This window comes from Hemicordylus capensis, chromosome 5 (genome assembly GCF_027244095.1).
Source record: "Hemicordylus capensis ecotype Gifberg chromosome 5, rHemCap1.1.pri, whole genome shotgun sequence".
Lineage (NCBI taxonomy): Eukaryota > Metazoa > Chordata > Lepidosauria > Squamata > Cordylidae > Hemicordylus > Hemicordylus capensis.
The window spans coordinates 214,540,544-214,777,714 of NC_069661.1; the positions used below are offsets into that span (position 1 = coordinate 214,540,544).

Consider the following 237,171-nt stretch of genomic DNA (forward strand, 5'->3'; position numbering starts at 1 on the left):
AAATACACCACAGACTAGCACTTGGTAGGGCTGCAATGAAGGCCTTGGAAAAGATATTTAAATGCCATGACGTGTCTACACCTACAGAGATTAGGATTGTTCGGACTATGGTTTTTCCCATGACACTCTAGTTGAAGACAGATCATCCTGGAGATAATCTATCTATGTGGTCGCTAAGAGTTGACACAGACTGGACAGCACTTAATCAATCAATCAATCACCGCCTGAAGATGGGATTTTATGGGGGGGGGAAGCTAAATTCCCTATAACCACTAGGCAATAATACCCAAGATCACTGCCCGGAGCCTTTGGCTGGGATGGTATATAAATGTAATAAATAAATAATAAATAGATAATTATGTGAGAATACATGTAAAAGCAGAACGACTTCTACTTACTCTGTACCTAGTACACTACATAACATTCATTTTCAGTACTGTGAATGCGAAATCTACCATTTTTCTCTTTACTTCTGCTTTTGGTCTTATAAGGTCTCCATCCAAATCTAAAATTTGACATTTCTGATAGGAACCCTTGTACTTCAATGAGTGTTGGAGACAGAAGTGCTACATACTATTTTTTCTACAAATTGGGAGAAAGCAAGCCGTTATTGTTTCTTTGTCCCAGAAGCTCAGGCTGAATCCTAAAATCAGTGTCAAATACCTTTTGAGGCTAACCTAATTAAATCTACATAAATTCTCCAGTGTTCCATCTTTAATTGGTTAACCTACAGACTTCTGGGCTCCTACTGTTATGAACCCCAATCCCCCTTGCATTTCTCCCAAGCTCTGCCATAATATCCTGTTCTATTCCTATCACTGTTCCTCTTGCTATAACTATCTGGGTGCTGCTTCTTAACCCATTTTGTTTCACCAATATAGTTTGTGCCAAAGAAGAGGAGATGGCTAAGAGAAACACGACTTAGAATTCATGGACAAAGCTACGAGTGACCTTATGGATGCTACCTGCAGTTTGGCAAAATAAATTAGAACAACACTCCCTCCTTTGGTAGCTACAGTTTGTATAAAGGCCTTAGATTAGCATCCAGAATCAATTATAACTTGCTGTATATGGTTGGTGTAATTTTCTGAGGCCTTGGCAGTTCTATAATGTATGTTAAAAGGTTTCACCATCACTCTTTCCCCTCCCCTCTTCTCCTTTCCCCTCACTCCCTTCCTGATACCAATGACAAATTGATTGAAGGGTGAGAGAAAATACTCACCAAAGACAGAAAGATAGGAGACTCCCTTTCTTATAGCCCCATTCTTTCCCTGAAGTAATTATAAAGACTGGAATGGCCAGGGGCAATTACATATACTCCAAGGATGAAGACCAGGATGGAGGAAGACGGCCATAATTATTTCAGGACCTCCAATACCAAATCCTAGAGAGCCAGAGATAAGAAGCGTTATACAGATGATCAGCAATTACCAAGCTGGAGAAGGAAAGGAAAACAATAACTTATGAGGAATGAAAACTTGAAGGGTGGTGCTGTGGATGGCATGGTGATGCCTCTGATGAGCATGAGAACTGCCCACCCCCAAGACCATCCAGAGCCAATGAGAGTATAAGGCCTGAGGCAAGGGATCAGAGACTCAGAGGGTTGGGTACAGAAGGCACCTTCTTCTCTCAGTGCTGCCGCCTCTCTTTGTGCCCCAGCTTCTTACACCCCCATCTATCAATGAACTCAAATATCTTAAGACAGGAGAAATCAGTGAATTGGCCACTCAATTATTCCCTAAAACAGGTCCCCCTTCCTTCTCCCCTCTTTTCCTCTTTCCCCCCTCTTGTGCTCTCTCTCATTCCCTTCTCCCTATCCCACCTCCACATTAGATGCTTTCAACTCCTGCTTGTCAAGCCTTTCTTCTTTGTGAACTTATACCTTAAGTTAAATTACACCATGTCCATACCCTATGTAATAGTTCTGATGATGTGAGAGTTATTACTGTGTTTTCCTAGAAAAGATGTAGTGAATTTTAACTACAGTTATGTAGGGCAAGAAACTCATTAACTGATGCAATGATATCATGTGGCAGACCATAATCCTTTTTTACAGGTAGCACCATCATTTTGATTTACCAGCTGTCTGACATTGATATTGCTCTTCTCAACACGTTGCCCTGTTAGGAAGAGAGGGGCATGCCTTCATGACGGCTCAGTATCTGCACAGACATAGGTCAATAACTCATCTGTTCCCAAAGCCCAATGATAGTCAAACAGAAAGGCTAAATGTTCCACAGGCATTCTAAAATAACAAAATGAATAATCAATTTATTCCAGTGGTGGCCCTTTCATAAGGCAGGGTGAGGCAGCTGCCTCAGGCAAGGGTGTGCGGAGGGTCACGGGGGGGCAGCAAGCACCAGCCCCCCATGGGTGACCCCCAAGGGCTTCTCTGCTGCCCCCTGCCAGCCACCTTCTTCACTCCACTGTGGCATGCGTCCAGGTTCCCCACTCCGCCTTTCTGAAACTTGTCTCTTCTTCTCCCCCAACCTGCCAGCGTGAGCTAGGAATGACCCTACTGCCACTGCCTGGCTTGGTGGCATGGTCTGAGGTGCACATGTGCTGCTGCCACCACGGCCTCAGCAGCATGGCCTGAGAATCCTGAGCTGAGCACCTGCCTACAGATGAGGAGGGGAGCACCACACTGTCCTTCATCTTAGGCAGCAAAATATCTTGGCCTGCCCCTGAGTTCCCCAGTACTGTACTTAATTAATCTTAATCAGCTGGTCATACTCTTTCTTGTGAGACTTCTATTGCTCAACCATTGTTACAACTGCTGGTGATCTTTTTGCAATTAATTTCTCCATCCCTGGGCAAGCAATTCTATGGGCCGGTTCTGATCAAAATAATGTCCATTAGATGGTGAGCTGTACATTACATTACTATGGCACATGAGCTCCTGTTTTCCAATCATGGGAACCTGGAAAATTGCAGCAATGTCAGGTTGGCAATGTGGAGTCAGGTTTGAACTCACAACTGGCGTTCAAATCCTAGATTTACAATGTCAGTCAAATGCCGGGTTTCACACATTGCCAACCCAACATTGCTGAAAATTTCTGGTTCTCACAACTGGAAATCAGGAGTGTACACACTGCAGTAATATATAAATTACCATCTAACTGACATTGTTTTGATTGTGAGAACTGGCCCTATACTGACTTGTGAACAATTCTGTAATTCTTGAAGCAATTCTGTAATTCTGAAATTATTTGGCAAGCAATTCTCTCATTGCTTAGAAGCCCGCAGTTGCAGGCAATTATGTTATTCAATTGCAACACTTTGAGAAGTAAGGGCAGACAATGAGGTCATCTGCACAATCAGAAACTGTGTTCTACCCAGGTTTGGAAGCTTTGTGTGCTCCCAATTTTCAGTTGTATGGAAGCAAATTAAGAAGAAAATCTGAGGATAAAAGATTGTGTGGAAGCAAGGCAGGAGGGAAAGCTACCCAGGTTTTCCTTCTACCTTGCTTCCACACAACCGAAAATTGGGAGCACACAGCTCCCAAACCTGGATAGAACACTGTTTATGATTGTGTGAATGACCTCTCTGAGCTCTTACTGATGAACAAATATTGCATCAGTATGTTAAAGAGAACAGGTCTGAACGGGGGGAAAGTGTATAGCTCTACATGAAAGTGGTACTACAGTGCTACATGAATGTGATAGTTTGACATGAAAGTGTAGCTAAAGTGGTGCTACAGAAAAGAGGTGCTACAAACAGTGGGCAGTGCTACACTATAATTAAGTTACAGTTTCCACAAAGAGAGAGCATAGACCCATCAAGCCTTCCAGGAGCTTACTTTTGTTCTGTGTGCATTATTTTACTGTTTAATAGAGGATAGTCTGTGAAAGCAGCAGGCATCTGAGCAATGCCAATTCAGCTACTAACATAATTTCCAACAGGACATATAGTTGTGGGAAAGCATGTGTGCTTGGCAGTTAAAAGTAGAGAAAGGAATTATTAATTGCACCTCATTTTGAACTCCCATCACAAGAAATTCATTCTAACAAGATCCTGTGGACTTTGCCTCCAAAAAATGACAGTTTAGGGAAATCTATACTAGGGATAGTGAAATATGTCACTTGATATACGGAGGTCATTTCTGTTAGGAGACAGCACTGCAAAGTATCATAAACATTTCATTTTAACTCTAGAAGCAATCTTTGTGGAGATATTAACAGGTCAGATGATCTCTCCCCTGTGTTCCAGACCTTCTATAGCCAGTCTACCAGATGTTTCAGTTTAAGTCCAAAATATATTATGATCTTTAACAAACTGCTGTGATCCAGATAAGCCTATGTGCATTCACAGAACACTTCTGTGCATGCTTTTGGAGTGGCCAATTTTTACCTGTAGTGGCAGCCCTTAATGCAACAAAAGGTGCTGCTTTGGCAGGCCGCTGACCATCAGGAGGCTTAAAAAAATATTTATTTGATTGTTGCGTTTTTATAACACCATTCATAATGCATCTCAAGGTGGTTTACAAAAGTTAAAATACAATAAAATTCCACAAAAGCCATATAACACCAAGAAACAATTAAAAAGAAACAGAAGCAAGAACGCTGAGAAACCTGGAAGCCTAATTTGTTTTATGTGGAGCAGGGGGTTGCTATTTAAAAGGGAAAGCTGGAAAGCCTCTGTGTGAAGGTAGAACATTACAGAATTTCACTGTTTCCTTATGAATGGTCATGGTTGGGACACGGCCGGGCTAGCAAGTTAATTTGGCAAGTCACCCAGCTTGATACAAAGAAACAACCCAGCCAACATGCCCCAGGAATGACTATATCTAAGGAAGTTGTGGAAACCTGAATAGTGGATTCTCACTAATAATAATTGATACGAAGACAAAGTTGTTGAGAAACACATAATGGCTATCCTGGAGGGCACACAATTTCCCAATATACTACAATAATTATGAGTACTACTTTACCAAATTGAAGAGAAAATCTTCAGGATAGTTTCTTACACTGACAAGGGAATAGTCAATATGTTCCAGCAATTGGATAAAAACATTCATTAAGGCAGTTCACACATTCCAAGGTGGATCTGACAGACTTTAAGGCAGTTCACATGATCAGAAACTGGGTGGGACAAGCATCCTGCACAGCTTCGGGAGCAGTGCATGCTCCCAGTTTTCATGTGTGCATGCGCAAATAATTAGGTAGGAGGAGGAGGAAGTGATCATGTGTTAAATAGTTGCTGGGCAGGATGGCTTTTCCTCCTACCTTGTTAAAATGCTGGGTACAAGAGCTGGGTAGGATGGCGCCATCTATGCAGCTCCTCTCTCACACATTCACTCTCCACTCCTCCTAACTAGTTGTTCTCACACAATCAGTCATTGGGAGTGCACACAGTTCCTGAAGCTGTGTAAGGTGCTTGCCCTACACCGTTATTGATTGTGTGAATTCTCTTCTTGTTATGCTGCTGCTAACCTAGAGTTACTGAGAGAAGCTGGATTGGAAGAAGATGAGCATGGTTTTAAAGTTGGAGGAAGAAGCATCAATAACCTGTGCTATGCTGATGACACCACTCCAATAGCTGAGAATGTGGATGATCTGCAAGCTCTAGTAATGAATGTCAAGGGGCACAGTGAAAAAATGGGACTACAACTAAATGTAAAGAAGACTAAACTAATGACAACAGGTACAGCAACCAGCCTCAGAATTAATAATGAAGACACTGCAGTGTTGGATAGCTTCTGCCTTTTAGGATTGATCATCAATAATAAAAGATCCAGCAGTCAAGAAATATGCCACAGACTAGCACTTGGTAGGCTTGCAATGAAGGCCTTGGAAAGGATATTTAAATGCTGTGATGTGTATATACCTACAAAGATTATAATCGTTCGGACAATTTTTCCCCCCATGACACTCTATGGATGCGAAAGCAGGACTCTGAAGAAGCAAGATGGAAAAAGTATTGACACTTTTGAACTTTGGTGCTGGAGAAGATTTTTGAGGATACCATGGATAGGCAGCAAAACAAACAAATTGATCATAGAACAGATCAATCCAGAATTTTCACCTGAGGCACAAATGACCAGGCTCAAACCATCATACTTTGTACACATTATGTGAAGACCCTGAGAAGTCAATCATGCTGGGGAAATTTGATGGAAAGAGAAGAAGAGGACGACCAGCAGCAAGGTGGGTGGACTCGATTACAACAGCAATGAATACACCACTGAGAGACCTTAAAGGCCAAATTGAAGACAGATCATACTGGAGAGAATCTATCTATGTGGTCACTAAGAGTCGACACCGACTTGATGGCACTTAATCAATCAATATAGAGTACTGTGCAGGGGGTAAAGCTCTACACTTTGGTATAAACTTTCAGGAATTAACATGTTTCCAAATCTGATTAATATCCTAACTGAAGTCCTACTTGAGAAGGTTGAGGAGGAAACAAGTATCTGTCAACAACTGTTTAAAAACTACCAAAAGGCTGATTCTTACTTGTCGGCAAAGTATCTTGCAAAAAAAAAAAACACACAACCATGTCTTTTTCTCAGTGTTCACCATTTGAATTAGTCCCTTCAGGTTTTGTGAGGCAGCAGTCACATCCTGGTGCTTTGCCAACAAGATGCAGCTCTATGGGTGTCACAACAAGTCCCACTAGGACCAGGGAGACCTCAGTTCAAATCCCCATTCAGCCATGAGACTTGCTGGGTGACTCTGGGCCAGTCACTTCTCTCTCAGCCTAACCTACTTCACAGGGTTGTTGTGAGGAGAAAACCTAAGTATGTAGTACACCGCTCTGGGCTCCTTGGAGGAAGAGTATGGATATATTTTATAAAATGTAATGAATGAATGAATGAATGAATGAATGAATGAATAAAGCTCCCCAGAATTTAGGGTAGCCCCCGGATTTTGTCTCTTCTACCTGGCTGCTAAATTCCACCCTGATTTACATGGATTTCAAATGCGCTGCCCGGATTGCCTGGATTTTGCTCTGGATCCCATCATATAGGAGGGCAGAGAAGGAGGAGAAAGTATACAAATCTGTTAAATAAATAAGTAAATAAATGAAAGCAAGTTATTTGCTGCGATATGCATAATATGCAAATTAGGCCACCCAGATTTGGGAAGCTTGAATGATTTGGAAAGTTACAACCCTAAATGCAACTGCAAACAAGAAAAGCAGAAATGCTGCCTTGCTGCCAAATGAAAGATAGCTCTAACACTTCCAACTGGTCAGGGGAGCATCTATCCTGTACTTACAAAGAACAAGCTTTTCGAGCCAGTGTGGCTGTCTACACAACCCTAATCAGAGTTGCGGCAGAAAGTAACACACAGCCTGGGGAGGAGAGCAGCTATGCGCGCTCCCAACTGGCACTTACACCCTTGCACAGATCAAGGTAGGCGGAGGGGAGAGTGATCATGTGGGAGCCAGGCGCTGAGCAGGATGGGCGTGGCCAACCCAGATCCTGCCCCCAGCATTTTATCGAAGGTGGATGGAAAGTCATCCTGCCCAGCTCCGGGCTCTCACATGACACTCTCTTCTGTTCCTATCTTGATGTTTGAAAACACACACAGCCGATGGGGAGCGCTGCTCTCCTCTCCTGGCTGGACACTCGTTCAACCCTGATTAGGGTCATAAGAACAGTCCTACTACTGGCTTGAAAAACCTGTACTTTGTAAATGCAGGATAGATACATGACCCTCTTTAGGGTCATGAGAAAAAAACTAGTATTTGCTCAGGATTAAAAAAAAAACCAGTTATAATGAAGGTGTTAATTATATATATACTGAATTTTTACATTAAAAAATTGAAATCATACAAAATATGTCAAGCAAAAATAAGAAACTAATCCTCAGTATCAGGTCATATAACTAATGCTTACACCCTGGCTAACACTTCTAACCTGACATTTTCCTGTTGTTTTATCCTGTACCAAGTAAAAGACTGTATTGTGCCCAAAGTGTGTCATTTAGATTTCCTTCCCACTGTCAGTTTGTAATAAACAAAGAGTAGGAGCCAGACTAAATTGGTCATTACTAAGTCTCATTGATATTAATGAGGCTTAAGTTAGTTTTGACTAATTATATCATTCACTTAAGCTGTGTTTAGTAGTGACTAATTTAGTCTGGGTCCTGCCCAAAGTATGCCAACGGATAAATGTCCACTAATCTACTGGGATGATTTTTTGTGAAATTCCCTTCCCTTTGCCCCTGATGCCTCTTAAAAAATATCTCCCTGAGGATAGGGGAACCCTCAGGGACATATTTCTGGGGGGCATCAGGGGCAGCAGAAAGGTAGGAGGATCACCAAAAATTGCCCTGCCGCCATCATCATTATCATCATCATCAATTGAATTTACACACCGCCTAGTATAAAAATCTCTCGGTGGTTTACAGAATTAAAACATACAGTACAACACTTTTAAAATTCATAAAAAGATAAAAATTATAGATAACAACACATTAAAAACACATTAAAAAATTTAAAAATGCAATCTCAGTTGAAAGCCTGGGAAAACAGGTGCATCTTCAGGGTCCTCCTAAAAGCAAACAGAGAAGGAGATGCTCTTATTTCAGCAGGGAGCACGTTCATATTATATTTAATATTAATAATAATATTAATATTATGATGCAGGTGAAATATTATTTCCCTTATGCAGTGTTAATGTCTAGGGGTCCCACAACTGAGATCCTAAAGAATCTTTGGAGAAGGAGTCCATGACCCCTAGAACCCCCAACCTGGAGCTGGGAGTCCCACCTAGAACCCCCAACCTGGGCCAGGCTGGGAGTCCCACCACTACTCAGTTCCACCCCACACACCTCTGTGGAACACATGAGTGAGATCACATCATCCAAAGAAGCCCACATTCGAGAGACCCTAGGCCAGGGCTACACAACTTTGACCTTCCAGCTATTTTTGGACTATAACTCCCGACATCCCCAGCCACAGTGGCCAATATTAATGTATAATGGGTATATAATACCCATCCCCTGTGTCTGACGTCCTGTATCCATCCCCTGTGTCTGACGTCAAGCACGCTGTTTGCAAGTTAACTTCAGTGTGGCCTCATTTTTGAAAAGCTTTAACCAGCGCTGGGCTCCCAGCCTGGCCAGGAACGTGTCTCTCTTCTTTTTGTAGGGGAAGTGTTACTGGCCGTGCTGCATATGCGATGCCGGCCAAAGTTTACTTGCAAATGGGGTGCCTGTCAGATGCAGGGGGTTGGCTTGGGCAGCAGGGGCCAGCAGCAGTGGGCCTGGACAAGAGCCGCTGGCATCCTCACTCCGCCACCAGACCAACACCTGCAGGAGGACTGAAGCTGTTCAGGTCTGACCTAGGCCCAGCCCCCACTAGGCAGCCCCCAGTATCTGCCCCAGGCCCCCATGAACAAAGTTGCTCTTGAACCGCAGATGAAGCAATGACTGCAGAGTGCTCGTCATGGGCTGCTTCAGGAGGGATCACCTGTTGCTGAGAGCGATCGCCTTGGAAAGAGGAAACCAGAGAATACGCAGCCGCAGGGAATGAGACTAAGTATGGCCAAGAAGAGAGTGGAAGCCTTCCAGGATTCTCACACACCTAAGCTGTAGGCTTTCGGTGCTGGTGCAACAGCTCTTCCAGCTCTGATTCCCAGGACCGACTCCAGGCTTCTTTGAGCCTCTTTTGCTCCCTACCTTTTCCTCCCTCCAGTGCTTGTGTGGATTCTACCAGCCCACACTTACCATGACCTGTACCTTGTGGGCTGAACGCTGCCAGTCTGGATCCTGCTCAAGATAAAAACCACGACAGTAAGACAGAACAAAGCAGCAGCAAGAGCAAGTAAAATGGTTAAAGCTAAAGCATAAAGCCAGCATCTTCAGCAATAAAGCAGTGACAATAAAAGTAAAACAGCCAAATAATAATATCAGATTCCAGTGTGGTAAAAGCCTTCAGAAACAAACAAATCTTGGCCATTTTTTAAAATTTAATTTTTATTAGTCAGTTTTCCATATCTTTCTAGACAAAAGAAAATAAAAACACTAACAAACCAGTTTCACAAACAAAAAACAGCAATAATGCGGCAAGATGTTAAAATTACAGAGGAAAACTATCAGAAAATCATAAAAATAAAAATAGAATAAAATAGTCTATTATTTTTATTTCAGAGAGAAAGAACATACTTCCAAACTAAAAAATGTTTCAATTTTTCCTAGAACCTGGAAAGACAGCCAGATATTACAGCAGGATACCAACTGTTAATAAAACAATCTCAAGATATTAAAAGTTATTGTGTTAATTTGTCCATCAGTGCAACATTCCACACGTGGCCATACATCTAAAAATGATAAGAGAAGGAGACAGCAGCCTGACTTCTCTGGGAAGGGAGTTCTGCAATTGTGGTGCCACCACTGAGAAGGATCTATCTCTGGTACCCACCAAAAGAATGTATTGTAATTCATTGGTTGAAAATAAATAAAATACTAAATTAAAAATAGAGGTACTAAATAAAATAGAGGTCAATGGAGACATAATAGGTATGTTTCCCCCTGCATAATAGCTGTTCCAATACTTTTATGCCTGGATTCCACAGTCCACTTTCTAATGTGATCCTATCAGATTTTTGTAGTCAAAGCCGATGATTATTAATAGACATCATTTTGTTCCGTGATCTATGGCAAAATATTTCTTTAGGCTTCTACACACTCACACATTGGGCAGCTTCACATGATACACAAAAGGTTGAGCCGCTACTTCCCAAAGTTTGGTGGCGAGCCCAAGTTTCAGTGTGTGTGTGTGTGTGTGTGCGTGCAATATGCTGACACTGGTCAAATCATCCGAACAAAACGGTTCCAGACCCAAGATCTGTAACTGGCTTCAAATCTTCATTGCAGATGTTGTTTTCAGAACCGTACATTGGACTGAATATGACAATTTTGGTGGCTTTGGATGACATAACCAATGTCGGCATATTGCAACACCCACCCACCCCCACCCCCGCTCACTGACTTCAAATTATTGCCACATGACAATAATTTGTAATGACAGATACTGCCAATCCCTCAAAACTTTTTGTTTTGTTTACATTTTATATCCCGCTCTTCCTGCAAGGAGCCCAGAGCATATTAATACAAGATGGTATACAATTTAACATTTTTTGCAGAATAAAAAGCAAACAAAATATGGACAGTACCTTTATTTTCATAGTATCAATTATTCCTATCTGTTATAGCTTACCATTAGCCCATCTCCTTAAATTTTTTTATACTGTGTATATTTAATGAGTGGGTTATGCTTATCAGCTGTAAAGTTAGAAATATCACTAAAGAGTAAAATAGCAAAATGCACATCTCTGTTCTTCCATTTAGATGCAGTTATTACTCTGATACCAATATTAATCAATTACTCCGCTACACTCATATATGGTGTAATTGAGTTTATACCTTGATAGCATACAGAATTCAAATAACAAATAAATTTGGTGTCTGTAAAATATTTTGGGGTTTATTGAGATAAACACCATATAATCTCCATACTTAATCTTAATCTACTGCATCTTAATACTATGAATATTTTCTTCTGTCCTAACCATAAGCAGGAAAATTGTCTTTCAAAGCACTGTTTGATTCCCTCCATTTAGAATTATGCCCTTCAGGTTTCATGGAGCAGCGGTTTCATACATTTCAGCATTCTGCCAACAAGATGCAGCAGTTTCTGTGTCACAACAAGATTCTGAAATCACACATCATTCATGTAACTGCACATACAGGAAAGACTTAATCGGGCACAAAATGCTGTTTTACTGCCAGAAAAATTACACATCTAAAACATCTGATCAAGGAAGGCCAAACAAGACATGAGACAGGAGTTCCAAGACTGGAAGTCTTCCTGACATCTTTTTATTTTTGAAAGAGGAACTGCAAGGGCCCCAGTTTGGATCAGGGCTGTGATGTGGAGCTTCTGAAGGCTCTGTCCCTTTCCCCTGAACCATCGCCCCAAACCACCCCCGCCCCGCTGAAACAGCTCAGGGACACATACATTGGAGAGGGGACAGAAAAGTGAAAGAGATGAAAGAGGGTTTGGCTAAAATCACCCTTCTACCCCTTGCATGAGTGGAAGGGTTCCACTCAGAGGCGCTCTTACCTGTGGACTTCCGGGCCCAAGTCCAGGGCCTCCCCAGCCCCTGGGACCACCCAAATCCTTTTTAGTCTGTCCCAGATGGTGTGGTCGCCCAGCTGAGCATGATGATGCTTAATTTGCAGTGGGGGGAGGGTTGTTTCCAAAGGTCTTTAGGTCCAGGCTTTAGGCCTAGGCACCAATTACCTAGGTGCACCTCTGGTTGCGCTCACGCAAGAACTAATCTGAACACTGCCCAAAGTTGGCCAAGCCTGAGGCTATGCAATAGTTGATGGGGATCGGTGTTCCCTCTGGTTCCCCCCCCATCTGTGTGTGGATTGTGCGTTTTGTTCTGGGTAGCAGTATTAAAGCAGTGTGTACACATGTGCATTTAGAATGGGGCCTTCTTGATACAATCTGAGCGGGATCTAAAACTCGCTGAGCGCACACACATGCACACACCTTAGAGAGAACATTGGTGGGGATGTCATAAGAAGCTGCCTTATACTGAGTCAGACCTTTGGTCCATCTAGCTCAATATTGTCTACACTGACTGCCAGCAATTCTTCCTGGTTTCAGGCAGAAGTCTTTCCCAGTGGTGGGGAGGGTGCGGGGGGCAGGGGAGATGCTACCAGGAGATGCTACCAGGGTGAACTTGGGGCCATCTACATGCAAAGCAGATGCTCTGCCCCTGAGCTACAGCCCCATCCTGTAATATGTGGTGCTTGTGGAAACAGTGCTATTTTTGCTATGCAAGGATATTTTGGAAATATATGTCTGATGCATATCCCACATTTGATGGGGCTTTTACCACGAAGAAGTGATGCACATTTACTCTAGAGTAGTCCCATTGACCTCTGTGAGTTTTACCTGCTTCACCTAGGTTGTGTGGGAAAACATCTCTCAGGTGATTTGCAAGTTTCCCTAAGCATATAATTTCCACTTGGTAGCTAGAAATAGGAACACAGGAAGCTGCCATATATTGAGTGAGACCATTGGTCTCTCTAGCTCAGTATTGTCTTCACAGACTGGCAGTGGCTTCTCCAAGGTTGCAGGCAGGAATCACTCTCAGCCCTATCTCGGAGAAGCCAAGGAAGGAATCTGGAACCTTCTGCTCTTCCCGGAGCGACCCCATTCCCTAAGGGGAAGATCTTAACAGTGCTCACACTTCTATTCTCCCATTCAGATGCAACCAGGGTGATTAACAGCTGGTTTATCAAATAAACTTTTGGTTGCTAGAAATGAAATATGTCAGCTGTACTTAGAGGAAATTTCCTACATGGTGGTGGGCCAGCTCAATTTTCTAACCACCATATATGCACATTTTTCATCACTTTATCATATACTGAATATCTCTAGCTGTGAGACAGTCATCAGAGGATTGCTCCATATCACAGGGCTGGCTGTAGTGATCTTTTAATTTGCTAGTATACTCCATCAGCCAATGATGTAAACTGGCCTTAAGAGCCAAACTCCATGTAGTTTTCTTTCAACTAAAAGTAGCCATTGGGGGTTGTTGTTGCTGGGGGAGGGTGGTTAATCACGTCTTTAGACTCCCCTGAACCAAATCACTCCCCACCAAAGCTGTGAAGAGCTACAAACAGGGAGGGGGGGGAGAGACAGGTGCCTGTGTTGGTTGGTTGGTTGGTTGGTTGGTTCTTTCTTTCTTTCTTTCTTTCCTCTCTGCCTCTAGCTTTAGGGGGCAATCACAGTTGGGGAAAGCGCATGGGGGAAGGCTTAACCTCCCCCTCTAATGCAATGACTCCAGTCCAAAACTTCCCCCGCAGTGGCTGCTTCTAATGGTATAGAGATATATGATCATTCATGATCTCTTGCACCATCCCATGTTGCTTGGCCAGGCCGTGAGGTCATTATACCCTGTGTGCTGTCGATGAAGCTTAGCAAGCCAGCAGCACAAGGGGACTGTGAGCTTAGTGGGACAGGGAAGCTATGGAGGCTGTAGGTAATTCAGGTGGTGGTGAGTGGGTAGGCTTAGGCAGCCGGTGGAGGCGGGGGGGGGGGGGCGGGCAAAGATAGTCGCCAGTGTTGCTACTGTTTCCAGTGCATCACATTTTGCACCAACTATCCTAATGACCACTAGGGGCATTGGGAGTAGAGATAGTGAGTAAGGCTCTCCCTAGCTGTTCTACCTGTCTCTACTCTATGACCCCTGATATGCGTCTACAGGCATTTCCGGTGCTGGGTCAGAATCCCCTCCTTTCCTCTTAGAGAGAGAAATATTATGCCTTTCCCCACGTCATTCTATTTATTTATTTATTTGTATTAGTTAGTTAGTTATTTAACACATTTGTATACTGCCCAAAACGCAGGTCTCTGGGCGGTTTACAACAAAACAATAAAAACAACAGAAAAAAGATTAAAACATTACAACAGTTACAATTAAAATTTAAAATGTCAAAACTATTAAAAACACAATTAAAACAATATCTAATTAAAAGCCTGGGTGAACAAATGCGTTTTGACTGCCTTTTAAAAAGTTGTAAGAGATGGAGAGGCTCTTATTTCAGCAGGAAGTGTGTTCCAAAGTCTCAGAGCAGCAATGGAGAAGGCTGGTCCCTGAGTAGCCACCAGACGAGCCGATGGTAATAGCAGACGAACATCTCCAGATGATCTCAATGGGCGGTGTGGTTCATATTGAAGAAGGCATTCTCTTCAATACCCAGGGCCCAAGCTGTTTAGGGCTTTATAGGTTATAACCAAAACCTTGTATTTTGCCCAGAAACTTATTGGCAGCCAGTGTAGATCTTTTAAGATAGGAGTGATATGGTCTCTCCGAGATGACCCAGAGACCAACCTGGCTGCTGCATTCTGGACCAACTGCAGTTTCCAGACTATGTACAAAGGCAGCCCCACATAGAGCGCATTGCAGTAATCAAGTCTGGATCATTACAGCATCATCCAGATTAACTATTCTGTAAATGGAGTGGGTAGCTTCTTTAGTGCTCTGCTAATTAACTAGGGGATAAAAATTACAACCCCCAACAGCTGCACCCCTGGCTCTGTCTCATAACATTAAGTGTGTGGTGTGTGTACACATATATACAAACAAGCACAAATTCAAGTATTACAGTTAGGAAGAAAGGCGTCTACAGTCACTGGCTCACTTCCACACTAAGATACTCATAAGCAGTCTTATTGAAATTAATAGGACAAGTTTACCTCTCCCATTAATTTGTCATTGTCCCATACATTGGGAGGACTTTTAATTATCTTGGGTCCATAAATACAAACTACAGAATTAGGTCTGGCATAGAACACAACTTTATCTGCAGCAAGTCTGAACAGCAACAACATATACTAGGCCAAAACCTTCCACCTAGTTGGCAGACTCATTTAACCATATGGCCTTTCTATAAATTACCATTTTATAAGGAAGTTTTGATCTTATAAGGGAATATCTTCAAACATAGCTTATAGCGATCACTACAGTACTTAGTGCTAATTTTCTGAAGTCTGTCAGTCAGGCTGAGGGGAGGAGTACACTGAGCTTCAGTACATAGCCAGCCAATAAGAAACAGAGGAGGAGGGTCTTCTCCCTCTTCCCTCCCCTTCTGCAGCAGACACATTGCTGAAGACACGTTGGCTTCAAGCTGGCAATGCTCAGATGGGGAATAAATAGTGTGACTGCAGTGTGGGGCAGCAGGAAAGCTCTGAGAACCCCTTTGAGTATCCCTTGGGAACCCTTCAAGTACTCCCAGGGGTACTAATACCCGCTGCTGAGAACCCCCAGTTAGAAAATTGCCTGTGTGCAACAATTTTTCCTTGTCCCCCTTTCCTCTGCTGCCCTGATGTATGTTCCTGAAGGTCCCTCAGCCTTCAGAGACATATTGTGGGGGGGCATAGGGGCAGCAGAAGGAAGGTAGGATTGGGGGAAAATGTTGCACTAGGGCAACAATCTAAAATTAGGGCAGCATTAACCTGGATGATGCTGTAATGAAGGGGGAGAAGGCATAATATTTCTCTGTCACAAGAGAGGCTCAGATAAACCCCTCATTTGGTGGAGACTTTATGAACAAGCAACAAAGTTCACACACAGCACTTAACGGAAGTTTAATTTTTTGTAAGGCACCACTATTTTTAACTTTATTAAATATTTAAAATGGCAATATCCTCAGGGGAAAATTTCTGAGAACAATTTTCCAGAATATTTAAAGCCTTTTTTGTTGTTAAGGAAGACATTTAGAATTCAGATTTGTATGTAATGTATATAATTAGACTGTAGACCCCCCCAGGCTACAAGAGGTAGTTAAAGCTAAGCATTCAACAACATTTAAGAAGGAATTCAGTTTCTCTATGGATGTCAAGCATGCTAAAAGCAGTGCCTGGTAGCAGATTTGAGAGGCTGTACATAAAATTGCCTATTTTGGATTCTAAAACTACAATTGAAATCAATCTTTAAAACACAAGAAAACAAGCGAACAGAGTTACATTCAAATAGGTCCAAAAACATCTGCAAAAATAAAGAATCACAGTGGGTTTTTTAAACCACAAACCAAACTTTTACCATAAAACCCAGTATAGAATCTCCCACTCAGCATGTTAATAATTGCATGAATTCTCATTGGAAATGGATTGTTTCAAATGCTCCAAAATTGTCCAAGCTGGAATTCTTGGACAGCATCCAGATGAAAGCTGCCCTCCCATTAGAACATTTTGCTGGCACAATAGAGGAGGGATAATTCTTATCAATACTCAACTTCCCTCTGCTGTCTCCAGTGCCCTCTGAAAATATGTATCTGAAGGTCCCTTTAGGGACATATTTTCAGAGGGACTGAGAGGAACAGGTGGTTAGTGGGATTGGTGAAAATCACCCCTCCCTCATGTGCTGAAACAAAATATTAGGGCAGTACCTAATGGCTCAGCGGGGAAGTAGCCTGCCTAGAGAGCAGGAGGCTGTTGGTTCAAATCCCCATTGGTGTGTTTCCCAGAATATGGGAAACTCCTTTATTAGGCATCAGCTATATAAGAAGGTGCTGAAAGGCATCGTTTCATACTGCACGGGCGAAAGCAATGGTAAACCCCTCCTGTATTTTACCAAAGACAACCACAGGGCTCTTTGGTTGCCAGGAGTCAACACCGACGTGATGGCACAACCTTTCCTTTCCTATTTGTCTGGATGTTTCCTGTTGTGATCTTGCAATTTGAGCCCTACTTGATACAATCAAACTATGGGAGAGAGCTTTTTAGGATTTATAAGTCTGGTTCTCAAAATCCTAATGAGGGTAGGAGAACTGGCCAGCTGGGGTAGGAGAGCTGGGCGCACTCCCAAGCAGTGGTCATGAAAACCCAAATATCAGTGTAGGAAATGGGGAAAGTGATTGGGTGGGAGGTGGGAGCTGGATAGGATGGGTGTAGCTAACCCACATTCTGTCCCCAGCATTTTACCTAAGGTGGATGAAAAGCCGTCCTACCCAGCTCCTGTCTCCCACACAATCACCCTCCCCACCTCCTACCTTGTTTGGATTTACACAACCGTGGATCATGAATGCACCCAGTTCTCCTACCCTGACTGGCCATTTCTCCTATTCTGATTAGGATCATGAGAATTAGTCTATTATGGAGTAAATAATTGTCTTCTCAATTCTGTAATGTCCTTTATTACACTTTTATCCTGCTATTCTCTTAAGGAATTCATGACAATATTCACAGGGTATGTATTTGTCTCTCATTTCATCATCACAACAACACTGTGAGGTAGGATAGGCCAAGATAAAAGATCAAGGTCGCCTGCTGAGCATCCTCTGCTAACTGAGCAAAGAGGCAGCTTTTAAAGTGGTGATTCTCTTTATTTATCAAGGGGAGAGCAACTGACCCTGTCCAGCTCTAGCATAGCATCCCTCCAGAGGCTGTTGTTGGTATCTATCGTATGTTTATTTTTCAGATTGTGAACCCTTTGGGGATATGGAGCCATTTTATTTGTTTATTCATATCTATGTACACCACTTGGGGAACTTTTGTTGAAAAGTGGTATATAAATATTTGTTGTGTTCATATTCAGTCATGGCTGAGTGGGATTTTAAATCAGATATCCCCAATGTAAGTCAAACATACTCTCCACTATATCACATTGGTGATATGAGATGGAGGCTGCTCTTAGGAAGGTGTAGCAGACTACGGCATTTGTCTCAGAGCAAGCCCACATGAGGCAAAGAAATGCTGAATCATCCCTGCTGAGCTGCCTGGCTAAGCTTATCCTAAAACTATTCTGTATTAGCAGTAAGTTAAAAATGCTGCTGCCGCCACTCCTTTTGTCTACAGAAACTCTCTAGGCTTGGGGTGGGATAACCCAGAAGAAAAACTCTCTTAATTTGGCTCTTGGACAAGTACAAAAGTCTTCCACATGCAAGCTTAGATGTGATGAGAAAACTGATAGCTGCTGAACGTTTGATGTGTTTACACCAGAGAAATCCCCCTTTGGCCTCACATTTCTTGAGTTACAAACCAACTCAGAGAGGCTTGTAAAAGAACAGAACTGGGGGGTGGGGAGTGGAATCAGTTTTATTCAATTACTACAGACTGCTTCCATCTGAGGCTTTCTTAGCTTTTAGATACAGTTAAGAATACTTAGTAGGATTACAAAAATAGGTTGTCTTAATGCATGCTTAATGTTTACAGAGGTTTTTGCAATGCCCTAGGTGTATTGAGAGTAGGCTAGTGTTTCTTATTTCAATTACACTGCAGGTAAAATATAATAGAACAGTATCCAGAATATGCAAAGCACACACAACAAAGACATATAATATCCCTTACGTGCAAAGTATGACTAAACAAACTTTTCCCTAGACTAAACTTCACCAAACTCCTGATGAGACTTCAAGCCTCTTGTAATCTTGTCTTCCCATGCTTTACAGTTATCCTCCTGCAGCAAACCTCCATGGCCACATGTCCTCCTGTGCACCTCCAGCCAAGCTTCTCTTCACAAAGAACTCCCTCCCTCCTGGCAACAGCTCTCTAGGTCCCACCCACCTGATGTACTGATTGGCTGAGCCCTGGAGATCATCAGCCTGTCAGTCAAGACAAGGGTTCACTTCTGGTTACCTTTTTAGAAGGAGGGGAGGCTGATCACTACAGAAGGAATGAACAAAATGGCAAGACAGTCAACAACACAAAAAGAAAGTGAAGCAAAGTTCATCAAGTCAGCAGGGTGATGTTGAACAAAAAGTAAATGAAAGGTCAAGGAACTTAATGAATGGTCTGCAAACACCAAACACTATAGCAAATCAATGCCTGGATGGGACTGTGTGCTCAAGTAAACTGCTCTGAGCTTTGTGAAGGAAGAGCAAATATAAGTAAACCACATTTTTTTTAAAAAAGGAGTTTAAGATAACAATCAAGAGCAGGGTTATTAGTTGGTCTTTACACCTATGAATTCAATGGGCACCCCCTCTCATTTGGGCTGGCCTTGAGCAAATGGCTTTGCTGCCACCATGTAAAGGCTATGTACTCAAGAAACAGCAGGGGGCCATTCTGAGGCTCCTAGGCACCAGCCAAGTGATGGCTACCTCGATACCGGATCTGGCCATGTCTGAAAAAGAGATCCCCATTAGGGCAACATGGATGACAATGGTGGGGCATATTTGATTACAACTCCGGACAGTGCTGGGGACCAATGGATTCTGTATTAACCGTGTTCTTCTCTTGTCTTGCCCACAGAGTTGTCTGAACATACTGTTTGGCTGAATAACTTATTACCAGACAAGCTGTGTTTCAAGGTATCCCAGAAAGCACCCCTCTATGTGCATGGGACTATGGGACTACAGTCTCCATTTTGGATGTTTCAGTTCATGGGCTCATGAACTTTTTGCCTACCTGGGTTTAGCAAGACCCACAGCTGTTCACTCAGCATGAGTAAAGCGTGGGGCAACATGCCCCCAGGTCAGAATAACAAAGACCAAATGGGCCACCCCAACCCCTCTCTTTTGCAAAAGAGAAGGCACTAACTGGGCGAGCAGACTAGACTTTAAGAGGTGAGCCAATTTAGGAAGGAAGCCTCCTTTCCACCAGAGATAATGGTAAAGAACTCCTTTAGAGTCGCACAAGATAAGCAGTGCATTTCCCAACCCCTCTTTGAACTAACAAATTAGCTTGTCAAGGACTCAGGGAAATTAGTGCATTAAAAATGGAGATGTGTAATCTTATACCCATAAAGGCATCCTGCTCTTCAGCTATGCAATCCAGCAGAGCCCTATTCAACCCAAGTAACACATTTTGTATAACTTCACCTTGCTATTGTTGGGCAAGATCCACTCAATCAGATTATGCTCAAGTACCAATGAGCTTCTTTGTCTTTCATGGAATGTGCTACCCTTCCAAGCATGGCTTGGAAACTGCCTCCAGACATATTTCTGGGTATATGTACACCCCCCGCTCCCAGTCAAAGCACATGGCCTTGGAATCTACTGGGATTACTATCCATGGACTCTCAGAAGTGAGTGGTATCCTTTTCTCTCCTCTGCCTTCCTGCGAGGAGACCTGCAAGTGCAACCAACGCACCACCAGACCAAGGTCAGGTAAACTAACCTCTTGTCCCTCTGCTCTGAGAAACCTCCTCGTCCTCTTATTTTGCCCTCCTTCCCCGCCTCCAAGCACTTTCCATGGCAAGCCTTAAGCCAGGCTTTGGTCGAAGCCCCTTAGCCAAGCCAATCTACCTTCAGACTGGACTTTAAGCTAAATTACTTTCAGCAAGATTCTTGCTTAGAACATTAGCTAAGGTTTTATTGCCTTGCCTAAATAACTTTTGCTTTCCTGTACACCCCCTTTATACTTAATAACACTTTTAAATAGCATCTTTGCCTCCTCACCCTTTTCCAAAATGCATAACTTGCCCAAATTGATACTGAAATCAAACTGCTCCCTCTAGCCAAGCTACTTTAATTCCCCACGCTAAGCCAAAAGCATGGCTGGAGTGTCTAGTCAAGCACTCTGGGGCAATTCTGGTAACAAGCTCTCTCCTTTCCTAATGCCTGCAACAAGATACATAACAGAATAATAGTATTTTAGAAATTGGTTGGGACCTTGAACTACTTCTAAACCCAGCACCTACCCAGAGCAGGAACCTGCAACAGGGTCCCTGACAGATGGCCATCCACCCTCTGTTTGAAAACCTCCAGTGAAGGAGAGCCCACAACTGCCGTGGCAGACTGTTCCACTGTGAAATGGCTTTTACTGTTAGGAAATTCCCCCAGTGCCTGCATTGAATCTACTGCCTAGCAGTTAAACCATTGGTTGTGGTCAGGTCCTGAGGAGCAGCAGAGAACAAGTCCAATCCTCTTCCAATGTCACAGACCTTCAGATCTTTGAAGACAGCTATCAAATCTCCCCTTGGTCTTCTCTTCTCCACTTAGACAGGTCAGTTGAGGCTGGAACTGAAGCAGAGAGGGTGGGGCAGTCAGGCACAGAACCAGCAGCAGCTGTGTGTCATCCCCCCCCCCCGCTGCTTCCACCCTCTTCCCATCCCACCTTGGCTGCCTCTTCCTCTCTCTCTTCTCACCCCGGCTTTAACTTCAGCCTGGGAAAGACTCCTGCTTGAACTCGGCGAATTTCTGCCAGTCAGTCAGTGTGTAGACATTTCTCATCTAGACGGACCAGGATAAGGCAGCTTCCTATGTTCCTACAGTCACTTACTGTAAAATGACATTTCCACACTTTGATAATTAGAGAGTGTGACCCAATTCTCTTATTTATTAGGAGAATAAATAAGAGGGTGGGGCTCTTACAATGTCTAATTCACATTTTGTTCAGCTTTTAACAAAGATAACATAACTGACTGCTCCAACAAGACTCACAGTTTAATTTGCTGATCTGTCAATCATCTCCATTTCAGCACTGGGAGTGGCTAGGTATTTAGTTTCCTACTAGGGCCATTCAGGGCCCTGCCAGTTGTACAGCCAGGGAATGCAGTTTTGTTCCCTGCAGCCAAGCGACTCCCTCCTATGTTGAATTGCTTTGCCTCTGACTTTTGTCATGTACACTTAGCTCTACTCTTTGATGGCATTTCTTCATTGCATCACTTTGGAAGTCTGGTTGCTATGGCAACTGAGCACAGCTTTAACAATCTGTTTGTGGTCCATCTATTTCAAGTAGACATTATTCCGGATTCTTCATATTTCAGTTGTTGCTATCCAGTTTGGTATGTTGCATAAAAGAGAGATAAAATACTTATTATTTGGTGACCATCTAGAGGTTAAGGGAACAAGTCTTGTGGCATTATATCATTGCTCTCAAATACTGAACTGTCAGAGGCTTGGACTATATTTTTTTTAATGGAAGCTCTGAGCTAGGTAAATATTTGTTTTAGATTTTTAAGAACTTCAGGGGGGTGGTTTTGGAATTTTCAGAGTTGCCAAAGCCTTCTCATGTTAAGTGTTGCTGAAGCCAACAAAATGCTAACAGCACTTGCCATGTAGGTTCTAGGGCAAAAAATGACAAGATGACAAAAATGTATATACTGCTCTTCAACAAAAGTTTCCAAAGGTGTTCGCATAAATATAAATAAATATAATGGCTCCCTGTCCCCAAAGGGCTCACAATCTTAAAAAAGAAATATAATGATATAAGAAATATAAGATAGTCACTAGCAACAGCCACTGGGAGGGATGCTGTGCAGGGGCTGGACAGGGCCAGTTGCTCTCCCCTTGATAAAGAGAATAACCACTTTTAAAAAGTGCATCTTTGGTCAGTTAGCAGGGAAAGGGCAGAGGTTCCCAATCTTGCCACCACCACCCCAGATGTTGTAGACCACAACTCCCATTATTTCCAGCCACAAGCTGGGCCACAAGCCACAACTGAACATAATTGTGGCTGGGGATGGGAGTTGTAGTCCAACAACATCTGGGGACCCAAGGTTGGGAACACCTGCTCTAGGGAAAGGCAGGAACATAAAAAGCTGCCCTATACTGAGTCAGACCTTTGGTCCATCTAGCTCAGTATTGCCTACAATGACTGGCAGTGGTTCACCAAGGTTTCAGGCAGGAGTCGCTCCCTGGAGGTGCCAGGAATAGAATCTGAGACCTTCTACATGTAAAGCAGATATTCTGCCTCTGAGCTACAGCTCAATTTCCTGACCAAATCCAAAATGGCTGGAGTATATGTCTTATTGATGCAACTTATCAAAACAGTTGCATCAATAAAAAGCATACTCAAGCCCACTATTGTCTGAAAATGTCTATGCAAATGTCTAATTGAGCAGCTGTATCTTAAATCACATAGATATTTTCACACAGTAATAAGAATTGTGAAGCAACAAGTTTTTCTTCCTTGAAGAAGCGTTTGGTGGAACTCCAACAACTGTTACCAAACACAGTTCTGATACAAAAGGCAATTTTGGAGTCAAACCCCTGTCAAGAAAACTACACAGTTGTACTCTGCATTAACCCAGGAAATCTACAACTCTCTGGTTTCATATTCACAATCACTAACATGGATTGGAATGGCCACCACCTAAAAGTCTGCACTGAAAGAACAACGGGGGATTTAAAACTTTTACCTGTCTTTAATCATCCTGGAGTAAAGGATACGAATGGGAAACTGTTGAGCCCTTTGCTGTGAAAGGGCTCCTCTGGAGATTGCCATGAAGTTTTATTTTGTTTGTTTTATTGAGTACTCTACTTAAATACATTATTTTGCATATTATTTTGCAAGTACAAGACAATTTTGTAATGACAGTTTCACAATACAAATAGGCATATCTTCATACCTCAGGCTTGTCTATGTCTCTACATCAGATAGACAAATTAAAGTTTTCACACATGACAATAAAAAGGCCAAGAGTGGCTCCAGGGTGGGGGCATGAGTGGGTAAGCCCCCCTCCCTGCCAGACAAGTAGCTTGCTCTCCCACTGACCCCATTTCTGTTTCAGAAATCTAATATGTGAGACACAGCTCAGCTCAGTTCCCTCTAACAGGGATCCCCAGATTTTGTTGACTACAACTCCCAGAATCCCCAGCTGCAATGGCTCTTGATTGGGGATTATGGGCATTTTTCTGGTGCCACCACAGAAAAGTGCACTGGTCCGCACTTGCACTATTAGCATGTTTGTATCAGTGTTGTTAGTATGGGATTCAGGGTGGGAGAGAGACATTTATACGCTTCGACTGGTTTGCCAAATACACCCTATCCTGGAAGTGAGTGACCTTAAGACAATGGTGCATACACTAATAATCTCTAGGCTTGACTACTGCAATGCACTCTCCGTGGGGTTGCCTTTGTACGTAGTTCAGAAGCTGCAATTGGTACTGCTACCAGATTGGTCTCCAGGATGTCCCATAGAGACGATAACTCCAATTCTAACATAACTACACTGGGTACCAATAGGTTTCTGGGCAAAATACAAAGTGCTGGTTATCCTCTATAATAAAAGCCTTGGTGTCCTTTCGTGGACACCCAGGCGTGTGTCCGTGCCTCCCTCGGCCATTCTGGGCATGCGCGGAGTGCATGCCCAGAACACGCCGAGGGAGACACGACCGCGGCGACCAGGCGGCCATGTTGGACGGCCAGAAGCGGCCGCCGCGAAGAAGCCGGGGAAGCCCCGCAAAGCCAGGAAAGAGGCGGCGGGGGGAACTGGCCGAGGCGGCGGCGGAGCCATGGCCGAGGCCTGGAGGCGCCGCCAAAGCCGGGCGGGGGGAAGAGGCGAAGGGGGAAGCCGGCTGAGGTGGTGGCGGAGCTACCGCCGAGGCCTGGCGGCGCTGCCGAAGCCGGGCAGGGGGGAAACTTTGGGGCCCTTGCCCGGCCGGGGAGACCGGCCGCGGCATGGAGGCGGGCGACAGTGCCGGGAGGGGGAATGGTGGCGGGGGCCCGGAGCTCACAACTGCACTAGCGCCCGTTATTTAACGGGCCGAAAATCACTAGTTATCTATAAAGCCCTTAATGGCTTGGACCCATGGTACTGAAGAGAATGCCTTCTTTGGTATGAACCCTGTAGTCTATTAAGAGCTTCAGGGTAGGTTCATCTGAGGGTGCAGCCCACTTGTCTGGTGGCGACTCAAAGGCGCGACTTCTCTGTAGTTGTCTACTTTCTAAACTACCAGAGCCTCCCCTCAGAGGAGAGCTGGTTTTGCGGTAGCAAGCATTATTTGTCCCCTTTGCTAAGCAGGATCTGTCCTGATTTGCATTTGCATGACTGACGACATGTGAGCCCTGTCTACTGTAAGATATTCCCCTTAGGGGAGAAGGCCATAACTCAGCAGTAGAGCATCTCCCTGCATGCAGAAGGTCCCAGGCTCACTCCCTGGCATCTCCAGGTAACACTGGGAGAGACTCCTGCCTGAAACCTTGGAAAGCCACTGCCAGTCAGTGCAGACAATATTGAGTGAGATGGACCACTGGTCTGACTCACTAGAAAGCAGCTTCCTACGTTCTTACATTCCACTGCAGTGATCTCACCAGGCGCGGAGCCAGCCAAGTGGTGGTCTGGGTCCAACCCTGCTCGGTGGCCCCTCCAGGTATGCCTGTGCACGTGACGTCACATGCACGGGGGCATGGCTCAGGGTCTGGAGAGGCGAACTCTTCCCTCCCATGCCCAGGCCACCGAGAGCCCAAGCGAACTGTCCACTAGTTAATTCAGGCAGCACAGACTGCCCGATAGAATGCTTTTCCCTTTCTCTCCCTCTCTGGAGAAAGGGGAAAACGTCCTATCGGGCAGCCAACTCTCGAGCCCTCAGCGGCCTCGACCACGCCCCTTTGCATGTGACATCACACACAAAGGGGGCATGGCCTGGGCTTCCGAGAACCCAAGCAAGCTCTCCCCTCATCATTTCAGGCAGTGTTGGCTGCCTGATAGGATGTTTTCCCCTTTCTCTTCCTCCAGAGAGGGAGAGAAAGGGGAAAACATTCTATCAGGCAGTCTGCACTGCCTGGAATAACTAGCGGACAGTTCGCCCGGGCTCTCGGCGGCCCAGGCATGGGAGGGGGGAGTTCGCTCTGGGCTCCTATGGAGCCCGAGGCATGGGGCTCAGCAGCCTTTTTCCACTGGTGGCCTTTGAACCTGTTCTTTGAACCTGTTCACACGATGGTGGCTATGCCCCTGGATCTCGCATCTTATCTTAGAGCTGGTTCTAGCTTGGGGTTCTCTCAGTCATTATCATTCATATGGTGCCCTTGTATCCTCCTACTACCAGCCCTAATTTAAGGAACTGTCCCTTTGATTAAAGGGGTATCTTTGTGCCACACTTCTCCCTTTCCATGAAGGAGAAACCACATGGGCTTTCTGTAGTATATCTCTTACATGTATGCCATTCATTCTTCAGTTTGGTTAAATACATTGGCATCCCCTTTCTGTCTAGTAGTGAGATACCATTTCTCTTACAGAATAGGTCCCACTCCTTCAGAATATTCAGAATCTTCCTTTCTACTGACTGGTGAGAAAGGGAGACATTTTGACAAACACAACGTCTCCATCATACTGGCAATAGTGGGGGAAACTGCTTTGCTAGAATTCTCCCTCTATATAATTATTAGGTATATTTATTGCATTCAACTTTATATACTGCTTTTACACCTAAAAGGTACTCGAAGCAGTTCAAAATAAAAATATTAAAATGATATATGGCCACAACTACTATTTATACATCACTTTTCAATATATGCGTTTTTAACATGGTTCACACAGAAAACAGCTAAGAAGATGGTTCCCTGTCCCCAAAGAATTCACAATCTAAAAAAGAAAAACAAGGCAGAAATCAGCAACAGCCACTGAAGGGATGTTGTAAAGTAAAGTAAAGTATGCCGACGAGTCGGTGTCAACTCCTGGCAACCACAGAGCCCCGTGGTTGTCTTTGGTAGAATACCGGAGGAATAGAATACCAATAGAATATAATTGCCTCCTCCTGCACAGCATGAGATGATGCCTTTCAGCATCTTCCTATATAGCTGCTGCCCAATATAGGTGTTCCCCATTCGAACTGGCAACCTCTGGCTTGCTATTCAAGTCATTTCCCCACTGTGCCATTAGGTGGCTGAAGGGATGCAGTGCTGGGGCTGAATAGGGACATATACTTTCCCTCTGTTAAACAGAAAGAGAATCACCACTTTTAAAGGTGATTCTTTGCCCAGTTAGCAGGGGTTATTAGCCCTGGTTGTGTCAGGTGTGAACCTTTCATAAGGTGAGGTGAGGGCTGACCCACCTGCTAGGCAGACCTAGGCAGTCTCTTAGAAAACCAGTTTTTTGGGGGTACAAATACAGTATCAGAATATAACACTGCCAATTTTCTCTCTCCCTCTTGAATTGCACCCTGCAGTCCTGCACAGAGGTGTAAGAATGTAATATGCAATACGGCACCCTGCTCCCCAAAAGGCCTGCATATTCTGCACCCCAAAGGCAAAGTCTCCTTTGCTCATTGCACCTCAGCAAACAAGAAACAGCTAGTCTCATGTGCTGTACTCCCTCTCTTGAATATGAATTGCCTGCCTCAGCATGCATTTCCAAAAAGAAATTGTTTCAGACTGGATTTCTAAATTCACAGCAGCATCTTTGTTAAGAGTTTTGCTCCCATAATAGACTGGGAACTCTCTCCCACTGTGTCCTCAAACCAGCATGGACTGGTCATTCGACCCAGTGAATGAGTAGCCTGCACAACTCAAGTTAAAACTCAGGCTCTGCACTTCTCAGCTGGGGGAGTGCCAAAGTCCAGTTTCACCTAGGGTGCCATAAAACCTAAGGCCAGCCGTGGGTGAGGTAGTCACCTCAGGTAGTGAATTACTGGGATGCCAGCAGGGTTCAAGATGCCCTCTACTGCTGCCATTGGAGCAGTTCTTCAACACTGATTTGACCCTTGCAAGTTTTGCAAGGAGCGTGAGGAGATGGCTGCCCTTCTCTCCTCACACTTCTTGAGATGCTTGCAAGAAGCATAAGAATAAACTTCTGGCCACTTTCCCTTCTCCTTGCTCTCCAGACTACTTTCAAAGCTTGCAAGGGTTGGTTTTGAAAGGGGCGTCTCTCACCAGATGCATTGGGCAAGGCAGCGTTTGGCACCTTGCCTCAGATGCTGCAATCTTTTAGGCCACCCCTGGGTTGTATCCTAACTGCTCATAACACAAGCAGAATGTCCACTTGTGCAAAGGGGAGGAGTGGAGCTATCCACCCCCCCACCCATTTCTCAATTTTCCTTTTCTGCTGCAGCCTGCTGTGCTACCTGCCATTCTGCATCAGAGGGCCTATCATTCTTCAAGAGCAGATTTTCAGGGTTTAACAGAGGACTGCAGAAGGATGGGGAAATAAATGAAAATTGCCCCTGCCCCTTCTGCTTGTGTTTCAAATACTTAGGATACAACCCCCGGAATATTTAAACAAGTTGTTCTAGTAAGAACTAATCAGCCTACTTTCCTTTCACTGTGTCTACATCTGGACTAAATTTGGTGCAAATTGAGGTCTACAAGTAAGATATCTTGCACCTCAAATGTTCATGTATCCACCATCTTGGATCAGGCTGGGTGACATAATTACAAACTACACCATTGAGGTGTCTCTGTGTGTCACTCACTACAGCTATTCCAAATTTGGTTCAAATCAGTTAGACTGTCCACAGGTTAGCCCACTTGCACCTCAAATGTTCATGTGTCCGCCATCTTGGACTGAGGTAGGTGACATAATCACATACTGTGCCACTGCAGTGTCCCTACAGCTGCAGCAAACTTGGTTCAAATTGGTTAAGTGGTTCATAAGTTAGCCCGCTTGTGCCTCAAAAGTTTACGTGCCTGCCATCTTGAATTGGAGTGGATGACATTGTCACAATCCTCACCCTTGAAGTATCCCTTTGTGTACCTACAGCTGTAGCAAATTTGGTTCAAATCAGTTAAATGATGCACAAGTAAGCCCACTTGTGCCTCAAAAGCGTACACGTCTGCAATCTTGAATCAGGGTGGATGACATAATCACAAACTACACCACTGAGGTGTCCCTGTGTATCACTCACTAAAACTGTACCTAATTTGGTTAAAATCAGTTAGACAGTCCACAAGTTAGCCAACTTGCGTCTCAAACATTCACACGTCCGCCATCTTGGATTGGGGTCGATGACATCATCACAAACTGTGCCATTGCAGTGTCCCTATGTGTCCCTACAGCTGCAGCAAACTTGGTTCAAATCCGTTAAGCAGTTCACAAGTTAGCCCACTTGTGCCTCAAAAGATTATGCGTCCGCCACCTCGAACTGGTGTGGATGACATAATAACAAACTACGCCAATGAGGTGTCCCTGTGTGTCACTCACTGCAACTGTACCCAATTTGGTTCAAATGGGTTAGACAGTCCACAAATTAGCCCGCTTGCGCCTCAGATGTTCATGTGGCCACCATCTTGAACTGGGGTAGACAACATCATCACAAACTATGCTATTGAGGAGAGCTGGTCTTGTAGCAAGCATGACTTGTCCCCTTAGCTAAGCAGGGTCTGCCCTGGTTGCATATGAATGGGAGACTAGAAGTGTGAGCACCGTAAGATATTCCCTCTGGGGATGGAGCTGCTCTGGGAAGAGCATCTAGGTTCCAAGTTCTCTCCCTGGCTTCTCCAAGATAGGGCTGAGAGAGATTCCTACCTGCAACCTTGGAGAAGCCGCTGCCAGTCTGTGAAGACAATACTGAGCTAGATAGACCAGTAGTCTGACTCGGTATATGGCAGCTTTCTGTGTCCCTACAGCTGTAGCAAATTTGGTTCAAATCAGTTAAGTCGTTAACTTAAGGAGCACTTAAGTTAGCCCACTTGTGCCTCGAAAAAGTTAGCCCACTTGCACCTCAAAAGTTTACACATCCACCATCTTGAATTGGGGTGGATGATACCATCACAAACTATGCCATTGAGGTGTCCCTGTGTGTCAATCACTGCAACAGTACTCAATTTGGTTCAAATGGGTTAGGCAGTCCACAACTTAGCCCACTTGCTCCTCAGATATTCATGTGGCCACCATTTTTAATTGGAGTGGAAGACATCATCACACCCCCTCGCCATTTGGGCATCCCTATTTGTCCCTACAGCTTTAGCTAATTTGGTTCAAATCGGGTAGGTGGCTCACAAGTTAGCCCACTTGCACCTCAGAAGTGTGCACGTCTGCCTTCTTGGATGGGGGTGGTTGACATCATCACAAACTACGCCATTGAGGTATCCCTATGTGTCCCTACAACTGTACCCGATTTAATTCATAGTGGTCCAGGTGTTGCAAAGTTGATAAGGGGACACACCCACAGAATGCTGGGTGATCTCATATGCCTACTGGAAAGTAGACTAAAAACAAAAACAAACCAATTTGTAATCTTAATTTTAAAACCAGTAGTTGAAGACACTGATTAAAAATAGTAGCATCAAAATTAGAGTTCATTTTAAAAAGCCAAGCAAAACAAGTACATATTGATTAGACATTGGAAGGCCTCAGTAGAAAGCAACCTTGTTCACACAATCTGAAACATGGTCGGAGGAGATGCCAGCCAGGGTAGGATAGTCTTGTACACTCCCCGATTTGTGGCCATGTGGACCCTAAAAGCAAGGTAGGAGGAAGGGCGAGTGATTGTGCGGGAGCTGTGTGGGATTGTGTGGGAGTTGAGAAGGACAGCTTTTCGTTTACCCTTGGTAAAATGCTGGGTATGGAATTTATGTGACTGTGGCCAGATCCTTAATTTCTAGGAAAAGGTGCAGCTAGCATATCAACTGAAGTTGATAAAATACAGTTCCCTGTTATGAAAGGCACGAGAGCGCCAGAGAATCTGAATGTGCACTCCTCAGTAACAAAAGGTAAGTGGTGCTGACGCAGCCTTTTCTACAATTTCATTCTTCAGCTGGCCTTTCCAATTTTACATGCACTAAAAGGCATGTTTAAATAAGGAAGCCATTTTATACAACTATACAAGCCACAGGAGCCCTGTTCCACATGGAATCTGGCAAGTCCAAATGGGGAGGATAGTTGTTGGACTCTGAAGCCATTCTTAAGGTCTTGCTCATGAACTTTCAGAAGCATTTCTCTGGCCGCAGTCAGAAACAGAATGCTGGACTTTGGTCTGATTGAGCAAAGTAAGTCTAATGTGCAGCTGGGTGTAGCTATATGCTAGTTAGTTATTCACGGTCTGTAGAAGACATTTTTGCATCTGAGGCAAAATAATAAATAAAATAATAATAGTCCAAAGCCCCTCACCACTGCAGAAAATATTTATTTAGAAATATGGTTAATAAATACTAGGAACATAGGAAACTGCCTTATATGAAGTCCATCTAGCCCAGTATTGTCTTCACAGGCCGGCAGTGGCTTCTCCAAGGTTACAGGCAGGAGTCTCTCTCAGCCTTATCTGGAGATGCCAGGGAGGGAACTTGGAACCTTCTGCATGCAAACATGCAGATTTTCTTCTCAGAGTGGCCCCATCCCCTAAAGATAATATTTTGCAGTGCTAACACAGGTGGTAGTCTCTCATTCAAATGCAAACCAGGGTGGACCCTCCTTAGCAAAGGGGACAATTCATGCTTGCTACCACAAGATCAGCACTCCTCTTACTGTTTAGTAAGTCAACACTGAAATTTGCTAGCTTGTTAATGGTGCTCTACATCTATTGACTGTGGGAGCTGACTGGCACTGTACCTTATGGTAGAGCCAGCCATGTACAAACAGGTTTAGATGAAATTCATCTAACTGAAGCCACCCCTGGAACTTGTTTTAACCACCAGGGTTCAGCCATGGACAGGGGCGCTCTTACCCCTGGACTTTGGGGCCAAAGTCCAGGACCTCCACACCGTCTGGGGCCCCCCAAATCATCTTTAGTCTGTCCTGGGTGGTGTGGTTTGTGCCCTCATGAACCTATGTGTTAAAAATGATGCTTAACTTGCAGGTGTGTGTGTGTGTATGTGTGTGTGCACGCGCCTGGAACAAGTCTTTAAAGAAAACAACATATATAGAGATGGAGGGGAGAAAAATGATACACCCTGCAGTATCGGCATCCTAAAGTCATTGCTTCATATCGCCTTGTGGTAAAACTAGCCATATCCGAGTCACTGTTTCTCTGCCTACCCACCCTGTTTCTTGCAGTGGTGCTGCATCCAGTACCAACAAATGCAGAGAACTCTAGGTTATAAAACGGAGGCCAAGATTCACATGTGCTTAGTCTTAGAACTTGATTCACTGCGAGGGTTCAGCCATATTACTAAACGTGACAATGCAATCAGACAATGCAATCTCAGTCCTCTAATGAAGGATAAAGGCTTTCAGGACAGAAGAGGTAATTTGAAGGTAGGCCTGAGTCACAGAACCTCTCACTGTAAAAGGAGCTGCATCCTAGTAATCTGGTTTTATCTTTTCATTTTGTTTGAGGAAGAGCTCTGTGTAACTCCACAACAAGCAGAATCTCACTCATGTTAATTTCCCAAGTATTTTCACGTTGTAGTCGGTTACTGTATACCTTGTTTTAGCACAACGTAATGGAATGTTAAAGCGGTGCTTATTGACCTTTATCAGAAAGGTTCCAAAGTACTTATTAGAGATCAAGCGCTGTGCAAAACCATTAACTTAAATGAGGAAGGAGGGACGCTACCGCCAAATAATTTCCATCCAAACACAAAACACTAAAGGGTTTTTTAGTGTCTGCAGTTGGAACGAAATTATTTGGTAGTGTCCCTTTAAGACGTCGACTATCTTTTATTTTTATGTAAGCATCGAGGGCTGGGCGAGGCTTCGGCAGCCAGTGAATCAGAAAGCTCCCTCCAGACAGCGATATCCCGGTTTTCCTACATAATGTCTTTTACGCCCACCTACTCACAAAGCTCTGCATACTACATATACAGCGAACAGCAGCTCTTGCTTTCATGGACTACTAGTTAGGTTGGGGGAGCAGATGTGATTGTTATCCAATCAGTGCCTCCCCCCACCTCCCGAAAGGCATGAAGGAAAAAGGATAATACAGTTTACCATTTACAACGAAGGCCAATCAAGTCACAGGCAATTTCACAGCCAGCCAGTCGGACAACTGGTGATATCTGACTCAGCCAATCAAATTTTATCCCTGAAGCTCCGCTTCAAGTCCCATGGGGAGCTGGTTAATTGCAGGTTAGTAGCTGCCAAGATCTGTTCCTTTACGCCTGATGTTTCCTCGTTCTACCATTCGAGAAACATCACCTCCTGAAGTGAGTTCCGTCCATGATCTCTCATTTGTCCAAAATAAATTCACCTGGAAATAAACACAAGCAAAATCGGCATCAATTTAATTCTGACCCTCTGGGCATTTCTTCCGAACGATTATTGGAGATTTTGCAGTTCAACAGCAACACAAAAAATTCTCAAGCATTTTGAAAGGCTGAAAGACCTTTAATGCTATAGGGCCTATTTTACGCAGAGCAGCTTAACGGGCGTTAAATATATATATACACGCAAAAAAGACGGCATTAAAATCGGTTCATAGACACTGCTACAGATTTAAACGTTTTAATTCATGATTACCTGCCAAGTTAATTTGCTCACATCCCAAATGGCCAGTCTGCACAATAATTTGTATGCACACTTTACGAATTATAATTTATGCTCATGATCATATCCTGGTGTTGTATGGAATCAAGTTTTCCAGACAGTGGATTGACTAGCTGAAGTTCCTGATTAAAAAACAAAACAGTTTTGCTTCATCTGCCCTTTTACTCAACACAGTTAAATTATGAAAAAACAAACCCAAACAATGCAGGTTGATCAGGACCATTTGGTATTTATGCAGGTAAATAACATGGTGATTTTCCCTATTGCTTTCTGGTTTGAGTCTTGACCTAGACACAATTTCCTGATTCTTAATATGACATCGAGTTAGTACAGACCTCGAAGCCCTGTTTAGGCATTACATACCTGAGTATAGGACTAGCGGGAGTGTGCCAGCTAGCCCTTCACCAGCTCACCCCAAGTTCAGTGTTTGCACCAGCAAACACTGTACTTGGGGAGAGCTTTTCTGAGGCTCAGGGAGCTTCAATAGGGAGGAAGGAGTTAGGCAGGTGCCTTGTGCTGGTGTACATTGCGCCACTGGCATTCTGGATAATACCGATGCAGTTTTTGTGAGACATTTGTTTTTTAAAAATCATTTATATTTTGGTTTGTTTGAGTTTTTATTCTTTACCAAGAAACCATACTGTGATAGCAGACACGCAGACAGACAGACATAGTCACACACTTTTTATTTTATGTGTAAAATTAGCTTTGTCATAGGTATAGCTCCTACCAGAGCCGGAGGGAATTGTTCACTGGGGTTAATCCCTGACTGTAAGGGATTCAAAATAGGCTGCCATCATCCACTTTATTTTAATGTAGGACAAACCACTCTCTCCATGTAAGATTCCTGGGGAGTTAAAAACAACAACAACTTGTGACTTTGGGTAAAAGCAACCTGGAGGCATAAATTTATTTACTTATTCATAAGTATATGAAGATATTAAAAAAATAAATTAAACAATGTGACAAACCCCTCTCTAGAAGGGCTGAGCATCCTAGCCCTCCAGAGGTGTGTGACTAAGGTTGACCCAAAATGAAGAGTAACACACTTCACCAACAATTTTTTTTTAAAGAAAAACAAAAGAATGCAATAAGGACCATTGTCTCTTCATAAAGCAGATTGTAAGAATGTTTTCATTAACCAGGCAACTTACGATTCAAGTAGTACAATAAAAGAAGATAACTTCTCTCACTAAACTGGTCCCTATATTTTTGCTCACAGGCAAGGATCTTCCTGCTGCCTCCAGCCTCCCAGCTGTGGCTTTTCCATTTCTCCAGCTGCTTCCTCAGGGCACTCTTGGGACAGAACAAAGCTTTCTCCTCTTCTGCTGGTGGCTGTGAGTGGAGTTCCCACCCATTCCTCTGAACTGGTCCTTCTGTTTTGATTTTCCTGGGCTTTCCTGCTTATTAGGAAAAGCTCACCTTCCCCGCAGTTACTCTAAGTGAGGCCTAGTCCTCCCTCAAATCCTTTCCATCACTACAAGCTTGGATCGTCATTTTTTTCCATTTCATGGGGATTGTGCACATGTGCAGAATGGTTTATCCATTTAAAATGATTTGAAAACCAATGCAAAGGTCATTATTAGTATTAATTAATGTTTAAGATTGTGAGAACAGAATAAATCATCTACTACCATTAAAAAAAATCAGTAGTTAAAAAAATGCTACAGCAATGTTTGGAGGAAGGGGGAGCACTGATGTCTTCACTCCATAGCAACAGAACAAGTCAGTAACCGGAGTTGGGATCAAAAAAGAGATTATGAGAACTGTGACTTTGAATTTCTATCATTTTAATAAATAGCTATGGCAGCGTTCCTAATTGTAAGGCCTGGGGGGCAGAGGTCACCCCCAAGTACAGTCCCCGACTAATTGTTTATTGGGCCTGTCTGAAGCTTCAGCCAAAGCTGAATACTCTGCACAGTCCCCCCAGCACTGTATGATGACAATTCCCACTGTGCAGTGCTGCACATTGTCCAGTGCTGGGGGGGCTCCTTTAAGGGAAATAAAACTCTTTTGAGCCCCTGAACCATCTTGGAGGGTGTGCACAGAATGCTGGGAAGTGTACCCTTCTCAGTGTTTTCCTCCTAGAGCTCTTAAGAGAGGGATTCAGTCTCTCTTAAAGGGTCTTTCCAGCACAGAGAAAAGCTAGTAATGTGTGGAGGTTAGCACAATGAGAAATGGTTCTCACACTGAAGGTGGGGCATTGTTGTTTATGCCAAAGTGGCCCCCACTTGAAAATTAGTGAAGGTTACTGAGCTATGGGTAGGGTATGGCACAAAGGGGAGACTGGTTTCACTATTTCCTTACTGCTGTTTTCCTGGAGGGGTGGGAATCCCCATTCCCTGAAACTGCTATTTACACCCATAGCAGATTTGGGAGGGCAATTTCCATTAGGGAAGCGCATATGGGGTTGAACCCCCTTGTCATGCCCAATGCATTGCATGGGATTAAATTCCCTGTGCCATGGGGGTCAGGCCCCCAAGGCTTATATAGACACACACACACACACTTCACGACCCATTTAATGTTACTTACTGTTTGAGCCTTACAGGAACAGCAACCACAGAATACTACAAAACAAACCACAGTATTCTGTATTGCTATAGTTCAGCTCTTTTTTAAGGAATGAGAAAAGTTTCTCACATTTCCCATGTGGCAAACTGGTAATCTCTGTATTCATGCAAATGCATAAACACTGCTAGATTTTGTGTTCCCATGTTTCAATCTGTGTTTTTATCTCGTTTTAAACTCACTTTTTAAACTAGTCCAAAGTCACTTCAATGCCATTTTATTGAACTGCTTTATAAAAGAATGAAATACTTCCTCAATAAAGATTCATATCAAAACATGTTTGGAACACCAATCCTATCAGCTGTCCCATTCAGGCATTTGGCATGAGCTGACATCTGTTGCTGATCCTCTTCCTTTTTCTATCATCTGTGTTCACCCTATGATTTCCTTGTTTGATTTTGGCTTTTGACTAGATGGCTACTAGGCTAGTACCAGCTTCTAGTCTTTATTATGTTGTAGTGAGCCTTGTATAGGAGTGGCCAACTACAAGTTAACCCTTGGTGAAAGGCAGGCGGCTCACTAGTTTTGGTTGCCATGGGAACTAGAGAACTCAGAGAGGGAAAGGTCAATCGAGAGAGAAGTGACAGTAGAATACTGGTAGCTGGAGAGAGATCTGTCTGGACCCTGCCTGAAAATCAAGACAGGAGACTTTGCCTGAGTGGAAGATCTGAGAATGAAGGAGAGAAAAACCAGATTGGAAGTTCAACAGCTGCAGAGAGACAGTCATAGTAAAGGGCCTGCCATCTGAGGAGAAAGACTGCAAGCTGAGCCTAGCAGCTGCAACAGCAACAATCAAGGCTGTGAACCCCACTGTGCATGTGTATACAGGAGATAAATATTGTCAGTTAACTGGAAAACAGTGGAATGAGTCTATTGTCCAAGATATACACTGTAATCACAGCTAGTTAAGTTAATTCTCTAATATTTTTATTATTTTGAGTTTGTAAGCCACCCCAAGAATAATATTTCATTCAAGAAATAGCAATCACTTAGAGGTACTAATATCCATAACTTATGTCATTTGTTCTTCACTAAGTACATCACCCAAGTTCTTACTCCTCAAACAAGTCTAGCCCTTATTTGTGAAAGTAGCTGGAACAAGCTTTTTTCTGACTGAAATTCACATCATGAAGATCTGAACAGTCACTTGGGGAATATTGCAAGAGTAGTACAAATTGGGGAGAATAGATGAATCAAAAGGGATAAGTAACCCTTTAAAGATATCTTTATTTAGAGATTTGGGTATAGTTAATCTACTTTATGGTTAAGTATTTAAGCATAATGAGTAGCCTAATCCTCTACCCTTCCCCTGGTAACAGTCAACAGCAAGCTTCTGTGGATTGGTATGAATGCTTTAAGATGGCAGGACTGAGGCTATTGGAACAAAATGTCTGTCTACTTTTACAAGGCATCTAAAATAAAGTGAAGCCAGACGAACTTTACTGGAGAGATTATTCCATAAACAGGGTGCAACCACCAAGGCGACCCTCTCCCTAGTAGCACCTGCTTCACTTCATTTGGCAGGGGCACTCAGAGGGGGCCTCCAAAGATCTTCAGGTCCGGGTTAGGACATATGGGGCAAGGCACTCTCTCAGATAACCCAGTCCAAAGCCATTTATGGTTTTACATTTAGCAACTCATGTTGGAGTCTTTCTTTGAAGTTGGAAATGGAAACTCTCAGGGCAGCAGCAGTGTCGTCACAACAGATTGACTTTTATTAGAGAATGTTTAGCATATGGTTTACAAAAGCAACAGTGAATAGAATTTCCCAATAAAACACGGCTGCGTACTAAAGAATGTGTGGTTGCAACGGTAGAGAGAATATAGCACTGTATGCAAGTTCCTATGGGTTTGGGTAGAGTCCAGTTAAAAGGGTTCAGTGAGAGGAATGTCCAAAAGGTCCAAGGGAGGGTCCAATCCTGGCCTCACCTTGTATGTGGCTGGTAGGGCCGTGCCAGCCTTCTGCCAATTGCAGCCTCTGGGCGTGGGTCCTTGACAGCGGAGGGTCTTCTCCAGGTCCAGGGGGTCCTCCAGGGGTGTTGTCAGCACGAGTTCCTGGCGTGGTCAGCCGCTGTGCTGGCATGGTTCATTTAGCATGCAAATATGTTACAGACCATGTTCCCGAAGCGGGAGGTTACATACATACATGCAGGTCAAAACAGCCATAAGAAAACAAGTGTCCATCTGAGCTAGTCACGATCTGCAAGGCATCGCCAATGTATGTAAGTCCTTTGATTCCACATGTATGTGAATCTGGACAGAGTCCAGGGTAGAGTCCGAGCCAGGAGAGCGGGGGAACCCAGTCTCAGCTTGTGGGTTGGAATCTGAGGTGTCCTCTGGGGTATTCTTCAAGAACTTTAAAAGAGCAGGCATACCAGATACAATCTAGCATTGTCAAGGGGTTGTGTAAGCCGGGGTGGGCAAACATAGCCCTCCAACTGTTGAACTACAATTCCCATAATCTCCAGCTACACTTTATTAAACAGCCTAGTCTCTGAAGATTTTTTCCATTCACTGGATCTCACAATTTTCCTGAAGGGCTTCTCTAATCCCAGCAATATAGAGCTATAATACTTTTCAGGAAACATGTTCACCTTGTAGTACAATTTCTTGGTGGGGGAGAAGGCAGAAAGTGACAGATAAAATGCCAGCAGCTATGACATCTCTTACCACAGCTACATGAGAATCAAATTTTTCTCAAGTAAAGGGGAGATTACAGCAAGCAGCAATCTGTGCAACAGTTTAATATTACATAGATTTTGGTATACCTTTATGCAAATTCCAGGAATATTCATTTGAACATCCAGACCTTTCCACCATTCCTGTTAACATCACTTTTTAATACTGTATCAGAATACTGATTTTTCAGAGTGTAATCAAAGTTACAAGGAAGACTAAAACCATTTAAATCTTTCACCAGGTGACTCAGTTTACTGCAACTTACAGGAACAACCGGTAAGATTACATGCAACCAGTTTGACATCGGGCCTGCCAGAAGTTTTGTAAGGGCTTGGAATTGGGCCAGTGGGAAGAGGAAGGTCCTGCATGGGACAGACACCTGAAGAACAGGAAGTATAGGAAAGATGAGCTTTCAACCCTTCCTAACTCATCACAAATTATTCTTCGGCTAGTTAGTGTGACCTTAAGCCATTTCTTCAAGGAGTTGAGAATCAGATGAACAAAGCCCCAATCACACCAAATAATGCTGAGAAATAAATGCATCACAACATTTTGATACCCTTAACCAGTTTAATGACCTCTACCTAAAACCCTTATGTGGACTACCAAACTGTCTTACCTGAAAGCATACATACAACTCTGGCACATTAACAGAAAGTTAGTGCAAGTGCACTAGTGCAGCCCCCCAAGTCTTCTAAAATGATGCTGCTGAGGGTCAAGTGCCCCTCTAATGATGCATCGCGAGTGGCTACAGTGGAGAAGTGGGGGGAAGGAATCTGCTACCAGAAGTGCCTTCTGTCCAGTTTCCAGGATCTCCTCCTCCCCCTGTAGCCACAGTCCATTGTTGCTGAAGTCTATTGTTGCAACAATGCCTTTTCAGCAGGCTCAGGAAGCTGTAGTAGAGCAGAGACCTGTGTCTGCAAGTCATTATGTGCAACGATGCCCTCCTGCATGATTACTCTAGACTGGCCACCTATGGCATAGCGTTTTATAAAGGTGATGAATAATTTAGGAGTGCATCTCTGTTAATTTTCACTGAGTGGCTAGCAAGTCAATTCAGTCATTTACTTGCTCTGATGCATGGGAGAGTATACAGGAGACGTCACTGGTGAATGATTAGACCTTCCTCTTCGGAATATGTACAGTAAGTAGAATGTGCACACCCAGTGGAAGGGGAGGAAGGCTCCTTGTTCTAGCTAGAGCTTTTATCCTCTGTATTGGCCAGGTAACATGGGACATCAAAGCCCACTGAAATTACAAGTTTTTAATTTCAGAATCTGTGTGGGAATTTACTATGTAAATCAGAACTATTACCTAGTCAGTTTTGCTTCGCTAGAACCTAATGGACTACCACCACCTCACTTACTTAAAAGTGAAAAGTTTAAAAGAAAAACAATTTTTTTCTTTTGCTCTAAGGCAGGGGTTCCCAAACCGTGGTACTCCAGATGTTGCTGAACTACAACTCCCATCAGCCTCAGCCTCAAGTTATTGTGTGAGTTCTAATTTGCTGATGGTACTTGTAGTTCAGCAACATCTGGGGTACCACAGGTTGGGAACACCTTCTCTAAGGGATATGGAAAAATGTGTCTGCCTAAGAGGAAGGCAGAAGCAGCACACAGGCCAGAGAGCTCTTGCATCTACTACAGAGACCAGCACTGGCCTGTGAGGATTGTTCGGGCAGTCCTTCCTCCCTGCTTCCCAGGAATACTGAAATATTATGTGCCCTGAGAGGAGGGCAACAAAGGAAGTGCCAAGAACAGGGAGCTCTTGTCCTTGGTTCCTGAAAAGACCATCAATGGCCTGAGACAACAGTGCTTTTAAAAAATCTTGTGTTCCATGTTTATTTTTAATATAGTTAACAGGTGCCCTGCTCAAGGAAGAGAGGCAATAAATAAATATAATATAAATGTCATAAATGAACTTGTAACTCTGTCATTGCTAGGCAGCCAATGTACAGATAAGAAAAACCACAGTTAAGGTCCTTTTACAAGCCACTCCATCCATTTCTTACATTTCTATACCACCCCACACAAAAGAGTCCCTGGGCAATTCAAATCCAAAAACCATTAAAACATTGACACAAAACAATTTAAGGAATACAAATAAATGCTAAAACCCAAAGTTTAAAACGATAAACTAAAAGCCTGGCTAAACAGGTGTTTTTAGATCCTTCTTAAAAACATTTCGAGAAGGGGAAACTCAATTTCATTTTAAAGCGTGTTCCAGAGTCCCCGGGGCAACTCTAGAGAAGGCCCCATTTTGAGTTATCACAAACTGAACCAGTGGCAACCCCACTAACTCTGACCTTAATAGGCAGTGGGGTTGATGAAGAAGGCCTTCTCTTAAATACCTTGGACCCAAGCCTGTTAGGGCTTTATAGGTAATGAGCAGCACTTTGTATTTCGCTCAGAAACGTATTGGTAGCCAGTGTAATTCTTTTTAAATGGGTTTAATAGGATCTTTTTGGGCAACCCTAGAGACCAACCTGGCTGCTGCATTCTGTACTAACTGCAGTTTCCGAACTATGTACAAAAGCAGCCCAACATAAAGCACATTGCAGTAGTGAAGTCCGGAAGTTACCATCATATGCACCAGTTTTAAGGTCATTTATCTCCAGAAATAGACATAGCTTGCAAATTGACTGGTGAAGCTGATAGAACACACTCTTGGCCACTGCCTCAACCTGAGAAATCAGGGAGAGGTTTGTGTCCAGAAATACTCCTAGACTACATAACTGATCTTTCCAGGGGAGTGCAACCCCATCCAGAACAGGCAGATCTAAACCACTTCCTAAGTCTCTACCTCCCACAATGAGTACCTCTGTCTTGCTTGGATTCAGCCTCAGTTTGTTCTCCCTCATCCAGCCCATTACTGCCTCCAGGCAGTCATTTAGGGAAGTTAGGCCATTTCCTGATGAAGTTACATGGAGAAAGAGCTGGGTGCATTGGAGACAGTATGGAGCCTTGTGGGACTCCATACTGGAGCTCTTGTCTTGAAAAGCAACCGTCTCTAAGCAACACCATCTGGAACCTTCCTGAGAGGTAGGAGTGGAACCACCGCAAAGCCATGCCCCCCACTCCCAACTCCTTCAGGTACCCCAAAAGGATACCATAGTCAATGGTATTGAAAGCTGCCAAAATATCCAAAAGGATCAGAGTCACACTCCTCCTATTGATTCCTAATTGGAGATCATCCAACAGGCTCATCAAAGCTGTCTCAACCCCATAGCCTGCCTTGAAATGGGTCCAGATAATCTGTTGCCTCCAAGACAGCTTTAAGATTGCTTCCTAGGATCACGAGTTGAGACTATGTTCTTAGAACTGTACACCTCTAGAAGAATACAATAGCCAGCCATTTTTGACTGACAGCCATATGTTTGAAGACATTTTTCAAAACATTAGGTCTAGCTACATAACCTGCACCCAGTTTAAGATAATCAAGCTACGAAAACAATTCAGACAGTAGAACGAGTAGATTTATTTATTATTATACACAGCAACGTTAAGATACACATGGTTATAACCATCTGGAGAATTCCTAAGATCTACCCACTTACAAGATGCAAGGCTTAACTGATGACAAAATAAACTTGGCGATCATCTCTCTCCTGCTAGTGTCCATACCTGGAAAATAAAAGTTCTTTTAAGATTCTAAGACAGTTATATCAGATAGGTTTTCATTCCTACAGCAAAATTTAATCCAGCAACTATATATGCAATCTACTACACTATCAAATTATGAAGTATAACTTTTCAAGTTAGCTAGTTCTAGAATTTATGTGACAACATCTGCAAATCTGGAAACCCACCAGCTCTAAAGTTTTAGGGATACATCCACACCAAACTTTCAATAATGCATGTGCTTGTTAAGTTGCACTGGTTGGTTCCTCTGCCATTTTGAGGATAGTAAATTAAATGACCTTTGTTCAAACAGGAAGGAAGCACCCCTGTATGTTGTGCACTTATGTATATTACATTTGTGGTTTCATGTACTAGACATCAGCTTAGTGGAGTGTCAGCAAAGTGTTGACACATAAGTGCATGATATGCATGGTGTTGATTCTACAATCTGTACCAGACTTATGCAAATCCTCTAGAGCAAGCAGATTTTACTCCTAAAGTTCACTTACCTATCAGCTTTCTTCAGGATAAAGGGAGCCGGCAGTCTAATACAATAAATAGCAGTAAACTACTTTCTGAGGCAATGCTTAACAGGGAAAACGACAGGTTGCTTACCTGTAACTTGGGTTCATCTAGTGGTCATCTGTGCTCTTACACAAATGGGCTTTGCGCCTGCACAGAGACCACATCGGAGCTTCCAAGCTAGAGTTCTTAACTTTTGGCGGTAACCCCACCCCCTCGGTATATAGGCAGCTCGCGGGCTTCCCTCTTCAGTCTTCTGAGTCCGCATTCTGAAGGAGACTGGCAGAAAAGACATGAGAAGAGGGGAGGATGGGTGGGCGTGTTAAGAGCACAGATGACCACTAGAAGAACTCAAGTTACAGGTAAGCAACCTGTTGTTCTTTGACATGGTCTCTGTGCTTTACACGAATGAGCACATAGTAAGCTGCACCTGTGCCATGCTCACCTGGAGGAAGAATCAGGCGAAGATGGATTGTAGCACCGCCCTGGCAAACGCCGTGTCTTTTCTGGCTTGGACATCCAGGGCCTAGTGTTGTATGAATGAGTGCTTTGATGCCCACGTAGCCGCCTGGCAGATCACGTCCAATGGAATAGACGTGTCAAAGGCAGTAGAAGCCGCAACCGCTCTTGTTAAATGTGCTCTGATGGAGGACGGGAGAGATTCTTGGAAATCTGGTATGCTAGGGAGATGGTGCAGACCACCCATCTGGAAATAGTTTGCGTAGAAGCCTGCTTGCCTCTGTTAGGTCCAGAATGGAGTACGAAGAGACAGTTGGAGGTTTGAAGGGCGGAGGTGCAGTCGACGTAGAAGGTGAGCGTCCTACCAACATCCAGAGTATGGAGACGTTGTTCGGCCTCAGTTGACGGCTCGGCGAAGAATGCAGGTAAGGAGATCGGTTGGGAGTGGTGAAATGAGGTGACTACCTTCAGTAGGAAGGTAATGTCTGGCCTAAGGACTGCTTTTTCTCTGTGGAAAATTAAGTGTGGTGGGTCAACTCTAAGTGCCCTGAGTTAACTGACCTGCCTGGCCGAGGTGATGGCCGTGAGGAAGGCTACTTTAGAGGAAAGGAGGTAGAGAGAAATCATAGCCATGGGTTCAAAGGGGAGGGTACATGAGGGAGGAGAGTACCAAGGTAAGGTCCCAAGCCGGGGCCATGACTGGTGGGTCTGGATAGAGGTGAGTGAGTCCTTTAAGGAAATGCTTGACAGTAGGGTGCTGGAACCACGAGGGTGTGGAGGGCAGAGAGTTAGCCACTATGGCTGCGAGATGAACCCGCATAGAAGGCATCTTAAGTCCGGCCTCCTTGAGGGACAGCAAATATAAACAAACATGTTCTGCAGAGACGGAGTGTACAGGAGTCTCCCTGTCTTTTAGAAAGTTCCGAAAGCGTGTCCACTTGTGGGAGTAGGAGACAGTAGAGGGTTTATGCGAGGCCTGGACTATTCGTTGCAGGTCTGCAGGCAGGTTGGGACTATGTGCCAAGCTGTGAGGTAGAGGCGCTGTAGATCTGGATGGAGAAGGTGACCGCCCTGCAGGGAGAGGTGAGGGATGTGCGGGAAGTGGTGGTACCGATGGTTGGATAGGCTAAGGAGTTGGGGAAACCAGGGCATCCGGGGCCACCACAGGGCAATGACTATGCAATGTGGGTGGTCCTGGGAGATCTTCTGAAGGACTAGAGGAATTGGAGGGAAGGCATAGACTAGGAGTCCCGTCCAAGTTATGGCAAACACTCCCCCCACTCCCCAGGGAATTGAGTCCGATCCCAGACCTGGAGCAATATTGGTGGCATTGCGCATTCACCTCTGATGTGAAGAGGTCTATTTCTGGGAGGAACCAGCAGCAGAAGAGGGAGCGGAGCGTTGGGGGATGTAGTTGCCGTTCGTGTGATGTTGTTTGAGTCCTGCTTAGCCTGTCCGCTGTGATGTTGTCTTGGCCCTGTATATGGACCGCCAGGGGTGTGACGCTGTGGCGAATGCATCAGAGCCACATTTCCATGGCTAGGAATGGGCGGGAGCTGGAGGAGGTGCCGCCTTGCCTATTCAGGTAAGCTTTGGCGATAGTATTGTCCATTTGGACGAGGACGTGGGAGCCCCGTATCAGGGGGAGGAAGGCTCTTAGGGCCTTGAAGATGGCCAACAGCTTAAGATAATTGATGTGGTGGGCAGCTTTGGTTGGGGACCAGATGCCGTGAATGTTGTGATTGTTCGTGTGGGCACCCCAACCATCCATGGATGCATCCGTGGCGAGTAGAAGGGCGTGATGTGGGGGCTGGAAGGGGGAGCCGACGCTGAGGTTGGCATGGTCCGTCCACCACAGCAGGGAGTACAGGACCCGAGGTGGGATCATTAGGGTGCTGGCGAGGGAGTCCTCGTGTGGAGAGAACACTGAAAGGGACCGGTATTGAAGAGTCCTGGCCTGTATGTAGGCAGGCGTGAGGGAGGACATAGGTGGTGGAAGCCATGTGCCCTAATAGGCATTGAATTGTTCGCGCTGACTGACGTGAGTAGTAGAGGAGGTGGGATGGTGATGGCCCTCATGATGGTCAGCGCCCAGGAGTCCATGGTGTTATTTTCCCAAGTGGTGCCCCAGTGGGGAGGAGGGTGCAAGTCATTGTCTTTTGGCTGGGGGCTGAGATCCTTTGGATTGCTGCTGTAGTTTGGACCCGGCGAAGCATGCATGCTTTCTGTAAGGCTGGTACCTGGCGTAACGAAAGGACTTGTCTTGAGGTTGATAGTATTGGTGTTTGGAGGAGTATGGTTGTTGCTGCCATTTTTGCGGTTTATAATGACGGATTGTGGACTGTTGAAAACGCATGGAACGGGTCGTGTTACGAAGTTTCTGCACCTTTTGAAGAGTATCATCTGTTTTCTCTCTGAATAGGGAGGAGCCATCAAAAAGGAGATCTTCCTAATCTTATCTTTTTATGTTAATCTTTTTTAAGATAATAATTTTAAGATTCCCTCTTTTTCTTTTTCTCTCCCCCTGCTTCTTTTTTAGAATGTACTCACTAAAGAAAAGCTGTAATTATATAATGTCTTTTGGTTGAAACTCGGTTTGATATCTGCAAGAATACATAAACCAGTCCTAAATTTGATTGCTATTACATGATCAATTCTTACGGGATAGACAGTAAATCTGTATTTTTTCAATTGTATTTACCACAGTATATAGAAGCTTAAAGATGTCTTCTATCTTTCTGATTCATTTTTTCCCCTTTGCCTTTTGTATTCTCTGTGTAGAAATTAATAAAATTTTGATTTGTTTTTAAAAGGAGATCTTCCACCCTGGATTTAGCGTCGGGCGTGAGGCCAGAGGATCAGAGCCAGGTGTGGCGATGGAGGGCGACAGAGGTTGCCATCATCTTAGCAGCCCCTTCCGTGGAGTGGCGAATTGCATGGAGTTCTTGTTTGGAGACCTGCGTGGCCTCACGGAGAAAAACTTTGGTGGGGCTGTTCTTCAGGGAGATGATCTAGAAAGGGGGCAATATGGTCCCAAAGAAAAGACTGGTATCTGGCGTAGTAGGCCTGGTAATTTGTAATTCTTGTTAATAAAGAGGCAATAGAATACAAACGCCTTCCAAATGCATCCAATTTCTTTCCTTGTCGGTTGGGGTGGAGGAGGATCAGGACTTTTGAGAAGGAAGACTCCACAACAAAAGAATCAGTAGATGGGTGTTTCAGGAAGGAGTCATCCTGATCAGTCAAGGCATGAACCTTGTAGAAGGAGTCAAGCTGCTTAGATGTTTGGGGAAGAGAGGAAGGCTTGGTCCAAGAGGCCTTGGCCACCTTGAGAATGGACGGGTTCAATGGGAGCAATACTGATGGACGGGCATCATCTTTGATCAACTGGAATAGAAGGTCAGGTTCGGATTTATCCCTGAGAGAGTTGGACTCCCAAGGAAGCCGCCACACGCGAGATGTCTGTGTAAATTTGGAAATCTTCCGATGGAGAATTAGGCCTAGGATCCAACAGCAGAGAAGGAGGCAAGGAGCCCAATGATATTCTGTCAGATAAGGATGACTCTGGGCCCTCCTCATCCGAGGACGAATCCGATGAGTCGATCGAAACTGGAGGTGGAAGCGGCCGGATTCGGAGCTGAGGAGCTGGTCTGGAGTCCGGGGCAATGGTGGCCGTAGCTGCCTGTACAGGCAAATTTCTAGGTGGAACCCGTGGTGGTAAGAGAGATATAGTTTGGGGTGGAGGCAGAGGAGGAAGAGTTGTTGGTCCTGAAAGCAGATTCAAGATCGAAGCTGAAGTCGAGTAAGCTGGTACTGAAAGGTGAGCAGATGCAGAACACTGAATGGGCGGCTCCGCGGCAGTCGAGGCCTGATGGTGTTGGCGAACCTCCAGATGAGTATAGAAATAGTCCGCCTCTTCCTCTACTTGCTTGGCGTAGCACTCATCCAGAGCAGCTTCGAGGTCTTGATTGGCCCAGCCGCACAGTTGCTCCGGAGGGAGTTCTTCGGGTTCAGAGTCATGCTCAGACTCGTATACAGGATCGTAAGGACTAGAACCATAGACCACTTTGGTATCTAAAATAGTCTCCATTTGTAAAGTACGGGATCGGCGTTCAGTATCGTGCGTTGACTTCTGCTTTGTTGGCGGTTCGGAGGGAGCGCGACGGTCCTTCTTTCTCTTTTTGGCTGGCTGGACAGAGCGTGGCTCAATCAATGCTGCTGTCGAAATCGACACTGCCACCAAACTCCTCGGTACTGACGTCGAAGCCCAAGCCACGGGATCGACCGGTATATTCACCTTGGGAGTGGTTGCTGAGACTCCTGGAGGGAACGAAACGGGCTTTAAGCCCCAGGCTGCAGGAGAGGCACTGGACGAGGCCTGCATAGTGAACAGTTTGTCCAAGCCTGTACCCTTGAACACTTGTTCCCAAAGCCAAGAACGAAGCAGAGAGGCCCGATTTTTGCGCGCCTGCTTGGTAAAGGCCACACAATGCAGACAAGAGCCAACTTTATGGGTTTCACCCACGTAGAAAAGGCAGAGTTTGTGGCCGTTGGTCGAAGGGATTTTAGATTTGCAGTGACCACACTGCTTAAAGTTTGTAGTCTTTGCCATAGGCCGAAGAAAAACTGAGGCAAAGAAGCCGTAGTACGCCGGGCCTGAAGGCCACGACGGGATGGAAAACAAAACTTTGAGGGAAGGAGGGGGGGGGGTACTGGGGAAGAAATAAAAACGCTAACGAAGGAGAGTACTGAACAAAAATATAGCGAAAAATGTGATAAAGCAGTACTTAGCAAAGATCTAGCAAGGAGTTGCTCAGTGATGTGTCTTCGATCGCGGACGAAGAAAGACTGGAGAAGGAAGCCTGTGCAGCCGCCTACATACCGAGGGGGCGGGGTTACCTCCAAAAGTTAAGAACTCTAGCTTGGAAGCTCCGATGTGGTCTCTGCACAGGCGCAAAGCCCATTCGTGTAAAGCACAGAGAACATGTCCAAGAACCTACCTTACATACCCCAGATCTGTAGAGAATTGTGTAATGCATAAATGCTATTAACTGCCACAGACGCATAAGCCATTACACAAATCTCCAAATCATCCTTAATACAAATAGGCTCTCATACATCAAATTTAACTCCCGTTTGGTCATAAACAGCAGCACTACTAGTTCATGTAACCACAAGCTTCAAGACACACACTACTATTCCAGTAAGCCACACTCTAGCTCTTCATAGCCAACAATCCACTGAGCAATGCTTACTGGCCAGAAATACTAGGAAACCTTGGTGGGGTGACATCCCAATTAATCAGTCACTACCATCCCACTGAAATTAATAGGGTTTCAGTTAGTCATGACTAACTTGTCTCATTTATTTCAATGGTGCTTAGTCATGATTCACTAGTCTGGATGCTGCCCATTATTTGAAGCAAGTGACACTAAATATATCTACTGATTTTTGCCAACTAAAATCAAGGGGTACACCATGGATGGTTAACTCTGCTCCTTTGTTAACAAAAGCATAAGATACTTACTTTTGGAACTCCCATTCTCGGTTGTCTAATGGGCACACCTGTCGAGTTTTAAGCCAACGAGAGATGCAATGAAAGTGGAAAGCATGCTGAAAAGAGAAGGGCCAGGTTACTCAAATACCATGGTGTGAACTGCTTCAGTCTAATCAAGTTATATTAGGAAGTGATGGGTTGAATAGTATCAGAGAGAATGGGAGGTCACCATCCAGCATAGCAAAGGCTGATGTGGAGTAGTTTCAATGAACAAAACTCTCTAGAGAACCACAAGACAAAGGTGAATACAGCATAGTAGCTGCTCTGTACTGAGTATGCTGCACACAATAGCATTTGAAGACTTGGCCATTTGATAAAGAGAGCTTCTATAGCTCAATATTTATTGAGAAGAGAACAAAAGGAATTTGTTTTAGATATTTGGAAAGAGACTAGGGAAAGTCTCGCAGTGTAAAGGGATAAAGTTTATGCCCTACACAGATTCCCATCTTTCCACATAGTCATACATTCCTACTCTGTCATGAGTCTTCATTTGCTTTCCATATTCTTTTTTTTAAAACCTAACACATTGCCATGACTCAACATGGGTATTTAAGCATGTGTATGGGGGCAACATGCAAATATATGCACAATTTTAAGAACTCTGGAACCTACAGTCAAACTAGTCAACCTTCTTTGTTGACTGAGCATCCAATTACCCCCTTATAACAGCAGTGAACTAATGAAGGAAGTTCTGTCAAATACCCAAATCCCTCATGTATTCTTCAAGAGTTATTTTTTATTGTGGTCCTTGCCAGTTTCCATGTTATTAAAGAAGTCCAAACTTTGCACTACATGCAGAGTTTGGGTTTCTTCCACATGAAATGGATATTGAACAACAATCAGGTAGGCAGACATCACCCTGATTTTTCATGATGGCAGGTCAACTTCCAAGATATAATTGTTTGAGAATAAATGTCAAATTGCTTCACTGCTGTCTAATGTCAAATTAGTTGCCCATAAGAATAATTAACCAGAACACGACGCCCCTGCCCTGAACATTTTTGTTTTCTTTCCACCTGTGTGTGTGTCATTTCACATCTCAATCTTCTCTCAATTGCCCCTTGACTTCTTAAAATCTCCATGACTGGTTCCAAAAATGTTGCTCCTTAGAGACTTCAACAGCTTACTTTACTTGTCTAATGATGAAAGTGGAACAGAGTCAATTTTCACAATTGTTGAAAGATAGATTCCTTACATTACAAACACCCCACGCAACAGTGCATTCTTCAGAGGTAGCCGATGCTTGGTTAGCTTGACATTCTATGCCTGTGGGAATGAGGGGAAGATGAACACAGACTTGGAGCAATCAACTCTTATAACCAGAAAATAACTGTTGTGAAGAAAAATCCAGTCTTTCCCAAGAACTTATTTTAAGAAACCAGAAAGGAGAACGCTAAACTGTATTATAAGGGAAAAGGCAACATTGTACAGCATGGAATCAAATGCCAGTTCATCAGCATCCATCTCTTCGGCACAGCACTAAGTGGCTGCAGCTAGACCAGTTAGAGTAATCATGAGACTGCGGATACAGCTGCACTGGCCTTCTATTTACTTTTCTTCACCATAGTAGGGAGAAGAATTACCCTTCTTTCTTTGACGGTACTGGGCCTGCAACAGGCCATTAAGCCCAGCCCAGGAGAATAAACCTGGTGCAGTACAGGTGAAACTCGAAAAATTAGAATATCGTGCAAAAGTTCATTAATTTCAGTAATGCAAATTAAAAGGTGAAACTGATAAATGAGATAGACGCATTACATGCAAAGCGAGATAAGTCAAGCCTTAATTTGTTATAATTGTGATGATCATGGCGTACAGCTCATGAGAACCCCAAATCCACAATCCCAGAAAATTAGAATATTACATGAAACCAATAAAACAAGGATTGTAAATAGAACAATATCGGACCTCTGAAAAGTATAAGCATGCATATGTATTCAGTACTTGGTTTGGGCCCCTTTTGCAGCAATTACTGCCTCAATGCGGCGTGGCATGGATGCTTTCAGCCTGTGGCACTGCTGAGGTGTTATGGAAGACCAGGATGCTTCAATAGCGGCCTTCAGCTCTTCTGCATTGTTTGGTCTCATGTCTCTCATCCTTCTCTTGGCAATGCCCCATAGATTCTCTATGGGGTTCAGGTCAGGCGAGTTTGCTGGCCAATCAAGCACAGTAATCCCATGGTCATTGAACCAGGTTTTGGTACTTTTGGCAGTGTGGGCAGGTGCCAAGTCCTGCTGGAAAATGAAGTCAGCATCCCCATACAGCTCGTCTGCGGAAGGAAGCATGAAGTGCTCCAAAAGCTCCTGATAGACGGCCGCGTTGACCCTGGACTTAATGAAGCACAGTGGACCAACACTAGCAGATGACATGGCTCCCCAAATCAACACAGACTGTGGAAACTTCACACTGGACTTCAAGCATCTTGCATTGTGTGCCTCTCCATTCTTCCTCCAGACTCTGGGTCCTTGGTTTCCAAATGAGATGCAAAAGTTGCTCTCATCAGAAAAGAGGACTTTGGACCACTGAGCAACAGACCAGTTCTTTTTTTCTTGAGCCCAGGTAAGACGCTTCTGACGTCGTTTGTTGTTCAGGAGCGGCTTGACAAGAGGAATACGACATTTGAAGCCCATGTCCAGGATCCGTCTGTGTGTGGTGGCTCTTGATGCACTAACTCCAGCCTCAGTCCACTCCTTGTGAAAGTCCCCAACACTTTTGAATGGCCTTTTCCTGACAATCCTCTCCAGGCTGCGGTCATCCCTGCTGCTTGTGCACCTTTTTCTTCCACACAACTTTCTATTAATGTGCTTTGATACAGCACTTTGGGAACATCCAACTTCTTTTGCAATTACCTTTTGAGGCTTTCCCTCCTTATGGAGGGTGTCAATGATGGTTTTCTGCACAACTGTCAAGTCAGCAGTCTTTCCCATGATTGTGATTCCTAATGAACCAGACTGAGAGACCATTTAAAGGCTCAGGAACCCTTTGCAGGTGTTATGGATTGATTAGCTGATTGGAGTGGGACATCTGGAGCCTAGACTGTTGAACCTTTTCACAATATTCTAATTTTCTGGGATTGTGGATTTGGGGTTCTCATGAGCTGTACGCCATGATCATCACAATTATAACAAATTAAGGCTTGACTTATCTCGCTTTGCATGTAATGAGTCTATCTCATTTATCAGTTTCACCTTTTAATTTGCATTACTGAAATTAATGAACTTTTGCACGATATTCTAATTTTTCGAGTTTCACCTGTATAATCTTCCATCCTCACTGGTTCTTCTGGGCCTACTAAAGCAATATTCCTTTTTCAGTGGGGAAAGAAGCAGCAGCAATTGGAGTGGGGCCAGACACTAGCCCCAGATGGCAACTTTGGTGGGGATGAGGACAATATTTGGGAGATTGAGTATGGGCTGGGCATATACATGCATTATATAAGAGCAGTGATACAGCAGTACAATCTCAAGTTAGCATAGTTTGCATTCATCAAGCAAAGAAATTCTCTCAACCCAATACTACCACCAGAAGTGCCACGCTGGATCAGACCAATTTGCAGGTCGTCCAGCCAGATACTTCTAGAAGCTCACAATAGAGTATGATGGCAATAACCATTCCTATTTGTCCTCAACATCTAGAACATGAGAAGTTCAGTTTAGCTATCATGGATAATAGCTGTTGATACACCTACACTCCATGAAGTTGGCCAATTCCCTTTCAAAGCTATTAAGCTAGTACCCATCGCTACACTTTGTGGCAGTGAATTTTGTAAGTTAATTATGGTTTATGTAAATAAGTGCTCCCTTTTGTCCGTTCTGTGAAAATACCACTAATCTATTTTCCTGGGATTTCCTAAGCTCTAATATTATGAGGAGGAAAAGTCCATTATCTCCACATCATCCAGTTCCACAAACCTCTCATCCCATCTCTCCCTCTCCCTATGTTCCCCTAAAAGATATAAGCCTCAAATTCCTTCACTATTCCTTGAATTGCAAATGTTAAATTCCATTGATCTTTTTATTTTCCCCCATCAAGCTATATTTAATTTAAAAGAGTAATACACCATATTTCCACAAATCTCCCAAGCTGACAATACAAAATACACACTAAAATTGATTAAACAGTTTCAGTAACAGTAAGACAACATGCATATAGCAGTTTCAAGAATGTGTGCTTTACATGTTGTACTCCTTACAACACTGTAAGGGGAGTATTATCCCATATTGCAGCTGGGAAGTGAGAGGCAATGGCTGCCTGACACCAATTAATTAAAAACCATTAGCGGTGTAGCAATCATAATCTACCAAGAGCTTAGGAGAATACAACAGCTTTTATCTGGCAAACAGCAGCAAAGTGGGCACAAGGAGAACCAATTTGGGGAGGGACTTCTATAATTGAGATGATGTGGCAGATGTAGCCAGTGTTCACTCTAACAGGGATTCCTGGATGTTGTTGACTACAACTCCCAGAATTCCCAGCTGCAATGGCTTTTGCTTGGGGATTATGGGAGTTGTAGTCAACAACATCCAGGAATCCCTGAGAGGGAAAAACTGGATGTAGTCCTGCCTCTGGTAGCTTCTCACTCAAATGCCCAAGGAAAAGAATAACCTGGAGTACTGACTCAGCTGCCAGTATCTGCCGCGTACATATGGCAGTAGGTGATCCCTGGATTTCCCAATTCCAGGCCATTTAGGGCTTTATATGTGAAAACAATTAATTAGTTCTCATCCAGTTAATTTCTGACCCATGAGCTTGTTACGTATGCTCACACTTCCCAGAGTTATCAATGACATAGGGCTGAGAGGGATCCCCTAACACCATCTGGAATTAATCCACTCAATAGTACCAGAACTACCGGTCATTATGCCCGACTCCCATCCTAGACAGGTCATCCATAAGGATACCGTGTTTAATAATCTTGTAACAATAGTTTTCTGCAACACACTATACACAAAGCTACCTAAGAAATCATTCAAAAACTTCAGCTAGTTCAGAATACAGCAGACAGGTTGTTTATTAATATTTTTGAGATGGAGTGACCAGAGCTGTACACAGTCTAAGTGTGATCTCGCCACAGATTTAGATAATGATATCATGGAACTGGCCATGGTATTTATGCAACTTTGATGAGCTTTCCAGCATGACTCCAAGATTTCTTCTCTCTGAAGTACCAGAATACATCCTAGTGCTCCTCCACATAAGCTACAATTGAAGGGTGAGGTGCAGAGGTACTGTCCTGGGGGGATGCTTAAAACTGAGGCCACAGGCCAGATTGTGGCAAATTTTACACAAGAACAGGAGACAATGTATATTTACACACTAGAAAATTTCACCTAGAAATCCAGAAGTTGCTGGCCTTGATATCCAAGCCCAAGTGTGTGGCCGCCAGGAGCATCCTGCCGCTCCTTTCAGCACAACTGTATACATGTATGCAGCAGTAAGTCTAATGGGGCTTATTCCCAGGTAAATGTGGACAGAACTGCTACCTCACATTGCACTTCTACATAAGGTCAGGGACAATCTTTTGCTTCTCTCCCTTCTTCTACAACATGTGCCTTCTGAAGCTCAGTGCAACTGCAAGGATAATCCTTCCCCCTCTTTAACCCCAAGCTAAAGAGGAAGGCTGGGTCCCTCCTTGCCACTAGGCAGTGGTACACTTGTCATGGCAAGCCAAATTGTGGAACCACGATTCAGCCATAGAAGAGTAGATACTGGAAACGCATTTCAATTTCCTAGGCGTCAGCAGTATCAACATTCAAAGCTCCTGGAACACCATGCACCTGGGATTCTTCTAGTCCCAAAGTAGGAGTTTTGGAGTTTCACCAGTCACTATTTTAGTTTTCAGTATGCTTCAGTCTGAAGAGAACTATATGCAGAAGACACATCAACAGCCATTAAAAAAACTATTTCTGAAGTAACAGCTATTAGTACTAACATGTTTTGCCGTCAAAACTTCTATAACTTACTCCAGTGGCTTCTAGGTATGCCAAATATTCTTCTCCATTGATATTTAGCATAGACAGTTCATACTATCACCACTTCTAGCAATAGCTTATAGTAATATGCTAAATTTTTTCTTCACCATTCAAATATTTGCATGCAGTTCTGTTCGGCCTGGTCACCTACTCATATATAATTCTTATAGTTACAGGCCTTTAATCATTTTGCTTTTTTTAAAAGCCCCAGTGCCTGCCCCCCACCCCCCAATCTCTCTCACAAATGAACCAGTTATCTTATTCCACATGGAGAGCTAACAGCTGCTTAGGCCTAGTACAGATGTTAACATTTTGCCTCTTAGAGAACCACCTGGGCTCATATACTCCTTTCCCCACCTTCCTTTCTCAGCATTAACCATGTTCAGCATTGTCTATATTCACTTTGTCAATAACTAAGTTAACTTTAAACCAACGTTTGAAATAAAGATTTGAAGAGGATTACATCCTCAAATTATTCTACCTGAGACATGAACAGTATGGAACTTGTTTAATACATATAGCAAGTCCTTAATAGAACCAAGTGATATCCTAGTTTATACACTTAAGTGATGCACACATGCCTGTTCCATCTCCCCGAATCTATTTTCACAAATAACAGTGACTTCTGGTTGGACAAATTTCCAGAAGACCAACAGTGGATGTGAAGATGCCCTATCATTCTATAATGAAAACTTCTCCTCCTTCAGCACATAATTAACTTGTAGGGCTCATTACCCAAAGAGCACCATGCTGGTACAGGAATAGATGACTAAAAATAGCACCAGTCAACTTTGCAGAGGATAGGTCTATCAATGGCTATATGTCATGATAGTAAATAACTAAACCTCCACATTTACATTCATATTTCCCATCACCAGAGGCTGAGAAAAAACCAAGAGAGGATACTTTTCTCCTGCTTGCAAGCTTTCTAAGAGCTTTTAATTAACTTTCTGATCTGATCCCACATGATGATTTGTATGCTAGTTCTCCAAGGATATGCATCTTGGTAACATTACTGTATTCACTTTTTCAAGGTAAAGCCAGCCAATACATTGTCATAAAAGTTTTGCCCAGTACACTACCCTATAAATAATGCAGACAACAGAAATGGACCCAAGTGTTGTAAAAATAATTAGGCTAGTAACTTTGTTGTCTTATGTCTGTATTTCCTTGTAAAAATGCTTCTTGTTCAAGAGATTTTTGTACTTATTCAAGTAATGTTTTATACCTAAGTTCAACGTGAAACTGAATGGATCCCATTTGCTTCAAGCAAGTATTAACTACCAACAGAAGATTATCTGTGTCATGACTAAGCTGGGTACATTTATCTTATATATTACAATTCTTGAACCAATATTAGGGCACTTTATTCAGAATAAACCCCTCTAGATGCACTAAATCCTATCATGTGTCTAGTTTATTGGGAGTACAGGGCAGACCCGATTTATGACTTTAACAATTGCTAGTATGTATTAAATAGTCACATTTTATGGTAGTATAAAGGAGCTTGATAAACAGACACCAAACTTTACAGTTTTTGCCCCAGAAACTTGACACACATATATTTCTTGGTTACCTGTCCCAGAAGTTAATTAATCTCCTTGGCAGCTCATCAAGGATAAAAGCTCTAAGTTCTTTGTGCACTGTAGGGGAGATCTCTGTGCTGGGTATGAGAAATCTAATCTGTTATCCACTGCATTCTCAGGTGTATGCCCCTCTCCCAATTTCTTTGCAATCTCTCACTTTGTGTGCGAAAAGTGTAGAAGGCTGAGGTGGTGGGGAGACATGCCTTTTTTCTAGTCAGAGTGCCTCAGACATGCTGGGAGGAATAGAAGGAGCAGCCACAGTCCAAATCCAAAAGCATGAGGGAGGAGCCAGAGAACTGGACACCTGGTTGCTGCTGCTATTCTTCCTGTTCCAGCATACTGAGTAAACTAGTTCCTTCCATCTTTTCCCAAGCAGGTCCCAGAGTCCACTTCTGCATCTTTCTGCTGTTGGGGTACTGCAGCAGATGAGATTGAGACTGTAAGCCAAGCCAACATTCTTGGACTACTGACCTGTATATATCAGAAGCAATCAAACCAAAAGAAGGGATGCCTCTCAAGTTTGTCAGAAGGGTTTAGTTCATACAGAGGCTTTTTTTAGAGAAATAATTTGTTATGGCATCAAACCCTGATAATTCAACCAATTAAGAGCTTGGTTTAAAATTGTGTAATCTATGTATAATTCCAGAAGCTAAGTTTGCTTTACAAACTTAATGTAATTCAGCTGTTATAGTTTCTTCTCTTACCTAAGGGACCACAGTTCTGTGAGGTATCTGGGAATCTGAAACAAAGTTCTAGGATCTACACAATTCCCAAGGTTCTTTAGTGAATCCAGTAAAACTGGTTTACACTATAGAAGTAGCCTTAACTACTCTCCTAATTCTATCATTGTAATCTAATTCTATCATCGTAGTCTAGTACCACCACCTTAAGTGGCGCAGCAGGAAAATGCCTAACAAGCAGAAGGCTGCCGGTTTGAATCCCCACTGGTATTATATCAGGCAGCAGCAATATAGGAAGATGCTGAAAGGTATCACCTCATTCTGCGTGGGAGGAGGCAATAGTAAACCCCTCCTGTATTCTACCAGAAGAAAACAACAAGGCTCTGTGGGCGCCAGGAGTTGAAATCGACTTGACAGGAAACTTTACTTTAGTCTAGTACCATAACTGATCAAGAGATGCTGAGACAACTGCCAAATCATTTCCTTCACCACCACTTTGTTCTCAGGATCTGCATATACACTGTTGCAAACAACTCTCTACATAGGTACTTACACAGATCCATAATGTGATTTCTACAAATGGCACAGTTGTCAACCACGATGTCCCAAGCCCAGAGAGCAACTGCATTCCACTACAAGAAGAAAAACATATTTCAAGTTCATGGAAGTGCTTTATGACAGAATTCACTTTTAGCATTACTCCCAGTCATGCCTGACCTCCCAATGCAGCTATTAACTTTTCAACTGTAGAAATGGCAACAGGATTACAACATAACTGTGTGTGTTAAGTTGCACACACTGGAAAGCTCACTTAAATAGCTTGTTTCCATATCTCATTCAATACTATAGTGTAAATACAGACCATTTTAAAAAGGTAGTTTTACACAACTGAATTTTAAAGGGGGGGAAATTTAATGGTTGCGTTCAGACAGTAAACAGCACTTTTTGCCTCCTGATGTTATTTTCACACAAAAGTGTCATGACCCAGATTACAACTATCATGCCTGTTGGGCACAAAGTGAAACACATTAAGTAGTCCAGCAGATTTACATATTATTTTCAGAGCACTAGTGGCTGCAGAGCGAAGTGGGGTATCAGTGAAACACACTGCTCCTCATCACGTGTACAAAACATTATTCTGTGCATATGTCTGGATATTGGCCACTATTTCCCAGAGATAGGGCTATATACACCCTGGATTCGTCCTTCATGTCCTTCTTAAGTTCATCATAACACACCCATATCAGTTCAGCCTCAAAAGCATTTTAGAGTTCTTGACACCTAAAACAAGGAGACCTCTTCCTATCAAGGAAGGTGACCACAGTGAAGTTTTCAGGTACCCCTAAAGGCACAGGTTTTTAAAAATATAGCATTGTGCTTTTCACAATCAAGTAAAGCCACTAAGGACATATTCCATTTAAAAAAGAACTTGTTCAAGCCACTTTTATGAATCAGTATTATAAAAAGGCACTTAAAAGTGATGACTTTATTATATTTAGCAGAAGGAAAGCAACTGTGCTTTTCTAGGGATGTGCATGGAACCAGTGGGGAGCAGCTCAAAGGCAGAGGGGATACTTTTAAGGGAGGGGAGGGCTCTTTTAGCCCTCCCACCGCATTATCCCCAACAGCACTGCACTTTAGAAGGGGCTGGCAGAACGGCAGTGTACCTCCCACACTTTGGGTACTTCTGGTCTGATGAAGCAATGGGGTGACAAGGAGATACACTGCTGCCCCACCAGACCCTTTTAAAGTGCAGCAGTGGTGAGGAAAAGATGGCAGGAGGAATAAGAGCACCCTCCTCCACCCTTAAAAAGTATCCCCCCTGGCTTCAAACCAGCCAAACCGCTGGTTGTTCAAACCTGTTCTGAGCTTTGTAAAAAGGGCCTCTGAACAGGTCCATGCACATCCCTACCCTTTTCCAACCCAGCACATGTCTATCTTGAGTGGCTGTGGCAGGTATCACCTGTTTTTTTAGGTTGTGCACCTTTTCAGCACAGGCAACCATTACCTCATACCTTTGCTACATAAACCATTTCACATACTTTTTTAAGAACTGAAAAACAGTGTATAGCAATAAATAAGTATTTGCTTGTTCCCCGATGTTAATTGGTATAGATGAAAGGGAAGGGCGCAAGGAAACCATTCACTAGCTTAAACCAGAAGAAAAAGCCAAAGATTGAGTGTTTCAGCTTCCTGATAGCTACATCAGTTCTTTCTGGAGATCAGAAGAATCACACAAGAAGTATAACACAATAGATTTCCCCAAGTCTCCCCCAGTTCAATACTCGGCGACAAAGTAACTCAAAACACGGGAAGGCAGCGGAGATTGGAGGAAGAGCAGCGCCTGCTCCTCCTGCCTATAAAAACGAGGCTCCCACTAAACCGGCTTGTCACGCTCGCGCTCTTCCGTCACCAAGCAACTGCTCAGCCACTTACGGGGCCTGCTTACCCTCACGTGAGACAGCGCCTTTTCAAGGGATGGCCCAGGAGGGCGCTCACCCGCCACCAAGTCCCACCCAGCCACCTAGTCTCCTGTACACCCGAGAACAGGAACCCGGCTCCTGGGAAGAAATAAAGTCTTTCAGGCCTAGCCATTTTCCCTAACCATCCCCGCTCCGAGTTTCACAGCCCCTGCTACCCATCACACCTTCTTCACTTCAAAGCGCTTCTTGCCAGCGCCACTATTGGTGCCGCTCGGAGCGTCAACGTCCATCGCAGCAGCCATTTTGGACTACTGAATCCCGGCAGACTACACTCGTCGCGCATGCGCGCGAGGGGAAACGGAATTCTCGCGAGAACGTCCTCTCGGGTTCTTTTTACACCGCCCTCCGAGGTTCCCTCCCTCCGCCTCCCTTTACAAACAGGTGTGTGCGAATGGGAGGGGGAAAGAGGCGGGATATGGTTACATGCCATCTATCTCTTAAAGGCGCTGGTCAGGGCGGAGCCCCTTCTGCAGGCCTTGCGTCCTCTTCAGTCTTCGCTCATCGCGGAGTTGCCCAACCCAGGTGGCGGGGGGGGGAGAGCGAGCAATGAGGGGGATGGGCCGAGCAAAGCGCCTTAAAGGGACATCCACGAATTAATTAATGCCAGTCCCTGAGGAACGAAAAAGGGCCGAATTCGCCACTCTGGACGCTGAAACCTGTGAAGCGCCGAGCTTGGGCCCAAGCGCTGTTAGTGGTGCCTGGGCCGCTGCAAATTTGGGCGCTGTTGTAAAAGCTGGGACGGAACAAAATGGGCCCTTAATAAATGAAACGCGTGCAAAAAACAAAACAGGGATAATTTGAAAACACTTGAGAACATCATTTCAGAACCAAAACACTTCCAGTATTATGCTTTTTATTAACCCAATCAGGACACATCCCGAACGGAAGGGGCATTTTAGAAATAATTACTGTGGGGGGAAACAGCGGGTTACAGTTAGAGGCATATGAAAAGAACAATATTTTGGGGAAAGATATATGCATTGTTAAATTGCATTAACTCCTTCCCAGCTACTACCTTTTTCTTCTTTTTTAAACCAAGAACAAAATAGAATGGAAGGACTGGTTCTAAGACATCAAACAAAGCCAGACTGACACACCAGCAAGGAGGACTACTAGGTGGTCGAAATAGGCAGTAAGCCCCAAGTCTTCACAAAACCTGTGCTCTTGGCAATAAACTATTCTAGAAAAATGGCCGGGAACACTAACTTAACAGGTACGCAGACAGGGGGTGTGGCTGTCATTGAGCAGATGGGTTCAAAGCATTTGGGGCCCCCAGCTCATGAAGACCCCCAGCTCCATCCCTCCCGATTTTCATCATTATCTCCCCCACTTCGAGGGGCTGCCGGGAGAGGGACCCCAAATGTTCTTATCAAGTTGGAGGGCTACAGGCCACCACCAGCCTCAGAGGCAGGATGCCTCCGAATACCAGTTGCAGGAGAGTAACAGCAGGAGAGAGGACATGCCCTCAACTCCTGCCTGTAGGCTCCCAGTGGCATTTAGTGGGCCACTGTGTGAAGCAGGATGCTGGACTAGATGCTCCATGGGCCTGATCCAGCAGGGCTGTTCTTATGTTCTTAGGGGCAAACATGGGCCCCCCTTCCCCTAGCTACATGCAGACTATTCAAAAATCAAAAGTGCTATTGGGACTAGATGAAAGTGATGGAGCAAGTCACAAAACTTCCACAACATTCATGTTTTGGTTATGGTAATCCAGTACCTGTTCTAGGCAATAAACTATTCTCCCACCACCCTCCAAAAAAGAGAGGGGCCAAAATGCTGACTTCTGAGCTATACAGGCCAATAAAAATCACAAGTCCCATTGGACTAAATGGAAATGATGCAGTAATCCATTAATCCATCACAAAATCCATGTTCTGTTATTTGTTCAAGTTGTTAACTGGTATTCTAGGGAAAGGGCCCCAGAACACCAACTTTCAAATCAACCAAATTCACAATTTCCACTGGATTGGATGAATGTGATGCAGTAAGCCATAAAGGTCCCACAAATTCCATATATCTTGACATGAGATAAACCTTGTTCTTAGCCTTAATCAGCATGGGTGGAAGTTGGCATTCAGGGCCCCCCTTTTTGGAACATGTTTTTTTTTTTGCTCACAACAGGTACGAGAATGGGGATTTTGAGGGATCTGTGGGGCTCACTGTGTCAATCCCACCTAGTTTTGTATGACGTGTGAATCTGGCTGTGTTTGATGCCTTAGAAATAGTTGTTCCAATCAGGGGCGTAGCAAGATTGGAGTGGGCCCCGAGACAAGATTTTAAAATTCACCCCCCCTCACTGAAGCTCAGCTCATGAAGTAAAGAAATCTTAAATGAGGCTGAATAGTGGTAACAAAAAGCATAGTAAAATTTATATACATATATAAAACCTATGTGCCACAATAGAACATCATCCTAAATTATTTTTTTAAGGTTTTGTAAATTGTGGATGATGCAAGTCATTTAATGGTACTAGAGAAAGACATGCTGTTCTGGTAGCACCAGGTCTTAACACCCACATCCATTTTGGAGGATGAATACAACTGAAGGAAGCCAAGGTGGGTGCACAGCTGGGGGACTTGTGACTTGCCTCTGGGCAGTGGGCCCCCAGACAACTGTCTCCCCTTGCCCTATTATAGTTACGCCTCTGGTTCCAATCTCTTCTTCATAATTGGTCAGGGCTTTGGCTAGGGGGAAGCATGGGCATCTGCAGGGCTTTTTTAGGCAGGGGGCAAAGTCAGCAATCCAATACTCTCCCTGGGAGTATGCCACATTGAATTCAATGGGAACTGGCTCAAGGACGAGGGTGCTCCTCTTGCTCCCCCCCCCGCAACACCCATGGAGGAAGACCTGCCAGGAACTCTCCTCAATTGTGCCCCCCTTTCCCAGTACTACCCTTTCTCCATCCACTCACTGCACCAGAGCACAAAGCCCTAATTAGAATTACTAACCCTTGCTCAGTAGCATACAAGGGGGCGATTCTCACGATCAACAAAAATCGGGCTAGGAGAGCCTAGCCAGATTTTTGTTGATCGTAAGAACCACTAGGCTTGCAGCCGAGCCCGGTGGTTCTTGAGCGGGTTACCCGCTCGAGAACCCCTGCTAAAAAGCAGGTTTGCGGAGCGAGCACTCCAGCAAACCTGCTTTTTAGGATCATGAGAAGCCGCAGTGCGGCTTCGCGGCATGGCTACTCATGAGTAGACCCCTGACCGGGAGGCGAAAATCCGCCTCCCGGCTCTGGGGGTCTCCCCAGTATGCCCTGCGCGCTTGCCTCACCCCCCACCGGCTCCTGAGAATGCATTATGAGCCATAGGCATTGCATTCATTTTCCCTTTCTGCTCTACACACACTTTGACTTTAGCAAAGGTGCTGTAAACCTCTGTACAAACTTGTAGCATTGGGTTATGACAGATCCTGTGATGACTGCCTTTGTGGCCCAAGCAGCACTATATTTATACAAAAGTAAAACCTACTTACTTCAATAGTACTTGCTTCCAAGCGGCTAAAGCCTTACAACTGAAACTGTGTTCTGTCCCCATCCTATGCATCTTTACACATAAGTCCCCATTCAGTTCAATGCAGCTTTCTCCCTAGCATAGGATTGCAACCCAACAATCATTCTACACAAGCCCTGCATAAAGTGTTATTTGAATTCAATTCTTAAGTGGTTTAGGAGCTGAGATAGGAAATGAATGGGTTCTCTGGTGTACACATGAGATCTCAGTGAACTTTGAAAACGTTGAAGCACTGCACTTTAAATCACTAATTCTCCTTTATTTATTTAATGAATCTATATACTGCCTAATATAGAAATCTCTAGGCGGTTTCATCTAGATAAACGTGAGGCTACCTGGGACACAGCCTTTTGAGAAGCAGCACCAAGACTATGGAACTCCTCTCAGAGAAAGTTCACTCTGCCCTTCTTTGTTGACTTTCCAATGCCAACATAGAAGTAGCTTTAATTCACAGAACTTTTGGGACTCTGTGAGCCTGAATGGTCTCCTGGGTATTCTGTGGAAGTATTTTGCTGCTAAGTTGTGTGTGTGTTATTGTTTAAGTACCTTATTATTTATGTATGCATTTTAAAAACATTGCTTATGTTAGCCATGGTGCGGGATGTAGGCCTCTAAGGTGGCATACAAATATTTTAAATAAATTAAAAGCAAAAAGCACAAAACAAAGCCTACAATCATGTAAATAAGTTCATAACTGGAGCCTTAGTAGTTTCTGGTTTTGCTTCACATCTCAGAACAAAGAAAAACCAGAGTCATGTATGATATTACAACAATTCGTTTATTGGCATCTAAGATTTGTTCTGAATGTTGTGACTTAAACAGGAGATAGGATAGCCTAAGGAAAAGTAACAGTGTTTTAGTCAGATAAAAGAGGTGTACATTTCACAAACCTTGCATACAAAAGAGAGTACCAGTTCCCTCTAACGACAGGTTGCTTCCCTGTAACTTGGGTTCTTCTAGTGGACATCTGTGCTCTTACACGAACGGGCGCAAAGCCCATTTGTGTAAAGCACAGAGACCACGTTGAAGAACGACAGGTTGCTTCCCTGTAACTTGGGTTCTTCTAGTGGTCATCTGTGCTCTTACATGAATGGGCGCAAAGTCCATTTGTGTAAAGCACAGAGACCACGTTGAAGAACGACAGGTTGCTTACCTGTAACTTGGTTCTTCTAGTGGTCATCTGTGCTCTTACACGAATGGGCTTTGCGCCCATTCGTATAAAGCACAGAGACTACGTCGAAGAACATGGATTTCCAGATGACTCCCAGAATCCCCAGGTATAATAGCTTTGCTTGGGGATTCTGGGAGTTGCAGTCAACAACATCTGGGAATCCCTGTTAGAGGGAACATGGACCATTAGCAATAATTTTAAAGTCCGAAGCAGGTCCTTTTCTGCTTTTAAGACAACAAAAATGACACGCATAGACATTAGCACTAAAAATATCCAATAGAAAGGGGCTAAGCTTCTTTAAAGAATCTCATACAACAGAGATTGTATTATGTCTTTAGCCCTCTTCAGACATTATGCACGCCCCAGATTGCTCACAGTAACAGTAGGCAAAAGCCATCCACTGTCAATCACCCCTGCACACTGACAATCATGGTTACGGCACCATTAATCTGAAGTAGGTAGCACCGTAAGCATGATTGCGGCAAATCCGTGAGTAGCCACTCACAGATTTGCTACTATCACACTTACTACAACAACACCTTCTTCAAATGGCACGGTAACCATGATAATTGGCACAAAGGGGTGATTGACAGCAGGGCAGCAGGACTTCCTCTCCACTTTTGCCCGTTGTATCCGTGGGTGCTTGGGGTGCTCATAACATCTGAAGAGAGCTATTATCTCTCTCTTGTAAAAAATACATACTTCAACATTTGTTTATAGAAAATAATTTTCAAGCTCTTGAACAAAGCTTTGTAGAAACTGCAGTTAATGAAGTAGGACCTTTGTTAACTAAGCCTCCAAGGGAGAATGCAGATCCAACTCAGAGTTTAAACATGTATCGTCAGCTAGATTAAACTGTTTGCTAATGTACATGTGTGCAGTAACTCCAGCAAAAACAAAACCCTCCTGAAACTTACAGGATTCCTACTATTGCTCTCAATGGGTTCATTCATGATCAATGAATTCATTTCAATGGTTTCATCTATTCTGGTGTTAAAAGTGTTAACACTCCCCCCACCCCTGTTTTTTGGCCTTCTCTGTGATACGAATACTGTGGGTTTGAAATGATTAAAATGGAGACAAAATGTACATTTATTTGTCACTGTTTTAAAAAACCATGTTTGATATATTATAGTCTACTAACACACAAAGCACCCAGTGCTCTCCCATTCTTAGGGCTGAACCGATCCACATCTGCTTAGCTTCAGCAGCGCCGCAACTTCAGATGCTCCCAGACCATTCACGGTGCCTCTTGCTCTCATGATGGATGTGGCACTAATTTACATATAATATGATCCAAGTAATAAAACTAAGCCATCCTGTTAAGTCTTCTAGTTTGGGGTAGGCAGGTGCTTGATCAGGATCTACTGGTAGATCTCTGGGTGATTCGCAGAAGAACAGCAACATTTTTAGCCCTCAGTAGTTTAATAATAGCAATTAACACTGAAAGTAATCAAAAGCTCTTTGCCATAGTTGTCCTCGTGTTAGTCACTTATCTCTCAGGCTCAGTATTCATCGACCAGAAAATATAAGTACTAATTGGTTACTTTTGACCAAGTGATCTGTAGTAGCTCAGATTTAGATTTTTAGATGCAGGACATCTCAGCATATGGCTCATAGGATGCAGTAGGTAATTAGTTCTTCCCCTGCACCATCATTTTGCATCTGGCTGCTCCCACTCCCACTCTGCACCTGACTCTAGTTGGTGGACCTTTTGTTTCTAAACCAAATAGAATCCAGAAGCCTGACATCTGCCCACCCCTGTATAGTATACTGGCTGACATCCAGAGCAAGAAAGTACTGATGTAGTGAGAGGAACAGAATAACAGCACTTCCAAACTAACTATGCAGCCCTCTGACATATTTTTGGGTGGCACAGAGGGATTCCTGGGGAAGGGGAGGCTGTCCAAAATGACCACAGATACACCAGTGCAGTTTGTTTGAAAGTGCTGTTTGCTTCTTTCGCTGCACTGGTGCTTCTTTGCTCTGGATGTCAGCCACTGGAAAAAAAAATTAGGCTTTGCAACAAAAACAGGAATAATGCAATATTTGGGGCAAATGGAACAAAAACCTAGCTCTCAAAACACCCCTCCCTTCCCTATGAAAATGATTTTATTCCTACCAGCGGTGGCCATACTACTGGGCAGGTACAGAACCGGCCACAGCTGCATACCTCTCTCCTCCCTCTTTTCCTGTCTCACCATGGCTGCCTCTCTGTCTGCTTGCCCTGCCCCAGGTTTAACTGGAGCCACAAAGGCTGGCCAATCACTGGGTTGAGTTGCATTGGGTGGTCATTTTCTGGGCATTCCAACCTACCACATAATCAGCCTGCTTGGCTCAATTAAAAACTGGGGGAAGGTAAAGGTGGGACAGCCATTTCCTCCATCCCCACCCCCCTCCATAGTCTTGGCCACCACTGATTCTAACTAATTAAAACCCTGACATTTTGCTCAGTCTATTTATGCTGGAGGGCTATGCTTTTCTATAAAGAGTTTCTAATGGACTAGTACCAAGATTTTTCCCAAAGTGCAAAAGTTTTAGGGACAGAATTCTACCACATCCTCCTCCTCCAGTTGGTGTATGCCAAAAGGACCAAAAGGATACACAGCCTGAGCCAAGCAGTATCTTTACCATTTACCATTTATTTTATATGCTGCCAATAGAGTTAGTTCTCAAATGGGGGCGGGGGAATGAAACTCTCCATGCCTTTTCTGTTCTCTACCCACTCATCTCACAGTAGCCGGTAATAAATAAAATTATCATATGTCAGCAGGTGAGCATGTTAGCATGACAGAAGAAACATGAGCTGCCTATAACTTAGCCTCAGACTGGTACAGAGATGTACTATAACTCAAAGAGATTACTGTGTGTTATGTGCTACTAACTTACAAAGGGGTACCTTGAAACTGTACCTCTTGACTCTTAAGATCCTTCTTTTTAAAATAAAACCTAATGCTAAAATCTAGTTGCGCTGATCTTTTAAAATAATAGATATCTGTACATACTCATCATAGATCAGAATATTTAAAAATGTTTATACCTTCAGTAGCTGCTACTGGTGGAAAGGCAGAAACTCCCCATGTGAACAGTGTTATCACAAGAAGAAGGTTGCAGATGGGCAAAAGCTTCTTGATGGGCAATCCTACAATCTGAGTTGTAAAGCTGTTTTGTTTTATTTTAAAGATGATACCTTTATTGATACAGAATTATTTTTGGTATTAAGCAGAATAAAATATACTGTATATTATATAGAAATATATATATACAATATTACTCTGTACAAATATAATAGTTCTCATTCAGAGATCACAAAAGTGCTTCACAAAGTCTTACTGCTGGATTGTTCCGTAACATTTCCTCCATTACAAAAAAATTCCATGACAAAAGAATTATCATCTTCTAACAAAAGCAATACCAAGCTTCTATTTCATTCAGGTTGGTGTCTGTTTTCATCCTTGTGTTCCTACTGGCAGAGAGAGTAGCCCATTCTCCTATTCATTGTGTTATTAGAAAATGAAGCAAAAACATTTGTTGTAAGGTGAGGAAGAAGAAATTTCTAAACCCCAATAAGGGGGTGGAGACACATTTGTCTAAGGACCACACTGCACTTTACATTTTGGAATTAGGTATGAATACTCAAGGACAAAATAACTTGTCTTGCACCAGTTCAGAATGATAAATTCATGTTTGAATTGCTGCATTTCCCAGAAAAATATACGGAAATGCAGGCTTGATCTTTTCCTGGTTTCTGCTTCCATGTATTTTGTCAAGGAGAGTTGCAATAAAAACAGGCATGGACAAGAACTATATATTTTGTACTTGGATATCTGCACCCTAATGCAAAATGCAAAGTTAAAAACAGTCCTAAATTGTCCATGCCAAAGCAATATGGAAAAGGCTGAAGAGAAAGAAAATTGGAAAGCTGAAAATGTGAAGCCATAGAATAAAAAGTAATCCAAACCCAGTGGCAAATATTCTGAATCTAATCAGACTCAACCACATTAGTTTATAAATCTAAAACTGGGTCTATTACTGACCTAATATTTCAATCCTTTGCAAAGTTAGGTGCTCCTAAGACCATTACAGTCAATGGATTACATTCAAAGTACCCCATGTACAAACAGAAGGCACTTCTGTGTGTGTGTGTGTGTGTGTGTAAGATTATCACTGATTTTCCCACATCACTCTGCACCCCATACAATCCTGTTTTGGAGGGTCCCTGATCCTCAGGAGTGGATTTTTTGGGGGTGTATAGGGGCTGATATTCTGAGGACAGGCAAGGGAAGTTTGTCTACATTAGCTTCCTTCCACTCACATCACTAGAATATGATTCAAAGGATTGAGGGGTGCCTAATTCTGCATATGAGAGAGATACTTTGTGCTTTTTGCAGACATAGCACAAATCCCTTCTGACATCAATGTATTCCCTAATGTTAAAAAGCATTCCCTTGACCTTAAAAAGAGAAGCAACTTCCAACATGTAGGTTTTGTCCCTTGGTCCTGTGACCTCCATTAAGCAGCTAGAACATCTGCACTGGTTTCTTGAACATATCACCTTTTGTAAAGGGAGGTGGGGGAGAGAGAAAATTCTTTTATGCCTCTGAAATTGAAGGTAATCTTCATGACAGCTGAAATGCAGACCTGCTCCCGCTGATCTGAAAAACTGTAAGGAGCAACCAGGCCATTGTTCAATGTATCGCTACTAGTAATAAGCCAGGTTATTTTACAATACACGTGAGGACAAAAATAGCCCAGACAGTATGGTGTTCTGTGTGGAATCCAGCTACTGCATCCAATTCTTTAGCATTAAATTAGAAAACTTGTCAAATATGTAACCACATTACCCTCATCTTTAATATAACGTTCTTCTTGTCCAAGGTATTTACACTCTTAATGCCCTGCAGGTAATGTTTTTCCAACTCCACTCATCGCACCAGACATCCTCTAATGACATTATAAAGTCTATAAAGGACTGCATTGTGTCCAAAAGAGTGTATTTCCTGATTTGTACCTGAGCAATGTGTAGAAGGCCATGATGAGAGGTCAAGGGCTGCAGCCACAGACTTGTTCAATGTCATAGAGCTCCTTTGGGCAGTCTGCCGAAAGAATCAAGGGCGCGTTCTCTGTCACTACAACATCGTCCTCTATACGTATACCAATGCCACGGAATCTTTCAGGGGCATTTATGTCATCCTCAGGGATGTAGATACCTGGATAATTATAAATAAGAAAAAGGGTGATTCAAAGCTAAGTACCTGGATTGCAAGTTATGCAAATCTATAGCATGCCACTCCAAAGCAAAACAGGTAAGGAAAAGTTGAAGAATCAGGTTTATTTACTTATTGCAAGGGTTTTCCAGATTTGTCAGAATACTAATTTTGAGTATTCTAAAGATACTGATTTAGGAGATTAGTATCTTTCAGATCAAGAAATTAACCATCTAAACCTCTCTTACTTAGCTATAGTCAGAGATGACTGGACTATGGTGTGTGTGTGTGTGTGTGTGTGTGTAGAGAGAGGCAGCTGTTGCCACAGGGTCCATCCCAGGCCAGGTCAATCTAGTCCCAAGGAGTCCTTGGCCAAGAAAGCAGTGGTTGCTGTGGCAACTGCCAATGAGCTTTCTTCCACAAGGGAGACCTGGCCATTGTGGCCATGGTGCCAGTGCTAGTATATTTAAGGCCAGTAAAGTTGCATGCCAGAGAATAACAGCCTGGGAGACAAACTAGTCTCTGGGGATGCAGAGGAACAGGCTTGTTTCTGGGAAGGCAGAGGAAAAACTTGAGTGGCTTGCTAAGCCCTTTCCCTGTCTATGTCAATGCTATGCAAGGGAATAGATGGTGGAGGACAGTTGTGGCACTAGCAAAAAAAAAAAGGGGGGGGTGCGCGGACAGTCCTGCCCTTAGACCACCTCAAGGCTCACAGTCTGAAAGGAGGGAAGAAGACTGGGCGGGCACCGGAGAAGTGATTTTAGGGAAGCAAGAAGCTTTGTGAAAAACAGGTTGCTTACCTGTAACTGATGATCTGGGAGAGATCCGTCGACATCCATAAGAATGGGTTCTGCGCCTGCGCAGAGACAACGCGGTAGCCACGCCTCAGCTTGTCGAGGGATCCAAGCCCCGCCCCCACGCTGCCCGCGTGCTATTTAAGGGCTGGCTGGATGCCATCTTCCTCAGTTCTTTGGACGACCGCCGCGGAGGACGACCATCCAGGAGTGAAGGTGAGTTCATCGAGGAAAAAAGAGAACATAAGGTAGGACGGCCTACACACCCATACGCATTCCAGATAAGCCCTACTGCAGGGGGGAGGTTCGGGAGGGTCTTATGGATGTCGACAGATCTCTCCCAGATCATCAGTTACAGGTAAGCAACCTGTTTATCTGGGTCGAGATCCGTCAAGAGCCATAAGAATGGGTGTCTAGCTAGCTCCCTCAAGCAGGAGGGTGCAGTAGAGGCTATTGTAACACCCTTTTAAGTACACTTCTCCCGAAATTAGCCTCCGCAGCAGAGCGTATATCTAGTGCGTAATGTTTCACAAAGGGTATCTCCGAAGACCAAGTTGCTGCTTTGCAAATATCCTTGAAAGATATCCCCGAAAGGTGTGTGGCCGAAGAAGCGTAGGCGCAGGTTGAGTGGGCCTTAATAGCTTCAGGCGGTGTTTTGCCTTGTAAGTGATATGTAAACTTGATAAGCTCGACCAGCCATGAGGATAGTCTCTGTCTGGAGATGTTCGTGCCTTTCTTTGAGCCTTTGTAGGCTACGAAGAGGCGTGAAGATGAGCGGAAGTCTTTGGTCCTATCCATGTAGTATAGTATACTATCCATGTAGTATAGCAATGCTCTCCATACGTCCAGAGCGTGCATGGATCGTTCTAAAGTGGTCGAAGGGTTCCGGAAAAACGTGGGGAGGACTATATCCTGGTTGAGATGGAAGTCCGAAACAACCTTGGGTAAAAACGAAGGGTCCAGGCGCATCAGGACCTTATCCGGAAAGAATCTAGTGTATGGTGGATCTACTCTCAACGCAGTTAGCTCACTTACTCTCCAAGCTGTCGTTATGGCCACCAAGAACGCAGCTTTCAAGGAAACGAGCTTCAGGGGAGCAGAAGCCATAGGCTCGAAGGGGGCCTGTGTCAGTGATGAGAGAACTAAGGAAATGCTCCAAGGTTGGACTGGAGCTCTGTTGGGTGGATATACATTAGAAAGGCCCTTCAGGAAGGCTTTACTCTGAGGGTGTGAGAACAAGGTTTTCACTTCGTAGCCTGGATGTCTAGATGAAAGTGCTGCCAGGTGGACCTTCAAGGAGACATTAGCCAGGCCGTGAGACTTCAAGGTAGTCAAATATAGCAGAACATCTCGTATCGTAGCACGCATGGGGAGGAACCCCTGTGTCTTTGCAGAAAGTTTAAATCTGCACCATTTACTAGCGTAGTTACGTCTGGTGGAAGATTTGTGCTGGTTGAGAAGGATACGATCTAACATCCGATTAGCCAGGCGGTGAGATGGAGAATTTGTACGTCTGGGTTGAAGACCATGCCGTTGTCCAAGCGTTTCCCCTGCCCGTCCCGAAGGGGATGGAAGACGGACAGGAACCAGAGCTGGAGTTTTCGCATTTTTAAGCAAGTATACGGGACCACTGTTGCACATGATGCCATCAGACCCAGGAGACGTTGTATGAGACGGGCCGGTTGCCTGGGTTGACGTTGGAAGAGAAGAACTAGAGTCTGGATAGAGTCGAAGTGGTCCTTCGGCAAGTATGCTCTTTGTGCTAATGTGTCCAAGACTGCACCAATGAAGGTGATCTTTTGGGACGGCTCTAGGTGGGACTTCTTCCAATTGACTTGGGAGGCCAAGATCCTGGAGGAGCGACAACATGTATTGAATCTGCAAAAGTAACTCTCTTTTGTTGCCGGATGACAGCAGCCAGTCGTCCAAATACGGGTAAATGGCCACCCCCGGGTCCTGAGATGGGCAATCACGACGGCCATACACTTGGTGAAGACCTGGGGGGCAGTGCACAGTCCGAATGGTAACACTGTGTATTGGTATGCTTGATCTCCCACAGAGAAGCGGAGAAACTTCCTGTGATGTTCCCTGATGTTGATGTGAAAGTAGGCGTCTTTCAAATCCAGAGTTGCAAGCCATCGTTCACCCTGGAGCAGCGGGAGTATCTCTTGCAACGCCATCATATGAAATTTCCGTACTTTAGGTGGTGGAGATCCATTATGGGGCGGAGTCCCCCATCCTTTTTCGGAATTTCGAAATTGCGGGAGTAGAAACCTTCCCGCCTGCACGCCCACGGTACCTGGGTGATCGCACCCTTCTCCAATAACTCTCGCAACTCTGCCTGAAGGGCTTCCGAGGGTGGAGTAATCCTCATCCCTGAATAATGTGGAAGGGTCTTGAACTCTATTGCATAACCTGATGAGATGATTTTCAAGACCCACCGGTCCGATGTTATATGGTGCCATGCAGGGGCATGGCTTGCCAGTTTGGTGTTGATGCTTGGCGCCGGTGGTAAGGCCCCTGCTGGCGGGAATGGGGTGTGGAGTGGTGTCCGTGGGCGGTCCTGACACTCAAAGACGCTTTTGGGAGTCAGGCTGCTTAGATTTCTGAGATTGGGAGAACTTGTTCTTGCCTTGATAGGTACGCTTGTTATAGGAGGAGTATGTCCTTCTGAAGTCTCGTCGGTTTTGTTGACGGTATGAAGGACGTTGTCGTCCCGAATAAGATCTATACTTGGGGTTGTAGGATGCGGTGGAGGCTTGAGCTGTAAAAGTTTTGGCCGTGAATTTCGATTTTTTTAGCTGTTTCATTGTTGAGTCTGTTGCTTCGCTGAAGAGTCCGGTGCCATCAAATGCTAGTCCCTCTATTTTTTCTTTCATATCTGTCTGGAGGCTGGTCGAACGCAACCAGGCATGTCTGCGGAGCGTCACCGCTGCTGTCAAGGAGCGAGATTCAGACTCAGCTAAGTGCTTAGCGATGCTCAGCTGCTGTCGTGTTAAATCAGCTGATTTTTCAAGAGTCTGTTGATATTTCCTCTTAAAATCCTCAGGCGGTAAAGAGACAAGGTCACCCTGGAGGGATTCCCAAATGCTGTGGCAGTATTTGGCGGTACAAGCAGCATAGTTCGCTACCTTGATGGAGAGATACAAGGTAGAGTAAATCTTTCTGCCTAACAAGTCCAGTTTGCGGCCCTCCTTCTCAGGCGGTGTCGAGTAACGCCGTTCTGTTTTGGAGGAGGCCGCACAATCCACCACCAGGGAATTGGGCGCAGGGTGTTTCAAAAGATAAGTGTTGTCTTTCTCTTGTATGCGGTACAAGCTTTCCAGTCTCTTGCTTGTTGGTGTTGAGGTGTGAAGCACTTCCCATGCACATTTGGCTGCTCTCGTTATGACTGGGAGCATGGGTAAAGCCACCGGTTGGGTGGACTGTGACTGTACCATAAAGTTGTATACTGGATCGTCAATCGTGGAGAGTTGTGAGCAAATATCCAGGCCCAGAGCCTCCGCCATGGAACGGATGTGCTTGTGGTACGACTTCATTTCTTCATTAGGAGATATGTATGTAGCGGGAGGCACATCGACAGGTGGGTCTACAAGCGAATCTCTGTCATCGGCATCTGATTAGAAATCAGAAGATCCATAATGATCAGATTCTGAGCGTACCGGTGAAGCGGGCGGAACTGTTTGTGTTTCCGTAGTAATATTGTGTGGAGGAGGGACGGGGTACGTTTGCGTACTCACGGAACATACATGGGGGACCTTAGTCTGGGTGCTTTGCTGCGCAGACTGTACTCGTGGCGTCTGAGAAGCCTTAGCCACATAGGATGGGAAGCGCGGGGGCAGAGAAACAACTGCCAGAGCCGACGTTAGGGGGGTGAATGGTCTCCACGGTCTAGCCTGTTCATCAGCATACGGGGCGCCCGGGGAACCGGCATCCATCCCGCTGGCAACGGCTGGGGGCTGGTGTACGAAGCCACCAGGGGGCTGGGGGCTGGTGTACGAAGCCACAAGTGTGCCAAGTCGAGCAGTCATGCAGATGGAGGGCTGACAGCGTGGTTTCCGGGGGCAGCGCGGTGGTGTTTGGATCAACCATAAACGCTGGGAAACCAGTAAAGGTCGATGTCGTTGGGGTGGCCGAGGTGGAATCCAACATCAACAGTAAAGTTTGTTCAGCTGAAGGGTCCAATGCCGTAGTGGCATTGGTACGAGTCGTATCGTCATCGATGTCGATGGTAGGTAACTGGGTCGGACAGCTAGGAGACACTCCTGTCGACATCGAAACTCTAGGGGTGTGGAGAGCCGATGCCAGCGGCATAGTATGTTGAGGTCATGGAGATGCTGGAGCCGAAGAGGCTATCGGCGTCCTTGCAGGAGACAGTGATCTAGCCCGCGATATCGAAGAGAACAGTATCGGAGGGTGTGTTGCCGTCGCTGTCGAAGTGCTCGGTATCAGGTCCGATGCCGGGGAGCGGGACAACGTTCCAAGTGCATGCAAAGTTGGAGGATGCAACGGGGTGTGTGCCCGGTCGACAGTTCTCTGGTGTTTCGAAGGAGGGGATCTAGGGGACGGGGTGCGGTGTTTAGATTTCAGATGCTTCGATGCTGAGAGAGAGTGCTTGGAAAGGGGCTTCGACGGTATCAGTGTCGGTCTCGATGTCGAAGGAGGCGTCAACGCCGAGCGGGCCGGTGTTCCCGGGATCGATTTTGTAGATTTTGACCAATGAGAGGTCGATGTCGAGGGAGACGCCATAGCAGATTTTGCTGGCGACTTTGATGTCAAAGCAGACGAATGCGTCTTGCCCGGTGTCGAAGGGCTCAAGACAGCGTCGTAAATGGCAGCCCTCAGGCGAAGCGCTCTATTCTTGCGTGTTTGTTTAGACAAAGATAGGCATATTCGGCAGGTGGAGACATTGTGTTCTCCTCCCAAGCATAGTAAACACAAATCATGCAAGTCCTTAGAAGGGAGTTTGGCTTTACAGCCATCACACCTTTTGAAGGACTTCTTTTCCTCAGCCATAACGGGGCGCGCAAGCGGGTAGTCAGGGCTGTTCCGGGTCAAAAGTAAGCCAGAGAAGTACATCAGCCAGAAGAGAAGGTCGAATTATCACCGTAGATCGTCAGACAGTCCAAAGTCATACACAGTTTAACGTTGTGTGTGGTTTTTTTTTTAGAGAAACAGAACAGATGAACTCACGGAGGAGGAGAACCAACAAGAAGCGGCAGACAGAAGTCTACATGCTGTGGCGGTCGGAAAAGAACCGAGGAAGATGGCGTCCAGCCAGCCCTTAAATAGCACGCGGGCAGCGTGGGGGCAGGGCTTGGACACCTTGACAAGCTGAGGCATGGCTACCGCGTGGTCTCTGTGCAGGCGTAGAACCCATTCTTATGGCTCTCGACGGATCTCGACCAGACAATTAGGTTCATTTCACGGATTCCAGCACTGGTGCAATACAATGGCGCACAGCCTTTGGTTGCACTGGTTGGGACAGGACGGAGGTGCATGAAAAAGGCACCCTAGGGTGGATTACGGGGCTCACAGGTGACCTCACAACTATCCATGCCTCTACAGAGGCCTTCCGCACTTTTGAGAACCACTAGCCTAGAAGAACAAAAATTAAGAAAAGACATGTTGATAATATTAATACATTTAAAAGGAAGCCAGAAAGATGCGGGAGAGCAATTACTCACCACAGCCTCAAAAACATGTGGACAACATATTTAAACCACAGGGGTGTAATTTTAGAGATTATACAACAGGAAGGATTTCCAAATGCTTAGTTCTCTTTCATACATTTGCCTCTTTACAAGGCATTGTATGGAAAGTAGCCTTCCATTGTCTTTAGCGGCTGTGTGACCCTGAAACAGCTATACAGTTGTCCCTCAAGGTTCTGTGTCAATGGTTGCGGACATGGTGTCTGCCTTATCCTTCCTCTTCCCTCCTTGAGGCCTCAGTAGTGGGGTGGGGTGAGGCAGGGCAGGGGAGAGTTTCTCTGCCACCCGGTTCCTCCTGACCACCCCTCTGGGTCAGGTGAGGTGCCAGCCATCTCCTGCCTGTCCTCTCTTCTCCTCGGGCTCTTCCACCCACTACCTAAATACTCCTTCCTTATATGCTACACTCTTGTGAGAACTGGACACATCCCCACCCTTGTGAGGCTTCCCCTGCTCAGCCACAAATGTGTCCTGGTGTGCTGCCCTGACAACCCTGTGCACTCCGCTAAGCAGGCACTGAGGCTTCAGCGTCACTTCCAGGTTCTCCTGATGGATGCTGTCTTGAGTCTCTGTGTTGGGGTGGGCCTCCGGGAGCCGGGCAAGGGGCAAGTCTCCTCCAGGCTGAGGGGAGCAGAGCTGTCAGGACTGAGGAATCCTGACATTCTGCTTCCAGTGCTTTCCTTCACCCACATTTTGGACAGGTCCACCACTGCTCACTCACCTTCACAGCAGTGCAGCATGTAATGGTTTTGTTTTTGCAGAGAAAATGAGGATATTGAGCCAGGAAAGCGCTTGTTCTCTCAAACAGGAATTGGAAAGGTGTTTTATTGCAGTGAGGGCAAATACTAAGTGCCAGTGGCAGATTTCTCTTTCCACCTACTACCTAAACACTCCCTCCTTACACGTGGTACTCTTGTGAGAACGGGACACATTTTCACCCTTGTGAAAGCCCTACCGACTGCCTGGAGGTCACTGTGCCTTGAAGTCTCTCTTCCAGCCCAAGAAAAGGGCTGGAAGAGGGATCTCAAGGCATGGCAACCAGGAACTGTTTGGGGGACTATCGGGTACAGCAGCTAGGAGGCTTCTTTCCATGAGATGCAGGGTTAAAGGGCAAACACATGAACTGGGCTAACATCCCAAATGCACAGCCCCTGAAACACAGCCCCACCGATACAGAGGCTTCCTTTTCTGGGGCTTTCTCACTGAGCACATCAAGACTGTCCTTATTAAAGAAGAAAATGTATTGGGAGCCAGGGGATCATCGTCCACAGCACCTCCTTCCTTGAAGTTGTTCATGACTTCGCCAGGCCTACCTTACAGGGTTGGGTTTACCGAGTATGTGAAAAGCTCTGAGCATTTAGGAAAAGCATAGACTATTATGAAGCCCCTGCCCCTAACCACTTACATCTTGCCCAGCTCTCATTCTATTAACTAAGGTTTATGAGATAGTGAAGCTGAGGAAGCCCAGCTCCGTTTTCGGTGCACATGTGTACCGCTGGGAGCTGTGGCAAGCCCGCTTAGGGAGCCTGCCACTTAGCCCAGGTTTGGGGTGTGAGGGCGCCCTAAAAGAAGGCTAAATTGAGCCATTTGGAAGGGCGGCATAGAAATAAATGAATGAATGAATGCATGCGTGCATGGCACCAACACACGTAGCCTCCTGACCTGTGTTGGGAGGCTCCCCATAATGCACTATGCACTTGCGCAGTGCATTATGGAACCTCCAGGGGCCTCACGGGCCCAAACCTCCCTGCTCCTGGCAGAAGCCAGCAATTGTCTGGGCGGCCGATCTGGCCACCCAGCAACATGAATGGGATAGTCTGTCGGAGGAGGTAAGCTTTTCGCAGCTTCCTGCCCTCACCCAAGCCCATTCTCCAATCGTGAGAATGGGCTCACTGCCTATATGTTTTCTAGCTTTTCATTGCCAGATATAATAAATAAATAATACAATCTAAAAACGTGCTTTAAAAAAAGATAAAAAGCTGAGATTCCCCAAGATGCCAAGTAATGGCAACCATATGAACATATGACAGGCACATAACCCTGATAATACAAAAACACACACACTTCCAGCATTGCAGATAATGGATCCTTTTACCTGGCTCGATGGTGATCACCATGCCTGGCTGCAGGGGAATTGATCGTGATACATCAGGTGTGTCATGAACATCCATTCCCAGATAATGTCCTACGTGATGTGGGCAGTATTTCCGGACAGCCTAGGAGGTAGTAACCAACATGTCAGTAGAGCAAGCATAATGTGGAGGGATGCAGGGTGGACAATTTAAGTTCTTCAGCACTTAAACTGATATTGGAAACAAACATTGAAAAGGAAGAATAGAACTAATTGCTTGTATACAATGAGCTAGTTTGGACGGACATGTCTGATTATGCCTTGTAAAGAGCTTGGTTTTCAATAAAAAGTTCCTGGCATTTAGTGAAACGTGGTGAGATTCTTTTCAATATCTAAGGCTCTAATTCTAAACACACTTACTACAGAGTAGGCCTTATTGAACACAGGAGGACTTCTGAGTAAACATGCATAGAACTGTTCAGTAAGTTTTCTAGTCAGCTGGAGCAACCAAACCTCTGGTATGGCTTATTAATCAACACATCACGGAAGGAGGGCAGGAAGTGTCTTATTGTTTCTGAGCCTCACTGTACACTACTATAATACATAGTTGACTTTTCCCTGCAACCATAAACACTGTGGGAAGAATGGTGGAGGAGAGAATTATTCTCACTCTCTCTCACAATAGAAAAAACTTGTGGCCTTCCTCTTATATTCACAGGTAGCAAGTTTAAGGCAAGCAAAAGGAATATTTAGATGCCCTGATGTGTCTATACCTATAAAGATTAGAATCGTTCGGACAATGGTTTTTCCCATGATACTCTATGGATGCGAAAGCTGGACTTTGAAGAAGCAAGATAGAAGCAGTATTGACGCTTTTGAACTTTGGTGCTGGAGAAGACTTTTGAGGATACCATGGACAGCCAGTAAAACAAATAAATGGATCCAAGAACAAATCCATCCAGAATTTTCACTTGAGGAACAAATGACCAGGCTCAAACTATCATCCTTTGACACATTATGCAAAGATCCAGCTCCCTTGAGAAGTCCATAATGCTGGGGAAAATTGAAGGAAAGAGAAGAGGACGACCAGCAGCAAGGTGGGTGGACTCGATTACACCAACAATTAATGCACCACTGAGAGACCTTAAAGGCCAAGTTGAAGACAGATCATCCTGGAGAGAATCTATCTATGTGGTCGCTAAGAATTGACACCGACTGGATGGCTCTTAACCAACCAACCAACCAACCAACCAAATGAACCCGCCCAAGCTCAGGTTCTCTTTTCCCTTCCCTTGTTCCTTTGCAAGTGAGACGAGGAGATTGAAAGCTTCTGTTCCTGAATTAACCACAATTCCCCATTACATCCAGACTTAGGATTTGTTTTGTTCAAGCTATGGTTAGTTAACACAAACCAGGCCAAACTGTGGCTTATATCTTGGTTTATTATCCAACCATAGTTCAAATAAACCACATTTCCCAAATACGAACTTAATAGGAAACGGTTGTTAGTTCAAATGTGAAGCAAAATCTTTCTGTCACTTCTCATGCATGAAGGAGGGAGGACTAAATGTGGGGTCCATGCATGTATGTCTGAGGCTCATTCTTCAAACAACACACTATGGCAGTGTTCCCAAACGGGGAGCCTCCAGATGTTGCTGAACTACAACACCCATCAGCCCCAGCTACAATTTACTGTGGCTGGGGCTGATGGGAGTTGTGGTTCAACAACATCTGGAGGCTCTCAGTTTGGGAACCACTGCATGATGTTTGAACCACACCATGATCAACCAATGGGATTTACTGCCAATTGCCAAAGATGACTGTGATAACAACTAGCTCAAGGGTTTAAGATAATTTGATAAATACATGGAGTATAGAGTCTATTCTATCAGTGGGTACTAGTTGTGAAAGCCAAAAGTGTGGTTTCCTTTTTAAGATACAGTGCGCTTCTGACCTGCTAGCTGCATGCTTACGGTGCTTGTGAAACTCCCAGAAACATGTCTATGGCCACTACTGGCAGACAAGAGTTTTGAGCTAGAAACACCACTTCCCTGACTCAGCACAATTCTGATTTTCTTTTTTTCAGATTCTAAGAGGTGATTCATAGGCCTAAGGGGAGATTGTGTGGAATCAAGTTCACCACCTTTTCCCCCAACCAGCCCAGGCAATGGCAGAGGAGATTACCCTCAGCACTCACCTTCTCTCATGGGAAAGTAGGGAAGCAAGAGCACTGCTCCTGTTCTCTTGGAGGAAGCAACTGCTCTCCCATCCCACCCATCCTGACAGATCCTCCTCATGGTAAGATCTGTATTCTCTTTAAAAAGAACAAAGGACAACCAGCACGGGCAGGAAGCACAATTAATGTCCAGAGAATATAAACTGAGTACAGAAGCAGTAGAATGTATCTGATACTTGCTCCCCCCATGAGAGTGAGTGAGTGAGTGAGTGTTGGGAGCAATCCCCAGTTATTGCTACCTTCTGTTTTAATTAGTCACTTCCAGCCTTCTGGACACCATTACAGATAGCAGTGGGTTGGGTTCCATACATTCTCTCATCTAGGGAAAAACATGTCAACTGGCAATGTCTGTAGTGTAGCCCTTGAATCATACATACATTGGACTCAATAATGATTCAATTGGACAAGGTCTCTGCTCTATACCTTACTTAGTATAAAAGTTAATTCTTTCTTGTATTTACCAGCTAAAACAAAATGTGATGTTATCCTCATAGGATATTATCTCCAATGGCCAATCTCCACCTATAAAGTCAAACCTAAATCTCAGGATCACCTTATTAATCCCTAATTTCCAAAAGCTTTCAGCCAATGGTGGAATGTAAGTTTACTACCACTTTCTGGTTTTTTTTAATACTAATATATTAAATAATAATATAATATAATATAATATAATATAATATAATATAATATAATATAATATAATATGATATAATATAATATGATATAATATAATATAATAGTGTGTGTGTTTGATTTCCCTCACCATTCAGGGGGCTGGTGATAATAAGATGGAAATACTATATTTACCTGAATCCTGGAGATCCCCCCCCCCATTTTTTCCTGTTAAATACAGGGAGAAAGTCATCTTAAATTCAGAGTCCTCTTTCTTGTGGATAAATACAGGTATAACTGTATTTATTTAGCCTCTATGTTTTAAGACATTGTCTTAAATTCAGAGTCGCCTTCTATTTGGGTAAATGCAGTAATCAGGGCTAAAATATTATTATTTGCACTTGCATAGCTGCCTCTCAAAGAACAAACTAAGGAAAACATCCTTGCCACATGCAGCATTACACAGCTAGGCACAGTGAGCTTCTGGAACAGTAAGTTTCCCACTTTTTTTGAGAACAAAATTCTTGTGAAAATAACTGCTGCATCTCTTATCACTACCTCAAAATGAGGCATATTTCCTCCGCTACTCTGGCAGTTGAGTTTAATGATCTGACTGACAAGTTAGAACAATCCCACCTCCTATCCCCACCCTGCTAAACTGACAGTTGTCAGGAATTAAACAACTGCTTGTGTGAGCGATCTGAATGCCCTGCCATCTGCTGGGTGAAGACGGTACTGTCAACAGCCCTTAGTCAATCTGATGTATCCCTCTTGGACCTGTCACAATAGATACTAGAAAGCCTACTGACAGCCATAGACACAGGAAGCAGGTATTTCAAGGCTTCAGTGGCCTATGCTTTCAAGTTGACTGTTTTTCTGCAATGGAGAAAATAAACTGACTGAGTAGATAGCAACGCAGAGAAGCCAAGTACCTTAAAAAGATGGTTTTCGGAAGTGCTTTTCTGTAGGATTCCCAAATCTTTCAGCTTCTGTCCAATCAAGGTCAGCATGAGACTGTAGATGTTCTCTAGGCTCACACCTGGAGAGCAGAGCCTCAGGCAGGCCTTTTGTACTTCCAGAACAGCTTGGTACAGCTCTGCTTGGGGACCAGTGAACCTGAGAATGAGAATCAAGTGCAAATTGCCTCACATGGGATTTAAACAGCAAGGAAAGCCTTAAATGGTGAATTAAGGGTCAAGCTACAGTTCCAGAAAAATTATGTGATACAGCCCTCCTGGGACTGTTCCACATAAGCATGCAGTGGGAGGATTGTATGATTGAATGCTCTCCACCATCAAAACCTTCCTGCACCTAGGAAACTAAGGCCTTTTCCTTGAAAGGCTAGGTTTCCAACATAGGAGATTTCTGACAGGAGGGAAGGTTCAATCGAGTGATTCCCCTATCTGCATTCTGAAGGAGCATGAGATACTGCTGAAAGTGCAAAGTGGCTTGGCATCACCTTCAATTTTAAGTAATTCCACACACACTGTAGTATGTTGAGGGATGAAGCTATACATATAAGCAAGGGAGAAGAGCCTCTGAAGCACAATGAAATGTAGAAATGACAATGCTGAAACAGAGCACTCTGGGGAAAATAATGACAGCAAATATATGTATCACAGATTTATGTATTTATTACAATTGTGTCTGGCTTCCCTCCTCCTCTCCAGATAAGCACAAAATGTCAATGCAGTCAGCTGCAGTTCTCTCAATCTCTTTTTAAAAGCACATGTTATTTCCTTCCTGGGAACAGAGCCTACCTGCCATTGATGGGCCAGGTGCGGGTGATGTCACTTACATAACAGGAGAACTCGCATCCCCCATCCAGTAGAACCATTTCTCCATCCTGGAGCACAAGAAAAAGCAGTTCCTTGTTGTTATTCAAGAGTATCACTGAAACAGAGACAGAAAAGAAAAGGTCCCCCCACCTGAGCTCAAACACATGCCTAATTAAATAATATTAGCGACTCGTGCTTTCTCATCGGGCAGCAGCCTAGAGAGTGTGAAGTGCATTTTCCAACTGTAGCCCTACCCTTTCTCACTAAAACCCCACCACCATCCTATGCTAAAGCAATTTCACATTTGTTGCCAAGTTGGCTCTAGATAGTAAAAGATACAAAATAGGTAAGATAATATCTTTTAATTATACCAAATTCTGTTGGTGCAGGTTTAAGCGTGTTTTTGAATTGCACAGAATTTTTCTATAATCTAGTGGACTGGCGAGACAGCCAACTCTCAGCTATACACGGAGCAAAGTTGTTTACGAGCAATTATACTTTGGCTGTGTTCACACAACCACAAGGATCGTGGTTAAAATGCTAATCAGGATTAGTGAGCCCTGTGGAGTTGATTGTGGGAACCCAGAATTTCAGGGCAATTCTGGGTCAAACTACTCTGGTTAACCAGGATTGAGTCCTGGTTATCTGTCCTGGTTAAATGCTAGCTAACTGGAGTGATTTGACTAGAGATATGAAGGCCTGGGAGAAAAGTGCAGGAAAACAGGGAGAACCCCACACCCCACCCAGAAAAAAACCAGGGCACATACTCCTGGGGGAAAAAATGCCCCCCCCTTCACATCTCTAGATTTGACCAGGAATGCCTTGAAATTCTGGGTTCTCACAATCAGCTCCATAGGGTTCACTAATTCTGATTAACCAGGATACTTGTGATTGTGTGAATGCAGCCCTTGTTGCCATGGCCTATGAAGCCAACAGCAGTCAATTACCCCCAACTGGCAAATTTATTCTGAGTCTGAAGTAAAAAATGTTTTGTGTTTAGGCCACCATCTCGCTGAAGGGACTAAAATCTTTGCCCTAGATGCCAACTTGTACATTCTGTGGCCAACTGCTTAATTTTTTGTTCTGCCAGATGGGGTTCTTTGATATCAGAAAGCTTTCATACTCTTGCACCAACTGAAGCTGGGTCCAGTAGAAGCTATCACCTGTTTTTTCTGTATCTCTTCATATATTGTAAATAAAAACTCTACATACTTTAAAAATGGCACTCATTCAGAAGTCCAGAAAGGTTCTCGGTAGAATGTTAATGGGGACTGGGGTGGGATTTTGAATATCACTTCCACATTCAAATCCCCATTCAGCCATGGTACTTGCCGAGTGATTCTGGGCCAGGCACTTCTCTCTCAGCCTAATCTACTTCACAGGGTTGTTGTGAGGAGAAACTTACACCGCTCTGGGCTCCTTGGAGGAAGAGCGGAATACAAATGTAAAAAAATAAACATAAATGAAATCTGCCCCCCCCACTCCCTGCTCCACCCTGTGGAACACAAACATATGATGCTGTCGAGGTCGCGGAGTGGGGGGGATGTGCTAAATTTGTTGGAAACTGGTGAAAGGCTCGGAATTTGATGTCCAGTAAGAGCTGGCATAGAATTCAGATAAGAGCTGCAGAGACCTTGAGTTAAACTTCGTTTCTGGATTTAGGAATCCCCTCTGTTTCCATCCTCTTGGGGATACTTGAAGAATTAGACCATTTAACCTGTTTTATTACTTGCTACTCAATTATTTCCTCTGTATTTTATGTGTACTGACTTACTACTTTAAATTGAACGGTTACTGTTCTGGTACCATCTCCATGAGTTTTGTGATGGATTTTAATTGCAAGCGCTTTTGGGGAGGCATTCAGCTGAAAGGTGGAACATCAATATTAAAACAAATGAACAAAGTAAAGATAACCCTGCTTCCACTCACTAAGATGAGAAATAAATTAGATTCATGATTATGAATCTTTTGTATAAGATATTCCACTTCTTATGCAATATCATTCCTTCCTATTCACGCTAACATCAGTGGTCAAAGAACCATATTTGGTGGGATTCTATAAAAACTAGAGATCACTTGTAATATTTTAAATATTAAGTACTGTATAGTTTTTCTTTTGTAATTTAGCAAGGATAATCGGCTGGAACTCCCACCTGCAGCCTGGGTCTTTTGGCATCAATAAATGGTTTCAATAATACCATTTATTAATCTGGCTGTGATTTCTGGGACAGTTTAGCTCAACCGAATGGAGCACTTACAAAAGACTTTGTTGTTCTGGTGAACCTCAACGTCCATTTCAGAACAGCTGTGAACAGAGTTCTTAAGTTCCAGAAGGGAAGAGTGAAGATAAAAGAGCTTGTTTTTAAGTTTTTAAGAGCTTGTTTTGCTGAGTCCCACCAATAATGTGCTATGCAAGAAAGAGTATGCCTGCTGTCTTTGCAAAGAGGTGCCTTGGGCTTCAGCTGTTCATTATCATTCCTATATTTCCCCATCCCACAAGTAAAAAGAGGAGAGACCCCTCCCCCAGTCACTGAAGCCTCCTTTTTTTCCTAGTGACTATGAGTCACCTGTTCAGAAGCATTATGATTTTGGAGACTGACAGGCATCAACTGGCCACAGTCGCCAGCCTCACTGTAAGGAAAAGTGGAAGGGGAGAGAACGTTTACTTCTGAGGAAACCAACTTCTCAATAAACAACAGCACAATAAGATATTGGACTCTGACCCTGCATATACATCAACAAGGGCAAACAGTAGCTTGATTCGCATGTTATATTCAGTGCCTGTGCAGCTGTGTAGAGTGTCTGCACACATAGATCTGTAGACATGTGCAGTTATTCACACATGATGTTCAACACACATAGTACACTTCCTACCTGTACTCTTCACTTGAGTGCAGGTTCGCTTTTAAAATGAATGCATATACAATCATTCATACAAAAACATCCATATGCAAGAAGCTAGTATTGGAGTAATTCTGTAGGGGTCCCTTAAGCAGGAACATGCATGACTTCTGTTTTGTGCAAATATCTTTATTTACAGAAATAAATTCCACTTTTTTTCTTTCGACCAAGAGGATCATGTTCAGGACAGTTGTGTGAGAATATCCCTGAAGCTCTCTGTTCTTCTTTCTAGAGAGGAAGTGGACCTCCTCCACAGGCACAGGAAGGACAAAGTGCCCTGAAGTGGGATGGGGCAGGCTTTATTCTAGTAATGCTCAATCAATAAACCACTCAGGAGCAGAAAAGAGTTCAAAGTCTTGCTTTTTCACTTTAACTCCTCTCAAAGGCCCAATTCATGCACTACCTTAGTGAGATAGTAACCATTACAAAACTGCCTTTGTGTGATCAGAGCTTCTCATCACAAAAGTTAATACATGTAACTATCAATCAAGGAATTCAGCCAGACAAATGTGGTTAATTTTCACACTAGCACCACCAAGGCTTGATGTTTGGTGGTATCACTGTTATAGGAACTAGCCATGTAATTTGGCTGAACCACATGATTAGCAGAACATCTCTGAACAGCAATAGCTTACAGAGATCATAACATTAAAGATTTCAGAATCGGATGAGGCAGCCGAAGTATCTGACTGGAACTTTTAACCTGTCAAGCTGATGACATTTCAATGGTTATCTAACCCATTACAGGAGCAAACGAGAGTTTGATACAGAAGCAGGCTCTTTTGAAATTTTCTCCGAAACGTTTTTCTAGATTTTCTGAAGTTGGCTTTGTCAGAAAGATCCCTCTTCTACTTTCAAATAAATTTGTTACCTGCAACATCTTCTTACTCTCTTTTTGTCAATCAACCAAGACTGATTACAGGTAGGTAAGAAGAAATATAATATATGAAGTTGCTGGGGCCTCGACTGAGGCATTCACTTACCAATACTTATACAAGACCTAGAGAGCTAAAATTTGATATACATATTCAAGATACCACAATTACTAGCAAAATATGAAAATTGGATATTTGTAAAGCTTTCTTTCAAAACTGGGGATCAAATTATACCTTAAAATTGCTAAAGTACTTCCACACTGTCAAGTAAGGTTAATTTAGTACACAAGTGACCCAAATAATCCTTATTTCTAGGAAAGTCTTATAGGGAGACATTTCTACATAGTCCAGTTGGGGCAGTTCCCTCACCAGGCAAACTAAGATGCTCATCTCAAGTGGTACATTTTGGGGGCACCACAGGGCAGGCAACATGCCCCCCCTCCCGGTGCCCCCTGCTTCCCTCTTCCACCCACCACCACTAGAATGGCCTTTTACTTCTTTGCAAAGAGTCACAGTGAGAGGATCCTCTGCTGCCGCTGCCGCTGCCTCCTTGTAGCCCAACACACACCTTCCTATCTCCCTTGTCAGGCTAGCAAAGCAAAGGAGGAATCAGAAGAGGAGATAATGAAAGAGCAGCAGTGTATAGAAGGTGCTCTGTGGGGTGTCTACTATACTCAACTGCCCTTGGTGGTGTGTACCAAAGCAGGCAGCAGTAGTAGCAGTAGCAAGTATTTCAAAAAAGCTGTGGAGGGGCTGCACGTTCGCATCTGTGCACGCATTTGCACTAGAGAAGCAGCTGCCGCTGCAGCCACCACACACATGCAAAAGGTAAGCACATGTATGCAGAGGGGAGGCAGCATTTGGCACCTTGCCTCGGGTGCTCTGAGTTCTTGGGCTACTACGGCTTCCAGACCAGCCAGAGAACTGAAATTTGGTACACGTGTGATCCATGGTAGTAACAGCTAAGGCTTGGGGAGTGGACATCTTACAACACCCTCCCGTCAAGACGCATCATCCAACACCATTGTTGCCAGGAAGAGTCAGGAGCCATGAACGAGACAGCAGTCCACGTCAGGAGCTGCTCCATCCTCAGAGACAAAAACATCTGGAATGACCTGGCCTGTTTACTAGGTAACACACCCCAGGCATGGGGCGTGGAGAGGTATGTTTCCCATGCCCATCATAGAACCTTTAAAGAGCTGCAGTTGGAGCAGGAGCAGCAGTAACACCTGAGGCCTCTGGGGGGCAGCAGGAGGAACAGCTATTACTGGTTTATTTGCTCTTTTATTAGATTGGTTTATTTTTGATGTTCTTATTGAGTTGTATTTTTTATTCTGATTGTAAGTTGCCTTGGATATTGTCAGAGTAGAAAGGAAGACTCAATCCCCCTAAGCAAGCAAACAAACAACACAGCTAACACTAGAAAAACCTGGACTTTTAAATATCTAATGGTCAAAACAGGACAAGAAGTTTACATTTTAACAGCAGCTAGTTTTCCAGCTCAGAGGAAACCAAGCCATTTTATTGTTATTTCATTTATTTATTATTAGATTTATACACCAACTTTCCTAAAATTATCCCAAGCCATAGATGGGACTTAATGTTGGGCAGTGGAAGCTTCACTGATTCTCAATACAAGTATTTGTAGCACATGATTAAGGGCCATTTGGATTAACAGCCCCCACACACAATCAAGAGACCTGCCAGGAAGGGATCAGTACCTCCATAAAGGATGTCCCAATGGGCCTACTCTTGGTGTGCCCCCTCTTTTTTTATGTGTGCTCGAGTTAGTATCATTTGAATTGGCCCATAGAGAATTAGTAAAGGAAGCTTGTGTTTGGCAAGCTTAGATTATTGTTTCTGAAAGGGTATGCCTATTCTTTCAAAGCCAAGTCTGATGGAAGTACTGAGAATCAATGAAGCTTCCACTGCCCAACATTAAGTCCCATCTATGGCTTGGGATAATTTTATGAAAGCTGGTGTATAAATCTAATAATAAATAAATAAAATAACCAGTAAGACTACCCTCTCTTTGTATAGGGGACAACTGCTAAGGAAAACATGAAAACTCTCCTCTTCTGGGAATCGAGTGACACAAGTAGGTAAAACAAGCAAGGGAGACTGCAGAGCCATTCAACAGCTCAGTCTCTGCTAAGGCACATTCTTAACCATAACTCCATTCCATGTTCCACTCACCATGCCAGGACATAGTGTGGATACACACTCAGGAAGCACAAGTCAGAACTTTGCAGTTTGAACAGCACACTAGGGATGTGCACGAACCAGTTCAGCGGTCCTTTTATGGACCCCAAAACTGGTTCAGAGGTCCAGCAGTTTGGATGGTCTGGTGGTGGGGGTTACCTTTAAGGAGCAGGAAGGGTGCTCTTATCCCCTGCCGCCACGTTTCCCCTACTGACACCGTGCCCAAAATCACTGCACGGGGCAGCAGCGTACCTTCTTGCTGCCTCGGTCAGTGTCAGACCAGGAGTGGCCAGTGCGCATGTGCATGCCATGTCATGTACATGCACCGGCCACTTCCAGTCTGATGCTGACTGGGGCAGCAAGAAAGTATGCTGCTCCCCTACGCAGCTATTTTGGGCACAGCGACGGGGGTGGTGGTTAGTAAGACTACCCTCTCTGCTCTTTAAAAGGTAACTCCCCGCCACACCACCAAACCATCTGCCCGCCAGACCTTGCACATCCTTACAGCACACAGCAAGCATCAATTAGGTGCTTTCCAAAACAGATGCATTTCCAAATAGTTTCGCTGATTTTCACAGAGATATAGTATCAATACATTGCAGAAAGAAGCATTAGAATCTATTTGGTTACCTTGATGAGCTGATTGTTTTTCACATAATGCAAGGTGTTGGACCTGTTGCCACCAGCAACAACAGGGGGATAAGCCAAAATGTCTGCACCACGAGCCCGGCACTCAAATTCAAACTAGAATAATTAAGTTGGAAATGAGGACATCCATTAATTCTGACAAACCAATACAAGTTCCTGCCCCTTTGCCTTTTTAAAAATCTGGGTACACGTTAGAAGTCCATACAACTAGTGTGAAGTATATAGGACTGAATGCTGGATTTGTATGAGAGGGATCTCGGTTCAAATTGCTCCACAGCCATGGATGTACCTCACAGTCTGTTGTGAGGAAAAAATGGGACAAATCCTTATAAACTGCCTTAATCTCCCTGGTGGAAAAATAAAACAAGATATACATATATGAGCAAATCAGTCTACAGCCAATGAATACAAAGAGCCTGCTGTCCCCTGAGGCAGCAAAATGATGTTTCTGGGTTTTGATGGGCTCCCCCCTCCAAAAAAAGAAAGAAAAGAAAGAAAGAAAAAGAAAAGTGTCTGGAACTTAGTAGCTGATTGAATTCACCTGGCCTCTGACAGTTCTAACACTGGATGTGTTTATTGGGCTCCACAATAATTTTAATTTCAGCGTTATTACCATAGGCAGAAACCAATTTTTTAAGGACAACAAGAAAGTCAAAGGATTTCCTGCAGGAGATCAAAGAAGCATAGAAAAAACCTAGGAGGTGCTCCTCTCTCTTTATCACAAGTCACAGTTTCTTCATGGCAAGCTCTATTCAGACCTTAGACAATTTGTTCCTTATGAAGGGAACAGAGACTTCTAGGTTTGTGTGGATGCCATTTTCTTTATGGCACACAAGTTTTTCATGGCACACAGGGAGACAACATTTGAGGGTATGTTGGTATAAATACCTGTGTATATGAATGTAAATAGAACAAATGCTTTGATTTTTTAATTGTATTAAAACACACACCATTTTAAGCAACACTTCCGATTTATCAGGACGTTTGCTAAAACCTCACCTCCATCACTGGAATCCCTTTAGAGAACAGGCTCTTCAGCAGATGGAATATTTAGGGAAAGATGCATCAACCATGCCAACAGAGTGAAGGTCTTTCTTACTGTCCCCTGGGGGTTCACAGAAACCTCTAAGAGTTCAATGCAAGAATCAGCTGAAGGAAGAACAATGGGCCAGGACCCAGCCAGGCACATACCTTTGCATAAAGAAAGGCTTCATCCACTGGAGCTTTGCTTGCAAACATTGTCTCTATAAATGCCTGTCAAAAAGCAGCAACAAGAACTTTTGGTGAACAAGCCTTGTCAGACTGGAGAACGAGTCCTTTTCAAGTTCACTACCTTAGGTCAAATAACTCAAAAACAAAGGCTTTTTCAAAGGTATATCCCCTTCATTACATTATTCTGCAAACGAAGAATTGAAATCAACTTGCAATGGACAATGGTCCCCCCCCCGCCCCGCCAAGGACTAATTCAGATTTTTCACATTTTATGATGTCTGAATAAAACAACAGAAGAGTCCGTTGCAGCTTGCAAAGATAAATACCTGCATACCTGCTTCACATTGAACAGGACTAGTGATCGAAGTACTCTGTCTAGCAGTATTTCCATGATCTGAGGTTACAAAAGAACGCACCAGATGTATTGTATTAGTTAGCCCTAGGCCATTACAATGAGGGTCTCATGGTATGAAACTGCAAAACTTTGCTCTACTCTTGCAAAGCTTTGCTCTACATACAAAGCTTTGCTCTACTCCTGAGCTACAGCCCTTCGCCATCCAAATTCTCACATGCTCATCAACTGTGTTTGGCATCTACCATGTTCATTAAAATGATATGCTAATTATAATGGTTGCAAAATAGTTAAACTGGTTTTAAAGAGTTAATAGGCTAAAAAGGCTTTCCTGATTAATTGGGCAGCACATTAAAACCAAAAAACACCATTCAATTATTTTTAACTAGTAGGCAAGGTCTGTTTTGACCGGGCAAAGTTATTTTGCGTAGATTACACATACAAGAAAGTTCAAGCAATTAAATATAGGTAACAGAATGTTTGAAACATAATGTTTGAAAATGTGCTTGCAAAAAGGAAGTAAAAGAACCGTTTGAAATTTATAGGATTTCAACTTCAAAAATTATTCCTTTTATTGAATAATTACCATGTATGGTAAATTTGAACCTGACTCTAAGATCTTCTGCTTCTCTTGGGCATGATGCCATTTTGGAATTATTGATCTGATTATTGATGCTAAAAATCTGTTGAGAACAATAAGTTAAAATATGATGATTATATTCAGAATTTCTTCTAAAAAATACATTTTAAAAAACCAAACCTTTTCTCCAGCATATTCCAGTGTACAAAGAGGAGCACTGATCACTTACCAGGAAGGCTTCTTCTGGCTCTTGGTGTCGAGGACATCTCAAGTGAGTTATCTTCCCCGCATGCTCCAGAGGGCAGGACAAACAATCTAGGCAGAGCCTTTAAAAGGCGGGAGAGAATAGCCCCTTCCAGTTCTGTTTTGACAAGCCAAACTTCTAGAAAAGGAAGTAAAAGAACTAGTAGGCACGGAAAATAACAGACAAGCACAGTTGCAGAGACTGAGGGAAGAGGCAAATGAAGAAAAAACTGCTGACCAGTAGCTGTGGACGCCCCAGGGTGGGTCGAGATGTCCTCGACACCAGAAGTCAGAAGAGGCCTTCATCGTGAGTGACCAATGTTCCTTTTTCGGGTGCTGGGTGAGGACATCTCACGTGGGTCATGCCACACCTAAGAGACCCCAGGTGGGAGCATCCCTGGCTACTGGGTCGGAAGGACCTGCTATAGGACTCATCTGCCGAAGGCGGCCTGGGCAGAATTGAAGAGATCCAACTTGTAGTGTCTCATGAAAGTGGAAGGAGAAGACCACGTGGCGGCCCCGCAGATTTCATCCAAGGGGGCAATGGTGGAAAAGGCTGCAGAAGTGGCTGCCAAATGAGTGGAATGGGCCGTGACTCGCATAGGACGTGGAAGATGCTGGACTTCATAAGTCAAGGCAATGCATGCCTTGATTCAATGGGCCAAGGTAGCAGAGAGCATGGATTGGCCCATGGTGGCTGGGAGAAACGAAACAAAAAGAGACTCTGTTATAGCAGTCCTGGAGATATAGGTTTTTAGGCAACGATGTACGTCAAGTTTATGCCACTGTTTCTCATTGGGTGCAGTAGGCCTGGGGCAGAAGGAAGGGAGAACTACATCTTGCCACCTGTGGAAGACTGACGAGACTTTCAGGTGAACAGACAGGTCGGGAATCAGCCGAATGGAGTCATGGGAGAAGACACAGAGTTGAGGAATCGCGAAGAGGGCCCTGAGTTTTGAGATCCTCCGGGCAGAAGTGATGGCAACAAGAAAGATGAGCTTGAAGGAAAGTATCCGCAGTGGAATAGACTTTATAGGTTCGAAGGAAGGAGTATGAAGGATCCAAAGAACCTTGTGGAGCTCCCAGGAGAGAAATCTGTGGACCACTGGAAGGGAAGACAGCATGGCACCCCAAAGCGATGTAAGCGAGGGTGAGATTGGATATTTCTACTCGTGGATGGGGCAAGGAGAGGGACTAGGGCGGCTGAATGCTGCTTGATAGTATTCGCCCTAAGCACTTTGTCCAGGCTGTCCAGTAGGAAGTGAAGAAGTTGAGGAATTTCGCAGCTTTCCGGAGTTGTACTGTGTTGGTGGCACCAGTGAAGGAAAACCTTTCAGGTAATCTGGTAAATGCAGTTAGCTGAGACCCATCTGGAGGCAAGGATTGTGTCTAAGACCCTGGGAGTGTAACCATGTCACCCTAGGAGATTGCATTTGGTCACCAGGCAGCAAGCCTGAACCATGCTGGATTGTGGTACTGGGCCCTGGCTGAGTAGATCTGGCACTGAGGGCAGGAACCAGGATCCTGCCATGGCGAGATGAAGGACTTTTGGAAACTAGGGACACCTTGGCCAGAAGGGAGCCACGAGGATAACTTCTGCGTGGAGCAGGTGAATGCAGCGGAGCAGGCGGCTCAGGAGTGGCACTGGAGGAAATGCATGTAGGAGTTCCTGTGGCCACCCTGCTGACAGGGAGTCCACTGCTTCTGCTCTGTTGCAGGAGAAGTGGGAGAAGAATCTTGGAAGCTGAGAGTTGGACTGGGAGGAGAATAGGTTCACCATCGGCCAGCCCTGGCAGAGAGTGAGTTCTTGGGACACCTGGAGATTGAACTTCCATTCTGCTGGATGGAGATCTTGCCATCTGAGCCAATTCCCTTGGGTGTTCAAGGAGCCAATTATGTGATGGGCTAGAAGGGAGGCGACATGCATCTCCGCGCAGAACAGAAAGACTGCTTCAGCATGTAATGACTTGGAGCAAGTCCCGCCTTGGCGAATGACATGGGCCTTGGCCATTGTGTTGTCCATTCAGATAAGGATGTGATGGTGAAGTATCCTGTCCTGGAAAGCCAGAAGGGCCAGTCAGATGGCCCAACCAGTGTATGCTGTGCCTTGCTTCTTGAGGGAACCATATGCCTTGGGTCAAGAGATTGAGGCACGGGGCTCTCCAACTGGAGAGACTGGTGTCTGTTGTGATGATGGTGTGTGGCAGATCCAGGAAGTGACGGCCTGTGTTCAGGTGGGAATCCAGACGCCACCAGTTCAAGGAACCTCTGACTGATGGGGAGAGCTCTATTCTAATGTGTTTGCTTTGTGAAATGGCCAACTGGTGAGGGAGGAGAAACCACTGCAAGGGCCAGAGGTGGAGCATGCCCAAGGGACCATGTCCAGAGAGGAAACCATCAGTCCCAGGAGTTGGACTGGGGAGAGCAATGGGACTGAACTTGCAAGTAGCACCTGTCGAATGAGGGACTGAAGCTTGTCTATCCAGTCCTGAGGCAGGAAGAGGCGATCAGTCAGGGTGTCTATGATAATTCCCAGGTGCAAGATCTTGTTGAAGGGAATCAAGTTGCTCTTGGCCACGTTCACATGGAAACCATGGGAGATGAGAATCGAGGTCTCTCTGGGCTGAGACGAGATAGGGTGACTGGACCAGGAGATCGTCCAGGCAAGCGAAGACCCGGCTCTTTTGGAGGCGCATGTAGGTCACCGGGGGGCCAGGGTCTTCGTGAAGATCCAAGGCACTGAGGAGAGGCCAAATGGAAGGGCAGTGTATTGGTAATGGAGATTCTTGTAGGTGAAACGGACAAAGAGCCAAAGGTTCCGCATGAAGATCACCCGCTCCATCTCGGAAGCCTTGCACCATGGGGACTTCCTGGCATCGATGGACCTCTTGGAGGCATATCTCCATGTTCTGATCCACCAAGACCACCGTCTTCATCCAAGGTGGCATCAGTGATGAAAGCCTGCGCCTTCTAGATATTTAAGATAACTTCTCTGTCTCGCAATGGATCTGGAGTTGGAGACTGAAGCACCTCTGGACTCATCGGACCAGAGCAGATACGATGGAGGCAGCAGTGGAAGCTTTGATGCATACTGAGATGGTGTCTGTGTTTTTCTGAAGCTGGGATTCTAACTTCTTTTTGGTGGGATCCTTCAGTGAAGACTTCCTGTCTTTGGTCAGGATTGCCCCCAAGGTCAGAGTAGCCACTGGGGCGTCGACTTGGGGGGGTGGGTTGGAACAGAGCTGCTGCCAAAGAAACAAACGCATACTGTTTAGAAACAATGGCGACAGTCATTTTTGAAGAGGCAGGCACCTGTCACTTCTGTTTCACTACTTTGGAAAAGGTTTTGGGAAGAGGAAAAAGGGGGTCATTAGAGGAAGAGGTAGATAGCACCAGTGACTCCCTGGAAGGGGCGGAGGTGTCTTTACACATGTTTGAATGCAGGCCCAGGGTGTAAAGTGTCTTGAGGAGCAATTGAGAGAAATCCTCAGGTGGAAGGAGCCTGCAAGATGAGTGGGAAGACTAGGCTCTGGGTATTTAAGAGAACGTCTTCTTTGTTATGAACCCCACTGCCCACTGAGATAATCAGGAGAGGTCCATCTGCAGTTGCCACCGGCTCGTCTGGTGGCTACTCGGGGATGGGCCTTCTCCACTGCTGCTCCAGAGCTTTGGAACGTGCTCCCTGCTGAAATAACAGCTTCCTCGTCTCTGACAACTTCTTAAAAGTCTTTAAAGATGCACCTATTCACCCAGGATTTTAATTAAGTATTGTTTTAACATCAATTTAAAATGTTATTTTAAAATTTAAATCGTTGTGATGTTTTAACTTTTACTATATCATTTATTTTGTTTTAACTACTGTTTTAAGTTTTCTGTTGTCATTTATTTTAACTAATGTTTTAACTTTTTGTTTGTTTGCTTGTTGTGAACCACCCAGAGACGTGAGTTTTGGGCAGTATAAAAATATGTTTAAATTAAAAAAATATATATATAAAAAAATAAAACATTTTTAAAAAAAACTTGTTGGCCATCTGACCATTCACCCTCTTCCCTCGAGTCCGGGCCATTAGTGGGGGTGGGTGGAGCGCCATCTGGTAGGTCTCGGGGCAAAAGGGGTGCTGGGGGCGCCACAGGGGCTGTTGGCCCCCCGGGGTGGGGCTCTGGAGAGCTGTAATCAGAGATATCCGAGGAATGAGGACTGGCCCTTTTGCAATTATGTTTGGACTGGTGTTTGGACTTTTTTTTTACCCTCTTCTGTTTGCTGCACCTTTTACACTTATGTGACTTTTTTTGACCTTTCAGGGCTCTCAGAAGACTCTTAAGAAGAAGATGAGGGGGAAGCGTACTCAAAAGAGATAGATTCTTTCATATGCCTGCACTTTTTCTTTTCGGGTTGTTTTGGCTGGAATTGCTCGAGGAAGGAGTGTATAGCCTCCATGAACCAAGCCTGTCAGGCATTGGGCATATCTTCGAGTAAGGTGGGGGCTGCTGGGTTGGAAGGAGACAGGATGGGCCCTCTGGGCAGAGCAGGAGGACAGCGGGGTGAAGGGCCAGCCGGCTGTGGACTCACCGATCCTCTGGGTGCTGGGGCTACCGGGCCTGGAGTAGTGCCTGTGTTGTTGTCCTCGAAGGGAGCTGGGGGTCGAGTGAGGTGGAGTTTTGGGGGCTCTGCTGCCCCAGGAGTCAGTGAGGGCAGAGGCAGAAGCAGCAGAACAGGTGGCTGTGTATCGTCTTCCTGCCCTGCAAGCTGTGCTTGTGGCAGGAGCACTTCAGAGGAGGAAGGAGCGGAAGCGTCTGGCTGCGGATGACCTCAGACCCACGGGATGGCTGGCGGGGAGGCTCCGTTTTCTGGGGAGGGTGTTCGGGCCCGTGGGGGCGACTGGAACAACCTCTTCCAGGATGACGATGTTGGGCTCTTCCTGAGGCTCAGAGGGGGGCAAGGGATGGAAGCACTTGTTAGCGCAGGTCACTGAGGCCGCAAGGTCATCTGTGGACCTTTTCAGAGCTCCAGAAGAGCCTTGCCCCCTCTTGGACTCCGGCACGGACCATGTGGATCGCAGTGGTCCTGAAGCTTCCATTGCACTTGCATGGCATGGAGAAGCTGCTTTTCATGCTGAGGTGACGGATTCTTTCCTTTGGGCATAAGAACATGGAGAATACCCGTTCTCTTTGGCTCCATGAGGTAAAAGCGGGAGAAGGAGAGAATAGAGGAAATAAGCACACAATGGAGAGGGAAGGAACAAATGAAGGGCTCTCTCTCTTTTTTGATGAGGCAAAGATAAGGGTTGAAGAATTGTTAAGGCAGAAAGGTGGCAAGCACAGAAGAATGGGAAAGAAAAGGGGAAAAGGCCTAGAAGGGAGAGCTAGAAGCAGGCAGCTGGAAACAAACGGCCTTCTCTGGAGCGAAGCAGGACAAACTAAACTGGGAGGGTTTATCCTCTCCTGTCTTTTAAAGGCTCTGCCTAGATTGTTTGTCCTGTCCTCTGGAGCATGTGGAGAGGATAACCCACATGAGATGTCCTCAAAACTAGCAGCTGAGAATAGTACATTCAGCTAATTTAGGTGGCAGGATTGTGTATGCAACATTTGGTATCTGTAGGTAATTGGGAAGTCTGACTTTATTTCGCACATACAAATTCATAGACAGATAGATAGATAAAAATTGCAGAAACTATCTTAGGTAAGGTACCTGCCCTAATTCCTCACACAGGAGGGAATGGGAGGAGAACCCTCCCAGGCTGGAGCCTTGATGAGGCCTCCTTGGGAGAGAAGCAAATACCAGGGGGCCCTCCACCAAGAAGAGTTTCCCAGGAATCATAAATCCAAAACAGATGGAATTCACCCATTCCACCAAGCCCCACTGGAAGAACACAGGAATGCAGGTGATCCAGCACTCCTCAATTGACCCTCTGATCCACCCCTCCAAACCCCCATCATTGTGTCCAGAACCCCAGGAGAGTTGCTGATAGTGAGGCAGGGGTGAGCTCCAGCATCAGCAGTGAAATGTTTATCTAGAGGTCGAAGGCCTCCCTCATTGGGCCTACTTGGGAGCAAGGGAGATCAGCTTAGGTGCCTGCCATGGATCTGGGCCCATCTCAGCTCCAAAGAAAAGGCAGTACTCCAGTTCCCTATATAGTAAGCCTGTATGAGAGCCTTTATCACCCGGGAAAAAAATAAGAGTAGCCATCCTGTTTCTTGTCCACATGGGTAACCCCTGCTAACTGGGCAAAGAGGCACCTTTTAACATGGTGATTCTCTCTTATGTAGCAGGGGGAGAGTAAACTGGCCCTATCCACCCCCAGCACAGTATCTCCAGTGACTGTTGCTGGTGTCTATCTTATGTTTCTTTTTAGATTGTGAGCCCTTTGGGGACAGGGATCCATCTTATTTATTTATTATTTCTCTGGGTAAACCGCCTGAGAAGTTTTTGGAAGGGCGGTATAGAAATCGAATAAATAAATAAATAAATAAAGGTGTTAGGGCAGTGGAGAGGAGTGAGGAAGGGGCAGAGCTCCAGCCCCAGATTACAGCAACTGCTTCAATTTGCATCAAAGAAAACTGAGAACACCTTGAAGCCCTGAATCAAATAGGGGTGGGGATTAATCCCCAAACCAGTCTGGAAGCAGCTCTTGAGAAGACAAGGCAGAGCAAATGTTTGATTTCTTTCCTAAAGAACCAAGCAAGCAAGCAAATACATCAACAAGAAAACAAGGGGGAATGGACAAGGCAAGTTTATTAGGGCTAGTCTTTTCTAGGGTTTGAATTTTGGCTGGCTAGGGGTTTGTTTTTGACAGGGCAGTTTCAGTTGTCCCTAGAGCAGGCCTGCTCATCTTCGGCCCTCCTGCAGATGTTGGCCTACAATTCCCATAATCCCTAGCTATTGGCCACTGTGTCTGGGGATTATGGGAGTTGTAGTCCAAAATCAGCTGGGGGCCAAAGTTGAGCAGACCTGGCCTAAAGAGACAGTGGGTGGGGGTTAGCTGCAGGTAAATCACACAGCTTGTGGGATGGGCCACATTCCTGAAGTGGCTCAGTTTGGAAGCAGCTCTTGAGAAGACAAAGTTCGGACCAGGGGTGCTTTGCTACCCTGAGCTTTATGAACAGGAGTTTACTAACAGACATCAAAGCAGTTTAGCAGGAAAGTGTGCGGGGAGGCACACAAATGGTCCCCCTTTATCACGCCAGAGACACCCAGCACAAGAAGAAAGATACTTCTGTAATCTTCTTGGAGAACAGAGCTTAACACTTTTAATTAGCTGACAACTGTAGCTAAGACATAGCTTTAAAGGAAACAAATTCTATATATTCTAAATAGCCAATAAAACCACTTATGAAGGTAGAATGCCAGTAGGGGAGGGGGTGGTTCCCAGTATATTGCACAGAGTAGTATATGTATGAAGAGCTGCTGGCTCTCAGGGAACAAGTTTGTTCCCTCGAAGCCAAGGTGGTTGACCTGGAGAAACTCAGGGAAGCAGAGAGGTAACATTATCTGAAGTGCTACAGTGAGGGAAATAAGTATTTGATCCCCTGCTGATTTTGTCCATTTGCCCTCTGACACAGAAATGACCAGGCTATAATTGGAATGGTAGGTTTATTGTAGCTGTGAGAGACAGAACAACAACAAACAAACCCTCAAAAGCCCAGTGCCCAAAAGTCAGCGATGGATTTGCATTGTAGAGAGGGAAATAAGTATTCGATCCCCTATCAACCAGCAAATTTCAGGCTCCCCGGTGTCTTTTCACTATATGCAGGTAATGAGCTGAGATGAGGAACACCCTCAGTAAGGGAGTGCTCCTAATCCCAGCTTGTTACAGTACCTGTATAAAAGACACCTGTCCATAGAAGCAAGCAATCACTCAGCTTCCAAACTCACCACCATGCCCAAGACCAAAGAGCTGTTGAAAGATGTCAGGGACAAGGTTGTAGACCTGCACAAGGCTGGACTGGGCTACAAAACTATCGCCAAGCAGCTTGGTGAGAAGGTGACTACAGTTGGCACGATAACTCGCAAATGGAAGAAACACAAAATAACTGTCAATCTCCCTCGGTCTGGGGCTCCATGCAAGATCTCACCTCGTGGAGTTGCAATGATCATGAGAACGGTGACAAAGCAGCCCTGAACTACATGGGGGGGGGGACGACTTGTCAATGATCTCAGGGCAGCTGGAACCATAGTCACCAAGAAAACAATTGGTAACACACTACGCCGTGAAGGACTGAAATCCTGCAGTGCCCGCAAGGTCCCCCTGCTCAAGGCAGCACATGTACAGGCCCATCTGCAGTTTGCCAATGCACATCTGAATGATCCAGAGGAGAACTGGGTGAAAGTGTTGTGGTCAGATGAGACCAAAATCAAGCTCTTTGGCATCAATTCAACTCGCCGTGTGTAGAGGAGGAGGAACGCTGCCTATAAACCCAAGAACACCATCCCCACCGTCAAACATGGAGGTGGACACATTATGCTTTGGGGGTCTTTTTCTGCTAAGGGGACAGGACACCTTCACCGCATTGAAGGGATGATGGATGGGACCATGTACCGTCAGATCTTGGGTGAGCACCTCCTTCCCTCAGCCAGGGCATTGAGAGTGGGTCGTGGATGGGTATTCCAGCATGACAATGACCCAAAACACACAGCCAAGGCAACAAAGGAGTGGCTCAAGAAGAAGCACATGAAGGTCCTGGAGTGGCCCAGCCAGTCTCCAGACCTTAATCCCATAGAAAATCTGTGGAGGGAGCTGAAGGTTCGGGGTGCCAAACATCAGCCTCGAAACCTTTCTGACTTGGAGAGGATCTGCAAAGAGGAGTGGGACAACATCCCTCCTGGGTTGTGTGCAAACCTGGTGGCCAACTACAAGAAACGTCTGACCTCTGTGATTGCCAACAAGGGTTTTGCCACCAAGTACTAAGACATCTTTTGTGAAGGGATCGAATACTTATTTCCCTCACTACAATGCAAATCCATCGCTGACTTTTGGGCACTGGGCTTTTGAGGGTTTGTCTGTTGTTATTCTGTCTCTCACAGCTACAATAAACCTACCATTCCAATTATAGCCTGGTCATTTCTGTGTCAGAGGGCAAACAGACAAAATCAGCAGGGGATCAAATACTTATTTCCCTCACTGTACCTCTTCTATTTGCAGGGCCAGCGAGACAAGCAGTGCTGAGGGATCTAAATGTGTGGATGAGATTATGGTGCCGGGAGGAGGGATTTGGATTTGTTAGGCACTGGGATACATTTTGGAGCAAGCGAAGCCTGTACAAAAGGGACAGGCTCTGCTAGAACCAAGCTGGAACCAGACTGCTGATGCTTAAAATAAAAAAGGTCACAGAACAGCTTTTAAAATGATGCCTGGGGGACTGCCAACAGGAACTAGGTGGTATCTAATTCAGCAAGCAAAATCCCCTGAAGTGTGAGGGTGCAAGCTTTTCAGATAAAACAGAAGGGGACAGAGTAGAATCAGGAGTAGAGCAGATGGAAACACACGACCGCTGGTCAAAAAAGGTCAAATGACCTTTTAGATAGCACACGCCAACGCAAGAGACTTGGCGTATAGGTGTTTATATGCCAATGCCAGAAGCCTCTGAGCCAAGATGGGTGAACTGGAGTGCTTGATTGCTAATAAAAACATAGATATAGTGGGCATAATGGAAACCTAGTGGAATGGTGAGAACAAGTGGGATACGGTTATTCCGGGATACAAACTCTACAGAAATGACGGGGTAGGTGGGGTGCACTGTATATTAAAGGAGGAATAGATTCCAACAAGCTAGAATATCTAGTAGGAGCAGGGTCATCCACAGAATCATTATGGGTGACAATACAAGGACTACTAGGGACATGCTATCGCCATTCGGATCAAAACGCTGAGAGTGACCTGGAGTTGGAGAAGCAAATCAGAGAGGTGTCAAAGAGAGACAGAGCTGTAATAATGGATGACTTCAATTACCCCCACATTCATGTGCAGGTATTGACAGAGAGTTCAAATTTCTAGACATGCAAAATGGCTGTGTCTTAGAACACAGGTCATGGAATCAACAACAGAGAAGGCAACCTTGGACTTAATCCTGAATGCTGTCCAGGATCTGGTGCAAAGCGTAGAAGCACTGGTGAACACTGACCATACTGTAATCTCCTGCTAACTTGGCAAAGAGGCACCTTTTCACGTGGTGATTCTCTTTATTTAGCAGGGGGAGAGTAACTGGCCCTATCCACCCCCAGCACAGTACCTCCAGTGACTGCTGCTGGTGTCTATCTTATGTTTCTTTTAGATTGTGAGCCCTTTGGGGACAGGGATCCATCTTATTTATTTGTTATTTTTTTCTCTGTGTAAACATCCCTGGGCCATTTTTGGAAAGGTGGTGTAGAAACTGAATTATTAATAATAATAATAATAATAATAATAAAATATAACTGTAGTCGAGAAGAAAGAAACACAAGTTAAAATAATCGACATAGCAATACCACGGGATAGCAGAATAGAAGAAAAAGAAATAGAAAAAAACCACAAAATACAAATCTACAAATTGAAAGGCTGTGGCAGAAAAAGACCAAAATAATCCCAGTGGTAATTGGCGCCCTGGGTGCAGTTCCAAAAGACCTTGAGGAGCACCTCAACACCATAGGGGCCACAGAAATCACCATCAGCCAATTACAAAAAGCAACTTTACTGGGAACAGCCTATATTCTGCGACAATATCTATAACAACAGCAACAACACTGACAATAAAACTCAGCCATCCCAGGTCCTTGGGAAGGACTCGATGTCTAGATAAAACAAACCAGTCAATAACACCTGTCTGACTGTGTAAATAAATAATAAATAATAATAATATAATCCAATTCATCTTATATCCATAAAAACAGCCTACTGGATTAGGCCCAAGACCCATCTAGTCCAGCATCTGGTTTCCTCCAGTGGCCCACAAGATGCCACTGGCTAGCTCACAGGCTGGAGCTGAAGGCATGCCCTCTCTCTTACTGTTGCTCCCCTGCAACTGGTAGTTAGAGGCATCCTGCCTTTGAGGCTGGAGGTGACCCATAGCCATCAGACTAGTAGCCATTGATAGACCTGTCCTCCATGTTTTTGTCTAAACCACTTTTAAAGCCATCCAAGCTAGTGGCCATCACCACATCACGTGGCAGAGAATTCCATCGATTAACTATGCACTGTGTGAAAAAATATTTCCTTTTGTTGGTCCTACATTTCCTGGCCTTCAGTTTCATGGGATGACCCTGGGTTCCAGTGCTGGGAGGGAGGGAGGGAAAAAATTATCTCTGTTCTTTCTCTCTACTCCATGCATAATTTTATACAGCTATCATATCTTCCTGTAGCCGCCTCTTTTCCAAACTAAAAAGCCCCAGATGTTGTAGCCTTCCTCATAAGGAAGGTGCTCCAGGTCCCTGATCATCTTAGTTGCCCTCTTCTGCACCTTTCCTAATCCTACAATGTCCTTCTTAAGATAGGGTGAGCAGAACAGTAAACATTACTCCAAATGTGGCCACACCATAGATTTGTATAAGGACATTATAATATCAGCATTTGTACTTTCAATCCCCTTCCAATGATCTCTAGCCTGGAATTTGCCCTTTTCACAGCTGCTGCACACTGAGTCGACACTTTAACAAGCTGTCTACCATGACCCCAAGATCTCTCTCCTGGTCAGTCACTGAAAGCCCAGATCCCATCAGTGTATATATAAAGTTGGGGTTTCCTTGCCCCAATATGCATTACTTTATACTTGCTTACACTGAACCGCATTTGCCATTTTGTTTCCCACTCCCCCAGTTTTGAGAAATCCTTTTGGAGCTCCTCACAATCTGTTGTGGATTTAACTACCCTAAATAGTTTAGTGTCATCTGCAAATCTGGCCACTCTGCCACTTACCCCAACTTCTAGATCATTTATGAACAAGTTAAAGAGCACTGGTCCCAGTACAGTTCCCTGGGGGACCCCATTTCTTATTTCCCTTCATTGTGAAAACTGTCCATTTTCCCCTATCCTCTGTTTCTGGTTCTTCAACTAGTTACCAATCCACACATGAACCTGTCTCTTATTCCATGAGTACTAAGTTTACTCAAGAGCCTTTAGTAGGGAACTTTGTCAAAAGCTTTTTGGAAGTCCAAATATACTATGTCAACTGGATCACCTTTGTTCACATACCTGGTGACACTCTCAAAGAACTCCAAAATGTTAGTGAGGGAAGACTTTCTCTTGCAGAAGCCATGCTGGTTCTCCTTCAGTAAGGCCTGTTCTTCTATATGTTTAGCAATTTTGTCCTTAAGTAGGCTTCCCACTAACTTGGCCGGCACAGAGGTTAAGCAAACTGGCCTGTAGTTTTCTGGAACCCCCCTGGATGCCTTTTTGGAAATGGGAGTTACATTAACTGCTTTCCAGTCCTCTGGTAGAGCCTGATTGTAGGGACAAATTACATATTTTCACATTTGAGTTCCTTCAGAACTCTTGGGTGGTTTACATCTAGCTCTGGCGATTTGTTAATTTTTAGTTTTTCAAGGCAGTTTAAAACATCCCCTCTAAGGATGACCCAGTTCTTCAGCCTCCAAGCTTGAGAAGCTCAGTTCTGGAGTGGGCAACACTGTCTTGTATCTGTCATGGCTCAGACTTCTGACTCAGAAGAGTCAGAGCAGGAGGATTTGCCTGCTAGTGAGGGATTAGAGGCACAGCAACAGGATTTGGCAGGGAGACCAGACTCTGGAGCTGAGGATTTGCAACAGCTACCAGACATGATTTCTGATGGGGAGGAGCCTGGGATTTCATCTCTCTTGAGAAGGCATCTCAAGAGGCAAGCTCAGTGGCAGTCATGCAGGCGCAGGAGATCACAAGAGAGGAAGCCGAAGTGCTGACTCGGGGAAGCCTGATTGGCTGCTGGTTCTCTTGAGCCATATATATATATAGCCATCTCTCAATTGCTCAGATGCTGTTTGCAACTTTCACTGGCGGCAGACAGTGTGCTATTTAAATTCCAAACTTTTCCGAGTTCCAGTTTGCCTTGTTTATGCTTTCCTGCTTTGTTCCGTTAATTACTTGTTCTGGTGTTCTTCGCTCGTTTCATTCCTTGCTTTGTGTTTTCTTTTCACTTATGACTCAGTTATTGTTAGGGGGGTGGTTACTTAGTTCAGTTCAGGGGACTTTATTCGTTTACTATTTTCTTTGTGAGCCGTTTCTTTTCTTTACCTTCTTGCAGTTTCACTGCTGCTTTCTGTTATCTCACAGGGGGAGTGCTGAAGGGGGTTGTAAATCCTTTTGGGTTACCGAGCTAACAGATTTACAACAGTATCTTCCGCCATGAAAACTCATTCAGCTTCTCTGCAATCTCCTCCTCCTTAATAATCCCTTTCATGCTCTCTTCATCTAAGGGTCCAATCGCCTCCCTGGTAAGATTTATCCTTCTGATATTGGCAGAGTTCATATTTCTTTCTGTTCTCTTCATTTGGGCAGGACTGCCATTTTCTGAAGCAAGTGTTCCCTTTTATAGCTTTCCTGACTCCACTTGTTAGCCACACTGGCGTCTTCCTGAACTTGGTGGTACATCCCCTCCTTCTTGGTATACATTTCAACTGAGCTACTATTATTGTGGTTCTGAATAGATTCCATGCTTTCTGGGATGAGTTGACTCTCCTGACTTGCCCTTTCAGCTCCCTTTTTACCAGTCCACTCACTTTTGAGAAGTTTCCTCTTCTGAAGTGCTATACATCTGTGTTGGACTTCCTTGTCAATGCATCACTTGCATATAAGCTGAACTGGATCACACTAAGGTCACTGTTTCCCAATGGTTCTTCAACTCTGACATCTCACACCAGTTCCACTCAGGATTAAGTCCAAGGTCACCTTCTTTCTGGTTGGTTCTGCAACCAAATGTTCCAAGGCACACTCATTTGGCATGTCTAGAAATTTGGCCTCTCTGTCAATACCCACACGCGAATACGCCCAGTCTATATGAGAGTCATTGACATTACCCATTATTACAGCTCTGTTTCTCCACATGCGAGTGGGACATTGCCAAGAAAGTCCAACACAGATGTATTAGACTTCAGAAGAGCAAACATTTTGAAAATGAAGGCACTGATTTTGAGGGCACCGAGTGCTTTCCCCATAGAGTCTCAAGGTAGAACTCGGTGTCTCTTAAAGAGCTCTCCCAACACTGAGAAAAGCACAGTACTGTGCCGAGATCAGCACAGTGAAGATCACTGCATTATCCCATACCTGAGATGTCATCTTGCCAGCAATCTTCATTCTCTCAATCTCTGCAGAAGATTTAATCAGCCGAAGATTTTCCACTAGGTGTCTGACAGCTCGGATACGGTTTTTACTTCTAGCCTTGACCTCTGCCAGGTGCAACAGGTAATCAGAATGAAGCTGTGAATGCACTGGTTTAGCAACATCATACCAAACCATACTAGATTCATCTGTGAAACCAAATATAAACACACAGTTTTATTAATGAAACATAAACTTCAGGAAGTCAGAATTTGCAAGATCCTCAAAAACAATAGAGACCTGATCGTTTGAAGGAGCAACTGAAAAAGGTCATTTCCACAACTTCTGACAGCATTGCAAATTTGTGGATATTATTTTTAAAAGATGATAAAATAACTATCAGCCAATATAAGGATATATTATTTGATAGATCTGCCAGAAAGGAAGCAGTAATAACTGTAGCTAAAACTCCCCCTCGCCTGTTCTACACCTCCTTAGACAGTACGTTGCATGTATATTTAAAATATAAATTGAGGAAAGATATAGCACAACATAAATATATTTATGCAAGGTAGATAATCTGATTCCGTAATGTAAATATCCCATGGATAACTAGGTCTTTGGACCAAGATACCTTTAAAGCTCTAAATGTCTTATTAGCAAGATTCTCCAAGGACTTCCATCTTCCAAACAAGTTTGCCCCAACCTTTAAGATCTGGAGAGGCTCTCTTGTGCATTCCACTGTCTTCTGAAGATCAGGTGACAATGATGCCTAAGAGGGATTTCCACCATGTGGGATTCCTTGCCATGTGAGGTGCAGCTGGCTCCCTCCCTGCCTGTGTTCTGGTTTTCAGCAGATGTTTCCTGATCTCCTGTGAATGATGGTTTTAAGTTGTATCTCTGTTTAATTTTTAATGTGCTTTTTGTACTTCCACTGCTTCTATTTTGTTGTTTTTACTAATTGTTTTGTTGTTAGCTACTTTGTTACTTATTACTATCAGTTATATACTGCTTTTCAACAACAGAAAAGTTTCCAGAGCAGTTTACATAGAAAAAGAATAATGAGAAGATAGGTCCCTGTCCTCAAAGGGTTCATGGTCTAAAAAGAGAACACAAGGTAGACCCTTGCAACAGCAGCTGGAGGGATGCTGTGCTGGGGCCAAGCGGCCAGTTTGCTTTTGCCCTGCTTAAAAAAAGAGAATCAACACTTTGAAAGATGCTTCTTTGCCCAGTTAGCAGAGGAGACACTTGGGGTTGTATAGGTAAAATGCTTTTGAGACAGGAAACCAACTTCTCATGCCTTTTGCTATGTAAACCATGCCAAGAACATTTTATGGTGAAAAACTATATATAAATAGTCTTAATGATATTCAAAATTAAACAATAAATAAATAAATGTATGAATGAATAAATGAATAAATAAATATGCTAGCATGAAGATTTTAATGGGCCAAAAAATTCCCTAAAAAATTATCTTGAGTAGCTGCTTTGCAAAAATGTCATATGTGTACATTCCTCCTCCCTAATGGTCACTGCTCAAAGAAAGGGATTGTGAGAAGAAAACAGATAACAACTTAAAAGCTTGTCTTGAAACAAAAGAGAAGTTACATTAATTGCATGTCTGTAGTAATCAATCTGGTTATTTTTCCTACTATCTGAGTAAAGATCCCTAAGCAATGGGTCATCACATGGCAACAGGAGCATCTGCCATGTTGACCAAATCTTTCCTTTGCTAAGGAATGGAGAAGTTGAATCTAAAGAGCTAGAACTGCAAGGTCGGTCTCTGTTAAGAACTGGCTTCGAAGCTGAATTATTTGCAACTTCCCCCAGTCCAAGCAGAAAAAGCTGCTCCCCACACTCACCTCTGCACGGAGTAGTCTGAGCATCACATCAGGGAGGGCTCTTAAAGGAAAGCAAAGCTGAGAGAAGCCCCAGTGATGTCAGAAGAGCCAGACAGGAAGACATGCAAACAGGAGTCTTGCATTAGGCTTATGCAAAGATTTGGCTTCAAAGTGCTGAAGATGAATAATTTGCACCTTTGCATGGAGACAGCTTACAGAGTGGTCTGTGCACAGCACTGAGAAGGGCCCTTAAAGAGAAGCAACACTGCATAAAACCCCAGTGATGTCATGGAAGCTGACGGGAAGGTGTGTGAGGAATGCTGAGAAATAGAGTTCAGTGGGGAAAGTGCTGGGAAGGACTATATTTCCCAGCATCCCTTGGACAACTTCCCATGTAGCTTCCACAATGTTACTAGGGCTTCCTACAGCATCACTTCTCTTTAAAGGCCCTCCCAAGTGCAGAAGAGGAAGTGTTTGCTTCCCTGCAGAGCCAGGTGCAAATGATATGGGTGACACTTGAAGACAAATCTTTGCAAAGATCTAGTGAAGGACTCCTGTTCCTCAAGTGCCCTCCATCTGGAAGCAAACTGCTGTAAAATTGAATGCACACTGCCAATTGTCATACCATTCCAAATCTCTTGTATGCTTTTTCTTACCTTTCAGTTTAGACACCAAGTGTCTAAACTCCTCTATGGGATATGCTTCATTCACACCCGTGAGAGCTACTGCCCCATCAGTACCAGACCGTGGCCCATCCCAGAGCTCTCTGCTTGGGTCCCGTCGTGGGACAAACAGCAGGGCTTTGTGAGATGGCAAGGGTTTGCCAGGCACACTCTGCAGCACTAGGATGCTGTCAGGCTCCTGGAATCCGCACAGGTATAGGAAGTTGGTGTCCTGGTGGAAGGTGTATGGAATATCGTTGCTCATGTAGTAGGTGGGATTGGATAGTAGAATCACTGTGTGGTCCATCTCTTCCACTTCTTTGTGTATCTGAGCCATCAGCTTGTGCCTACGGAGAGCATATTCCACCTGCGACAACCCTGGTGTTACTTCCCCTGTTAACAAAAATCAAAAGTACAATTCCTGTTTCATAATCATCTTCTTCACATGCTGTTGAACTTCACAATGCTATGCCACCTCTCTAACCTCAACTTTCCCTTCTCCAGCAAGTTACTGCTCCTCTCAACTAACCCTACTTTTGTTTCACATCCCCTTTTTGGCTTCTCACCATTCTTTCTCTTACTCCCATGTCTTCACATTTTCAGTTCATCTCTCTTTCATATATAACTGAAAAAATCTATCTCAAACCAACTAACTCATCGATAATTAACATTTATGCAAAACTGTTATGGAGCAAACTTGAATTTTCAAGGAATTCTGGAAGCAGAGTGAACTGAAATAGGAACATTCATTTTCAGACTGTGAAACCTGGTGACTATGAGAGAGAAGAAAAGGGGTAAACGTTAATACTACACTTTTAGCTTCTGGATATCTAACAGAGAGGTCTTTTATGATGATGTCAGAAGGGATATTTGATCGCCCAAGGAAAATTTCTCCAAGAAACACCAAGTTCCTAATTGAGAATAGGGAGGAGGATTCCTTTTAGTATTATTAGCTGTGTACTTATTAGCTCCAAGGAAAAGCTTTTTCTCTTGGAACTTCAGATTTTATCTTTTAACCATGTTTTATCTGCAAAAAGAACAGAAAACAAGAGGCTTAACAAAACTGGACCAAAGGCATAAGAGCTGCTGATTGCAAACAAGGCACACTTTTAGAATAACGTAAGACCACAATCCTGTGCTCAGTTACTGACTCACAAATCTTATTTAAGTTAATGGGACTTCACACTCTTGTGGCGGATTTGAGAACTGCATTCTTAAACTACTGCATAATCCTGAACATTCTTATCTGATAACAAGTCCTATTGGGATGATCTTAACAGAAATTACAACTATCTAAGCAATACTTAAGCCCTATTCAGACGTTACATACATGGATCCTGTACTCAGGTAAGTGTGTCTCCAAGTGTTGTTCCCCTGTACTACACTTACATTTGTCTGAAAAGACAAGTGCTGACCCCCTGATGACCAGGAGAGTGGTTTAAAATAGCATCAATTCAGAGGTGAGGCTTTGATATTTGTTTTCTTGGACACTAAACTGGGGTACAGCACTCGCAGATATTTAACTCTTGAATAGAGCTTCTGTGAATCAGGATTATCAACCATTTCCAATAACTGAGGTAACCCTATTACCCTATTATTGGTGGAGGGCTTTTTAAAGTGCACACTGACTGTTCTGGCAGTATAGCTGAATGTGGGAGAGCCACATCTTATCCCAGTTTACAAATTACTAGGAGAGTGTAAGGCACACACACACGCATGCACGCAAGGGACGATCACCTGGAAAAAAGTTACTTACAACTTCAAAATTACCTAATATTATCTTGTTATCCATTTATTATGTTGTATTGTTGCATAAAATTCACTAGTATTTTTAGAAATGGAAAATTATCTGTATGTAGAAAAATAAAGCAATGGAAAACATTCCATTTTGGAAAAATGTATGTGGAAGTTTCCACCCCACATCACTGGCTGACTAAATGATCTAGGCCTAATTTCCTGATATAATGCATGAACCAAGGAAACACAAAAACGGTTGCCAGCAAATGTGGCATTTTTTTCAGCTGCTGAAATCATGGAAATTGCTGCCAGCTGTGCCTGAGACCATCTGGTTCACATATTACATTTATCCATAGAGATGTATATACAGAGACTATGGGTCTTTGGGAAATGCTTCCTGACTCAAGTTGTCATGACTATGAATTCTACTAAGGATGTTCAATTCACTTTCTTTTCAAGTGGCTTCCTTAGGATGATGTAGAAAGCATCTAACAGTACCAGGGTCTAATGAGCCTTACCTGATTTGAGAAGGTGTGGGTGTGTGAAAGGACTCGGTTGGCCTAGGTACCGGTTTGGAATCTTCCTCTGTTGGACAGGTTGGATGGACAGTTTCCGAAGGAAACAGAACTTGCAGCCTAAAAGAAAACAGCTGCATTGTGTCAAGCTGAAAGACCTTTACCTTTCTGGCTATGATGCAGCAAAGTCACAAACCTACAATACTTAAGCACCTCACCTTGCTTCTAAAAATAAATGCCTAAAAGTTGTGTTTCTACAGTGTAATTTAATACTAGGAATTGGTACTACTGTCTTAACAAAACAATATTGAAATGCTTGATAAATCAAAGTTATGCGTGAAATGCAAAAAGTCTGGAATTTAGTTACAAGATAATATTTACTTGTAAGAAGTTTTTTCAACAGTCTGACAGCTCAAAACAGTTTTAAGGTGTTTTCTGTCACACGCATTACTTCAATTACCAAGAGCAGCAAATGCCTTGGTGGTGGCATTTATTGTGTTATCAACATGTATTGTGTTATCAACATGTATCGATTTTCTTAGAACATAAGAAAAAAATATTTAGTACCAGCTTGTGAGAAAATTAAACCAGTTATTTCAGAACACTGAAAGTCTGAATATTTTAGTGCAATTTGGTGAAAGGACGCAACTCTGAGGGCTTACACCCCTTCCAACCACTTGGGCATACTGTACTACCCAATTTGGTTTCTAATGGCTCTTCACTTGGTGCACCATCTAAAATTAATATTCAGCTTTACTAATAGAAATACTACCATGTTTCTCTTTATTTGTGCTCTCTGTCTTGCAAGGGGACCATGTGTTCCTCTTAGTGTCAAATGTAGATCTGATTAACTGCTAGATTTTACATTTTTTTTAAACCCTGGAGAAACTTTTGTTTGCTTGTCCTGCTGATCCTGTGTGCATACTGAGATCAGTCTTGTACCTAGCATTGTCTATCGAATTAAGCCTATATTGAATCTCCAGCGCAAAATCGCTACAAACTGCAGATTTCATCACATCCAGCTCCACCACACTTCTTTATTTGCTTAACATCCAGTTTGAAGAGCTGAAAAGTTTGTTCACTACTTTATAATATTCCAGTTAGTCATTGTAGAGCTATCATCCTATTTTTGGATTTTAGTCTAACAGACCAACACAGCTGTCTACGATTTTTATTGTAACTTACTGGATTGGGGAAAAATAGTTTATACTAGTAAGATTAAGTTTTAATTAACTACAAGCTAAAAAAATTATATCAACTCACATATGCATTAGAGGATTTTTCTTAACAATACATTTTATTTGAAGTGAACTTAACTGAGGGTGGTGTGTTACACCAAAACATTTTTTGTTTGTTTACCAACTGTTAGTTTTTGTGCAATAAAAGGTATTTTTGTTGAGTTGGCGTTAATATGTGCATTGCATGGCTGACATATCAACTTAACAATAAAATTAAAGATTAAAATGTGTAAATATCTTAATTATCTTTAAGATTACATTCAAGTGCTTACATATTTTTCATAATTTATTGTGTCACCTTACAAGATGATTGAGAAGTTTTACAACAAGAAATCCCCTCTACCAACAAAAGTGTATCTTTTGATTTAAAAGTTTTAAAGTAGATTGACAGGAGAAGGAAATACGTTTTTAAAAACTTTTTAAAGTGTGCTTTAATTGCTCTGTGGTATAGAATAGAAAGCTCAAAATCTCCAGGAACCAATCCAGTAAAAGCTGCTACTTGATCTTGTATAGGATAAAGTACATCTAAACCCTCTGAAATCAATTTAAGTGTGCTTAATTGTGTAGAATCAGGTGGCAATCCCATGCAAACCTATCTGGGACTTAAGTTCTATTGAATTCAGTGGAACTTATTCTCAAGTTAAAATCCACAGTATCTGACTTTAAGACTGCAGACCTAAGCACTCTTTCTAGGAAGTAAGTTCTATTGAACTCAGTGAGATTTGTACATAAACAAACATATTTAGGACACATCTGATGAAGTGGACTGTAGCCCACAAAAGCTTATGCAACAATACATGTGTTAGTCTTTAAGGTCCCACAAGACTCTTTGGTGGTTAGGATCTGGCTGCAAAATACATAGATAAAAGAACAGTAATTTTCATTTCTCTGTCTACAGACTTTGAGACCATCTTACCCAGCTTTGCCAATTTCCACCTCTCCCTGATTTGATTGATATCCACCCAGAAGTTTCTGGAGAGCTTAAAAGCTTGATCACTTTTTTGTGATTATTCACAGTAAGTAACATGAACAACAGTCCTTGGAGAACTAGACATTTTTATTTGCTTTTATATGTCTGCACAAATATATGAGAAATGTACAAATGGAAGAGCCAACATTTTCAAATGCAACTGCAACATTGTACCATTTATCTGAAAGCATGAGGGACATTCAAATCCTTGAGATAAGGATTTGAATCAACTATTCATTTTATATAACCAGTAGTTCTACAGACAAGGACATATGAAAGATACATAAACTACAGATGTGGTGACAGAAACCAATCTGGATGGCTTTAAGAGTGGTTTAGATAAATTCATGGAGATCAGGTCTATTATTGGCTACTAGTCTAAGGGCTATAGGCCACCTCCAACCTTAAAGGCAGGATGTCTCTAAATACCAGTTGAGGAGGAGTAATGGCAGGAGAGAGGGCATGCCCTCAGCTCTTGTCTGTGGGCTTTCCTGGGGCATCTGGTGGGCCACTATATAAAACAGGATGCTGAACAGGGGGGTAGCTAGGGGAGAGGGGGCCGTGTTCATCCCCCTCTCTGGTGCCCCCCCCCAGTGAGAGAGATATTGAAGAAAATAGGAAGGGAGGGAGGGATCTGGAGGGCCCTCAGGAGCTGGAGGCCCATGTTCTTTGAACCATTTCGCTCAATTATAGCTACGCCCCTGATGCTGAACTAAGATGGGCCTTGGGCCTGATCCAGCAGGGCTGTTCTTCGGTTCTTAAAATACAGCCAAAGTGAAGCACTTTTAAGTCCCACAAATTTCCACAGGAGTGTCTTTAAGCACACAGTTAAATTTTCACATTGAGATCAATGGGACTTGGATGAGTTTGGCCATTTCAGGGCCATATCAAAAGAATTTTTTTTTAAAGCAATGCATTTTGGAATTCATGAGATTCTGACTTTGAGAGCACTACCAAAATATTTTGGTGTCCACCTTAAGGCTTACATTGATCCTCTTTGACAAAACGAACACTTCTGAAAGCCATGCCCTTTCATTACCTCAAAGTCATCAACTTAGGAATTGTACTTTTGGCGACACTGAACATTTTAAAGCTTTACCCTCCGACTTTATAGGCGACTGTCAAACAAAACGAACAAGGTGTATTATTATTTTTAACTCGCCATAGAAATGAAGTGTATTTTAACTGGACTGGTGGAAATAGAAAGGGAAACAATAGGTACTTAAAAAACACACGCGGTGGAAGAGTGGGGACGGACGGACACAAACAGCTGCCATGCTTCCCCTGACGAAGGAAACTCATCTTTAAAAGGAAAGAAAATCTCTGACCTGAAAAGCTGCACATGCCCCTTACAGCTGGGATAAGCCTCTGTACTGGGAACCACACCATGGCTGAGCCACCCTCCTGTAAGGACAAGACCGACCACTACAGGGCGATCTCTGAAGATAAACCAATTCCCTTCCTTCTCCTCCTTCTCGTCTCTGCTCTACTCTATTTCCCAAGCCCCCACTATCCAGCATGGCCAACCTCCCAGCCGACACTAGGCGCGAATAGACCACTTGCAAGTTTTTTCGGGACTTGTCGCTCCTAAGACGTAGTTTGATGATGTCATTACACTCCTTTCAACCACTTATCTTCCTGGAGCTCGTTGTGCTGTGTTGCTGTTTGTTTAGGTGTCTAAATCGAACGCCTGATGAATAAGCAGCGCCCGACACGGACAGAGAGTGTTTTTTAAGATCAGCTCATTCCCCTGACGCAAGCTTTGGTAGTGCACATATGAATGGTGGGGATAGCGCAAGGGTAGTAAAAAGGATAGTGGGAAGAGGCACTGTCTTGGACGACTTAAAACGTCGTTTCTAGAAGATTTTGGTCCCCGACGCCAAGACGCGGAAGAAGGGACACAGGGGCGAAATGGGAGGGGGAAGAGGCGGGCCAAAGGAGCGTCTCCTCCCCGGGCGGAGGGAGGAGGAGTCCCATCCAGTAAGCGGGTGAGCTCAGCTGTGTTGCTCACCCTGGAGTTGGTAGGACTCCAGGAGCTGCACCTTTCGGTGTTCGGCTTCCTTTGCTCTGAGTCTGTCTGAGGGATCGAGGTGGCCCATCCATTCTCTTGTAGGGTAGCCAGAACTGAACGGTAGAAAGACCCACTGGAGTTGTGTGGCTGAAGCGAGATCTGCTTCTGTGCTAGGAAATCCTGGAATTCTAGGTAATTTTTCAGAATAAAGGAACTTTTAAGAGCCTTGCTTCTCAGATTCCTTCATTCCTTTCCCATAAATCTAACGCGTGCGGGGACCCTATTGATTTTCTGAATAGAAGACCTGGTTCTCTGCCTGGAGTCCTGCGCTGTCCTCCTTCCGCTTTTTCTACTTTCTCTTTTCTTTTTCAGAGAAAAGTTTCAGGCGCTAGGGTAATCATGGGCTCTTTAAACTGTACACCGTCCAGGGTTAATAAAAACGATGTTTTTTTAATCCGATTTTTTTACTTCAATCTGATTTTTTAAAACTTAAATTGGATTTTAATTAGACAATGCATTAAAAAAGAACCTAGGTCAAAGACATAATCGTGAATATTAATCATAACTCTTCATTATATACTTTATGAATATTCTATATGATTATAGTAGATAGGGATGAGTGAAAACAGGCAGGTGATGTACATGCAGCACACACACAATCAAGCCCTTGCCTCCCCCCACCAACTGCAATAGTAATAATAAAAACAATGTCAAAGGCGGTCAGTAAATAAATAGAGGATTTGCAGAAATAGAGTAGACCTTAGAGAGCTCCTCCTTCTGTATGATCCCCATTGCACACTGAGGTCATCCGGAGATATCTCTGTCCAGTTACCACCAGCACGTCTGCTGGCAACTTGGAACCAGGCCTTCTCTGTAGCTACTCCTGGCCTGGGGAATGCACTCCTGGCAGATATTGGTAGTCTGGGCTCATTGTTGGCCTTCAAGAGAGCCCTAAAGACTTGCTAGTTTGGCTTGGCCTTCCAAGGTTTTTAAAATTGTTTTAAAGTATTTTTAATTGGCTTTAAATGGCTCTGAACGGTCTTACATTTGCTTTTATATTGTTTTAACCTGTTTGTTTTAAATGATGCTTGTTCTTGTATTTTACTTTTGTGCACCTCCCAGAGCCTTTGGATGGGGCAGTATAGATATGTAATAAATAAACAAACAAACAAACAAATAAATAACAAATAAATAAAAAATAAATAATAATGTATGTGAAATTCAAACAGTGCAACAAAAAAATGAAAGGCCTGGTTGCCTGAACAAAACAGCTTTGTGTGTATTTATTATAGTGTGTGCCTGCCTTCTTAAAATGAAACCTACATCTGTCTCTGAATATGTATTAAGGTTATATTAGACAACAAGAATGTACTTTAGTTAGAAAATGATGATTTTCCTGATTGGTGATTTAAATAATTAAAATCGGGTCTTTCTGTGAAACTATTTAAATCATGATTTAAATTGTGATTAAAATCAATTTGTTTTAAATTAAATCAACCCTGATACTGCCTAGAGTGAACCCCCAGTCATTGGGGGTTTGACCATAAGTGTCAATAAAGGTGAAGAATGAAGCCAAAATCTGCCCAGAAGTCCAGATAGATTTTAATGGCCTCTGGTAGAATTAGCTACTCCCCCTGGCCTTTTCTGGTCTTAATTGGTCAACAAGGCTCTTTATCTAAGATGATGTTACTGGTGTCCACGTGGGTGTATCATCTATAGCTTGACCAGGGCTGCTTCTTTCTGCAAAGGTATCATCATAGAGTTCATAGAAGTACTTTCCCCAGAACCCTGGGGGGATATGGCAATCCAGATGGGCCGGTCTGTTGGTGTTGGTGCTTTCTGTGATGCACCAAAATGAGGCTGTCATTGGAACTGACTGCCTGGATGAGTTGTGCCCATTTTCTTTCATAGCTTCTCTTTTCTTACGTGCCAGCAGTTGTTTGTATTTCCTCTTCTACTGTGGGAGCTCCTGCACAGCCATTGGGAGGAGAGCTAGTCCACTTAGCTAAGCAGGGTCTGCCCTGAGTGCATATGAATGGAAGACTTGATGTGTGAGCACTGTGTTCTATATGAGATAATTCCCCTTAGGGGATGGAGCTGCTGTGGTTCCAAGTTCCTTCCCTGGCATCTCCAAGATAGGGCTGAGAGAAATTCCTGCCTGCAACCTTGGAGAAGCCGCTGCCAGTCTGTGAAGACAATACTGAGCTAGATGGACCTATGGTCTGACTCAATATATGGCAACTTGCTATGTTCCCGTTGGTCCACTGCTGGCTTTGTAGACATGATAGAAGGTGGTGAAAGGTTTTTTGGGGGGGGGGAGGTTAGCGCAAGCCTTATCAAACCATGGCTTGGAGTGGTGCTGACGCTGCCAAAGGGGTGCACTGTTTTTGTGAATTAAATGCTCTTGAAGCTCTCAGATTAGGATATTGTAGTTGGAGGTCAATTTGGCATGGCAGAGGGCTCTTCCTGCTGGGGATACAGGGGGCTGGTACTGGTTCTCAGTGTGGGTTTGTTGAGTAACAGACTTGAGTTGGAGCGACATCAGGAGGTGATTGCTATCAAATTTAGAAATAATCTCTAGACTCGCAACAATTGGAAGCAGATCCCCGGAGATGATGGTGTAGTCAATGACATTCATTCTGGAGCTGGACAGGTAGATAAATTCGTCTGGATGATCACTTTCAAGAGTGCCATTTAAGATGAAAAGGTTGAGCCTGGTGGCTGCTTGAGCCAAGCAAAGACTCACAAAACTTGACCTCCAATTGTTTGAGAGTCGGGTTAGGAGAAGTCTGTCAGCCTCAAGGTTGAGAGGGAGGCACTGATGTTTTGTGTAAAGGGTGTGGTTGTCGGGACCCAGCCTAGCATTGAAGTTACCTCCCATCACCACCAGTGCATTGGGGTTCGAGAGGCTGAGGTTGGCAGCATAGGTTTCTAGTTTGGTCCACAAGGTTCTGATCCGGGGTTTCCACTGTGGCGGGGAAAGGTAGGTGTTAATCAACAGCAGGACACAGTGGCTGAATTGGATGAGTACTGCCATAGCATATTGCCTGAATGGTGGGAGAGACCTTGATGTCGCTCAAAGGGCAGTGGAAACTAGCACCCCCAAGCTGCCTTTGCATCTAAGCGCTCCCGGTTCAGCCTCAACTGAGAATGAGATAAATCTGTTGAGCAACAGTTCATCAACAGTCCATGATTCCTGTATCATAATGATGTCATGGTGGGAGAGATAGTCAGTGAAATGGGAATCCCTGACGGATACAGACCATCCGGCCACATTCCAAGATCTGAGGTCAACCTTATGCTGGTCGTTTGAATTTCAGAGGGTTGAGCTGCGAACTGGGGACTGGATGGGGGATCTCCGTGGGGGCACCGGCAGCTTCTCAAAATGTGGGTGGGATGGCTGTGGCTTCGCAGGAGTTGGCCTAAAGTCTTCTATCTGTCTATACAAAGGGCAAGAAGGACGATTCTGCTAACTATTGACCTTTTAGCCTGTTGAGCACAGTTAGTAAGCTCTATGCCAGACATTTATATTGGAAGTTACGAGATTGGAACAAGAAAACCTTTTGGCAGAGGAACAGGCAAGTTTCAGGGAGGGACACGCTACCATTGATCAAGGGTTAGTACTACAGCAGTTAATCAAGAATACTCTGCTCAGACTAATGTATCTCTATATACTGTATTTATAAATTTTAAATTGGCATTTGATTCCATCCCTAGAGCCAAACAGTGGAGAAAGCTGGAAGGCATTTGTTAATTCTTATTTGTTCATTAGATGAGGATATGTTCTTGAGAGTTAAGTGTAACCCCCAGGGTCATTTATCAAATGCAGTCCAAAGGGTGTTAGACTGCCCATATCTAGTTAAATTTTGGTTGAGTGCATAAACACGCAGCTGGAATATTAGATACAGATTTGGATTTGGACCCTATAATTTAATGAGAACTTGATGCTTCATTTTTAAAAAATTATCTGCTCCTGTTTAGAATTGTTTAGTTTCCTGACAATGGCTGCAAAACATATAATTGGATTTAGCAGGTGCGGGAGGACATACATCTATTAAACCTTGGTTTACCAAAATTTGGACAGTAATGATTATGGATAAAGTTTCATCATTCCTCAAACCAGAACCCCACAAATGTAACACATTCTTTTACACAAGATGGAAATCATTTTGGTAATACATAGAGTAATACATACGTAAAGACCCTATACACAGTTCTGACTCCCTGAACTATATTTATTATTATTATTTATTTACACAGTCAGACAGGTTTTATTGACTGGTTTGTCTTATCCAGACATCGAGTCCTTCCCAAGGACCTGGGATGGCTGAATTTTATTGTCAATGTTGTTGCTGTTGTTATAGATATCGTCGCAGAATATATATAGGCTGTTCCTAGTAAAGTTGCTTTTTGTAATTGGCTGGCTGATGGTGATTTCTGTGGCCTCTATAGTGTTGAGGTGCTCCTCAAGTTGTTTTGGAATTGCACCTAGGGCGCCAATTACCACTGGGATGATTTTGGTCATTTTCTGCCACAGCCTTTCAATTTCAATTTGTAGATCTTGTATTTTGTTGTTTTTTCTATTTCTTTTTCTTCTGTTCTGCTATCCCCTAGTATTGCTATGTCGATAATTTTGACTTGTTTTTCTTTCTTCTCGACTACAGTTATATCTGGTGCATTGTGTGGCAGATGTTTGTCTGTTTGTAGTCGGAAGTAATAGTATAATACAAAGTAGTAATAACAGTATTTCAGCTTTATTCATTAGACCCCCCCGCTAACTGAGCAACCTTTTCAAGTGGTAATTCTCTCATATTTAGCAGGGGGAGAGCAACTGGCCCTATCCAATCCCAGCACAGCATCCCTTCAGTGGCTGTTGCTGGTGTCCAGCTTATGTTTATTTTTAGATTGTGAGCCCTTTGGGGACAGGGCACCATCTTATTTATGTATTATTTATTTTTCTATGTAAACTGTTTTGAGAACTTTGGTTGAAGAGTGGTATATAAGTATTCATAGTATTAGTAGTAGTAGTTTGCTCTGTTGTATATTTCAGAGGGGAGTGTGTGTTTATCCACATGGTCATTAGCTGCTCCCCGCCCCCCACATCAGCATCCTACCTATTTCCAGTCAAGGCTAATTCAGGCAGACATGAATATTTGAGTTATGCACCTTGAATAGAACCAGGTAAGACATTAAAAGCAAACTGGAATTCATCTAAATTTCCCCCTTTATAGTCTAAAATTATCATGAGCAAACATAAAACCATAAACAAGACACATGTCATCTCCAGCCCTCTCAGTTGAAAACTAGTTGTCACATAGACCTTTTCTATAGTTACTCAAATTTATAATTAACCATTTTCATGTGGACTTAAACATAATTAACTTAATCTACCTTTCCCTGCTCCTCAAACATAAGGGTGAGGAGGAAAAATCTAATCTTAAAATCTTTCTGAAAAATGCAAACATGAAGTTTCAGATAAAACTAAACAGTAATAGGTCATTATTTTTCTAGGCCAGAACTGAATCAAATGAATAAAGGAAAGAAGGTGAATTCATTCTTAATATTCCTGACAAGTTACAGAAAGCAAACAAAATGATCCATACAGTCAGTGGCATTATTGGTAATCTAAAAGGGTTGTTGGTTGTACAAAGATACTTTAAAGGTAAAGTGTGCTGTCAAGTCGATTTCGACTCCTGGTGCCCACAGAGCACTGTGGTTTTCTTTGGTAGAATACAGGAGGGGTTTACCATTGCCTCCTCCCATGCAGTATGAGATGATGCATCTTCCTGTATTGGTGCTGCTAAGTATAGTACCAGTGTGGATTCGAACTGGCAACCTTCAGCTTGTTAGTCAAGCATTTAAAGATACTTTACTGCCTTTCTTTTTCCTCACCCTTAGAGAATATCTTTGGTTTTGCTCACATTTTCAGAGCATGCAAGTGCCTCTGATCAGCAACTAGTTTCTACAGAAAGGCTGTTTTGCAGCTGGCAACTGTTATGTGGAGACAGATTTTGTTCTGGAAGCTCCAATTGATGCCCAGTGTAGTTTGTTCAGGCATTGGTAGGTCTTCCACAGGCACACATGAGCAGTACTTCTCCTGTGAATTGTAAGAGTTCAGTGCTTCTAAAGATGCAATTCAATTACCGTTCAGTACAATGTATGTTGGTACATTCAGTGGGAGTAATGAAGAGAGCAAGCAAGCATTTTTCCGTGGTAGACAAATGTTAGTCTCATTTAATTTGTTAAATAGCACATTCTCATATCTGAATAAAAGTGCACAGAGTTGCCTGAAAAACTGTCTTATAATGAAATTAATTAAAACTTTTGGACTTTTTCTTCTGTAGCTTTTGCAGACAGGTATAAACATTGGACAGGTATCATTCCCATCCACTAGCAGTGCAGGTGTGAATTGTTACAATTCACACCTGCACATAACAATTTGTTATTTGGTGGCTAACAAATAAAGGTTGTTGATATTATTATTATCATTGCTATATATAATTCTCTAAGACGTACCCATCGCTAATCCCATGTGTTTCAGTTCTCGTGAGAGTTCACGAGTGAGCTGCCAGTAGGAGCACAGGAAAGCGGCTGTAGACAGGCATGCAGGTCGCAGGGAAAAAGAAAGAAAATTGTGACGGGGGGAGAATGTGGCGGAGGGGAGAAAATGGTGGCAGGAGAGAAAGTGCCGGCCAGGGGGCTGAGAACAGGGGAAGAGCCAAGAGGGAGTGGGAAAGGAGGACGGAGAACTAGAGGTGTAAATGTTCTGTGCCTGGGCCAGCTAGTTATTATTGTTATTATTGGTAACAGGTGGTTCCTGAGCAGCAACAACCTTTGCCTGAAATGAAAATGGACATTGAAATGAAAGAAGAAGAGTTGGAAGAAACAGATGTTCAGCTAGAGGAGAAGCCAGAGGTCAGTATGTGGCATTTATTTTAATGATTTTTATCCCACTTTCCATAACTCAGAGCAGCTCACAAGGAAAAATTAGTCCCTGCCAAAAAAATTACCACAATCATTACCATTAAATTGTTATAAAAAAGTTACAGATCAAAACAAGACAGTAAAATTGCAATCCAGCAGCTAAAACATAAATATGTAAAATGTAATTTTGAAGAGAGAGAAAAACACTTTTAATTCCTTCTTTAAAAGAGCAAGCAAGGAAGTCATTTGGCTCCTTAAGAAGGGAGGTTTCTTTGTAAGTGGAACCACCACTGAAAAGGTTCTGTCCCTGGTACCTGTCATATTTTATTATGTATTTATTTATTTTAAAATCAAATTTATATACCGCCCAATCTTTCATCTCTGGGCAGTGAACATAAAACAATTAAAACACACATACAAAGTTAAAACAATTCAATAATTTAAAATCAACCACAGAATTAAAACCGACACATTTTTAAAAGCTGAGAAAGCTTGGTTGAAAAGTTGGGTTTTCAGATGTTTTTAAAGAATTGCCAGAGATGGGGAGGATCATATCTTAATAGGCAGCGCATTCCACAATCTCGGGGCAGCAACCAAGAAGGCCTGTCTCCGTGTAGCCACCAGACGAGTTGGCGGTATCTGGAGACAGACCTCCTCAAATGACCTCAATGGGTGGTGGGGCTCATAGTGAAGAAGACACTCTCTTAAATACCCAGGGCCTAACCCATTTAGGGCTTTATAAGTTATAACTAGCACTTTGTATTTTGCCCAGAAATCTATTGGCAACCAGTGTAGCTCCATCAGCAAAGGAGTAATGTGGTCTCTCCGAGATGACCCAGAGACCAACCTGGCTGCCGCATGCTGAACCAACGGGAGTTTCCGGACTACGTACAAAGGCAAGCCCATGTAGAGCGCATTACAGAAATCAAATCTTGAGGTTACCAACAAATGTACCACTGTTCTGAGGTCATTGATCTCGAGAAACGGGCGCGGCTGGCGTATCAGCCGAAGCTGATAGAAAGCACCCCTGAGCACTGCCTCAACCTGAGAAACCAGGGAGAGGTGTGGATCTAGAAGTAATCCCAGGCTGCGAACCTGTTCCTTTTGGGGAAGTGTGACCCCATCTAGAACAGGTAGATCAAAATCGTCCCTGGAGTTTTGACCCCGCACAATAAGTACCTCCGTCTTATCTGGATTCAGCTTCAGTTTATTCTCCCTCATCCAGCCCATTACTGCTTCCAGGCAGGCATTTAGGGAGGATATGCCAACTCCTGAAGAAGTTGACATGGAGAAGTAGATCTGGGTGTCATCAGTGTACTGGTAACATCTGGCTCCAAATTCCCTAATGATCTCTCCCAGCAGTTTTATGCAGATGTTAAAAAGCATTGGAGAGAGTATGGAGCCTTGAGGAACACCATACTTAAGCTCAGATTTCGAAGAGCAACAATCTCCAATCGATACTATCTGGTATCTGTCCAAGAGGTAGGAGCAGAACCACTGTAAAACAGTGCCTCCCACCCCCAACCCCCTCAGACGTTCCAGAAGTATACTGTGGTCGATAGTATCGAAAGTAACAGAGAGATCCAAAAGGACCAACAAAGTCACGCTTCCTCTGTCAATTGGAGATCATCCATCAGGCCGACCAAGGCAGTCTCCACCCCATAGCCCGCCCGAAAACCAGTTTGAAATGGGTCTAGATAATCAGTTTCCTCCAAGACCGCCTGGAGCTGAGAGGCCACCACCCTCTGTGAGCTCAGTAAGGGATTCCATTGGGCAGCGGGGTGATTGGTACACCAACAGAAGTCCCAATCTATTCCTGCTCCCCAAACTTAAGTACACACATTCAGTATGGTCTGATACCCTAACAGGGACCCTGGTAAGAGAGATGTTATCCTTATAGACCACAGTCACTCTACCTCCCTGCCCACGTCCCCTCACCTGCTGCTCTGCAGAGTATCCTGGCAGGAGAAGCTGGGACCAGACTGGACCACTAGTCTACCTCAGCCAAGTCTCGGTAGTACATACCAGGTTGGCTCCTTCATCCATAATCAGATCATGGATGAGTTCAGGCTTATTTTGGACCGACCTGGCATTGCAGAGGAGCAAGTTAAGGCTATATGGGTTGCTGGCAGTGCTCCCCAAGGTCAAAGAGCTGGCAGGACAGCTGGAAGGGGAGACAGCTCTTAAATTTCTGACTACCCTTCCCCTGGAATGGCCTGCTGACCTGCCAACATTACTTCTTCTATTCCCCACCACTACCGGTATAGCTGCCCCACAGAAGGCGCTCCCTGTCTCCCCATCTCCAGACAAACCCAGACACATTACAAATTAGCTTCAGCCAAGTCTCAGTAGCAAGTGGGCAAACCAGCTGTGCTGTTGGTGCTTCCTCCGTCTTTATAGGCTCCCAAAAACTTAGAGTTGCTTCTCTCACAGGTGACTCCAAGCTGGGGCAAATGAAAATCAGTGCTCACAGTTGGAAATAGTTGCCAGCACTCAGGAAGAAGAAAGGGCAAAGCGCAGCTACACAGACCGGCCTCCAAGCTGCCCATGCCAAGCTGAGGGGATGTGGGTGGCCAGGAGGCTCTGAAATATCTCCAGACCAAGGTCAGGAGACAAACCGACACAGTCCAAGCCCCTGCATCTTCTTCACCTCCCTTACACTTATTCATTTCTGCTAACAGTGGGCCAGGAAACAGAGTCTCTATGGCAGATCCCAAAGGCTGGGCAGGTTGATATAAGAGCAGGCAGTCATTAAGTATTTCACTTAAATGTCTTGCCTTTCCTCCAAGGAGTTCAATGTGGCATGCATAGAATTTCCTCACTTTGTCTTCACAACAGTACTGAAGTAGGTTAGGCTGAGAGAGAGTGATAGGTCCATGGCCAACATGACTGAATAGGAATTAAGTGTTTCTTATACAAAGTATTTAAGGAAAAAGTAATATGTGGATAGTAAATTAACACTTCTGGATTGCATATACTGTTTCACTGTACAAATGCTGGGAAACTGCAAAAGACCATACCCTTCTAGGCTGTGTACACATGGTGAAAATTGTGTGTGTGTGCGCACACACACGCAGTTCTTATCAAAGTGGGACTCACCAGCTAGGCAGTTGATTATCTTTTCTTTAGCTGTCTTTATTGAAGAATTTGCTGTTTAAGCCTTAAAATGGCTCCTAAAGTGAGGAAAGCTCCTCCATCTTCAACCTGCTCCTCCTCCTCTTGGAAAATCTGCAGAGGCAAGGATAATTTAATGAAGTTTCTTACAACTATGAATGCTGATTATAATATATATATATTATGGTTTCTGTAGATGCACTTAAAACAGCAGTTAAGGCATAGTCCTTGAAGGTGTAGATAGGGGTGATTCTGTCTCATTCATGGAGGTGTTTCTGCATAATATAGTGTCTGTCTGAGGACTATCAGTTGGAAATTGAAAGCATTTATCGTATTTCAGCCTTCTACTGATAGACCTTACTCTTTGATTGTTAGGTTTCTTAGATTTGCAGTTAAAGAGGATCTTTTGAAACATGCTCATGAGAAGGAGCTCATTTGGAACTCAAGAACTATTAGTATGTAAAGTTTTATTACGGTCATTGAGCCAACATCACTGAAACAATACAAAACACAATGAAAATAATACAGTAATACAAAACACTGATCATTCAAATAATCTCAGATCTGATCCTGCATGCGGCCACAAAAAATTTGGCTACACACAGTGTTGTAGATGCACAGAGCTAATAAAAAGGTTGTATATACATCATCCATTCTAACAGGGATATTTGATAAGAGTGGGGAAATAAGAGAAATACGGATATTTCTGTAAAATGAGCAGTATAGAAAAACATGAGTCACAGTTTCGACACCCTGCCTGCAAGGACAGATTCGACTGGTAATAGGGATTTTATGGTACCTATCCTCCAGTACAGCAGATGGAAGTGCATTAAATTGTGCGAAGGATAAGGTCCTTCTCTGGGACAAGGTAGTTAAATTCATTAAATAGTGGGCTGGTTTAGGGTAATGCATGAAACTACCAAGAGAGTTTCTTGCAGAAATTTGTGCCAAGTTGCTCTGTTTTTCAATGTCTTCTTTCTTTCTTTCTTTCTTTCTTTCTTTCTTTCTTTCTTTCTTTCTTTCTTTCTTTCTTTCTTTCTTTAGGTTAACAATTAAAATCAAAACTGTAAAAACAGAATAAAACCAATTAAACATGCAAACAGCTAAAAACCCTGGAAAACCAGGGCAACCATTTAAAACAATTTAAAACAGTTTACAGTAGTTCAAAAACCCTGGAAGACCAGGCCAAATGGAAGTTTCTGACTATTTTTCAATGGCAGCCCCGCATAAAGCGTATTGCAGTAATCCAGCTGTGACGTGACTAAGACATAGAAAACTGTGGCCAGATCTGCCTTCTTGAGAAAGGGACACAGCTGGCACACTAGCCAGATCTGTGCAAAGGCATCATTGGCCACTGACTCCACCTGAGCATCCAAAAGCAGAGCTGCATCCAGCAACACCCCCAAGCTGCACACTAGCTCTTTCAAGGGGACTACAACCCCATGCAGAAGTGGTTGAATCCTCTCATCCCAATTGGTTTTCCTACTGACCAACAGCACCTCCGTCTTGTCTGGATTTAGCCTCAGTTTCCTGGTCCACATCCAGCCTTTCACCGTCTCCAACCCCCAGTTCAGAAGATCCACTGCCTCGCTAGAATCTGATGACAAAGAGAGGTAGAGCTGAATGTCATCTGCATATTCCCTCCTGACAGAGGGAGTGTGACTCTGTTGGCCCTTTGGACCTCTTGGCAGCTTTCAATACTGTCAACCATAGTATCCTTCTGGAGCGTCTGAGGGGGTTGTGGATAGTAGGCGCTGCTTTGTGGTGCCCCCCACTTGGGCAGGTTCCAGATGGTGTCCCTTGGAGACTGTTGTTCTTCAAAATCTGAACTTCTGTATGATGTCTTTCAGGTCTCCATATTGTCTCCAATGTTGTTTAACATCTACATGAAACCACTGGGAGAGATCATCAGGAGATTCGGTGCAGGGTATTATCAGTATGCTGATGACACCCAAATCTATTTCTCCATTTCAACATCATCTGGAAAAGGCATAATCTCCTAAAGGCCTGCCTGGAGGTGGTGATGGGCAGGATGAGGGATAACAAACTGAGACTCAATACGGAGGTATTTACTGTATGGTGTCGGAACACGGGAGACAGGTTTGATCTACTGGTTCTGGATGGGGTCACACCTCCCCATAGGGAACAGATATGCAGTCTGAGGTTGCTTATAGATCCAAACCCCTCCCTGGTGTCCCAGGTTGAGATAGTGGCTAGAAGTGCCATCTATCAGCTTCAGCTGATACGTCAGCTGTGTCTGTTTCTCGATATAAATGTCCTCAGAACAATGATATATTGGCTGGTAACCTCCAGACTTGACTACTGTGATGTGCTCTATGTGGGGTTGCCTTTGTACATAGTCTGGAAACTGCAGTTGGTCCAGAATGCAGCGGCCAGGTCTCTGGGTCATCTTGGAGAGACCATATTACTCCAGTATTGAAAGAGTTAACACTGGTTGCCGATAAGTTTCTGGGCAAAATTCTAGGTGCTGGTTATAACCTATAAAGCCCTAAACAGCTTAGGCCCTGGGTATTTAAGAGAAGGTCTTCTTCGCTATGAACCCCACCACCCATTGAGATCATCAGGAGAGGTTCGTCCAGAGTTGTCACCGGCTCATCTGGTGGCTACTCAGGAACAGGCCTTCTCCATTGCTGCCCTGAGGCTTTGCAGTGCACTCCCTACTGAAATAAGATCCTCCCCATGCTAGTTATCCTCTGTTAGCTGAGCAAAGAGACACCTTTTAAAGTGGTGATTCTCTTATACTTAGCAGGGGGAGAGCAACTGGCCCTATCCAGCCCCAGCACAGCTGCCCTCCAGAGGTTGATGCTGGTGTCTACCTTATGTTTCTTTTTAGATTCTGAACCCTTTGGGGACAGGGGACCATCTTATTTGTGCATTTATTTTTCCATGTGAATCACTTTGAGAATGTTGTTGAAAAGCGGAATATAAATAGTTGTTGCCACCACCCATCTCTGACAACTTTTTAAAAGTCCTTAAATATGCATCTATTCACCCAGGCTTTTAATTAAATTCTGTTTTAATAGTTTTTAACATTGTTTTTTAAAAGTTTAAATTGTTGTGATGTTTTAACCTTTTTATTCTAAAAAGAATAAATTGTAATTTGTATTATTTTACAGTAAACGGTCCAGAGATGCAAGTTTTGGGTGGTATACAGATACGCTGAATGAATGAATGAAATATTGACATTTCAGTCCAAACCTCCAGATGACCTCTCTAGTGGTTTCATGTAGATGTTAAACAGCATGGGGGACAAAACTGAGCCTTATGGGACCTCAGAGGCCAATAAATTGAGCGGAAATCCCCCAGCGCCACCTTCTGAAGCCTCCCCTCAGAAGGATAGGAACCACTCTAATGTAGTACCCCCAATCCTTATACTTGAGAAGCAGTCCAGAAGGAAACCATGGTCAGAATCAACAGGGACACACTTCCCCTGTCTAGTTCCTGACGAAGGTCATCCACCAGGATGACCAAGGCAGTTTCAGTCCTAAACCCAGGGCAGAAGCCAGATGGAAAAGGGTCTAGATAATAGATAATATCTCAGCACCTGGATGGCATTACAAATCATAATCTGGAATGTCAAAGGGCTGTTGTCTGTTCTAAGTGGAGACAGGTTTTGACTAAGTTGAGGAAATTGAAGGCTGAGGTGGCTTTTTTTGCAAGAGACTCATATTCTTCCAATTGATAAACAACTTTAGCAAAAGTCCTGGGTTGGTATGTACATACTGTATTTTACCTGACTCCAAGACTAGTTTCCCCCCAGTTCTTTGATGTTAGAAACCAGGGGGTCATTTTAAATTCAGAGGAGTTCTCCTTTTGGGTAAATAAGAGTATAAGCTGTATTTAACCACTGTTCTTAAAGGGGCTCATCTGAAATTCAGAGTTGTCTTGTATTCGAGTAAATATGGGTAAGTGGAAATTCTAAGAGGGCAGGGGGGTGTAGCTACTTAAATCCATAAATCTTTTAAGTTAATAGTTGAGCAGGAAATAGTGGATGAAGAAGGCTGTATTTTGATACTTATTGCTACTATTGGGGGCCAACATTTAAAGTATATGGTCCAATTATAAACTCTTCTGAACAAATACATGATTGTTTTGAACACATATACTTTGTCAGGGGATCATATAATGCTTGGATGTGATCTGAATCAAACTCTTGAGCTCCTTTGGGATCGTAGCACTCTCTCACGCAGGATAAATTCTCATATTTGTATCACACTGCAAAATTATATGTTAGAGTTGAATTTAGTGGATTTATGGCAACTTTGTAATCCTTCTCAAAAGGCATATACTTCTCCCTCCAGTTCACAAAAATTGTTTTAGTTCGGATTATTTTTTGATATCTTATTCATTAGAATCCCAAATTCAGGAATGTAATATTGATACTATAGTTATTTCAGACCATACTCCGGTTAAGCTGAATGTTACTTGGAGATGATCCCCCATTACTCCATCTAGATTGGGGGTAGGCAATGTGCGGCTCTCCAGATGTTGCCAAACTACAACTCCCATCATCCCCAGCCACAATCTATTATAGCTGATGGTGATGGGAGTTGTCATTCAGCAACATCTGGAGAGCCACATGTTGCCTACCCTTGATCTAGGTATCTGAATATACAGGAGGGCCTCAATATCTACGGATTCATTATCCATGGATCTGCGTATCTGTGGTGGGGTAAAAGACATCCGACTTCGGCATATGTTGGCGGGGGGGGGGGCAGGAAAAAAGCACGTTAACCTTTTGTATCTGCAGGTCGGAGTGGATGGAAATGACCACAAAGGTCATTTCCAACTGCAATTTTGTGTTTTAGAGCTCCAAAATGGCTCCATTAAAAGAAAGAAAGAAAAATCCAGCAATTTTTGACCAATTTTCAGCCGATTTGGGGGCATTCCAGGGCATATTCAGGGGGAGCAACAAAGCATGGTATTGAGCCCTCCTCCCATTTTGCCCTAAAATTTGGCTGGCTTTTGGCAAATTTTGGTCATTTCCCCAGTGACCAGGAACCTAACCCCCACAAACCCATAGTCCCCAACGACACAATATTCACAGTTTCTGTATCTACAGTTGCAGCCAGGAACGGAACCCGCGCGAATATCAAGGTCCTTCTGTATCAGCAATTTATAAATCAGATGGAACAGGAGATTAAGGATTTTATTTTATAACAGTTCTGTGTCTGGGTTATTTTATAAGGGTTTTGTGTTTGACCCAAGATTCTTTTAAAGCACTTATACAAGGGAGTGTTATAACGTACCAAAAAATTGTGGAGGGGTAAGGTTCTCCATAGAGAAGACAGTTGAGGATCTATTAACTTTGTATGCTTTACATATAATATGTGTTACCTCTGAGATGTCTGTTTTCCAGGTTAAGGTAAAATCGATGCCAGAGCAATGTAAATCTGAACCAACAGAGCAAAAGGAGAAAAAGCAAGAAGTGAAGGAAGAGGAGGAAAGACCTAGTACTTCAGGAGCACTAGCTTCAGGACTGCCAAAAAGGAAAAGTATGCTAAGGTTTTCTTATCATCTGAATAGGGAGACTGAGTAGTTTTGCTTTTCAAGTTTGAGACGTGGACATGAATTGAGCACTTTAGTAATGGAAATAATTCTGTCAAAGCCATGGATTATCTAGGTTGGAGGACAGAAGTGTGGGATCTGTATATCAGTTTAACCTTAACAAAATTTGTGTGTGTTTGTGTATAGTTGCCTGTTCTGTGTGTTTCACATGGCAGACATTTCATAACTGGACACTGCTTGGCAACATGATTACTGTAATGCACTCTATGTGGGGCTGCGTTTGTATGTAGTCCAGACCATTGGACAATTGGTGCAGAATGTGGCAATCAGACTAGTCTCTGGGATAGCTCAAAGAAACCATATAAAACTGATCTTAAAAGAACTGCAGTGGCTACTGATATGTTTCCGAGCACAATACAAAGTGCTGGTTATTACCTATAAAGCCCTTAACAGCTTGGGTTCAGGGTAGGGTTTGCACGGAACCAGCTGGCCCACTTCAGTTTGAGTCTGAAACAGGCCCAAACCAGACTGGTCCAGTTCGGTCCAGCACCCGCCTTTAACCCTTTCCTCCCTGTTCTGTCTGGTGCAGTTTGCAGACCTTTACTAAAAACTATTTTAAAATTGTTTTTTAAATGTACTCCCTCCAGGGGGCTTCTCCAAGGTGTGTCCTCAGCGGTAACCCCTCCACCCACCGGCCTTCCTTCTCTCAAAAATGGCCCCATTCGGGCATTTTTCGGCCATGCAGAGGCCCATCGTAGGGGTGGCGGCCTCCAAAATGGCCACCACACTGGGGGAAAGGCCCGAATAGGCCAAAGAAGGCCTGAATGGGTTCATTTTTGAAAGAACGAAGGCTGTCTGGGAAAGGGGGAACCTCTGCGGGACACCCCCCCGCCACCTTGGAGAAACGCCTGGATGAGATAAGTTTTTAAAAATGGGGGGGGGGGTGTTTTTAGTTGAAGGTCCATGAACCGGGTGGGGGTGGGTTCAGTCTGAGGTCGAGCCAAACCAGGGGTGAGTCAACTCGACCCTGAGGCTTCAAACCATACTGGTTCAGCTTTGAACCGGTTCAGTTTAGAACCTGCTCACACATCCCTAGTCCAGGGTACTTAAGGGAAGGTTCATGACGGTCCCTTCATGCCTATTAAGATCATCTGGGGAGGTCCGATAGAGTTACCTCCGGCTCATTTAGTAGCTAATTGGAACCAAACCTACTCTGTGGCTACCCCAGGCGTCTGGAATGCACTCCCTGTCAGAATCAGAGCTTCTCCATCTCTGGCTGTATTTATAAAGACCCTTAAGACACACTGTTCTCTCAGACTTTTAATTAATTACATTTAAAAGGTCTGTCTTATATCATAAAATTGCTTTAATCATTTTATTCTGTTTTATACTTGTATTTTAACTTTTGTACACTGCCTAGACATGCACATGTCAGGCGGTATATAAATGTAATACATAAATACAATGAACATGACGAACTATACATAGCCTGAATGTTACAGCATTTTCCCAGTTTCCGTGTTAATTTGATCTTGCACATTTTTTCTTGCACAGTTTTCAAGCCAGAAGAGTTGAAGCAGGCACTTATGCCAACTTTGGAGGCACTTTACCATCAGGAACCAGAGTCCTTTCCTTTTCGGCGGCCTGTGGATCCCCACCTACTAGGAATTCCTGTATGCGTATAAAACAGTTCTGTAATGCATAGCAACATTGCCAGGGATATTTTTATGTGTAACCAAGGTGGCCTGAAGCAGTGTCAATTTTTCTTTTCTAGATGCGCATAGGAAGCTAGAAGAAGTCTCATTCAAAGCAAGGTTCTCTCTTTGAAAAGTAGTTCAGAACTGAATATTTTTCTTTGACTGGCTGTCTCAGAGCAGTAGGCGCTTCTTTAAGGTTTCACTTTATGTATGTGTAAAGTAAGGAGCATTTTAGCTCCAAGTAGAATCTAGTGTAGTTATCAGAAAGAGGTTAAGGAAGGCTGTATGTTGAGCCTTCTTGTTTGAAGAAAAAAGAAACACTACTTTGTGGAGGACTCATTGTAGTGTTCTGTTCTGATAATTTCTATGCTCCAATAATCCATGTTGCAAAGTATTCAATGTGAAAAACTGGATTTAAGAAGTAAGAGTAGCAATTCACATAGTCCATGTTCAACAGGAACAACATGGGAACAAGGACCCAAGGGTTTAGAACTCTTTCTAAGGTTTCATCATTCTAAATCATTTCCCCCTTTCTTACAGGATTACTTTGATGTAGTGAAGAACCCCATGGATCTTTCTACTATCAAGAGGAAGCTTGATACAGGAGAGTACCAGGAGCCCTGGCAATATGTAGATGATATTTGGCTCATGTTCAACAATGCCTGGCTTTACAATCGCAAAACATCCAGGGTGTATAAGTATTGTTCCAAGCTGGCAGAAGTGTTTGAGCAGGAAATTTATCCAGTTATGCAGAGCCTTGGCTATTGCTGTGGAAGAAAGGTAAGGAGGGGCCTCAAAACTGAACCACAAAAAATTGTAACACTGGTTGAAGCATTTAATTATCTACCTTTTAAACATCCTTTCCATATTGGACATAAATATAGACATCAGGGATGCCTGTCTGAGATGGGAAAGACGTCTTCACTTCTGTTGCTATCCATATTAGTTCTTTCTTTCCTCTGACACACATGTTGCTACCTCAGATGTTCATCTGCTGTAAAATGCTGTTGAGACATTACATTGTACGTGTGTTCAGGTATTTGTAATACAAATGCATGTATTTATTTTAAAAGTGGACAGGCCTTCTTAGTTGCAGCAGTCAGATAGGAGGTGTACTGCTGTAAATGCTTTAAATGCAACATTTGATTAGGGCTGAAGTATAGTGTTCAGTGGATGTTGGTTCTTCCACTGCTTTCAGCTTAAATAACTAGCAATTCTGTGGCCTGTGTTGATGAAGTCAGATCTATATTGACTCTGGACAAGGATGCTTATATGCATAAATCCCAGGTTTATTTGCACAACTTCACATGTAGCAACTGGGGATCACTTTGTTAAACAGGGTACTTTACTGGCTATAGATTTTCACTGAGATGCAGTTGAATTTTCAGAGTAGATAAATGTGAATAAGAACATAAGAACAGCCCTTCTGGATCAGACCCAAGGCCCATCTAGGCCCATCATGCCCTCTCTCCTGCCGTTACTCCCCTGCAACTGGTACTCAGAGGCATCCTGCCTTTGAGGCTGGAGGTGGCCTATAGTCCTCCAACTAGTAGCTGATGATAGACCCTCTCCTCCATGAAGTTATCCAAACCCCTCTTAAAGCCATCCAGGTCGTTGGCTGTCACCACATCTTGTGGCAGAGAATTACACGTTGATTATGCGTTGTGTGAAAAAGTACTTCTGTTCGTTGGTCCTAGATCTTGTGGCAATCAGTTTCATGGGATGACCCTTGGTTCTAGTGTTATGTGAGAGGGAGAAGAATTTCTCTCTGTCCACTTTCTCTACACCATGCATGATTTTACAGACCTCTATCATGTCTCCCTGCAATCGTCTTTTTTCTAAACTAAATAGCCCCAGGTGTTGTAGCCTTGCCTCCTAAGAAAGGTGCTCTAGGCCCCAATAATCTTGGTTACCCTCTTCTGCACCTTTTCCAATTCTACAATGGCTTTTTTTAGATGTGGTGACCAGAATTGTACACAGTACTCCAGGTGTGGCCGCACCATAGTTTTGTATAAGGGCATTATAATATGGAGGTCCTTCAGCTGGAGGTCCCCTTAGCTAAGCAGGGTCTGCCCTGGTTGCATGTGAATGGGAGACTAGAAGTGTGAGCAGTGTAAGATATTCTCCTAAGGGGATGGAGCTGCTCTGGGAAGAGCAGGAAGTTTCAGGTTCCCTCCCTCACATCTCCAAGATAGAGCTGAGAGAGATTCCTGCCTGCAACCTTGGAGAAGCTGCTGCCAGTCTGTGAAGACAATACTGAGCTAGATAGACAAATGATCTGACTCAGTATATGGCAGCTTCCTATGTAAGCTATCTATATCTTTGGGAACTTGTTGAAAAGCAGTATATAAATATTAGTTGTATTCATCTTCGTAAACACATTTGCCATGCTCCTCCCTCTTTAGGTCTTCCTAGGTTATTCCAAACTCCAGTACTAAAGCACTGCTTTTAAAAAAGTAAAGCTATGCCATCGAGTCAGTGTCGAATCCGGGTGACCACAGAGCCCGGTGGTTGTCTTTGGTAGAATACAGGTGGGGTTTACCATTGCCATCTCCCGCACAGTATGAGGCAATGCCTTTCAGCACTTTCCTATATCGCTGCTGCCCGATATAGGTGTTTCCCATAGTCTTGGAAACATACCAGTGAGCATTTGAACCTTCAACCTCTTGCTCCCCAGGCAAGTTACTTCCCCGCTGCGCCAATTTACTTCTGCACTATTTTCTCATAGACACGTTAACCATGCCAACTCTCCAGTAGGGGTGAACACCAAACTGGGGTAGGTGGGTGAGGGTGTTCTGTTAGATCTGAGATCCAGATCCCGTAACAAGAGAAGGAGGGGGGATTTCTCTGTCCACTCTCTCTACTCTGTGCATACTTTTATAAATCTCTACCATGTCTCCCTGTTGTTGCCTCTTCCCGATGAGCATATATAGATCTTAAATTCAGACTTGTTCAGCAAAAACATTTGTTTTGCTCTTACTCGACTCTCCAGAGGATGTTCAGAAAGGGCTGGGTTCAGAACGCAGTTTGCTGGAGATGTAATATTTATGAGGGGACATTGTCACATATGGTTTGGTCATGCCCAATTATAGCATCTTTTTGGGATGAAGTCTATAAAATTGTAAATAAGACACTGCAATTATCGTTGTGTTTTAAAGTTAGCTATGTTCTCCTGGGATATATTCCCAGGATATGGAATTTAACACTTTTATCAACAACTATGGATTCTTCATGCTTGGGGAGTGGCCAAAAAGATTATAATTCAACATTGGAAAAGCAGATTTACTCTGGAACTTCAGTTTTGGACTACTGAAATGTGTTCATTATCTGCATTTGAATTGGGTTTTGTTTTTTTTTTCTGTTTAGGCAAATAAGAGTTTCAAGCTATATGTTCAAAATTTAATGAATTGTATGTGCTTTAGAAGGTGATTACATATATATGCATTGTTTGTCGGGGGGGGTTTCTTTTCCTTTCTTTTCTTTTCTTTTCTCTTTTCTTCTTCTTCTTTCTCTTTCTTTTAAAACTTTATATGAAAGTGTTTCATTTTGGGGAGTGTCTTGGACTGTAATGTTCTTTAAAATAAAATGTTAAAAAAAAATCTCTACCATGTCTCCCTGTAGTTGCCTCTTCCCGACTAAACAGCCCCAGATGCTGTAGCCTTGCTTCATAAGGAAGGCTCCAAGCTCAGGCCCCTCATCATCTTAGTTGCCCTCTTCTGTACCTTTTCAAGTTCTACAATGTCCTTCATAAGATACAGTGGCCAGAATTGTACACAGTACTCCAAATGTGTCCACCCCATAGATTTGTATAAGGGCATTATAATAGTAGTATTTTTATTTTCAATCCTCTTCCTAATGAGCCCTAGCATGGATTTTGCTTTCTTCACAGCCTCCATGCACAGAGTTGACACATTAAATGAGCTGTCCACCACAATCCCAAGATCTCTCTCCCAGTCTGTCACTGACAGCTCAGCCAGGGGCAGAGCCACCATTGGGTGAAAGGGTTCAAAGAACCCGGGCAGCTACCAATCCAGGGTTGCGAGCACAGCCCCAGACATGCCCCCACCCCCCGTGTCTGACGTCAGAAGACATGTTATTTTGGTCGTAACTGAAATCGGCCTGTGAAACCGAAATCGGCCTGTGCTGCATTGGCAGTGCAGCCAGGGTGACTCTCCCTGCCTTAAAGGCAGGGAGAGCCGCTCCTGGTCTTGCTGCCGATGCAGTAGGGCAGGTCATTCTCCCTCCCAAATGGGACCGCGCAGCCCTGCTAGGGAGGAAGACCACGCCCCCTGCATCTGATGTCAGATGTGGGGGCAGCCACTCCGTGTCTGACATCAGATGCAGGGGGCGTTGCCAGCGGGCCGCCACCAGCCTCCCTATGCTTCTGAGCTCAGCCCCCATCACTGTATACATTAAGTTGGGGTTTTTTGCCCTAATATGCATCACTTTACACTTACTTACATTGAACTTATCTTATTTATTTATCCATCTTATTTATTTATTATGTTTCTATGTAAACTGCCCTGAGCCATTGTTTTTGGAATGACGGTATAGAAATCGAATGAATGAATGAACTGCGTTTGCCGTGTTATTGCCTGCTTGCCCAGTTTGGAGAGATCCTTTTGGAGGTCCTCACAATCTGTTTTGGATTTTACTCCCCTAAATAGTTTAGTGTCATCTGCAAATTTGCCCACTCTGCTGTGTACCCCAACTTCTAGATCATTATTAATAAGTTAAAGAGCACTCACCCCAGTATATCCCTAGGGGGACCCCACTTCTTTCCTCCTTTGTGAAAACTACCCTCTGTTTTGTGACTGTCTAACAAAATCTATAAATGGCTCTTCTTGGAAAAGAAGAACAGGTTTATATTGAAAAGGTTTGCATCAAAATAAATGCATAAGTTAAAACAAGATTTTTGAGAATCAACAATCAACACTAATCAATAATCAAGGGTTGAAAAACTCATATCTCTCCCATAGTCGTAAAAGAACCTTGAAAAATTTTGGCCTCAAATGGTTAACTCTAGCTTGCATGATTCTTTAGCTCTTCCTGGCATCTCAAAAAGCATTATTTAAAATAAAAAGTACACCTCAAAGCTGTTGTTTCTAATCTCAAAAGAGACTGGCCCCATCATAAAAGAGGTAACCAGTCCACACTGCTTCTTTAAAAGTACATTTTTTCAGCCATCCATAGGTTGCCTATCTGACTACCTGATCAGCTCATGATTAAAATTCCTTCTCTATGTGTGCTCTGAGCACTACTACTACTACACGGAGAGCATTCTCTTCACTGCCCCTCCTATTTTCCATTTTGTTTATTTGGCACTTTAGATTTTGCTCCAAGTGGGGACAAAAATGGTTTATTTGTGTTTTTTCTCCTCATTAAGGTCAGACTGGTCTCTGTTCAGTGGCATATAAGACATTGGCACAGGACAGAAAAACTGCTGAACAGTCAGTTCATGTGCACAAGGGTTATTCTTTCCAGCTGCCAAGCAGCTCTGGCACAAAAATGGCTCCACTCATGTCAAGCAGGAAAGCCATGTTAGTCCAGAAATACACTTATACATAAGACCATGGAAGATTCTCCTCCCATGGAGGTGGGACCACAGGGGCAGGGCCAGAGCAAGAGGGGACGTCTCTCTGGGAGGCGGAAGATAGTGAGCGTAGCTGCCAACACGGGCGTAGCTGCTGCGGAGTCTGGGGTGAGTAGAGGTACGACTATGATGGATATTTATAGACCGCTTTTCAACACAAGTCCCCAAAGTAGTTTACATGGGTATAAATCAGGGCCAACCCTAGGACTTCTGGTGGCTCAGGCAAAGCCTGGCTGCTGCCGCCCATTGCTCTTCCCTTGTATTTTTTTCTTCAGGAGCAGCAGTTGCTGCTGCCTCCCAGAGCGGCTGGGCGGTGGCCAGCCAAAGGAGAAGAGGTGTGGTGGGGTATTGGTGAAGCCAGGTGCAGCAGGACTGAGCTTCTCAAGCCGTCTGTCCTGTGCCCACCACCTCCTCTTCTGCTTCCCCTACCCACGCACCCAGTCTTCTGGGAGCAGGAAGACTGGTCTGGGTGGGCGGGCAGGCGGAGGAGGAGGAGACTGAGGCAGGGGCAGTGGGCGCAGAACAGGGCTTCGCACCCTACACTCGCTGCCTCATCTCCTCGGGGCCTCCACCTCTTCCTGAGCCGGAAGTAGGGATGGTGGGCCATAGGGGGACACGGTTAGGTGATGTGTAGGTCAACCCTTCTCCGAGCTCCACACCAGCAAAGGTGTGCCAGTTGGCGGGGGCAGCAGCAGGGGCAACTTGATGGCTGAAACTGAGCCCTCCACAGGTGGGCATTTCATGGGCTTGGCAGTGCACCAGCCCTGGCTTCTCTTTCTTGGAAGGTTTGAATTGTGGAACTTTGTGAAACTTTGCTTAGAATCCGGCTCTGTTGTGTGCTGAGGAGCTGCGCTTCTTGCGCAAGTGGGTGGGGAGGGGAATGCCCCTGCCAAGCCTGGGTGGGGTTGCTTGGGACGCAGAGCGCGGAGATGGATTTGTGATGCAGAAATTTCTTTGCTCGGTTTTCCTGGGGTTATTTAAAAGATAGTTGCATGGGACCTGCCTTGCACAACACATGGCCAGCTGCCTGGGCCAGATTTGGCTGGCAGGACTTTCTTGCTGGCTCGTGTGGTGAGGAAGAGCCCTTTTGAAAAAGCAGAGCCAAGCTCTCCCCATGCCAAAACCACAAAGAACAGTCTTGAATGGGGCTTGACTTCCCCCTTCCTCCCAATGCCTCTCTTGCTGCTCCTTTCTACTTCTCCAGAATTTATTGTATTTATTTATTTTAAACATTTATACCCTGCTTCTCCAGTACATTACTGCTCGGGGCTAGTCACAACATTTATAAAACAGTTACAATATAAAACCAGATGAATACAATTAACCAAATTAACCAAGTTAAAAATCCAAGCTAAAAACACAATCAAAATTAGCATTTAAAATTCCAAATTAAAATCTTAATGCTAAAAACTAAGCATTATAAAAACTAAAGAATCTACTAGATATGCACAACAGATGAAAAATTTAAAAGCCTCTTTAAAAAGAGGCATTTTTAGTTCGTTCTTAAAAACACTGAGAGAGGGAGCATGGTGAAGCTCTTCCGGGAGGGCGTTCCAAAGCCAAGGGGCCACATCCGAAAAGGCCCTGTCTCTAGTCCTCAGCAATCGGATCTCTGTTGCTCATGGTGGAGCCATGAGCGGGGCCTCAGATGACAAGCGGAGGGCCCTGGCAGGTTAATATGGGCAAATGCGGTCCAACAGGTACCCCGGTCCCAAGCCGTGTAGGGCTTTAAAGGTCAATACCAGCACCTTGAATCTAGCCTGGAAGTGGACTGGTAGCCAATGAAGCTGACGCAGGACAGGTGTAATACTCGTGAAGCGATTTGCACCCATGAGCATCCTTGCTGCAGCATTCTGAACCAGCTGAAGCTTCTGAACTATCTTCAAGGGCAGCCCCACATACAGCGCATTGCAGTAGTCCAATCTGGACGTTGCCAAAGCATGAGTGACTGAGGTCAGGTAGGGTCTCCAAGTAGGGTTGCCCCTGGCACACCAGCTGTAGCTGGTAAAAGGCACTTCTGCACACTGCTGTCACCTGTGCCTCCAAGGACAGCGTTAGGTCCAGAAGCACCCCCAAGCTGCAGACTTTGTCTTTCAGAGGGAGTGTGACTCCATCCAAGACCAGATTTACCTCACTACTCAGATAATCAGTTTTACCAACCCAGAGCACTTCCGTTGTATCGTATTAAGTTTCAGCTTGTTTACCCCCATCCAGTCCAGAACAGCCTCCAAACAATGGTTCAGACCATCCACTGTCGCCCTGGTGTATGCTGACTTAAAAGATAGGTGGAGCTGGGTGTCATCAGCATATTGATGACACTGCAGCCCACACCTACGGATGACCCTCTCCCAGAAGTTTCATGTAGATGTTAAACAGCATGGGGGACAGAATAGATCCCTGTGGCACCCCAAAGGCCAAACATCCCCCAGCACCACCTTCTGAGTATGACCCTCAAGGTAGGAACGGAGCCACTGTATAACCATGCTCCCAAGTCCCAACCCAGAGAGACGTCCCAGAAGGATACCATGGCTGATAGTATCGAAAACTGCTGAGAGGTCCAGGAGAATCAACAGAGTCACACTCCCTCTGTTTATCTCCCAGTATAGGTCATCCACCAGAGCGACCAAGGCAGTTTTCCATCCCATATCCAGGTCAGAAGCCAGACTGGAAAGGATCTAAGTAATCAGATTCATTCAGGGCAGCCTGGAGCTGAGATGCCAGCACGCTCTCCAACACCTTGCCCAAGAAGGGGAGGTTAGAAACTGGTCAGAAGTTATTCAGATCATCTGGGTTCAATGAGGGCTTTTTTAGGAGGGGCCTGATGACTGCCTCCTTCAGCTGAGGGGGCACCACCCCTTGCCTTAGAGAGGCATTCACCACCCCCACCATCCATGGACCCAGTCCCTTCTTAGAAGCCTTCACCAAAAAAGGCTTCTAGGAAGCATTCACAGAAAGGCACCCCGTGGCTTGCTTGGGTGGACATCGGACCTGCAAGCACCACGACCACGCCCATCAGCCTCTCAGTTCCCCATTTCAATCACCGGCTCCTTACAGGTCAGTCACACTCAAGAGGACTCACGCTGCTGCTCCGGCTACTCAGGCTGCAAGGAAGCCACAGAGCCCCTCTTGTTCCTCCTGGCTAGCTTGTCTGCCTCCCGCTGGTGTGAAGGCAAACCGAGGTGGAGCTGCTGGACATGCCCTGGAGAATGGGGCAGAGACAGCTGCCTCCATACCTCTTTCTCCTTCCTTTCACCCTCCCCTTCCAGGGAGCGCTCTGCTGTCCAGTTTCTGCTTACCCTTCTCCTGCTGGAAGCCCTTCTTGGCTGGCTGCTTCCAGCTTGCATCAGCTGCAAGTGGTCCAGTGCAGGAAGGGGCGCGCTGCTCATTCCTGCTCAGTCTTCCTGCGATGATGTGCCCCACTTGCCTCTGTCCATCATCAGACGCAAGCTGGAGGCAGCAGAAGCAAGGAAGGGGCAATGCAACTTCCTGAACTGGGTGCTGCTTGAGAGAGCACGGCGCCCTGAAGGGTCTATCAGACACTCCCAGAACTAACGTGGAATGTGCAGGAGCTCGCCTTCAAAAGTGCATCAGGAGCCTTACCACTATTTGGTGGAGAGGCTGCAGGATGCTTGGTTGCCGGGAACTCTTGGTTGGGAATATCCTGGGCAGGGGAGTGCAAGGACACAAAAATGGTGTACAAGATACTATAGATTCAGGATAGATGTATTTGCATGTGGAAGTATTATTCATGCACAGTGAAGAATGGTCGGTGGTTGTGCTTCTGGAGTTTTGCAACAGTCTGCCTGGGGTGGGTGGGGAATGTTCTGAGAAGGTGATATAGTTAGAATTAATATTGCCCTGGTTGCAGGCTTGTAGCCAGCCTCAAAAGATTTTTTGGGAGGGATTGCAGAAGTCAGGGGTGGCAGGTTATAAAATGTCCAGTGAAAACAGTCAGTGAGGCTGGGGAGGAAGAAATTTTTTTGGTGTGGCAGGTACACACTATGCCACCAGCTCGCTATGGGCCTGCCTGGTTCTTAGATTCTAGAATGGGTACCTTGAGCTTGCAAGGCTCTCTTCAACAACAGCTATAAGACAAACATTTTCACTAATTTTAGGATACAAAAAATAATTTTCTTCAGGTCTCATTTTCTCACGTTACTAATAAGTAGTCCCATTAGTTAATGGGATATGACTGACTTGTTCCATTGATTTTAATGAGACAAGTAACTTATTCTGGATGTCAACTACTGTTTTTATCTTCAATAATTTTAATGCAATAATTAATGAGCTAAAAATTAACCTTGGCCCCTGCACATCAAGTCATGGTTAGTTCTGGTCCACCAGGGCATTTGAGTTGTGCATCCCTGGTCCAGCTGCTCATACACAGGCACAAATGGCCAGTTCTTACTCTGTGAATTCTCCAGCCGTGGCTCCAGATTCTTTAGAGAGTAATATTCCCCCCCATAACTCAATATACCTTGTTTTAAGAGTTTAGTGCCAACGATGCGGTTGGATTACAGTTGCTCAATATGATATATTTTTATTCATTCATTCAATTTTTATACTGCCCTTCCAAAATTGGCTCAGGGCAGTTTACAAATTAAAAAACCACACAATTAAAATCAATCAACAATTAAGTTATAAAATACCATAAAACAGTTAAACAATAAAACAGTTTAAAAACCTTGAAAAACAGGTATATTTAAACACTCTTTACAACAATTTTAAAACCCTGGAAGGCCAGGCCAAACAGATAGGTCTTAAGGGCTCCCCTAAAAACCAATAAAGAGTTCAAATTACAGATTTGTGCAGGGAGTGCATTTCACAGTCCAGGAGCAGCTACAGAGAAGGCCTGCCTCTGAGTCGCTGCCAGATGTACCGGTGGTAACTGGAGACGGACCTCCTCAGATGACCTTAACGTGCAGTGGGGATCATACAGAAGAAGGCGCTTTCTAAGGTAACCTGGGTCTAAGCAATTCAGGGCTTTAAAGGTAATAACCAGCACTTTGTATTTTGCCCGGAAACATATCAGCAGACAGTGCAACTGTTTCAAAACAGGCATAATATGGTCTGTCCGAGTTGCCCCGGAGACCAGTCTGGCTGTTGCATTTTGAACTAACTGAAGTTTCCAAACTACATACAAAGGCAGCCCCACATAGAGCGCATTGCAGTACTCAAGCCTGGAGGTTACCAGCTAGTGCACCACTGTTTTGAGGTTGTCCTCTTCAAGGAATGGACTCAGCTGTCAAATCAGCCGAAGCTGATAGAAAGCACTCCTGGCCATGGCCTCCACCTGAGATACCAAGGTGAGGCCTGGGTCCAGGAGTACTCCCAAGCTGCATACTTGCTCCTTTCAGGAGAGTGTAACCCCATCCAGCACAGGGAGATCTAACTCACCCCTTAGATTCTGAGCCCCTACAATGAGTACCTCCGTCTTGCTTGGATTCAGCTTCAATTTGTTATCCCTCATCCAGCCCATTACTGCCTGTAGGTAGGCATTTAGGGAATGAACACCATTTCCTGATGATGTAGATGAAAAAGAGAAGCAGATTTGGGTGTCATCAGCATACTGATAGCACACAGCACCAAAACTCCTGATGACCTCACCAAACAGTTTCATGTAGATATTGAAAAGCATTGGAGGAGCAACTGTCACCAAGCTCCACTATCTGGAATCAACCTGAGAGATAGGAGCGGAACCACTGCAAAGCAGTGCCCCCTATTCCCAACTCCCCCAGGCGACCCAGAAGGATACCATAGTTGATGGCATCGAACGCCCCCGAGAGATCCAAGAGAATCAACAGAGTAACACTCGCTCTGTCGATTCCCTGGTAAAGGTCATCCATCAGGCCGACCAAGGCTGTCTCAACCCTATAGCCCATTCTAAAGCCAGTTTGAAATGGGTCTATATAATCAGTTTCCTCCAAAACTGCCTGGAGCTGGTCAGCCACCACCCTCTCAATCACCTTACCCAACCAAGGGAGATTGGAGATTTGCCTATAACTATCCATCGCTGAGGGATCCAAGGAAGGCTTCTTAAGAAGAGGTCTAACTATTGTCTCCTTCAAACATGGAGGCACCCTAGCCTCCTTCAGCGATGCATTTAACTAGGCCCCCTCCAACTATCTTCCTGCTAGATTGAAGCAGCCAAGTTGGGCAAGGGTCCAGAGAACAAGTGGTGGGCTGCACCGCCCCAAGCAGCTTGTCCACATCCTCAGGAGTCACAGATTGAAACTAATCTAATCTAACACTGCAAGAGGGATCGCTGGACACCTCCTTCATAGACCCTGCAGAAATAGTGGAGTCCAAGTTGGCCCGAATACAAGAGATTTTGTCCGCAAAGAACCCACCAAAAGCATCACAGCAGAGTGCCTCTGGGAACTGATTTGAAGCAGAAGGAGCAGAAATTACACTCCTCACAACTTGGGATAGCTCTGCTGGATGTGAACCCGCGGACGCAATGTACGCTAACCAAAATTCCTTTTTTGCCGCATGCACTGCCACCACATAAGCCTTCAAATGATTCCCATGCTGCATCCTGTCAGATTCGAGCCAAATTCTCCTCCACTTGCGTTCCAGTTGCCTACCCAGCTGCTTCAGCCATCGCAACTTCTCGGTATATCAGGGGGTCATTTTTGAAGCAGGTTTGGAGGGACGCTTAGGAGCAATCGTGTCTACTGCCCTGGTGAGTTCCTTATTCCAGGTTCCCACCAGGGCATCGACAGAATCACCGGCCACACCAGCTTCAAAACCTCCAAGGCCTTTTGGAAACCTACTGGATCCAGCAGCCTTTTTGGGCGGACCATCCTAATAGGTCTATAACCCCTGCAGGGGTAGATTGTGGCCATGATACCAACCTTAACCAGGTAGCAATAGCAATAGCAATAGCACTTACATTTATATACCGCTCTATTGCTAGAAGCTCTCTAAGCGGTTTACAATGATTTAGCATATTGCCTCCTAACATTCTGGGTACTCATTTTACCGACCTCGGAAGGATGGAAGGCTGAGTTAACCTTAAGCCCCTGGTCAGGATCGAACTTGTAACCTTCTGGTTACAGGGCGGCAGTTTTACCACTGCGCCACCAGGGGCTCCATCCATGACAATGAGGAAACCACCGGATCCCCCACCCACGGAACACCCCCCTGATTCGAACAGAAGACCAAATCAAGTGTGTGGCTGGCAACATGAGTTGGTTCAGAAACTAATTGGGATAGGCCCATAGTTGTCATAGCTGCTATGAACTCCTGAGCTGCACCAGACAAGCCAGCCCCAAAATGGATATTGAAGTCCTCCAGCACCAAAAGTCTAGGAGACTCCAACACCAACTCCATGACCAGCTCCGTCAGCTCAGTTAGGGAGTCAGGCAGCGGGGTGATCGGTACACCAACAGAATCCCCAATCTATCCCTAGTTCCCAGCCTAAAAAATGCACACTCAGTGTAAGTCAACTGTCTCACAGGGGCCCTGGTAAGGGAGATGGTATTGATGGTATTCCAGGTACTTCCAGGGAGTACCAGGTACTCCCTGGTAAGGGAGATGGTATATGCATTTGGTGGGAGTGGTGAAGAGTACAACTAAGCATTCCTCTATGGTAGGCAAATGTTGGTCATACCTAATGTGTGACATAGCATATTTTCATATCTGAAAACAGACAGGTGGACAGACTTGCCTGAAATATGGTCTGGTTCTGAAATGCAAAATGAAGCAAATAATTTGCCAAAACATTTAGTTCTACTTAATGTTTGGATTTGTTTGTTTTGTGGCTTGCTTTTTAGCCTTCAAATCCAGGTGTAAACATGGATGAGCAGGTATAAAATCTATTGTCCATAACAAGTGCAGATATGAATTGTCAACAGGCAGTTCCTGAGCAGCAGTATTACCAGCAATCTTTGCCTGAAATGGAAGAAATGGACTTGGAACAACACTTTCAACTCCTTCATCTTGAGAAGTCAGATGTTAGTATATGATATGTATGTAATAGAGGTTTATCCCACTTCTCATACTGCTGTTACCCCTTTTCATGGAGGCAAAGGGTAGATTCCTCCACATGGAGGTGGAATGATGGTCCAAGGAGGGGCTTCCAATCCAGAACATGTTGTAAAGTTCTGGCTCAAAACAAGCCAGATGTCTTGTGGTAGCAAGCATGAATTGTCCCCTTACTAAGCAGGGTCTGTCCTGGTTTACATTTGAATGGAAAACTATATGTGTGAGTACGGCAAGATATTCCTCTAGATAATGGGGCCACTCTGGGAAGAATACCTGACAGTTGCAGGCAGGAGTCTCTCAGCCACACCCATGCTCCTGATAAATAAATTAAAGCTTCAGTTGACTGATTTAATGATAAACTGATAAAATGGAAGCTTTACTAAAGCTTTCAGCCTTTGTAAAGTTGTGAATTCTAGGCAGAAACTCTGTTTCACAGCTCAGAATTGAACTATTCATGAAGAAAATAATCCTGTCATCAAGCTGCTCATAAATAAAGTCCATTGACTGTAAGGAAACTTCTACGTGAATAGCCCGAAATGTTTGTTCTGGAGGGTAGTAGTAAGTTTTGAAAGGAAGATGAAAACATAGTCCATGTGGTTGAGTTACAAAGAGTTGAGAGCTAAAAACCTTAAAAAATCTTAGTCCACACCAGTGTTCCCTCTAATGTTTTTCAACTGTGTGCGGAATGAGTTTTGTTCTGGGTGGCAGCATCAAGACAGTGTGTGCATGTGCATTCAGAGTGCAGCCTTCCTGAGTGAGATCTAAAATTAACTGAGCAAACGTCAAAAACCTTGTGTGTATGTGCCCATGTGCACGCCTTAGAGGGAGCATTGGTCCACACTGGAGCAAGCCTATGACTCTCATGTCCAGTTGCTATTAGAAGCTAAGAAGATTCAGTATTCTTTAAAAATGGGCTGCAAGTGAAGGAATAAATGGTGACCTCCTTTACCATTGAGCATGCTTGTTGGTGCTAGCTGGAGTTTGTCTTGGTGAGTGTACAGTGTTGGATGTGCTTGATTTTGGTAATTGGGCCCATGCTTAAAGAGAAATTATCATGATTATAGCCAGGGGTGTAATCAGGTCATGCCAGGATGCTGTCCTGGGATGTTTTATGCACATGTGTCTCTTTTGCCTTTTTATGTCTAATCTGGGGAGGCGGTGATGCAGGATGCCCAAAGCAAGGAGGTGAGGGAATGGCCTTGATTAGCAGGCTATTCCATCTAGTAGAAGAATGGGGAGGAAGCTGCAGAAGCTGGAGGAGGAAGCAGGAAGTTCTTTGTCTCCCAGCAGATAGGCTGCCTCTTTTTTTCCCCTGGTTGGCAAGACACTGTAAGTTACCTTTTACCAACCATGGGCTGTTTTCTTTTCTTTTTGAGGGTGTGTGGGAGGGATTCTTGTTGCTGCTAGATTTGATTGGCTCAAGTAATGCAGTCTGCTGCCTGTAAGTAGGCCTATTAGAAATAATGGGCATACTCATGTAATGTTCAGTGAGGTCTTTGCAACTAGCATTCTTGCCCATCACAGTCCCAGATAGCAGCAGCCATCACTGTAAACATGTATATGTCACCCCAAAGCAGTTTACATAGAAAAATAAGATGGTTCTCTGTCCCCAAAAGGCTCACAGTCCAAAAAACCCTTACAGCCCGACCCTGTCTTTATCATACAGGTGGACCTCGATAAACGCGGGGGTTCGCTCCGCGGCTTTACCGCGGATAAGGAAACTGCAAATATAGAATTATTGATCCTATGAGATTGCGGGGGTTAGGTTACAGGTCAGCCATTTTTGCCTGAAAACGGCTGAAAATTGACCAGTTTTTGACTGTGTGTGTATGTGTGAAGCTCATTACCTGTCTCTGCTGCTCCTCCCAAGTCACACTGTGCCCCGAAAATCGAGTTTTTTAAAAAAGGAGCCATTTTGTGGCTCCAATTCCTAAAATGGCAGGCAGAAATTGTTGGGAATTCTCTCTGGTAAGAGATACCTTTCTATAACAGCAGAGCGCACTGAGGCAAAACACAGCTGAGTCTGCCTAGGCATGCGTGTATGCTGAAAGTAAAAGAAACTTGGAGCCAGTTCATAGTTTCAAATCAATATAAAGAGTCTTTATTGGAGAACTCCATTCTAGATACGAAAGTGGAGAGATAGGATCTCTAATCTAGCTAGCTAGCTGGATACAGAGGGATGGTTTCTGCATCTCTGTACACATGGTGCAGGGAGAGAGGAGTGTGTGGGTTGCAAGGGAGAAGAAAAAGGGAAGAGGAAGGGGCAGGAAGTAAGTAAGTCCCTGAGAGTAGCAATCTACATATCAAAGGGATAGTGTCAGAGCAGTAGAGAAGGGATGACCAATGTCTTGACCCCTCTAGCCCTCTGACTCACTAATCTGTCCCGCTCTGTCACTGAGACATGAGACAGCGCAGAGTCCTTCACTTCCAACATAAATGACCTCCATGGTCATTTCTGGCCAACCCTGACCCACAGATATGCAAAATTGATGTCTGCCCACCCCCCATGTATGCCGAGGTTGGGTGTCTCTTCCCTGACTTCAAATCCATGGATACAGAATCTCCAGATGACGAGGTCCACCTGTATTTCTATACCGGCTGATAGACACATCTCTAGGCAATGTATAAAGTTAACATAAATGTAAAAACAATATAAAACAGTTAACTTTCATAAAACAGATAAAAAACAATCTCATTGAATAAAACATTAAAATTTTCAGTTAAGAGCCTGGGAAAACAGCAACGTCCTGAGGGTCTTCCTTGGAAAGGTCCCTTGCCTCCAATTAGAAGCAGATAACAAATACGTTCAATGTAACCCAGCGGACTAACCAGATGGCGGCATATCCTGTTATGTGGGGGGTGAAATGGTTCCAGGCTGGTTGGGTCCTGGTGGGGTTGAGCAGACAAGGCAGAGGAAGCTGCAGGGAACAGCTCCAGTGGGGCAGCTATGTTGGGTAGCGATGTGCAGACAGATTCGGGGGTTCGAGGTTCGTGGTTTTGGTTTGGGGGTTCGATGGTTCGACCCCCAGACCAAACACCATCCGGCTCAATAACCCCCAGAACCAAAACCATCCCGATGGTTCGGGGGGTTCGCGAATTTTAAACACTTAATTTTTTTTTTAATGATCATTGAGGTGGTGGGGGTGCGCGTGCAGAGGTTCCCCCTCTTCCCTCCAGCCTTCAAAACGTACCCCCTCGGGCCTTTTAGGCCTGTTTTTTGGCCCGTTTGGGCCTTGCTAAAAGCAGCACGGCAGCCCAAATTGCGTGTTTTTTTTTAAATGGGTGCCCAAACAAAAATGGCCACAGTGCATGCACAAATGGCCTCTGCGAGGCCGTGGGTCATGCCAGGCCTCGCAGAGGCCTTTTGTGCATGCACGGCAGCCGCCATTTTGGCCACCACGCTGTTTTTAGCAAGGCCTGAATGAGCCGAAAAACGGGCCTAAAAGGCCCGAGAGGTGCGTTTTGAAGCCTGCCTTATTTGAGGCTGTAAGCTACTGGGGGTGGGCAGGAACTTGTTGAGTTTTGCCCTGTTCTGAAGCTGTTGAAAACACGGAAGGCTTGCCAGGAGATGGTGGTGGTGGTTGTTTTAAGGATGAAAGCTAATCCAAGGTTTCTCAACCTTGTGTTCTCTGTTGTTTGACTACAATTCGCATCATCCCCAGCCAATATAGCCAGGGCATTGTGCTTTGGGGTAATGAGAACTGTAGTCCAACAACATCTGAGGGCCTAAGGCCAAGAACCCTGAAGTTAAATCTGTTTTCTCTCAAATAATAAATTGTTTCTAATGAGGAATTCCTTGCTGGATGAAGCCTTGACTTTCAGCTAGTTGCTCCATCCTCAGCCAAAGTCAGTAGCTGGCATTGGCATTCCTTTGTCCTCCTTGTAAACTGGGCAAGCTGTATAACCTGAACAGCAACTTGTTATCATTCCCATTTTTATCAATGTTTGGCCTGAGAAAGAGTCTTGTGTAACTCAAAAGCTTGCTTCAAGCATATATGCACCAGTTTGCCAGAGGTTGCCGGTTCGAATCCCTGCTGGTATGTTCCCCAGACTATGTGAATGACCTATATCGGGCAGCAGCGCTATAGGAAAGATTCTGAAAGGCATCATCTCATACTGCGTGGGGATGGCAATGGTAAATCCCTCCTGTATTCTACCAAAGACAACCACAGGGCTCTGTGGTCACCAGGAGTCGACACCGACTCAATGACACACTTTACCTTTACCTTATCCAAATCAAGATTCTATGTTTCTTGTTATTTGGGATCAATAGTTTTTAGAAATAACTTGAGACAGTTTGTACCTGTTTGAACTAATTCTGCTTATTAAAGGAGAAGGTACCCATAGTTTAGTTTTGCAACTGTTTGTGTCACTACTATTTATACAGTGGCAAAAATGATGTTTGGCCTTGCTAATCTCCTTTCCCTCTCTGTGTACAAGGGGAAAGAATGGAAAGCTTTCCTTTGGTGTTTTGTAACACACACGTTTCATTCAAATGCTTGAAAGTAGGATTTCAACAGAGTTTTGATGAAACAGTGTTAAGTCATTGAACTTTCCATTTTATTTATTATTTCTCCCCTTAATGCCCAAAAGGGAGGCTTGCAAGCCCCAGTCATGCTTGTAACAAACTATTGTATAGTTAGTTCTATTTCATGGTTAAAGCAAAGTTTGAAAAGATAAATAACTTACTGTGCATTTGGTGGATTTAGAGAACTATAAGCCCTGAGCCACTTTAGGAAGGGTAGTATATATGTCTAATAAATAAAAATAAATAAGGGTTAGATTTCAGTTTTTCTCCTGTATTTCCTTCTGAAGGGTCAACAGCAGACTTCTCCAGTTTCTCATCTCCAGGCTGCGATTGTGTCAACTGCCCCCCAAGGTATGGGATCAGGAGCACCTACAGCAGACCCAGAAAAACGCAAGCTCATTCAACAGCAGCTTGTTCTCCTCTTACATGCTCACAAGTGTCAGCGGCAGGAACAAGCAAACGGGGTGCGACAGTGCAACCTCCCTCATTGTTGCACCATGAAGAATGTCCTCAACCACATGACACATTGCCAGGCTGGAAAATCCTGCCAGGTCTCCTAAGGACAGGGGTGTAACTATAATAGGGCAAGGGGAGACAGTTGTCTGGGGGCCCACTGCCTTGGGGGGCACCCAGAGGCAAGTCACATGACTGATTCCCCCAGCCGCGCACCCGCCCGGGCTCTCTTCAGTTGTATTCATCCTCTGAAATTGATGTGAGTGTTAAGACCTGGAGCTACCAGAACAGCATGTCTTTCTCTAGTACCATTAAATGACTTGCATTGTCCACAATTTACAAAACCCTTTAAAAAAATAATTTAGGATGATGTTCATTCATTCATTCATTTCATTCATTCATTCATTCATTCGATTTCTCTACCGCCCTTCCAAAAATGGCTCAGGGCGGTTGAGAGGGAGAGGGAGAGAGACAGAGAGAGAGAAGATGGATCCCTGTCCCCAAAGGGCTCACAATCTAAAAAGAAACACAAGATAGACACCAGCAATAGTCACTGGAGGTACTGTGCTGGGGGTGGATAGGGCCAGTTACTCTCCCCCTGCTAAATAAAGAGAATCACCACGTTAAAAGGTGCCTCTTTGCCAAGTTAGCAGGAGTTTTGTGGCACATAGGGTTACTATGCTTTTTGTTACTACTATTCATCCTCATTTAAGATTTCTTTACTTCATGAGCTGAGCTTCAGTGAGGTGGGGGCCCATTTTAAAATCTTGTTTCTGGGCCCACTCCAACCTTGCTACGCCCCTGCCTTAGGAGTCAGTGATCCTATTCTTAGAAAGGCTCTTTGGAAGTCTGCTTGCTCTCTGAAATATTACTAAGTCAGGATGAAAAATACATGTGCTTTGAAGTTGTAATAATAGGCTTGGGCCTTGATGCTTAATGCAACAGGAATGAGTTATCCAGTAACAGCATCTTGTAACTGAATTTCCATTGATGAAAATACTGCCAAGTGCAAAGCATCCTTGACCTGCCTTTGGATGACACATGTCCACAGGACATGTTAGGTTGTGCTCAATTATCAATTAAAGCTTGACTAGGGAAAATGTTTCCAATTTTAAGAGCCAGCAATACAAATATTGCTGAATATTGCTACTCACACAAGAATAAGTTGCCTTGTGCATAGTTCCCAAGTACCATGTTTGACAGCTAAGAATCGGGGGATTTTCCAGCTTTGAACTGGGTGGATAGGGTGGGAGTTAATTCTGTCCTGGCAAACAGGCTACATTGGGACTTCTGGGCACCTAGAGCAAAGCATCTTTAGTGGGGCATAGTTAATTGCTTCCTTTTCCTTGTCTAGATGCTAATCCTATGGGAGTGAATGGAGGTGTTGGTGTTCAACCCCAGAATTTGTTATCTGACCCAATGCTGCATTCAGCTATGAATTCTCAAAAGTAAGTTATTTTTTGTTTTAATTGTATACAGTGTACCATTTCAAATATATTGAGCAAAATATTCTATCTATGTATGAGAGAATATGAAATAAAAAGAAAAGGGGGTTTGAATATGAGGACCTTTTTAGAAAAAAGGATATAGGATTAAATTGTTATCCCTGGGCTTGTTGCAAATGCAGTTCTTTATAAAGATTTCATTGTTTCCCAGATAGTCCAGTCTGAGGAGGACAATATGTTTAATGGGATGAAGTTGAATTAGTATTGGGGTATGACATATTATTCTTACTGTATGCACTGTATCAATGTTTTCTCGCTACAGGCTCAGCCTGTACCTGAGAACTCATTTTGGTAAAGGTTATAGGTACATGGGTCATTAAAGCCTAATTCTTTTTTAATAGCTACTCTCTTTTTGTAGTAGGTGGTATTTGTTTTCATTTGTCCTTAATTTCGTAATGATGTTGCATGCTCTGGAACAGCTAGATCTGTCAACTGAAATTTGAATGTAATGGGTGAAGAGATTGCATCCTGTTATTTGGAAGGTTATGCATACTGGTGCATGTGTTGTATAGTACAGGGTTTGAACTATAACATACAGTATGAATAGGGCTGTGTATGCTTTTGTAGAAGTTCAATTCTGAGCCAAGAGAAGCCAAATTAAAGCAAGAATTGCTCACAGTAACTCTGCTTCTGCTTGTCATTGGATGGGGCAAGGATGTAAGTGGGGCACTCAAGCCTGATCACAGCAAATTCTATGTACCCCTTCTGTCTTAAAGATTTAACCAGCTTTGAGTCGATAACCATATTGTGATAAGGACTAGAAACCTTTTGAGTGAACGTTGAGAGGCCCAGGGTGTTGAATTCTGAACCCAGTAATGAAATATATACTTCTGTGGTTCCACACAAGGGCAGAATAAATAAAACCCTGAATGTGATCCTCAAACCTTGGCTTTAATTATAACAGCACAGTTCCACTTCTCAGGGACAGTCATGTTGCAGAAAAGATTGAAAGTAGTTAGGGATTGCCATTTGAAGGTGCTGGAACTATGGACAGGGCTATTGCGGCAGGGTTGCTTTTGTCCACGTAGCAAAGGGACGAGTGTGCTGTGTCAGCAACAAAGAGAAGAAGGGACTAGAACAAAGAAGGGCCAAGTAGCATAAAATGTACTTGATTCTGGAAAAACTTGGCCTTGGAAATTAAGGGAATTATTTCCTTGACAAAAATTGAAGCACAGCTAGCCATCACATTTGAATCTTTAATTGTTAACCTTTTGAAGGAATACAGTGTCCCCAATCAGTCCCTGGAGTTGCTCTGCTGTGATGCCTTTAATGAGTTCTTTGCGAATAAGATCTTCTGTATTTGGGCCGACTTGGACTCCACTATTTCTGCAAGGTCTATGGAGGAGGTGTCCAGCAATCCTTCTTGCAGTATTAGATTGGATCAGTTTCAATCTGTGACTCCTGAGGATGTGGACAAGCTGCTTGGGGCGGTGTGGCCTACCACCTGTTCTCTTGATCCTTGCCCAATTTGGCTGCTTCTGTCTAGCAGGGAGATTGTTAAAGGTGGCCTAGATAATAGCAATAGCACTTAGCAATAGCACTTACATTTATATACCGCTCTATAGCCGGAGCTCTCTAAGCGGTTTACAATGATTTTAGCATATTGCCCCCAACATTCTGGGTACTCATTTTACCGACCTCGGAAGGATGGAAGGCTGAGTAAACCTTGAGCCCCTGGTCAGGATCGAACTTGCAACCTTCTGGTTACAGGGCGGCAGTTTTACCACTGCACCACCAGGGGCTCATAAATGCATCGCTGAGGGAGGGTAGAGTACCTCCTTGTCTGAAGAAGGCAATGGTTAGACCACTCCTTAAGAAGCCTTCCCTGGACCCCTTAGCGATGGACAGTTACAAGCCAATCTCCAATCTCCCTTGGTTGGGCAAGGTAATCAAGAGGGTGGTGGCCGACCAGCTCCAGGCAGTCTTGGAGGAAACTGATTATCTAGACCCATTTCAAACTGGCTTTAGAGCTGGCTATGGGGTTGAGACAGCCTTGGTCAGCCTGATGGATGACCTTTACTGGGCAATCGACAGAGGGAGTGTGACTCTGCTGGTTCTTCTGGATCTCTCATGGTAGTTTTCTGGATCGCGTGAGGGAGTTGGCGATAGGGGGCACTGCCTTGCAGTGGTTTCGCTCCTATCTCTCAGGTAGATTCCAGATGGTGGAGCTTGGTGACAGTTGGTCCTCAAAATAGGAGCTGTTATATGGAGTCCCTCAGGGCTCAATTCTGTCACCAATGCTTTTTAACATCTACATGAAACCGCTGGGTAAGATCATCAGGAGGTTTGGTGCTGGATGTTATCAGTATGCTGATGACACCGAAATCTACTTCTCCTTTTCATCTTCAGGAAATGGCACTCATTCTCTCAATGCCTGCCTACAGGCAGTAATTGGCTGGATGAGGGATATAAAGTTGAAGCTGAATATAAGCAAGACAGAGGTGCTTATTGTGGGGGCTCAGAATCTGAGGGGTGTGTTAGATCTTCCTCTGCTGGATGGGGTTACACTCCCCCAGAAGGAGCAGGTGCTCAGCTTGGAAGTACTCCTGGACCCAGGCCATAAAACAGCTGTGCCCATTGCTTGAAGAGGATGACCTCAAAACAGTGGTGCATCAGCTGGTAACCTCCCGGCTTGACTATTGCAATGCGCTCTACGTGGGGCTGCCTTTGTACGTAGTCCGGAAACTTCAATTAGTTCAAAATGTGGCAGCTAGATTGGTCTCTGGGGCAACCCGGAGAGACCCTATTTTTCCTGTTTTTAAACAGTTACACTGACTGCCAATATGTTTCCAGGCAAAATACAAAGTGCTTATTATTACCTTTAAAGCCCTGAACGGCTTGGGTCAGTTACCTTAGAGAGTGTAGTCTTCTGCATGATCCCCACCGCACATTAAGGTCATCTGAGGAAGTCCGTCTCAAGTTACCAGCAGTTCGTGTAGTGGCGACTCAGAGGCGGGCCTTCTCTGTAGCTGCTCCTGGGCTGTGGAATGTACTCCCAGCCAAAATCCGCAATCTTAATTCTTTATTGACCTTCAGGAGAGCCCTTAAAAGCATTTGTTTGGCCTGGCCTTCCAGGATTTTAATTCGTTTTAATGCTCTAACCTGGTTTTCAGGGTTTTAATTGTTCTTATTGTTTAATGGTTTTTTAAGATGTTTTAATTGTTAATTGGTGTGTGTGTGTGTGTGTATATATATATATATATATATGTCAGTTTTAATTTTTGTTTTTTTAAATGGTTTCTGTTTTAATTGTAAACCACCCTGAGGCTTTTCGGAAGGGTGGTATAAAAAATGAATGACTAAATGAATGAATAAATAAACAAACAAACATTAAACAGCTCAAAGAAAATTGGTCTAGAATCTGTCTTGCCTCTGCCACCAACAATCGGTGTCATCTCAAAACAGGTGATAATATAACCATAATTAATTTTATCATCACACCCCATAGGTGTACATTAGGTTGAAAGAACCACTTATAGACCAGGGTGCCTCAATGAGCTGTATGTCTGAATAGGAATCTGAACTTGGATTGTTTTGCCTCTATCCCCAGTGTCCTGTGGTACCTGTAAATCCTTACAGTTCTAGTTCAATGCTACGTTGTGTGTTTGAGCTCCCACTCTATTTCCTTCCAGTCCCATGATGAATAAAAATGCCAATGTTGCCAGTCTGGGGGCCATGCAAACAGCAGCACATCCTTCTGGCACTGGAATTAGAAAACAATGGCATGAAGATATTACTCAGGACCTCCGAAATCATCTTGTTCATAAACTGTAAGTATGGTCATTCAGTGAAGAATAGTGCTTGAAGGGGGTGAGAGAAATGTACTCACAGTAAAACTTCTAAAGAAAAATACCTTTGATCTTTGATAGGTATCCACTGGCTCTTCTTATCTCATCTTAGTAAGCTGTAAAGTGTATATGAGGAGTAGTGGGAGATGCTAATGAAAGGGGCAGAAAGCCATACACTCAAAGGTTATAAATAGTACTCCATATTTGTTGCATAGGTGACTGATTTGTACCTATTAGGTATTGTCCAAACCATAAAAGATGTTGCTTTTAGAATTCAGAAGGGACAGAGTAAGAATTAGAACGACAGGTTGCTTACCTGTAACTTGGGTTCTTCTAGTGGTCATCTGTGCTCTTACATGAATGGGCTTTGTGCCTGCACAGAGACCACATCGGAGCTTCCAAGCTAGAGTTCTAACTTTTTGGTGGTAACCCCGCCCCCACAGTATATAGGCGGCTTCGTGGGCTTCCCTCAGTCTTCTGAGTCTGCAAATCTGAAAGACTAGCAGAAAAGACATTAAAAGAGGGGAGGATGGGAGGGCATGTAAGAGCACAGATGACCACTAGAAGAATCCAAGTTACAGGTAAACAACCTGTCGTTCTTCGACGTAGTCTCTGTGCTTTACACGAATGGGCGCATAGCAAGCTGCACCCGTGCCATGTTCACCTGGAGGAGGGATCAGGCGAAGATGGACTGTAACACCGGCCTGCCAAACGCCGGGTCTTTTCTGGCTTGGACATCCAGGGTGTAGTGCTGCACAAATGAGTGTTTTGATGCCCAGGTAGCCGCCTGGCAGATGACGTCCAAAGGAATAGGCCTGTCAAAGGCAGTGGAAGCCGCGACCGCCCTTGTTGAGTGTGCTTTGATGGAGGGTGGGAGAGACTTCTTGGAGAGCTGGTATGCTAAAGTGATGGAGCGAACCACCCATCTGGATAAGGTCTGTGCAGAGGCCTGCTTGCCTCTGTTGGGTCCAGAGTGAAGCACGAAGAAAGAGGTAGAGGTGCATACAGCAGAGGTTCAGTCTAAGTAGAAGGCGAGCGCTCTATGAACGTCGAGGGTGTGGAGATGTCGTTCGGCTTCAGACGATGGTTCAGAGAAGAATGCAGGTAAGATCGGTTGGGAGCGATGAAAGGAAGCAACTGCCTTCGGGAGGATGGCAATGTCTGGTCTGAGGACAACTTTCTCTCTATGGAAAACCAGGTAAGGAAGGTCAACTCTCAGTACTCTGAGTTCACTGACCCGCCTGGCAGAAGTGATAGCTGTAAGGAAGGCCACCTTACAGGAAAGGGGGTCCAGAGAAATCTTGGCCAGAGAAATCTTGGTTTGAAGGGAGGGTGCATGAGAGAGGAGAGCACCAAGGTCAGGTCCCATGCAGGTACCATGACTGGTGAGTCTGGGTAAAGGTGGGTGAGGCCTTTCAGAAAACGCTTGACCGTGGGGTGTTGGAATAACGACGGTGGAGACGGTGGAGAATTAGCCACTATGGCTGTGAGATGAACTCGCAAGGAAGGCATCTTCAGTCCAGCCTTCTTGAGGGACAGTAAGTATGAACAAACATGTTCTACAGAGACAGAGTGTAAGGGAACATTCCTGTTTTCTAGAAAGTTCTGAAAACGTGTCCATTTATGGGAATAGGAGGTGAGGGTAGTAGGTTTACGCGAAGCCTTAACTATTCTCTGTAGGTCTACGGGCAGGTAGGGACTATGTGCCAAGCCGTGAGATGGAGACGTTGTAGGTCTGGATGGAGGAGGCGACCGTTCTGCAGGGAGAGGAGGCGAGGGTTGTGTGGCAGGCGGAGGTATTGATGATTGGAGAGGCAGAAGAGGTGGGGAAACCAGGGCCTCCTTGGCCACCACGGGGCAATGAGTATGCAGTACGGTCGGTCCTGGGAGATTTTCTGAAGAACTTGAGGAATCGGGGGAAAGGCATAGACCAGAAGTCCCGCCCAGTTCATAGCAAATGCGTCCCTGAGGGAGTTGGGCCCAATCCTGGACCTGGAGCAATACAGGTGACATTGAGCATTCATCTCTGATGTGAAGAGGTCTATTTCGGGGAGGAACCAGCGGCAGAAGAGGGAGCGGAGAGTGGGGGGATGTAGCTGCCATTTGTGGGACGTTGAGTGAGTCCTGCTCAACTTGTCCACCGTGATGTCCTGGCCCTGAATATGGACTGCCAGGGGGTTGACGCTGTGGCGAATGCACCAGAACCACATTTCCATGGCTAGAAATAGGAGGGAGCTGGAGGAGTTCAGCTCCCTGAGATCCAGGATGGGACGGAGGGAGCTGTCCGGCTTGGGTACCGTGATGTATCGGGAATGGAAACCCAGAGATCGTTGGTTGTGAACCAGTTCTATTGCAGATTTTGCGAGTAGAGAGTTGACTTCCGAGAGGAGAGCCGGGGTGGCTGGTGTGGGGAGTGGAGGATTGTATGGTGGGGTAGATGCAAACTCTATAGCATAGCCGACTCTCACGATGGTAAGAGCCCAGGTGTCGGTGGTGATATTTTCCCAGGTGGAGATGAAGGGGGAGAACCTGGTGCCCCATCTGGGAGGGGTTTTCAAGTCATTGTCTCTTAGTATGGGGCTGGGACCCCTTAGAGCGCGGCTGCTGCTTGGAGCCGGTGAAGTTGGAGCGCTTTCTGTAAGGTTGATATCTGGTAGAACAAAAGGACCTGTCTTGTGGTTGGTAGTACTGGTGTTTAGAGGAGTATGGCTGTTGCTGCCATTTCTGGGGCCTATAAGGCCGGGATGAGGACTGTTGGAGCCACATAGAGTGGGCTGTGTTACGAAGTTTCTGCACTTTCTGAAGGGTATTGTCACGCCCTCGAGCTCCGACAGTGAGGAGGAAGGGGAAGCTGTCAACTTACCAGCCGATTCAGGAGTGTCTGAGGGGCAGAGCCCGGCTGTCAGCGTTCATGAAATGGCTGTGGTAGATCCAACTAATGATTTAGAGCAGGCACGGCAACCTGAGTCAGCGGAAGGCGGGGGGGACCAATGCAAAGAAGAGCTAAGCAATGAAACACCACTGACTCCACAACAGCGCAGGCTCACGAGACGCAGAACACAATTAGAGGCTGTTAGGAGGAGCAAACGCCTGTTGCTGAGGGCTGACAAGCCCTGAATTCCTACCAGCTGGGAGCTCTCGGCTTGCTCTATAAATCACATCTCCAGCCTCCTACTCATTGCTGAGAATAAACATTCATCAACATTCTTGTCGACAGCGTTCAGCCAAGCCGTATCCAATTTCAGCAGCTCCGCTTGCTTCGTGAACTTCCCTAGCAGCTGGCCAGACCTTGACAGGTATCATCCGTCATTTCTCCAAATAGGGATGAACCATCAAAGGGAAGATTTTCCACTCTGGATCCAGCATCAGGCATCAGTCCGGAAGATCTGAGCCAGGTATGGCGGCAAAGAGGAACTGAGGATGCCATCACCTTAGAGGCGCCTTCTGTTAAGTGATGAATTGCGTGAAGTTCCTGTTTTGAGACCTGTGGGGCTTCACACAGGAAAACTTTAGCTGGACCTTGTTGTTCCTCAGGCAAATGGTCCAGGAAAGGGGCAACATGGCCCCACAGAAAAGACTGGTATCTGGCGTAGTAAGCCTGATAGTTTGCAATTCTGGTCAGTAAAGATGAAATTGAATACAAACGCCTCCCAATGTGTCCAGTTTCTTTCCATCTTTGTCGGGTGGGGTGGAAGAGGTATATCCATGGAACTTAGAGAGTGAGGACTCTACTACAGTGGAATCAGTAGAGGGGTGCTCTTTTAGAAGGGAGTCATCCTGGTCAGGGGAAGCGTGCACCCTATGGAAAGAATCAAGTTTCTTCGATGTCTGGGGAGGGAGGAGGGTTTTGACCAAGAGGCCTTGGTGACCTTGTGGATGGGGGGATTCAAAGGAAGCAAGACCGAAGGACGGGCATCGTCTTCAATCATTTGGAAGAGAGGATCTGGCTCTGACTTATCCCCTTGGGAAAGCTGAACTCCCAGAGAGGTAGCCATACGGGAGACAAAGTTAGTGTATATTTGGAAATCCTCTGAAGGAGAGCTAGGCCTTGGTTCCATAATGTGTAGGGGACGAAGAACCCAACGATATCTTGTCTGAAATCGAGGACTCTGGTCCCTCTTCATCCGAAGACAAATCTGAGGAGTCGCTCGAGATCAGAGGAGAGAGGGGTTGGATTCGAAGCCGAGCAGGAGGTGGTCTAGAATCCGGGATGATCGTAGCCGTGGCTGCCTGCACGGGAGAACTCCTTGGTGGAACCTACGGCGGTAGCAGAGATGTGGTTCGGGGTGGAAGCGGAGGGGGAAGAGGTGTAGCCTCCGAGCAAGGGTTTGGTACCGATGCCGGTACCGAGGTAGACGGCCAGGGTGAGGTAGAATGCCGAAGGGGTGGTTCAGTAGCTGCCTGTGTTCGGCAGTGTTGGCGAAGCTCCTGGTGGGCATAAAAATAGTCCGCCTCATCCTCAACCTGACAGGCGTAGCGCTCATTGAGGGCTGCCTCAAGTTCTCGATTAGACCATCGACAGGGCTGTTCCGGTGGAAGAGCCTCGGGTTCAGAATCCCACTCGGATTCATAAATGGGATCATGGGGACTAGATGCATAAGCCACCTCAGCATCTAGAATAGTCTCCGTCTGGAGCGTACGAGATCGGTGATCAGTATTGTACGTCGATCTATGCTTTTTCTTAGCGGGCTCCGCCGGAGCATTATGGGTCTTCTTTCTCTTTTTCTTCTTGGCCGGTTGGACGGAGCGTGGTTCAATGAGTGCCGCTGTCGAGATCGACACTGCCACATAATTCTTCAGTACCGAGGTCGAAGCCCAAGCCACAGGATTGACCGGTACATTGGCCTCTGGTGTGTTCACCAAGATCCCCGGTGGGGAGGAAATGGGCTGTAAGTCCTGGGCCAAAGGAGAAACACTTGAAGAGGCCTGCATAGTAGGCGGTTTGTCCAAGCCTGAACACTTGAAGGCTTGTTCCCAAAGCCAAGAACGAAGATGCGATGCTCGATTCTTGGTGCCTGTTTGGTAAAGGCCGCATAGTGTGGGCAAGAACCAACCTTATGGGCCTCACTCAAACAAAAAAGGCAAAGTTTGTGGCTGTCAGTCGAGGGGATCTTAGATCTGCAGCGACCATACTGCTTAAAGTTTGTAGTCTTGGCCATAGGCCAGTGAAGGACCAAGGAAACCATAGCACGCCGGGCCCAAGGGCCACGACGGAACAGTGAAAATCCAAGGAAACTTTGAAGGGGGTGGTGGTACTGGGGACGAAATAAAAATGCTAATGAAGGGAAATACTAAACAAAATATAGAGTAAAAACCGGCAAGGGTAGATACTTAACAGCGCGATCTAGCAAGCAGTGCTCAACGATGTGTCTTCTATTGCGGACGAAGAAAGACTGTAGAGGGAAGCCTGTGCAGCTTCCTATATACCGTGGGGGTGGGGTTACCGCCAAAAAAGTTAGAACTCTAGCTTGGAAGCTCCGATGTGGTCTCTGCGCAGGCGCAAAGCCCATTCGTGTAAAGCACAGAGACCACGTCAAAGAACCCCAAGATCCCTCTCCTGGTCAGTCGCCGACAGCTCAGACCCCATCAGCATATATGTGAAGTTGGGGTTTTTTGCCCAAAGGATGCATCACTTTACAGTTGCCAACACTAGGGCCTAACCTACTTCACAGAAACTCAAGTATGTAGAACACCGCTCTGGGCTCCTTTACCCGCTCTGGGCTCCTTTACCCATATGTAAAAATAAAATAAAATCAACAAACACTGAACCGCATTTCCATTTTCAAGGCACAGAGACCACGTTGAAGAACTGTAATTGCCTAGTGATCTGATGGCATATCTGGTCCTCCAGCTAGACAGAAATGCATCTTTTTCCAAGACTGAAAGGGAGTTGATTGGAAGGTGTCATAAGTAAACAAACACAATGAACACAGATTAGTTACTCTGGGGGATGGGTCATAGTTAGTGACTAGACTAACTTTCCCTTGACCAAATAGATTCCGGGATATAACCCTAGCTGTATGTTTCCTTAGTGAGTTGAGGAGGAAGATAACAAAATCCCATTGGGTTGGTGGAGGTGGATCAGAAGATGGGCTCATTCTGATAGACTTGCCTTGAAGGTTTTTATTTATAACTTGTATATGCCATCTCTTCTCCAAAGAGCAACCTATATGGTGTGCTCTCGTTCTTGCCAATTCTAACCTCACAAGAACCCTGTGAAGTGAGAGACTGACTGGCCCAAAGACACCCAGTCAGCTTTGTGGTGAGTGGAGACTTGAATCCGTTAAGTCACGACTAGAGGAATCTATTTCCTTGCTCTTTAGGAGTTGTAAAATGAGCTATATTGCCCATGCTTTTGTGTACCTATTACTGATGGCTTTAGGAGCTCCCATAAATTTGTTTTTAAAGGTGTGTTACTATTCCTTTAAAGGATTGTAATAGCTGAATTAGGTTGTCCAGGGTAGCTGTTGCTGCTGTAGTAGTAGCCGGTTTGACCTGGTCCCTTCCAAATAAACTTAGATAGATCAGTTTATCTGCGGTTGCTGACCCGAATAATATATACATACAGTCCAAACGTTAACAATAAACTAATCCAGATAGATATTCATAAACCGGCCAGCGTGGTATAGTGGCTAGAGTGCTTGACTAGGACCGGGGAGACCCGAGTGCAAATCCCCATTCAGCCATGAAACTAGCTGGGTGACTCTGGGCCAGTCACTTCTCTCTCAGCCTAACCTACTTCACAGGGTTGTTGTGAGGAGAAACTTAAGTATGTAGTACACTGCTCTGGGCTCCTTGGAGGAAGAGCGGGATATAAAATGTTAATAAATAAATAAATAAACAAACCTCGTGAACTCAAACTATCCAGGTACTCTCTTACTACGAATCTGAATGGCAACAAGGCAAAACTTAGCGACTGCAGAAGTTACTTTGTCATCACTGTCAGAGAAAAGATAACTAACATAGAATTCATCTGAGCCAGCCAGGGTAATTGCTAGAAGGGGCACTGTTAATTCAACCAAATCAACTTGGCATGGGCCGGAAATAGCCTTGTATAAAACATAGCCCTTTCTTGGGGATTTAGAGCAAAGCGATTGAGTAGGAAGGGGAGAGTCCAGGTCTGTGTACCTGCACACTTGACAGGCCCTTTTAGTAGAGAGGGGTGTTGTGCGGAAGATATCCAAACACTGTGGAGGGATGTTCTTAATTGCTTTGGGGGTAAAGGAAGGAGGAGATGTGGTAGACAACCTCACATTCTGCACTGATTGGGTTTTGGGCTTGTTGGCTGCTCCCTGACCCAGTCAAGACAAGGCTTATTTGTACATCTAGGTGTTTAAAAGGCCAGCTTTTGTACTTTATGTGGCTTAGTTATATGTAGTACTCAAATCACATGTAAAAGAAAGGTGACATACTGTCAGGAGCTGCTAGGCCTGTGCTCTGCTGCCCCTTTTGGTGAACCGCCTGCTGTATTGAAAGGGTTTGAGGACTATAATTCGTTCCTAGGCTGCAGGGTGATTCTACCAAGGCAGTCTCCTGGTTTCCCCAAACTGATAGGACTAAAAAAGCTTCTGCTTTGCCTGAGTTTATACTTGGTTATACTCTTCTGGAGTCCCCTCAATTGCTGGTTTCAGGGGTTTGTGCTTCCTGTGGCCCAGTGTTGCAACAGCTAATTTTGTATTTATATTGCATATATCCCTATTTAAAACATCTTGCATGGTTTATATGCTGCAAACCTTCAAAGGAGGTCCAGTAAAATGATCATTTTCACCTCTTCTTGGCTTGCATAGCTACAGAATTCCTGTCATTGTTGTTGACTTTTTCCAGACGTTGATGAAAATAGGCTATTTAAGAAGGATGAAATACTCTTTAGCTGGACAGTACACCCCTTCTCTGCCTGGATTCCTGTTTGATTGAACTTGATAAACATTCTGATTGGTTCCCAGTAGATTTTATGTTATTCTCTCTGCCTGCCCCCTCCAATTCTTATCATAGTTAAGCTTATAAGTCCAGTTACCGACTGCTTTTTCTTTTCTTAAAGGAATAGCAAATACCTTCATAATGGGGATTAGAAATTGCATGTGAAACTCCATGTATTTTCAGAGGGTGGCACCCACAGTTCCCCTTCTTCTGGAGCAGAAACTCCTTGCTCAAGAAAAATATTTCTCTGGATCAAAGAGTTGTAGGTTCAGAGGAAGAGAAATTGTGGGTGCCGATCACAGTATTTTTGTTTTAAATTATGATAGCGAAAACTTGTAGCGTGTGTATTGTTGACCAAATAGTGATTAAGGGGCATTTCATTTTGGGATTCAGATGTACAGGAGACAAATAGTGTGTCTTTAAAAAGTCCTCTGTTCCTGCAGAGTGCAAGCCATATTTCCGACTCCTGACCCAGCAGCACTAAAAGATAGGTGCATGGCAAATCTTGTCTCCTATGCTCGGAAAGTAGAAGGGGACATGTACGAATCAGCAAATAGTAGGGTGAGTATGAGCTTTATCTTTTTCTTGGTATCCGTTTTCCACCCTCAGGCATTCATTGCTAAATACCTGGTCCTGTCAGTCCTTTGCCTCTGTTGCTTTACAGAAGTCATGTCTCACATCACTGAATATGTGCATAAGATACTTTGGAAGGAATGCTTCAGTAATATCAGTGAATCTTCGTATAGTAAATGCTTCATTATCTATAAAGCCATTTGTCAGGGTCTGTTGTGATCAAGGAACAGAATCCAGACTGGGCCTATACAGATGTGCAGACTTGATTCTAAATCCCTTCCACTTAGTTCTGTTAGACAAAGTAAATGAAAGTGTGTGTATGCACGCGCGCGCACACACAAAACCTGATCTTTCTAAGAAAGAGTCTTCAGGGGCAGGGAGCAGGCTTAGTCCATATCCCAGCAGTGCATCTGAGTACACATGTACTCAGGTAAAATGCTGTTTGGGGATAACATTGCAGTAAAGCCCAAGCCTGCCCACAGAGCCTGGTTGGGGGTGGGGGTTTAGGGGTAAAGGTGGTGGTTAGGCCCCAGCAAGGGGCAGGATCGAAGCCGTCTGATTCTGGGACCTAAGGAAGCTAGCTATAAATCTATAAAGAAGCAGGTGTGTGGCCTAAAACAGGGATGACATTCCAGAGGGGCCAGAAGCAGGTGGATAGTCAAAGTCGGGCAGTGGTCAAGGCGCCATCGGTTAAAGGGAACAGGAGTCTATGTAGCATACTTGAATCAGTGATTAATTGCTCTTTCTGAAGTGCAGTGTGAGACCTGGACTTCATAGGGCTTGGTAGTCGGGGATTAGCCCTTGGGGTCAGCTGACTGAGAGTTCAGGCTGGTACTGTAGCCTAAATGGCACCCTTACAGCACCAAGCTCAGCCTGCCACCTCTGCAGTGGAGTGCAGGAGATACGGCACCAGAGCCTGATTGCCAGGAGCTCTGATTTGAAACCCTTCCCGTGGTACCTTCCAGTGCTCTGGTCTCCACTGACAGGGAATCCACTCCCTCTTTTTCCTCTACCCCTACCCCTGGTCTGGATCTCTGTAATATGAAGGCGCTTCCATCACAATTATCAGCATTTTACTAGTGCAGAATATCAAATTCTGTTGAGAAGGTGGCCTCAGTTCTTGAGTGGGGGAAATCATCTTAATATGCCTAGATTTCTGCAGTCTCCTATTTTGATTGGAAATGCACATTAGCTCTACTCAGGCATTATTTATTGTATGTATTTATGTTGCACATGTGTGCCTGTGCCGGTAGACATGTACGTGAATGACCCTGCATGCATCCGCTTTAACCGTGAATCTGAGTACAGGACCCCTCGTATGCAGGGGACCCACAGGACGTGTACTCCTGTATGTGCATTGAACACATGTGAATATCTGTGTCCAGAGATCAGTATATGGAAACACTCTATGTACAGTATTGACCATAAAGTGTGAATAGGGCTATAGCTAGCTTTACTTATTATTTCCCCTTACTCTTTTCCCATTACAGGCAGAGTACTATCACTTGCTAGCAGAGAAGATTTATAAAATCCAAAAGGAACTAGAGGAAAAGAGGAGAACCAGATTGCAGAGGCAGAAACTGATACCAAATGCCCCAAGCATGCCACCAGCTCCTATGAATCAAGGGCCCATGGGACAGCCGCAGTCTGGGATGACGGCGAGTAAGTGCTACGCAATTACAGTTTGTCATAACCAGGGAAACTTCTACTGAAACTATTTTGCTCTTGATCAGTCTCAAGAATCTAAATGACAGGTGGCTGGAAGAATTAGTTGTGGGAATACAATTCCTTAATATGCTAAGCAGACCTCTTGTGCCCAGCAGTGAACTTGGGAGCCTCTGCTATTTTACATAATGTGTGTGTCCCACTGCAGTTCACTGCTGGTATCTAGACACTACCTTATTAGATGTTAATTGACATAAGGATGCCCACTACCCACAGTTCCTGCCATGGTGGTGGTGAATAGTTGAGGTCCCAGTTAGAACCTATTGTAGTACTATTGTGCCAGTATTTCCTGGGATATTTCTGTTAAACAGTAAATCTTAAGTTTAGCTTGACTAGCTTTGATCATGTCTTCGTAGAGTGTCAAATGAAAAAGCAACATTTTAAACCCGCAACAAGAAAAACTTGACAGTATTTTGGAATGGCAAATTCTGTGGACTTCCTTCATCCCATATGGGAACCACTTCCCCATGCAGTGATTTCACGTGGCTGAGGGCTACATGTGAATGATACAACCCCACGGATTGTGTTGGTCTTTATCAAGGGGACATATACTTTCCCTGGGCTTAGTAACCAGCCAAGGTTTTTGGTAGCCAGGGAGGTGCTCTCATCTCACATCCTGTTCCACAGAGTCAAAGCAAATTTATCCCCTTGAGATCAGCTGCTGATTGAGGGGCTTTTATGAGGTGGAGGGAACAATAGTGGGTGCATTAGTTGTAACCCAATGCATGACACTGAGATGCTAACTGGTGCCATTTTGAAAGACTTGGCCGCCTTGTGTTTCTGGCAACTCTTTAAAAAAAAAAAGTTAGTTTCCAAGTGGTAAATGAGAGGGTCTTCCTAAACTTATGGTTGCCTTTGGTGACTGCATTTGTGGGCCCCTGGTCTTTCCTACACAAGCTGCATTGTATCTAACTCTTGTAAAAGTCTTAATAGTTTAACCTTATTTGTCATCCATGTTACAGATGGTCCTCTTCCTGACCCAAACATGATTCATGCCAGTGTGCCAAACCAGATGGTAAATCGCATGTCGACACCACCAGGTGAGAGTTCAAAGAAAGGAAGTCTGAGCAACTTCAATGAATAGTGGTAACTTTCATACTCCCTGTCCACATCTTGGGAATATGCCAAAGATGAACTCTTTAGAGATTGCATGCTATCCTTTTGTTTCCCAACCAGTCTTAAATGACTTTCATATTGTGCCGTTGTGTTTCTTTGTAGTTATTGCCCTCCACTGTTTTCCTTAATAATAACCGATTTGTTTGTGAAAGAAGTGGTTCCCACTTTCAAAAGCAACCCTTTCAGCACAACTCCTAGTTCACTAACATTTGGATAAGATGGTTCAGGGTGCCAGAATAGAAATAATCTTTTGGTAAACATTATCTAGGTGGTGTTAACAGAATATGTAATTCTGTTCTACTAGGGAAAGTTTTCTCATTGTCATTGTTGGTATATAATTCTTTGTAGATTTTCATTTAAAACATGAAGAGGAAATTGTATTAGAATTTGAAAGTGGAGGCAGGTAGTAAGAATGCATTCCCTTCAGAAAAGAAACCGACTTGTGCTCCCTTGCAATGGGCTTTTTTCTGATGCAGTTTGATCAAAATGTCTATCACAGATGTCACTACTTTGAGCAAGAGGAAACCAGGGGCACAGAGGAGGCTGGAGGCTCTTGTCGCATCTCAGTAGGGAAACCTGAAGATATTAAGGCAATAATGTCATCAGAGTGTGGATCCAGTGGCATATTGGGGGGAAACGGCGCCCAGGGCAAGCGCCCTGAAATGGCGCCCCCCCGCTGCCCCCCGGCCCCCACATACCTGGGCCGGCGGCGGCGGCGCTCCCCAGGCAGCAGATCGCCGGCGGTGGCGGCAATTCAGTGGTGGCGTGTGGCGGCGATGTGGCGGGCTGCGGTGGCGATGTGGCGGGCCACAGCGGCGGCAATGGCGATGTGGCGGGCCGCGGTGGCGGCACTGGCGATGTGGCAGGCCGCGGTGGCGGCACTGGTGATGTGGCGGGCTGCGGTGGCGGCAATGGCGATGTGGCGGGCCGCAGCGGCGATGTGGCGGGCGGCGGCGGCGATGTGGTGGGTGGCGGCGATGTGGCGGGCCACCCGCTGAGTGGCAGCGGCGGGTCGCCCGCCGCGCCGAGTGCGGCGGTGGCTGGTGTGGTGGCTGGCCTGGCGGCGATGGGATGGCCTCCTCAGTGTAGCGGCTGAGCGGCGGCGCAGAGTGCAGGCAGCGACGCAGAGCCTGCCTTCTGGCCTGGTGTCGCTTCTGCGCAGGCGCACCTGGCATGCCTGCGCAGTTGGGAAGCAACGCCGGCTCGGAGTCGGCATTGCTGCCTGCACTCCGCGCTACCACTCGGCCGCTACACTGAGGAGGCCATCCCATTGCCGCCAGGCCAGCCCCCACACCAGCCACCGCTGCACTCGGCGCGGTGGGCGACCCGTTGCTGCTGCAGCTCGGCGGGCGACCCGTCACCGAATTGCCGCCCGCATGCCCGCCGCCACACTCGGTGGGCGATCCAGGGGGGCGGGGGGGAAGCCACTTTTTGGCGCCCCCCACGTGACCCGCCGGGGTGGCGCCCGGGGCATGTGCCCCCCCTGCCCCCCCCATAGTTACGCCCCTCTGTGGATCGTTGGCAAATAACATTCCAGGACCCATATTAGGCAAGGTGGTATTCCTTGGGAGGGGAAGCTCCAACTGCTGAAAGTCCGATTCCAAATCAGCTGCACACTGCATTTGTGGCAGGTCAGATTCATCTTGATAGAGCTAAGAGAGGTTGGGAGAGAACTTCCTGAGGAAGAGTAGTAGTCTGCTCTGGCAACGTTGATTTCCCTAGATCCTTTAAGTCACCATATTCATCCTCCTCCTTAGTTTGAGCAGAGTTGTTACCTCTCAAAGAGTCTGCAATGCTACATACGGAAGCAAATGAATTATCCAGCCGACTAACTATTTCAGATACAACTTCCATAAAGCCATTTCCAGATGTATTAAGAGAAACATTATGATCCGGGGTGCTCTTATCAGCAGCTGTGTTTGCATCTTTGGCTGTTTTTCTTCGTGGACTTGAGGTACTTTTAGATAACAGTGGTTGAACAGAGAGTAGAGAAAACTCTCTGTGGAAAATTTTTTCAAACTATCCAAATAGTCACACATATGGAGGAGAGTTGCAGGAATTAATGGCTGATAGAAAGAAAGCAGAAGTCTAGTCTCAAAGCGTTGGCTCGGTAATTTATCAAAGGATTGTAAATCAATCTAGGTAGATCGAAACCGCAGCATCTGACTCAAAGAGTAAATAATGTGACCCTTGGAGTTCCAGTGTCCCGAGTTCAGATGGTTCAGGACTATTGTTAGCATAACCTGATTGGGCTGTAAAATTCTTCTTGAGGGCCAGTTAGCTGGAATCTCAAAGGTATTGTTTTTAGGATTTGATATTGCAGCCTCAAACTCAGATTTAGCTTGAGAAACACCCTGTGATTTTGGTTTATTTGATGCTTCGAACTAGGGATGTGCACGGACTGGTCTGGAGCCCATTCTAAGGGCCTCTGGACCGGTCAGGACCTTGGGCCGGTTCGGCGGTTCGACAGTAGGCAGTTCCTACTGTCTGTAGGAGGTCGGGATCCAAGAGATGGTTTAGATCTGCCTGTTCTGGATGCAGTTATACTCCTCCTAAAAGAGCAGGTTCGTAGTCTGGGAGTGCTCCTGGTTCCCAAACTGTCCCTGGTTTCTCAGGTTGAGGCTGTGACCAGGAGTGCTTTTTATCAGCTTTGGCTGATACGCCAGATATGCCCATTCTTGGAGACTAGTGGCCTTAAAATGGTGGTACATATGCTGGTAAGCTCAAGGTTTGACTACTGTAATGCACTCTACATGGGGCTGCCTTTGTACGTAGTTCAGAAACTACAATTGTTATAGAATGTGGCAGCCAGACTGGTCTCTGAGTCTACCTAAAGGAACCATATAACACCGATTCTAAAAGAACTGCACTGGCTGCAGGTATGTTTCTGAACGAAATACAAAGTGTTAGTTATTACCTATAAAGCCCTTAACAGCTTAGGTCCAGGGTATTTAAGAGAGCTCCTTCTCTGTCGTGAACCCTGTCACTTATTAAGATCATCTGGAGAGGTACAGTTACGGTTGCCGCAAACTTGTTTGGTGGCAACTTGGGACTGGGCCTTTTCTTTGGCTGCCCTAGGGCTTTGGAGCATGCTCTCTGCTGAAATAACAGCATTTCCTTCTCTGTTAGCTTTTAGGAGGACCCTGAACATGTACCTGTTTTCCCAGGCCTTCAACTAAGACTCAATTTTTAAAATTTTAATGTGTTTTATCTATAACAATTTTTATCTTTTTATAAATTTTAAATGTATCCCGAATGTTCATGCGGCCACCATCTTATTATTTATTTATTTTATTGAATTTATATACTGTCTAGTATAAAAATCTCTAGGCGGTGTACAGAATTAAAACATAAAATATAATTCTGTACACTGCCTAGAGATTTTTATACTAGGCAGTATATAAATTCAATAAAATAAATAAATAATACGATGGTGGTCACATGAACATCTGAGGCACAAGCAGGCTAATTTTTGGACTGTCAAACCAATTTAAACCAAATTAAGTACAGTTGCAGTGAGTGACACATAGGAACACCTCAACGGGGTAGTTTGTGATGATGTCATCCACCCCAATCCAAGATGGCAGATGCATGAACATTTGAGGTGCAAGAGATCTAACTTGTAGACCTCTGTTTGAACCAAATTTAGTCCAGTTGTAGAGACAGTGAAAGGAAAGTAGGCTGATTTGTTCTTACTAGAACAACTTGTTCATTACTGTATCAAATACAGTGTACTAGTATACTAATTAAATGGCTGACAGAGGTGGATGGACCTGTAGTTTACAGGAACCTCTGTAGGTCCCTGTAACAATAAGGTGCCAAGCTCCCACCACCCCACTCTCCCCTTTCTTTTAAGCTTGTGATGTCAGGCTGCTTTGCAAATACATCTTGAAGCAGTTAGAGCTGCCCAGTATCCTGGGGCAGAGCAGCAACCTTCATTCATGACACCAGCCGCATTGACAAAAACCATCCTGCTGCTCTTGGTAGGCTACATTAGCGCAGAGGTTGTTTGGTCTTTTTTTGGATGTGGAAGTTGCTGTTTCTTCCTCAGTTCTGCTTGACTTGGTCAGGGAGAGAGTTGGCCCATAAGGCTGCATTGGATACCAATGGAATAGGTGGACTACTTTCTCAGTGGCTGCAGGAATACCAAGGTGGGAAGACCTGCAGGATGTGCAGAAAGAGAAAGAGGGGGAACGACAGGCCTGGAAAGCCCGGTCTGTCTCTGTTTTATTTTGCATTGTGCTACATTTCTGTTTACCCATCCATGCCTTTTGGTCATGCTGAAAACATGATCGTGAGGTCAAACTTGGTGTGTAAAAAAGAAAAGAATGAATACTGTGTTTGAAATATTAACATTACAACTTTTGTTCAACTTTTTAGACTCTGATGGCAGTTGTGTTTCGAGCTGAGCATCCTAGTGCTTTTGTGTCTTTTGCCTCAACTCCTCACTTATAATCCTACCTTTCATAGTTGTTCACAACCATATGTTTCCTCCTCAGCTGCTGCATTGTTGGCCCCATTTTCTCTGAATGGTTCCAGCCTATCAGGGATCATGTACCAGACATGTCTCAACGTTAGCTAAGTGACAGATTTAGCTGTATGCTGATGTTGCTAAGGGGAAATGAATTCCATTAGAGTAAGGGCATTGCTCCCTGTATTGGTCCCTTGGATGTTTCTTCAAGTCCCATGATCAATAGAAATGCCAATGTTACCGGTCTGGGGGCCATGGCAACAATAACACAGCCTTCTGGCATTGGAACTAGGAAACCATGGCATGAACATGTGACTCAGGACCTCCAAAATAATCAGGTTCATGAACTTGATCACGAAGTGTGTTTATTTAGAATTTCAGCGAAGAATTGTGCTGAAAGGATGGAGAGATGTACTTAAAACTTCCAAAGATGGTGTATCCACTAATTTTTCTTACCTTAATAAGCTTTAAAGTTGATATGGGGTAGTAGTGGGAGATTGAACAACAGTACATAGTTGCTAATGGAAGGGGCAAATATTCAACCTTATACTCAAAGCTTATAAATAGGACTCAATATTTGTTGCATGAGTGATTTGTTTGTACCAGTAGAGCCCAAAATATTTACTATTAGCACTCAGAAGGGGCAGCCAAGCAGTGCCAGTATACCCCAGTTCTAGCAGGACATGGCACCCATGCTGCCTTGAACTATCTGTTGTTGGGGTAATTAGAAATGAATTGCCTGGTGACTGGTGCCATACCTCCAGCAGGACAAATCACATCTTTTTCCAGGACTGAAAGTGAGCTTATTGGAGCCCAACTGTGATAGGTAACCCAGCATAACTAAATGACATGTTCCAATATCAGGAGTAAATACACACGAGTGTAGATTCGTTATGCTGGCTTACTGGTTGTAGTTGAGTAAAAGAATGGCCAGATTTGGGGAGGGGGCGGTTGCTACAGAACACTGTCTAAAGCTCCAATGTGGAGATTGAACTGACTTCTCCTTGATCAAATGGATCCTGTGATAAAATTAGTGCACAGCTAGGATTATTCCTTAGTGAGTTGATGAGGAAGATGATAACAAGATCTCATTGGGTTGGAGGTGGATCAAAAGATGGGCTCATTGTGTTTTCTACCCCTTCTCCAAAGAGCAGCATCCATGATGCTCTTCTCATTCCCCCAGCGTTTACCCTCACAACAACCCTGTGAAGTGAGATAGACTAAGACTGGCCCAAAGACACCCAGTCAACTTTGTGGCAGAGTTGAGACATGAATCTGGTCTCCCCAGTAGGTATTCTGATCTACTGACTCTTAAGCATTATCCACATGGAGAGCCATTATTAAGGAGAAGCAATTAATCACAACTGGGGGGAATCTCTCTGTGCACTCATTGGGAGTTGTGAGATAAGCTATATTACTTTCATTGGTGCTTTTATCTGGGCACAACTGATGGCTTTAGGGGCTTCGCTTAAATGTTATACCAATGCACATTTTACCTTCACTGATATGGACACAGTACACATGTACTTCCTTATGAGGCAAGGCTACAGTATCTGGTGCTTTTTAATTTAGAAAAGAGGCAATTATGGGAAGACATGGTAGAAGTATATAAAAGTATGCATGGAGCAGAGAGAGTGGACAGAGAGATATTTTTCTCCTTCCCTCACAATACTAGAACTAGGGGTCATCTCATGAAACTGAAGGCCAGAAGGTTTAGGACCAACAAAAGAAAGTACTTATTCACACCGCACATAATTGATCTGTGGAATTCACTGCCACTAGCTTGGATGGATTGAAAAGGAGCTTAGACAAATTTGCCGAGGGCTGCATGTGAATGATAGAACCACATGGATTGTGTCTGGTTTTTGGTAGCCAGTGGGGGGCTGTCCCATCTTGCATCCTGTTCCACAGAATTAAGCCATCTGGGTGAGGCGACATCAAAATCTAATAAACAAACAAACAAGAAATCCTCCCTTTCAGATCAGCTTTTATGAGGTGGAGGAAACAATAGCAGGTTTGAGTATTAGTTTCAGCCCTACATTTTCAACTCATGACACTGAGATGCCAACTAGTGTCATTCGGAAAGATCCTACCGCTCTGTGTTGCTGGCAACTCTTTTTTTAAAAGGTGAATTTCAAGTAGTAGATGAGAGGCTCTTCCTGCTGGTCTCCAGAACTAAATTTGTGGTTGCCTTTGGTGATTGCATTTGTGGGCCCCTGGTCTTTCCAAGCTCTTAGTTGGGTGAGGAAGAGTAATGTGATCAGATGTGTGGGACTGAAACACAGAGAAGTGATTCTCTATGGGGCTATGGCTGTGTGTGAAAAAGGCCATGGTTACTGCTATCCGTGGAGTTGTATGTATAAGTATTGTTAACGGATGGACAGTCTCTCTTTGGGGGTTGGCAGCAACTCCATAATTGCAACTTTATGGCAACTAAATAATGATTGTACTCAGTGTGGCATAATGCCATGTGATCTCTGTGCAATTATATATGGTTCTGTTTAGCTTTTTTCTGCTTCTGGTAGCTGCATATATAGCTCTCGGAAGGGTATTTGCAGAATTGTACGTGCTCTTATTTTTCATCTAAAGTATTTTTAGAATAATGCTTCACCACTCTTTTTCCTTGTGGCCCATTCTAAAGATGCATTTGGTTCTCATTACATTTTGTTGAGTTAGAGCTGCTGCTTTGTGTCTAGAGTCTCAGTTTTAAATTAACATCCTGTTAGAAGTCATAGATACTCCCTTTCTTCGTATCTTGGTTAGGTAATTTCACCAGGCACCAGTGTCACAATTTCAAACAAGCTTTATTCATTAATTGCTAGCAATAAGCTCTCTCTGAGTGGCCAGCCCCCTTCTGGCAAATTTCTTTGTCTTATATACTGAGTACCAAACAACTTTCGCACCTGCACATTGTATACAAGCCAAAGCATTACTTTTAACTCTACAGGTTCCTGATTTGCTCTCATGTGCTACATTTCTCACTCCAGCTTCCCATGAGACCTGGCCTGAGCCCTGGGCCTGACTTTCCCTCCCCGCAGGAACATTCTTTCAAGCAGTGTGAGATATTCTCAAAGCGTAGGGGTGGGGAATTCTACCAGCCAACACAAGCACTGTTGATACGGCGTATATAGCCTGTGCTGTGAAATTCAATCATGCATTTTGGATGCTTGAGAGCAAGTTGCAAATATATTTCAACAATCCCATTTCCTTAACATTACCTATAACCAGTGACTACTACTTAGACATATATTTAAATACAAGAAAAAGAAAATAAGTGGGCTTTCAGTTTGATGCTCTGCTTTTCTTAGTGCGCTTTTTAAATACATGCAAATACTAAGATGCTACTTAAGTATAAATGGGACAACTCTTGTTCCTGGAGCAATGCAACCTTGCTGTGTTGAAAATTTGGCCGATTTAAGACTTCAGAAGTCTTAAATGGTTGCAAATAACTATTGAAAACAGTTTAAACTCCTATTCTTTGATAAAGTGTAAAGCTTGTAGGTGACATAAGAACAGCTCTGCTGGATCAGGCCCAAGGCCCATCTAGTCCAGCATCCTGTTTCGCACGGTGGCCCAACAGATGCCGCTGAAAGCCACAGGCAGGAGTTGAGGGCATGCCCTCTCTCCTGCTGTTACTCCCCTGCAACTGGTACTCAGAGGCATCCTGCCTTTGAGGCTGGAGGTGGCCTTTAGGCCTCCAACTAGTAGCCGATGATAGACCTCTCCTCCATAAAGTTATCCAAACCCATAACTTTAACCCATAAAGTTATCAAAAATAATGTTTTTCTCTCTTTCAGTAAAATGTAAGTAATTTAACTCGTGTAAAAGTTGTAATTGTTTAACCCTATTTCTTATCCATGTTACAGATTATCCTCTTCCTGACCAAAATATGATTTGTGCCAATGTTCCAAACCAGATGGTGAATTGCATGCAGACACCACCAGGTGACAGTTGAAAAAAGGAATTCTGGGCAACTTGAATTAATAGTGGAAACTTTCATTCTCTCTGTCCACATCCTGGGAATATACCAAAGATAATACTGATTTAAGACTGCATGGTATCCTTCTTTTTTCCAACCTGTCTTAAATGGCTTTCATATTGTGCAGTTAAGTTTCATAGTAATCATTGTCCTCCATTGTTTTCCTAGATGATGATGATATCCACCCCATAACAAATTCTCTCGGCGGCTCACAACAAAACATTAATAAACATCCAATAAAAACACATAAAACACAAAATACACACACATCACTGAACCAAAACAAACAAACAAAAAAATTCAAAACATTAAAAAAGAATTAAAATTGAATTTTTTAAAAGCCCGAGTGAACAGTAAGATCTTCACTTGGTATCTAAAAGAACAAAGTGATGGTGACAGGCGAGCCTCACTGGGAAGGCTATTCCTTAAACAGGGTTCCACCACTGAAAAGGCCCTTTTCCTAGTAGCCACTCACTAGACTTCATTTGACAGGGGGACTTGGAGCAGGGCCTTAAAAGAAGATCTTACGGTCTGAGTTGGGTCACATGGAGAAAGGTGCTCTCTCAGGTAACCTGATCCCAAGATGCTTGATTTATTCATTTGTGAAAGAAACTGTTCCCACTTTCAAAAGCAGCACAGTTCCTAGTTCAGTAACATTAGGATAAGATGATTCAGGATGCCAGAATAGGAAAAATCTTTTGGTAAACATTATCTAGGTGGTGGTAATAGAATATATACTGGGGAAAGCTTTCTCTATCTCTTTAAAATATTCTTTATTTTGGTATTTCATAATACAAAAGAACTAAGTTGTAAAAAAAAAAACCCCAATCATTATCAATTATGTCAAGTAATGCATGTTATATTATGCTGAGAACTCGGGAGATACTACTACTACGAATATTTATATACAATTCTTCAACCAAAGTTCTCAAAAATAAATAATACATAAATAAGGTGGTCCCCTGTCTCCAAAGGGCTCACAATCTAAAAAGAAACGTAAGGTTGACCCCAGCAACAGCCACTGGAGGGATGCTGTGCTGGGGCTGGATAGGGCCAGTTGCTCTCCCCCTGCTAAATAAAGAGAATCACCACTTTAAAAAGATGCCTCTTTGTTCACTTAGCAGAGATGATTTTGATCTGCCAGTTCTGGATGGGGTCACACTTCCCCAGAATGAACAGGTATGCAGACTGTTGTGCTTCTGGACACAAACCTAACCCTGGTGTCCCAGGTTGAGGCAGTGGCCAGAGGTGCCTTTTATCAGCTTCGGCTTATATGACAGCTGTGTCAGTTTCTTGAGATAAATGACCTCAGAACAGTAGTGCATCTGCTGGTCACCTCCAGACTTGATTACTGCAATGCGCTCTTTGTGGGGCTGCCATTGTACATAGTAGGAAACTACAGCTGGTTCAGAATGCAGCAGCCAGGTTTAGTCTCTGGGTCATCTTGGAGAGACCATATCGCTCCTATCTTAAAAGATCTACACTGGTTGCCGATAAGTTTCCGGGCAAAATACAAGGTTTTGGTTATAACCTATAAAGCCCTAAACAGCTTGGGCCCTAGGCATTGAAGAGAACGCCTTCTTCACTATGAACCACACCGCCCATTGAGATCATCTGGAGAAGTGGGTCTGTAGTTGCCACCACCTCATCTGGTGGCTACTTAGGGATGGGCCTTCTCCATTGCTGCCCTGAGGCTTTGGAACACACTTCGTGCTGAAATAAGTTCTTCCCCATCTCTTACAACTTTTAAAAAGGCAGTCAAGATGCATTTGTTTACCCAGGCTTTTAATTAGATATTGTTTTATTTGTGTTTTTAATAGTGTAATGTTTTAAATTTTAATTGTTATGTTTTTATCTTTTTATCTGTTGTTTTTATTGTTCGGTTGTAAATTGCCCAGAGACTTGCATTTTGGGCGGTATACAAATGTGTTAAATAAATAAAATAATAAATAAATAAAAAATATTAGTATATACATGCATCTTTTTGTTTGGCTTTTTAATAAATGAAAATGGACTTAAAACATTCTGATTTGTGTGTTTTAGGCTTGTCAATATTGTTCAAGAAAGATATCCAACATGGTAAGAAGTTATATTTAGATTGGGGTTAAGTTTTGTATTTGCAAAAAGATTTTGTCCATAATTAGATAGAATTGTTCAAACAAGCTGTCTACATGTGTTGCTATTACACATTACACTTTCAGACTGCTTTTCAGAAATGTCCTTTTTAAATGTATGGATAATTACTATACTCATCAACAGCATCCCGTCTTGCTTTTGGGCTTCCTGAAGCAAAATGATGGAAGTATTCCATAGCAATCACATGCAGGCTCTATACATCAACTTGTGCAGATGTACCCCACAATTGCATTGCCAGCTTTCAAATACTGTGTTTAGTGATCCCCCTGCAAAAACTCTTGATTCAATGCAGATGCCTCTAAGGATGCATCTACAAACCATTTCCCTATAATAAGGAACATTATTATAATTTAAAACTATAATAAAGAAAAATATAAAATTAAATAATTAATAAACAAACAAAAGTGCTGTCAAGTTGGCGTAGACTCTTAGCGACCACATAGATAGATTCTCTCCAAGATGATCTGTTTTCAACTTGGCCTTTAACATCTCTCAGTGGTACATTCATTGCTGTTGTAATCAAGTCCATCCACCTTGCTACTGATTGTCCTCTTCTTTCCTTTCCTTCAACTTTTCCCTGCGTTATGGACTTCTCAAAGGAGTTGGATCTTCACATAATATGTCCAAAGTAGGATAGTTTGAGCCTGGTCATTTGCATCTCGAGTGAAAATTCTGGATTGATTTGTTTTTGTTTTCCTGGCTGTCCATGGTATCCTCAAAAGTCTTCTATTTAACTTGTGTGAAATTCACCCAATTGCAAAATGACATATTTAAACTGCTCTGTGTGCTTCCAGGCTACTTCTACAGCTCTACCATACATTGCTTGATTGAGGACAAACTGGTATTGTAGTCAGACACAATGCATCTTTAATTTGGACAGCTTAATTTGGTGTGGCTCTAAGAACACAGCAGACATAAATGAGTTATGCTACACAGACTTCTGGGCAAAAAAAGGAGTATAGTACCAGGGTAGGCAACTTTGGCTCTCCATCTGTTGTTGAGCTAACAACTCCCATCATCCTGAGCCACAACAACAGTTCAACAGCTAGAGAGCTAAAGTTGCCTACCCTGGTGTAGTAGAATCACGTCAACTGCCACCTTGTGAATCCCTGCAGCAGTACATCCACCATGCTAATTACCACGGTTTATTTGAGAAAATTGCCTGATCCAGTTTCCAAGAACTCCCAGTCCAGACAGCTAGGTTTGGAAGAATAGTCAGAGGTACTTACTATTCAGTGGATGGCTGGGACACTAGCCCCTCAGTCAGTTCTTGAACTGTTTTCCTGCAGGTGCAAACAGCCTTGTGCTGTGCTCACATGTACAGTATTTGTATGAAGAATGGTTTGACACGTATGGCAATATGCCATATAGAGCAATGTGATAACCACACTGAGCAAGATGAGGATGACTTTGAACAAGCAGATAATGACAGGTTTTTTTATGATGAACTAAATTAATTTTACTTGAAAATGTTGCAGTTTCCTACAAATTTCTACAGAAATATTGTGATTTTTGTAGACTGTTTTCTGTAAATTAATGCTTTCAAAATGCTAATAAGCTATTGCCATGGGGCAGAGACATGGGCAGCATGGCCGAAACAGCTCTCCCTGCCTCTAAGGCAGGGAGAGTTGCTCCGGCCCACGCTGCCCAACGCAGCATAGGCTGATCTCTCTTCCAAATGGGACCGCATGGCCCTGTTTGTGAGTGAGACCACATCTCCTGCGTCTGACATCAGACACAGGGGCATGGCTAGCCAGGCCCCTGCTTCTGACACTGGACACTGGGGGAGGGCCAGGGGGCTGTGGCAGCGGCCACACACAGGCCGCTGCCAGCCTCCCTAACGCTACTGCCATGAGGAAACTTTATTTTTTATTTTTAGCTGTTGATCTATTACTTCAGATATAAAATCTTGGATTAGTACAGTTTTTCAGCCACCATATGGTCACTGGTGCTTATTTTGCATTTTAAAGCTATTTTTTATACAAAATGCTGGATTTTGGGGGTGAAAGCTACTCATTATAAAAGTTCATCATGGCTAATGATTCTGCTAGGGTCATAAGCAATCCCCCAAACACTACCCTGTTTATTTACTTAAAAGGTACCAATTGACCAGTTTTTAGACCCTTGGCCAACAGATTAGTACAGTTGTAGGGGCACCTCAACAGTGTAGTTTGTGATGTCATCCATCCTGATTCACGATGGACATGTAAAGTGTTTACCAAATATGTGTTTAAATAAGGCTAAGTGTTTACCAAATTTGTGAACCAAATTTGCTACAGTTGTAGGGATACCTCAGTGGAATTGTTTGTGATGATGTTATAATCCACCTCAATTCAAGATGGCAAAAATGTTAATGTTTGAGGTTCAAGTGGGTGTTGTGGGAAAATATTTGAAAATGTGTTTAAGCAGCGAATCGAATTAGTCTGAATAAGTAGCAAGCTAGCCAAGATAGATGGCGCTTTTTGTATCGGGTGCATTCTGTTCCTTGCCTTGAAGGTGCTTGATTATGTATGTGTGAATGAGAAAAGTCATACTTGAAACCATCTGGGACCTCTTGAGTTAAAAGGGGATGTGTTGGCCTGTATGAAATGCACAAATGTGGAATGTACTGTTATGTCTATATAAAAGAGATGTAGAACCTGCTGGAAGGTGCGGCTGCACCTAATGAGCTTTGATTGCTAGCAAAAACTTAAATAAAGCTCTGTTTTGAAATGTGACACTGTGCCTGGTGTAAATTACTCAACCAAGGGATGAACGAGGGAAAATCCCTGACACACAACATGGGCTAACCTGTGGGCCATATAACCGATTGGAATTTTTTGGGGCACAAATTTGTAGGGACATCTCAACAATGTAGTTTGTGATGTCATCCACCACATGCAAGATGGGCACATGGACTTTTTTGGCACAACTGGCCTAACTTATAAACTGCAAAACCAATTTGAACCAAATTTACCAAAGCAGTAGGGAAACATAAGGACAGCTCTAGTACTTAGTTTGTGATAATGTTACCCACCCCAAATCAAGGTAGTGGGGCGGGCATGTGAAAGTTTGAGGTCCAAGTGGGAACCATTTTGGACCAAATTTGATACAATTGTAGGGATACCTCAACGGTGCAGTTGGTGATGATGTCATCCACTTATTCACTATGGTGGATGTATGAACCTTTAAGATTGAAGTGGGTTAACTTTTGAGAATGGTAATTATTAAGATTACAGGGAAAGTAAAGTAGGCAGACTAGTTCTCAGAACAACTTGTTCTTTCTTCTCTGTCCCACCCGGAATGGCGAACCTATTAGCTTAAACTAACCGCGAATTAGAGCACCCACCGGCACATTTCTTGGAACGTGTCGCCTAAGACGGAGCTTGATGACGTCATCCTTTCAACCGAATACTGCCTTTAACCCCTTGTTTTCTTGGAGTGAATCAGCTTGTGCTGCTATTTGTTTAGGTGTCCAAATCAAACGCCTGCTTGTGCAAGTCCCTCCCGCTCGGGAGCGACGAATAAAACTAACACGCTTTGGTGTACATATGAACGTTGGCGATGAGGCGAGGGTAGTACAGAGACCCCGGAAAGAGGCACTGTTGTGAGCGAGTTGAATGCCCTTTCTAGAAGATTCTCCTGCTCCTTGCGCCGAGACGGAGTGAGTGGCCGAAAGGGGCGTGGCCAGAGGAGCGCCCCTGTAGGGCGAAGTGATGCTACACTCCTCCGAGCGTGGACAGGAAGAAGAGCGCAGGCGCGGCCGGAGAGGCGGCCGCGAGCGAGGGAAAACTGGCTGGGGGCGGGGCAGCGTAGGGCGGGGCGCGCCGCGCTGTTTTGCGCGTGTCAGCGGGGCCTGGAGCGAGCGGTTGGGAACTTTCGTTACTCCTCTCAGAGAGAACCTGCGGCTGCGGCGACGGGAGTGGCGGTAGCGAGGCGAGGAAGAGGCCACCTGGCGAGCCATGGACCTGCGGAAGGTGAGCGAGCTGCGGGCTTTCGTGAAGCTCTGCAAGCAGAACCCGGCCCTGCTGCACTCTGAGGAGCTGCACTTCTTCCGCGAGTGGGTGGAGAGGTGAGTGGCAGCATCAAGCCCGTGTGGCGCGCTCGGGGCGGGTGGGGGTGGGGGTTCTTACGGCTGAGCTCTTTCATTTCCCCTTCCATTTGTCCAGCGCTGTGAGAAATGTTGTTTAAAATGTGCCCCCCCCCCAGAGCAACACATTTTGTGGTTCGATCTCGCTTCCAATCTGAGAGGTCGAGGTGGGTCGTCTTTCTTGTAGGGTAGCCAGAGAACAGAACTGCAGAAGCAGGGCCACGGGAGTTGGGTGCCTGAATGGAGAGCTGCACCTGTGTTGGGAAATCCTCTGCAATCATGAGTAACTCTTTAGAATAAAGGAGGTTTAATAGCCTTGCTTGTCAGGCTCCTTCAGTCCTTTCCCCCCAAATGTGACGCCATGTGGGGATCGTTTTGTCGAGCTTCTGGACGGAAGGCCTAGTCGTGCCACTGGAACCCAGCCCCTTCTTCCATTCGTCCAGTTCCTCCGCATTTTTTCCTTCTCAAAGGAAGGTCTCTGGCTGCTAGGGTAAACATGTGCTCTTTAATCTGCCTAATCTTAGAATTGCTTAAACACAAACACTTCTTTCTACACAGAAAGGACTCCTAGAGAGAAAAAGATGAAAAATATGTCTGGATTACAATATACGGTGGTCGCACGTGTGCCTGTTTTGCTTTTTGTGTATGTGCTGGTATATCGTGGACTGTGGCTGCTCCAAAGTATGTAAATGCAGTCAAGTATTAAATATGTGTGTTTATTCCGTATGAAACATACATTTTTTTCCTGTTTGAAAGTGTCTTCTGTGTAGGAAAGGTGTGTGATGTAGCTAAATGTAATCAATCAATCAATAAACCTGTAGATAGTTTGTGCTTGGTTTTTCATTATGTTGATAACCAAGCTGTTTGCCAAACCACTTAGTCTAAAGTGTGTATCACAAATAAGCATAACTGTATTACAATAAAAATAATTTTCAAGTTAGAAAGTAATGTGACTTGCATTATGTGGAGTAGCTAATTTGTGTAATGATAGAGGTTTTTCCCATTTTTGCATATCATTCTAAATAGGATTCTAGACTGTTTTAAAGCACTCAACTAGATTGTTCATCTTAACCAGCACAGCAGCAAAATTGGCTTTTTCTAGATTGATTTTTAAATCCTGTTGTGATGTCAGATCTTGCTTGAAAGTTCAAAAGGTCCTGTTGGCAACATTTATGTTTCCAAGAGGGCCATTTATGCAACCAATTACATACTTGACAAATACATTAAAAACAAACAAGCCTGAAATCAATATGGAGTCTTTCATAGTCTGGAATAAAAACTGAAGTAATAATCATTCAGGGGAAAACAAGGTTGCCTAGCATGGGCTTCCAAAGATGTTGAAGGAAAGTGTGATTCCATGACAATGTAAAAACAGGCACATAACGACTGTGATTGCATGCCTTCAGATGTTTTCCCAGCGTGGTGTAGGTAGATCACTCGATCTTGTAAGTTTTCATTTTGTGAAATTACTTTTATTTTGTATTGTACTAGTGGTTGTTTAATAGCGTGGTTGTGTATAGAGTTTATTTATTACATTTCTATACTGCCCCATCCAAGAGCTCTGGGCAGTGCACAAGTAAAAAACAAAAACATTTAAAACAAACTGCTTACAACAACGTAAAAACAAATTTAAAACAGTTCAGAGCCATTTAAAACCAATTAAAATACTTAACAATTCAAAAACTTTGAAAGGCTAAGCCAAACAAGTAAGTCTTTAGGGCTCGGAAAGGTGACAATAATAATAAATAATATCAATATATAATAAGAGAGAAGTTTTTGCCTAGCCTTTTGCCAATTCTAGGTTTCCATATGCAGGTAGTTAAAAAAAAAAAAAAAGACATGTGCAGCAGCATTCAAATATGTCCGATCTGCAGTCTGAAATTATCTAGTATAGAAAGAACCATATAATATGCTGTTTCTGCACAAAGAGGCCTCGAACATATAAGTTGGGCAAACAAAAGTCCACTGAAATGGGCATATGTGTTTGTAACTCGGCTTGGAGTTGGGCTGTGTAAGTGTTACAAGAGTCTATTTCACAAGCATGTGTTTAAAATGAGTGAATATGGAAATATCAAATGCCCCAGTTTGGTAATTACTTTCCTGGGATCCTCTTAAAACAAAAGCTATGACTTGTTGAATTATTATTTTGGAGGAGTACATCAAAACTGCTGTTCTCATTACCAATCAGTGTAGTGTAGTGGTTCAAGTGTTGGTCTAGGATCGGGATACCTGAGTACAAATCCCCCTTTGGCCTTGACAGTCACTGGGTGACTCTAGGCCAGTCATTTCTCAGCCTAACCCACCCTAACAGGGTTGTTGTGAGGATAAACATAAAAATGTAAACCACTCTGATATCCTTGGAGGAAGAGTAGGATATAAATGTAAATAAATAAATTGCAAAGTGTTTTATAGAATGTGGCCAAAACTTGTTCTGTAACATCATTAACTTGTTAAGCACAAGTATGATGTTTACTTGCTCTGTACCAGGCCTGCTCAGCTTTGGGGCCCCCAGCTGTTTTTGGACTACAACTCTCATAAACACCAGCCACAGTTGCCAATAGCCAGGGATCATGGGAGTTGTAGGCCAACTAATGCAGGAGGGCCAAAGTTGAGCAGGCCTGCTCTATATACTCTGTGGCAAACAATCAGGGTGCAAAACAGGAGCTTCGGGGGAAAGAAGTTGTAGAATATATGGCAGAATGTAGAGCAAGCTGCTCTACGCTAGTATCTAAAACTGCACTCCTTGCTCTAGTAAAGTTGTTTATTTATTCTTAATTCCACTCATCATTATGGAAAGACTTCTTGTTCCACTCTTAACACACCTGTGGTTTGTGCTCTGCACTTCATTTTCTGCTATGAACAATTTATAGTTTATGTGTATGTGTATGAAAGTGCAGTGCTTGATCAGAATAATTTATGTAGTACTGTGGAATCAAAGTGGGCATGTGGAAGCACAAATGGTTTCTAGAAATGTCATGAGCTGCTTCATTTCCCCCAGTTATATTTTAACTGTGTTTTTAGTTAAGAAGCAGCAATGGCAGTTGAATTGGCTTTGTTAGGTTACACATAAGGAGGCTTAAATTGTTGGGGAAAGTTGGAGAATCTCTGTCATGACTTATTACTGAAAGTTGAAGCATTCTATACAAGAATCCATCTCAACATAATTTTGTTCAGTTATTCCTAGAAGTGACACATAGAGTTTCACTGCAAAGTGTTATCTAGTTTTATATTGTTTAAGTTCATAAGGTAGGCAATATAAGTTTTTAAAAGTATATACTTATTTTTATTCAGTATTGAAAATTCAGTTTCTCACTGCTCTCTTTCTTCTTACTGTAAAGCATGGGAGGTACAATACCACCGGCTCCATGCAACACTTCTGCAGAAGGGGCTGATGAGGTAAGAAATGAAGCTTGTAGAGATAAGTGTCTATATGTAAGTGCATGAAATCTGTAGAATAAAGAGCAATTTGATACAAACATGGACCTGCTTTTCAGATTTGTGCAGAATATGTTATCAATAGCACAATTCCCACTGGAGATGATACTATGTTTCTGGCTACAATCCCTGCCACGTATATCAAGCCTGGCTGATTAGAAATGACTGAGGCTGCCTTTATAATAAATAATAATAATAATAATAATAATTCGATTTCTATACCGCCCTTCCAAAAATGGCTCAGGGTGGTTTACAAAGAGAAATAACAAATAAGATGGCTCCCTGTCCCCAGAGGGCTCACATTCTAAAAAGAAACATAAGACACACACCAGCAACAGTCACTGGAAGTACTGTGCTGGGGGTGGATAGGGCCAGTTACTCTCCCCCTGCTAAATAAAGAGAATCACCATGGTAAAAGGTGCCTCTTTGCCCAGTTAGCAGGGGCATACCCTATGACACATTTTAGTTGTTGCTTCTGTGATCCAGCAGGTCTTTAAAATGTTCGTTTTATTGCTCCTATGACAGAATTTGTATATCTGCTCATATAGTTCTTCTGGGTGTGCTTAGCATATCACAGAAGCAACTTGTGGAGGCTAGGTTGGCTTCCATGAGGTATAGGGCATTTTCTGCTCTAGTGCTGTCCTTAAGAGGCCTGTGAGGTGGCTAATAATCCCACCAGAAGCAAAATAAGATCTTCCATTTTGGTTGTATTTTCAGATGTACAGTCTGCCAACTTGTTACTGTGCTGTCTATTGGCTTTTAAATATATGCTGCAGCTTTAAGTTGTGTGCCACTTTGGAAACATATATTGGAAAACTATATAACAATATTGTTAAATTGAACATCTAGCCCCTTGCACAGTGCACTCAACACACTTTGAATAACAACATGACTGGAAGGTTTATACAGACCTCAATTGCTATGGGAGCAATCATGGATGTAGTGGCAGCCACTCTGGTCAAGATATTTAGGAAAAAAATCTTAGTTGCTCCTTATTTTCAACAGCCTTCGTTGATGACACTCCACATGCATAGTAAAGGATAGTACTTAAGGGAGCCTGCCATTTTGAGTATAATTTTTTATTATTCCTGTTAGCAGTACATATGAGACTGCCTAGGGAAATAGGATTTGACAGAGTAAGGGAGAAATTGTTTAGGATTAGTGAAGATGTTTGTCAACATTAGTTAGACTTTTATCCTGTCACTCTTCCAAGGAACTCTGAGCTCCACAACTACTCTGGTATAGGTTGAATTGAGAGATAGTCTCTCTCTCCCTCTCTTTTTTTCCTAAGGCCACACAATGACATTCAGAGTTGAGTAGGGATTTGAGTTTGGTTGCCCATACTTAAATCACCTTTGACATGCTAGTTCTCATTTGGAATAGACATATGCTGAAGAAAGTTGGTGGTAAGGGAAGGCTGGGAGTGTTTGTGAGTTGGCTTGGTTTTTCATAAACTTTGAGCTATGTTTTATAAAAGATGATGCGTTTGGACATAACAGTAGCAACAATGAGCAGAAACTGCTTTGCTAGGTTCTTGTTAGTTCTTGTTTTGCCTTGCCATGTTTTCTTGTGTTCTGTAACAATTAGAAAAGACTTTGAATTGATACTGGTCACTCTACCTAAAGTTCATGGGGAAAATCCTTTGGTTGTAATGATTAATTCTTATCCTATGTGCAGCATTTGGGTACTAGCCCAGGGTATACTGACCTGCTTGGTAGATGCTACATTTTTGAGGGGACTGGACTTATGGTAGGGAGCTTTTAAACATTTGTCCTGCATGTACAATAGACCTAAATGCTGTTACGCCATAAAAATCTCTAATCCAACTTCCTGCCCTGCATATAGTTTAGATTATGGCTCTCTAACACTCTGTGAGCTGGTATCATCTAAGTTGTTTGTGAAGTAAAACTGTATTTTGTCATGTTACATAATAAACTTGAGTCTTTGAGGTGTGATGGGCTTATACATGCATCAATAGAACAACCTGTAGTGTTGGTCTACAGGGGGAAATCTCTGGTAATTAAGGATTTCTAGCCGCCTTGCAAATGCAAGTCTCATGTTCTCCATAAGAGTGGTTAGCAAAGAAGATACTGAAAGCAGTGGCATCTACTGCTTTCTAAAGGAATACTGTTGATATATCTCTTCAGGTTAGATTTTGCTTTGCAGGGAATCTGAACTAACAAAACAGCCAGCCATATAATTGTTGTCGTCCCCTTCCATCTCACTTCCTAGTTCTAGGATTTACACTGGGTGTGCGCTTCTTTCTCTTTCAAAGAAGTCGTGCAGAATGACTTGCAAGAATGTTTTCAAATTATGATACTACTTAGAGGTGTAGCAATTACTTCTCATTTTCTGATCTAACCTTTCTCTTCCTTATCCTGCCCCCACACTTTAGTTTATTTCCAATTTCACATTGTCAGAATGGGCAAAGGTGCCCTCATTTAAAGAACTTTATATCCTGTCTTTCTGCCTAAATAAGTCCTTAAACTGGGTTTCCATCTTTCTGTGACATTCACATTGCTTTGGTCTAGGCTGTAGTTTATTTTGACTAGGATGCTTTTCAATCTGCCCCAGACAAAGTTGCTTCTCCATATGCCTTCTCCAAGTGGGCAGGAGAGCTGGTCTTGTGATAGCGAGCATCTTTGCTGAGCAAGGTCTGCTTTTGTTTGCATTTGGATGAGAGACTATATGTGAATGCTGTAAGATATTTCTGTTAGGGGATGGGGCCATAAGCACAGTGGAGGTTCGCTCACCCCAGGTTCATTCCCTGACATTTTCAGATAGGGCAGAGAGATACTTCTGCTTCTAACCTGGGAGATCTGCTGTCGGTCAATGTAGACAATACTGAGGTAGATGGACCAGTAGTCTGACTTGGTATAAGGCAAGTTCCTATGTTTGTAATTGCTCCCAATAACACTCTGCTGCTTTCCTTCTAGGGTCAGCAGACGGGTTTCTTCTTCTGGTTGGACCCTGAGCCTCTTGCCGTACTAGTGCATAGCTTAAGCTTTAGAATTAGAAGACCCAATGGTATTGGATTTTAGACTAATTAAAATTCTAGGTTCTTTTGTGTTCTGAAGCAAGTAGAACTAAGTAGCCCCTTAAGCATTTTCATAACCCAGATGTTATAATTACATTTGCTTGTATGCCTTTCATCAATAGAAAAGTCAATGCAGTGTAACTGATCAAATTCAGATCCTGACAAGTTTCTACTTAGCATTGTTTGGCCATTCTATGATAACATCCTAAAAGAGAGGCTTTAAATGATCCCAGCAGTAATTCTGATACCTCTTTCATTAGGCAAGAGCAGAAGAAAAGAAGCCAGAGGAACCACCAAAGCCACCAGAGCCTGAGAGTGAAGAGAGTGACTTGGGTCAGTTTTAAGTTTGTATAGTTTTCATGGTACTTAGATTTTGCTTTTCCCCTTGCCTCATGAAGAAGAACTGGGGTGGATTTAACCAATCTTTTGACTGTTTTCAGAAATTGACAATGAAGGAGTGATTGAACCAGACAAAGATGAACCTCAAGAAATGGGAGATGAAAATGTTGAGGTAATATAGAGGTTTCATTGAGTTTGGAGTGGTCTTTATTTGTTTTTTTAAAAAACCATTTCTTTTTAGATCAATCAGTATACACTTGACTGCACCACAATAAAGGACCTTAAAAAGATATCCTTTAAAAAGACATATGAAAACTTGCTGTACCGCTTTTGTTTTTTATGTATAAGAATATAACCTATAAGCTGCTTTTCTGCCCTGACTAAACACCCACAATCTAAACTTTAGATTTAAAGGGAGACGAGGCACTGTTCAGGGTGGGAGAGGCAATGGTGCACCGAACCGCTCTCTGAAGGTCACCTGGGTCCAAGAGCTGCTGCCGCTGTGCTTGCGCACTAGAGTGTAGCAGGTGCTCCCCCATTCTCTCTCACAGTGCACGCTTCTGTGCCCCCTCCCAACTCCCCTGCATGCACCAATCACACCAGCCTGCCTTGGGGGCTACGCAGCTCATGTGGTCCCACATACTGCCTGTGCATAACTGCGAGGCAAGCCAAGGCAGCCCTCCTCCCTCCCTCCACTGCTTAGCCCTCACCGTGGTGTGATCCCAGCCAGAGGTTGTCCCTCCCCCACCCGGCGAGGTCATAAAGGGGACTGCCATCTTCCACTGGCGGTGCAGACCAGGGGGTTATAGGGGGCCGAGGGACCACAATGCCCCACCAATGCAAGAGGGAAACGGCGTTCCCTCTCAAGGTGCCTTGGCCGCAACAGGCAGCTGTTTTTAAATCGGTTGGGATCGGACACAAACTTCGCTGGGCATCAAATCCCCAGGATCACTTCATTCCAGTGCCATTCATCCAATGACCCTTTTGCATGAATGCACAAAATGGTCTCTAGCCTCTCCCCCACACCACACCGCCTCCCTCCGCCACTTAGTCCTCCTTGCTCCCCCTTCCACTTGCACTCCCTTTCTGTAAAGCCCGAGCCAAGGCGGCCCTCCTCCCTCCCTCCACCGCTTAGCCCTCACCACGGCATGATCCCGGCCAGAGGTTCCACCCCCTGACGAGGTCACAAAGGGGACTGCTGTCTTCCACCGGTGGTGCAGACCAGTTGGTTACAGGGGGCTGAGGGACCACAACACCCCACCGATGCAAGAGGGAAACGGGGTTTCCTCTCAAGGTGCCTCGGCCGCAACAGGCAGCTGGGTTTCAATCAATCAACCTTTGGCTGCAAATAATGAGCATGCAAGAACCAGCAGCCCTTCAAAGTGGCGCCCACTGCCATATCTTTTCCTCGATGCCCCCGCGCTGAATACAGTTTGAAGTTGTAAAGATAAAGATAGCTGTAGGAAGATCTCAGCAGCACGTGGAGGCAAGGCGGAAGCAGGGTCCCGTGCCTCCATGATATTCCTCCTCTCCCTCTTCCATGCCATGTGCAAAATTGAGGAAGTGAGTGCCTTGGTTGCAGTTGTTTGGGGGTGGGGGAGTTGACTCCCAGTCAGGGACTGGCACTCAACCCTTCGGGGACCAGCAGTGGTCCAGGGACTGGTGGTTGAGAAACTGTGATCTAAAGAACTATGAGGGGGCAAGTGGGAAATAAGAGAGCAGAATTTTCAAACTGGCTTTCTAAAGGGTACTAGAGATGTTCATTACCATTAATTTCTACTCCTAATTATTTATGCAGTACCCCTCCACAGAGTTGTAGTTGAGCTGTAAATTGAAAATCTGCTTGGTATGTCTTAAATACCAAGCCCTGGTAGAGCCCCTGGTGGCGCAGTGGTAAAACTGCCGCCCTGTAACCAGAAGGTTACAAGTTCGATCCTGACCAGGGGCTCAGGGTTGACTCAGCCTTCCATCCTTCCGAGGTCGGTAAAATGAGTACCCAGAATGTTGGGGGCAATATGCTAAATCATTGTAAACCGCTTAGAGAGCTCTGGCTATAAAGCGGTATATAAATGTAAGTGCTATTGCTATTGCTATTGCTATTAAAGTGCTAAAATTAAGATTTCCCGTTTCAAATCTGTTAGATTTGGTCTGGATTCCAGCCTCTCTTTCTCCCCCCGCTCCCCTTAGGTAACAGAAGAGATGATGGATCAGGCCAATGAGAAGAAGATGGAAGCTATTAATGCACTAGGCGATGGTGAGTTCCACATGCTATATCTTTGGTATAAGGAGATTAAGCTGAAAATGCTTTTTACAGCAAGTGAAGCATTCTAGAATGCTTCCACTTTTTAGGTGGATTGTAAACTTTTTAAAGTTCTGAAGCAAAGTTTAGAAATTTGCCTTCTAGTGAGAAATTGTATCATAGTTAATCCCCTCCCCCCTTATTCATTCTACAGTGGGTGACTTGATGTGGGCCGTATATATTACATTGATTTATTTATCATATTTTTATACCGCCTGATACGTACATCTCTAGGTAGTGTACAAAATTTAAAATATTTTAAAATCACAGATTTACACATCACATGAAATAATAAAAACAGTAGTGTAAAAACAGAAACACAATTAAAACAGTATAAAAACAGACTTTTATACTGAGTATAAACTAAGTCTGCCCAGAAGTTTCTCATGCCCCTCCCTGCATCATTGCTGGCTTCCTGATGTGATGTAACTCTTCAATGAGCACTTCATTCTGAAATGTAAACATACTAAATTGAAGATGTGAGAGAAGAAAATATTGCTGAACAAGGGACTATATACTGTGCAGCTTATTTTTTCAGTAAATAGCTCAGTACAGGTGTGTGAAATAACATGAGTGAAAGCAAAGAAGCTGTGCTTGTGTCTGACTTACCCATTGGTTTTATTACTGTTGTGGTAGTTCAGGTAGATAAGTTGTTGAATGATAGTCATGGATTATGACATCAGAACTTAGTAAAACAAATGAACTACTGAAGTTGATGTTCCTGTGCTATTTTTCTGACTACTTAATCTAAAAGGGACATGCTAGATCTTGCTATCTGCCTTCAGTGTTGCTCAGGCTTAATGTTCTGATGCGATGTAGTTTCCATGGGACTCTATATTGTGTTAAAATACGTTTGAGGAAGAGATTACACATAATAGTCCTCCATTGCTTCTTAACCAAAGAATGAATATACTTGAACAGGTTTTTATGCCAAGTCCTTGAGTCTCAAATGCTTACTACTTTTTTCCACCGTAATTGGAGCCCATCCTAGGATTATGGGTTGTATTTCCAGCATGTCTCAGAAGAAGACAGGAAGTTTTCCACAGCAGAGTTTCCGGTTAGGAGTAGGCAGAGCCCCTAGGACCCGAGTTCCTTTCCTTTCTCGCCTTAGGAGAACACCTTAGAGAGAGAGCTCCAGAATTGCTTCTAGTCGTCACTTTATTTTTCTCTTTGACGCTTTAATTCCTTGGGCCATACTACACCTTTTACTTCTCTCCCTTGTCCTGTCTTCTCTGTTGTGGGTGAGCTATTGGGAAGGGAGCCTCTCGTTTTGTTATTTCAGAACAACCTTTTACCTTTTTTCCTCTTTGGAGCAATCAGTAGTTAGCCTATTACTTTCACTTCGCTGCTATGGAGCCGGTTCAGGCTGCCGAAGCCCTAGCTATGTCCTTGAGTCTCTCAAATGCTTACTACTTTTCTTGTTTCTGTGCAAACAAAGATGGTCCTTAGTCTAAACTACTAATTACATTGATCAACCTTCTCTTTTCCTTCAGAGAGAGATAACTAGCAGAATTGTACAAATTTAATATGGCCTTTGTCACCAAGCCAAAATCTGCAGTTGCCAGAAGCTGCTTTTCAGTGTGCAATTCTATGCATCTTAACTTGGAAGTAAGCCCTGTTGTGATCAGTGGGGTTTATTCCCAAGTAAGCATGCATAGGATTTCAGTGTTAGTCCCTGATCTCACAGTGAATATCCACATGAAGTCAAGGACAATCCCCTGCTACCTTGGGGTAGGGAGGTGAGGGATTGTCCCCACAGTTGCATTGGGCTATGGAGAATAGGGATGTGTACAAACCAGTTTCGAGACGCTTTTACAGGCCTCAGAACTGGTTTGAATGTCCAGCGGTTTGGCCGGGTCAAAGATGGGGGGGGGTGGATATCACTGTGCACACTCTGGGTACTTCCGGTCTGAGGAGGCACTGGGGCGGCAAGGAGGTATGTTGCTGCCCCTCTGGACCATCTTAAAAGACAGCGCCAGTAGGGGAAATGCGGCAGGAGGGGTAAGAGCACCCTCCTCCGTCTTTAAAGGTACCCACCACACACTTACGAACCGGCAGGTGCCGGTTCTATGCACACCACTAGTGGAGAGTCTTGGAAACCAAGTACAACTGTGGAATAATTTCCCTCTTATTCTTAACTTGGAGCTGGAAGGAAAGGCTAGTGTTTGGCCTGTGGGTGGTAGCTGTATTCCAAGTGCTGCTGCTACTCACCGTCAGAACGTTCAGCCCTATCCTTTCTCCCCATGTTGGAGTTGGCAGTAAGCAGCCTTCTTTCCTGTAACTGAACTTAAGATAAACAAGGAAGATAATTCCTGCCCCCTCCTCAGTTCCTAGCTAAAGAGGAAAGCTGAACCCACCTTCACCAGAGGGCAATGGGAATCAATTTAGTGAGGATAGCAAAAGGAATTGTGGCTCCTGATAGTTAGAGATCATGCACATCTAACAGGCTTTAATCACCCTTGTCTATAGTAATCAGTTGTATTGAGGGCACTGTTGCAAGTCACTAAATCTAATTCCTACTGTGATGTTGACGGTGGCATGACTGCTTGCTCTTACTTACTTCCATATGTCTATATCTCTTAAGACAAGTGTGTAATCTGGATTGCTACTTAGGTGTATTGTTTACTGATGTTTTCAGGAGAACTTCAGAAAGCCGTTGACTTGTTCACAGAAGCCATCAAGTTGAATCCTCATCTGGCTATTTTGTATGCCAAACGAGCCAGGTGAGAACTCTCCATTTGAAATGTGTCCCTTTGTGCAACTTGCTTAGTCTGGACCAGTTCCAGAGTTCTGGTCAATTGGAGAAGAGTGACAGTTGGTGCTGCCTGGTACACTCCTGGAGGGAGCGCTCTGCTGGGCTTGCCACAGAACCCTTAAAGCAACCTCCTAGCACAGGAGAAGCTTTAACATAATAATCCTCTAGTATCTCTTGGTTGTCCCAACAGCCCATCCTGGCCTATGTGAGGAGAAACTCCAGCCCCGAGTGCCAGTTAACATTATCTGGTGCTACTTGGCAGCACAGTCCTGGAGGGGGGCTCTTTCCTGCCCTCACCAGAGGCCCCAAAGGAGAGCAACCCATGGCTTGAATTACAGGATTTCTCTTAGTTGTTACAGCAGCATTGGTTGATTGCATTCTGTGAGCCATGGTTGGTTCAGATGTCAAAGAGCCAAGACTAATCCTTAGCTTTGTATTCCATCTCTCAGCCTTGGAGACATGTGCTCCCTCCCTCTCCACGTACAAATCAGAGGAATACTATTTCCAGTTTTCTAATCCTTACTTCTAATCAAAATGCTTGAAATAAACCACGATCTGAGCCCTAGATTTGAATGAGCCGCCATCCAGCTCCTTGCCCCAGCTGAAGAGCCCCAACTGCCCCCACAGAGTAGCCAGGGATCATCTTGCTCTGAGGGGTGGAGAGAGGAAGTGAGACTAAAGCCCATGTGAAAATGTAAATTTGAGGCTTGATGTATTGTCCTTTATTTCAGGGTTTGTTTGTTTGTTTTTTGTTTTTTGGTAAACTGCTTTGAGAGGTTTGCCAGTATATAAATGCGTAAATCTGAGTTCAGATCATGATTATTTCAAACACTGCTTAGAATAAGACAGGATTTGGATGTTAGAACTCATTGTCCTAACCACAATTGGACCCTACACATCTTGAGCTGAGGATCTCAGCTATATGCTACAGGCTGTTCCTTAAACACACGTGCTTTCCTTGTTGTTGACAGCGTCCTTGTGAAAATGCAGAAGCCAAATGCTGCTATTAGGGATTGTGATAGAGCCATTCAGATTAACCCTGATTCAGCACAGACCTACAAATGGCGAGGAAAAGCCCACAGGTAAACTGCAACTCTTCCTTACATCAGGGAGTTTCGTGTTTTTTATTTGCATATTTCTCTCTGCATATTATCAGATAGGCCCAAATATTAGAGTATGTCTTATGACCAAACCTATAACAAGATGTTACATAGGAAGCTGCCTTATACTGAATCAGACCATTGTTCCATCTAGTTCAGCATTGCTTACACAGACTGGCAGTGGCTTCTATAAGGTAGGAGTCTCTCTCAGCCCTATCTTGAGATTCCAGGGAGGAAATTAGGAACCCTCTGCATGCAAGCAAGCAGGTACTCTTCCTAGAGCAGCACCATCCCCTAAGCCTAAGGGGAATATTTCACAATGCTCACACATGTTGTCTCCTATTCAGATGCACACCAGGGCAGACCTTGCTTAGCAAAGGGGTTTGCATTTATGCTTGCTACCATAAGACGAGCTCTCTTATGCAGCAGTTTTGGGTGGTGTTTTTTTAGAAAGTAGGGCTGTGTGTCTGCTGTGTGTCTTTACACCACATTGATGTCATAATATGCTAAATTTCCCCTGCTTCCTCTTTGGCAATAAGGGACATTTTGAATGTGCAGATATCCATCTAGCTTAGCTGTTAGTTGAAGGTGTACTTGTGCAGATCCATGGTTTTTTAGGCCAAGAGTTACATCTGATTTTAGTTTTCCACAATAAATGTTAATTCTTGTATTGATTTCTTATCGTTGCTAGGTTGCTGGGTCACTGGGAGGAGGCTGCACATGATCTGGCATTAGCCTGTAAACTGGATTATGATGAAGATGCTAGTACCATGCTGAAGGAGGTGCAGCCACGAGTGAGTGACAGCTGGAAGAACAATGAGATAGAGAATTGCTTGCCTTAGTCATGGTTCTACTTCTATAATGTTATACAGAATGTATTCTGGGAAGCAATGCTTATTAGAATTATATATCATTTTGTAGTTTTATACATTTATTAGTGGCATGTAGGTCCTATCCTCTCTGACTAGAGAAGATTGTTGAGGAGTGATTTGTACTTTGCCAAGACGAACCATTTGCCAATTGTCAGTTGTATGTCTCTTGACAAATCCTTTAAAATATGAAGAGGAAAGGCATATCCAACTATGTACAGAAGTGTCTTCCTTTCAGTATCAACATGTTCTGTGGGGAGAGTGACTCAAAAAGCAGCAGACATATCTGCTGTGGAAAATGTGAATCTGCTCTGAAACAGATTGGGTGCAATGCAGTGTTGTTTTTGGACTGTTTTGATTTGCTAGTCTGCCACTAAGGGGTGCTATTGGCTTTGCTTAAGAACAGTTCAAGAAAATTCCTTTGCAACCTTTTTCTCTAGAGCATCACTCCTGTATTTGTAAGCTGAGTGGTATGATCAAAAAATATTTTTGAATGCTTATTGAACAGTACAATTGTCTCTGGTCTAGCATTCCTTACTTTAAGACTTATAGCAGAGGTCAGCAATGGGCAAACTTCTAATCTTGTACAAAAGGAAGACCAGTCCCATTTTGAGGATTCTGTCCATTTTAATATCTTTCTCATCTGGTAACCCTGCCTCTGCTTGTTTAGTGGAGCTGTTCTCCCTCATATCATACCATTGGTCCATCTAGCTCAGTATTGTCCACACCAACTGGTAGCAGCTCTCCAAGGTTTCTTGCAGGAATCTTTCCCAGCCCTACCTGGAGATGCCAGGGATTGAATCTGGGGCCTTCTGCATGCAAAGCAGATTGCTGCCCCTGAGCTACAGCTTCCTCCCCTCCCCACCCTTTAAGTGTAGCATATAAAACAAGAGGTCTTCATATGTATGAATTAAAATTGATTCTTGCAGAATATGTTGGGGCATCTTGTGTCTCTTTTGCATGGCTTCTATGGATATAGGCAGGAGAGAAGGAGGAGAGAAAGCATGTCAGCAAAATGAGAAATGCATCTGTTCGATATTCCAGCTGCCTTGCCATTTCTTCTCCCTTTTTTCACATAAAGGGATGAGTGGTCAGTGGCCCCTTTCTTAAAACTAGGATGTCTACCAGCTCAAGTGGTTTATGAAAATGTGACACAACTACCAATATTAACCAGTCTGTCTTGAACAATATTGTTTCATCATTGTGTATCAATCTTGGTACAGTAGAGGTGAACCTTAGTTGTACAATGAAACATTGACAGTTATTTTGTCCTACTTGCCTGACACCATGGCTTCTTGAGTTAGATTTTTAAATAAAATGCATTTGTAGATGTTTTGTCTTTACAGCATCTTGAAGTTTGCTCATGTGCATCTCCCTGGTTTGGTGTTCACAATTATTGGTCACATAGACTTTGTGGAGGCACATCAAAAATTAAGGCTTTTGCGAAAGTGTCTGCTGTACTAGAGTTCCTGGGTATAGCAAGTCTCTGAAGAGTCTTAGTAGAGCTCCTCTTTTTCTTTTTCCAAGTACCTCCCAATAAACTTTGAAACTTCTGGTTTACAGAATTAACTGTGCCTAGCATGGTGTATTATATTCGCATTTGAAAACTATGAGACAAGGTAGAAAAATCAAGTGACTCTGATTTTTCTGCATATATGCACCTAACTTAGCGTGCTAAAATGGCATTGTATAGATGGCTTGGGAATGCATATGATTTTTTTTTTTTACCTGTGCCTCAGGCTCAGAAGATTGCAGAACACAGAAGAAAATATGAACGAAAGCGTGAAGAGAAGGAAATCAGGGAAAGGATGGAAAGAGTAAAGAAAGCCCGAGAGGAACATGAGAGAGCTCAGAGGGTGAGAAATAAATGAAACTGTAGAAGACAAATGACCAACATAACTTTACATTCAAGAGATGTATTGTATATATGCTTAAAAATGGGCACAGTGGAAGCTGTTTCTCTAGCCATATAAAACTTGGTTTTTGCAAGGTAGTGCATTGCAGTTTCAAGTGCTAGCCTCTGCCTTAGAGGGTCAGTTTGTAACTGAATCTGTATCTTGTTGCAAAGACCCTTAAAATGATTTGTAACAAACCAATGAATTGTACTTTAAAATCTGAATATCAAACCTGCTAGTTACTTAGGTAAGCTTACAGTAGCAAAATACCGCAGAGCCTTCACACTAGCATGCTGTGATGTTTTACCTTCTGCTGTGTTTGAAGGCAGAATCAAAAAAGTTCTTTATGCGGAGCAGTTTTGTCCTTGCAATTCAGGTGCAATTGAGACGCTACTGCATATGCTTCTATACTGTAATAAGACACTTGCTACTATTCTGTAGTTGGACACTATACTGTAGTTGGACCCTCCTAGCAAATTATCCTGGCTGCCGGAATGAATTCTGTGTTGGCTATCTTTTATCTGATAGCGATGACAAAATAACTTTTGCAGTTGCTGTCTCATTGCCGTTAGAATTTGAAATAAGAGTGTATCTGTATAGCTGGACTCCATAAGGTCTATGGATAACTGGATTAGCTATTACTCTTTGAGCTGTATGTATATATTTCTATGGTCAGCAACCATAAATAAATTGATTGAAATCTGGTGCTAGGATTGTGCAAGGAAGCAGCAGGAAATGTAAACATTAGAAGAAATATTCTAGGTCTTGAAAAAACTCCCTTATTGTTCTAGGGCTAGAAATTCAATACTGTTGTACAATAAAGCAGTATTGTGAAAGATCAGTGTCTCTGGGGGAATGTAGGGCTTCGGGTCCAGTTGTAACAAACTTCTTATTTCAATGCAGGAGGAGGAGACACGGCGACAAACAGGAGGATCTCAGTTTGGCGGCTTCCCGGGTATGTATTAACTGCTAAAGGTAGAAGGTAGCTAAATTTACTTATAAACCTGGGTTTTTGTTTTAAACAGAAGTTGTTGTTTTTCCTAAGTAAGAGGGAATGTTCCTTGACTGCTGGAGTTTGTGTAATGAAGGAATAAACTATTACTAACAATGGGAACACATGCAGTGTAGTAGCTATATTCCAACAGACTATAAAGGTGGCATGGGGTTGCAAAATATGTTTTTTCAACCTTTGTAACTTCTGGACAGTGAGCCATTAAGAAGTGTGGGCATTACCTGCCTCTATAGCCTTGCCTTTATGGCCTGCTTTGTGTGTAAAATCACACTTAATAACAGCACATAGAACTTGCTGTAATTGTAAGCCCTTTATTTATAAGTTCTCCTTTAAATGCCTACCTGGAGGCAGTAATGGTCTGGATGACGGATAACAAACTGAGGCTGAATCCGGATAAGATGGAGGTACTTGCTGTGCAGGGTCGAAACTCTATTTTGATCTGCCAGTTCTGGATGGGGTTGCGCTCCCCCGGAAGGAACAGGTACACAGTGTGGGGGTGCTTCTGGATCAGAACCTGTAGCTGGTGTCCCTGGTTGAGTTGGTGGCCAGAAGTGCTTTTTATCAGCTTTGGCTGATACTCCAGCTGCTTCCGTTTCTTGAAATGAACAACCTCAAAATGGTGGTACATATGCTGGTAACCTCTAGGCTAGATTACTGCAATGCTCTCTATGTGGAGCTGCCTTTGTACATAGTCCGGAAACTACAGTTGATCCAGAACACGGCAGCCAGGTTGGTCTCTGGGTCATCTAAGAGAGACCATATTATTCTTGTGTGGAAAGAACTATACTGGGTGCTGATATGTTTCCAGGCAGAATACAAGGTGCTGGTTATTACTTATGAAGCCCTAAACAGCTTAGGCCCTGGGTATTTAAGGGAATGTCTTCACCATGAGCCCCACTGCCTGTAAAGATCATCTGGAGAGGTTTGTCGGTGGCTGCCGCCAACTCGTTTGGTGGCTACTTGGGAACAGGCCTTCTCTGTTGCTGCCCCTGGACTTCGGAATGCGCTCCCTGTTGAAATAAGAGCCTCCCCATCTCTGGCAACGTTTAAAAAGGCACTGAAGACACATTTATTCACCCAGGCTTTTAATTAGATTCATGGTTTTAAATTTTTAATATTGGTTTTAAATGATTTTAATGTTTAAATGATTTTAATTCTTTAGTTGATTTAGTCTTGATTTTGATTTTAATTTTGATGTAAACTGCCCTGAGCCGTTTTTGGAAGGGCGCTATATAAATCAATCAAGTAAATAAATACAATTTATATAGAATTGGCTTAAGAAGGCATCATAATAGATCATGAGGTGTTTCTGGGTTGTTGTTTTTTGTGAGAGATCCAAGCTTGAAGGTAAAATAATTATTTAGCAGCTATCTGGAAACCTTATTTTTGTAACCTGTTATTGACAGTGGACTTTATTCAGCTACATGTGTATTGTAACATTTCAGATAAAGGTTTGGCCTTCTGCATAAGGGCATGTATGGCTTGTTGTGGTGGTTATGGAAAGCTTCAAAATGATGGGATAATAAGTTATATACATGCACACAAAACAAATGTATTGGAGTAGATTATAACCTGTAACTCATTTTCTTTTGCTTGTAGGGGGCTTTCCTGGTGGAATGCCAGGTGGCATGCCTGGGATGGGGGGTATGCCTGGTCTCAATGAAATTCTTACTGACCCAGAAGTTCTGGCAGCCATGCAGGTGAGTACATAGAACAAAAGGAAAGCCTTATGTGGGGTGGGACTTGTGTTGCAGCTGTGGTCTATATAGAAGCTCCTTAAGAATCTTCCCTAAATGCTTATTCTTCATAATTATATTCCCCACCCCGGCATTTCTATACCACCCCAAACTGTACATAAGAACAGCCCTGCTGGATCAGGCCCAAGGCCCATCTAGTCCAGCATCCTGTTTCACACAGTGGCCCACCAGATGCTGCTGGAAGCCACAAGCAGGAGTTGAGGGTGTGCCCTCTCTCCTGCCATTTCTCCCCTGCAACTGGTTCTCAGAGCCATCCTGCCTTTTGAGACTGGAGGTGGCCCACAGCCCTCCGACTAGTAGCCGTTGATGGACCTCTCCTCCATGAAGTTATCCAAACCCCTCTTAAAGCCATCCAGATTGTTGGCTGTCACTACATACTGTGGCAGAGAGTTCCACAAGTGGATCACACATTGTGTGAAAAAGTACTTCTGTTTGTTGGTCCTAGACCTCCTGGCAATCAATTTCATGGAGTGACACCTGGTTCTAGTGTTATGTGAGAGGGAAAAGAATTACTCTCTCTCTCTCTCTCCAAATTCTCCAAACCATGCATGATTTTGTAGACCTCTATCAGGTCTCCCCGCAGTCATCTTTTTTTCTAAGCTAAAAAGCCCCAGGTGTTGTAGTCTTGCCTCATAAGAAAGGTGCTCTAGGCCCCTGATCATCTTGGTTGCCCTCTTCTGCACCTGTAAACTCTGGGCAGTTTACAGTTAGAATCATTTAAATATTAATTTAAAACCCAACATTAAAAGTATTAAAACTATAAATTAAATAACAGCCTGGGTGAACAAATATGTCTTCAATGCCTTTTTAAAAGTTGCCAGAGATGGGGAAGCTCTTATCTCAACAGAGAGTGCATTCCAAAGCCCAGGGCAGTTACAGAGAAGGCCTGTCCCTGAGTAGCCACCAGACAAACAGGGGCAACTGTAGACATACCCATCCAGAAGATGGCTTTGGAACCTGTTAGTTGGGGAAGGGCAGGCTCTACCTGCATGTATTACTATTTGGTATGCCTATAAAGAGTTTGACAATATCGTTTATATAATTGCTTACTCTGCAGAACAGTTACACATAACTTTTGCATTCTGTAGCAATGCATTTAACTACCCAGTTCTTTTTAAAAAATTCATCATGTAATGAGAGGGTCCTGTGTTATAATGCTATTTGTCAAAAAAACCCTATGTGCTCAAATATATCTAGAAAGTTATAAAACAATTAATCACTCACATCCCAATGGTGTCTTAATATGGAAAGATACATAAGAAATTCGACTTCATTATCATAAACTTTATCATAATGGTTGTTTACACGGGGTCTGTCTGTGAGTACACAGTGGACAGATGGCTGGTCTATATGTGTGTGTGTACGTACTCCGCTCCCTCATTTGCACATGATGCTCTAACACAGGTACAACAGTGTACCCAACTTATATCTTAAATTTGAGAGCCACAGTACCCAGGTTCACTATTGAAATGAATACATATACAGTTTTACACATACAAACCTCTACATGTGTAGAGGTTTGAATAGTACTTGAATAATAAATATATTATTATTCAATATATATTTGAATATTAAAGTACTTGAATAGCACTTTAGTGTTGTTGCCAGAGGTCAGATATTAGTGTAGAAAGATGGATAACAAAAATTGTGTCAAGCATTTTCTCGCTGCTTCTAAAGGCTAAGTGCCTGACATCTAGATTAATGTTGCACATGTCAAAAAATGTTCTGCATGCACAATGGGGGAGAGGGCAGTTTTTGCCACTCTCTCCTTCCCTCTGTATCCCACTATGTCTCCTGAAAACATATCCATGAGGGTTATAGGGCCTTTGGATGCATTTTGGGAGGTACAGTGGGCTGCAGAGGGAAGGGGAGACTGGCAAAAATGGCCCTTTGCCCACTGTGCATGCAAATCATATTTTGATATGTGTAACATTAGTCTGGATGTCAGTCAGTGTCCTTGGTATAGCAAAAATATTTTATATTGTGCTAAACCAGTGCTGCTAGTTGTTTAGGTGGAGGAGCATTCTACTTAGCTATAGGACAGATTTGTTAAGCATTTGTGAATTAAATCTGAGTGTGGTTCTGAAACAGATACTGCATACAGTATTTATGTTTTGCTGCCTGTTAATTGACCAGGAAATTGGATAAAGGCTACTTCACTCTAAAGGTGGCTTTTATTTTGAATACCTTAATTTAAAATGTTAAATGGTTAGCAGTTGTGAATCACTTGTATTATAGTGTTATGTGATCTACAGTGCAACCATGCCATTTGTTACATACCTTTTAGTGGGTTTTATCCTACCTTTACATTACATGAACACAAGCTCTTCTGTTCATAGCACAACTGACCTCACATGAAAAGTTTCATTCAGAGTGCAAGGTTAGGATAAAAAAGCAAGGTATGTAATAACATTTGGGATGACTGCTTTGTAGATCACACAGCACTATGATACAAGCGATTGACAACTTTCACAGCTACTAACCAGTGTTCTTGCTAATTTTTTTTCATCTGTATGCAGAGTGAGTTTTGTTCTGGGTAGCAGTATCAAGGCAGTGTGTGCGCATGTGCGTTCAGAATGGGGTTTTTCTGATTCAACCTGAGTGGGATCTAAAATCAACTGAGCAGACACACATGCACACACCTAAGAGGAAACTCTGCTACTAACCAGAGAAAGATGAAACCAAATCAGTATATACTGCATCCTAAATCTAAATCCTAAATCACAGAAACATAAATGCTAAAATGCATTATGCAGTTTAAGCCAATCTGCAAAACAAAGAAACTATATTGGAGAATGAAGGGAAAGGTGACATGGATTTGGGTTTACAAAGCCAGCATAATCTAGAGGATCAGCAAAGAGCCATAGGAGAGGGGCAGAGAACTGTATGGAGCTTTAAGCACCAATCTAATCACCTCTTTCTAAACAATTCACCATGCACTGCCCCAAGACTCTGCAGCTGGAATTTTCGGGTTCCAAATGATGCCACATGAGCAAAGAATCTGGAGCAATGCCATCAATATGTAAAAACAAACAGTTGCATACATCTAAGCTCCAAAATATGCTGTGAATTGTGCTGGGTATGAAAACTCTATAAAATCATTAATGGAGCATTGTAGTGATCTCTGGGCTTTTAGATGTGGAATCAAAGTACTTTTAGATGTGGAATCAAAGTAGCTTGATGTTTATCTGATATGGCAGAAACACCACTTTGAGGTGATTATGGGATGAAGATGTCACTTGTGATTGTAAGGAACTCAAAAAGAATCTCTCCAAACTGGGGGAATGGTCAGCAAAATGGAAATGCAGTTTAGTGTTAGCAAGTGTAAAGTGATGCATACTTTGGGCAAAAAACCCAACTTCACATATATTCTGATGGGGTCTGAGCTGTTGGCGACTGACCAGGAGAGGGATCTTGAGGTTACTGTGGATGGCTCCAGTATTGTTGAAAGTGTAGACTCAATATGTGGCAGCTGTCAGGAAGGGTATTGAAAATCAAATTGCTAATATTATAATGCCCTTATACAAATCAATGGTACGGCCACATTTGCATACAGTTCTGATCACCATACCTCAGAATGGACATTATAAAACTAGAGAGGGTGCAGAAGAGGGCAACTAAGATGTTCAGGGGGCCAGAGCACTCTGCTTATGAGGCAAGGCTGCAATACCTGGAGCTTTTTAGTTTAGAAAAAAGACTGAGGGGAGAAATCATAGAGGTCTATAAAATCATGCATGGTGTGATGAAAGTTGAGAGGGAGATTTTTATTTTTTTTCCGTCTCAACACCTGAATCAGGGGTCATCCCATGAAACTGATTGCCAAGAAATGTAGGACTGATAAAAGAAAGTACTTTAGAACACATAATTAATCTATGGAATTCTCTGCCACAAGATGGTGTGACAGCCACCAGCCTGGATGGCTTTAAGAAGGGCTTAGATAAATTGATGGAGGACAAGTCTATCAATGGCTACTAGTCTGAGGGCTATAGGCCGCCTCCAGCCTTGGAGGCAAGATGCCTCTAAATGCCATTTGTAGGGAGCAACAGCAGCAGAGGGGGCATTGTTACAGTCCAGGCCTGGTTTATATACTAAATATGCTCATTAGCTAGTGTACAAAATTAGATCTGGCTCATTGTGTCACCAAGTGACCAAGTTCTTTTATATGGTGACCATGTAGGATCTGGACGCATGGAAGAAAGGAGGTCAAACCAATCCTCAAAGATTCAATGGGCTTTATTGAGTATAAAAGAATAACAACATAATCTAGCAAAGCAGAAAGCAGAACACTCTATCAATATCAGCAACAGTATTTCCTAGCCAGCACCAATATTCAACCCGTGTGCCTAACTAACATATGTGTGTGCAATTAAATCTTCCTAGAGCCTAATACAATTCAGATACAGGCAGAAAATGGGGGGGGGAGGAAGGCTGAGGGCTGACATGGTTTGGGGAGATTAGTAGAGGAAAAGCGGGGGGAGGAGAAGGGTGCAGGGAAAGGGGAAGGGATGAGGGAATTCCAGGCTTGTAGGAGCAGCATATTTACCCAGGACCAGAGAGCGGTGAATCTCTTCAGCTGAAGGAGTGAGGCGCTTGGCTGGAGACAGGAGCTTTTGCAGTTGCTTCAGATCATGGCTGAGAGCCAGAGCACCATGGCTGGGGAGTCTTGGCTTCTCACTGCGCATTAGAAGTCACAGACAGCTCCAGTCCATGAACAGAGCTCCTGCTTTGCCCAGCAGCAGACTCTGGGATGGCGTGTGAGCAAATCTTATTGTAGGCACAAGATTGCTAAACTCTCTGTCTAGTAGCCTCCTTCTTTATAGATCTTTTTGATCTCATAGGACCTATTCAAATCTCATCCTTTCCTGGGTCCCCCCAAAAGGTGACAACTCGCTGCTACCTTCTGGACAATGTCTTTTTTAATTATTCAGGATATTGGCCAGTCCAGAGAGATCTCAATCCCATCTTCTGTAAACTGTGTGCTCAGAAGGGAGGGGGGACATTGTCCAAGACAGATCTGCATCTCAGAGCTGCAAATTGCATCTCGCCAGTCTGACCCCAAAAGGTGTTAAAAGTCAGAAGTTAGTGAGGAAATTTAGTTCTATTGGTGAGAGACAGCCATTACATTATTTCTTGTGTACCTCTATATAGTGTGTAATTATACCTGTGTGAGACGTTCAGTACATTTGGCTAGCGCACAGTGAGGTAAGAATTAAAGTCTACAGGCGGATCTCTGTATGCATTTAGCTATGTTGAATCTCTATGGAGAGCAATTGAGTTAATCACTGACAAGGATTAACACTGGCTTCTTGCAACAGGAAGCGAGGGGTGGGGAATCGGCCTGAGTCACATTTTTAGCATATTGATTAGCATTCAGCATTCAGGCCTGGCTTTTGTGTTTCCTTGCATATCCATTTTTACAATACAATGCTGGATTGCCTCCTGCTCCACAGAGCAGTTTGAGATCTAGTATGCCAGTTCACTTTGAGTTCAGGAGTTAGTTCATTTCTTAATATAAAATGAAATCAGACACAGGCCTATATTTCACATACTTCTGAGTTGGTACCTCTGGTTCTGATATGTTATAGACCGTCCATAACAGCATGCCCTCAGCTCTTCCGAGACATCTGGTAGGCCACTGTGTGAAACGGGATGCTAGACTAGATAGGCCTTGGGCCTGATCCAGCCGGGCTGTCCTTACGTTCAGTTGAAATTCTGTGCTTGATTAACCTTACTATACAAAGCACCCTCTGCACTGTTACAGAATGAAATTAGTGATATTTCATGAGTAGAAATTTGGATTGAAACTTGCTTTCCAGATTAGAGTTTGAACTTGAACTTTGAACTTTTAATTAGATTTATGTTTTAAATTTTTAATGCTGGTTTTAAATGATTTTTTTAATGTTTAAATGATTTTAATAGTTTTAGTTTTAATTGATTTTGTTTTTATTTGTTGTAAACCACCCTGAGCCATTTTTGGAGGGGTGGTATATAAATTAGTCAAATAAATAAATCTGATTGCTTAATCCCATTTAAACTAATGGGCTTTGATTGTTTCCTGAGAGCATAACATGGGCACTACGAATCTTGAACGCCATGAAACAAAAATTATGAGTGTGATGACAGGATCTGGGTCTCTACAGTATTGGTTCACTACTCAACCAGCTTTTGGAACACTTAATTTTATACAAGCCCAAGTCAATTTGTTTTGTCTTTATTTTACAGGATCCAGAAGTCATGGCAGCTTTCCAAGATGTTGCTCAGAATCCAGCCAACATGTCAAAATATCAGAATAACCCTAAAGTCATGAATCTCATTGGCAAACTATCAGCTAAATTTGGAAGTCAACCTTAAAATCCCCTTTCATTGCGAGAGGTGGGGAAAGTATTGATTACTTACTGTATGTTGCAATAACACAAACCATTGTACCTCTGATTCTCAAAAGAGAAGTAGAGTGCTCTGGGTAGAATCACTCTTTCCCCTCCCTCCATGCTTCAAAAATGAATTGCAGTCAGTTGATGACTACTTGGTTTCTATTTAAAAATCACACACTTTCCCTTCTCACCTTCTCTGCCCAGGAGTTTCTTACTTCACAGTATTGTACTTTTAAAATTGTGTTAATTGTAATCTTCCAGTAGTTTGCACCAAAAAGTCTAGTGGGGGGGTGGCGGGAGTGGAGGGTTGTGGTGGCTCTTTTTTATACTGGCTTTGAGTTTCTGCTTCCCAGCAGAACTTCTAAATAGTGCTTAAGCCCTATACATGAGATGAGGGGATCTGTTTTTTATTTTTTTGTTTAAACTGGAAGAAGTAGTACATAATTTGTATTCATTTTTACATTCACAAGAGTGACTTAAACAATTAAATGGAAACTTCACAGCTTAGATCCCTTTAGCAATGGGAAATGTCCCTGTCAATTTGGCTTTCAATATGTTGGTACAAATATCAGATTACTTTTAAAATCAATGTTAAACAGAAACATATGACCTTGTCAAGTTGTATAGATAGCAGGTGTTTTTATCAGCATTAATAAGCTGGCAGACTTAAATGGCTTGGAGCCTTCCATTACTTGTACTGATTGACAGTTGAACATTGTTGTCAGGCTTCATTTCTTTAATATTTCTGGAAGGAAACAAATTGGTTCCCACTATCATCTTGCATTCACTATATTAGACAATTTGCAATGCAAGTATGCAGGATATGTCTGCTGTGAAGTGCAGAAATCACACAGTGGAGAAGCTCTAGATCTTGAGTTTTGAGACCCAATAAGCCTACATATCTTGGCCGAAACATTGATTTGGTGTTGTCCATCCCATTTGTGTGGCTGGGTACTCTCCAATTTCCCATAGTTCCCAGTTGTCTGTCTCTAATACTGGTTTTATGGGGGTTTTGTTAATGTATTTTCACATAATTTGTGGGGCTTGAGTTTGGAAGAGAGGTGGTCTGGGCTGGAAATGACAGAGTTTCAATATAATTACAGCATGTGTATTCATTGAATACATTGCTGAAATGTTCATTGACAGCTAATACAATTAAATCTCTTTTCCTATACTAAATTTGATTTTCTGCTTTTAATGTTGGAAAGCTTATTATGATTAGGTCTTGGACACTTCTAGGGATTTTGAATGTTGCTTGTTCTGTGCGCTTGTAATTTTGTCTGAATCCATAAGCTATGTCATCTTTTTTCTTTAATTAAACATAGAGTGATTTAGGAACTCAACATTTTAAAAACAAACCCCAGAAAGGTTTTTTTTCCTTGAATGAAAGGAGAGATGAATTCATTTTTGCTTAAGAAATAGTTCTGAAAATACTTCTAGTTGCCTTTTAAAAATAATAAAATCTGGTTTTGAAGAAACTTCTTGATTTATCATTGTATAAGCTGTAGTTAAAACTTCTAAAACAAATTAATGCAAACTTACCGCAAGTTTAAGTCCTTCCAACAGTTAAGTTGTTGCTTTTGACTGAGGAACATCTTGGGCAGATTGAAATATGAATGAACATAACTGAAGTTGGAGGCAGGAAACAATACAGTGGCATTTGTAATTGCTGTAAACATGTTGCTTTGCTCTTGATGTGCCTTTTTAATTTGGGGCAGGGGAGGAATGTTAAGAGTGGGATGCTTGGCACAGCCTGTTTGATCTATTATCCTGTTTATGAACTTTATATTGTACCTGCTTGCCCTAGTTTACAACTCAATTGTGTGGGGAGACCCCACAACCCCTGGCCATGTCACAAACTGCTTTTGGTCTGGTCAGTTTGACTTGCAAGTGGATTTAAAGGAGATCCTGAATGTTGGGAAATGGGAGTGCACGCTGTTAAAAGAATAGTTTTAGATGAGTCTTAATTTTAATTGTGGGACATTTTAGGAGAATAATCTTGCACTTTTAAAATGTGTTAGAAGTTTATCATGTGGCTAAGGGGATATGCATACATTATTTACCCTAACAAACTAGCTGGGGAAAAGGAGGAAAATATTGTCCCCAGTAATATCAGTATCTTGCCCACAGGTAGTCATGAAAGCATTGCCACCATATATTGGTGTAGATCTGGACCATGATCCGTTGATCCCATAAGGAAATGGGTTCTGTGCCTGCGCAGACACCTTGCAGGCTGACTAAGTAGCTCCTCACGATGCCCAACCGCCACCACGTGGCTTGTGTGTCTGTTATACTCAGAGGTTGGGCGTCCCTCAGTCAGTTTCTGTTTGACCGCCACAGCGTTCAGACCTCGTTTGGGCTCCTCGGTAGCAGAGATATACTTATTACTTGAGATTTAACAATAACGACTTAGGACTGGAAACGGTACAGAATTTGGTTAGTGGACTTGTTTTTGTGGAAAGATACGGTTGTCTATCGGATTTTGGACCTACGGAATAGATTTACGGATAGAGATAGCATAACGGACTACTTTGTCAGCTGTTTGGACAGCTCATTGGTACTTGACTTCGGATTGCTAAACGTCATATGGGAAGAGTTGAGATGGAAGCTAAAAAAACATTCAAGTGCTGTATGAAGTGCCGCGCAAAATTGCCCTCTACGGATCACCACAAAGCTTGCCTATTGTGCTTGGGAGAAGAGCACAATACAGCAGCCTGTATTAGTACTGCTTCAAGTACTATTAACCTGCAAAACTGCTTGGAAACCAAGTTGTGTGTTGTGGCGGAAGCGATATGAATAATTTTAATTCTATAATAACGGCTCCAAATTTCTGAGAATTTATCATTTGTATCTATCTTGAATGCCTATGGCCCTTGAAGCACTCACATTCTGCTAATGGCATACTGTTGACTCAGGTTGATGCTGTCTATTCTAGAATTACCCTTGCATGGCTAAACTAGAAGAATCAACTTGTCTAGCTGATGTGCCTGAAACTAGTTACTGTGCTGCTTCTCATGCCAAAAATGAGTGATAAGTAAGAATAATAATATTGGCGCGATGGGAAGGCTTTTCCAAAATAGTTGCTGAATGATGTTGAGAAGAATAGGAAAATCAGAAATGGTTCAGAGATCTTGGTACCAAAGTATGTATTGGCCCTTGCATTAAGATATGTGCATGTATAGAACAAAATCACAAGCCTCATGATAAACTCACTAGAAAATGGACTGTCACTCAACACAAAACAAGATCACAATATATTTATTTCATCAAAATGTATCTTCTAGATAATTATAAGAATGTATTTCTCCAGTCTTTCACCCAGTCTGATAGTGGTTCTAGCTACTGCAAAGTGGGCATGCATGCATAACCAGCATACTTTTTAAAATGGTACAAAAGTATTGGAAGCTTTTATGTTCCTTCATCCCCCCCCCCCCCCAATTTATTTTGAGTCATGTTCATGGCAGCTTTGGGACTGGGATACAAGTTTCTTTGGGCTGTAAATTAAGTTTGTGGAGAAACGGGGGAATCATACAGGGATCAATATGTATAATGCAAATAATCCTGCAACTGGAATGGGACCATAGCAGGAATGTAGCCAGAGTTCAGTCGTAGAGCATCTGCTTTGCATGCTGAAAGTCCCAGGTTCAATCCCTGGCATCTCCAGGTAGGACTACGAGACTCCTGCCTGAAGTCTTGGAGAGTTGCTGCCAGACAATACTGAGCTAGATGGATCAACTGACTTGCTATAAGACAGCTTCCAATATCTTGTGGCTGGTGGCTGCATGGGAAATCTGCCTGTGTGCACATGTTCTCTTCTGTGGGAAAGAAGTCTCCTGTTTCCCCCCAACTTCCCAGTCTAACATGATTAATCTTAGATATCTCAAGTTTTTGTGTTAACATTATTTTGTAATTGGTTGTGGAAGTTTGCTTGAATAAAATTTTACCATGTAGCAGAAAAAGTTTATTGGATATTGGTCAAAAGTTGTCTTCTGCACAAATTGCTGCTGGCTGACATCTAGACTAAATTACTCATTAGACTAATAGAAATTAGTCATGGCAACTTGGCCCATTAATGTCAAGGTCAGCCACTCTTATTTCCACAATAAAACTAGATTGTGACTGCTCTATATCTACCTTTAGTTTCCCTCTGTGAATTAGTTAGCATATCCCTTACAGAGGATGATGAAAACTTGTTACTAGAAGATGAAAGCAGAAGAATATGGAAAAGGGAGTGCTATTGCAATGGCAACCCTTCCCTGTCAATTGATTTGAGTAAGGTAATAGGTTTGGTTTGAATGGTGGTCTCTTAAAGGTACCTTAGCATCATCACCTCATGGCACAGTGGGGAAATGACTTGATTAGCAAGCTGGAGGTTGCCGGTTGGAATCCCCGCTGGTATGAAATGCGGGGCAGCAGCGATCTAGGAAGATGCTGAAAGGCATCTCATATTGCAGGGGAGAAGGCAATGATAAACCCTTGTATTCCAGCAAAGACAACCATAGGGTTCTCTGGTCACCAGGAGTCGACACCAACTCGAGGGTACACTTTACCTTTAATCCTGGCTGTCTTCAGGGCATGGCAAGCAGGGCGACTATGCTGGCTCGTTCTTTTAACCCCATTTAGACTAAACTGGAAGAGGGGCTGCACTGGCTGATTTGCCCGGGCCCAGCACTTTACGTTGCTATGACTTTTTCCTTATATTGCTTATCTACTTCAGAGTACTCGTTTAAAAATACAATAGTTCTTATAATCCATTGCCAAACGGCAAGGGCTTCAATTCTACTTTGTGCTTAGTCATCAAATGTAGTGCCCACTGCTATAGATTTCGGTGGGGTTGAAGCCAAACGAAGGCTACGTAGCGCTTGTCTCCCCTGGTCGCCTGTAGGCAAGAGCCGCCATTTCTCTCGGAACAGCAGGCCTGCTTCCAGTTGCTAAACAACGCGCAGGGCAGGCGACTATGAGAGCATAAACACGTCCGCGCGACGAATCGGGGGTCGGGAGAAGAGTGGAGGGCACGCCCTTTGCTGCTGCTGACGCTGGCCTTTGAGCGGAGGCGGGCAGCGCGCGAATCCCGCGGCCGGCAGAAGAGCCCGCTTTCATCTTCCCCCTCCCAACCGGCGACTGTAAGAGAGCGTGTGATTGGGTAGAAGCGAAACAAAATGACGGCCGCTACCTGTCACGTGGCCTTCAAGTGTCATCGATGGGGGTGTTCCTGGTGACGTCCTCCTTCCCTCCCCGCTTCTTATCTATGCAGCCGGGGGAGTTCTTCGCGCAGGACAGAACCTGCCGAAGGTGTAGTCATGGCCGGGGTGCTCTCCTACGAGAGCTTAGTCCATGCCGTGTCTGGGGCTGTGGTGAGTGGCTGAAGGCGGGCGCTGGTGGCCTGTGAGGGCGGGAGGGGGTGGGGAAGCGAGGCTGGGGCCCCACGAGGAATCGCGCCCCAGGTGCATCGGGCGGGGAACGCACACCGGGACCAGGTGCAGAGCAGAGAAGGGCCGGGTGTCCTCCTCTCCCGCTTCACCTCTTGCTGTCCACACGCCACTTCGGATTCTAGCCCAAACTGCCACCACAGGACTGGGGGAATACAGACGGCCACGGGTCGGTAGAAACCTGCTGTCTGTGGAAGTGTGGTTACTTACTTACAGTAGTGGAAGTAACTTAGAAAGAGGTGGCCCAAAAAGGGGTGGTGAGGAGGATTTTACCACTGGTAGGTATCCTCAAACTTTTTTGGTGAGATGATAATGGGGCGTTTGTAGGCGACTAAGAGCACACTGTGGTAAGCTGCCACTTGGTTTTCATTTACCTGACTCGGGACAGGAGCAGGGACATAACAAGGTTGAAATGGGGCAAGAAGTGAAGATGCCGCCCCCCCCCCGCTGCCTTCACCCCCCACATCTTTGCTGCAGAATAATGATGTGGGCATAGTGAGAAAGAAAACGTTTTTGGCATTCCCCTTCTCTCACTCCTGTGCAAAGAAAATCACATACTGCCCATACTCCAGTGTTCCAGAAGCTTGTCAGGGAGGGAGAAGCTAAGAGTGGGCTCTTTCTCAGCCAATGGGGCCCCCTCCCTCATGGGCCCAGGAACACTTGTTCCCCCTCTTTCAGTTAAAGCTGCACCCTTGATCAAGAGGTCTGTCTGCAAATAGTTAGCATCCAAATTTGTGGTCAAAACTTGGGCAGTTTTAAAGTTTTTTAAAACTTAATCAGCACTGTTCCACAGCACAGGAACATCATAAGCAAGAGATTGTGGAGGGGGTGGGGGGAGCTTCCCAAGTGTAGTTCAGAGAAGTTATTAGAAAGGAGTCAGATAACTTGTGCCACAATCCAGCTAAAGCACAAGTGGTTGTACTTTTTGTAACCTCATAATATGCAATTTATACTGTGTCCATTTACTCACTTTCTCTTTGCATGTGCTCGCTTTTTCTGCTGTATTGAAATGCCAAGATCTAGAAAACTCTCAGTTTTGCTGTTAACTTTCTACCTTTTCAGCTTCTTGTTAAAACAGCTGTGGAACTCAAACATAACAGACTGGGTTTAAGAATGAGTTCCTTGTAAAGCCAGTAGAGTTCATATAGATATCAGCAGCTCTGGGGCTGGAGTGCTGTTAGAGATGTTTTTAACAAACCTGGCAAATAACTGTAGAGATCACATGAGATTTGCATGGTCGGGGTTCAAAAAAACAAGGTAGGTGAGTGTAAGTCTGGGAACAGGACTTAGAGACGAAGAGCAGATTGTACTGAAGAAGAGTTTTCTGCAATTAGTTGCACATTTAATTCTTCCTTCTGAAAGAATTTCTGGCCAATGAGCCTAGGACAACTGGAATACAAAGTATTTACATACTTAGAAATAGTTTGTTGTGCTTTTCTCAGATGTTCAAAGATGGATTAATTAAATAGTGCAAATATGATATTTCTGATAGAAAGCATTTCAGAGCAACACTTTACATCAATGAATTGCTGCTGCTATTCTGTATACACTATCAACTAATATTAACATACCAGTGCTGTTGAGTTTCTGCAACCAGGTGCTTGATTCTCTCTCGGGGCTCCTGATGGGCCACTACATTACTTCACTTTGATGCACCAGTATAATAAAAAGGCTGAGGAGTCTCAGACATATGTCTTGTGCTTTTGAACATCATTGTGCAAAGCAATCAGTGCTTCATATTTGCTTTCCAGTCTTTACTTTTCTGCCTCAATGTATCTCTTAAGTTGTGCTGCTGCTTCACATTCTGATATATTCTCCTCTGGTGCTTCTTTTGTTTCACTATGCCCAGGTCAGGAAATCAGGGCTTCCCTGAGAACAGGAGGCTTGTTAACAATTAGGATCCAAATAGGAGGGGGTTTAATACCCTCAGATCTTTGTAAACACTATAGTACATCTTATTCTCAGTATACTTATTAATGTAAGAACTTGCATTTATACCCACAGCCTTAGTACTGTGAGAATATTTCTGAAGCAACCCCCCTAAAGCTAGCCTTTGTGGTTCACCATTCCCTTTTTCTTTAACCCTTGCTACATATTTGGCCTATCAAGGAGATGCATTTGTGGAGAGGGATGATTGCAGTCATGGCAGGAAACAATTCTGCTATGTTTTTTCCCTAGTGATTATTGCAGAAAAAGCCATGCTTCAAAGTTCATAACTTTGCAAGAAGGAGCAGATTTACATTTGTCTTGAATTGCAGCTTGCTTTAAGGCAGTTATAATGTTCACTGTGCCTGTGAAGCAGGGCAATACTATTCCTGTTTTATGTATATAACATTAGGGAACTCATGAATACATTAACTCATGGCAAATATATCTTTCATCCATGTAAGTGCTAGCCCAAAATGACAGGTGGAGGCTGTCCTTAATTTTGTACTGAAAAGCTTACCTGTTTCCAACAACTTATGAAGCTCAGTGCAAGATTGTGGTTATGAGCTCTTCGTTTTTCTCAACTCTGTAACTTGGGGAAAGTGCCGGAACTCTTCCTTGACATTGCAGTTGGAGATTTCTTGCTTCAGTCTTCAAAGCTCAGCCCAACATAAATCAAGTCCTTGCCCTTTCCCAAGTCAGGGGAGGTGCACAATTTGTGACAATCACGAACTTTGACCGGGCAAGCAAGGTCAGCCAAAATCTGTGAACCCCTAGGAGAGGCTGAGGGAGTATGATTTGCCCAGAGCCACCTCGAGTGTTTGAGCTAGGATTGGCCTTTGCCTAGTTTTTTGTCCACTGGCCCATACCTTATTTTTTATCATATTTTTATACTGCCTGATATGTATATCTTTAGCTAGCTTTATTCCAACACATTGTGTTAACTCCTGGTTTTGTGTTCTGTGTTTGCCTTAAAATTATGCTGCATAAGACAAAGTTACATCTAGTTTTTGAAAAATCAAAGAAAATAGTGGAAAAATGTCTTGAGAATTGTGCACACTAGGACTTAATCAAAACTGTGACCTATATATCAGTTTCCATAGATTACTTATTACGTATCAAAGGCAGTACTTCGGGCTATATGGTTGTTTTTAAAAATTGCTATAGCAGCCTTTCTGTCAATGTAGATTTGAACAGTGCATCCCTCAAGTTATTCAAACAGAGAAGCTGTTAATTAGGAACACTGTGCTATTAAAAAGTCCCAAACTGAAAAACTGATGCACAAGTGAAATCATCATTTGGCTTCTCCTACCCATCTTACTCATCATTTGTTCATACTTTGTTCAGGCTTGTATTGGTGGGGCAGAAATGGGAGTGAAGAGAAAGACAGTGTTATTGTATTTGGCAGCTGACCTTGAGCTTGCAAATCCACACTTAAAAATTTCAAAACAATGGCTAGCACTTTTAAAATATCAATTTCAACCCTAACCATATGATATGGGCAGAGTCGCTTTTTACAATAGTGGTCTCCTGTAGTTGTTCAGCGAGAGCACTGTGTCGATTCAGTCCCAGTACAGATTCTCTCTCATTGGCTGTTGCTGATGTGTCTACCTTGTGTTTTTTCTAGAATAGATTATGAATCCTTTTTAGGGACAGGGAACCATCTTATTCTTTTTCTATATAAATGGCTTTGGAAACTTAGTCGAAAAGGGCATATACCGTAAAAGTAATTTCTAAGGCCAATAGAGTGCTCCAATATCTGCCTCTGTATAGTTGCTTCTTAGTTAAATGTGAATTGCATGTTAGCCTCGCTTTGCAAAAACTCCTATCCTAGCATTTCTTCTCAACATGGACAGTTGTTGATTTGTGATTAAATAACGCCTTAGGAGTGCTCTCACATGAATATGAGGGCTAAGGCAGCGGCTCAGAGCATGTTTACACAGTTATAGTCTGATTTATCCTTGATTAAGGCTACTCTTAGTACCTACCTTATTGTTAGCACTGAAACATTTGCTGTAGGTTATGCAGAGAGGGAATGTTATTATTTATTTGAAAGATTAAGATTAAAGGTTCCAGAACTTCAGCTTCCCTTCTGAGAAGGTGGTTTGTTAGGAATACATTACATCAGTGCTCCAGTGTCTGTTTGGGCAGCTCCCTATTCTTTTCAAATTTAATTCAGAATGCTGTTGATGGCCCACAAAGCCTTAAACAAGTTGATCCTAGCATATCTAAGAGTGCCCCTTGGTTCCATCACAACTTTTGACAGGGGACACCTTCTTAACCTTGCTGTCTTTGTATCTAGTTAGAACTGCAAGAGCTCACAATATCAAAACTTTGTTTCTGGGCACAGTTCAAAGTGCTGGTGCTTATATAAAGCCCTAAACTATTAGTGACCTGGATTCTTGAAGAATCACTTATTGTCACATGAACTTGTCCAGATGCTTTATTTTATTGTTTCATGATATATATTTTTTATTGTTGTATGCCCCCTGAAAGACTGCTTTGGAGGATAGCTTAGAATATATATATATATATATATATATATATATATATATATATATATGTGTGTGTGTGTGTATATATATATATATATATATATGTATAAAAATTCAATTTCTATATGGTTTACACAGATATAATAAATAAATAAGATGGATCCCTGTCCCCAAAGGGCTCACAATCTAAAAAGAAACGTAAGATAGATACCAGCAGCAGTCACTGGAGGTACTGTGCTGGGGGTAGATAGGGCCAGTAACTCTCCCCTGCTCAATAAAGAGAATTACCATGTTAAAAGGTGCCTCTTTGCCAAGTTAGCAGGGGTTATATAGTTACCCCAAGTTATATAGTGGCTTATTTTCAGCTCTGGGCTTTCTTTCCCCCTAGGCTAGTGACATGCCAAAGTATGAGCCTAGGTGTTAAGTTGCACTGCTTCCAGAAGACGTTTTTATCCAGATTTGCTCTTGGTGGGCAGTGTGAAATTTAAACAGTATAGCAGAGAGCAGTATTGTGGATTTTCCAGGGGGGGAAATCCCATACAAATTTTCATTTGCGTATTTTTTCCCCCTGCTCAGAAAATTTTACTATGTGTTCTTTCCCAATGGCCTAAGATGCCAAGTCAGACCAGATCTACAAACTATTTGACCTATATAGTTAGTTAAAGCACATACAAAGTACACCATATAAATTTTACATGCTGTATAAATTTCTCAAAGTTTTTCAAGTAGCCAGTTGAACTGTAATATTTATTCAATCAATAAACACACTTTGATTTTCTTGGAACATAACACTAAGTTCACTTGGAAGTTATTTATTTATATTGGAACACTTGTAAATATCTTAGTATTGTGACTCAACAATATAACAATTATGCAAAAAGAAACCTGTTAAGGCAGTGGGAAAATATTAACATATACTGATTGTTTAGCATGTCTGATAATTTACAGGTTTGAATTCAGCAGAGTGATGCAGGGCAGACTGTGGGAAAACATCTGTTTCAGAAACAAGAGTTAACATATTGTAACCTGGTAGATAAGTGGTTTTGATATCCGCAATAAGCAAGGAATTTTACTCAACTCATAGAAATCTTGCTTTTACAAAAAGAAGTTCCCAGAGAAATTTTATGGTATACTTTCAACAGTGAAGAACTAGCAAGATAGGATGAAGCCTATAAGATAGGTATAGGGGCACAACATGGCAACTCTGTTGGTTCTGTGTGATAGTTTTCGGAAAATTGGCTGTTCTCCTTGGGATTGTTTCCAAAGCCTAAGAAATCTTAGGCACCTAAAAATTTAAAATGTTTGCATCCCTTCCAGCTCTTTCAATACGATTGGGAATAAATTTAATTGTATACACATTATGGCTCTCATCTAATTCATTATGTCTTGGTTTTGTGGAAATGCTTGACCTCAAGTGTATGTATCTGAAAGAAAATTCCATTTATATCAATGGAATTTTGTTTCTTTGGTAAAAGAAAAAAATTAGAATTGGAACCTTAATCTTGCAAAGATTGAACAAGCTGTTCATACTGATGCAAAAATGCACGGGAAGTGGGGATGTTGCTTTGCTGGGATATTTGTTTATGATTTTTCTGAGTTATTCACTGCAGATCTGCAACAACCTGTGTGATACAGTTAACTATTTTTGTTAAACTTTTTAGGGTAGCGTGACAGCAATGACTGTGTTTTTCCCTCTGGATACAGCTAGACTAAGACTTCAAGGTAAGTGAATATTTGATTACATTTATCTTTTGTGGATCAGGTTTCCTCCTTTTTATTACATATGAATTGTGTTTATCCTACAATTCCTGTAAAGAGTCCAGGGTAGCATACATGAGGTGATCCCATTTTATCCTTGCAGAAGTGCTGTGAGGTAGGCTAGGCTGAAAGCTAGTGGAATTTCCAAGACCACCCAGTGACCTACATAAGTGAGAAAGAATTTTAACCAGGTCTTCCTAAAGTGGTTCTTTAGAAGTGATCTGATATCAGCAGTTGTTAAACAAGGATTTTTCCACCATAATCAGAACCCATCCTAGAATAGTGGGTATTCCCAGCATGCCTCAGGAAATAGACAGGAAGTTATCTCAGCCAAAGTTTCCTGTTTGTAGTAGAAGGATCCCCATTCCCCCAGTTCCTTTCCTGTGTGCCTCAGGATAGCAACTAGGAGAGAGCGAGCTCCAGATAATTTCTACCTCCTTTGTTTTCCTTCCTCAAGCTTTCCTATCGATCTCTGCTCTGCCTGCCTCTGCCCTGCCTCCCCTGACTCTGTCACCATGAATTCCTCCTGTCCCATCCCTCCCCCTTACACATGGAGCGAGCGCAGACGGTGGAAGTCCTTATGGGTTCCCTGTCGGAAGGATCCCATGACGGTGGGACCCAGAACCAGCGGGGAAGGAAGCACTCTCCGAACACCACCATATGTCTTTGCAAAAAGGTTTCCAGAGAAATGTTGTAGTATTTTTTCAGCAATGAAGAACTACCAAGATAAAGTTTATAAGATGCCATTGGGCACAACATGACACTGATGCTGTTCAAAAGTTTTCAAAGAATGGTCTGTTTTCTTTAGGACTGATACTTTCAAGGTCTGAAAAATCCTGGGTACCTAGAAACTTGAAAAGTTTTCAGCCTTCTGTTATCTGTATAATACATCTGCACTGGAAGACTAGTTTATTGTCACTGGCAAACTAATACCTAGAAAATGGCCCCAAGCAACTTTACAAGTATTTGGGAAGCTCTATGTGCCAATGAGGATCTGTGCAACAGAGCTTTTGTTGGAGAAATACGGATATACCTAGACTTCTATGATTTTGAATGGGCAAAGAAAGCATGAGAAGCTTGAATGACATGAGTGTACAATTTTCTTTGAAAAGCAGATATAAATCTGTGTTCATACGTGTACTTCTTGTGTTTGGAAGAGAAAGATTGATGTGGCCTTGAAAATCATGTATATGTTATGAAGTGCTGCCAGATTCAGGCTCTTTTTAACTTGGCCTCTGTCATATGTTGTATCTTAATTCAGCAGTTGCGTCTTAGAAACTAGGGAGAGGTTATTGTAATGGAGAGCTGGGGAAGTAAGTTCTCATTTCTTGAAGCAAACACAAATTAGTTAACCCTCTGAAGTAAGTTGAGTCCTTTCAGATGTGAGGTAAACAGGGAAGCACAAGTATCTTTTCCAAATTATCAAAAATATCACTCAGTATCTGACCCCATTTATTTATGTGTGGTTGGCTTGTATATCTATCCATGATAGGGTAAGCAAAAGTTGTTTCAGATGAGGCAGAGGAGCCTGGAGATGAGAAATGCAAGACATTGTCCTATCTGTCCCACCTGCTTCTCTGTTACATCTGAAGTACTCCTTGGAATAACAGTGAAAAGAAGAATGAACATTATTCTATTTCTTAAAGGTTAAAATTTGCCTTTCAGTTGATGAAAAACGCAAATCTAAAACAACGCACACTGTTCTGTTGGAGATAATAAAAGAAGAAGGGCTGTAAGTACAGGATCTTTTAGTGAGCAGAATCTGAATATTCACAAATATTCTGCATTTACTTCAAGTGTGTCAATCTACTTTATATGTAGTAGTTTCTTCATTTGCCCAGTAATATGTGTATGTGGATAGCCATGTTAGTCTTTTTGTTGATCCTGTAGAATGTATGGGTGGCGCTTTAAGATTGAAGTGAGTTGTTGCCCATGAAAGCTGATGTTTGTTTGTAACATCCAATTTTTAAAAAAATCTACAATTAAATAAGTGCCATCTGTTTATACTACAGATTCATTTGCCCAGTATTTTATATTTCGTGTTAAAAATATACAGATTTCTTTGCAATAAGGCTTTGAAGAACAGTATACAACATTTCAGCCATAAATACTTTATTCCTTCATGAACACTTTAAGCCCAGCTCTTGCAATAAGAAGTTAGGGCAAAATTAGATTTGATGATAAATGCATCATTGTCTAGTTATTTTTAAAATAAAGTGTGTGGGGACTTGATCCCATTTGAGAACATTATATGGAGGTAGAGGCGTGTAACTCTTCTGTGCTGTTTTCCTACCTCAAATAACCCCCAAGTGACTATCTGACTCTCCAAGATGCCACTTACTGTATTGAAACCTCCAAGGTTATATAGTTGCTGGGGGGGGGGGGATTGGCACGGAAGTAAAGGATTAAAGGGTTAAACACTCCCTACCAGTCCAAATCCAGACTGGGCACCTGAGTGTTTGCTATTGAAAACAACCCTCTAACTAGAAAACAATGCTTTTTAATGTGACATCTATAATGTGGCACCTTAAAATTTAGTGGTGAAAAGTATGCCTTTTGCTGCACAGGAAACAATGGCCCTTTTTCTGGCAACCAGTTCATCCCATATCCCACTGATGCAACTAACTTGGTTCCACTGAGCTTAATTTGGACATGGGAATGGGATCACTGGAGCTCGGCCCTCATCCCTTTTTCATCGGATTAAACTGCACTTGTGTGGAAAGTACAGTACAAAAATATGGATGATGTCTTTATTTTGTAAACCAAGCCCACTGTTGTCAGTTTTATAAATAAGGAATCAAGCACCTTATAGTAGGATAACTGCTGCTGTGCTATTCTCTTGTGGTGCTGCAAGAAGGTGGCAGACAGGGGCATGGGGAGAGGGCTGGATTTCCACAGCTTTCCAGCTGACTCTAGCATCTGACTCTAGTCAGAACCAGTAGTTGCTCCAATGAGGAGACCATCAATTTCTCCTCTTCCTTTCTGTGTGAATACAGTGAATTACCAATTGATTCTTTATGGTATTTTGTTCTTAATTAGAAGAAATAATTTTAACCAGGAAATTTTTGAACAGTTGTATTGTAGTTGCCATCCCACACATGCACACAAGAAGCTGTTCATTTGTACAGCATTTTGGATCCTAATGTAACACAAGTCTATATTTACTCAGAAGTATGTAATCGCTGAGTTCAACAAGTGTGTGTGTATAGAATTGCAGCCTTATAAGGTATTTGGGGCCAGCAGTTGTCACTTCAGAAAAAAGGAAAATATATTTAGTCAGTTGCTTTGCTTTTCAAGGGCTTAATACAAGCCTGTTCTGCAGGTCATTTATGACTGCTGGATTTTTTATCAGGCTACAGATACTGTCACTTGCTAAATGGGATTTTCATGAACTTTGCTTTCTGCTTCTGTCTCTTTTTCTTTAGCCTGGCACCGTATCGAGGGTGGTTCCCTGTCATCTCCAGCCTTTGTTGTTCCAACTTTGTATATTTTTATACGTTTAACAGTCTCAAAGCTATGTGGGTCAAAGGTCATCATTCAACCACAGGAAAAGACTTGATTCTTGGTATCGTTGCAGGTAATGGAATCCTACCAATTGTGCCAGAAATCTGCTAAAACTGTTGGGGTTTAATCTATGATATAGATGCTATATTTTGCTTCACAAAGTTAGTTCAAAGACGTGAGATGTGGTTGTGTTGAACTTGCATCTCGTTTACATGGGAACCTCCTTGATTTTCTCTTTCTGTTGCTACTTAGACTTGGTTTTCACAGTTGCATCTGGTTTAACTTTGTCTTCATCTCGTTACCCAGTTAACATCTTTGGCTTATTTTTATATTTACACTATTTGTGTCCTTGGACTGATTTATTGCTCAGGGTTGATAACAAAACCCTTGATTTGTTTGGTCTGAGAAACATTTGGTTAGAGTGTAGAGAAAAGATTGTTGGGTAGCTAGCTCTGTGAACATAAACTATACAGACATGGAACATTTGATGCAGTCTTCCTAATCTTCTTGAAGTGATAACTTGCATTGTAGATAACTTGGAAGAGTATTTACTTAACCTATACAATGCTTTCTTCATATACAATCCTCCTTTTATATGTTCTGAAAAGACAAACTGGATGCCTTTATAATTCATCCCATAAGCTCACTTACCTGTGTCAGCTTATTACTCTTTGCACGGGCGCGCACAGACACACAGTGTGTGATATTGTAGTACTGTATGTCTTCTGTAATGAATGTGAGCAGGCCCAGTAACTCGGAACAAAGCATAGTCTTGGAGCCTTCTTCAGATGCTGTTGGCTGGTAGTACTAGTATGTTGGGGGCCCTCAGCCTTGAGGGGTTCTATGGCACTTTCCCCCCTTTGCCACTGCCCCCCATCACACCCCGAGTGTGAATACATAGGTGAAATCTGAACATGGCATGCAGCTTCTTGGAATATTAATTTTGTTGCTTAATGATTTGGCATTTCTGATCTTCATTCATTAACTACACAATCCCAGAACACAGGAAGTGGAAAACTTGGGACAAACAAGAGAAAATATTTGAGAACTAAGGTGTGTACCTCTTACGAGAAACAACTTGCTTTTCCTGTTTGGCTTGGTAAATCACATACATCATCACATGGAGCACTGACAGGTCCCAGTGAGATGAAGAATTTGAACAAGGCAAACTTCTTCTCTTTTTAAAGTAGAATGTCTGTGCGGGTGTGATATATTTGTTTAAATCAATAATTTTGTACACGGAGAATAAAAAAATAATTCTACTAATCTTGTTAGGCCTCTTATTCTTTTCTTTTTTGTTTTGGTTTGTGTTGCCCCAGGAATAGTGAACGTATTGTTGACTACTCCGCTCTGGGTAGTGAACACCCGCCTGAAACTCCAAGGGGCAAAATTTAGGAATGAAGACATCATACCAACCAACTACAAAGGCATTGTCGGTAAGCATTTACTGCTTTCAGTCTTGGGCACTACTAAGCAAGTTTGGATCTTGCCCAGTGTGCTCAACATCACATGTAATTTGACTCTGAAAAATAGGCAAAAAGACAGATTCCGGTGAAATAAATGATTATGAAATGTGATATCCCATAGGGAGTGCTCCTATAATTCCAGTCTGTCTCAATGGCTCTATAAGAATGCAGTGCAATTCTTGCAGCTTTGGGACTGGGATGGATACAAGAGTGTGGGACAAAGATGGAGAGACTGTGAGTGGGGTGGATGAATGACAAAAAGCCGGCTTCAGGGATTTAGTGCAGCAGCATGGAAGTTAGTGGAATGAAGGGGCAAATGCCACAACACATGGATAAGATGATTAGTTTATAAATTAAAAAGAGAAGGGCGGAGGGGGGGGAGGAGGATGCCATGGGGACTACTATAGTTTCACCCAGCTCCCATATTTCCCTTCTTGTCACTCTAATCCATATTCTCTCCCCTACTCTTCCTCCTCTCCAGGAGCTTTCCCAGACAGCAGGCTTTACCACGGGCTTACTGAGAAGCTTTACTGCGAGTTCATAGTTGCCCCCCCACAAAAGGATGCAAAAAAGTGGATCCCCCCCCGCACCGGATATAAATTGGGCTACACTTGAATATGCAATACAAAACTTGAATTGTGTATGAAGTGCTCCCCAATAGCTCACAGGGATGTCTGGGTAAATTTAGCCAATATGTGAACTCATCCCCTCCATTCCAGAGGAGATGCGAACTAAAAGCCAGGTGTGAATGAAAAACTGCCTGTGTGTCTCCTCATTCCAGCACTGAAGTTAGGACAGCTGTCTCTTCCATGACCAGATAAATTTAATCTCTCTCCAGTGTAGGCAGAATTTCTTCATTTGTAGTCATATGTTGGGCAGTAATTTTATCTAAAAACAATGGCCTTTAATACACAACACCCATCTCTTGCCCTTCTTCCCCATATATATACTTCATGAATATGTGTGTACCCCCTTCTCCATAAGCAAACTGTGCCCCTAGGAAGCTGTTTTCTACCGAGTTAGACCATTGGTCCATCTAGCGTCAGTATTGTTTACACAGACTGGCAGTAGCTTCTCCAATGTTACAGGCAGGAGTCTCTCTCAGCCTTATCTGGAGATGCCAGGGAGGGAACTTAGAACCTTCTTCATGCAAGTATACAGGTGCTCTTCCCAGAGCAGCCTCACCCCCTCAGGGGAATTTCCCGCACATGGTCTCCTATTCAAATGGAAATCAGGGCAGACCCTGCTTAGCAAAGTGGGGGACAGGTTGCATTGATGCTTGCTACCACAAGACCAGCTCTCCTCCCTAGCTGTGCCTTGTCCGTCAGGTACACAATGCTAGCATCTGACAACCCTTTATTTTTGCACAGTGTTCCCATTACTTGCACTCCCAAGTCCTGTTTGCCATTAACTTTGTTTCCTCTATAAATATGCTTCTGCTGTCCCAAACTCAACAGAAGATCTTTACAAACATAAAATGTGGCTGTTCCTCGCATCCAGTTTGCTGTGACCCCTGCCTCTTCCACAAATCTTGTTAGTATCTTCCCCCACTATATATACCCCTGCCACATCTTAGTGCCTACTTCCCATTGGGGTGTGCACAAAACCAGGTTGCTTGGTTCAGTTCGAATATGAATCGGACTTGAACTGGACCAGGCATATTCAGTTTGGCACCACCACCCCTGAACTTGCTACAATTTGTGGGTTTTTAATTTACTCACCCCCTCTGGGAGGCATTGTCACGGCCATGCAAAGGCCCATTGGGCATGCATGGTAGCTTCCAAAATGGCCACTGCAACGGAGGGCAATGAGAGAGTACTCAGCTGAGTTATCTATTAAAGTTACAAGGCAAATGTGGAAGTATTGTGGAAAATGCTTGACTGAAGATAGATGACAGAGTAGCTTATAAAATGTGTAACTAATTGCATCCTCTTGTATTTCAAAATTGTTCCCCCCCCCATCTTCCTCATCAGATGCCTTTCATCAGATAATAAGAGAAGAAGGAATCTTGGCTTTGTGGAATGGTACTTTTCCTTCTTTGTTGCTGGTGTTCAATCCTGCCATACAATTCATGTTCTATGAAGGACTTAAGCGAAAGATTTTGAAGAGGCAAGTGCAGGTGAGATGCAAGCAAAGTGGTGATTAGTTCCAGCTTCAGAAGTTGGTCTCCTAAAAGGTATCCCATTGCCCATTTTGTTAGGCTCAAATATTGCCAGATCTGTGTTTGCATTTAAGTAACCTTTTCTTTATACAGTTGCAGCTTTCTTCACTGGATGCATTTGTCATTGGAGCAATAGCCAAAGCAATTGCCACTACACTCACTTACCCCATGCAGACAGTGCAGTCAATTTTGCGGGTAGGTACCCATAACGACCACATTTTATTATTGCTTTGTAGAATTGCCTCAGGTCAGTATTAACAATACAAACTGACAAGCATTCATCTCATCTGATGGTTCTTAATTTGTTGCAATGGCAGAAAAGCACAGGCTCTTCCTATAACATCTGGAAATGCTTTTAGGAAGTTGTTTAATGTTTATAATTAAACCATTTCCTGCTTAATCAGTTCTCTTAATTACTTGGGTACATTATGTTTGGAAGATACTGCATCAAATGTAAGGTTATGCTTCAGATCCTAAATATGAATAGGTTCTGTTTTTAGGAAAAACAAATATGCAGGATTTGAGATGAGTTGTATTAACAACATAGTATATGGCCTCCATTGTGGATATTACTACTCTGTTGGCAAGTTAGCTAACTTACCAGATTGCATAATTGAATTTAGTGCTTGAGTGAGATTTTCTTCCATGCATAAATTGTTAGATTATTGTTAGTTGTCATTCTAGTGAAGGGCAGGTCTTGCAGCCCTGTATTCTTCTGCTTTAAATATTTCTATGCTTTATAGCATCCCCTTCCCTCCCTGCCCAACACAATCCAAGTGATGTGTATAATTTTGATGCATAAGTTGGGTTTTCTTGGTCAGAGTTGTTTTCTTGACATCCTTTTTGGGCAGTGTAAGCAGTTCTGATTTGAGCAAAGAGCAATATTGTCACTGATTCTCACAAATATGTGAGAATTTGTTGAATCTAGGGCTAGTTCACTGTATGAGATCTCAATCATAGTAAACAAATCATTTTACTGAATGTAGGCAAGTTGAATTCCAAATAATAAAAGTTACTTCATACTCTTCAATGCTTTCTCATGCCCAAAATGCCACAGGTCTTTCTGGTGTCACACCTTTCCCAAGCAGGAGTTAAGTTAGCAGGAATAATGAAGGGGAAATTAATTCATTTTTGTCTTTTTCAGTTTGGACGTCATCAACTGAACCCAGAAAACAGGACACTAGGCAGTCTTAAAAATGTTCTCTACCTTCTTCGACAGAGAATAAAGTGAGCTTTCCTTTTTTAAAAAAATTAACATTTTAATAGTTTGTAACTATATCATATGGTTTGGGGATTGTTTTAATGAAAGGTGGTATACAAATTTAACAATAAATAAAATATGCCCTTTGACGTATTTGCTGTGTTGTGGGTGATAAGTGTTCCTGGCCACTTTGTCCTTGTTTAAAGCCAAATTGAACTGGATAAAGAAAGCTCTATACACCCAACCTATTAACCTGTTCAGCCAAATTTCTCACATCATAATTCCCAAGAATATATAAATGAACATAAAATTATAAGGAACAGAAAGAATTAAGTTCAGTGGACCTTAATACTGATTTCTACCCATTCCATTTCAGTTTCCATGATGATCTGCTGTAAATTGATCATATTAGTATAAGCAATTGCATGGACTGTAAATGGCTAAATAGGGACCAAGATTCTTTTTTTTTTTAAGGAAAAAAATTGACCATAGGCTACAGCCATACCACCTTGAACATACCTGATCTCATCTGATCTTGGAAGCTAAGCAAGGTCAGGATTGGTTAGTACTGAGATGGGAGACTACCTGGGAATACTGAGTGCTGTAGGTTTAAAAAAATTGACCACAGTGTGTTAAATCTTGCACACAATATTCCCCTTGGTAGAGCTCTTTTGATCTGTGCATTTGAAAATCTGAACAAAACTAGGTCATTCTTAATGTACATTTTATTTCTAATTAAATGTACTATTTGTTTTTCCATTTCTTCCTTGCCTTTCCACAACAAAACTAAAACAGTTCTATTACAAAAGAAATATCAAATGCAGGCATCAAATTATTCTACAAAGACCAACCTGAAGAGCAGTGTGGGGAAGAATGTGGGGAAGAATGTGGAGCTACTAATATCCCGCCCCCCCCCCAGGTCTGCCAAATTAGGAAATCCTAGTTCACTGAGTATCTTCAAAGCCTCAATACAGGTGTAGTTCAAGATCTTCAGACATCTGAGGTGGGGCACCAAATTCCACTCCCCCTTATTTCATAGTATGGTGGTAGGCACAAAGAGCTGCACAGGATTTTTAAAAAAGAAGGGGATGGAGCAAAAGAGAGGAGAGAGACCACTCATTCCGCTTCCTCTTCTGCTCTATCCCTGTCCTGCTCAAATAGAGTGTGAGAGGAGGAGTGATGCAGGTGCCATCAATGACTGCCCCTAATAATTGACAGGCTGCTCCTGTCTGTCTGACATAGACAGGCTGCTCCTGTCTGAGTTGCTTTGCAAAGCAGAGCCAGGAGGGCATGATTTCCAGAGGAGAAGTGACAGGTAGAAAAAGGATGTTTAACCCTTCCCTTGCCTGCCACTTTCCCGTTTAATTTATTCTCCCCGCAAATCTGTCTGTCTTTCAGTCTGAGTTCCAGAGCTATGTTTCTGGTTGAAACATCAGGGTGGGGGAGCAGCGGGTGAGGAAAGAGACACACTCTCCCCCTTACCACTTTTCTACTGGAAATTGTGCCCTCCCTATCTTCTCTTGCAAAGCACCACCATCACCTGGACTTTAAAAACACAAAACTAAGATGGAATGTCTGGTTTACCCTGGGGCAGTTTTCAAAACCCCTATGGGTTTCACAGAGGAGAATGTGTCATTAAGTAGTCTTGGACACTTTTGTTGTGTTTTATGGTGGTGAGAGACAGACATCCTTTATGAGACCTTGAGGACAGAAGGAAAAATTATATGTCATTTTGTTTCATAGTAAGACAACACTTTCAACTGTGTCAAACTTTCTTTGCAGGCGCTTCGGATTAGCAGGACTTTATAAAGGGCTTGAAGCAAAACTGCTGCAAACAGTTCTCACAGCTGCACTAATGTTCCTTGTCTATGAAAAACTTACTGCTGCTACTTTCACAGTAATGGGATTAAAGCATTCATTGAAACACTGAAGTATTGCCCTCTACAGCACATTAAACTTAGATTCTGGGGAATCATAAATGCAGTATCTGGGGAATGACTGGGGTGCTACAGAAGGCTTTCCCTTCAAAGGCTACAGTTCTTCATTATGTTCTTATTGAATGCTTCATAATGTGTCTGTCTGGAAAGAAGCCTGAAGTGTAATCTGAAAGGATTTGCTGCCATTCAGTGTAAATGGGTTGGTCCTTCTTATCTTTTGGAATATTTTGCTTTTTGAAGCAAAATGAAAGGGAATATTTGAGAATTAGATGAAGTTCACAAACTGCTTGGGTGGGATTCCGTTTCTTTTTACTGGAAATGAGGGTGTCCGTGCTATATTTAATTTTTCTTTTAAAGTACTCTCCATTCTTTCTCCATTTGCTGTCGAACTGTTTCAGGGCTGTGATATTGTATAATCTCCTTGAAAATTGGATAATTAAAAGACATCATAGATAATCATGCTTTGGGTGTAAGCTTTATTTTCTTTTCCTGGCTAAGAATTTTGGGTTGGCTTGGAAGAGTTACTTTTACTGGAATAGTGTTTCCCAATGTAGTGGTCTACAGACTAAATGTCATGAGAAAATCTGTTCTGGGTAAAGTCAAATGGTCGTGTCTTTTTTTATTTAGAGAGTATTTAGCTCTTGTGCAGTGGATTAATTTTTAAGTTCCTGAGATAATTGACTAGGTTGTTTAAAATGAAGTTCTTCGACGTGGTCTCTGTGCTTTACACGAATGGGCTTTGCGCCTGCGCAGAGACCACATCAGAGCTTCCAAGCTAGAGTTCTAACTTTGGGCGGTAACCCTGCCCCTCGGTATATAGGTGGCTGCATGGGCTTCCCTCTCCAGTCTTTCATCATCCGCAATAGAAGACACATCGTTGAGCACTCCTTGCTAGACTACGCTTACCTTACCGGTTTTTACCCTATATTTTACCCTTACCGGTTTTTACCCTTTATTTTGTTCAGTATTCTCCTTCGTTAGCGTCTTTATTTAATCCTTGGTACCCCCCCCCTTTTCCCCTCGACATTGTTTTTGAGTTCACTGTTATGTCGTGGCCTTCGGGCCCGGCGTGTTACGGTCTCTCCGCTCTTTCTTCGGCCTATGGCCAAGACTACATACTTTAAGCAGTGTGGTCGCTGCAGATCTAAGATCCCCTCGACTGACGGCCACAAACTTTGCCTTTTCTGCTTAGGCGAGGCCCGTAAGGTTGGCTCTTGCTCGCACTGCGCGGCCTTTACCAAACAGGCACGCAAGAATCAGGCATCTCGACTTCATTCTTGGCTCTGGGAACAGGCCTTCAAATGTTTGGGATCGGACAAACCGCCTGCGATGCAGGCCCCTTCGAGCGCTTCTCCTTTGGCCCAGGGCTTACAGCCCGTTTCCTCCCCACTGGGGATCTCAGTTAACACTCCAGAGGCCAATGTACCGGTCGATGCTGTGGCTTGGGCTTCGACCTCAGTACCGAAGAGTTCCGTAGCAGTGTCGATCTCGACGGCAGCACTTATTGAACCGCGCTCGGTCCAGTCTGCCAAAGAAGGCCCATCATGCTTCTAGAGAAAGAAGGCCCATCATGCTTCTACGGAGCCTCCTAAGAAAAAGCATAGACCGACCTATGATACCGAACACCAATCCCGTACGCTCCAAATGGAGACAATCCTGGATGTTGAGGCAGTCTATGCATCTAGTCCCCACGATCCCGTATACGAATCTGAGTGGGATTCTGAACCCGAAGAGCTTCCTCCAGAGCAGCCCTGTCGTTGGTCCAATCGAGACCTCGAGACTGCTCTCAACAAACGCTATGCCCGTCAAGTTGAGGAAGAGGCAGACTACTTTTACACCCACCAAGAGGTTTGCCAACACTGCCGAGCCTCAGCCGCCACGGAACTGCCCTTTCCACATTCTGTCTCACCCCGGCCATCAACTACTGAACCGGCCTTTGATACTGAACCCATGCTCAGAGACAGCAACTCTTCCTCCTCCACCCCCACCCCGAATCACATCTCTGCTACCGCCGCGGGTTCCACCGAGAAGCTTTCCCGTGCAGGCAGCCACGGCTACAATCACCCCAGATTCTCGGCCACCTCCTACTCAACTTCAAATCTGACCCCTTCCTCCTCTGGTCTCGAGTGACTCCTTGGATTCGTCTTCGGATGCAGAGGGACCAGAATCCTTTATCTCAGACAGGATATCATTGGGCTCTTTGCCCACTACACTTATTATGGAACCTAGGCCCAGCTCTCCATTGGAAGATTTCCGAATATATACTGACTCTGTCTCCCATATGGCTACCTCCCTGGACATTCAACTTTCCCAATGAGATAAATCCGAGCCAGACCCCCTTTTTCAATTGATTGAAGACGATGCCCGTCCATCGGTATCGCTCCCTTTGAATCCATCCATCCACAAGGTCACCAAGGCCTCTTGGTCAAAACCCTCCTCCCTGCCCCAGACATCGAAGAAATTTGATTCCTTCCATAGGGTGTACGCCTCCCCTGACCAGGATGACTCCTTTCTAAAACATCACCTTCTACTGACTCCATTGTAGTAGAGTCCTCACTCTCTAAGTTCCGTGGATATACCTCATCCACACCACCAGACAAAGAAGGAAAGAAACTGGACATGTTTGGCAGGCGTTTGTATTCAATTTCATCTTTATTGACCAGAATTACAAATTATCAGGCTTACTACGCCAGATATCAGTCCTTTCTGTGGGACCATATTGCTCCCTTTCTAGATCATTTGCCTGAAGAGCAGCAGGGCCCTGCGAAAGTCTTCCTGCGTGAATCCATGCAGGTTTCAAAACAGGAACTCCATGCAATCCGTCACCTAACAGAAGGCGCTGCTAAGGTGATGGCAACCTCCGTCGCTCTTCATCGACACGCCTGGCTTTAATCTTCCGGCCTGACGCTAGGTCCAGGGTGGAAGATCTTCACTTTGACGGTTCATCCCTGTTTGGAGAAAAGACGGATGATACACTTCAGAAAGTGCAGAAACTTCGTAACACGGCCCGCTCTATGGGATTTCAACAATCCTCATCCAGGCCTTACAAGCCTCAGAAATGGCAGCAACAGCCATACTCCTCCAAACACCATTACTACCAACCGCAGGACAGATCCTTTCGCTCCGCCAGGTACCAGCCATACAGAAAGCGCTCCAACTTCACCAGCTCCAAGCAGCAGCTATGCTCTAAGGGGCCCCAGCCCCAAACTAAGAGACAGTGACTTGAAGCCCCCTCCCTGTTGGGGCACCAGACTCTGCCCCTTCGTCTCCACTTGGGAAAATATCACCACCGACTCCTGGGCTCTTACCATCGTGAGGGTCGGCTATGCTATAGAATTTGCATCCATCCCTCCATACAATCCCCCACTCCCCACACTGGCCACCCTGGCTCTCCTAGCGGAAGTCGACTCTCTACTCGCAAAATCTGCAATAGAACTGGTTCATAACCCACAGTCTATGGGTTTCCATTCCCGATACTTCACGGTACCCAAGCCAGACGGCTCCCTCCGCCTTATCCTGGATCTCCGGGATCTGAACTCCTATGTCACATACCGGAGGTTTCGTATGGTCACCATTCCCACCATCATCTCCCTCCTGCACAGGAACCAATGGTTCATTTCAATAGACCTCAAAGATGCCTACTATCATGTCACCATCAAACCTCAGCACTGTCGTTACCTCCGCTTTCAGATAGTGGACACCACTTACCAGTTCCGCGCCCTCCCCTTTGGGCTGGCATCCGCTCCGCGGGTGTTTACCAAATGCATGGCTCCAGCAGTGGCAGCCCTGCAACAACAAAACATTCAGATTTTTCCATTCCTCAACGACTGGCTTGTTGTAGCCGACAACCCACAATCCCTACTGAGGGATCTCCACATGGTCATCAACCTCCTTTCCAACCAGAGGCTCCAGGTGAATTACGAAAAGTTGAAGCTCAACCCTTCCAGAACTATAGAATTTGGGGGGATTGTGTTCTACTCCATCCAGTCGAAGATCTTCTTACCTCAGCGCAGGATCCAGGCTATCCTGGACTTGTCATCCCACCTCCTCTACCACCCGTGTCAGCCAGCTCGAACGATCCAGTGCCTATTGGGCCACATGGCCTCCACCACCTACGTCCTCCCTCATGCTTGTTTGTGTGCCAGGACTTTGCAACATTGGTTCCTCTCCATGTTCTCCCCACATGAAGATTCCCTCACCCGCGCCCTTATGCTCCCACCTCGAGTCCTGCGTTCCCTGCTGTGGTGGACGGACCCTGCCAACCTCAGCATCAGCTCCCCCTTCTAAACCCCACATCATGCCCTTCTACTCACTATGGACGCGTTGATGGAAAGCTGGGGTGCCCACGCCAACAACCACAACATCCATGGCACCTGGTCCCCGGCTGAAGCCGCTCACCATATCAACTACCTTGAACTCCTGGCCATTTTCAAGGCTCTAAGAGCTTTCCTCCCTCTGATATGGGAATCTCACGTTCTGGTCCAAACGGACAATACTACTGCCAAGGCCTACCTGAACAGGCAGGGCGGCACCTCCTCCAGCTCTCTCCTATTCCTAGCCATAGAAATGTGGTTCTGGTGCATTCACCATGGCATCACCCCCCTGGCGGTCCATATTACAGGGCCAAGACAACGTCACGGCAGACAGGTTGAGCAGGACCCAGTCAACGTCACACAAATAGCAACTACAATCCCCCCCATGCTACACTCCCTCTTCCGCTGCTGGTTCCTCCCAGAAATAGACCTCTTCGCATCAGTAAAGAATGCGCAATGCCACCTGTGTTGCTCCAGGTCCGGGATCGGACCCAACTCCTTCGGGGACATGTTTGCCTTGAACTGGGCAGGATGTCTAGTCTACGCTTTTCCTCCAATTCCTCTACTTGCTCGAGTCCTTCAGAAAATCTCCCAGGACCAACCACATTGCATACTCATTGCCCCGTGGGGGCCCAGGAGTCCCTGGTTCCTCCGCCTCTCCAGCCATCAGTACCACCACCTACCACACACCCTTCACCTCCTCTCCCTGCAGGACGGTCACCTCCTACATCCAGATGTACAGCGTCTCCATCTCACAGTTTGGTACATAGTCTCATCCTGGCCGTAGATCTACAGAGGATAGTCAATGCCTCATGTAAACCTGCTACCGCTGCCTCCTATTCCCATAAATGGACACGTTTTCAGAACTTTCTAAAGGACAGAGACGTCCCCTTACACTCAGTCTTTGTGGAACATGTTTGCTTATACTTGCTCTTCCTCAAGGAGGCCGGTCTTAAGATGCCTTCCTTGTGAATTCATCTTGCAGCCATAGTGGCTAACTCCCTGCCGTCTACGCCATCGTGGTTCCAACATCCTACGGTCAAATGTTTCCTCAAAGGACTCACTCACCTCTGTCTGGACCCTCCAATCATGGGACCTGACCTTAGTCCTCTCCTCTCTCATGCACCCTTGCTTTGAACCCATGGCTACAATTTCTCTGGACCTACTTTCCTGCAAAGTAGCCTTCCTCATGGCTATCACTTCTGCCAGGTGGGTCAGTGAAAGTTGACCCGCCTTACCTGGTTTCCCACAAATAAAAAGTCATCCTTAGGCCAGACATTGCCTTCCTGCTGAAGGTCGTCACTTTGTTCCATCGCTCCCAACCAATCTCCTTACCTGCATTCTTCTCTGAGCCGTCGACTGAGGCCGAATGACGTCTCCACACTCTCGACGTTCGCAGATCGCTTGCCTTCTACGTAGACCAGACCTTCACTCTTTGTGCTTCACTCTGGACCCAATAGAGGCAAGCAGGCTTCTACACAAACTATATCCACATGGGTGGTTCGCACCATCTCTCTAGCATACCAACTTTCCAGGAAGCCTCTCCCACCCTCCCTCAAGGCACACTCAACGAGGGCAGTTGCAGCTTCCACTGCCTTTGACAGGTCCATTCCTTTGGACGTCATCTGCCAGGCGGCTACCTGGGCATCAAACACTCATTTGTACATTAGTACAACACTACGCTCTAGATGTCCAAGCCAGAAACGACACGGCGTTTTTCAGGGCGGTGTTACAATCCATCTTCGCCTGATCCCTCCTCCAGGTGAGCATGGCACGGGTGCAGCTTGCTATGCACCCATACATGTAAAGCACAGAGACCATGTCAAAGAACGACTGGTTGCTTACCTGTAACCTGAGTTCTTCTAGTGGTCATCTGTGCTCTTACACACCCACCCGTCCTCCCCTCTTCGTCTTTTCTGCTAATCTTTCAGATTTGCGGACTCAGAAGACTGGAGAGGGAAGCCCGCGCAGCCGCCTATATACCGAGGGGCGTGGTTACCGCCCAAAGTTAGAACTCTAGCTTGGAAGCTCCGATGTGGTCTCTGCACAGGCGCAAAGCCGATTCGTGTAAGAGCACAGATGACCACTAGAAGAACCCAAGTTACAGGTAAGCAACCTGTCATTACTTTTCTGCATACATTTCCCCCTGTCTGAACCTACATTGTTTCATGTGGATGTTCATCATGGTATCAGCCTCGGATCAACACAACTGTTATGATTATAGTTTATTACTTTCATTGTATGTTCAAGGTTCTTGCGAAAGAGATCTCTTCAACAAAGACATTCAGGAAATGGCATTCTAAGAAGATACGAGAATGAACGGTTGAAACCCCAGGGAAAGATAATTTATTTGATGCTTTCTTAATATAAATTACAGAGGTCCAATAGAACACTGAAGCATATGCATTTTAACAATTAAAATATTACCTGAAATATAAAGCTTGATATTAAAGGGAAGAGAGAAGATCTGGGGCATGGGTATAGCTGGAGGATTATTAGTAAAATATCCTACAGAGCAGCTTGTTACCTGAGAAATACAGAAAGAAACAGAAGGGGTTGATTTTGCATCTGTCATTTATGTGAAAGTTAAGCATAGTGAGTAAGGAGCTTTTCTTTTAGATGTGACAGTATTTATGCCTATAGGCCCTGCATGGTTTTTTCACTGGCAAAGGTATGAAAGAATTCTGACAAGCTGTTAGATCCCAAATGAATTATTTTACTCAGTACCACTATATGAGAAAGAGAAGAGGAAGACAACTCTCAGGGAACAAGTTCGTTCCCTTGAGACTAAATTGGCGGATCTGGAGAAGCTCAGAGAGGCATGCGGACAAGACCTTCAGGGACATGGTAGAGGCATACCACTCCAGGGCTGATAGCTCCTCTGCTGTCAGTGAGAATGAAGGTCTCGGGGAAGGAGGACATTGGTCTGAGGAAAAGGGAAATGCTCCTTTAGAAGCGACCCCTTCTGTGGAAGATGAGCCTATATTCTCTCGCATGGGATATTCCTCTGGGGGGTGGGGGCCTCCTTGTAGTGGGTGATTCGATCATTAAAGGTATAGAGAGATGGGTTTGTGACCTGCGTGTTGGCCACACGTTAACTTGCCTGCCTGGTGCGAAGGTTGCGGACATCACACAGCGTCTAGATAGGCTGTTTGGCAGTGCTGGGGAGGAGACAGCTGTCATGGTATACGTCAGCACTGATGATGTGGGGAAATTCAGTCGGGAGGCCCTAGAAGCCATATTTAGGCTGATAGGTAGCGTATTGGACTCCCAAGGTAGCATTCTCAGAAATGCTACCTGTTCCATGCGCAGGTACGGTGAGACAGGCAGAACTGAGGGGTTTCAATGCGTGGATGAGATGTTGGTGCCAGGAGGAGCGGTTTCGATTTGTTAGGCACTGGGATACATTTTGAAGCATGCAAGGCGTGTACAAAAGGGACAGGCTGCACTTGAACCAAGATGGAACCAGACTGCTGGTGCTTAAAATCCAAAAGGTTGCAGAGCAGCTTTTAAAATGATGCCTGGAGAATAGCCGACGGGAGCTGGGCCATATCCAGTTCGGCAAATCCCATCCTTTTAAAGTGTGAAGGGAGACCTTCAGGGACATGGTAGAGGCATCCCACTCCAGGGTGCAAAGGATTCACATAAAACAGAAGGGGACAGAGCAGAACCACATAAAGAGCAGACAGAAAGCTGTGCCAGCTGGTTAAAGAGTCCAAAGAAAGATAGCATACACCAGGAAAGAGATTCAGAGTATAGATGCCTATATGACAATGCCAGAAGCCTCCAAGCCAAGACAGGCGAGCTGGGGTGCTTGTTTGCTAACACAGAAATAGATACAGTGGGCATAACAGAAACATGGTGGAACATTGAGAACCAGTGGGACACTGTTATCTCTGGATATAAACTCTATAGAAAGGGCAGGGAGGGGTGCCTTGGAGGTAGAGTAGCACTGTATGTTAAAGAAGGGATAGAATCTAACAAGGTAGAAAACCTAGGTGGACTGGAGTCCTCCACAGAAACCCTGTGGGTGACAATACAAGGCCCGAAAGGAAATGTGCTACTGGGAGGTGCTATCGCCCTCCGGATCAA

At 43.8% G+C, this 237,171-nt stretch overlaps 6 protein-coding genes and 1 pseudogene across 21 annotated transcripts; 4 read left to right on the forward strand and 3 right to left on the reverse strand.

Moving 5' to 3' along the window:
- Positions 1–37,759: 37,759 nt before the first annotated feature.
- On the reverse strand, positions 37,760–59,967 carry RBX1 (ring-box 1). 2 transcript variants are annotated; one of them, XR_008308464.1, is made up of 6 exons: positions 59,787–59,967; positions 57,693–57,771; positions 50,100–50,170; positions 48,875–48,960; positions 42,303–42,369; positions 37,760–39,125 (listed from the first exon to the last, which is right to left on the reverse strand). XR_008308464.1 is itself a non-coding variant. In XM_053255290.1 (5 exons), exons 1-5 carry the CDS (start codon positions 59,862–59,864, stop codon positions 42,357–42,359), a joined length of 327 nt encoding a protein of 108 aa, XP_053111265.1. In that variant the 5' UTR covers positions 59,865–59,964; the 3' UTR covers positions 42,204–42,356. The 2 variants fall into 2 exon arrangements, 1 of the variants encoding a protein (XP_053111265.1); XM_053255290.1 differs by lacking the exon at positions 37,760–39,125 and having other exon boundaries at positions 42,204–42,369; positions 59,787–59,964.
- A 3,926-nt stretch (positions 59,968–63,893) lies between these two features.
- XPNPEP3 (X-prolyl aminopeptidase 3) lies at positions 63,894–114,605 on the reverse strand. 8 transcript variants are annotated; one of them, XR_008308827.1, is made up of 13 exons: positions 114,232–114,604; positions 110,699–110,815; positions 108,438–108,836; positions 105,947–106,149; positions 91,488–91,584; positions 90,876–90,943; positions 90,529–90,591; positions 89,320–89,433; positions 82,694–82,779; positions 81,866–82,049; positions 78,110–78,230; positions 67,346–69,515; positions 63,894–63,969 (listed from the first exon to the last, which is right to left on the reverse strand). XR_008308827.1 is itself a non-coding variant. In XM_053257119.1 (13 exons), exons 1-12 carry the CDS (start codon positions 114,290–114,292, stop codon positions 69,349–69,351), a joined length of 1,680 nt encoding a protein of 559 aa, XP_053113094.1. In that variant the 5' UTR covers positions 114,293–114,605; the 3' UTR covers positions 63,894–67,495; positions 69,317–69,348. The 8 variants fall into 8 exon arrangements, 5 of the variants coding, with proteins under 5 accessions (XP_053113094.1, XP_053113093.1, XP_053113095.1 ...); XR_008308826.1 differs by having other exon boundaries at positions 63,894–65,580; XR_008308825.1 differs by having other exon boundaries at positions 63,894–65,683.
- On the reverse strand, positions 74,444–75,535 carry LOC128327842 (uncharacterized protein DKFZp434B061-like). Its single transcript, XM_053257123.1, has one exon. The coding sequence runs from the start codon at positions 75,383–75,385 to the stop codon at positions 74,633–74,635; it is 753 nt and encodes a 250-aa protein (XP_053113098.1). The 5' UTR covers positions 75,386–75,535; the 3' UTR covers positions 74,444–74,632.
- Positions 114,606–114,801: 196 nt separating the features above from the next.
- LOC128325975 (histone acetyltransferase p300-like) lies at positions 114,802–179,569 on the forward strand. 4 transcript variants are annotated; one of them, XM_053251980.1, is made up of 15 exons: positions 114,802–115,106; positions 121,725–121,829; positions 126,803–127,017; positions 130,333–130,468; positions 132,036–132,154; positions 132,719–132,958; positions 150,576–150,639; positions 152,096–152,189; positions 155,879–156,016; positions 164,395–164,512; positions 166,015–166,186; positions 167,212–167,289; positions 175,703–175,780; positions 177,859–177,894; positions 178,551–179,569. In XM_053251980.1, exons 3-15 carry the CDS (start codon positions 126,976–126,978, stop codon positions 178,586–178,588), a joined length of 1,353 nt encoding a protein of 450 aa, XP_053107955.1. In that variant the 5' UTR covers positions 114,802–115,106; positions 121,725–121,829; positions 126,803–126,975; the 3' UTR covers positions 178,589–179,569. The 4 variants fall into 4 exon arrangements, 3 of the variants coding, with proteins under 3 accessions (XP_053107955.1, XP_053107954.1, XP_053107957.1); XM_053251979.1 differs by lacking the exon at positions 126,803–127,017; XR_008307774.1 differs by lacking the exons at positions 126,803–127,017; positions 177,859–177,894; positions 178,551–179,569 and adding an exon at positions 175,984–177,820 and having other exon boundaries at positions 175,703–175,893.
- A 2,155-nt stretch (positions 179,570–181,724) lies between these two features.
- ST13 (ST13 Hsp70 interacting protein) lies at positions 181,725–208,367 on the forward strand. 3 transcript variants are annotated; one of them, XM_053251985.1, is made up of 13 exons: positions 181,725–182,002; positions 182,579–182,701; positions 185,359–185,416; positions 188,753–188,825; positions 188,933–189,003; positions 191,019–191,085; positions 193,769–193,853; positions 194,857–194,967; positions 195,677–195,779; positions 197,594–197,710; positions 198,653–198,704; positions 200,361–200,461; positions 206,741–208,367. In XM_053251985.1, the coding sequence occupies exons 3-13, from the start codon at positions 185,360–185,362 to the stop codon at positions 206,867–206,869; spliced, it is 966 nt and encodes a 321-aa protein (XP_053107960.1). In that variant the 5' UTR covers positions 181,725–182,002; positions 182,579–182,701; position 185,359; the 3' UTR covers positions 206,870–208,367. The 3 variants fall into 3 exon arrangements, with proteins under 3 accessions (XP_053107960.1, XP_053107958.1, XP_053107959.1); XM_053251983.1 differs by lacking the exon at positions 182,579–182,701; XM_053251984.1 differs by lacking the exon at positions 182,579–182,701 and having other exon boundaries at positions 181,725–181,907.
- A 3,538-nt stretch (positions 208,368–211,905) lies between these two features.
- SLC25A17 (solute carrier family 25 member 17) lies at positions 211,906–229,227 on the forward strand. 3 transcript variants are annotated; one of them, XM_053251988.1, is made up of 9 exons: positions 211,906–212,012; positions 218,401–218,461; positions 220,163–220,229; positions 221,923–222,074; positions 223,321–223,437; positions 225,441–225,586; positions 225,722–225,823; positions 226,773–226,855; positions 228,612–229,227. In XM_053251988.1, the coding sequence occupies exons 2-9, from the start codon at positions 218,416–218,418 to the stop codon at positions 228,757–228,759; spliced, it is 861 nt and encodes a 286-aa protein (XP_053107963.1). In that variant the 5' UTR covers positions 211,906–212,012; positions 218,401–218,415; the 3' UTR covers positions 228,760–229,227. The 3 variants fall into 3 exon arrangements, with proteins under 3 accessions (XP_053107963.1, XP_053107962.1, XP_053107961.1); XM_053251986.1 differs by lacking the exon at positions 211,906–212,012 and adding an exon at positions 212,034–212,243; XM_053251987.1 differs by lacking the exons at positions 211,906–212,012; positions 225,722–225,823 and adding an exon at positions 212,032–212,243.
- Positions 227,321–227,439, forward strand: LOC128328646 (uncharacterized; annotated as a pseudogene).
- Positions 229,228–237,171: the final 7,944 nt, after the last annotated feature.

Coding starts and splice junctions, on each gene's coding strand:
- RBX1 (XM_053255290.1), bottom strand. CDS start 59,864: ATGGCTGCTGCGATGGACGTTGACGCTCCGAGCGGCACCAATAGTGGC. Junction 50,171..57,692: donor AAATCACATTATGGATCTGT/GTAAGTACCTAT, acceptor TCATTCCCACAG/GCATAGAATGTCAAGCTAAC. Junction 48,961..50,099: donor TTGCGTGGGGTGTTTGTAAT/GTAAGGAATCTA, acceptor TTCTCTTTTCAG/CATGCTTTCCACTTTCATTG.
- LOC128327842 (XM_053257123.1), bottom strand. CDS start 75,385: ATGTACTTCTCTGGCTTACTTTTGACCCGGAACAGCCCTGACTACCCG.
- XPNPEP3 (XM_053257119.1), bottom strand. CDS start 114,292: ATGGTGTGGTTCCCAGTACAGAGGCTTATCCCAGCTGTAAGGGGCATG. Junction 108,837..110,698: donor CCCACACCTTCTCAAATCAG/GTAAGGCTCATT, acceptor TTTTGTTAACAG/GGGAAGTAACACCAGGGTTG. Junction 82,050..82,693: donor ACCTGGCCCATCAATGGCAG/GTAGGCTCTGTT, acceptor TCTCATTCTCAG/GTTCACTGGTCCCCAAGCAG.
- LOC128325975 (XM_053251979.1), top strand. CDS start 121,758: ATGAAAATGGACATTGAAATGAAAGAAGAAGAGTTGGAAGAAACAGAT. Junction 132,155..132,718: donor CCCACCTACTAGGAATTCCT/GTATGCGTATAA, acceptor CCTTTCTTACAG/GATTACTTTGATGTAGTGAA. Junction 132,959..150,575: donor GCTATTGCTGTGGAAGAAAG/GTAAGGAGGGGC, acceptor TTCCTTCTGAAG/GGTCAACAGCAGACTTCTCC.
- ST13 (XM_053251983.1), top strand. CDS start 181,893: ATGGACCTGCGGAAGGTGAGCGAGCTGCGGGCTTTCGTGAAGCTCTGC. Junction 191,086..193,768: donor TATTAATGCACTAGGCGATG/GTGAGTTCCACA, acceptor TGATGTTTTCAG/GAGAACTTCAGAAAGCCGTT. Junction 197,711..198,652: donor AACATGAGAGAGCTCAGAGG/GTGAGAAATAAA, acceptor ATTTCAATGCAG/GAGGAGGAGACACGGCGACA.
- SLC25A17 (XM_053251986.1), top strand. CDS start 212,190: ATGGCCGGGGTGCTCTCCTACGAGAGCTTAGTCCATGCCGTGTCTGGG. Junction 223,438..225,440: donor CAACTACAAAGGCATTGTCG/GTAAGCATTTAC, acceptor CTTCCTCATCAG/ATGCCTTTCATCAGATAATA. Junction 226,856..228,611: donor CTTCTTCGACAGAGAATAAA/GTGAGCTTTCCT, acceptor CTTTCTTTGCAG/GCGCTTCGGATTAGCAGGAC.